General features: G+C 43.7%; 6 protein-coding genes across 30 annotated transcripts in view; 4 read left to right on the forward strand and 2 right to left on the reverse strand.

The window, feature by feature from the left end:
* The window catches only part of tmem144b (transmembrane protein 144b), a 6,989-nt gene extending 683 nt beyond the window's left edge, over window positions 1-6,306 (forward strand). The window contains exons 3-12 of one of the 2 annotated variants that reach the window (XM_035650209.2): window positions 52-174; window positions 1,088-1,187; window positions 1,380-1,460; window positions 1,593-1,671; window positions 1,831-1,910; window positions 2,733-2,851; window positions 3,204-3,323; window positions 4,346-4,443; window positions 5,343-5,396; window positions 5,721-6,306. In XM_035650209.2, the coding sequence (XP_035506102.2) occupies window positions 52-174; window positions 1,088-1,187; window positions 1,380-1,460; window positions 1,593-1,671; window positions 1,831-1,910; window positions 2,733-2,851; window positions 3,204-3,323; window positions 4,346-4,443; window positions 5,343-5,396; window positions 5,721-5,804 (938 nt within the window). In that variant the 3' untranslated portion in view covers window positions 5,805-6,306. The remainder of the gene's footprint in view (window positions 1-51; window positions 175-1,087; window positions 1,188-1,379; window positions 1,461-1,592; window positions 1,672-1,830; window positions 1,911-2,732; window positions 2,852-3,203; window positions 3,324-4,345; window positions 4,444-5,342; window positions 5,397-5,720) is intronic. The other variant, XM_035650212.2, reaches the window with a different exon arrangement.
* A 15,907-nt stretch (window positions 6,307-22,213) lies between these two features.
* Window positions 22,214-93,058, forward strand: rxfp1 (relaxin family peptide receptor 1). 7 transcript variants are annotated; one of them, XM_047334590.1, is made up of 20 exons: window positions 22,214-22,379; window positions 24,410-24,479; window positions 37,656-37,736; window positions 46,024-46,161; window positions 67,257-67,340; window positions 73,696-73,801; window positions 76,871-76,942; window positions 77,653-77,724; window positions 78,463-78,534; window positions 79,095-79,166; window positions 79,328-79,396; window positions 79,592-79,663; window positions 79,913-79,984; window positions 81,246-81,317; window positions 82,176-82,247; window positions 82,799-82,870; window positions 83,843-84,072; window positions 88,455-88,865; window positions 89,016-89,221; window positions 90,575-90,788. In XM_047334590.1, the coding sequence occupies exons 2-20, from the start codon at window positions 24,431-24,433 to the stop codon at window positions 90,647-90,649; spliced, it is 2,097 nt and encodes a 698-aa protein (XP_047190546.1). In that variant the 5' UTR covers window positions 22,214-22,379; window positions 24,410-24,430; the 3' UTR covers window positions 90,650-90,788. The 7 variants fall into 7 exon arrangements, with proteins under 7 accessions (XP_047190546.1, XP_035506091.2, XP_047190544.1 ...); XM_035650198.2 differs by having other exon boundaries at window positions 22,217-22,379; window positions 89,016-89,234; window positions 90,575-93,058; XM_047334588.1 differs by lacking the exon at window positions 37,656-37,736 and having other exon boundaries at window positions 22,218-22,379; window positions 89,016-89,234; window positions 90,575-93,058.
* A 992-nt stretch (window positions 93,059-94,050) lies between these two features.
* On the forward strand, window positions 94,051-107,434 carry etfdh (electron transfer flavoprotein dehydrogenase). Of its 2 annotated transcripts, none has more exons than XM_035650471.2 (13): window positions 94,051-94,255; window positions 95,517-95,711; window positions 97,020-97,249; window positions 97,603-97,684; window positions 98,231-98,349; window positions 98,586-98,663; window positions 99,123-99,269; window positions 99,459-99,599; window positions 101,138-101,281; window positions 102,301-102,469; window positions 102,814-102,996; window positions 103,389-103,610; window positions 106,061-107,434. In XM_035650471.2, exons 1-13 carry the CDS (start codon window positions 94,225-94,227, stop codon window positions 106,222-106,224), a joined length of 1,905 nt encoding a protein of 634 aa, XP_035506364.2. In that variant the 5' UTR covers window positions 94,051-94,224; the 3' UTR covers window positions 106,225-107,434. The 2 variants fall into 2 exon arrangements, with proteins under 2 accessions (XP_035506364.2, XP_035506366.2); XM_035650473.2 differs by having other exon boundaries at window positions 95,553-95,711.
* ppid (peptidylprolyl isomerase D) lies at window positions 107,433-115,083 on the reverse strand. The gene is made up of 10 exons (XM_035650474.2): window positions 114,920-115,083; window positions 113,391-113,531; window positions 112,719-112,825; window positions 112,079-112,267; window positions 111,710-111,832; window positions 111,325-111,431; window positions 110,876-111,017; window positions 109,576-109,662; window positions 109,269-109,311; window positions 107,433-107,975 (listed from the first exon to the last, which is right to left on the reverse strand). Exons 1-10 carry the CDS (start codon window positions 115,002-115,004, stop codon window positions 107,887-107,889), a joined length of 1,113 nt encoding a protein of 370 aa, XP_035506367.1. The 5' UTR covers window positions 115,005-115,083; the 3' UTR covers window positions 107,433-107,886.
* Window positions 115,084-115,921: 838 nt separating this feature from the next.
* LOC118319815 (uncharacterized protein C4orf45) lies at window positions 115,922-123,583 on the reverse strand. 2 transcript variants are annotated; one of them, XM_035650476.2, is made up of 6 exons: window positions 123,384-123,583; window positions 120,045-120,127; window positions 119,301-119,595; window positions 118,388-118,617; window positions 117,826-117,869; window positions 115,922-116,297 (listed from the first exon to the last, which is right to left on the reverse strand). In XM_035650476.2, the coding sequence occupies exons 3-6, from the start codon at window positions 119,347-119,349 to the stop codon at window positions 116,276-116,278; spliced, it is 345 nt and encodes a 114-aa protein (XP_035506369.1). In that variant the 5' UTR covers window positions 119,350-119,595; window positions 120,045-120,127; window positions 123,384-123,583; the 3' UTR covers window positions 115,922-116,275. The 2 variants fall into 2 exon arrangements, with proteins under 2 accessions (XP_035506369.1, XP_035506368.1); XM_035650475.2 differs by lacking the exon at window positions 123,384-123,583 and adding an exon at window positions 121,188-121,422 and having other exon boundaries at window positions 119,301-120,127.
* On the forward strand, window positions 121,459-224,071 carry rapgef2b (Rap guanine nucleotide exchange factor 2b). Of its 16 annotated transcripts, none has more exons than XR_007031401.1 (31): window positions 121,459-121,640; window positions 150,011-150,081; window positions 152,849-152,905; window positions 161,410-161,493; window positions 174,111-174,186; window positions 177,095-177,262; window positions 183,599-183,616; window positions 199,350-199,481; window positions 204,140-204,317; window positions 205,681-205,817; window positions 206,690-206,848; window positions 207,638-207,790; window positions 207,971-208,135; window positions 208,276-208,383; window positions 208,486-208,689; window positions 210,048-210,156; window positions 210,302-210,578; window positions 210,950-211,107; window positions 211,716-211,730; window positions 212,213-212,453; window positions 212,640-213,023; window positions 213,139-213,350; window positions 213,533-213,656; window positions 214,130-214,153; window positions 215,478-215,704; window positions 216,019-216,186; window positions 216,687-216,836; window positions 218,203-218,404; window positions 218,515-219,029; window positions 219,238-219,664; window positions 221,217-224,071. XR_007031401.1 is itself a non-coding variant. In XM_047334218.1 (31 exons), exons 1-30 carry the CDS (start codon window positions 121,572-121,574, stop codon window positions 219,609-219,611), a joined length of 4,959 nt encoding a protein of 1,652 aa, XP_047190174.1. In that variant the 5' UTR covers window positions 121,459-121,571; the 3' UTR covers window positions 219,612-219,660; window positions 221,217-224,071. The 16 variants fall into 16 exon arrangements, 2 of the variants coding, with proteins under 2 accessions (XP_047190174.1, XP_047190175.1); XR_007031403.1 differs by having other exon boundaries at window positions 218,515-219,014; XR_007031402.1 differs by having other exon boundaries at window positions 215,481-215,704.
* Window positions 224,072-288,358: the final 64,287 nt, after the last annotated feature.

Genomic DNA, 288,358 nt, shown 5'->3' on the forward strand with positions numbered 1-288,358 from the left:
GAGCTTTATGCGAAAATCTTGCCTGTTTTTTTTTTCTTCTCTGTTTTGCAGGGATGTTTTATCAGTGGGTCAACTGTGCGGCCATATGGGTCGTGTCCATGGTCGGAAACTTGATGCTCGAGTCGCCCAGGTTCCACCCATTAGCGATGGTTGGAGGTGCGATCTGGGCCACAGGTGAAGAGTCATGAAAAGCAAAAACTTCCGCCTCTGATGTTAGTTTTGGTTTGGAGCGCAGTTGGGTCTCCTTCGTAAAAAGGATCAAGTCTTCGAGTGTCCATCTGGAAACGTCTGGCGGCGGCAGCAGCAGATGGGACTCGAAGCATCACAGCTCGGCCTCCGTCCGCTGCTGCGGCTGCCGCCGCCGCCGTCTATCTCAAAATGTTGATTCACCCCTGTGAAACCAATTTACACGGACGGCGTGTCCCCGTACTTCACACCGCACTGCTTCAAAGTGCAGCGCGTGTGCCACTTCTGACGAGGCGACGTGTCGGCATAACTTGCTCGTACAGCTTCTTTTTCACTAGCTGTCGCGCCACGTTTTATTCACATTTCCTCCGGATGTGAGCGTGGACTCCACGTCCTGGGGCTTTGTGGCCCGACACGTAGGATGGTAGCCGACAACAAAGCTCCCCAAATGTTTAATCAGGCGTCATTTGGGCCAAAAGCGTCTTCGTTAGTTAAACATCCTGTGGATTCTAAACGGGTTCTATATGCTGACAATCTTCAGTGCATGTTGCAGCACTAAAATCCTGCTTCTCCTTCACCCAAGTTGCTTTGAAAACCAATTTGAAGTTCCAAAATTCCTTGTGCATCGCAGGTCACTGCCGTCTCCACTAATGGTTAAATGTCGCGCGATAAGAAATGCATTTACATATTTCTCCTGCACAACCTGCACACAGTTGTAACAGATTGCACATATTTCCATACTGCACAAACTTTTATAAAACTTCTATTTTTATGTATCTCATGTATAGTTTTTTGTTGTTGTTCCCCTTGTACTTGTAAAGCAAATTCCTGGTACGTGAAAACCTACTTGGAAATAAAACACGAGACACGTCGCCAAGTTCTCCGTCCATGTCGTCCACAGGAAACATAGCGGTTGTTCCGATTGTGAAGGCGATCGGCCTCGGCCTCGGGATTTTAATTTGGGGATCGTCCAGTTTGCTGATGGGCTGGGCCAGTTCGAGGTGAGTCGAGAGTAATGTTCCACGGGGCGTCTCTGCAGCGTGGAAAATAAAAGTTTCTTTTCTTTTGGGCGACTTCTAAATAAACTGTTAACTTTTTGAAAAAAGGGGCATTTAGAGTTTGAGGGCAATTGTCGGGGTCCAGATTTTGGCACTGTGCTCGAAGGAAACGACGTGACTCTCTCTATCTCACAGATTCGGCTGGTTTGGGATCACTGCCCAGGACGTTCCCAGGCCAATATTAAATTACTGCGGCGCCGGCTTGTGTCTGCTGAGGTGAACGGTCTCCCACCTCACACTCCCCACTGCAGTTTCCTCCGTAGCCGTTACGAGAGCAGAGACAAATGTGATTATACGGCGGCTCGTTTTGTTTTCGGATGACGGATATGACTTTTGTGTTTGTTTCAGCGGGCTGATCTTTTTCTTTGTGAAAGCAGATGTGGAGCTGCATACCATCACAGAATCGATCCCTCTACTTCTCGACAGGGTGAGTACATTGATAGGCTGCCGGTCAATTAAAATTGTATCGATATTCTCTCGAATAAAATGCGAGGGGTGGTCAATTCTTGAGCGTACTCTGATTGTGTCTTTGTTGTGAAAGTCGGCGTGACTCAGTATTGCTGGGGTCGATTGTTTCTGTCCGCAGAGAACAATTTCAGGCAGCTACGCGCCGAGGTCCTCCGAGTTCTGGATTGACCGCATTGGACCAAAGACCAGGCGGTTCATGTGAGCTCAACTCATTTGCAGTCAGTGCAGTGTGCACCTCTGTCTCAGAGCTAGAACAAGAATATATATATATATATTGATATATATATATCACTATGTGGCTGGTATTTGATTTTAAAATGTAACATGATGTGTTAAGGTGACGTATAGCAAGGCTTTTATTATTACTGCTGGTAACTAAAACCATTTAATGATTTAAAGGGATAGTTCACCTATTTTCACGTGGGGTTGTATGAGTTACTTATGCATAGTTAATGTCGCCTTGTGGAGATGGTGATCAGCGATGTCATTTAACGGAGTTTGGAGGAGAAGTGGACGTCTGGGTGCCACTGTTGCAGAGGGGACCGCCGAAAAACGTCTTTTCCGCCACATTTTTGAGTGATTACCCTCGGCAACAGTGGGGCTCAGACGGTCGCTTCTTCCACTTCTCCTCCAAACTCCGTTAAATGACATCGCTGATCACCATCTCCATGAGGTAACAAAATAACTATGCATAAGTAACTCGTACTGTACATCCCCACTTAAAATTCACTGAACTATCCCTTTTAAGGGAATTTATTAATCTACCATTGGCAAATGGTTTGCAGCAATAGAATTTACTATGGGAAAAAAAGGTGCTCAAATTACAATACAAATGAAGCAAACTGTAAAAAGCATTGAATAAATGAAAACTAAAGAAACGCCGGCCAACTTAACGTGCACGTTGAATCTTGCCGATCCATTTCCATCAGCTTAGCGAATGACGCTTGAATGACCTCAACAAATCGAACACTGTGTCGGTGTGGATCTAACGTCAGTCCTGTGCCTCGTCCTCCTCATCAGCGGCAGTCTGCTTGCTGTCCTGTCGGGCCTGCTGTATGGTTCCTCCTTCACGCCCATTCTCTACATTAAGAGCCGTTCCATGTGCCAGGAGAGCGTGTTCCATGGAGCCAGTGACTATGGTATGGATTCAGTTACTTTTTTAAATCTTATCACTACTACTACCCAACTTGAAGAAAAAGAATTGAGGGGGTGGGAGATGCAGTCAAAAGATGATTAATGCTCTTTCAGTCCCGACTATAGTGTTGGACTATAAATAAAAGTGGGTCCTCCAGAGGTCTTAAGTTTAATACCCGGTTTTATGAAGAATTCTCTAAAAATCACTGTAAGTGGGAGAGCTGGAGGAACTTGACAATAAAGTGTCTTGCTGATCTTTTTTTGTAATAAAATGTTCACTTTGTTGACTGATCTCCTCCACGGAGATGAACCCGGATCATGTAAAACTGTCAACGCTCGTCTGCAACTTCCTCACAGACCTCGACTACGTCCATGCTCAGTGCTCGGGCATCTTCGTCACGAGCACACTGTACTTTGCCATCTACTGTGCTGCGATGAAAAACAGACCCAGAGTTTACTCCGGAGCCATCCTGCCAGGTAAGGGTTTCCTCGAGCTGGTGGCATGACCGCGTTTTCTTTTGTTTTTGTTTTTTTGAGTCGTCATTTATTGAAAATGAAAAGGCAAAAATATTTGTGTTATCTTTTTCAATTAATTATTTTAGGTATTTTCTTAATTTTGGACAGAAAAAGTCTGGCTTTTAGCTTAAAGGAAGAAAAAAAAATCTGTCTTCATCTTGAAGAAATGTCTCGGAACTGGCTTATTTCTGCAAATTGTTGAATTTGTATTAAAGGAAAATAGGTATATAAGACTTATTCAGACATTTCTTGATGAAATGAAGATTGTCAGTGATGATTAAAGATGGAAAAATGCAATTGTGCTATAGTTCCTTTCTGGAAAGAGGAATGGTAATAATTCGCAGTACAGCCTGAAAGAAAGGAGGGAAAAATAAAAGAAATGACACAAGAGAACGAATTCATTCATTCATTCACACCGAGGCTGTAATCCGCCCACGAGTGCTAATCCCTTCATAGTTAACGTGAAAAAACAAAACTATTACACCACCATTTGCCGTCGGGCCCAAAACTCCAAGCTGCTGTCTCTGTACTGGCATCTGCTCTGTAGAGCGGGGAGAGTTAAAAAAAAACCCCAAAGAAACTTAGTGGCCTGGCAATAACTCCATTTTCCACGGGGGCAGCCGGAGCGTCTGATAATAGCCTCAGTTCGACTCTCACCGAGACTCTTAGACGAATCAGCTGTTGAGGGAAAAACCAGTGCGGCTCCCTTTGCCAAGCTGCAAACGCATCCACGCACGTGTAGATTCACAAGTGCTCGGGGACAAGCGAGGACCAACCTGTTCTTATTGACTGTACAGCTACTGACGGATAATGAGTTTTTTTTAAAAACGGGCCGAATCCACGCGTCAGTTTTGCGAAGCAGCCCCCAGCCCGCGTTGCCGTCTGACTGAGCATATGAACCAACTTCCACTTGTACGGTGACCTCTGTTTGTGTGTTTGACTCGAGCACAGGCACATTCCGTCATCTCCCGTTTCCCCTTCAGGTCTGTTGTCGGGACTGATGTGGTCACTGGCTACGTACTGCTGGTTCCTGGCTAATACCTACCTGAGTGCAGTCATCACCTTTCCCATCGTCACCGCAGTGAGTAAATCCATCTCGGTGTTGACAGTGAGCGCAACGTGCACGCAGGATCATTTCCCCACGGGTTTTCTAATTTAGAGGCCTTTAGTATTAGTTGTCTGGAGCAAGCATTTTTTCCGGGCACTCAATGTCCTAATGCAAACAGAGCAGCGAGGCAAATGGATCTGTTTCCCCCCCCCCCCCACCCACACTAGTGGTATGTTGTCATGCGCCCTGTCAACAAAAGGTGACGGGGGTCACCCAGTTCATCGACGGTGATTCCCCGGGGACCAGTTTTAAATGCAATTTGTCCATCGGCCGCTAGGACGTCTCGCCCCCACACTCGGCATTTGGCGGATGGACCGATATATTGTCATCCTTGCACGCGTGAGGGAGAAACTAATTCCAGCCTACTGCTCATTCCTTAAGTCACATCGCGCTTTTTCACGCCCCCCCCCCCCCCCCCGTCATCTCCTGACAGGACTGTCAAACACGTTTAAACTCTCAATTAAATGAATTTGTTAGAGAAGGCTTCAGGAAAAGGCCTCATCTAAAACGCTTACGGCGGTACAGGCGGTCTGTATGGTCGGCGACTTGTTTCATGTACGTAAAAGCGTGACAGACATTGAAGAACAAAGTAGCCTGAGCTTCACTCCGTCTTTTCCTCCTTCCTTGAAGTCAGATGTCAGAAGGGGGAGAACCCCCCCCCCCCTCCCCAGTTGTGCTTCAGTTGCTCACATTTGGCTCTTTAAGATTGGAGTTCAGCGTCGAATGTGTTTACTTCAAACTTCCCCTTTCGCGAGACCTTTTTTCCTTTTTTCTTTTTCTAGTCCTACAAAGTGGAAACGGAAAAAAGGCAAATAAGATTAGACTCGATGGCCTGCACTCGATAGACACCTCGTTTCCTTTCTCCTCTGCAGGGATACGGTCTGGTGGCAGCGCTGTGGGGGGCCCTGGTCTTCAAGGAGATTAAGGTACGGATCGGAACACGGAGCGCGTTCATTCATCTCCTGGAAACGTGCTCATCCATCGGTTTTTATATATATATTAAAGTAGCTCTGACGGCAGATGTACGGCCTTGTACCGTGCAAGTTTCTAGTTGTACAAAAACGGTGCCCGCTCAGTAGATGTACAGCCATAGTCTTCCACGGAGAGAAACGCTCGACCGTTTCCACAATAACTGCATTAAATATGAATTTGACACTGGAGACGCTTTGATCATTTCATGAGACTAAAACGGGGAATTTGAGAAAAAGACCATATTGAGTGCTAAAATGGAACTTCTGTTTTTCCCTCAGGGGTTAGCTAACTGCTTCATCTTCTTCTCGGCCTCCTGCGTCGTCCTGACCGGCTCCGTGCTGACCGCCATCTCCAAGCTCTAGTAACGTAGAGCTCTGCCGACTGTGAAAACATCCGTTTTGATTGTCATGTTCCCTCCGGCGCCCCAACTGACTCAGAGAATAATGTCCTTGGTTTTATGAAACTATATTCGAATCCAATCGGATCAAACCCAATCGCGTGATGGTGGACTTCAGTGTTCAAAGTCTTTCTTTGATTTGGAGAAGGGTCATTTTGAACCAGTAGGGTTTTATACTCTAATTTGACATTGGAGTGTCCCAGGAACCTCCCCGTCATGTTTTCTGGTTGGAGGAGAGAAAGTTTGCCTTTTGTATTTGTTATCGAACTGATATGCTTTGTCACTTGTGCTTTAGTCGGGTGCCCATATAACATGTTTAAAGAGTTACCAGTTGTTTCACAGGGACCGTCATACATGCTGCACATTTCTATTTATACTATACAGACGTGGTGGTTGCGATGTGTCTGCACGTGACATTTCTTTCTACTTTTGCAAGACTCTGTAATAAAAAAAGAATTAATATTGTAGTCTGTTTTCACTGTTTTGCTTTTTGGGAAGGTGAAAGTGAAAAAATGTCTGTGACTCAATATTTTCCGCACATCCTGCCATTTGTTTAATAAATGTATGTTTCTTTCACTCCATGGCATCATGCCCATCCTCGTCCCCCCCCACAGAGCTTCGCCTGTGCGCAGTGATGCAACATTAACACACTGCTGTAATTCATTTGGGAGCTTAAGCTCCATGTGGGAGAACGTCGGTGTAATAAATATACAGTATGGTGCCAATTAATGAGATCTTGAACCGTGGAGGAGGATGTCGGTGGTGATGTGATGCATATGTAGTGAGCAGTCAGTTTAAACGGGTAAACTATTTTGGTTGTTAATCAGATGCTTCCTATACCTACATGGTGCTTTACCCTATTAGTTCAGTAGTATAACTAATTGGTTGAAATGTTCATTTCAACACAGTTATGAACTAAGAATCAGAATCGGACATGAAGAAGAAGCAGAGATGAGATTGAAACGGTCCAAGTTCTTCAATTTGGAACGGTTCACTTTTAATGTATCAGTTAAACTAATCTACCACAATCTTTAAACACCATCGCTGTGAGACTGGTATTTCCTGAACATTAATGTTAAAGCGAAGGATCAAGGGATCTTCATGACTGCGAAAGAAAATCTAAATGGGCTACTGTACAACTACTTTGCAACACAATTAGTCATGTTTGTATTTGTTCTCGTCACTGGAAAAAAAATAAAATGCAAGGATTAGAAATCCCACTGCAAATCAGCGACGTTTCTTCATTGAATGCTGAATGTGCTGCAAGCAACTGGTGAATCCAGCCGCCTCGTGGCGAACGTCTGTGGCGCGGGGACGTTTGACAAAATTTGACGTTTATGTAATGGTCTCTTATTGTTGCCGGCCCAAGGCAATAAAAAAAAAACCCCACGCTGAGTAAGTCAGTTTCTTTGTATGCCACGCCTGTCATGTGGATGGATTATCCTGTCAAAGGAGAATTGCTCGCTCACAGTGGAACGAGCCTTTCGTGTGCTTCGCGATCTGTTACTCATAAATACGGGAGCAGAGCCAAAAGTGTTGGCATTATGTTTTATCTTTATGGCTTTGTTTTTATGTCCCCGTTCTCCACTTAAGATTTTTCTGAGGTGCCCTTATAATGTCCTTTTTTTTCTCCGTTGTTTTTCACTGCAGTGCACAGATGACTGACAAGAGATGGAAGTAATAGAAATGAGCGCCTGGATAAGATTGGGTTCTTACAGAGAGAGGTGACATCTGGCTGGCGAATTTTGGCCCAAAATATGCACAATTACTACATTATCATTGTAACACTGCGAACGGGGCCTTCCTACAACACTGATACCACGCAGATGGATATGTTCAGCCTGGCACAAAGGTTGAAGAGACAATTTTATCCTCCCGCCTATACCCCCCCCCCCCCCCCCCCCCCCCCGCATTATGTTAGAGTGACAGCCAGTAAACAAGATGAACATAAAACTATGAATTTGCACTTCCATAGAACAATTTGTTTTCATTCAGCAAATCCTCTTCAAATAAAGAAAGTGGCACCGTGCAGAAAAGCTCCAGAAAGCATCAAATGGGCGCAAAAAAGATATAAATATCGATAAAACTGCTCTGCACACAGCAAGGAAGCTAGGTGTATAGAAAAAGGTTGGAGTTCTCAAATAGTTTTAAAGTTTTCAGACTGGTATACAAATAATTGACCAAAAAATATAGTATAGCTACACATGATCTCCACTGGTTAACTGGTTAACAAGTTACTTTATCCGCTAAACTACAGCTACTTTTACTTCTCAGGGTGAATAAAGACTATTGATTTTAAGAATGCACCTCCACACAACTTAAAGCACCAGCACGTAGCTCCGCTTTATTTCCGGCGCATAAAAGTGAGTTGACAAGTTCAGAGAGAGAGACGCGCAAAACTTTCATCCAAAGAGTTGAGAAGATCTGCAGATACGGACTCTGTCGTTGTCGGCAAAAGTTCTGGGCCATGTATCCCCAGTTTCCTTCATCCATGCTAATCCAGAATCCAAATGAACCCGTTACGAGGTTCTGAGGGGGGGATGCGCAGTTCATTGTAAAACGTCTGACTCGACTATCCTCAATTATTTCAGCGCATCACTGAAATTTGCAATTGAAGAAAAGTGCCCCAAAAAAACCTGAAGTGGGAAATTGGACCCGACTTTCAAAGTCCTCCTTAAATTGTCAGGGCTTTTTCTTCCTACTGGGTCCCCTCTGTATAAATTTTGAGAGAGGGAAATTTGGTCACAGCGCGTGAGGGCTGATGGCTCTCGCGGTCGCAGGACCGCAACATGTGAGGCGCATTCGACTTCAGCGCCACATCCTGCTCGTCCCGCGCCGAGGCGTTGAATCGGAACCGTCTGTCGATTGTGAAGCTGGTGCAGCGTTTTGCCACACGCCACGATTTCTCAGTGAAGAGCTTTAGGTTGAAAAAGACAATGTTGTCATAATGGTGTAATATGCTCCTTAACGGGATTATCACACAGTGAGACATCCCGCCGCTCTGGTGCTGTAAGTCGTGGACACGCACACTGGCGGTGAAAAGCTTTGTCAGCTTTCCGCGCACGCAAAATTGGAGTGTGTGTGTGTTTGTGTACACATGATGCAAGAGGGATCAGATGGTTCTTAATTGAGCAAAGATTTGTTCCACTGGGTACAAACATGCCTGTTTGTACCCAGAGGAACAACTGTTCTGTAAAAACTTTAAATTCTATGATCGACTACGCACAGGAGACTGCAACGACACCATGGTCTGAAAACCCCCTACTGAGGCCCCCAGGTCCCTTTTGCCTGGGGCCCCCCAAGTTCCTTGAAATGCCCCTGACATGCCCATAGCTGCTTTAAAGTTTTAAAACCATCAGTTATATTTAACCAAACTAGCCACGGGAGCCGTGGCGATATTCTATATCTATGTTTCCATCATAACATATTGCTTGCGGCTTCATGTGGTTTATTTTTCCACTTGACTCTGAACACAACTGCAGCTAGATGTGCAGCTAAACAAACAAACAAACAAAAAAGACCGTGGCCCCAAAATGGACCTTAATCGTAGTAAGTTAGATTTCTTTTTCTTCAAAGTTGAGAAAAAGTGCTTAGCAATCCTGGCAAAGGAAAGCAGGAATGGATTTTTAAAAAAAGCATAAGTTTAATGATAGAATCAACATCAATTCAAGAGAAAAATGCAGTATAAGACACATGGGAAATAACATTGAATAATAATAGACAGTAACAGAGCGTATATAGACAATAAGAAGCAAGATTAAAAAGGTATTTATTTTAATTAGAATTGAAATTATGGATAGTTGGACAAGAATCAATGTGGAATGGAAGACTGTCCAAAAGCTTGGAGAGAAAGGAAGGAGGAAGTTGTTGTGAGAATGATCCGAGTGACCTGGGTGCAGAATGTGGAACCAAGAGATCAGCAATAACTCATCATTTTGCATTTTCTCCCCGAGAGTCTTACGATTTTGAACTTTCCAATTGCAATCGGCATTAGTCACCCGAACGGCCCAAGGCTTTGCACCAGTGGGAGCCAGAGAAGTCACAGGTCATTTTTGCAGACAGCATTATAAAATTGTGTCTTTTGTGATGTGAAGAATGCACAAATAAATGCAAGAAGAGTCACACTTTGATGTTCTCAGCTAATAATATGCCACATAGTTGGAAATCCAAATTGTAATAATAGTCTGCGCGTGGTTAAAAAAAAAAAAAAAAAAATCCTTTAGACGGTGAACGGACTATATTTACATACATTCATAAGACGCTGCTGTTTACCGCGCTTTTTTCCCCCGTCACACTCGTACGCTAACGGAAGAGCCATTGGCAATTTAGGGGTTAAGTGTCTTTCCCAAAGACACATCGGCATTCGGATCGGGGGGGTGAGCTGGGATCGAACCGCGGACCTTCGGGTTACAGTCTGCATCGAGGGAACACACACATACAAATTCAAGGGCTTGGCAGACAACAAATCGGGAGAGATGCTGGGTGGATATAGACAACCTGGCAGAGTGTGACGGAAAGCCGGCCTATATACACACACACACACACACACACACACACACACACACACACACACACACACACACACACACACACACACACACACACACACACACACACACACACACACACACACACACACACACACACGCGCAGAGAAGCTGCCCCTCAAATGAGGTCAACCTCACGAGGCACGGGACAGGGCTCGGGTAATGACTCACCGCAGTGAAAACCGCGGCGACAGGTGGAGGACAGGTGTGGAATGACAGGTGGAGAGAGAAGTGGCCTGGAAAAAAAACGACCGCCATTCGACAACGTACACGAAACGAGGGATCTCGCTCTGGCACCGGTGTCACTGTAAGACTGAGAATGAATGGGAGGAGGTGTACGGCATAAACATATGTGAGGGATGTTTGAAGGTCAGTCAGCTAAATTGTGCCACGCAACATAAACACCCGTCGCCCCCAGCGTGTGGGTCACTGGATCACTGGATGAATAGTCCGGCGCAGATTCACAAGTGACGGCACAGGACAACTGAGCTGGAGAACGATGACACTTGGTAAAAAAGTTCGAGGTCCCCCGCCTCTACAAGGTCCCCCTTCAATAAATCTGCCTGCTATAGGACAACGTGTCCTGGGGGGGGGGGCTGCAAAGTAAAAGTACACGAGTAGAAAACATATTTGTGTTTTGCACTTAACAAGGTATTGACCGCACAAGGACAGCGTGACTGAATGAGTGAGGCCTCCTTCACTTGTGAGATTGAATGTGGAGAAAGAAAAACTGTTCAGTGTGCAGCTTGACATCATACATTGCCATGACCTGCATTCATGTGTCATACATTCTAATACTTGATCAATTTATTGTGAAAGGGCAGGCTACATTGCCATGACCTGTATTCATGTGTCATACATTCTAATACTTGATCAATTCATTGTGAAAGGGCAGGCTACATTGCCATGACCTGTATTCATGTGTCATACATTCTAATACTTGATCAATTCATTGTGAAAGGGTAGGCTGCATTACCAAACCCCCCCCCCAAGTCTGTCTGAAAGCAATACTTACATGCTGCATATCAGATATTTGCTGGTAGGTTATATACTGCATGAGGTAGAGGAGGTTGGTGTTCCGAAGACTTTTAGTCTTTGTGGTTTGTTGCACTGATTTGCCCCCATGTGATTTACGTCCTTGGCACCGACCCAGTGGCAGTGTGAAAAAAATGCGCCCGCAGTATATCGCCATGAATCTTCACCACAGTGTGTCAAATGAATCTACCGACGCTCAACGATGTGATATAAATAAAGATAAAAGTATCTCTACAGTAAATCGAACGGGACACGATCTCTGCTCCACTATACTCACTTTGGAGTCGTGCTGCACCCGAGGCCACACCCCGGTCGCTTTGGCAACTGCAGCGACAATTCACTTCGAATCCAATTTCCTGTTTCCAGGAAATATAAGAGCGGGACCCTTGGGGGGAAAATAATAGTTACATTACAAACTTGAACCAAAAAGGGCTCATACATACAAAACACATCACGTCTTTACACAACTCCTCTAAACGTGAAAGTCGCCAGCGGGCGCCGCTTCAAAACTCAGTTCGACCAACTTTTAGTTGCCCTACAACACAATGTCAGTGCAAGGATCAGCAACGTTTCGTCATTGAATGCTGAATGTGCTGTAAGCAACTGAAGAATGAATCCAGGACGTTTTCATCCGGAGCTCATGCACAAATAACGGAACGATAAACTTTGCGTGCGTATGGTTTTTTTTGAAGGTTTTAACAATGAAGATGTGAGGTGTACAAATGACAAAAATGTGGCCGGCGTTTCAACGAGCTGCCTGGGGCGACAGCATGGGGAAGGCCCGACGAAGCATGAGGATTCACATCTCATTCAGAAATACTGGCAGAGGTAGCAGCATATGATGGATTTACCATGAACCGTATGGGGAAATGTACCCGTTTCAGAGCAGCACTGGAGAAACACTCGTTTTTCCATATTCCTCCTTGCAAGTATGGCAAAGTTTGAGCTGCATGCCAAGTTAATGTTAAGTTCATTCTCATGCATATTGCAATAAATGGCATTATTTTTGCCTCATAATCATGAACACCTTCAAAACAGTCAATTTCCCCTGAATTCCTGGGAAACGGAGCTTCTGCTCCCAGAACAGAAAATGTCTTATGTCTAAAAAAATCTCTATTTACAACTAATTTTGACATCAGTAATGGGGTTAGGCGCCGTCTTAATCCATTCTCAACCGCCAACATTTGTGTTGACACATCACAGGTTTTCTTCTACTTCTTCTTCCTCTTCTTCTTCTTCTTCCTCGCTTGTCATCTTTATCACGGTCGGCGCAGGGGAGGGGAGTCTTGAAATGTTTCCCAGTGTGGATTCAGGAAAACTCATCTGTCTTGCGAGGCCAGCTCTCCTCTGGACTCCGTGAGTAACACATCACAGTGAGCCTGCAAATTGCCTTTTTTTGTATCATCACCTTTGGGCTAAACTTCAAAAAGAAAAGAAAAACGCTGCCATTTAAAGCAAACAATGCGATTATTGTTCGACTGATGTTCGCAGGGTCTAAATTAAAAAATCGAATTTCCTGCCCCCGTCACCGCCGCCGAGCTTTTTAATATTCACTATATTATGACTTTACTGACTTTACAACACTTTTAGCATACTAATATACAGCAGATGATTTTTACCACAGAGGAGGGCACAGCTATGTTCTCCTTCATTTAGTTAATGGGGAAAACATTGGCTCCTTTTTATCTTCACACACCAGTCACCACAGGACGTCATGCTGTTGTTAAATCTGCTGCTGAGTGTGTCTCGGGCGGAACCTGCTGCTACTGTACCCTGGCTTTCATTAAAAGCCATCATGGTTATATTTCACTCGCTGCGTCTCACGCCGCACCAACTTCCCCTGCTGAGCATCCCGCAGATTCTGAACTGAGGACACACTTCAAATCAGGCCCATCAAGTGGGCAAGTCTGGAGCTGCCGTCGGACGATGTAATTCCACGTCGGATCTTTTTTCTTTCTTTTTTTCCGAGGCCATGCAGTCACTTTAGTCCAGTCCTCCGTTTGTTTGAAGTTCGACCAAGTGGTGGGGTGCTTTTGGGTTGAAAATGCCACAGATGAGACTTAAATTGAAATAACTCCACGATGACACTGATTTAAAACACAACAAAACTTGACTTCTTGCCTTGTGCTCTATTATTAAGGAGTGTTACAGTCTATACTGTTGAGGCCCGTTCAAATATCCAAAAGTAACTTTGTGATCTAACTGGCGAAGTTAATGCATGCGGCCTTGCCGGACTCAGTATTCCACCCAACACTTTTTACAGACCATGTTTATTTTCCTGCCTACTGCGATGCCCTTCTTGCACGTCTCACCGGCGTGCACACTGAACACCCTTCCAGAATTCTAGCAGCGCATCTGGTTTTCAATCAACCCCCCCAAAAAAGGGGGCACGTGTCAGTCCGCCGGCCATGTTGACGTCCCGAATCAGACTCAAGTCGCCAATGATTGTCAACGGAGCGACTTCTGGGCCTGTAGCATTCTATTTGAAGTCAATCACGCAGGCTTGCGCTCCATCTTGGCCGCAAGCGTTCCTCCACGGAATGCCATCTGACATGGAGCCGTCCCCACAGGCGAGGCGATCTCTTTTGTGGTTCCAGATGGCGGAATGAGCTACGTGCTATCAGAGCAGGGGCGTGTTTTTTTTTTATTTTCTCCACCTTCAAGAATCCCTTGAAATTTTTTTTCCGGGAGCACTTCCTCTCCAAACATCTCTTAACTCACTGTGCATCTCTTCACCTGATCTCATTGTATTTTTCTTTTAGCTTTAGAGTGTTGTTTTCTAACTTGTTAGACCCTATAGATAGATGTCTGCCAAATGAGAAAATGTGGATATGAATTAGATATTACCGCTGTTGAGATTCCTGGTCCTCCTTATTAACATAGCACTCCGCAGCACACTTTTCGCTCGCTTCAATCATACACATTTCACCTTTTTTTTTTAAATAATTCATGTTATTCATGAATTTTTCAAACCCCATCTAATGGTGCAGTCATTTAATCACCTGTCTCTGCAAAAAATGATCTCCATCTCCCATGTACTTCAAATGAAGTGTGCTCGCTGCAAGTCAAGGGGTCCTAAGTTCTCAAATGCTTGTCCAAGCTCCAGTCGGCTCCTGGGACACTTAAAAGTTCACCCGAATTCAACTATGACCTATGAATTTTGCACAACTTTCCTCCTGGGGTAAACAAAAGCACCTGTCCTTTTCCCCCCACTCACTTCAAATGCCATGTCTTTATGTTCAAATTAAAAAGAGACCTTGAGCAGCCATCGGAGCACTTAGAGTTCACCTTCTTTTAACTATGGCCGGCGATTTTGAAAAAACTATCCTGCCAGGATAAAACAAAGCACAGTTTGGTTTTTGGTTGTCCCAGCAAAAGTCAAATAACAACATATGTCTATGATAAATGGGTTGGGGTTAGGTGCACTAGAGTCCATTTGCTCAAGTGTCGCATTTAAATGCAGTTGTGCGCCAAGAGCCAACATATGACTGGGTTATTAAACTGCATTATGTATTGTTACACAACATACTTTTCCACAGTTGAACTTAGAAATGGCATGAAAATGCATCATGATCAAAAAGAGCCAGTCCTTAACTCATACGATGAAGCAACGTTGTTTCTGAAACAGCGTATCACGACGTATGTGGTCGTTTTAAAGAACGGCTGACCGAAGCGGTAGTTATGAACACGACCGCTAGAGGTCGGCGTTGGAGCTAAGTAAGTTCTCCATGTTTGTGTGTCTTTAAATTTATTTCCTTGTATTCTGTGAAGAAATCGTGTGCGGATTCCCTGCCATGTCACCCCTAACCCCTAACCATCCCCATTACCTTTAAAAGCTCATCAGACATGCGTTGGTGAAGCCCATGATGCTGTGAGCCGAAAAAGGTATTTGTGGCGTACCTTGGTCGATTTAGCTGTTTTTATCACAAACACATAGTTCGTCGTATGAGTTGAATAACAATAATCTACTATCAAAGGTTCCATTTTTTTCACCTTGAGTGCTTTTACCTTTAATACCCCACGTACATTTTGCTAGTAACATTTACTCTGGGTACATCACCCTAACCCTAGTATTTTACTCGTAATGTGATCACAATACTTCTTACACCTCTGATGACGATGAAGGGTCCCCTCCCCTTGGCCAAGTAGTTAACTAAGAAGTTATTCAAACCCAAGTCTTGATCCAAGTTACTGACTGTATAGTAACACAGTGAGCAACATCGACCAGGTCGCTCCAGGTCCAAACTATCTCAACAGCAAAAATTCCGCGGAGCATCTCTGTTTGACAGACCTGCACAAAGAGGGCAACATGTCATTGTTCAGTGCAGTAATTGGACGGCAATGTGGAGTCCTTTCCGAGCGGCCAAGTAAAAAGTGCAATAAGGCCGTGGCATTTTCAGTCGCGACTGGACTGGACCTTATCTTGTGTCTGTTTCCAGGGGGGGAAACTCTCTGCACGATAACATTAGAGAGGAAGAGAGAGAGAGAACGCATCCCTCAAATGAATAGATCTAATAGAACATTGGTCATTAAAGGGAATAAAAGCTCCGTGGACAGACGCACCATTGTTAGCAGAATGATAAAAGCTTTGCAATTTGCAGTTTGATTAAGAAAAAAGATTTTTTTTTTAAAAGACCTTCTGTACAAACCTTGCATATAGTTAGTTTCCCTGAAGCAAAATATATTATTCTTCATGTCAGGAATTATTGTTACACTAATAATTGAAATTCCATTTGGTACTTACAGTTTTTTGATGATATTCCTCCGCAAATTGGGTTTAGATGTTCTTATTTACATTCTACTGGGCTTTTGAAGGACATCTCATCCATGTTGGCATATCATTAAAAGTCACAACCTTTTAAAGATACGATATTGTCATATTTAGGCATCATCTCTCTCCCGTCCCAAGTGCGACGCTCCATTTTTCCCCCTTCCATCAACTAGCCAGCTCATCAAATGCTGCCTCAAACTTGCAGTATAAAGACCCAGTCCTTGTCTCCACTCATCGCCAGTTTGTTCTGTTCATCACCACATGATCACCTTTCCTGGATTTCCGATGAAGCTCGTGTGACATGATCAAAACCTCCAGATCAGCTACTGATCGGACCGTGTGATCATTCCCAGCTGCCGTTTCTGAACTCGAGAATGTATCCAGAATGTAAGTGTCGGAACTGAATGTGCACCGTCACTTAGCCTCGACTGTGACAGGTTGTGTATTTCTTTTTCCGTCATTTAATTCAACTGCACAACTTTGCATGTTGAAATTCTGTTAAAAAAAAAAAAGATTAAGTAATTTTCATCGTTTTAAGCACGGATACTCTTTTGGCATGATAATGGGAATAGTCAATTATCCACTTCCAGCCTGTGGAGCAGCTCCGTTTCTGAGAAATGAATATATAATTCCAATCTGCCGTGCAATCTGTCAAAACATTACAGCATGACAGCATTTTACCCCCAATGTTTTATGCAAAAGGTTTTCATTCATTTGCAGTCAAGGTGTGCCAGAGAAAAAATTGAAATAAATAAATAAACAAACAACGACGACCTCTGCCTCCTGGCGTATAAGTGATTCTGAGAGTCTGAGAGAATGGAAATGAGCCAGATGGCTAAAAATGAAACGTGAGGATGCCTCGTGGTTGAGTCCTCGTGACATGTGAAGTTGGCTCCAGTGGCATTATATGCCCTCATGCATCATAAAGCTTCCATCTGCTGATGCTTCTCATGGATCCAGACAGATACACAGGGATATAACGGGGCGGGTGAGAGTGAGAGATGCGGGTGCACCACAAACAATTTGAGTTTTAAAGAGTCCGTGCCGACCCTTAAAAAAGCTGAACCTGTCATTCACTGCTGTCATATGTACCTTATGCATTTAAAAACTGTTTGAAAAAGAAGAAAAAAACCATTGAAAACTTGTCAAACAAAAAGCACTGGTGAGCGTTACACCAGGACAAGCTGATAACAGACTGACAGGGGATGATAAATACATGTCAGCTACGTATGAGGAGCATATGGAGATGTGGCAGCATGGAGATGAAATGGTGCCTTCGCTGTGATGTGTTATTTAAAAAGTTCAACTCTAGATTTTTTCCACATAAAACAAACAAACATTGATTTATCTGCCGCCAACTGAGCAGATGCACGTGGGTTTCCGCTTCAGGTCCATCCGAGCCCCAATTTCGTGGCTCGATCTCGATCCATGAAATTTGTGCTCCCCGCTTGTCAAAAAAAAAAGAGGCAACACCCAAGATCTGCAGTAACTTCTGTTTTTGATGTAGCCCTTTACAACTAGCAGTTCAAATAAACGTCATCTTAAGATTTCGGTTTTATGTTGGAAAAAAAACCAACAACTTAACAGTCACATCGGCACCGGACTAAACCATCAAGCCGGACAGTATTCCGGACAGCATGTTCTGTCCTTTCTGTTCTTCTCCATTGACATGGATGTGAGCACACTTCCTGTGGTATCCTCACATGTCCCGCTGCACGTCAAAAGTAAACGGGCGCCGTTCCGCTGCTGTGTTGTTATTGCACACGTGAACAGCAAGGCACACGGTACAATATTTGAATAATACCGATTTCTGCTCGGAGCGTGGCAGTTGAAATTCAGATGGCCAGTGTGTCCTGTGTTTCCACGAGGTTCTGTGAGTGTTTCAGCTCAGACTGACAGGCCAGTTGGTGTGTGTGTGTGTGTGTGTGTGTGCGTGTGTGACATAAGATCCTGATTCGTGGAATTAGGTTCAGGCTGCACCATGTCAGTTCTTGACTCGGATGTGTAGAAGCAGGCGGCTTGATGAACGTGTGCAGCCCCAGGTGGTTGCGTGTGTTGTGACACAACGCTAAACCGGTGTCAGATTATGCAAAATGAAAGGACGGTTATGACTTTCTTAGATTTCCTCCCACTGGCGGGACGGAAAAACAATCCGTTCTGGGCCCGGAGGCAGAGGCCGAGGCCGCGCTGTTCGCCGAATGAAAAGAGTTTAGTCTCCGTTTAGTCACCAGATGCTCTGTCAAGTCTCAGCGGTCCGTTGTCACAGTAGCAACTTTGCTTTCGAGGCTGAATGCTACTGCAAAATTTGTTTTGCAGTTAATTAAAGGCTGGCGCATGCATGGAAAATGTAGCACCTAGCACGTTAGCGCTTCATGTCCACATTGGCATGTTAACATGTGTCGGCCGTTGCATTTGATGAATGCTAAGTGGAATCATTATGTTGCACTTTTTTCTAGACTTATTGACCGCTAAAAGTGCTTTACAGCACAATCACATTCACATTCAGTGTCTTGCCCAAGGACACATCTGCATGCAGACTGGGAGAAGCGTGGATCGAACTGCCGACCTGGGGGTCAGCGGACGACTTTCTCTACCTCCTGAGCCAAAGCATGTTGTCAATGTAAAGCTACGTTAATCAGAGTCTACGTTTCACAAATACATTTGAGTTTTCAGACGGCATTTAGGGCCTTATACTATAATGTCTGTTTGATTTTTCCAAAACTATTTTGTGAGGGCACTTCAGGAGCGCCGCTCGGAAGAAAAATATGGTTTGGCTGTGTCGCAGTACAGGATACCTATTATGGTTGTCCTGATTCAGCCGAGTACCATCAAAGCGGAGCAGTGACATTCATAACTGAAGCTGAAAAACATGGAGGCACTAAAGGGCAAAAAAGTTAACTTGGATTCCTGTGCTAACAACGGGGATCCTGAGTGTCTTTTGTGGGGTTAATTAGTGCAGTGTGAGAGTGATTGACACCGTACAGATGTTTGTACATGTTTCTATAAATGATGTTGTGAGTCCTGTCCCAGGATCCCAGAATTGCTTTGATCATAGCCCTCCGAAGAAGTACTGTAGAAGTTGATGTGTACATCGAATACTGCGCCTGTGCTACTGTGAATACAATACTAGTAAACCCAAAGTATTTAAAAGACAACCTTTAACCTCTTAGTTCCTAGAGTGAAGAGCTTTTCATTTTTAATAATTTTTCGAATTGATTCCCGACAATGAATCACAGTGTGCATGGGGTATCCTGTCTAGTATACACAATGAATAGAATCATTCAATAAGTTGAATTTCACGGTACTTCAATTAATTCAATTTTAATGCAATAACCACCTCCCCATTTTCATATATAAACCTCTCTATTGCATGTTAGAACAATAATAATTTGTCCTTTACCCAGTTCTTTCAATGCCTTTACATTTTTAAAGTTCAAATTATGTGTCAGACATCTTTCTGCCGGAAAACAAAATCTTAAATCAGAAAATATTGCTGGAACATATCACAGCATATATAATATGTATGATGTAATATATTCTGTCAGAATGAATAGATATGAAAGAAAAGTGTTGATCTTTAAGTAAAGATGCTCATTAAAGGTTTTTCTGTTCATGATCTCCATACTCATTAGTCAAGATCAGGAGTTTGTGTATCCAGAGGTGGAGGTGCAGCCAGTGCTTCACTGCTGTGCTTTCTTTTGATACTATGTTTTTTTATTGCACCTGCAGTTATGAAACACCTGCAGTTCCAAGAGGAACGGCCCCCATTTTGAAGCAACCCAAATTATCTCTCGTTTGGGCAATCATGTTTCACAAAAGAGTAGGACAGTACTAAGATAGGACGTAATCATAATAAGTGTTCTGCTGAAGGTATGGCCTTGGAGAATGAGCAGGTCATAGCAGTTTTAGAGGCCTTTACGTGAGGTGATTTCATTCAGATTATTTAGAGCTGAATCTATTAGTCTTTGGTTGACAGAGAAAATTAACTGCCTACTATTTTCATAATTGGGTAATTTTAATGCAAAGTTGCCAAACGGGCTCTTTTTTCATCTCCCCGGTTGTGAGGATTTGCTGCTTTTCTTTGTTTTATGTTAATGAAATATCCTTTGGTTTTCCGAGTGTTTGTTGAACAAAACAAGACATTTACGGGAAAGATTTGGCATTCATCACAGTCTTCCCGACACTTCACAGGGCAAACAATTTAAAGGGTTGATTTAGAAAATAAGCAGGTTTATTGATAATAAATTTATTGTTACTCTCTAATCTGATTATTGGAATGAAAAATCCAGAACTTTCTGCTTGAGAGAGTGTGGGACCACAGTCTGATATATCTTTGTCCTTCTTTTATCATCATGTGGTAAAAGAAGGACACTTCTTTTACCACATGATGCCTCTCACTATGCCAAACAGCCTTTCAGCCTCCACCAGAATACAGTTGTTTGTGTCGCCGCTCTCAGACAATGCTGCACCAGCATAACCTTAATTGATTCAATAATTCAAAGAGGAGCTTAGAGTTGCACCGCCAGCTCATTATCTTTGCACAGTGCGCCTTCTCTTTTGGAAAAAAAATGAAGGGTTTTCCAGCAGTGTCCTCATATAAGATACTATCAGACAGTTGGAAAGAAGCGGTTAAGAAACCTTGAAATGGGTTGTAAAAATTGCCCCTTTTTATCTTGTACATGACAATGGTATTAGACTTTCTGCCTCTGTTGATGTCTCCATTCGAAATGGGTAGTATGCTGTGATGTTATTGGAATTATCCCTCCATTCATTTCCTTCTAGCTCTGTCCTCTGTTAGACAAATCCGGGAACCTTCATGTTACCTTCTTATGCACGTAACTGGTATCAAATTGTACATACTTGCACTTGTTTATGTACATGCTTTTTATTTATATTCCTTATCCTTGCACAGTTTTGCAGTTCTTTTTTTTTTTTACATTTGTATTTCTTATATTTTGTAAGGCGTGTTGTGTGCCTGATACCTGCTGCTGTAAAACCAGAATTTCCCAGTTTGGGATAAATAAAGTGCATCACAACATGGACAAATCAATCAAATTGTGAAACTGGACTAAAATATACCACCAAAAAGAGCACACAGAGACAGTCTCCTCACAATCGACCCCAACCTGAGAAAGTAATTTGAGTAAACAGTTTGGTTTGGTTTGTTTTGCTAGCAGATATGATAATTCGGCGGGAGGCCTGCGAGCATGCCCACAGCCAGCAATGCGCCGAGCCATGGGCTAGCAGGCCGGGGGAGGTGATTGCTTTTTCAACATTTGAATCGTGATTGATGTAGATTTAATGTTGAAATTCACAACTTCAGCCAAAGTTTTGTGTTGAATGAATAACTTTTGCTACCACAAAGAATTGATGTATGAATCAGCATATTTCAAACCCACACCCAACAAAAGACTGTGAGTCTTAATGATTTACCAGTAATAAAAATGAATAAAAATTGCCACTTGTCCTGGATAAACACCAAAAAAATCCATTCAAAACATTCAGTGTCTGATCGTTGTGCAGAGTGAGCCCTCTTCACAAACAACGTTGAGCACATTGATAATTGACAATACACATTTCACATGATCCCCAGAACAACTTTGAGTCAGAGACGTTGAATTTCAACACTTCAACCATATGGCAACACTTTGTGTCGATTGCACAACTTTTGCCATCAGGGAACACAAGGAATTGCAGTATGACTCAGCGGATTTAAAACTCACAACCAACAGAAAAAAAGCATGTGATATTCAGGTAACTCTAGTTGTCGCCAAACATAGAAGACACCAGAGAACAACAAACCATACCACTTTTCATGAATGAACAACAACAAAACTCAGTTCAAAACACCAGTGTCATGAAACTGGTGCAGAGTGAGCCCTCTTTCCAAACAAGACAATAACATGTTTCAGTTTTCCCTCCATGGTAAACCATCTTCGCAATCAAATCAACACAGGATCTCTGACACGAGAGTAAACTCCAAACTTCCCACAGCTGTGCGACTCACCGTCACCGTCGGAGCCCGCGCGCGCGATATCTCCTGCTTTGTTGAGATCCGGAAGTTGACGTGATGAGGACTTTACTGCGCGCTGGGCACAGGGACAGACCGGGACAGACCGGTACCGGGACGAACCGGGACAAACACGGACCAGTATCGCTGCTGCAACCGACGCACTACGAGACGCTGGTAGGCCGCCATTTTGTTTGTTTACCGTCCATATTTAAAGCGGGAAAGGCTTTTTTCTTTCTTTCAATCTTTTTTCCCAATTCTTGATTACTCATAATAATACTAATACTAATACATTTTATTTATCGACCACTTTTCATTGCTTAAAGCATCTCAAAGTGCTACAGAGTAAAAACAAGATAAAAAACAGTTTAAAATTTTTTTTTAGGTGAATGCTTGTTTAAAAGAAAGTTTTTTTTGATGACCGAGATTACAACAACATGAATGTACAAAAATGAGTCAAAATAAAAATATACAAAAATGAAAAAAGAAAGCCATCTAATGCAAGTCCGAAAAGTAGAATAAGTTATGAAATAATATAAAACTATTTAACTTGTTATAAGCTGTTTTCAGTCGTTATTGCCTTTTTGTTTTGTAGAACTTCGAATTGAATCGCATCGTCAGCTACCAGTGTATTTACATTTATGAATATGGGATTTTTCTCATGACACAGGGAATGGCATTAAACTTCTGCCGATTGCCTTCAGGATACAACATATTTTGGAAAATGTAATGTTTCTGTACATGCGCTGATTCACTATGAATCTTTTCACCGGGAATCGTCTTGTAAATCCTTTTCTTCTCCTCCTGACCTGGTCCAGCACAAGGCCAAACACTGTGTGTGCCTTGAAACACAACATGGCCCGAGGGTGAGACATTCACCAACTGAAAAGCCTCCACAGGAGCTGAGAGAGCAGACGGTGAATACAGGGGATGGGCAATAACAAAAGAAATCCAAGGCTATTAACGTTCTTTGGCTTCTGACATATTTACAACATCGTTGGTGCCAGGACCTCCGTGTTTTTACTCATTTTAATGTGAAGGATCCAATTGATTTTTTGCTTTAAAGGGGCTCTGAGTAATTTCACATGCTGGTGTCCTCAAAAGGCAGAATATTTTACATTTTGAGGACTGTATTACCTAGAAATCTTGTAAAGCCAAGCTGTAAACGGCCCGCTGGATGGAGCTATAATTGCCCGCTGGAGTCTGTGCGAAAAATAACTGGTTTTTCTTACGAAAGCACTTGCGTGCTGCTGTCTTTTTTTAATTTCACTCTCAAGCCTCAGTTCATTACCTCCTGAGCACCAAGTGGGTTCCCAATCATCAATGACATCAGACGGCAAAATAACATTTTTTTTAAATCGCATTACCAAAAAACGGCATATACAGGACAAGAACAAAAGATGGAATATACACAACACAAATGTAGAGCCACTTCTTGCTATTCAGTTTAGGACTGTAATGTATAAACACATTGCCATATGCAGATGTAAACACCTTCTCCCTCTCTGGGAAACAAGTTTGAAGGTTTTTATTCGCATACATCCGAGATCATATTTTCTGTCCTCATTTTCTAAATTGGCAGTCCAAAAATCTATTTTGTGACAGAGGCAAATTTCTCTGTGTCAACACCAAAACCCAATCCACAAATCGGCTCATTGCCATTCTCGGTTAAATTGATATTTCTGTGGACTGCCACTCAAGACCCCCAGACACATGGTCAACACTTGTTCGGAAGTGATTGAGAAAGTTTATTTTTTCGAGTCTGCATTCCGCATCCTTTTTACCTCGACCTTGAATCTCTGCCAACGATTTTGTGGGAGTTGCCATTCCAGCAAGTTCGATTTCACTTGTTCGAGTAACATTTATAAACCATTTATCATGTTTGGTTCGTCCTGGATGACTGTCTAGTGCACGAACATCAGGCATTCATTACACTGTAGCCTCTGTGTAAGAACTTTCCAACCGTATTTGTTGGGGTTTTGACGTTTGTTTGGCAGCTATTTGCTTCTGTCCATCACTGCAACGTTACAGGCAGCCATTGATTTTGTCACGGGGGAAACTATTAACTGACATGTGATTATTTCCCTCAGCATGTACTGAACAAAGAAAATGCTCTCCTCACTGCAAGTGACAGAAAATGTTGCTACTCTTTGATAACTGTTAATCAAGTTTGACAATATATGTGTCTATCCGTCTTATTTTTTTAGCTCCGGTAAAGAACAGGGCTTATGATGGGATCAATCGCATTCGCACCAAATTGCAGGATGCAATTTTACAGTAAGTGACAAATATATCATAGAAGATGTGCTCGGGGGGACCACACTGTTTCTTCTTTGTAACCTAAGAGGATTTATGACCTCAACTGATGGTTTATTTTTAGAAACATTAATCCATGAAAGCAAATACACCAAGTAATACAGACCTTCATTTGAATTCTGCTAGCACTGCTATTACTTTCTGACAATGTCAAAAAGTACAGGGGGAAAAAAGAGTAAAATCATTCCGACACAGCGAGGCTTCAAGTGACAAAAAAACATAAACAACAAAGTAATAATATAGTTGCATGATGAAGAAGAATTATCATAAATAATGAAAACTGTTGATTTTTCAGGCCTCAGTCTTTATTAGAAACTGTTCAAATATCAAAGCAGAATTATGTATTTATTAACCTCCATTCCCGCATAGCTGTGTGTGTGTGTGTGTGTGTGTGTCCGTCCTTCATTATTTGGGAGGGAATGTAATTTTTTTTCCCCATCTCAACAGGGCTAGAGAGAAGATCTTACGCTTACATTTATCAAGTGACGTCATGAAGTCATTTTTCAAGGTATCTAGATTCGATAGGACTGCAGACGCAACCTAATGCTCAGAAAGTTATTCATGATAAAGGAACATGATGTTGCTACGAAGTTATAAAATTCAGTCATATTATGTGATGATGCATTCACTTTTGTAAGAGACACCATTGAGAGTTGATTTAGATTAAGCAGTCATTATTCATCATATGGCCTAAATGACATTATAAAAGGAATGGCGTTATTACAGTACAGAAAAGTTAGTATTGCCTGATCTGGGTACATGAAGCATCTCTAATTATATCAATGTATGATAGGGAGTTTTTGCGGTACACCCAACTCTTCGTCGTCGCTGCAGCACTCGCCGGCCGTTCTTGCAGCTTCACTTTTTTATTCCGCGCACATTCTATTTTTGAAGCCTTAAACTTGATCCGCAAAAAAAGAGACATCAAGTTCTGCTTTAGTCCAAAGTCAACTCAAGTCAGCCCCCAGAAGTGAGACACTCACGACGGCTGAGGCGACTGAGTGAGCACATGACAGACAGCAGAGGAGAGAGACGGACAGCCTGCCCAATGTAACTCATCACAGAGGCGACTGGAAAATCTTGAAAGAGTGGGCTTCGGTACAAGCTGGAGAGAGATCTGTCCCCCCCTCAGCTTTAATCAGTTTAACCCTCACCGGGTATAAAATAATCACCAGCCGCTGTCCCTTGAAGGAGTTGGATTTGCATATTTTAGTTCTACACGATCATCCTCTATACAGAAACATACAAAACAATCAGATATGGAAGCAACGTATGTAGCAGGCAAACACATGTGAATGTAACTCACATGTTCAATGCATCTTATTTATAATACATTCAGCCGTATGCCACACTGTGAGCTTAGAGGCACCATGTAATACAGAATCAACAAGACGAGTTGATATCATACAAGATATATATAATAGAAGTGGGCAGTAAAGTCTTAAAATCCAAGTGCAGTAATGAGCTCTTTGATTAACATTGTATTAATTAAATCATCATCCTTTTTAAATTTGGCAGAATTGTAGCACATAGTTGCACTTTGTGAGATAAGGACTGTTCCCTCCTTATGACATTTCATTTTACCCTCACTGTGGGCTGAAACCTTTTTATTGGCTCTCTTTCTCAAAATGATTGTGTGTGTGTGTGTGTGTGTGTGTGTGTGTGTGTGTGTGTGTGTGTGTGTGTGTGTGTGTGTGTGTGTGTGTGTGTGTGTGTGTGTGTGTGTGTGTGTGTGTGTGTGTGTGTGTGTGTGTGTGTGTGTGTGTGTGTGTGTGTGTGTGTGTGTGTGTACCATAGTGATGTATTGCGGCTGTCTGTGCAAATTCGTATCAGTTCCGTTTCTGAAGACAATGATGAACTGTGTCTGCATCAGATTTCAGTCTTGACAGACTCAAAAGTTCAGCACATTTGATCATGATAGACGCTGTAACCACTGCCTTTTTTTATCTTTATGTCTTTCGAAGCCATGAACAAATGAATAATGCCGGCTACATCGGTATCAAAAACAGACGATAAGAGCAGTCGTAACTGCGCCAACTTTTAAAACTTTTTTTTCTCTCGGACGTGCTCTTAAAGGAACATCTTAAAAAAGTTTTCCCAACGAGTCAACTACAGAATATGACCGGAAATGGAAAAAAAGGCTCAAAAGAGTCAGGATGAAAACCAATCCATTTAAAACAAAACACAAACTGGTGACCATCTTGCGATTGGCATCACACACGTCAGTGCTACATTGATTGGTCGGACCACAACCATCTTAGAACTCAGCCTTCGTGTTGATCTTGACAACACACGTGTTAAGTTTCATGGCTGCATCTTGTACGGTTATGACACTTTCACCGTGACAAAAAACAGTCTACAGACGGACTGTGGAAGTTTCCAGGACAACATTTTGCCATTTTGACACACGCACACACACACACACACACACACGCACACACACGCACACGCACAAACACACACACACACACACACACACACACACATTGCCGCTGGTTAATGACTACAAAACTATAAATCCAGGTTATATATTTTTTTACTTTGTCAAATTAGTTCTACTTCCTGTACTGCATCAGGGTGTCTTCTTCTTTCTCTTTCATTTCCCTTTCCATTATTCATGTTGGAAAACTGTCAGTGTCCAACTTTTTCCAAAAGATCGGAGAATTTTGGATACGGCGAATTATACAGTGCAAAACTTCAATGGGCATTTTAAAGTTTGGTCTCCGACAACGTGGCCCAGCATGTTTCAAAGGCAGGTGTTTCATAAAATACAGAAACATAATTTATCACAAACGTCACCAGCGCTCCATCGTCACTTTTTACACCAGCAGCTTTACCGAAGCGCAACAAGGTGCATATTGAGATTTCTGTTTATTTAGTGTAGAATAAAAACACAACTGCCAGCTGGGGCCAAGGACCTTTTTTTTGTATTCAAAAATGATCTCACTCACTGCCGTCTCATTTACCATAACTCATTCACTGAATCAGGTTTTTGATTCCGAACACGCTCTCCGTGTTGTAAGTGACATTTGGCCGAGACACCTGCTGCTGTCGCCTTTTTATTGATTCCCATGCAGCCCACGCTGTAGACACAGTGCATCGTTCAAGGATCGGCACTTCAGCTGGACAGAGCGGTGACCGACGGATGCACGTTGGTGATGTTGTTTTTTTTGGGTTTTTTTTAACACTGTACACATACAAGTTAATTTGTAATGTGTTTGCCCCATCTTAGAAAAAAAGCTAATTAAACTAAAGATTCAATAGTTAAATTTCAGTAATAAAATATTTTTACTTTTTTTTTTATCACACCACACCAGAAAATTTGATTAATATTATGTCCTTTAATTGCTGTTGCAAATTAGTTTTATACAAACATAATTTCAATGAGACAGAGTTGAGGGCGACTGCAGAAAGAGATCACAATTTAGATTAAGAATCTGCTTTTTGGTTTGGAAATTCCAAAGTTGTTGGGAGGGTATTTGTGTGCAGATTATAAAGACAGATTTTTTGAAATTATTTTTCTCCAAGCATCTAACTTTTGCCCTCTGCTTAATAGACCTCCATACAGCAGTTGTGTGGTTCATTTCTGCCTTTCGGAAAGACAGGAAGTGTCAACGATATAACGGTAACACAGTTTCTTTTCCCCCACACACACAGTTTGAAACCGAGTGGAGAAGTGGAACACACGAATAAAGACACAGAAAGGGGACTCGGTGTGTAACAGAGGTCATTCTTCTCGAGGAGGTTGACATTCGGTGGCTCAACTCCCGCGTGGTGGACTTCAGCCAGCTAGTGACTGTGGAGTGGAGGTCCCGACTTTCAGCTCGAAGGGGGGGGTTCAGGGTGTCGACCGCATCAGCGCCGGGTGAACAGGACGTGTAGCCCCGTCGAGGCTCCTGTAGACATGGCCGCACCATTTCTTGCACAGGTCGTCGGACACGAACGTAAACGCCCTCAAATTAGACAAATGAAAGCTCTCTGTGTGTTTCTGGGCAACAGTCCATAAATATAGTTGATTTCTTATAAATATATGTATATAAAATGTTTTCTTTAAGTTACTGTAGCAAGGAAACATGTATTTTTACTACATATACTACACACTCTGCGTGTTAAATGCCAACGAGTTGACATTTTTGATATCAAGCCAAAACCACAACTTTAACCAAATGCAATATTTCCCCGATGCAAATTAGCGGGACAATAGACATATTTTGGAATAGACACTGTGACACGTTCTTTACACCGTGACCGGTAGAAAAAAAATATTTGTCTTGCTTTCAGCCAAGTGTCACAGTTGCTTTGTTAAATTATTGTGCTGGCCAGGTAGAATCCGTTTTTCACGCAGTAAACAGCAACCTCGATGGTTTCATGAAGTCCCCTTTCATGTAAGACCCCGCACCACAACATCATGGTTCACACCTTGACGCTTGTTGTCAAGTGAGGGGCACACATATTAAGAATGACGTGCTTAGTCTTTAAAAAAAACAAAACAAATATAATTGCTTTTTTTCCCACAGTGCAAATCTAATTTGCTGGTTCGGAACAGGATTCAAGCAGCAGATGAAAGGAATACTTATCTGCCTTTTTGCACCTGCGGATGTGTCAAATTAAATGAGAAGATGAATGGCGTAGCAGGGATTTTCTTTCACCTCAGTCATTTGGATGAAACTCACGACCCCGGTGCAGAACCGCAATCCCCTGATTTCAGTTTCAGTATGTCTCCGTACTGGGTACTGGAGAAACATTACGAGAGCCGCCTGCAGCCGTGCGTTAAACGTGTGCACGGACAAGATCTGGGGATGAGATATATGCAAAGCTACCACTGATCAAACACGTATAGGTCCACGAGTTTCGCCGTTACCTTCGGGCATATGATTTTTTTAAATAAGATATCAGATTTCAATCGGCATGACCCGCACGCCGTGGTCCTGCTCTCACCGCGCCATTTCAAAGGGTTAGAAATTAAGAAATTAAGAAAAGAGGGTTTGATTCAAGCGCCTTACCATGCGTCAAAGATTTAAAAAGAAATACATCTGCGTGGGCTGCTAATCAACAAGTGTGTTCAGCAATGGTGCAGCTTTGATTAAACATAAAAGAGGAAAAAGTCATAGAACGGGATTGTGTGACAGGCAAAGCGATGTAGTTGATTCACAAATACGATGCACAAAGTGAACGCGAGAGACGGGGAACTACGATATTATGCAGTGTTTATACATTCTCTAACCATTATGATTTTCAGTTTTCTAGCCGAGATCGTCCATCGTTTTGTTTCTGTGGGGCCTTTGTAATCTTTGCATGGGTGGAATTATTCAGTTCCACAGATCCTAATTGCAGTGTGTGTGTGTGTGTGTGTGTGTGTGTGTGTGTGTGTGTGTGTGTGTGTGTGTGTGTGTGTGTGTGTGTGTGTGTGTGTGTGTGTGTGTGTGTGTGTGTGTGTGTGTGTGTGTGTGTGTGTGTGTGTGTGTGTGTGTGTGTGTGTGTGGGGGGGGGGGTGGGGGGGGTGGGGGGGGGGGGTGGAGTATATCAGATTAATGAATGGTTCTAGGGAAACAGTTTTGTGAGTGGGCACAAATTGTGTGTGTGTGTGCACTCCGAGCTGTCGTTTCCTAATCCTTATTTAGAGAATCTCATGTTCTACACAGGGGTTGCAGTGATCTGATCCATTAGGGTTTGTAGCAGAGGCGATCCACATTAAATACAGACCATAAAAAAACAACCTCTTACAATCATTCTGCCAACAGGGCTGCCACAGCCTCATGTCGTCCAATAAGTTCCACACAGTGAGGTAATCACATTCAATATTTTTTGGGGGGAAAAATGAGAGCACTGATACCAGACTGGTACTTGGATGTCTTGATGTATTATTATTCTCCAAAGACAATACCAATCGCAGTCCTAGTGTTCTGAGTGAAAAGAACAGTGGGAGAGGAAAAAATGAACATGTCGTTTGGGTGGAACAACAACTGACGCACGACATTTGATGGAAAATACTAAAAAACACAGGGTGCTCATCATCTTTTTGCTCCTTCGCTTCTCAACAGGGAGAGATGCCCGAGGCTTTCCATGTCCCAATTCCTCCTCCCCGTGTGTGCGCGTGCTAAGAATATTCCATTATCTGTAGAGATGGTTTGATAAACAGTTTTAAATAGAAACGCCAGTTGAATAAAGAAATACATTAGTTGAGGCTCATCTGCCTTGACTGATTATACATCTATTACTGTCACTGGTAATAAGACAATCAGTTGTTTCATTAACGAAAGAACAAATGAGCCTGGAATAAAATTGGCAATTAATGCAATTCAAGGTTGTGAAAGTACTTGTAATGTATAAATAAATATATAAAATTCTCAGGTCGGATACAACCACAGACTGTATGTAAAAAGGGACGCGGAGGTGCCTGTCTTTTCTTGATTAACCAGCAGGGGGCGACTCCCCTTGTTGAAAGAGAAATCCATTTCTATGGAAGTCTATGAGAAATTGACTGTACATCTCACTTGATTGATAACGTCAGTAAACATTTTCATGACGAGTTTATGGTCTCCATCGCTAGTTTCAAGTCCTCTCCAATACAGCATGATGTTCATCTTGTGAACTATACCTCCATTAAAGACGATAAAGTACGGTATACACTAGGGGCGTGGATACAGAGTGATTGACAGCTAGTGCACCGTCCAGTTTGGTGCATGGTGTAGGTGGACGTGCAGTGGAAGATCTCTCCGTCAGTCTCCCAATCTCCCGAGATTAATTGTACCAAGGTACAGTATGCATTTATTTAAGAAATTATCAATATTGCGCAAATGCTATTTAGAGGCAGCTTTTGCTCTCTCTAAGGTCCTGTACAGGTTTCTCCGAGGTTCATTTCAAGGATTGGAACTTTTTTTGATTCAGATTAAGTGCTGGGTCACTGGCTGGAGGGCAAAAGAAAAAACAAATGAGGACAGGAAGAAGCAGAAGAATTAGACGCTTGGAAGATAAAATCCACACAATTCTTGAAGATATAGGATACTGAACCTGAGGAGGAAGAGAGAGGGTGAAAGGGATGAGGTGCACCTCATAATGAGACACTCTGATTCAACTCTTATGTTAGAATTTAGAAGAAAAAAAAATTGGGAAATAAAGTATTGGATTATATTGCGATGTACGTGATATTGTAAGGTGGTTTCTAATTTGCTTTATGAAGTATTACAAATTCCACTCTCTCTCTCTCTCTCTCTCTCTCTCTATATATATATATAAATATATATATATATATATATATATATATATAAAGCCAACAAGAAGTACAACATCCAAAATGTACCTTAACAAAAACTGAACTTCAAACAGGCCATGTATGTTGCAGGGCTGTTCTGTTGCTTTGTATTACATCATGCAGGTGTCTGTGTTTAGAGACAGTGTGTGTGTGTGTGTGTGTGTGTGTGTGTGTGTGTGTGTGTGTGTGTGTGTGTGTGTGTGTGTGTGTGTGTGTGTGTGTGTGTGTGTGTGTGTGTGTGTGTGTGTGTGTGTGTGTGTGTGTGTGTGTGTGTGTGTGTGTGTGTGTGTGTGTGTGTGTGCGTGCGTGTGCGTGCCTTTCTTTTCATAATGCACATGTATTGAACACACTAACACACACACTCACACACATCTCTTACAGCACATAAATGGAAAAGAAAGCAGAATGATGACATTTTCTGCTATTACAATAAAAAGCCCTATTTTAGGGTGAATCCTTTGAACAAATTTAACTCCCTCTACCTTCCACTAAGGCTGTGGAGATGTTACACATTATTCCAAAATCCAGTTCCGCTATCACGCAGCATGTCATTTTGAGTGAACTACACAACCAAAGGATTCTGTCATGACGGCTCGACATGAAGTGTCTCCACGTCTTCCAGGAAGTGGCGTGTTTTACGGAGCTCAAATGTCTGAGCGTCAGAAACAGATGAAAGGGGGGAACGGTGGCATGTGAAGGTAAAGGTGATGAAACTTTTGAAGAAGAAAAAAAACTACATAGCTTTTACTGGTCCCACTACATGGGACAGAACCCAACAGTTTGTGTTATAAGGGGTTTATTTGGCTAAAGGAGTGGGAGAATTTTCTCACTCGATACTTTTCTTTATCTGAAAAAATTCAACGGTTCAATGATGGCATAGTACAGTATAGAGTGGATGCATTTGTTTCCATGGTAGCACAGAGACAAACTATCAAATGGAAATATAACAATGCAGAGAGCAGGGGGAAAAATGACATTGTGTTTTTTCAATCCGGCAAAGAACATGAGCTCCGTCCGTGAACAGATTCACTGCACGCGCAGAGACTTAAAAATGCACTTGTGAGCCCGAAAGCCAGCCAGGATGTAATAATAGATATAGAATATTTGCCTCTCAGAAGAAGCAGGCAGCGCCTCAGATCAGACGCATATCTCCTTTGTACTTATGGTGCACAAAGATGAAAAGAATTAATCTGTACCCGTCCAGTAAGATGTGAGATGTGTTCAGCAGATGTTAGTGCATGTCCTTCACAAATCATATTTCCTAGTTGTAGTTTTGTCGTATAGAAACCTTTTTATTTATTTCTAAGAGATAAGGTTTTCATTCCTGTGTCGTCTGGCTCTAAATTAAAGACTCGGGACTGTGAAAAATGTGCACAAGAAACTTTTTCTATTGCGAAGGAAGAACCACGCGGACTTGGAGGAAATTGCCTCTTTTGTGGAGGATGCCAGTATATATATTGTTTCAGTCTTCTCGAAATATAATGACTTTTCCTTCATACTTGCAATATTATGACGGTCGTCTCAGTCAAGGCCTCATCGTCCGAATCTCATTTTTCTTCAATATGGCTCATTCAACACTCGACAGACAATCTTTGACCTCAAAGTGAACTTGCAAACCGTCTCCATACTGCTCCCTAAACACTATTCGCCTCTCAGAGATTAATAGACTCTGTATTGCAAATGAACGCACGTGATGACTTCATCCAGCTGTCACTGTTTCCCCTTACGTTGTCCTTTGCAAAGTGTGACTGCAAGAAATAAATCGGCCGAACACGAAGACAATGACTGCGGTTTTCCGTCTCTCTGTCATTTAAATGACAACCTTTCCACTTTGTCTGCTGTGCCACGGTCAAGAATTCACATCAGCCAATAATTCCCCCCCGCCGACGACAGATAATGTAAATTTGCCGAGGTTTCAGATTCCCCACGAGATATAACAGATTAGTGGTGTGCCAAGATACGAGGGCTATTATTTTTCAGATAACCGTCGTGCACATTAAATCACGTGCCCCCATGAATCTGCAGCTCTTATTTTAATATTCACGGAAACATCATCAGCAGATGTTGTCAGTGGCAGAAAAACTAGGCTGCCGGACGATCGACATCGTCTGCACGCCAACATGCGTACGGTAGATTGTTCGGCAGATACAGTGACATTTTATTTCCTCTGATCTCCCCTCTCTTTAGTCATTCACACCTTATCCTACATATGTCATGTTTTTTTTTTCCTTTCTAATTGAAAAGCAGATGCACGTGTCCGGTGGAATAATTTGTGAGACGTGTTTCACTTTTGCAAGAATCATTTTTCTTCCGGGGCTGGAATATTCTCCGTATTGTTGACAGTCTGTTTGAGTTCATTTCCGCTTTATGACTTTATTTATGATGCACACAGGCCAATGCTAATTTGATCAGGGTTGGATTGTTTGGCAATTCCAACTACAGCTGCTTTCAGACATTCACTGAAGTCCGGATGTTTTTCCTAAACTTTTCCCGGAGGGGCTGTACATGAGAATGCAAATGTGGCTACGGACATTTTCCGGAACTTTTCCCTGCCAGCTCACCTACCGTAATTTTCGGACTATAAGCCGCGCCTTTTTCCCCCATTTTTCGACCCTGCGCCTTATATAACGGTGCGGCTAATCTATGGATTTTTACAGCTAACGGCCACTAGGGGACCTCCTTAATCTAACAGGTTGCAGTCCACCAACTTTAACTCTACGGGCTCTATGACCGGTTAAAGCAGCGAGAAGCAACTTTCGCTCAAGTTTGCGAGTGGATCCTGATGGCGTGGAGGAGCGTCAAAACCTCCCCGATCACCGACGGGTTCCGAAAGGCCGGACTGCTGCGTGATGAAGAGGAGGACGCCGCCACAGGCTCAGCTGAGGCCCTTCAGAGGCTGTTCGATTCCGACAGTGGCGAAGGGGAGTTCGTTGGTTTTGAGAGCGACAACGAAGGAGAGAGGAGAGTGGCTGACGAAGCCACCCTGAGCCTGTTCGTTTCCGACACTGAAGATGAGGACTTTGGTGGTTTTAGTAAGTTATGCAAATATGCAACTTGTTTGTTGAAATGTTAATAAATGGGAGCTTCCTCAAGCAGCCATCTCTTTCCCGACAATCCCCTCTGTGCACGAACTCTTACATATGGTAATTAAACATTAAAACACCTGCGGCTTATAGTCCAGTGCGGCTTATAGATGTACAAATCATTACATTTAGCTGCTGCGGCTTAAACTCCGGTGCGCCTTATAGTGCGGAAAATACGGTAGTAAAATGCCCCAGGCCAAGAAGGAATACAGGAGGAAAGTCTTTTGGAAGAAGTGGGTGCTCCACCCAGGTACCACCCCTCGCCTGAATGTTCCGATTGTCGCTGTGAACGCTTCTGACTCGGACATTCTCCTGCTGCGTTCGTCATACGTCAACTGCAAACTGTGGAAGATGTCTGGACCCAATTTTCCGGACATTTTCTGGAGTTGAATGCAGGCGTACAGTATCCCTGAACAGTGCGCTTAGTCCAACTTTCATTCACATTGTGAGCTGGGGCAGGAAATTCACGGAACAAGTTTGCGTGGACTGTAAATATTTAAAGCCATTTACATGCAGCTGGTTGGTTTTCTGATTGATGTGATTTTCTATTTCTATTCCCTGCACGCTGATCATTGTTATTATTATTGGCCTATAATAGATCACTGCTTCCCGAAGGCTGCTTTAATGGACGGACCTACTTAGAGAGCAAACGCCGTACAGTAACACTGTGGAAGGAACAGCATGCAGCAAACAGTGCGACCAGCGGGGAGTCGAAATGTGGTTCTGTACGCACTGTAGCCATTAGGGCTTTCAGGTCGACCTGCTTTGAGTGTTATCGTGGGATTTGCTGACAGGATTAAAAAGCATATAGTTTTTTGTTTAATGCGTGTTATTGTAAAATTTCTGCTCTATAAAATAAGAATAGAAAATGAATATCAGTTCTCAATTTTTCATTGTCATGATTACAGTCGTGTGTTGTATAGATAGATTATTATTCAAGAACACCACAGCAGGGGAAGTCATGCTGACAGGTCAGTGCGTCCATATCCTCCCTCGGCATCATGCATTTCAAAAATTAAACCCTAAGTCATTTGCCTGAGATTTACCACGATGAGATTATTTCAGAGATGCCTCCCGTCTGAGGAATGCAAAATCAAACGCCAAGGGTTGCTAAATGTCAATATGTAATTATTCTCCACTTTGTGTGTGTGTGTGTGTGTGTGTGTGTGTGTGTGTGTGTGTGTGTGTGTGTGTGTGTGTGTGTGTGTGTGTGTGTGTGTGTGTGTGTGTGTGTGTGTGTGTGTGTGTGTGTGTGTGTGTGTGTGTGTGTGTGTGTGTGTGTGTGGACATATTGGCCAATTACAAGAGACAAACAAACAATATTCCCAACTGTACAAAATTATTAATACTGTTAAATCATCAGAAATGCAAACTACAACCTCATTATGTTCCCATACATTTGAAAAAGTAAACATTTTCTATGGTTAGTGAATAATGTTGTCAGGTGCATCAGAATAGATGAGTGCAACATACAAAAAGTGTGTGACAGCCTCGTATCGAGGTCGACTGCAAAGGGACGTCTTTGCTTTTCAGCTTGTTCTTCATCGCTGTCTTATGTCCATCGTGAGGACCCGATTCTTATCCGCCGTGTTGGTTTTTTTGAAGCATCTTACATAAACCAAATCCACTAACTTTGAGTGTGCCGTTTGTCACGATGGGAAGTCGGATGCAGCAGCAGGTGTCGGAAGATTACATCAAAAAAGGAGGACAGACGGAAATGCAGAGAACAAGCGAGACAGAGGGTCCAAGAATTTAAAACATGTCCTGGAAAACCTCCCCTCCCCCCCACACACACACTGCTCCTCTCGCTCTCTGCACAGACAAAGTAAAGAAATAAACCAATTTAATCTTTACATGACTTTTTTAAATATTGGACACGTATTTCAAAAATGTCTGGGTTTCACAGGAAGTGGCACAACACAAAATGTATAATTTATTAGCAATACTGACAGACAACTTGATCAATTCATGCTGTTGGGCTTTGAATATGATTGGCTCTTCCACTCAGTAATTCAGTTTCAGGCCTGACAATCACCTCTTTTTTTCCTTGCAATACATGAATGCAGCCAAATGGAAAAACAACTTCAGTCAACTAAATGTACAGCAGGAGTGACAGTCTGCCCAATGTGCTCTCTGCATGTTGAAAACTACAAATTTTAAAGATATTAAAATGTAAGATGCTTGTGTTCTCTAATGATTAATGATTTTTATCACTAAACACAAGATACAAATATACATTTTGCAGCTTTTGAATGTTTTCCATGTCATTAATATCTGAGAAAAAGATATAAATAACCCTTGATAGATAAACTATGTAGTGGTAACTGACGTTATCAGTGGGTTTTGTGTATCAAATATAAGTTACCTTACATCGTCCATCATTTCTTTTAATCATCTTCATATTTCCAAAATGAAGGTCCACAGTAGTTTCTGTTTCAAAGCCTTCCGCACAATGTCAGGAGTAAAATTTTGCCAGATGAATAAGGGACCTTGGTAGAGCTGAAGCTTTTACTTACTTACTTTCTCCGGTGCTGAACCCAGAACCAACATGAGTATTACAGCCCTGAATCCCCCCCCAAAAATGGCCTTGAATGCTGATTTATGTGCTTATCCTTTCATCGTACTATCTATTCATGATCAAATGAAAAAAAATTAATTGGCAAATTTTGGCTTCGTGTTTTTTGTAGCATCATTTCCTATTCCCCCAGCCTTAGTCATTTTCCACTCAACACAACTAAGAACGTAATATATCCCATACCACAATTGGTACTCGAAACCTAACCGTGTTTTTCGTCCCCGTAGACAACGATGGACGATATGACAGCTGCCCAAATGTGAAGTCAAATCACCTGGATCGCCCCCTGGTGGCTGGCTACAGTATAGGTAACAAACCCTGCCTCCTCTATGTTAGTGGGTGGTACATGGACCAAACTAAACTTTTCTCCAGATATGGTGCCCATTATTTTAGGTAGCTCTTATCAAAGTGGTCATTTTTCTGGTAAGTCTGGTTTTAATTCTTTTCTTTTTTAAAATCCAATAAAAACATCACGATCGGCAACTGAGGCCGACTCTCGACAGGTGAGTGCAAGACGGCGGCACGCGTATCCGGGATATATGTTGGCGTCATTTTCGTACAAATGGAAGGAAGTGAAGAAGCGTCGTCCATCTGTATTTACAGGCTACGGTCTAAACCTAACCAGTGCTGTGTCATTACATAACTTTACCAGCACTGATTTGTAAAAAGCTTTGGAGTGGCGACAGACAAATGACACGCGTCCGACAATAGTCAAGTTTACGTATATATCTGCTCTGAAGATATTTGAAACTAATGCTCAAGTTGCCACAACACTCAAGACAAGTCTTCGCTGTCCTCATTTGGCAGGCGCTTACGTCAAAACCAATATGGCTGACATTAATTGGGGGAAATCTCAGCTCTTAGAAACTACACAAGTTTCACCATTTCCACTGTGATGTCATGCTTAGCATGCTCTCCTTATTTACCTCTCTGGATGTGAATCTGTAAAATCAGAGCTCTTACATGCACCGGCAAAATACAACTGAGGGTTGTTGATTTTTTTGCATACTAAAGCAGCAAAGGCCTAAAAATAAATATGCAGCAAACCCCCTGATCCAAGAACAGCAGATTTGAAGATGTGTTTGAGGACGCCTTCAGTGGTGTAATTCCAGTTATTCATTGACTGCCAAAATGTACAAGCCACCGCGGCTTGCCAAGCGCCCGCAGGGCTTGTTTGCGTCTAACGATCTGACAATGTGAGACTTGTCGGAGACTCCAAACCTCTGCAAACGAACATCTGATGTACTATATAAGCCAAGGGCTGTGGTACTTTCCTCTAACAACCTTTTTCAGAAACTGACAACGGAAGATTCACTATGTCGGAACAAATGGCTTTTTCATGCAGAGAAAGATGACCGCGGATGAGGCTGTTTTTTTCCTCCCCCCCAGTTCAGTGCATGTTGGCGTTGGGATGAATGAATACAAAAGCACATGCCGATGAATTGTCTTGATTTTCACTGTAAATGGACTAAATTCATATAGCGCTTTTCTACGCTTATTCACCCTGCTGCTATTTGCCGCGCTTTTTCTGTCACATTCATACACAGTCATACGCTGCCAGAAGAGCCGTCTTCCCAAAGACGGCCTTGCCAAAGGTCACATCGGCATGCGGACAAGGCGAAGCCGGGATCAAACTGCAGACCTTCGAGCTAGTGGGCGACACACTCTACCTGCACCCGCTGTCAACCGATGGGAACAGAACATTATCAAGCATTTCCTTTGAAAAACAGACACATTTTTTTCATTTGAGGTCAAATTCCCTGAGACACGTTTTGTGCATCAAGCTTTTCATAACAGCAACTATAATGAATGAGGAACTTTTGTGCCAACTGTCTTTTGATTTGTGTGTGTGTGTGAGTGTGTGTGTGTGTGTGTGTGTGTGTGTGTGTGTGTGTGTGTGTGTGTGTGTGTGTGTGTGTGTGTGTGTGTGTGTGTGTGTGTGTGTGTGTGTGTGTGTGTGTGTGTGTGTGTGTGTGTGTGTGTGTGTGTGTGTGTGTGTGTGTGTGTGTGTGTGTGTATAGGGGGGTGTACTGAGTCCAGGTTTGCCTTTTGAAGCGACAATTACTGATGCCTTTTTTTGCAGAAGAACAAATTTTGAACATTGACATTTTATTAACAATGAAAGTTGCTGTTGTGGCAAACAGTTGCCCTTTACACATCCAGATGAGATGGAACAAGATAAGCATTTATTTGAAGTAGTTGCTAAATGCTCCACTGTCTTCACCAGCTACTTGCAAACGTTGAGAGTCAGTTTATCATAGCTTAAAGCCCCAGTGTGTAATTTTTTTAATCTGGTGGTAAAGTTGCAAACTGCAACCAACTGAGCACCCGACACGGGACACTTTATGTTGGCGCACCGCTAATTCCATTTCAGGTTATTGCAGCGCTGAAAATTCAATGTGAATGCGGCTTATTCTGGACCGTTTTGAGCAACAACCACATTCAACACAACGTAGCAAACGTGGCGACTCACACGGAAGTCGGGTCCACCTCATGTAACTATATTTAACTCATTCAAAGTTGACAAAAAAACATCAGTTCTTTGTTGTAGGTGATTATACATATATGAACACATAGTTATGGACAATATATTCAATTTCTGTGAATAAGTTCTAAATATTACACACTGTAGCTTTAAAAAACAGACGGGATACCTCATGTGAAAATGAGACTGAGCTTGAGGGGAATCACAGAGACACTACTCTTTATGAATCGATACTATGAAGTAACCATATGGTTCATTGTTACAACGAAACAAAAACAAGATATTGAAAAGAGACGCTTTAAATCTTCAGGTATTCTTTACCATTTGCCTTGACAGACGTCTGGCAACAAAACAAGACTGATTGACAGGCAGATGGCCTGAGAAGAAATACAGTATAGGCTATTGTGTGAGGGGGGTGGGGACGAGATGAAGCAATAACCCCTGGCGTCAAGATTTGTGTCAACCTGTCTGTCAGACCGAAATCTTCCTTTTTTTAAGCACATCTTTTATGAATAATGATGAACCCTCGCTGGCAGCATCCTCTCTTCCTTTTTTTTTTTGCTGATGCGGATTCCTTCGTGGATGTCCCCTGGTTTTAAAAATGTCCAAAAATAATGAAACAAATGCTCCTGAATGCCTCGGTCCTCCTGTCACCGCGGAATGACACCCCCCCCATCCGCCCCTCGCCCCCATCCACCCCCTCTCTGCGCGCTGCCGCACCTGTGCCGCCGCCGCCGCCGCTCGTGCGTCATGATGGCAACTGATTCCTTTGAACCTTTCACTCCGTCCAACTCGCTCCAGATCGATCGACCTCGCGAAGGAGCTGGAGGCTCTTTTCGTCTTCTCCTCCTCCATCCCTCCTGCAGCCGGGTTTTACTCCGCACGGCCACGAACCAACCGCAAAGACGCGAACAAACTTTTTTGGGTGACCGCTTTTACGCACGGCTTCCGAATTTTTTGCTTTGGACACGCGGCGGAGGATAATCCTCTCCACCACCATGTCCACCGTTTTCACGGGGACAAAGAAACCCTTCCCCGATTGGACCATGCGTGTTTATGTGGCTGCTGTGATACTCGCTTATGGAGTGTCCGGTGAGTTCGGCAACTTGTCCTTCTTCTTCTGTTTCACTCTCACGCCAAACGACCGCTCAATCTCTGCCCTGATCTCATCTTTACCTGTCTCACATTTCCACCGGATTCCCCAGCATTCAATAGAAAAAAAAACGCCTTGAGGTGATTCCAAGTCAATATCTGTGAAATCTGTACCGAGGAAGCAGAGAGAGAGAGAGAGAGAGAGAGACATGGACATTAGAGATTTTGGTTTTGCCCGAAGCGGTGCAACTGTATCGAGCAGATATCTCTGGAACGCACGGTCAACCCGTCGTGTTGGTATGGAAACACTAGGGAGCCAATCTGAAGGGCTGGATATTGTTAATATATATTTATCTGGAGGTGGAAGAGATTGTTTGTTGTCAGTTGTTGCAGGAGGCTTAGTTATTCTGCTGGTGGATTACCTTCTGTTATGTGAATCGCATCCTGCCCCGAGGATTCATCCATGCAGCCTGAAGGGATCAGACACTGGATTGATTAAACAAATATTGCTTGCTGTTTGTTAATGATCTATGAACTTGTGTTGAGTGTATTTGTGTAGAATCTGGAATGTGTACTCAGTCAATGTCATTCATTCAATCATACATACGCGCGCAGAGTGTGAGGCTCTGGTCAAGGCAGGGATCTTGTCTAATATCTGATAACTGTGTTTCGCATCCAAGATCTGAGGAGGAGAGAAAAAGAAATTCCCCGTGTGACTCGCTGGGTCTCTCCCGTCAGGAGGAAACGACCCATGGATGATGTCACGGCCTCACAGTTGCACGTTGCTCCTGTATTTTCGTCTTATGAAGCAAAATGCTAAACGTTGCTGCGCCAGTTATCAGATTTCCTGATATCAAGTGGCAGGAAAACATTGAATATTTATAGCTGATTCTGCAGTGAGGGTCCAGGGATGTTCTTCCTTGGGGCATAATTATACAAATGAATCCAGAGTTGTTTGTTCTGCTTGACTATTCTTGACTTTTCTTTTTTGCTATGAATACAGTTAAGTTATGTGTCCTCAAGTGCAGGCCCATGGCATACATGTGTAGAGCTGCAACAGTTAGTAAATTCATCGCCACCTTTTTCGATAAAGTAATCGACGGATTAATCGATTATGAAAATAATCGTCAGTTGCAGCCCTACGTGCGTGTCAAACTATCTTTTCAGTATGTTCAAGAGCAACCGTTAACAGGACACGCTACATATTTTTCCTAGTCTGTGGGCCACTGTGGGGCTGAATAGACGGGCTCAGTAATTGATGCGCTCGCCGCAGCAGCACCACTGCAGCGTCTAGTGAAATAATAGACTCCAACTTCTGCCTCTTGCCATTGCTAGGACTTTAGTGCGGTGCCCGTTCGACTTGGCCCCTGGTATTGACACTGAAACGGTTTTACAGAGTGTAACAACAGTTCAAGCCGTCTACTCCGCATTCAGAGCTGATGGAAAGAAATAATACATTTAGAGAATTAGTTAGAAGGGACTTCTACTGACAGAAGCACGTTCCCCGTGTTGAGGATCCTGATACATGATGCTGTGATGAGACATTTCCATCTGGCTTGGAGGCTAAAAGGCCATGGAGTTAATTATTAGTTTGGTCCCCATCAGGTGGGAGTTTCAAAGTGCTGGCATCCAAACCATATTACTTTAAAAGAATTTGCTGCAAGTCTGAGGTCTGAGTCATTTCATTGACTCCATTTTTAAGTGAAGGTAGAGACATCAGCGATGAAGGTTTTCACTTTAGCTTTCCCAGACAAGGACGACAGGCGGTCGTGTTCCTCGTGAAGGATTTAACATATAGTCGGAAGAGTCATTCCGCGGTGACAGGAGGACCGATGCATTCAGGAGCATTTGTTTCATTATTTTTGGACATTTTTAAACCAGGGGACATCCACAAAGGAATCGGCATCAGAAAAAAAGGGAAGAGAGGATGCTGCCAGCGAGGGTTCATCCTCAGTTATTATTCCAAAAAAGGAAGATTTCGGTCTGACAGACAGGTTGACAAATCTTGACGCCAGGGGTTATTGCTTCATCTCGTCCCCACCCCCCTCACACAATAGCCTATACTGTATTTCTTCTCAGTCCGTCTGCCTGTCAATCAATCGTGTTTTGTTGCCAGATCTGTCAAAGCAAATGGTAAAGAATACCTGAAGATTTAAAGCGTCTCTTTTTCAATATTTTGTTTTTGTTTTGTTTTAACAATGAACCATATGGTTACTTCATAGTATTGATTCATAAAGAGCAGTGTCTCTGTGATTCCCCTCATTTTTGAGATTTGTAAATGTAAATTTGAGTCTCGGATCAGCTTTTTGCTCTGTTTTTTTTTTGCAAGCGATTTTTACTGATTTTTTCAACCAATAACAGGTGAAGTGAAATAAAGCGGGCTGCACGCTGGTGTAGTGGTTAGCACCTTCGCCTCACAGCAAGAAGGTTCTGGGTTCGAATCCCGATTCAAACCAACCAGGGCCTTTCTGTGTGGAGTTTGCATGTTCTCCCCGTGTGTGCGTGGGTTCTCTCCGGGTTCTCCATCTTCCTCCCACAGTCCAGAGACATGCAGAATGGAGTTAGGTTCATTGGAGACTCTAAATTGACCGTAGGTGTGAATGTGAGAGTGAGTGGTTGTCCGTCTCTGTATGTGGCCCTGGGATTGGCTCCAGCCAAGACGATGGATGGATGGTGAAATAAAGCTTTTAAATCTGAAGTCCAAGAGAAGAAATGTGTTCTCTTCTCTTCTTAAATTTCAACTAACCAACTGCAGAGGAGACGCGCTGCTTCCTGTCTACGCATGAATGGTCACGGAATATACGTTTTCTGGTGTGTTAGTATGGACGGGGGATTAAACTGATATGGAGCTTAAATGGTTGGCTGATCGGGGATTGTTATATTCAGTTTTAAAACAAAATGTGGTAGTTTGGAGGTAGCCAGTGTCTTCGTCGTGCAGTCATTCGTTGACTCCATTTCTAAGCCAGACATTGAGGCTTCGGAGTGAACTAACACATCTCATCCTTTGGACTTTCTCATTTTCAATTTGAGTCCCATTAAAAATAGCAATTCAAACTTTGTGAATTGAAGTTTGTCACCTATTGTGCCCTGAGGCATGGCTAATCACGCTGAGTGTTAATGGTGTAATGCCCCAAGAGCAATTTGATTTTCATTAGCTGTCTCCTGGGACAGAGCTCACTGATCTGAGGTGATTACACTGTGCTGTTTACTACACGGTAACATGATGGATCAAATTCAGTTACCGTGGGCCCACGTGCCGTATGGCTGCACTACATTACATACTGGATTATTGCCGCTGCCGGAGGTTTTTTTCCTCTGATTGTTTTTTACTTACGTAGATTTACCGTTTGCGGTCAACCGTGTACACGTTGGTTATTGATGCTGTGGAAATGCCTTACAAAAATCCTGTGTTTCCGACCGGAACATTTATATTTTCGTTTGCATGTCTGTTGTCTTTCCCCATCTCATCCATTTCCGTTCATGAAATGTCCCCTTCAAAACAATTTCATTATGATTGATGCTGGAAAATATCTCAACTCTCACTGATGTTTGACCAGTTATGTTCAGTAATAACAAAAATGAACCCAGGAAATGTGGCACAGAGTTTTCAGACAAAAACAGTGAGAGTGAATTATATTTGTTTGTATGTTGTCTTTTTGTGTGTGCAGGAAGTCAAGGCTGGAGTGCTTTAGTTGAAATATGAAGCTTTGTAGACCTAAGCAGGTTATGGTTGAAGCAGCCATTCGGTTGATTTAATATCTGCGATTTCTTCGTGCCGTCGAGGAGTTTTTATTTGGAAATACTCCAAACATGCATGTTTTTGACATATGCTGTGGATCTTATAGTTATACATGGCATAACAGAATAGCTGGAGACACATGAAAACAATATTTTATTCAGTCATTTTTGATTTAATTGGCCCCTGAATTCATCACTTTCCAACAGGATTTTCCTCTAATACTCAGAGGTCAAATTTAACCAGCGTATGTTTCTATGAAGCAGGTCACAAGGAGCGTTTCAGGACCCGGCAGGAAGACAAATGTTTATAAGGGTTGAATTAATGTTTAATAAAGGACATTCATATACACAGCAAGTCAAATAAAAAAAAATATTTTATCTGGTGTAATGCTCTGGAGAGAAAATGCATACCTTCTGGTTGGTGATTCATTGAAACTGATGCTGTTGTGTTATCGCCTCTAGCGACTGGCTCTGCATGTGATGAAGCAACGCAGTGTGTGCTATATGCTCTTCATGACCACTGGCTCAGACCCTTTTTTTTTATTATAGTTGATCGTATGTTTGTGATGTGTTTAGTGTATCACCCACAGTATATGCACAGTCGTGTGAAACCGCTACACTCCACATTACCGTCGCACCGTCAAGTACTTTGCAAAGATGCAGTAAAACATTACAGACACAGGGGCTGATGGGATATGACTCATTGTGTCACAGTAACGTGATCAGTGATTTAACACAAAGCCATACTGTTTAATGAAGGTGATGAGGAGAATCATATATTCTCATGTGTTCTGTTTGGATTTCCAGTGCTGGGATGCCAGCGTACAGTAGCTCTGACGCGTACATCTTGCTTGTCATTAGCCTGTCTACTTTATTTTGAACCACAGGCGTGACGAGGTAGATCGACTATGACACACGAATAAAGAACTTCCCTAATCAAGACGCGAGGGGATGACAGTGCGAGGGTAATTCACGTCTGTTCTACATTCACCACACATCTCAGTCTGTACTGTTTGCTCTATTTATCTTCATAATTTAAACTAAGAAATACAGCAGTTGTCTCACAGGACGTTCAACAGCTAAAGGAACACAGCTGTTGAACGTGCACAAAGCACTGATGGAGCCCACTGACATCGGTTTGGAGGTTCCATAACGAGATACACAGACTCCACGAATTTTAGGGGAATTTTTTTAACAAGGGCTCTTGAAATGTCAATGACATAGGCAAGCGGCAGACATATTTAACAATTATATTCTTGGATTGTCTGCTTCGTTTACAGCACTCAACATCACGGAGGAGAAGGCGACATGCCCCCTTGGATATTTCCCCTGTGGCAACCTGACCATCTGCCTCCCCCAGCTCCTGCACTGCAATGGCATCGATGACTGTGGAAACCAAGCGGACGAGGAGAACTGTGGTGAGTCACTCTTTGCCTACTGGGATGGATCTGTAGATCACGTGTACTGAATAACCTCATGCCTGAACCCGCAATGTTGTTCACAGAGTGATTAGTTGATTCATACACAGAGAATCAAATTGAGTCTGGATTTTAAAGGGGAAAATCACACCTACAAAATGACATGTGCATTTACTTTATTGTCCAACGGACAAATAACATCGGTGAAAAAATCCATGCTGCTGTCTTGTACTCCTTGTCCCCGGAGTCGAATGTAACTGATGCAGCGATAGAGCGTTAGTTAACGTGGAATGTGTGACAGCTGAACTGGTGCCACGACACAGTCACATAAGGCTTTTTCAACTCTATTGTCGCGATTTGACTTTATTCTCGACATTTCGACTTTATTCGCAAAATGTTAAATTTTTCCAATGTCTGGCCCTAATACTCTTCCGTAGATTGTATTGCATAGAGAGTAATGGTGATTAACAAACCCCACACCATCCTCACTTAAATTGGTCCACTATAAACCTTAAGCTTTCACCATGTTATTCTCTCGGCCACCGGGAGAAAAAAAAAATGGTGCCTTATATTTACGCCACAAAAGAAACCGCGTCACCCATTGCGTGAACAAAACAAGGAAGAGAAAAGCGTTCTCCCCGGTATCTATCCCCTGTGACGGAAATGGAAGTGAAAAAGAATCGGCAAAGAAGGACAGTGCTAGAAAAAGAGATAAAACATCTTGCTACTGCAGCATCTTTATGACGGTGACCAAAAAATAATACCACCTGGAATTACTAGTGCCCCTTTTTTTTAAGACAGGCACGTAAAAGCTCAATGAAAAATGAATCAAGCGGATGCATCAAATGGAACATGGGACCAGCTTTGCAGACCTGCACCTTTCCTCCAACTTTAAAGAAACTGTATTTGACCTGATTTTACCCCATACGCATAATCAAATAGGCCCAGAGCGGAAAACTGCAGTAGGCAGAATAGATAAAACATTGGAGTGTCAAAGAGTACTCGAGTTGTGCACAAGTGCCCAGGAAAACAAACGGATGCTCTTGAAATGAATTTACAAGAAGATACAAACTGTATGATCTTTTTTTTTGCCCACTTCCAGTGGATAATGTTTTTTTGTGTTCCTTCCTTGTCAGTACAATTGACTTCGCCAAGACCCTGTTTGTGTGTTTTGCACAGCGTGCAAACACACACTTTATCAATTATTGAACTTCTCTGCACCCCGCATCAGGGTCTGACAGCAGCCCTTCACCTCTTGTATTTTTCTACACACTGGTGAGCCGTCGCACGCGCCGTGGAAAATGAAAAATGTTGTTAAGAAAAGTACAAAATTAAACGACACAGATCATTATTTTTTTCTTCCTTTCTCTCCTGTTTATCTCACTCAAGACTGATTTTTTTTTTTTTTACCCATACCCAAAATTAAATATTACCTGTCGCAAACACTTCAGTATTACTGAAGGATCTTGTTCTGTATTTGTCCAAAAATCTTTTGCAATCATACAAACATAACCTTTTAATGTCCGAGCCTCCTCTGCTGATCCGCTGCCCCAGCCTGTAAAAACCCCCCAGAATTAACCCTTATTTTTATCTTGAAGAGACGATAATCAATCATAATTCCTGTGCTGAGACAGGTGCAGCTTTTGGCAGCGGCTGTCGACTCATAATAAATGACATTCATAAAAGCATTCTATCATCTGCCCATTCCCCAAGCTTGGCTTAGTCGTCACTCAGGAGTGAATTATGAGCTTATGTCAACCTTTTGTCCTGGAACTGCAGGTTTTTTGTAAAAGTTGGAGCCATTTCACTCTTATTTTAACAAAAGTTCATTTTCTCTCTCGGACATAGATAAACGCTAACAGCATTAGATTGTAGGAGCCTTTACTCGGATACTCAAAAGTTTTTGCTGCTGGTTTATCTTTGATTAAAGCTTCAAACCCACATTTTACACACACTCACACTCCCTCGTTTGCCTTAACTCGGTTGTGATTACCCCTACTGGGCAACATAAGGTTCTTCTTGGTGCACTGTCCCTATTTTCCCAGCTTGCTGCTGCTGCTGCTGATGCTGCTGCTGGGCGGGATGCCCAGAAGACAGCAGCTCAATCAGCGGCGGTGCCTCGGTCTCCGTCTGTCTGTCTGTCGCCCACACACAACTCTTGAACATAAAGGCAGCACTAGTTTTATATCGACATGGGAAATTATCACAATGATGTGAAAGGAATCCCTCGCCGTGTTTGAAACCAAAACAGAGGAAGGAAAAAGTAGTTGGGATTTGGGAAATGCACTGCACTCATTTTAAGGTGTGGGTGGGGTTTAAAGGAATACCATTTAATGTGCAATGTTTTTATTTTTATTTTTCGGGTCAGGCAGGCCTCCAACTGATGAATCGCTGACTGCCGAGGGATCTGGAAGTTTGAGGAGAAGTAGGAAGAAACTGATTGTGCCAGTGGCTGAGGTTCTTATATCACCTGCAGGTTATGACACTGTGAACAGACGTTTAGCAGGAAGTGTCAAGCACGACCTTTAGGCATTTTCCTTTTGAAGTAATGGTAGTTAATGGGTGGAAAGAAGTGAAGAAGATTCTCATCAGCAGTGCCGCATGCTGAGCTGTCTGTGCTGTCGAGATTTTCACAAGTAGAAGAGAACTTTGTATCTCCAAATGTCACAGAACGTCAAAGCAGCAGGGGTCTAGAGTGGGATATGTCACTTTAAGGTGGCAAACTTAAAGGTGTGCGTGTGTGTGAAGGGATGTCAGTGAAGGACAATTTCCTTGCTGTGATGAAGAATAAAAAAAGAGGATCATCAAAATTTCACAAGATGAATTGAGAGAGGAAAAACTACTTTATTAAATCCAGATGGATTATTTAATTAAAAAAGCGCTTGGAAATCATCAGTGTAGCTCGAGGATTTATTGATGAACATTTAAGTGTTCAAGAGTCAGCAGGCTTTTTTCATTTTCAGGATTTGCAGCAAAAACCAGAACATACAGGAAAAACGTATTTATTTCAAATCATTATAGCAAGGTCTGTTAACGTTATCAGTGTAACTGAAACATCTTAAACCTTTCAAAGTATCGACAAGGCTGTGTTGGGAACATTCCTCCATTAAAGGTGACATATTAGGGTCATACTCATATTCAGGGTCATACTTTTAATTTGTCCTACCACTTGAAAAGGTTTACATGCTCTAATGTTCAGAAAAGGCATCAGTGTTCTCATTCTGCCTATTCCTGCAGCTCCTCTTTCCAACCTCTGTCTAAAATGCCTGGATTTCTTTTAGCTCCGCCTCCTCCCGATAAACCCCAGTCTGCTCTGATTGATCTGATCTGATGTGATTGATCAACCGCTTTCAAAATGTGAAGGAAATGTCTCGCTCCTTCACTAAAAAAGTGGAGATTCTCAGATTGCAGGCGGGGTTACCCCAACTGTGACATCACAGTGGGAGAGAAATCTGAACCAGTTGTTCAGAGCCAGGCTGTCGGGTTTTTCCAGCACACAAAAAAACGACCGGGTGGTCTTTATTCACAGTTTGTGGGCCTGCAGGCTCCACAGATACACACATTTATGTGCAACAAACACTGAAAAAGTGATTTGTTTTTTGCATAATATGTCACCTTTAATTCAGATAAAACCGCAGCAGCTAAATTGAATTTCAAATGTGTTGCTCAAGGATACGCAATTATTGCAAATGGGTGGGTGTTGCTCAAACTGACCTTCAATGGACCAAAAAAAACAACTTAATCTTAATGTCTGACATTTAAATTTTAATTGGGGAACTGCAGCCACTGACTAATTAAGAAAAATAAATAAATAAGTAATTATTTTTGTAAAGAAGCATCCTGGTGCCATGTCAGAAAAAATACAAATAAAAAGAGTATCATGTTTTAACGTGAAAGGTTAGTTGATAAAACTAGATGTTTTTAATGTCATCACAAGATACTTTCATGTTACGAGATGTTTTTTACATTTTACAAACTTATCACATTATAACAGGAAAGTTGAAGCGTTGTTATAACCTGAGACACATGTTTGAATAAAGAAATGTGTGCGGAAAAGGGATACATCTATTAACGCGGCTCATTTGCACAATCCAATGAAGTTTTCTTCTTCATGCTTGGGTTGAGACATGGCAAGAGTTGCTGTTATTGAACGTAGCGGATGGTATTGTGATCGGTATGTGAACCGGTGCCGCGCTGTCAGGGCAAGCAAGTCAACCAGTGCCTAACCTTAAACAAAAAAAGAAGAACATCAATTGGACAATAACTCAAAAAGGATTTAATGTTGCCTGCTCGACTTTCACCTGTTGCATCTATCATTGCTGTCATTTTTGTCCAGGGCTTGTAAAGCGGAGAGACGGCGATCCGTTTTAGACCTTTTGCACATTCACATTGAGATTCAAACCTCGGATCTCTGACGACTAGTGACTAAATATAGTTAGCTACGGACAATTGTGCTCGTCAAGATGACCCTGACTCCGCCTCCACTGTTTTAAGATCAAGCGTATTACAAAGTGTGAGGAGGCGAAAGCAGGTAAACGGAGCAAATGACACAAAACCCATGGTCTACCAACAACCCCCCCCCCCCCCCCCCCCCCCCCTTCTCCCCCCGCTTGCCTATGCGTAAAAGTCAGTGCACGCCTCTGATGTGTACACTGGGCATTAAGGAGGAATGAGTCCGACCCCCCTCTGGAGGCAGCGGCTTTTCTCAGTGTTCAGCTGGAGGAGCACAGGTGGCCCCCACAAGTAATGAAAGCTCACGCTATACCTCCAGAGGGGCGAACTTATTCTTCCTCCTGTGCAGCTCCGGGCATTTTAATTTCTCACTCTCGGACGGGCTACTGGGAACACCGGGAAAGTCCAAGCTGGGAATCCCATGACTCGAAGGACAATGAGGCATCTGTTTGAGTTCATATAGGCCCCGCGTGGTGTTGAGCAAAGACGTCGGAAATAACCCAATGCGAAGCATATATTATTATCCCAAGGTTAAATGCATCTGAGATGGTGTGAATTATTTGCTCCCGCAGCTGATTAATGATAAATGGTGCAACCTCCAGAGGGTCGGACTCACTCTACCTTTGTGCTCAGTGCAACATCAACCACCTTGCTCAGTGACAGAAAGAAATTCAACAAGCGTGAAGTGGAAAATTACTCAGGTCGTATTAATAGTTGTATCTGTTCTCCGCACAATTTTCATCATTTAAAACACAAGTCTCGGGTTATAACGGGAAATGTTTTATAACGTTTTTCGGTTTGTACATCAAAATATCATGTTATAACCTGCAAAGCATCTCGTGAAAGTGCTAAACTTCATGTCATAACGTGATACTGATCCATATTTTTTTTGTCTTTCTGACGTGGCAGCAGTACGCTCCTGTAAGTGTCATTTCCCCAAATTTTGTGTAAAATATTACAGTCATGAGGGATTGCTGGCATAGATCTTCGGAGTGAAATGTGCCAATATAGCAATATGCTACCATGTACACCAGATGCACAGCGAGGGTGAATTCTGCGGACGATTATGAAACTTTATGGATGTTTTAACCGGCCACCGGGGCCACCAACATGGTGAGATTGGGGCGGAAGAGCGCTGCACACAGCAACGTCGCAAAAAACCCCACAAGGTTAGAGACCTTTTCTGTGTTATCATGAACGCAGTGTTAGACATTGTGTGATCATTGTGAACCTGTGTGTGGTGGGAACAAATTGGACTCGTGACCGGCGGCCACAGTCGAGCCAATTAATGGGAAACACTGCAGCAGGCAGACGGACCTCGGCCTGACACCGGCCATGTCCATTACCCTGCTCCTGGCCACGTCAGCATGCAGGGTAATAATAATTAACTAACTAATAATTGTGGCCACGACATCAACAGTGGCAAACACAACAACTGGTGCAGGTGGTGTGTGTGTGTGTGTGTGTGTGTGTGTGTGTGTGTGTGTGTGTGTGTGTGTGTGTGTGTGTGTGTGTGTGTGTGTGTGTGTGTGTGTGTGTGTGTGTGTGTGTGTGTGTGTGTGTGTGTGTGTGTGTGTGTGTGTGTGTGTGTGTGTGTGTGTGTGTGTGTCCATGACGTTGTTGCACTTGTTTGTATGCAGCAGATGGAGAGAATTGAATTCTGGCAGGGCAAAAATAGGCTCCATTAGCCCTGGGAATCCGGAGCTCCATTCCTGAATGTTTCATGAGTAGCCAATCTAGATCTAGATCTATTCAAGTCATGCATTAAGGCCCTTGAAAAACAACATGATATCGTTCATTAAAAAACAAGGCAAGGTGGCGCAGGTGAGGTTGGCAGGGGGAGGAGGAAGAGTTCGCTCCTGTTGCTGTAGCAGCAGACGAGTGGGGACGTGAGAGGGAGCTCAGGTTGGTGGAGAAGAGGGCCCTTGAGCTCGGTGTTCTCCGAGGTTTCTCTCACAGGCTCATATTTGATATTATTATAGCTGAGAGAGAGAGCGACAGAGACAGAGAGAGGGAGGTTGAAGGAGAAACCAGGGATGAGGTTCGGCCATTTTTCTGGAAGTTGGATGCAATCAGGGCATGAAATCCACTGATTGCATGGCGGCGAGTGATAAGTAGCACAAGACGACCGGCTCTCAGTTGTGTTGCTCTCTGCTCACTTGATCTAAAGGGCGCATTGATTCCTATGGGATGGAACAGTGGAGACGAGGAGACTGACAGATTAGACACCAGCCATTGGAGAGGCGAAGTGGAGGAGAGCATCAGACGCACAGTTGACCCTGTTTGTCACAGTTTAACAGAAGGACTGTGTCTAAACACACACACACACACACACACACACATTGACAATGAACACATCAATATAGACAGACTGGGCCAAAAAACATTTTGTCTCAGCAAACAGAAATGTGGCCACAGGAGACGCGCTCGTTCTGCAGCCAGGTGTCAAGCTGATGAACTGACAGCTCAAGTCCGGCGTGCGAGTGAATGGATCCTCTCGGGACGGGTCGTTTGAACCGGGTCTGAGCAGAGCCGGTGACTTTAACTCTCACGCCCTTTATCCCCCTGCCTGCACGGCCTCCACCGCCGCCATGTGAGGAACAGTGATAAGTGACTGTCTTTGGCTCCCCCCCCCCCCCGTGACCACAGCAGACTGACATTGAGTGACAAACCCATTGTTTGACGCGAGGGCCGTACTGACGGAGAGAGCCCCGTCGGTGCCGAATGGCCGCAGACTCGTGCGCGATGACGGGGAACCGTCGTCCAAAGGGTAGCGGCTGCTCAGTCACTGTGAAGTTGGCATTACGCTGGTTTGGAGGAAATTACTTACAGGAGGTTCTCTTCCCCCTCAGTATTTTTGATCCCTTGAACATCAGTGCAGTTTTGCTTGACTGATGCACAGGCCTAGAGCCTCCTTTATGTACTGAAATAAAATATGTTTCTCTCCATCATCGTGCTGGAACGACACAAAACAGTTCCTCATCTCGGAAACCTTACAAATCAGTGATTGTGCTGGACTTTCTATATCAGAATAGCTCTGGACATCAAAGCCCTTTATGCTTTCTCACTGTCACGCTCCAGCGGCTGCCTCCTCCGTTTGCCGGTGAGCTTCAGCGCCACTGCGGTTTCAGCTGAGCTTCAGTACGATCGTCCTGAGGCGGACTCTTTACACTTTGTTGCTCTCAGCGTCTCCCTTTTGTTGTCACCGTGTACTTTTCCCATTGTCTGATGAACTCTCTCCGACCGTCGCTTGCCTTGCTTGCACCGGCACAATCGGCTCCAAAGGAGGAGGAGCCGGCACGGGTCGTCCCCGGAGGGCAGCGGCGCGAGGGCCGAGAGGACGAACTTTTTTCTGGGAAAATGTGATTTGAAAAATGCAAAGCTTCTAAGATGATAGGCTTTAATTCTGAGCTTGTCAGCAGTCATTTTATTTGGAACAATTCCCCGGAAAAGGCGTCACAGTGTTTTAACTAATGACAAGAGAATCAAGTATCTCAGGTTTAATAGAGACGGGGAAAAAAACAGAGCTGGGTCCGAACCCATCAAGCGGCTCGGAGTAGGAAGGCGGATAAAAGACTAAAAGCAGTAGTCAACCTTAAATCGTACCCTGATAAAAGCCACACACTTTCCAATGATAAACCAATGCAAGAAGGGCAAACTGACTGTGAGTCATTTCTTCCTGCTATGATGAGGTTTTGTACTGAACACACTCGTGATTCTGACTCATCCTTTTTCTTGGAACGCCCTCTAAACATTTTGTGAAAAGGACAAAGTATTTTAACACACTTCTCATAGTACTTCTACTCGTTTTGTTGCCACCATCTCAACTCCAGCTATCACGTATACGCACACTAGTAACTTTTTTGCGCCCATTACCAATTTTGATTGATGGATTTAATTTCGACAGCCTTTTTTTTTTTTTTCCCCCTAAAGATTGTTGTGTATATATATGATGAATTTTAGCCGTGGGTTTATAATGACATGTCTGCTTCCGCGAGGAAATGTTGCACAAGCCCCCAAAACAAAGTAATGAAAACACAGTAAAAGGCCCAAAACGAATTGATGTAGAAAAAAGTTATTACGGTTCAAGAAAACCCAAATTAATCATAAAGGCACTTGACAAACACTGAATGGCGGCAAACATGGACAAGGCGGCCATTGCATGCCCTGCGGGTTGACATGACATTTAGGTGTAATGTCAATTAGAATGCGCTATGAATTTTGACTGTATGGTCTCGTGGCTGCGTGTTTTTCTTTTTCCAACACTGCATCAGCTGTTTATCCCGAGTTTGGGGGGATATGAAAGCTGAGATCCGAGCATCTGACAGATGAAATGTTGTTTCTACCCAGCAACAAGCACTTGACATATATGTTCAAAGGTGCGGAGGATGAAAACTGCACAGTTGATTTTATACTTTGGTGCCGAGAGTGAGATTCTTTTTACGGGGGGAAATGTTGAATGAGAAAAGAGCTGGTGTCAAAGAGAAGATCTTGTCACTGAAGGGCTTCAGGTTTTATCACCGCAAACACAATGTTCCCGGTAATTGCCCCGAAGAAAGAAATTGATCCACTAGCCACAACTATAAAGCAGACAGTATAAAAGACAAGGTAATATAACACAAGAGGTAAAAGACTGTGTGACTGTATGTTTATAGATTTGATCCAGATTACTGGCTAATCACTTACCATCAACACGTTTCCATGTCAGAAGTGCTGGCTCTGAATTTCTTAGACACCATGAATGCCAATTATATTACAAACAGCCACTGATTAGTTGAGTGTCAGTAGAATTCTTTTCATTCTTCATCGAGTCAAACCTCACAACAGCTAAAAATATTCACGTTAAAATCCCTTTTGTCGTTGCTTGAGTAAGTGTGATTCTCTACTAACCCCGTAAACAATTAAAAAAAAAAAAGGATGCGAACGCAAACAACCCCTGAATGAAATTTTGATTACACCTTCATCAACCGAAGTTACGCATATGCAGTCAGTAATTGCACTTGATGGGACGCTTGTGCAGTTGGTCTTTAAATAATGACTGTGGCTCAATGTGAGCTAATGTTGCTTGTTGTAGTGACAAATGAAAAGTGCGCTGATTCAATTTCCTTAATGAAGCTTCCTGAAAAAAATGAGGTGAAATCAAACATGGCCTCTGCCACGAACAGTGTAACAGCGGTTCCCTGTTACAGAGTTAATTGAACGTTTTTAAAGGAGACATATTCTGCTCATGTTCAGGTTCATGATTTTAATTTGGGTTATTATTTGAAATGTTTACAGGCTGTAATGTTCAGTAAAACACGTCAGTTTACTCACATGCAGCTCCTCTTTTCAGCCTCTGTCTGAAACGCTCGGTTTTAGCTCCTGTCTCTTTAAGGCCTGTGTCCCAATGAGGCCCAGTCTGCTCTGATTGGTGGCGCCGGCCTGAACAACATACAGGAGCCCCTTCTAAATTCAGAAGAGGAGAAACTTGGAAACTAGGACAAATGGGGATGATGGTAATGGCATGTGTTTTGGCAAAAAGCAATCTAAAACCAATTTAGATAAATCTAAACTATCTCACCTCTTTGGTTTTATTTGAGAAAGACTACAACAAGTTCACAAATCTTCTCCAAATCTTCCACCAACAGGCTGAGTCCTCGTCTATCTGCACCTCCACAAAGAAACAAACAAGAAGAATTGGTTGCCGCTGAAATTTCTCACGTTCAATACGAAAAGTCTGGTCACACCTGACACTATACCTGCCTGTTGTGTCCCCCAATCTCGCTGCAACTATGCAGCACTTACTCCAGTTGGGGTCATCACTCCTTACCCGCTCACTAACTCAGGTTTATCTTGCTGGTCCAGGGATCCAATAGGAAGTCCTGAAGGCATAAGCTTCCTTTTTCCAAACCTGCTATTATTATTATTATTTTGGCAACACCTTTATTGCTTAAGCATTAACGACATCAATAGATCTTCAAATGGGGAAAGTTTCTGTGGCCTTGTTCCCTTTTCCTTGGATTTCTTTTGTTTATGAGGTTGATGAATTTTGAGTTTTTGTTTGGATGATTGCTAACCCAAACCATATCTGTCATGTAATTTTACCTTCTACTTGTTCCAAACTACCTGATGCTACTTCCAGAAACATAAAAATACTTCCCGTCTACTTCTATCCATTCAGGTAATAATCCTAAACTGTTTTTTAGACATGAATTTAGGAAATGTCCGGAGAATTGGGTCCCAATTTTTTCCGGAGTTTGTTATTCATATATGAAGAACGCATTTTTCAGAAATTTTACTTTAGGGACTGGCAGGAGAATGTCCGGAGCAACATGTGAGGACATTTACGTTCTCACATACAGCCCCTCTGGAAAAAGATTCAGTAAAATCTGGACTTCACTGAAAGCAGCTCTAGAGAAAGGGGCATGTTCTGCGAATTGCAAGAAGAAAAAAAAACATTGAGTCGACATGTGCATTGTGTACAATGTTTGCCCCAGCAACACAGTCGCATCATTTCAAGTGGATCCCATATATTATGAAAATGTATCCATTCGCCATTTTTCCTGTGTATCACTCACAAGTCCTTTCTCCCGCAATTATAACAGTGGGCGTGTAATAGAATATATTACACGCCCACAGATTAAGGTTGTCTTGTGTTATCGAAGACGTATGTGCTCCCACTGGCCCAAGGCACACAGGAGTTGTTTAAATCCGCTGCACTAAGTCACATTCTGTATGGCCTGCCTGTGTCTGCTACAGAGCTTTGTGCATGTGAAAAAGCCCTCTGCCCAATTAAACTTGACGGATGCATCATCTGTTTGCGCTGTAGCTGTGTCCCTTGAGACGACCACAACACTTCTCTGGATGCTGCAGATTTCAAGAGCTTGCAATTATGATAAGAAATGGCCGCACACATCCTCCGCTGTAGCAGTTGTTAGACCAAGCATTGGGACACATAGTTCATAACCTGGTATTAAAGGAGGAAGTAAGCGATATTGGAGAGAACTTGTTTCTCTCTCTGTTGTTGTTGTGATTTTACTGCTCGGGCCGCGACCTCGTGTGTGGGAGTCCGACACACTAACCACTAGCGCCACTGGCTAGCATGTGTCTTAAGGTGTCGTCGAGTGATGTTTACAAACTGCACTCGCAGTGTTGTGTGGTGCGGTCCGCACCATTGTTTTGGGTTTTTATTCGATTTAGAGAGTCTGGGCTTAGCCGAAAACCCGGCGCACACACAAAAGGGACAGCCAACGGACGGTGGGGAAATATTCGCAGATTTTTTACAAAGCGTTTATTGCTTTAGAATCGCTTACCGCCCCTTTAAGATCAACCTTGAGTGATGCGATCAGAAATGGACAGCTCTAAGTTAAGTTGTCAACACACGCTAAGGCGATCACTCCCGACAAAATGTACTCAAATGTATTTGTTCACAATATTGAACCCAACTGCCTCGTAATGATTTTTGTGTATTTGCATAAAGAACGGGGAAATGAGATTTCATCACAAGTGGTTACTGGAGACACATTAATGGCAGGTTTGAAGCGGCGTCCTGTGAGCTGTCCACTGGTGATCGGATCTCTCAGGACAGTTATTGATAGTGGGTCTGAAGAGGGCCAACAAACAACAACAACAACAAAGTGCCCCTTTCCCCAAGAGAGCATGTCCTATTCTACCTTGTTTAAGAAACTGACAGTTTAATGGATGTTTGTTATCAGAGAGCAGTTGAAAAGATAATTTTTTCTCTCTCTCCGAGTCCTGTATCCACAAGCGTGTCATGTATCTCTTTGAGTTTGACTTCAAATATTGTGCAGGCTTCATCATCCTCTTCTCATCTCCTCTCCTTCTTCATCTATCAGGGTGGCAGTTGATCTCTGAGCCACAATGACGCCATCTTTTTTTTCTATATTTTAAATTACTGGTTTGATTGAGTCTTTTTGTGCCGTTTACCTCATTTACATAATCACAATAACATAATGAGCCACACATGAATTTGACTTTGAAGCTGAAGTTCAAAGTTGCTGAGTGGAATTCTGATCGTATCCCATCACATCTATGGTTTGCTTCCCCTTCTAGACTGTACACAGCAGATTAGACCGTTGACTTGAAATAAATGGAATACAATACTGTAATGGACTTGGTGCCAAAAGTGATTAATCATGAAAGCTCAATTTCCTCTCGGATGCAGCTAGTCGTTAAGAAGTGTGGGGTTACACTTCTTAACGACTAGCTGCATCCGAGAGGAAATTGAGCTTTCATTATTGGCTATGTAAATTATTTCCTTTCAAAAACTTGGAAAATTCAGATATATATGAGAACAAAGTAAAACTTTTAGTTGCAAAATTTGTCTTTTGCTATCGTGTGACGTCTGGGCCAATATCTGCCACGTAATTATACCGCCACCTAGTAACTGTGCCGAATTCAGCATTCCTCATGTGAGACGTTAGATTCCAAATTGAGCCCCGACACAGGTTTTAATAGATTGCAGAAGTGCCCCCAACCTGCAGATGAGACATGCTAGATCCATTTTTCTAGTCTACAAAGCAACTACCTGGATTTTTTTTTTGATTTTTTAGGGCTGGAGGCTGGAGGCTGGAGGTGTGGCAGACGAAGCATTTTTTTTTGGTCCGAGATGCTCCCGCTTGTGCAACATCTTGCTGCAATGCATAACATTGTTTTTTTACACCTGAAAATGACCTCTCACTATATTAATATTCCAAGAGGAAACACATCAGGCCAAGGAAGTAATGATAGCACCTCACGGGAGCTTTAACAGCCCCTCAGGTCGGCTCAGTCAAGTGTAGACGGACCAGTAAAGATTAAATGGAACCTCACTGGCATTCCCACATGCGCTGATTTAGAAGCCTATATCTAACCATGACCTGGATGACTCATAATCCTCAGTCACTATAAATCCTCTTTATAGTTCTAAGAAACTTTGCTTTTACATAATATCAATTATAGCAAATGCACATTTTTGGCCGCGTACGCTCCATTGTTCCTTTTATTTTGCTTTAGCATTTGATTTATTAACATAAAATAACATTAGCGCTTTTCTAATCATGACATTCAGCGTGAATATTTAAAACTATTCATTCATTTGATTGAATTACCCCTTAATTGCTGCTTCAGTGTGAACAAGACTAATATAATATGTAAATGAAAGCAGGTTTTGAAGTAAATGGAAAATGCATTTTGAGGTCTGCCCCCCCTTATAGTCATGCAGTCAGCAGCAACTTGTCATGCAGCATCAGGATCCATTATTATAGCAGTTTTCATCATAACTTTCATCAGTGCAACTTCATAATCAAGACACAGGGAGGAATTAAGAGCCGTTAATGACGGCACCAATCAATGTGGAAATCGTTACGACATCCAGGCGGCGTTCACAGCGTGGTGAAACAAGAACTAATCATTTAAGGCTGCGGTTGGGGAAAAGTTTTTCCTGTCGGGAGCCATTTCAGTTTGCATTACATCCTTAAAGAGACGTGTTGAATTACAGAACCCATAAATCACACTAACCTCTCTCATACGACGGCAGTGACTGCTTCTGTTCGGCGAGGTGCCAGATTAGCGACGATGACGCCAAAACAACTCGTTCAAATGGGCCTGTCACGAAAGCCAGTTTTTGCTCCACGATATATTGTCCCAGAAATAATTGCGGTAAACAATATTATCGTCATTTTTAGACCATTTTTTGATGCTGAATCATGTTAGCTTGCTTGTTGCGGGTGCGACTCCTACACGAGTTGCGTTGCGGCCGAGAGAAGTGTCATCCAAGGTTTACACTTGCGTTGAGGCCTCGGACAAAACAGCAGAAACGTGTTTGGCAAACTCAGATGAAGAGCGTTAACTCAACCCAATTGAATTTTGTCCTTACAGCTCATCCGGTTTATCGTGTTTCCAGAGTTGTCGGATCAAAACTGCCTTGCAGGCCATATACGGCCCCGGAGGCCAGACCGCTCCCCGCCCCTGCGTTAAAGTGACACGTGCTCCGAAGACGACATCCGTCATCAGGCAGAAGTTGAGGCCATTCACCATGACACCATGTAAAGTACTACACGAGCCCGTCTGGTGAGGGGAAATGAAAACGAAGAGAAACGCGAATTGCTTTTTTTTTTTTTTATGAAGCCAAAACAGGTCACGGTGCATCACAAATTACATACGCGCTCCTTTTAATAATTCACAATCTTCCCTTGAGACAAATATACACAATACCTAATATGTTTTCCTGTAACTTGTGTTGTTGTTGTTTTTTATTCTGCGATCCTGACTGCAAGACAAGTTTCCCATTTGGGACGAATAAAGTCCTCAACTGAACCGGGGGAGGAGAGAAAAAAACAACACTGTGCTCTTTGCTGTGAGCCTGTGAGCCCAACCTTTATGAGTACTGCCTTTGCTCTTCATAATTAGAGTTGACTTTCAATCTCCAGCCAAGCCGCTGATGTACCGGAACATCAATTTTCTGCTGCAGCATCACTGTGTCGAGTGCCGGGCGACGGCTCAAGTGGCACACGAGCTCATCACCGTGATCTCAAGTCAGGTAGTCAGATCCTCGGGGGCCACAGTGATGTGTCAGGAAGCATTTATGATTTTTATAATTAGTAAATGTATGTATTTGTTCGCAGGTTTAAATATAGGAAGTATTAACTACATCCTGTGGAAAGATTTGGGTTGTTTTTGACTTTCAATGGTTCATCTTTTAATGATCTACTACCAGGCTTTTCTAATCATGGCATTCAGCGTGAATATTTAAAACTATTCATTCATTTGATTGAATTAACCCATAATTGCTGCTCCAGTGTGAACAAGACTAATATAATATGTAAATGAGAGCAGGTTTTAAAGCAAATGGAAAATGGATTTTGAGGTCGAAACATCGTATTCAAAAGTATTAGGGAGACATCAGCCAGTTAAATTCATTATCAGCTAAACTGCAGTATTTTTCAATAAACGGTATAGTAGTGAGAAATTAGAATTTAACTTGATATAATACAGAAAGAAGCGTCAAACTCAATCATTAACTTTATTGATAAATCACTTGTTTCACTATTATTGATAAATCACTGTTTCTGGTTCGACATTTAGGGCATTTATGCCTCCATTGGAAAAGTCAGTAGAGTTGCATAATCAGTGGGGAAATGAAAAGAAATATACCAAATGTACATCAAATTGTTGATGGATCAATCGACTAGTTGTTTTAGCATTAAATGGCTAGTATGTCTGACCCAATGCCCCCAATAAGAAAATGTCCAAAAGGCCCAGAAGCAGAAGGTCACGCGTTTGGACGTCTGAATCATCCGATGTGTGACCCATCACCACCTCCACGTCCTGCCGAAGGCTCTTTGAAACCATCACGCCGAGTGAGATCTCAACACTCTCGAGGATTTCAAGGCGGTCGGTCAATCAAAAGCTTCCTACACTGACTTTCTTCAGTTCGGTACATGTCTGTGTTTTGTCAGTGGGTGGATACACTTCTCGAATGAATAATTTCCTGCCCCATAGTGAACCGAAAAAATGAGAGAGAGAATCTTTTTAATTAAACTGTTGTCTCTCCAAGAAAAGGCACTTGGATATCTTCCCTTCGCTGAGATATTTCATCCGAATAGTAAGGCACTTTTTGAAATTAGTGTTTGGGGCGGGTTCATCGCTTTGAATTCATGTTGGCAGGAAGAATTGCCACACATTGATAAAAGAGTTAAAGAAATGTGTGCAAAAGGAAAAGAAAAGAAAAAACTTTAATCTGTAGCTGCCACAGTCTGTTCATCCAATTTTCTCTTTTGTGCATTGTGCGATTGTAGATGGGCAAGAAAATGTATACCTCTATAACCAAATCACGCTTTACTTCATTTCCAAGTATTGTATATAGTGATGAATATAATTGGTTTAACCGTGAAGACAGTGATGGTCCTAATAGTGATATAGACCTATAGATAATGCACAGTCATTATTATTATTATCTATAGATGTCGCCGTTGCACATGGTGCGTATGAATTGTGTCAGATTTCTGAAAATGAGGTTTCTGCACATTTAGGTTTCACCAGAGAGCGTTCACGACCCCTCTCACTTTGCTCAGTGTTTGAAATCGTGTGTGTGTTGTGTGTGTGTGTGTGTGTGTGTGTGTGTGTGTGTGTGTGTGTGTGTGTGTGTGTGTGTCTTGCATCCAAACACACTCCCATTCGTGGAAAGCTCCTCAGTTAAATGCCAGGAGCGCTGTCTTTTTTGCCGTCATCGTTGCTTTTATCACACGCCGATGAAGTCAAAGCAACAGCACTTTGTGCGATTTGTATTTCACACCCAAACTGCGCCGGAGTTCTCTTTTATTCCACCCTCTGCCTTTGAAGTGGGGCTACACCACTGAATGGTCGAACGCTAAACACAAATCTAAATGACAGAGGGAGGAGCAAGGTTTCAGCAGTCTCACTGCAGGGACTTTGATCACAAACGGCCTCATGCCGCCACATATTTTTTTGGTTATAATTCCACACTGGATGTTGCACATGAGCAAATTCAACGATTCAAATGTGATTCTTATCTGAGCTATGGCTGCGGCCGTGTTGTAGGGCCACAACACGATAAGAGCTGGCGTCGCGATTGGTTGTGCAGTAGCTTCGTATTTCCATTTCTTCTGGCAGATATTTGAATATAGCGGAAAAGCGAAAGAGGTACATACGTTTACGACAACGAGCCCTGACCCTTACCTGGTCGAAGTTAAACGCAGCATTGACATGAGTGTGAAATAATATTCATAGAACATTACGTCTATTGTCTGCCATCTTTAGGAATCTGAAAGAAACGCGAACCAGTGAACGACCTCATTCTCGCCGCGTTGTCGGACCTCAGGCGTACCTCCTCCATCTACATGTACGTATTTGAGGGCTGGATGAAATATAGAAACACCACGCTGAAGTAAATAAAGTCACAAGGTCATTTAGTCAGTGTCTCAAGGTTTTTGAATCAATATTAGAACATTAACGTCTGGGCCAGATTTTCATGGCAGTCGAGCCGAATGTTGAAATGTTTCAAAGGAAGAGAAAAAAAGGAAAAGGCAACCTGGTGGCGATACGATAGAAAAGGTCATGCAATCAACAGAGTCACTAGGATTCATCCTTGGGGGGAACATGGATTTATGTTTGTATAATTTTTTTTGCCAATCATTTATGTAGATGTTGAGCTATTTCACTGGAATTGGCCTGCTGATTGTGCGAGTCATTTGGATTCGTCCCGTGAACTTCACGGTGTTTGCACAATTGGCAGGCGGCGGCGGCGGCTCATGCAGTAAATTCTCCAATAGAGGTTTGTCCTCGTGCAGGCCACACGAGCGAGTCTGAGTTCTAGGGCTGCGACTTACAATTATTTTCATTATCGATTAATCTCTCGATTATTTATTAAAATATTAATCAACATTAAAGAAGTTGAAATCAAAGAATTTTGACTTACCGTATTTTCCGCACTTTAAGGCGCACCGGAGTTTGAGCCGCAGCAGCTAAATTTAATGATTTGTACATCTATAAGCCGCACTGGACTACAAGCCGCAGGTGTTTTAATGGTTAATTATCATATGTAAGAGTTCGTGCACAGAGGGGATTGTCGGGAAAGAGATGGCTGCTTGAGGAAGGCGCGGCATATAGTCCGAAAATTACGGTATTTAAAAAAAAGAAACTACTTGAACCGATTAAATCGATTATCAAAATAGTTGCCGATTAATTTAGTAGTTGATTAATCGATTAACTGTTGCAGCTCTCCTCACTTCTTTTCTCATGATGCGATCAGCATGTCCGTCCGTCCATGCATCTGTCTGTCTGACGTGGTGCCTTTTGATATACATTTAATTTTTTCTATTAACCTGCAGGTTTTGTTTCCGTGGTCAAACCTCAAAACCATATGGAATTTTTTAAGTAACTTAACAACAATGTTATTCAAGTGAAGTGGCGCCTTGTCCGTATTTTGGGTTTCTTGAACCAAAGAAGTTTTGCCGGGTGCTGGTTGTAATGTTAACTCCTGACCATTCTTGTCAGTACCACTGTGATTCTTACCTCACTGGGGTGAACCTTCCTCCATACCAAAAATTATTTTCTCTTGCACTAACAACATTTGTAAACAAGAAAACACACAACAAAAAGCTGATTTATGGTGAATAGGCATGATGCAAATGAATAACCGAGGCTGGGGATTTATGCAGTGGCAGGGACACAACAACAACAACAACGCAGTGACTGAAGGATTAATTCCTGACTGACCTCGCAATTTACTAGAAGAAGAAATAGAAAGTTGTTGGCGGGGAAAAATAAACACTTGTGAGGAGAAAGAGTCCTCTCTGGACTCGGATGTGTGGCGGGTGAGTCCGAAAAGCAGAGCAGGATAAATGGATTTCGTGGGAGCTCGGGTTCTGACTAACCTCAAACGCTGCAGCAAAATCCCCCCAAGGATTGATGCGGAGGCCAAGTTGCATGTTTACCATCCTTGGAGTACTGCAGCACACCTCCAATTTCGAAATTGTGATTCCTCTGCGGGATGTTGTTCGCCTCCGCACTCCGAACGTGGTGAGGTGAGGATGTGCTCGCGTCTCCCTTCATGAACATCTGAAGGCTTCGGTCGGTTGTCCTGATGAAACAGGGCGCAGATCTTCCGCAGCAGATGGTGATTAAACCTATGCAGCTTTCTCTTGTTATTTTATTTATTTAATGTACGTCATCAGACTTGTTAACTCCTCTGCCTCCTCCAGGCTTGTGGTCACCTAACTCGACTAAATTCAATACTATCTCGACCAAAAGCAATCATTTTTCCCAGCAACCGTAAACACTTACTTTATACATTCGTGTACCTTTCTTTGAAATTGTCTCTTATACTGTATGGCTGCTATATGAAAAATTGATCCGTCTATCTAAAGGCGAGGACACATTACTGTACGACATTATGAGTCCATTAGGAAATATGTTTTCTACCGGGTCTCTTCCAGTTTTGCTTTGGCTCGTGACGGCAAATAAAATCACATTGTGCGTTTTATATAAAGATTCCGATATTACGTCGCCGCCAGTCGTTCTCATCAAGATTTCTTTTACATGTTTGATATTTGTGACTTTGGCAACCTATCAACGTCAGTTGCTTGTTGACTGAGAGCAACAGCGGGTGAATGGCTTTATCCCAGCAGGCTATACGGTCGACGTTGCTCATCCTTTTCCAATCTGGAACCTCGACCATGAACTCCCGTCCAGAACCGTGACCTCCAGCACCTCCGAGTCGGAGGCCGTGGTGCTCTGCCGGAAAGCGGTGGTCTTGTTCACAAGTGAGGGCACAATGGAGCGGGAGGTGGACGGGCGGATTGGGGCGGCGTCGGCGGTGCTGTGTGCGTTGTACCGGTCCGTTGTGGGTAAGGTAGTGACTGAAAGAACGAGATCAGGAATACAGCTGGCCTGAATGAGCTTTCTCCATACTGAAGGGGTTTTGCCGGGCTCAGCTGTAGAGATAAGGTGAGGGGTTCAAACATTCAGAGCGCGGCCGCGGGAGAGGGATGTCTGGAGCGCCATGCTCAGTCTGGCCGCCTCCGCAATTCGATTCCCATATAAGCGTGAAGAAAATGTTATCCTTTCAGCGCAGATGTCCCTGCATGTGAACAAGTGCAAGCTGCTGGCTGCCGTCCACGTTTTCTTTTGGCACAAGAACGCGCGACAGTCGGCGCTCTCACATCAACCCTCCAGGACTCGAGTCAAAAGGATTCATGTAGAAAATAATCAGAAGATTAGTTGACATGAAAAAAACAACCTTTTTGTTATGTGCAACTTGATGTTAAAGGTACTAAAACTGTAAGTAATAGTTGTCATTGTAACGGTTCTTTATAATCGTTTTTTTTAATAATCTGACAGAAGACACGGCTAAATCTGGCTCATTATTACTGCACCTAAAAAAAAGATTGTGTGTTTGTGCGAGTGCGTGTACGTGCGTGTGTGTAGAACACAGTATTTGAAATTCTTTGTTCTGTTTATTCCAGCTCTACTAGTTACCAGATTCTGGTCATTTTGCTCCATCCTTAAGACTTGGCACCGACGTTGCGGTGGTCAACGTCGCTCGTGCCTGCGATCGCCACCATCATTATTATCATTACTTTAATTACTACTACAATTTTTGCGTTTGTGCCAGTTGACTTGGCTCTTACTCTCCTCCAGAAGGGTGTGACAGCAAAATTGATCAGATTGTGCATTCGAAAGTCGCAGCCTGCGGCGCGGCGCATGGCCAGCATTTAACCGAGGTGTGCGCGGCCAACGTGGGAGAGGGGCGAGCAAATAATTGAAGATGGATTCTTTACCGGCTTTTAATGGTGGTCATGCCACTGCGAAGCAAGAACAGTGGCCGCTTTCATCAGCCGCGAGTCATTATTTCGCCATTCACGACGGCTATGTAATTTCAGGGGCCCCAACGGAACCAAAGGTTGTCAGAGGGGCTCAACTGAGGCTGTGCAGGGCAGTCTCACCTGAATTTCACTTCCATACAGTTTTCATGTGCATATTTCAAACGGACGTTCACGACTGCTTGTATGACGTGCAAGCCATCTGTGAGAGCGTGGAGCTCCGGAGCCCTGAAATTATACCCGATGAAGGTGTTTGGTTTTGAAAGACACAACAATCCGTTGTAATCTCTGTCTTTGTCCCTGTCATTTTCTTTTTTCCAGGAGACAATAATGGATGGCCCCATCTCTTCGACAAGTATTTTGGAATGCCAAGCCACAACGCCGGGACCAGGTCCAATATATGCCGTAAGTGCTGTTATTAAGGTTTCTGAATGTCTTTGGTCTATTTTTGCTCACATATAATAGTCACGGACCAGTCAATAGCAGCTACTGTATCACCAAGACAGAGGACATACAACGGTGTGCCGTGAGAGGGTATCTACCGTTATATCACAGAAAAAGAAGAAAAAACAAGATGTTTACCGGCTGCCTTGTGTCACCGTGGTCCTTCACCCAAGATGGAACAAAAGAGCAGTGCAGCTCTACACGTTTCTGAAAATAGAAGAAATCAATTCTACAGGTGTCATGGGAGTCTTTATAGACACAGGAAAAAGCTTTTCTCAGAATCACCACATTTACTTCTTTCTAGCAATTAAAATGTCCTTGTTTGCATTTCAAAATGCTACATTATGCAGCTCACCCACTTTTTTTTCTTCTTTTCCATTGCCGCTTTTTGTCTCTTTACGTCTTTCCTGCAATGGTGAATACAAATCAAACGGCTATTGGAGCCTGATGTTTCAATAGGGGGGGCATTAAAGAACTCCTGATGCTGTTTTATCAGCATGATGTTGACGGTTATTCAGGTTTTTAACGGTAAAACAAATTATCACTCAAACGGATGGTAAGTGTGTAATAGTGTAACTAACCAGAATATTCTCTACTGTGCATTTCACTGTATGGACATGTTTTTTTTTTAATGTATGTGTTATACAGTAATTAATTTATATAATATATCTAAAAATCTATTCTTACCCGTCACCATGATTATTATATAAATAACATGACCAGCGGCACGACCTCAGCCCACCCCCCGTGCTGCGGAGGAAGAACTGATGTAATTAGTGGCTTTTTTACTTTATTTTGTTTTATTGACGTTTTACATCCGTTTCCAGATAAATATTAATGTGTTTATATACTGTTGTGGCAACGTAAAACATTATGGCTGCTGCACTTATACCTCGTTATGTCTGAAGTCGTACTGTATTGATCAGATAATATAACGGCACCCCGATGAGATTCCTCATCATTTGCCCATACAGGAAAAACAGTACACACTCATGCATGCAAAACATTTTGGATTTTCCGACGGAGAGCTGGGCCGGATGAGTGTGGGCCGTGCGTTCGCACCATTCGGCCGATCAGATGTATCTGCCCGCAGTATAGCTACTATTCCTGTGGGTCTCTATTATTTCGTAAGCATATTACATGAAATGGATTACATCTATCCATAACATACAATCTCACACTACAGCAAAAGTACAGCAAAAACATACGCTTACGAACAGAACCTTCATAACACATGACGACATCGCAAAAATCAACACAATACATCACACATCAATCGACACAAGCTCAAAACCTGTCATGCACATTCCGTGGCACAACGTGATCATTTATCTCCTCAGTGGTCGAGAGAAGAAAGTACCGGAAAATTAATTAATCAGTCACAAAATAATGGAAAATATATAGCTCAAAAGTCTGAAAACTCAAAGGCCCCGGCCCTTTTTGCCGCATGTCCTCCCCCAACCCGCTCCCCCTTCACGCTGAATACTGTCCTGTCAAATAAAGGCTTTGAAAATGCACCCAAACATAATTTAACACATCAATCATCAAACAACGTCATCATCAGTTTGTCGACAGTTAGCCGAACAAAGTTCCTGAAGCGAAAAAACGGGCGACGGTGGCGACGTTACTATTTCACCATAGAAATGTTAAACGTGCGCGTAGATCAATCCGGAACTTCCATTAAATATGTTTTTTGCCAACGGATGTGACGACGCAGAGGCCAAAGCCCGATGTGTGGAGTGTGGCTCGACGCTCTCCAACGAGGCGTAGAATACAGATGATTAGCCCAAAAATAATTCGGGATCTCTTTTTTAATGGACCCCATCCCGTTGCAAGTTTGAACAGTTGGGCCTCGCTGCACGGTGGCGTAGTGGTTAGCACTTTCGCCTCACTGCAAGAAGGTTCAAACCAACCAGGGCCTTTTTGTGTGGAGTTTGCATGTTCTCCCCCGTGTATGCGTGGGTTCTCTCCGGGTTCTCCGGCTTCCTCCCGCAGTCCAGAGACATGCAGAATGGGGTCAGGTTCATTGGAGACTCTAAATTGACCGTGGGTGTGAATGTGAGAGTGAATGGTTGTCCGTCTCTGTATGTGGCCCTGCGATAGGCTGGCGACCTGTCCAGGGTGAACCCCGCCTCTCGCCCAATGTTAGCTGGGATTGGCTCCAGCCCCCCTGCGACCCTTAAATGGATAAAGCGGTAGACGATGGATGGAAGGCCTCGAAGTAGAAAAGGTTGAGGACCCCTCATCCGTAGCGTCCGTGGTGGTGACTGCGAGGTTTGCTTAGGCGATAGCTGACATAGAAACTGTTTGTGCAAATTTTCCTCGTATCGTGCAGGTTTACCTCCCGATAGATTGGAAACCACCAAACTCATCGGCTGTGCTCTTGTCCTCGAGCCTTTCCTTTGAACGCCATTTCAGATTCCACAATCCCTAACCCTCCCCTGGGGTGCAGGAAAACGTGGCAGTATCCAAATCTGTCAAATTGTCATATTACCGTCGCTGCATGTTCCGATTTATCAGGTGTTGTCCCTCTGCTTCCCCTTGCGAACCCACTGAGTGCTGTTTTCGGACCATGGGCAATGTCAGCCAAGGTTGTTTTTTTTTACATTATGATACACCCAGCTCCAAAAAAGAAAAGGAAACTGTCTTTTTTCTGATTAATTCCTCTCTGACTGCATAGGGGAGCTTAACCTCACGAAGTAGCTCTGGGTCATTTCCTGTCAGGGATGAAATGTTACCTCCCTGTCGACGGTTAACAAAAGCCCAGGGATCAGTCTGTAAGGCATTTGAGGCGTAACACACAAATCCTACACGAAGTGTAAAACAAATGTGTTTGAATTAATCCTGATCCGCAAAGGTCACTCTACTGCAGATGTGTCAAGTTATTGAGTGTGTCGGGGTGTGAATGTGCTGTTTCTGATGAAACCCAGGAGGAGGTCTTGTGATCAGAGCAAACACATTATTTAATAAAACTCTGAACCATTTCATACTGTGTAAAGTAGAATTCCAGCCTGGAAAGCGTAAGGGAGTGTCAAGCTGATCACTTTGGTTGGTCCTTTGGCAGCAGGGCACTCAGAATACAATTAGAAAAGTAGAATTGATTTCATGGAGCAGAGGCTCGTGGTGGTGGCGGTTTGTTGTTGGAGCAGCTGATGTCAACGGCGAGAAAAAAAAAGTGCGTCGAGCATCTTTAGAACCCGAGCTTTTTGTTGAAAAGGTTAATGGTTAATGGACTTTGCCCTTTTCCAGTCACGACAACCACTGAAGGCGCTTTACGCTACACACTCACACAGCACTACTCAATACACGTGGTGCTTTCGCACACTTGGATATGTGGACAGGGGGAGACGACACCCTCCCCGACTGATGGACGATCTGCTCTGCCTCCTGAGACACAGCCAATCCAATAACATTTCATAACCCTTCGTTATCATATAATTTAAATACCATATTCTCATGTGACAGCACTGACCAAAGAGCTTGGTAATTTTTTCTTGATCTCCCTCTTGGCAAAAGCACTGAAAAGTGAACAAAAAAAAGAGATTTTTAATAAAGGTTAGCGCTCTGAACGATCCAAGTTTTGAGTTCAACTCAGAGTAGAAAAATGCCAATTGTCAATCGCATGTTTTGCCATTGTCCAATCCACGGAATTGAGGCCTTCGTTTGGAAACAACAACCGGACATACATGACATTGCCACCAGGACCATGATTTATACAGGAAAAAAAGGCCTGGATGCTAAATAGTGCTGCACTTGAACGTGCGATGTCTCCCTAGACGAGCTGAAGGACATATCATATACAAACTTTTCAGATATTGACAACGGGCTGCACGGTGGTGTAGTGGTCAGCACTTTCGCCTCACAGCGAGAAGGTTCTGGGTTCGAGTCCCGGTTCAAGCCAACCAGGGCCTTTCTGTGTGGAGTTTGCATGTTCTCCCCGTGTATGCGTGGGTTCTCTCAAGTTCTCCGGTTTCCTCCCACAGTCCAAAGACATGCAGAATGGGATTAGGTTCATTGAAGACTCTAAATTGACCGTAGGTGTGAATGGTTGTCCGTCCCTGTATGTGGCCCTGCGATAGGCTGGCGAGGGCGAACCCCGCCTCTTGCCCAATGTTAGCTGCAAACTTACAACTCATTTGCTCTCAAAGTGACAATCGAAGTTGAGCACAATCGTAAGGTCCAGCAGAGAAACATCTCCGCTTCCCCATCTGATCAGACGGGAGCCGCCACCAGCGACCCCACCCCCCAACTCCACCAAGCCGGCAACAGCGAGTGGAAAAAATGTCTCCAAAAATCCATTAAAAAAACCCCACCGTTGTTATAGTCACTCTGTGGACTTGTTGTTTACCACATTGGTTGACGTGGGAATCACAGCAGCCTTTTTCTATTATCAGTGCTTATCAGCCTCGGATTCTGAGGGTCCTTCAATATCACATTTTCCTCGGCGATACACGGAGATAATGACACGTTTTAGTCCACAAAGGTTCTTTTTGTGCCCTGTGAGCAGCAATGCGACAAGATGGCTTTATTGTGACGCTTGATACAACAGCTGAAAATAATACAATTAAAAATATTATATATTATATATATATATTAGTATTACTGTGGTTTTAGTTCCGCGAGGGGTTCATTTGCAGCATTTCAGATTGTTTATTATTATTTCCAGGGAAATCATACATTATTATCTCTGAGCTATTGAGTTCGGGAGCTTTCGCCTCATTGCCGGAGCGGAAGATTTATTTTTGCTACACGATGAAAGTAATGCCAAATAAATTGCATGGCTTCATTTCCATACCTGTTCAGACTCACTAAAAGAGAGGCCGCATTCACATCAGCAGATGCACAACAGAGACACGCGGATGTTGCCGACCCCCCGGAATTGCATGACATTTCAGTCAGTTCAAAGGATCGTGTCCTAATTCATAGCAGTTGGAGCCGCTTTTATGTGAAGTGCCACATTGGGTGTAGCTGTACAGAGATGTGATCAAGGAGCTGAACCTAAAGGGAACACATTGTGTTTCTGTTTCAAGTGTTTTTTTATTAAGAGTTGGCCCTGTTTTTTTTTGATTCTTCTCTAGTCCGTTTTTTTTTTTCCCCAAAGTGACATCAGCACTTTGGAGAAGTGGTGCTCCCACAAATCACTGCACACATTAAAGGGAGGTGCGCGTCTTTTCTCGTTGCGCCGCCGGAATCTATCCTGTTGTAATGTGGCGGACCTGCTGCGAGCGTTCCAACGGCCTCGATCGAAGGCAATACCGGAAAAACATTGCGTTTGCCGAAATGGGAGTTAAACCTGAAATGTGTAACCATCTCTGTAAATGCGTGTTTGTCTGAAAAAAAAAATTGGAGCCTTTCCATAACTTCCATGCTGCTTATTCTGATAAGTCATCAAATATGATTTCTTCTCACCGGGGTCCACGAAAGTCGGCTCAAACAATGTCATCCGCACCTTTCCATCACATCTTGCATATCCAAACTGGGATTTAATTAAAGGTAGCTTAATCCAGGCATATCCAATAAGCCAGCAAGAGAAACCGGGGTCTGTTAATAACTATTGGCGACTCGTGTTTATCCTCCAAGTCACTTTAATAAATGTTCTTTTATTCACTGCGTTAATCTCAGGGTTCTCCTCCAGCCAGACCTGGGCTCCATCCATACTAATGTTTTGTGTGTTTTTGTGTACCCGTCCACCCTTAGGCCTGAAAATGCATATTACATGACCACCGGTGTAAACAGGATGGGCAGATTGTCTACTCCGCAGTGAGGTAGTTGCTTGGTTACAAAAAAGAAAACACTACGAACAATGGTGGAAAGTAGGACGAGGGGTTTATTTTTCTGCTACCAACAATGACGCGGAACTGGTATTTAAAGTAAACAATCAGAGCGTGAAACTCTCAAGACGAGTCTTCTCAGGCACCAAGCAAGGTCATCTCATCTACGGCAAGCCGAAACAATCATTGAGCAGCTGATGTCTCACGCGCGGTGTCGAGGTCGCGGGGAGAATCTAAACACACTACAGCGACCGGGGGATGGGCAGACTGTCTTGGGACGCCGAACACTGTGAACCTGTTGATCTGTGTAGCCAACCGGAAGTCTCCTCAATATTGAGCTCTTATAATAAATACTTCTGCTTAAGACGTCCCCGGTTTCCGTCTTCCTGAATCAGCATCCACTCCATCGATTGTTCCATTTCACCTTTACCTCAAACAGCTCCGGTGTTGACACGTTGGTTGTGGATGATCGGTTGGTTGATGTCTCCTCTGATGTCCCCCCCCCCCCCATACCCCCCACCCCTCCCACCCTTCGATGTCTCCAGTGCTGGGTGTCGTTCCGGAGCTCTGCCAGTGCCGAGAGCTGGAGCTGGACTGTGGCAGCGCGCAGCTCCGAGACGTCCCAGCGGTGGCGGTGAATGTCACCATGATGTGAGTAGAAAATAACCCCCTCATGCTGTTTGGTATCAAAAAAAGGCTCGAGCAATCCCCGGGAGGCTTTCCGTCCCTCACCGTGACATGCCACAGCATGTGTTGAAGCAAAAATATACCCTTCCGTCACCCACCCCGCCACCGACAGTACCTGTCACCGCCACGGTGTGACTGAGGAACTCGCTCGCGGCCGGAATTGGAAGATTAATCTCTGGTGGGGGGGGGTGGGGGGGAGTGCCAAACGCAGCCCCCTTCACTCAGAGACGCATGTGCCCTTGAAAGTCTAAGTGGCAACATCGCATACTTTGATTGTTGTACCTGGGGGGAGATTTTTTGTCATAATTCACGTTTTCACTGCTCGGAGCGAAATACTTTTTTCGTCTTCTTTACACATACTTGACAAGGACATATGTCCTCGTGGTCGTTACGAAGTTGCCGGTGTTTCATCAAAGTGAATCACCCTTCTTCATTCTTTATTCATCATTTTTCTTCCTTTTTTTTTTTTACATGACCTGGAGTATTAACTGCGACCACTGGCCTGCCTTCATTATCTTTCCCCCCGGTCGCTGCTTTGTCATTGGGATGGAATAATTCACTTCATGGCATACATGGGAGGTGTAATATTTTGTAGTCGGCTCACTTTGGGGTTTTTTCATCCCATCTGGACATCGCTGACTGGAATTTTTTTTCTCTTTGTGAGTTTAAAGTGCAGGCGGCCAAAGCAAGTGGCACTAATGCTTATGAGTTTCACGTATGAACAACAGAGCACCGGGGTAGAGAGCAGACTTCCGCCAAGGAGCATATGTTCTGCGTAGTTATCGGCTGCTTCATTATTACATTGTCACTTATCCAGAGCCAAGTATCCAATAACTTCGTAGAATATTAGCCCTCGGTGGCAAAATGGCCTCGGGTAGGTGACAATATACTTAAGGTGCGATATTTGGCCCGATGATGGTCCAGGGGGATTTCTGCGTACATATTTAGTTTTTGGAATGATACAGTCTTTTTTAATTTAATGGAAGTCTACTGACTTCATCCTCTGGTGATCCCCTGACTTTTCCCTCCAGCCCAACCACTGGTTGACCTTTGGCCGCGTGTGCCACAAATAACGCGAACGACGTTGGTGGTGGCGGATTGTCACCACACTAAGTTGAGAGTATTACCTCGGAGGTTATCCTCAGAGGATTAACCAAAGGTCAAGGCCCCACAAAATAATTTTGTCGGGGAGAATATCGAAAAGCCTATATTGATCAGAGACCCGCCCCCCGTCAGATGTTCAGTTGTGATGGCCGAGCTTCCCGCGGCGACGCAACAGTTCAGGTTTAAAAATGTGGCTTATGAACAGATTTCATACTCAGTTTTTTATATCTGTTTGGAAAAATTCTCTCACTGCAGCAGCTGCCTTGGGCTCGTTATGCAGCTACACCAGCTACGTATCATTTTGCTAGTGAAGACTGAAATACTCTCTTGTTTAATATCAGTGATTCATATCAATGAGTGTCACATCCTGTTGGACAGCTTCTCATATTAGTCACGGAGCATGCAGAGGTATTTTTGGCATCCAATTTCCACTCCCCCTTTATTCTGCCATGATGCACTGACAATCATTGACAGCTGTACTGTAAATCTTTTTTTTTTTCCATCGGCAAATATCTTACATGTGTTCCGAATAATCGTTGCATGTTCCGCGCTAATGATCAAATCTCACAAATAAGCATCTACTCATGAACAGGTGACATTCATCGGGCTTATTAGCATTTTTTCATTAATTTCCAAACTTGGATAATCGCGATTCCATAGCAACTCACGTAGGACGTTCCAGTACATTTCACGGATTCTGTTTAATTCATGGACTTAGCAAAATCCTAAATATCTACGCCAAATATTATTATTTTGTTGTTCTTTAAAAGTGTTTTTCTGTAAGTGATGTAACATATTGTAACTTTTTTTTACATCTACGATCAAAACGTACGCTTTCCCATTGAAAAAGTTTCAAGGAATTTTTGGGGGGAAATTCACCTTCACAGTTTTTTTCAGCAAGATCTGCGAGGTGTGATAGAATTTTATTAGCAGCGTACAAAATTGAGAAAAATTTGGACAAAATTATTGATTTGATCAATGTAAAATTTTCACCTGCAACCTTTTACATGAATGCGCGTTGAAAATGTGTCCTTGGGGTTTGTTAGACGTTCAGTGGAAGGAAAAAAAAAAAAGTAGTTGGTGAGCCTTGAAATAAATAATTGCATAAATTGCATTTAGCTCAGACGGCCAAACTTCAAAAGTCAATAACTAATCTAGCATTTGGAGAAGGATTTACCAAGCATGAATTTTAAAAGAACTGGAAAAAAAAAGTTTGAACTGCCCTTGGGCAACGTACAGCCGCGCAGAACATTTACTCTGAAAGTATATTTAGTCATTTTCACATGTTGTATGACTTTGCATGAATGAACATCGGATCTACGAGCGGTTTGCTCCGGGGCCCCCCGGGCAACACGCCCACTTGTTTTAATCTGTCATTGACCACGACCACTAAACCTCAAACAAGAAAGTAAAGGAGATTTAGCATCAGAATTAGGACGTGTCGTGAGTGCCAATGTGTTTTGCGGCGACGAGTTTACAGGGACAATGTCGACAATAAGAAAATCTTTCCAAGGTCCCAAAACGGACGCCTTCCTGCAGCAGGGCGATGACCGTGTGCGGGCGGTTGAGCCTTTAATCGCCCCGTTAATCCGTTAAAAGCTTTGAAATCAACAGGTGAATGAAAATGTAAATTTCCGGGTCGTTGACCGAGTGGGAAAAGGTGAATTTTTCTGTTGTTGTCGGTAATTTTGTTTTCTTTGCCGTGGTGTCAAATGCTGTCGGCCTGAGCTCAACCTTATTTAATTCAAAGTGGGCTTTTTTTTTCGCCCTTGACAAAGGGTTTTTCTTTTTTAATAATTTCAAGGTTGAGATGGTCGACTATAACGTTGAATAGATCCTGTGAGTCCCTTTTATTAGAATATTTGGGGGATTATTTGAATGTAAAATGATAACCTTGACGGCGTTGTTGACTGTTTTTCTCTCCCCCAGGTCTCTGCAGAGAAACCGGCTCCACAAACTGAGAGAAAACACATTCTCCAACTACCAGAGCCTGCAGAAGCTGTGAGCGTTGCATGTTATTCAAATATTGTATACGTCATTCTATTATACTGAAATGAAATTCAAAATATTTTTTTGCATCTTTGTCCTTACTGCTCTGTTCTTTCATCCATTTCACGAGCGGCATGTGATAAAACACGAGCGCTGTAAACACGCATCAGGGTCCACATCGTTCATTCGGCGAGGCATGATGCCTCCCCGGCGCCAAAAGGGAGAAAAGCACAGCAAGGACGTTTTTTTTCCTGACTGCAAAGCTGATATGCATGAGGCCAAGCGGACCGCTGGGAACGCCAGCAGAAGCCATTTTTGTCTCTGCATTGCGTTACGGATTCATTCGTTCCGCCGACCGCGCGCACCGTTTATCAGCCTCACGCAGCGCCGCTGACCGTGCCGACGGGAGAATAGGTCCGATCCTCCGCCGGACAAACGTCTGTCTTCGTCGCACCGGATGGAGCGCTCGAGCGCGTGAACGCACAGAACACACAAAGAGCTCACGCCGTCCACGAAGGTGCGGGACAGCGACGTCAAAGCCAGATATTAAACAGACCCTGGTTGTTAGATATGCAAAATTAATTCTGCGACCGCTTTTTTTGCTTTTTCATTAAATGAACAGGTGAGGGGGATATCCCCCATTGTGCCCAAATGATTCAAAAGATTCTCAAACTGTTGTGCGCGTGTGTGTGCGTGTGTGTGTTGTTGTTTTTTTTATATAGATACCTCCAGCACAATAGGATTCAAGATGTGAGTCCTGATGCGTTCCGAGGGCTGTTCAACCTGACGAGACTGTAAGTTTTGTTCGTTCTTCTAGCGCCCCGCGCCGCTCAGAAAATGAAGTTGTGCAGCCGCTACGTCTGTGCACATGAATAAATGATCATCTTTATTTATGGAGCACTTTCCCAAATGCAGATCACCACGAGCTTCGCGAGGCAGCGGTTCAAACAAACAGGTCGTAAAATCATCAGCCGTTGTAAATGTTCACGGAGAAAATGTGTGTAATTTGCGTCTGTTGGAAGTCTTTAAGACCTCACATTACGCTGGGCCGCGAATATTCGACGAGTATATTTTATGAACAAGCATAAGCAGCAGTGTGTGTTTCACGACGAGCATGCAGAGAGGGCCAACAGCTTTGAAGCTAATCTTTAAATTGTATCCACATAATCAAACGAAGGAAGATCCATCGTGCTTTAAGCAGCAGATGGAAGAATATATAAAAAACTCTGTGTCCTTTCAATACCACTTTCGACACCTTTGGGATGATGAGAAATATGAGCCATGCTTTATCTCCCAACATCAGTGGAGGAAAAGTCTTTCCCAGATTAGTGCGGGCTTTTAAAAGTTCATATTAATGCCTGTGGGTGAGGATTGAAATATCAAGCGGTCGCATGCAGGTGTAATATTTCAGCGTCGACATATTTCTGGCTAACGCTCCACAGTTATTAACTGGGTTAACTGTGTGCAACAGGTCCTCCCAGTTAATTCATGGCGTTCAGATGACCTTCCCGATTGCGTTTCTCCTCTCTTAGGTATCTGAGCTACAACAAGATCTCGGTCCTGATGCCGGGCGTGTTCCGGGACCTGCATAAGCTCGAGTGGTTGTACGTTTATATATCTTTCAACTGCGAGAAGAAAGTTCTAAAGCCAAACATACATCAAAATGTTGCATGAGAAGTATATATAGATATTTTACTTTGCATAAATGTCGGTTAAAGTCCAAGTTTTGGTGATAAACAATTACTTCTGTTAAAGCAGATTTTGTTTTCTTCTTCTGCGTTGAGTTTTGTTCGTGCTTTTTCTTCGGCACTCGCACAAATGTTTAGGCCTAACGTTTTGGATTTATGTATTTTATAATGGCATACAAAAATGTCCATCCCTTGAGATTACATTGATTTAACATAAACTAATACACTTTGTGTGATGCATGTGTCACTCAAACAAATGAAACAAGGAATTTTGAATACACAATAACCAGATGTATGTATTTATAATCAATAAATCAATCAAAGTAAGCTTATTAGTTTGTTTGTGTCAAATCCAAATGGACGGGACTTTTATATGCTATTAATACTGCAAATCTGAAATTAGGCGTAAATATTACGTGGGTGAATCAATTTTCTGCAAATGAGGCGTAAGCTGTATCTTATCCTTGTCGTTGTAGGATCCTAGAAAATAACAATGTCCGACAAATATCGCCCATGACCTTTTCAGGACTGAACTCCTTGGTGTTGCTGTGAGTTTTTTAATCTCCTTTATGTTTCTTTTTTTTCTTTTTTTTTCTCTCTTTTCTTTTCTCTTGCTTTGCATTGCTTTGTGATGTGTCTTCTCAAATTGTCAAATGCCCCCGCTTTGCTGATCCGTGTCCTTGTCACATTGTGTCTCCCTGATTGACAGCGTTCTGTTGAACAACTCTTTGACAAAGCTGGACGACATCTGTCGGGAAATGCCAAGATTGAACTGGCTGTAAGTAGCATGTGAAGAAATCACAATCTGTCTCTTCGTGAAAAAAAACGTCTTTTGATAAATATCCTCTCCCCGTCTGTCCGTGTGTGTGTGTGTGTGTGTGTGTGTGTGTTTGTGTGTGGGATGTGTCTGCTCATATCGTGTGTGTGTGTGTGTGTGTGTGTGTGTGTTGTGCATTCCCTAATGTTCTTGCAGGGACTTGGAGGGAAATCTCATAGAAACCATTGGAAACGTCTCATTCTGCTCGTGCCATATGTTGACAGTTCTGTAAGTGGGAACACATGTTATATCATCTGCGATCAAAGGCAACATTTCTGCCTTTTAAAATTATACTTTTGATTTATTTATTTATTTTTTTTAATTTCTTTGCGAGAGGCTTGCAAATCTCCGTTTCTCAAAAGTTGGATTCGCAGCCACGGGTCTGTGCACGGAACCGGTGCTGGCGGGTCATTAAATGGGAGTACAATGTGTCGGGGAGTAATGTGGTTCCTTTTCATATTCACTGCCGTTCTCCAGGGTTTTACAGCGGAACAGGATCAGCCATGTACACGAACAAGCGCTGTCGGTCCTCCAAAAGCTTGGAGAATTGTAAGTCCTTTTTTTTTTGTTTTGATTGCACTTGCAGACTTCATCGTTAGAGAATTTCGCCAACTTTAAGGAGTGTGTGAATATTAGAATGGCATAAGTTTAAAGGCGTCTTTAACACAGTTGCAAGCAGCAACCATGTTGCTGGTTTGTTCTTTCAACACTTTTTTTTTTTCTAACAGAGCAACATACGGTACAATTTGAACATGCAAACAGATTTTAGTTATATTCGTGGTCCCCAGAGGATCCTCTTCCGTACCTTTTGTTCACACTTAGTTTAAAATGTCCCCTTGAACGTCTCATTTGCCCATCACAAGTTTTCTCAAAAGCCACAGGTTGGATCTATTAGATCTATCGTGATTGCCAGAGAATGAACTGCAAACCTCCACTACAAACGTCCAAACCTGGGAAATTGATTTTTCTTTGTTTTTTTTTAATGAGGATCCAGACAATAGCATGCGGTGTAGTTTTAATCTTTTTTTGTTCTTCTTCTCTTTAAATACACATGTCTTGTATTGTTTAAAGATAAGGCTGGCATTGTTTTGTATTTTTCTTGTTAGTAACAAAAGAACAAAGGCATCTGTTGTAACAGGCAGAGAGGGACTGAATCAGAAGGTATCGAGAGATAGAACAAAGATGTTATTTGTTTTGGTCTTTTCATAAGCAGAAATCTGAAATAAGTATTGCACATGCGACACTAATGATAATCATTTTCTCTTCTATCATGACCCCGTGTCCAATCTATAATGATGTTTATACATATAATGTATTATAATGATAAAATGAATGTCCGGTGCAATGGGCTGTGTTCCCCTTTTGTATTACATTACACAAATCTCTTCAAGCATGTAAAACAGGAGAGGAAATACATTTTCTTTTCATTTCGCTCACTTATGCTCCTACTTAGGAGTTGATAAATGATAATACCAAATTATTTCCAGGTTCAACTCTTATCTGCTCTGCTGCATCTATGATCATTGTCACCATAGCTTTCTTCCTTTACACATAAAACCCACAACCGTGGGGGCGTCAGACAAGTGAATTACATTGAAATTCATATACTGGACGCATTCATTGCAGGACTTACTTTCAGCGCGTGCCTCTTATGCAATTTCGCCCCCTATGCATCGCAAGGGGTTACAGATTTTTCTTTAGAGATCTGTGTGCACGCCTTTGTCACGCACCGGATGTTTTTGTACGCCAACATTTGTCTGTCGCTTTGTGTCTTTTCGGGGAACCGATGCGGATTTGCCTCGGCGCGCAGGGATCTGTCGAACAACAGACTGGTGGCGATCCCGCCCAATCTCTTTGTCCTACTGGGGGATTTGCTTCAACTGTGAGTTTTTATGTTTACACAAACAGAACCGGGGTGCACGGCTCCGTGTTCACGCTCACCCACCCCATGAATGTTTAGATCGTTTACCTGTCGATGCGCCCACTGTTGATCCCTTTTGCAGAAAACAGGCTTGTTGTTTTTTTTAGATGCAGGGATAATTCTGCATCATGCAGAAATGCAAGGTAAAAAAAAAACACCCGCCCTTTTGATTTTGCTTGAACTTTGATTACACTTATTTGCGGATTGAGCTAGATTTCAGTAATTGCCTTTTTTTTTTAAATTTGTAATTCTTTAATTTTTTTAGTAACACAACAGCAGGGTACGGTAAAGATCGACCTTAATTACCCTCATTTTCGTTTTGTAGACTCGTTTTTTTCATTTTGGCTCAGCGCAAAACTTGGAGACCAATATATGACATCTCCATGGGACGCGTCACGATGAAAGCCCCACCTTGTGCCTCCCCAGTTGAACGCTCCAATTTGAAGCTATCAATTAGATGAAACCCCTCGGTGGATTACATGCACGCATCGCTCCCTTGTAAATCCTTCTGTTCGGGGGAATCGCTGACTCAGCCACTGCCAATTAAAACTATCCTATATGGAGAGAGATGATTGCGGAATGCAAATGTATTGAATGGCGTCTAAAAACCAAGGGAACATGTTAAATATACGGCCGGAGGTTAGCGAGACAGGGAGGTAAACCTGTGGGCGTTGGAGGAAGCAAACGTGCATTTTGTACAGAGATGTCAGAAGTGTCACATCTATTCTGAAGGAAGTGCAGCACGTAAACAGCATGTGGAGTTTTTAATTCCATGTTATCTAACTGATTTTCATTCACTTTATTTTCTTTCTTTTAAAGGAATATATCGTACAATCCCATTGTGGAGCTCCAGGTTGACCACTTTGACAACTTGCATAAACTGAAGTCCTTGTGAGTATCCGTTGCTTCGTGCTCAGTGACACCTGCAACTCTTTTTAAAAAAAAAAAAAAAAAATTTTAAACAACTCCCCGTTGAACATAGAAAAAACCAAGATCGGTTTTGTGTTGAGAGGCATTTGACGAGAATCCCGTGACATGTTTAATGGTGCAGAAGAGCAGCAGACACGGGGTGTGTGATGAATCTGGATAATGCAAAAGAAAAGAGGCCACGACAAGCTATGAGGAGCGTATCATATTCTAAAAGCACTGTCCCATTTTCCGAATGACACGGCGTCTGTGTTATTTGGATGTGATGGGGTAACTGTGCTGTTTCTTTTCAGACAAAAGTCAGAATCATCAAATGAAAGAAAATGTGTTGTGGGTGTTGTTAACAACGTTCCTCTCTTAAAAGGATGTTTGATGAGAAGAACCTTTGGGGAAAATAAGTTTGGGTGCTTTTGAATGAGTGTACATTTTGAAATCATTATACTGTGATATTTTACTGTGCGTGTTGTTTGTGCATCATCTGACTAAGACCAGATCAATATTTTTATGTTCTCTAGGAGCATAGAGGGGATAGAAATTGGAAATATACAACGGCGGATGTTCGAACCTCTCAAATACTTGACTCATATGTAAGTGTTCCATTGTCACGCTCTGTGTTTATACTGTTAATCCTCATCATTGGGGCTGTGGACTGTCACGGCGACCGGAGGCATTTCACACACACACATTAAGTGGTTAGTCCCGAAATATCTTTATCAAGACTGACAGGCTTCTCTTCCAACCGTGAGGTGATTTAGTCAGGCTTAGTGTAATCCATTTCCTCTTTGGTTGAAACAGCTTCGAGATAAACCCATGGAGTAGTTTTCCCGAATAAGGACACAACAGAGAGTAACTAAATGCCTTTTCAGCCCGTGATACTATCACAGGAGCCCTCCGGGGCTCCTTATTCTTTCGGAGCTTAATTCAAGTTCCACCAAGACACAGTCCAAGTTTATAAATATCTGTCTCGGCTTTACGAGATTAGCTTTTTTATTTGTGGTGCTCGCCACATTAAAAATGATCTCTGAACCATCCGCACATAAAACGTTTTTTCACAGGGACTAGTTTCCTAGGAAGCCCGTTGACTTTGAGGTGTTCGGTTTAACCAGAAAACCTCAACAATATTTTTTGGGCGGGAAAACATATTGCTGTCAAATTTTCATTAGAACTAACAAGGCGGTGTCTGAAATGTCTCTTCAGCTTTTGCATGGATTTGTATATGTATTCATGGTCCCCGGAGGATGAGTCTTATCGAATTTCATCATGTCACAATTGTAGTCCGTTCTTTTTCGTACTTTGGTGTAAGCACCACGAATACCATTTCACAGATCTCTCAACTCTCTGCATGGCGCCACACCTTTTTGTTACTTTGCTTGTTTGTTGTAATTCGGAGGAACTGACCCTTTAATTTAGTTTGTTAAAACCTTTTTCAAGTAATTCTTCAGACAACTCAAAATAGATTCTGAAGGGTGTATGAAGAGGAAAAGCATCAAATTCAAACATTTCATAGTTGTTATTGGCTCGTGTTTTCATGATATTCTGCTCTAATCCCCCGATCGCAGCTACTTCAAGAAGTTCCAGTACTGCGGCTACGCCCCCCATGTGCGCAGCTGCAAGCCCAACACCGACGGCATCTCCTCCTTCGAGGACCTGCTGGCCAACATCGTGCTGCGGGTCTTCGTCTGGGTGGTGTCGGCCACCACCTGCTTCGGCAACATCTTCGTCATCTGCATGCGCTCGTACATCCGATCGGAGAACAAGCTGCACGCCATGTGCATCATCTCGCTCTGCTGTAAGTCGCTGCGAGTAACCGAGGAGGGGGTCGCAGCGGAAGGGGAAACACTCGTGGCGTCGCAATAACAAGACTTTTATTCGTAGGACATGATTACTTACAGTGTATACTATCCAATTTGTGTAAGTCATCCGGGTATAGAGGGGTGTAGTATTTACAGCCCCGTAAAATATGATGAATTAATGGCTGTTTGCCTAATGAACACAGTTTACCCATATTTATATCAACATATTGGCTTTGGAGTCCGAAAGTGTGAAGTAAACAGGCCTCCCAGCTCGGTAGAAGATGTGAAATTAGTGCTCAGTGTGATCGTCAGTTGGTTTTTATATTACACACTCCGTTAGACACCCTCATCAATAAGAAATATGCTAACAACAAAAAAATCCCGTTCCAAAATGTAATATCTGCCATCTGAACACAAAGATGCACTAACTCCGAGAAATTATTTATAAAAAAACATTGGCACAAAATGTTTATCGGTCCAGTCCAGTCGATGGGGGATAAGATATTTGGACTCATGCACTAAGATGATAGGAAATATCCTTCAGATAAATACAAAGTAAAAACTTACTCCACCCAAATTTATTTATATATATCCGCCTTTGTGTTTCTGGATATGCAGCCGCATCTACGATGATTGACATGAGAGGTCATTCAGATAAGGGCTGTGAGAGTTTTTTTTATCGAAAAGCTTCCTCCTCCTACAGCAAACAGACTTTATTTGCCAGTTGAAAGGTCTTTAGAAAATATGAGAGGCATTCAAAAAGAGAATTCTGGAGTTCTGTTTGGTTAAAATGGACAGTTTGATAAAACATAAACAAAAAAGCTTTTGACTTTGCATCATGGCATGTGTCGTGTCCGTGGTCCCGCCATGATATTACAGGATGAAAAAAGAATTCAAAGTGGACAAAATCTATTTTAAAAGAATATCTTATAACCACCAAGAGAAAATATAACTCGACTAGTTCCTGCAGAGCGAGAAAACATAAGGACTTTCTATAAGTCTCCGAGCAGATACGATCAGAGAGCTCGCGTATGCAAAGCAGAAAATGAATGTTATAGTATTTATCGATTCTCCTTCCTGCTGCATCCACGGTGAAAGCCACGGGGTCGCAGTTGATATTCATCATCTCCTTCAAGGGCTTTAATACGTCGACATTTAAAATTGTATTACTAAAAAAGTCAGCGGGGGACGTAAGCCTGAGGCAATTAAGTGGACTAATGCCGATATTCCTCATTCTTTGTTTGTCTTCTTTTTTTTTTATAGCAACAATGGATTACAAACGCTTCACGCGAGCAAGATGTGTCGGCGTGTTACTTTTAATCCTGTTTATTAAAGGGCTGGATCAGGGTCGAGTCACAAACATGCGGATAGAGTTTGAGTCATCTGGTGTCGGAGAGTTCACTTTAAACAATGGTTCCTCCTGAGTCCTAAATGTGGTAATTCCATTGTTGTTGTTTTTTTTTAATTTGAGAAGGTTCACATGCTCTAATGTTCAGTAAACTCTCTGTCACATTCCCGCGGCTCCTCTTCACCTGCCTCTGTCTGAAGACGCTCGGCTCATTCTGTTGTGATCGGTCAACCGCCTGCAGCGCATATAGGAAGTTTGCTCGCTCTCCCTTTATCCGACTTTGTCCGGGGAATTGCCAGACCCGGCTAGACCAGACTAGATCAGACTAGACTAGACTAGACCAGACTAGACCAGACCAGACTAGACTAGATTAGACCAGACTAGACTAGACTAGATTAAACCAGAACAGACTAGACCAGGCTAGACTAGACTAGACCAGACTAGACTAGACCAGACTAGACTAGATCAGACTAGACCAGACAAGACTAGATCAGACCAGACCAGACCAGACTAGATCAGACTAGACCAGACTAGACTAGACTAGATTAAACCAGAACAGACTAGACCAGGCTAGACTAGACTAGACCAGACTAGACTAGACCAGACTAGACTAGATCAGACTAGACCAGACAAGACTAGATCAGACCAGACCAGACCAGAGTAGACTAGACTAGACTAGATCAGACTAGACTAGATCAGACCAGACTAGATCAGACTAGACCAGACTAGACTAGATTAGACCAGACCAGACCAGACTAGACCAGGCTAGACCAGACTAGACTAGACTAGATCAGACTAGATCAGACCAGACCAGAGTAGACTAGACTAGACTAGACCAGACTAGACCAGACCACACTAGACTAGATCAGACTAGACTAGACTAGATCAGACCAGAGTAGACTAGACTAGATCAGACTAGATCAGACCAGACCAGAGTAGACTAGACCAGACTAGACCAGACCACACAAGACTAGATCAGACCAGACCAGAGTAGACAAGACTAGACTAGATTAGACTAGACTAGACCAGACTAGACCAGACCATACTAGACTAGATTAGACTAGACTAGACTAGATCAGACCAGAGTAGACTAGACTAGACTAGACCAGACTAGTCCAGACTAGAGTCTAGACTAGACTAGAACTTTATCGTCCACCAGAGTGGAAACTCGTCTTCGGCTCACCACTAAACGAGACAGACAGTCGTGGAAGACGAGCGGCAATGACGGACAGGGTTCTTAAAAACAACGTGAAAACAATGAGCAGTCTATAAAACAGGCACGCACACACGTTTCTGTGGATTCGATTTTACTTTGTGAAATTAACAATACTTATTGCACTTGGAATAAAAGCTAGATGGGCTTGATGCACTCCGATACGTAAGATAACGGAAGTATCGGCCGGACTGCTGGCGAGCCAGGTGTTCCCTTTACCGCGGACTTTGGGCTTTTTAACTTGGCAGACTTTTTGCATACGCCCCCCCCAAAAAACCTCTGTAACACACTGGAGCAAAAGAATAATATGTCTCCCTTAAATTCTCTGCCTGTCTGCATGTAACCTTTTCTTTCCTATCGCCTTTTACTGTGGGTTATTTCTCAGAACGCTTATCTCAGTTTTCCCACGCAACTGGGTCCCCCGTGTCCTCTGTGCCCTCTGCTAGAGGCGACTCGCAGTTCTGTTGAGTCAGCCAGAAGTTTAATCTTTTATGAATTGGTGTAAAGTACTTGTGGGCATTTTACATAAAGGTTTGACGTGTCATTTCATGTACATCTAATATAATAATATGCTAATTAAAAGAAAACCTGCTAAACATGCAACATGCAACACACACACATACAGTACATATATGTGTGTGTATATGTATATATATATATATATATATATATATATATATATATATATATATATATATACACGCATATATATATATATATATATGCATATATATATATATATATATATATATATACGTGTGTGTGTGTGTATATGGCTAAATGGCAATTAGAGCTGTCGGAGAATCATCAAGTTCAATTTTCATATGACATATAGGGAGCCTTCAATGATCATATACGCCGCGTTTTACATCAGAAATGCTTATTGATGATCACTGGTATGTTTCCACATCACAGGAATGACTATCAGGGACGTTTTGAATTCTCTATATCATCAACTAAACATCAAGCAGAGCCTGATGATTCAGTGGCAGAAGCTCCTCAGAGACCGTGAGCTGCGAATTGAATATCCGCTCCACGTGTCGGCGAAACGTTGTGATGAATTTGCAGAGGGCAGATTAAGAAGTGTTTATTCATTTATTCATCTTTTTTTTTGTGTGTGTGTTTCAGGTGTTTGTTTGTTCGTTTTCTAGGCAAGATTTTTGCGCGTAAAGCTTTGGGGCCAGATGCATCAACATCTGTGGAGAATATAGGAGTGGATGCATTAAAAGAGGAAAAATTCATACACAGTCTTCCCACTACTACAGTGCAATTTCCCCCTGGTTTTTATATATTTACAGTATGCACATGTGATTAATACTTACCCATAAATATCTGACATTAATTAAAGATATAATCATGCAATTTTTAAAGGACTGGTTTGATATATCAGATATGTGTATTCACTTACTCTTATTACGTTAGCAGAACAGTACCGTTCTCACGTTTGCCCGTCAAATATAAACCTGGAGCCGCTTCCGTGATTTGCTTCAAAAGGAGATTGTGGACGTTGGCTCGCCCGCCTCGAGCTGAGCTGTTTTGCAGGATTACGATCAAATCTCACCCATGCTTTTTTCAAACGCTGTGAAGTGTGCAGACTATTTATAGTTTGTATGCAAATTCTACGAATGCTATATTTAATATATTCAGCTTGTACAAAACGGCAAATTTAAATGTGGCCATCTTTGTCCTTTGTCCTTTGTTTCCTTTTTCTTATGCGTGATTTCGCATTCGGTCTCAATGCAGCTGTGAAGTCGGGGTTTTATTGTCACTGCACAACGCATCCTCTCAATAAGCTGTCAGATACATTTCTTCTTCAGGTGCAGACGGGCTGATGGGCATCTACCTCTTCATGATCGGCGCGTACGACCTGAAGTTTCGCGGCGAGTACAACCGGCACGCTCAGGCCTGGATGGACAGCAGTCAGTGTCAGGTCATCGGCTCTCTGGCCATGCTGTCCACCGAGGTGTCCGTCCTGCTACTCACCTATCTCACTCTGGAGAAGTACATCTGCATCGTCTACCCGTTCCAGTACTTGACGCCCGGCTGGCGGCGAACTGTCACCATTCTCCTCGGGATCTGGGTGTTCGGCTTCATCGTCGCCTTCCTGCCGCTGGCCTGCAAGGGGCTATTCCGCAACTTCTACGGCACCAACGGCGTTTGCTTCCCGCTGCACTCGGAGCAGCCCGAGACGCTATGGGCTCACGTTTACTCCATCATTATTTTCCTGGGTGAGGGGGATATTTGCACTTTCAATAATAGTCAGTTGAGTTTTATGCCGTGTTCACGCTGTTTATTATTCAGTTACATCTTGGTCGTTGAATGCAAAAATCTTCGTGATTGTATGGCAACCCGGTCACTGACCAAATATCTCTGTGCAGGTCTGAACCTGGTGGCGTTCCTCATCATTGTCCTGGCCTATGCGAGCATGTTCTATAACATCCAGAGAACAGGCACGCAGGCCACAAAATACAGCAACCACATCAAGAAAGAGGTGACCATCGCCAAGAGGTTCTTCTCCATCGTGGTCACCGACTCCCTGTGCTGGATCCCCATTTTCATCCTCAAGATCCTGTCACTGCTGCAGGTGGAGATTCCCGGTATAGTAGAAGTGCTATAACCATTTAAAGGAATACTCCACTGAAAGTCTACATTTTTGCGTGTGAGGAACGCCACCCTTGAAAGGCATAATTCGCAGACAGCGGCCGCTGTCGTCTTGGATTCACAGCAGCTGTCTGAAAGATGATATCTTCATGACTAGATGAGTGCAAAGTTACGCTCCAGTGAGCACAGAACACGTCTGCTTGACTTTCGGATAAAACCAGGGGAAAAGAAATCGTGTGAGCAGCTTTTACTGTCACTGCGCACCCATTTCTTTTACGAATTGCTTTATACCTTTTTAATCTCAAGACTCTTAACGGTCAGACTTGATGTGGTGCAACCTGTGGTTCTCAGATTTGAAAAAAAGCTGCTGACAGTTCTTTTGTCTAGCTTAAAAGGAAATCATGCCTTTCCTATGAGAGCACAAAAAGATAATCTTCCCTCAAAACGCTACTTTAAACCCATTATAAAAATCATGTCCTTTGTTGCTTTGCACACCGTATTAAATCGTACATTTAGTTTTACCGTCGGTTTTCCTGGTTTTGCATAATCTAATTTACCTTTGTTTATGTTATTATTTAATGTTAAATCATTGGATTTGAAACTGCAATACCAATAAACCATATCAACTGTGTTTTACTATCCAATGGCCACTCGGAGTCACTCCAAAAAAAAATTCTTCCAGAAATTTCTGAATCACCTTTCACCATCTCTCCATTACTGTTCTGTATCCTCAATATGTTCCAAACAGCCATTGCTAAACTGACCTCTTATGGAAGAACTTTGGAGCTCTGAGGACATGATGGAGCGTAAACTTGCTCAGAAGAAACTGAATGCTTGGAAGATAGTGAGCTTTCGAATGGCATGCATAGAAGTGGGCTCTAATGATGTTTGATATAAGTTTTTGACTTTGGGCTCCTGTTGAAATCCAGTTCATCTGCTGTGAACCTAAGCTGACTACAGGCACCGTCTTGTCCTCTGCAAAGGCTGCAAGCTTTTGCACAGCCAAGTTTACAAGCAGGAAAGAAGTGGCAAAGATATATGTCTGTGGAGTATTCCTTTAAGTATTACAATTACTGTCTTGTTATTACAGCTAGTCTCGGCTCTGTGAAATAATTAAAGAAGACCTCTGTTGTTGTGTTAAGTGAATTGTTGTGCAGAACCCATTAATTGCAGAACCCGCTGAGCTGCGGGATGAAAGAGATTTCAATTATTCTACAAATGTCTGTTAAAGAAAACAGCCTTTTGTGTTAAAGTTCTCATAAACTTCTTTAAACACAGACCTCATGCCGGGTCTGTTGTTTGATTTCTCTCTTGTTTTTCTCTCCTGTGCCGGCAGGTACCATCAGCTCCTGGGTGGTCGTATTCATCCTCCCCATCAACAGTGCTCTTAACCCCATCCTTTACACGCTGACCACGCGGCCCTTCAAAGAGACCATTCTGCAGGTGTGGGCCAACTACAGGCAGCGGAGGCCGCTGCTCAGCGGCCACCCGGCCCATCATCCGTCGCTCACCTGGCAGGAAACGTGGCCCCTGCAGGACAACAGCCACGGCCTCAGCCCCCCGGCCCGCGCTGTGGAAATGACGAGCACGCTGGCCGGGCTCACCCCGGTGGAAAATGCCAACGACGGATACAACGACATTATCGCATGCACGCAGCAGCAGCAGCAGCAGCAGCAGAAGCAGTGCACGGTCGTGTCGGTGTGCTCACAGAAACAAGCCATGCTACACATGCTCACTCGCACGCAAACAAATGAACTCATCTAGGTGTCTTTAGCACCGATTAAGTAGGAGCCAGTTTCATTCATCTGTGAAATTAAGAGTTTAAAAATGGGTTTTTAAAGGGGCTCTCCCGAAAATAATTAGTATTTTTGAAAAAAACAAAACAATGTGCGCCTGTCTTGCCCAACCATCATCCATCACAGAAGTCGATCGAGAAATCCTTTACACGTAAAGATGCGTACCGAAGTCTTTTGTTAAATTAAAGACTGCACTATTGAGCGGGATGAATGGACCTGGGAGCTTTGAGCATTGCACCAGTGAAGGTTGGAAATACATCGAGAGACGGATCCACACACATTATTATTTTTGACACTGAGGAATATCACCAGCCGAATCCATTAACGTAATCCAAAAATAAATCCCATGATACCAAACTGGATTTTCTTGCTGAAAGATGGATAAAGATAACATGGTCCCACAGCCGCAGGTTTCTCTGCGCACTGATTCCCAATTAAATGCATGAAGCTTAGCGTACCTTGTGAATTTTTAATCAATTCAGTCAGTAGCCTATGAGCAGAGGCTATACCACCATGGCTTAACAGACATAGAATATATGGCAAATACAGCAACAATGACTTTCTTTGCCTGTTTAAAAAAATATCTCATATCCCTGCGTTTTTTAAAATCCAGTAACACATTAAGACGGAGACTGGTTCACTCCACACACACCCCAAAAAAGCAACCTGGTACGTACAGTCCAATGCAGCGAGGAATGTGCCGACCTGCATATTGGAGAAACAACAAACGTCCATTCCGCAAACGCGTGGAAACTCGACGCAGGCGGGCCAGCTCCTCGGGGGCAGGATTCAGCTGTCTGTCTACACTTGAAGGACAAGGGACAGTCCTTTGTAGAGAAGGATGTACATATTCTGGGACAGATGGTTTGGAAGAGGAGTGAAGGAAGCCATTGAATGTCAAAATAGAGAAACCATCCCTTCGAGCCGAGGAGGAGGCCGTTGAAACAAACTGGAGCATTAACAAACCTTGCCGAGTCCACAGATGTTTAATAACCGGGATTCACCACAACCCTGGTTAGAACTGAAGGAGCCACTTGGGTGAGACGTGAAACATCTTCAAGAAATTACAGCAGAGTCCAAATGCTCCTGATTCAACACCCTTGTGGTTAAACTGTGCATTTTGAATGAAAAAAACTAACATTTTGTCATAGACTTGAAGATTAAATTCAAGTTTTCAGTTTTTTTGTACAATCAGCCAGTGGGTAGTTCTACTGGAGAACTCTGGTGAATGAGTCTCTTTTGGTACCTTTCCTTTTTCAAAATGCATTTCATGCCGTATGTTGCCAGTGTCATTTCACATTGCTAACAATACTGTTCATATAATCCGCTTGCAGGAATTTTTTTCTTTTCTTTTAACTTGATGTCCACCTAAGTTTTAGGATTCCTGCTGTGTTCAAGTGAGGGAAAGATAAAATATTTTTATCCTGAGTTTTGTCTTAAGTCCATTGTTTTGCCTTTGCCACCAAAAAATATATTTAAGGGAAATATTGAATGTAATTTATGAGATATATGTCCAGTGAAGTATATATTTCATTTGGGCATGACTTTGTACACGTTATAAGTGGGTTGCACCTACACAGGCAGACATTTTTAATTGTCTTTTCTAAATGTACAGTAGAAATTCCCCAGCTGGTCTGGGGGGTCTGGTCATGGACTCAACCTCACCTCACCAACAACTACACCTCACAACACATGTTTTTACATCTGTACAGTGGAGACATTTGTACTGTGGTCATTGACTCTTCTGTGTGTATACTTTGTTAAGTGAAGGACGGATTCCTGTGGAAATTGACATTTTAAATGTACGAATGCATAGCAAACATGCTATCACACAGAGAGGAATAGATTAGATGTTATAACAATGATTTGTGAGTCCATTGTACTGTATGTGAAAAGCTTGTGTTTACATTCCCATACACACTGAAAAGAAATATATTTCATATTGTTGGGAACATTTGTTTTAGGCATGTGATATCATTTGTTGTATTGACCTGTGTCCGAAAATAAAATTACTTATGAAGTTAGTTTTTGTTTTTCTGTTTTCATGAGTAAAATCTGATATTCTATTAATTTCTAGTAAATAAACACATATAGAAATTTTTTATCACACCAGTTATACAAGTATAATCTTGTGAAGCTCCACAAAAATACAATTGTTAAGTACGTTATAAAAGAAAGAACAATTCGATAAACATACATAATAGAATAAAATATGTATTCACAAAATAAATCTACAATCACAGAATGAGAATACTTATGTAATGAGTAATATCAGTGAAGGCTGAATACATTGCATGTGCACTACTTACTCAAATAGTCCACATGCAATATGGCCTGAGGGAAAGAAATATATTTCTAACTCAGGTGGTGCGAGTCCACTAGTTATTAGCCTTTGGTTGTCTTCATAACTCGAGATTATCTGCACTGTCAGTTTATTTATTGATTCGTTTATTACCTCTGCCAAGGAGGTTGTGTAATTGGTTCAGTTTGTGAGTTGTTTTTTAGCAGGATAACTTAAAACCGTTATGGGCGGATTCACATGAAAAGTGTAATCAAAGATCCGCATCTGGATCCAGGAAAGTTTTTAGAGATTGTTCACCGTAGTGAGATAGCAGGAAAACTTGACATTTTGAGTCATATCTTCAACAATATTTCAAAAAGTATGTAGGTCAGACGGAGATGGGGATGCAAGCTTTGGGTGAAACAGCATATAGGTGGGCGATTGCAGCCTTGGTGGACGTCTGTGGTGCTGTTACATCTGGAGCCGTGTTTGTATGACTTTGTATATGATTGGTTAATTTTACCAAAAAATGAACTTAATTGAAATTCAGTGTAAAATCCACAAATTCCTCATTCTCCTTCTTTGAACAGTGGACACTGGCCTGGGATGACCCCACTGTAACACAACACCTGATTCCTAAACGTCTCCCTCTCGGGTGTACCGCACACTGTCGCAGGGCGGAAGTATAGAGATCTACTATAGCGCAGTCACGTGACCGTCGCAGCCGCAGCAGGAGCAGCGGCGCAGCATTATGACGCGCACAAGTGTTATGAGACGTGTTTTGTAAGGCTCCGATTTGTGTCGCGGGTTTCATAAGATTCCCTGCAGCTCGGTTTCACCTCGGCTGGATTTTGAAAGAGAACAACAACAACAGTCCGCTAGTGAGCTCACACTAGCTCGACACGCACAATGTTTCCTGCTGGCAGATATTCAAGTCAAGGTACGTCAGCTGTTAGCTTGTTAGCCATATATTAATGTTTTCCGTCACGTGGTGGACTCGTCTGCTAAACTTAACTTTGCCCACAGTGTTGTCAACTAACTTAATCAATTTCACAAAAGGGGGGTTTTAATTGCCCCCCGTGTTTAAATTCATTTGACGGTTTCCTTTGCTAGCACCAAACAGTGTTGATTAGCATTATGGTAAAATGTAGGTCAAAGTTGAAACCGATGCAATATGGGTCACCTGCACGGCGTCCTTGTCTCTAGGTTAAATGATCCATTCGCGCTTTTTTTCCAGAAATGCATTGACCTTATTAAGTCACGTGTGGTTGGTTTGAGAGTATTCGTGACGTTAAGATTGATGTTTTGTCGCAGCTGGGACTTTAAATTGAGCTCAGCAGACGTATAACTCCGCTAGCTAGCATGTTGCTAATGCTACATCAGCGCAGTGCAGTGTGACAGCTGCCTGGCAGATTCGCCACATTAGCTAATAATAATAAAAATAATACATTTCTTTTATAGAGCACTTTTCATTGCTAAAAGCAATCTCAAAGTGCTACTAACGTAAGATTTTTTTTGCTTGTTTTGTCGAGGTGCTGTCATTTCACAAGTCCTGTTTGCATAGGTTATGTCACCCGCCTACATTGTTGAGTCTATTTGTTGTGTTATTTAATTGCATTTCACAATATTATATTTCTTATCTCTTAACCAGATAAGCAATCAACCCCAGGGAGCACACCCTAGAGAGAGTACACACAGCCTCACCCAGGCCTGTCAAAATAATCTGTTTTTTTTCGCACGATGTATTGTCCCAGAAATTATTGCGATCAACAATATTATTGTCATTTTAATACTGAATCATGCGAGCGTGTATTATAGGCCTGTTGGTCGTCCAGCACGATTTGTGTTGGGGATGAGAGAAATGTCATCCAAAATTGATGAAACCAGCAATTTGACGATGTGGTGCCTGTAGAAAATAATACAAAGAAATCCATATTTTCTGACATTTAATAGTCCAAACCAGTAACATATTAATCATGTGACGAGAACACATGAGAGGACAGAAGCAAGCGAGACTTTGCTGGACCGTTGTTGACATTCATTCTTATGTCAACAAACTGGCATGTGGACACAATGGCTGTTATTGAGGTCAATATAAATGATTGAGTTCATATTCATGTATCGTACGATAAGTCAATAACGTAATTATCGTGACAGGCCTAGCCTCACCCCCCACCAGTGTGAACTGGTTTTTTTTACAGGTCGCTGTTTTTTTTCTCTCTCTCCCATCTTTGCAGCCCACAGGTGCATCAGGGCATTGAAAACGGTACAGGCAGAGCACGCTGCCCCTCAGCTGTACACAACACTACACAGGAGAACATGCTCCTCGGTGTCCGGGCCCCGCATCACAACACACTACACCATCCACCCGCGGGACAAGGACCCAAGATGGGAAGGTGAGACTTGCCACTTGAAGATGACATCACGTGTAGTAAAGAAGAACCCACGCGCAAGATTGATTCTCATTCTTAGTGACACCAGACGTGGGTTGGCATTGGCACCCTTGTTGTTTACAGACAGACAGATAGATAGATATATTCAAGTTTCAACATTAAAAACACCTGGACTTGAGCCAAAGTGTTTTAAAATAAAAGACAGAGTGCTTTGCAATCTATTAAGTAGATAGATCTTTATTGGTCCTGGGGGAACTTTAGACTGATCTTTTTGTATTGGTCCAATCTGATCCAGGTGTCTGATTTGTATGTTCAGGAGTTGTAATTCAATATTTTGATTGAATTTTTTTCCCCACAAAGTAAAGTTTCTGTGATTACTAGAGATATTTTGTTATTTTTTTTACAACAAAAGTACAACCCGCATTAAACCTCCTCTTTTGACGACTTCCTGTTATATTTTGTATTGTTAGCCTAAATTATTTTGTATGCCATCCCATAGAAAGAGAAAAACTCAGTGTGAATTTGCTGTGGCGGAAGAGGTTAGACATGATTGACCCAAGCTCCTCAACTAAAAGAGTATGTGCCCTTTGAGTTTAAGTCTTAAGGTGTTTGCAGACATGAACTTGGAAAATGTCCGTAAAAATTTGGTGCGGACAATTTTCTGAAGTTTGCTGTCCACATATGAAAAAATGTGGCAGGAGATTGTCCGAGTCAGACGCTGCTGAATTTTCACATAGGCTCACACTCTGACATTTTCCAGAAATCAGGGGGTTGGCAGGAAAAGTTCTGGTGAAGCAACATTTGCGGATATTTGCATTCTCATATACAGCCCCTCTGGAAAAGTTCAGAAAAATGTCCAGAACTGCAGTGCGTCTCTGAAAGCAGCTTTTTTATCTCTTGAAATCTGATCCCACATAAATCATTAATCCAATTCTAAATTCAGTTACTTATTCTTTTGTTAGTTATTCAATAGTTCTAATGCTTTGTAGACTTGTGAGGAGCACGTAAGTTCCACATTGGTCACCTGTGTGAATATTCCAAACAAAATGTGTTTTTTTTTGACTGTTGAATTCAACTTTGAATATTTAACCCTCTCAAACCCAAATTCAGTGTTTTTATTAGTTTGGGTAGCTCTGCTGCCTAATCCCGTCAGTCTTGTTTTGAGATTTGCCGAGTGCGCCGCACAGGATTGCAGTTGTCTCCTGAATATATCGCGTGCCTGAGTCTGAATCCACTGCCTCACTCTTTCATGTGTCTTATTGTGGTTCTCCGTTAATATTTCTCTCTTATCTTTTGGTTTTCCTTCCCCAGGGATAGAAATGGAGAGGTTTGCAGATGAGGCGGATGTGGTGGTCGTAGGCGGGGGCCCTGCCGGCCTCTCGGCAGCCATTCGCCTGAAGCAGCTAGCCAACGAACAGGAGAAGGAGCTGCGGGTTTGCCTCGTGGAGAAGGCCTCCCAGATCGGAGCGCACACTCTGTCGGGAGCATGTCTGGAGCCCAGCGCGCTCAACGAGCTCATTCCCGACTGGAAGGAACGAGGCGTGAGTGTCTCATTCAACTTTTCTTCTTTGGGAGTTTGGTGTGTAGACTACAAAGATGTCCTTCCCCTTTATCGCACAAGGACTGATAACATCTGTTGCTCGGTGTTGTGTACTATAATATTGTGTACTGTATGCTATACATGAAGCATTTTATGTACATGCAGGTATATAGTACTGATCATCATTTGCATACACCTACACTGAACATTTGTATGCATGTGCATGTATTTTTGTTAGCATTAGAGAATCCAGGTTTGAATATCAAAACCGTGTTTTTGAATTGTAGCTGAATGTATTAATACCATACAAATCCCTGTGAAGTCAAGCTCTGCCATTTTTTGTTCTTAACTCAGGCACCGCTGAACACACCTGTGACCGAAGATGTGTTCAGCATTTTAACAGAGAAACACCGAATCCCTGTCCCCATGTTGCCAGGTAAAAGAACCACTGGATCGTAAAGGTGAAAATAAAAAAACGGGTTCTGCCACACAGAGAGTTTTTTTTTAATTCCATGGTTTGAGACGAGATCAGAGTTGCATTTGTAACAAGTAGTATTTACTGTTGGGAGTGAAGAGGCTCCAAACAGGAGGGAAGGGAATTTAAACACAGTAGGTGATTTAAAAACTTTGGGACTGGATGTTTTTGCATTTCAGTCCAAATTAAGTCCTTTGTTGACGGAACAGATTTATAATGTACATGGACTGATAGACAGAGAAAGCTGCAACACTAATGCACGTGTAATCATAAGGGCTTTCACACCATCAACATTTCAATCAGAGTAAAATCTGTTTGGAACATATTTTTAATCCATTCGGTCAAAAAGAAAATCACAGAATGACCCTTTAATTGTGTTTTTATGCGATTCATTTTAGCAACTGCTTTAAAAAAGGCAGAACTGCCACATACAGAAACACAAGTTGTTACAACTTGACACCGTGACCTCAGCGATGTTGATATACTGTTCTCACTGTCTGTCTGCAGGCCTGCCCATGGCGAACCATGGCAACTACATCGTGAGGCTGGGGAACTTTGTCCGCTGGCTGGGGGAGCAGGCGGAGGAGCTCGGGGTGGAGATATACCCTGGTTATGCTGCATCTGAGGTGAGACCTCCTTGGAATTTCTCTGATCTACTGCATGTATATTCCTTAATCGTTCTCAAAATGAGCTTTAGTTGATAGATTGGCAGTTTTTCTGTTAAAATTGCACTGTCGTCTGAATGAAGATCGATCTGAAATAAAAGTCTGAGTTTTATGATTCATCAAAGAAGTTGCTTTAAACCTTTATTTGTATCAGCCAGTCAATCTTCTCATCTTTTATCTGTGTTACATTTGTCAAGGTTTTGTTTCATGAAGACGGAAGCGTGAAAGGAATTGCCACCAATGATGTCGGCATCGCCAAGGACGGCTCCCCAAAGGTATCGTACAGTCAAACTGTTATTGAGTAAACTGTCTGTTTCCTGTTTTGGGTCTAATGTCGGGATCGGACCACACGATAAAAGCCCGATTTAAAAAAAACTAAAAAAACAAACAACTAACAGACCTAGCGCATCCAACCTCCACTCTGTGTTTACATCCTTGTTCCTTGAAATCAGTCCCTGGCACTTCCTTTAAATCACATCACACAAGTTTTTATAAGATGGCAAGCTATGATTTATTTATGTAGTCTATGTAGCAAGAATGTAGGACTTCATAATCACCCTAATATGACACCGTGACCACAAGATAAAAAATATTGTATCATCTCCTGGCATCAAAAATTAATGTTTCTGTTTTCGAATAGGTACTTTTTTTATCTGATCTAGTCTCTGTATTATATTCAATAACTTTTCATACATGAAACATACTAACTCATCCCGTTTCCTCTCTTGTTCCAGGATGTTTTTGAGAGGGGAATGGAGCTGCACGCTAAAGTCACATTGTTTGGCGAGGGCTGTCACGGCCACTTGGCCAAGCAGCTTTACAAGCAGTTTAACCTGCGTGAGAACTGTGAACCGCAGACGTACGCCATCGGACTGAAGGAGGTAAATAAACAGGGCACCAGTCCACATCAAACTAATGGCCGGAAAAGAAAGTGGCACTCACAAACACACCTGTGTTTTCATAGCAAAGCCAAATATATTTGATGTGGGTCTTTAAAAAAACGTATAAACGAGTGGAATTAATTAAAGAAATATTCTGCTTGTCATACCTTTTTTTTTTTTTTTTTTTAGCTGTGGACGATTGATGAGAAGAAGTGGCGACCCGGCAGAGTGGAGCATTCTGTGGGTTGGCCCCTGAACAGGAACACGTACGGAGGATCTTTCCTGTATCACCTGAACGAGGGAGAACCGCTGGTGGCTCTGGGCTTCGTGGTGAGTGGCTCTGTTCCTCGGCAACGATATAAAACAGATGTGACAGCTGGACGTCGCGGATTCAGTAAATATTAACCATAAGGATAATTTTATTGAGTTTCTGAATTCACAGTGAAACTGTGGCCAGTTTTTCTACTTTTTAACACTTACCGTATATGTTTGGTCTACTCACATTGCCCCTTGATAAGAAAAGTATATTGTAAATAAAACTTTCAAAAAGGAATTTAAGAAAAAAATCCAGAATTTGTAGTTGTGACTCACATTCAGCACTTTGAGTTGAGGCCAAAGCAGCTTTGTTGATTTTGTACTTTGGCTTGTTGTGCTATAAAATGAATCGTTAGGGACGTGAACTCTGGAGCTGGGTGTGTTTAGTTGTTTTTTCCCATGGACCTCTCTGAACCTTTATATATTTTCTCTCTCTATCCTTGAAAGACGCCCACTTCCTGCCGCGAAGAATCAGCTTAATATTATGTTGTGGCCACTGTCATTTGACCAAACTGTACATACAGTAAAGCACTTTTTATGAGACAGGGCCGTTTGTATTCAGGCCAGGTTGAATTTGTTCGTCTCATTAAACCGTAGTGAAAACAGGCGATCTGCCTGACAAGTCAATTCAGAGCCATTAATTAAAAAAACTCCCAGACCATAAATCTCTGACAGACTTCACCCCCGTGACCGATTTACTTTACTCGTCCAGTGACTTTGGCCGGTGGTTCTACACTTTTTCTTTTTTTTCATGCTTCCTTAGACACATTATTCATGACATGGTGACCTCAGAGGACAACAGAGGCCTGGTTTGGTTTTTCCCAGTGACATTTGGTGTGAACGTTGATTTATAGACTTTCTACATGAAGTCCCCCGTTTTATTTTGCTGTGGGCGACCGTCAAACTAGTTTAAGTGACATCGACGATGATAAAATGATTTGTAGCGTCATCTAGTAGCATGTTCTCCTGCACTACTCGTACACCTCTTACTCTGTGACAGATTTTTGTTCAGATTTTCCATTTTGCACTTAGTTTTATTACGTTTTTGGTTACTGCTCTTCTCCTTGTTCTTACAATTGCATTTAATTATTTTTGGACGCACCGAAACACCTCAGCAAATTCCTTGTATATGAAAACCTACTTGGCGATAAAAACACAATTATCTGTCGATGCTGACAAATTCCCCGTCTATATGCTGTTTCACGTTCAAAAAATGACTGCTTCCAGATCCACATCTGGTTCCATCCCAAAATGCAATCAGCTCTTATAATGGCCAAGACTTTTCTTTGATTAAAATTGTATTTTTCATGCAAATCAGTCAATAACTTTTTAAAGTTTTGGCAATTGCTAATTCTACTCTCACGTAGACTGATCATTCACTTAACCATTTTAATTCAACTGGATTTGTATTAATTCCTTAGTTCCAGTGCATCAGAAAAACGATAACAAATGCCTTTATTCAAATTTTTGTCTACTTCATCTGGACATTTTTGTCTACTTCACCTGGACTTGTTTGAACTGATTCAAATTCAGCAGATCTTTCCCCACTCCAGATCGGCCTGGACTATAGCAACCCCTACCTGAGCCCCTTCAGAGAGTTCCAGCGCTGGAAGCACCATCCGTTCGTGGCACCCACTCTGGAGGGAGGCACCAGAATCGCGTACGGAGCCCGGGCCCTGAACGAGGGAGGACTACAGGTACGGAACAGTGGACAGCAGTTGTACGCCATCAAATCCTGTGTATCAAACAACTTGTCTGTTGCTAACTTGCTCTTTTACAAGATATAACCGTGAGCAGTGAAACAGTCCGAGCTGTGTCATCGAACAAACACAGCGCTATTAAACTGACCTGATCTAATTGTGCAATTAAGTCACTGGGGGGGGAAATAACAAAGATTTATTTTCAGTTTATGTTTGTGTACTACAGGAAAGACTGCAGCACACAACTCCATTAAATAGCCAGCTTCCCTGAAGGGGCTGTTTAAATTTATTCCTCCTTGCATATTAAAGTAAATCCATCATCAGCATTAAACATTCCGAGTCTCAATTTACTCAGGAGCAAATCAATGTTGTTACAGAGGAATGACAACAGAGACGAGCTGCTAATTATGTCAGTTTATCTATATAATTTCACTACTGTGGATGCAGTGTGTTTGGTCTTTTTATTGCACATATGTACATTAGTCATCATTGTGTTAATAGACATTTTAACACACATTAACAACAGATTAGAATATGATTACAGTTGAATAAGTGTGTGTGACCAAATTCAAAGGCAGGAAATATAGACATTTTGAAAGGCTTTGAAAATTAAATGAAACAAACCAGCTGTAACATGTATTATAATATGCACCAGACGTGCTACGATTTGAGCTTATCCTAAACGACACACGACAATCTCTGGTTTTATTCGACCAAAAAGGGAAAGAAAAGGAGGAGGAGGACAGTCACAGGACACCAGATTGGATGGAGCTGGCAGAAAGAGCTCCCGTAACCGGAACATGTACTCCTTAAAAAAATTGCGGAGAGCAGCCATCCACGAATGATTGGGCCCAAGAAAGCGCAGTCCCACCCGGTGAACAGCCCCCCACACCCCTGAAGTCTAGCTGCTTAAGTTCAAGGTCTCAGAAAGTATGACGCAAGAAAGTTTGAAAAATGAGCCTAAACTCTCTTCTCCTTCTTCTTTTTTCCTTCCTCCTCTCCTCCTCCTCCTCCAGTCCATCCCCAAGCTGACTTTCCCCGGGGGGCTGCTCATGGGCTGCAGTCCCGGCTTCATGAACGTCCCGAAGATCAAAGGCACGCACACGGCCATGAAGAGCGGCATGCTGGCCGCCGAGACCATCTTCCCCAAGGTCACTGCAGAGAGCCTGGATTCAGACACCACAGGTACAGGAAGTGCACACCCACCAGTACTCACGATGGTGGCAGTACATTCACTTTTGTGCAGGACGTACAAATAATGTATTCTTAAAGGGTTAGTTCCCCCCTAAATTACTTTGAAGGATCCACTTAATGCCGCCTCTCCCGTTTGAGCGAGGTGAATACATTGTGCTGCTCAAAACACTGAATAATTTTTTTAAAGAAAAATATTGGCAGTTACGGAAAAATGTTTCAATATGGAAATCACATTGAAATGTAAATCATTCGTATTCAGTACGGGCGGGATTACGTGAGGCGTCGAGCGAGAAATGTGATTTTTAATATATTTAATTTCTTTCCTTCCCCCCCAGGTCTTCACGTGACCGAGTACGCCGACGCCTTGAAGAGTTCGTGGGTGTGGAAGGAGCTGCACGCCGTCAGAAACATCAGGCCGTCGTTCCACAACTACTTCGGCCTGTACGGCGGCATGGTCTACACCGGCGTCTTCTACTGGGTCTTCAGGGGGAAAGAGCCTTGGACGCTGAAGCACTGCGGTAAGTGTCGCGGGAGGGGACCAGGAGGAGGGTCGATACCCAACAAAGACAAAGCTCGTGTCTGATTCGTGTCTGCCGCGCTGCTAAAACAATGATTTTTCATCGTCTGTATTTATAAAAAAATCTATTCTCAAAGATCCTTATCTTACCTTCGCTCTGCCTTGATTCGAACAAACCTGTAAACATGTATAGCACTCTGTGATATCGGTGTAGTGTCCACGACCCCGGCTGAACGTGGAAAGCATTTAACATTTACAGTGGAACAGAACAGATAACCGCACAATGCCGGTGGGGGTTTGAGGTACGATGTCACATCTTATCTCGGGGCACGATGGAAAAACCAACATTTCATAAACCCCCCGGCTTGTGTACTCCCGTCTGTCTTGTCTCAGGCCTCGACGCGAACCAGCTGAAGCCGGCGAAAGATTGCACGCCGATCGAGTATCCCAAGCCCGACGGCAAGATAAGCTTCGACCTGCTCTCCTCGGTGGCGCTGAGCGGCACCAATCACGAGGGCGACCAGCCGCCTCACCTGACCCTGAAGGACGACAGCGTGCCGGTCGCCAGGAATTTGGCCATATACGACGGGCCCGAGCAGCGCTTCTGCCCCGCAGGTAAAACCGCCACGCGGCCGCTGACGAGCGTCAGCCGTACTATAAATATAAGTGGAGAGGGGATAATTTTTCTTTTTTGTTTCATGGTTTCACAACAAGATCTAGATCACAGATGAACTGGGGCCTGTAAACTCAGGAGGTCGTGTAAACTCACAAGTTGTGTTTATAGGGGGCAGAGAGGTAACAGACAGATATTTTTTAAAAATATCAAATTGATCTTGTCTCAACTCATTTTTCAAGTAAATATGTCTTTAAGTAGAGATGCACTGGTACCAAGTCCAAGTTCTTGAATTCTTGAGGCAGAATCTTCATTCTGCCTCTTTTGTCCGGCCAACAGTTAAATAATCCGTCGGTTAATAAAATCTTTGTCGGCTGCAAGATTTCTATCGGATGTATAAAAAAAAAAAGGCTGTTCAAAAACTGTCAAACATTGTGTTTATAAAAATGATTTCCAGTACATGTTTTTAGGTTGTGTTTCAACTCCAAGCAGAGTTAACCAGTTTGATTTGGAGATGATCTTTGAAAGAGGAGCAGCATCACAGGCTCTCTGTCCGACACAATGCCGGTTTTCAAATAACTTTACTTACAGTCCAGTGTATTATGTTCCATTTTGATCCATCTAAGAAAGAAATTAGGAATAGAAACATCAGATCACCTATATCCTGAAATATGTGATTTTTCTTTTTAATCCGTTCAGCAAAAAACTATCCTTGCTTGCTCTATCAATGAGTCACAATCGATTCAAACCCGCCCTCTGTGTTTACACCAGGTTTCCAGATAAAGACTGACAACTTGGATTACTTTGTGAAGACCTTTTGTTTTAAAAACCCAATATGTTTCCTCCCAAGCCCAGAAACAAATGTGCTGACGTTTTTATCAATAGGACAAAAGGCAGAGTGTCGATTGAGCCACGCAGACTCTGCACTTCTCCGGTTATTGGGCTGCGTTTCTCCTCCTGTCCAGTGCAGCAGTTGTGATTGAGACACTAGAACTCTGCTCATACTGCGCATTTTATCCACCTGGCAAGTAACGTGTGGGGGGATATTGTTCGTCAGTTAGTCTGTCCATCCATCTGTTGTCGAGCAGATTTCAAACCATTTAGATATTTTTTTTCATGAAGCTTCACAGTTATGTTAATTGAAGTGGTGCCTTTTGATATTCTGTTATTTTCTTCTAACGGAAACATGGAAATGATGACAGCAACAAATCGAAGCAGTACATAGAACCTGTTGTGTTCAAACATCCTCTAAGCTTTGGTGGATGTAATTTAAGTAGGGCTGCAACTAACGATTATATTCATAATCGATTAATCTGTCGATTATTTTCTCGATTAATCCATTCATTTTATATTTAGTATTTAGTTTACTGTCATAGAGGAGCAAAGAAACCAGAAAACATTCACATTTAAGAAGTTGAAATCAGAGAATTTTGACTTTTTTTCTTCATAAAAACTTACCCTAACCCAAAATAGTTGGCGATTATTTCAGTAATCGATTACTAATCGATTAATCGATCAACTGTTGCGGCTCTAAATTTAAGAGTTACATTTAAATCCCGACCTCTTTTCTTATAGACACATTGTGCATTACAAATGATTTGTTGTAGACATTTGAGTTGTAGCATTTAAAACGTGTGTTAAAAAGGCTTTTAATGTTTTATCAATATTGTACGTTTGGATCCTGGAGAACATGCTGGAAAAAATGCTTAATAATGCACAATTAAAACTTGCCAATAATTTTTCATCAATTTTAATGATGCCAAGAAATCTTCATTCCTGCAAATTGCATCACACTCTCAGGCTCTTTCAGCCTCCTCCTGTTTCTGACTGTTGTTGCGTATCAGTCTACTCCTCGTCCACATTCACACAGGCCTCCTCCGTTTGCGCTCGTCGGTCTTAACACGTCCCATTCAAAACTGACCTGTTCCAATTTTTGAGATTCAAAGAAATAAAATAAAAAAAGGTGTGATTTTCCAAAGCCTCCCTTCCACAATCAACTCCATCACCCTCTTTCATGTCTGCCACCGGGGTCGCTGTGGCGGGCGGCAGCAGTTCAAGTCTACGTTTCAGCTTTTAAGACACAAAGCAGCTTATTTCAACCTAGATTTAAAAAAGGAAGGAAATAAAAAAAAAGCTGATAAATCTGTCCCTGAATAGAAAACATATCCTTTCAGTGGCTGAGTGTTTCTTCAAAAAGCAATAACTAATTAGGTGCTATTCATTTACAGCAGAATGAGATATTCTTGGTATGAAACATTTCTTTTTAACACCGTGACATTATTATTCAAGCAGCTGGTAAGATATGTAAAATGTATCTTGTGCTCCTCAGCAGTTGGTGCCGAGCCGGCTCATCAATAAGTCTTCATACGAGAGCACTTTGCAGATAAATTGATTATTCGTTCCATCCATAACTAGGTTTCTTTTCTTCTTCTTTTTTTCTTTTCTGTCCCAGGCGTGTACGAGTACGTTCCCCTGGAAACGGGCGACGGGATGAGATTGCAGATCAACGCCCAGAACTGCGTCCACTGCAAGACCTGCGACATCAAGGACCCGAGCCAGAACATCAACTGGGTGGTGCCCGAAGGCGGCGGCGGACCGGCCTACAACGGAATGTGAACCTCAGGAGTTAATTTAGTTTTTTTTAACATTTTGAGATATGACTGTCCAGCATTACACGTCTCGCCAGCAGATGTCCCCAAGTAAGGAACTGAAAAATAAACTACTAGTTTTTTGAGGGTAAAAATATAAATGATAAAATGTCTAAATCATGAGGATATTGGTAAATAGATTGTCATAGACATAAATTCTTAAATTATGCAGTGGTGTACTCAGGTTCAAATGTGCCACATTCAGAATACAGGACCATAATGAAACTGATGTTGAAGCAGAGGTCACTCACTCGTGTAGTTTTGGGATTATTGCTGTAATATCCACAATATGGGCATTTGAAATGGTTAGATTAGATTTTTGTGGGTTGCTTTTTAATTAATATATTTCCTTCAAAATCTGTAATGGAACAAGCAAACAAGCCGTTCTTAAAACAAGGTTTATTTTTTGGAGATGCAACAGATCAAAAACCAACATCGGTCCAAAACTGACGCATTTAGCTGGATTGGCTATCTGTGAAAATGTTGTTGGCGAATATATATATATAAATACACTGAACAGTTATTTATTAAATGTTGTGTGACAGTTAGGAAAGAGCTGTTGGAAGTCGAGCCTAATGTTGCCTTACGGTGCGTTCACACCAAACGCGATGCAAATATTTTTGCGCAATGACATCAAATACAGTCCAAGCAAAGGTGCTAATTCCACATCACTCGTGACGGACGAAGTGAAGTCCGACAGAACCGGGGAATATATTTTATTTTAAATTTAATAAATATTTGTATTTAATTATTCACAATCAAAGGGATATTCAAGAGAATATAGGTTACAACAAATAAACAATAACAACTGAGGGAGCAATATAAATCAGCCGCTCATCTTTCCGGAAGTCAGAAGAACGGGCAAATGTTGTTGGGTTGCGTTCACTGGCATGAGTAAATATATAAGCGAGCCGGCGGCCAAACTCACGCGAGTAACTCAACGTGAAAATTCGCTTTGCGCTTGGTATGAATGCAGAACAAAAGAAAAACACCTGTATTGTATTGATCTACGGTATCGTCCGATAACCAAAGCCCAGATATCTGTATTGGTATCAGGACTAAAATCAGTCCGATCAGTACATCCCCATCTCATGTCAGCCTTATCGCATGTTTACTTCGATCTGTGTATTGTACAAAATATCAAATATTACAGTAATGAATAAAAACACTTGAATGTTGCTGTTTTTTATTTATTTATTGACCTTTAAAAAAACAAAACAAGTAAAACAAATTGATGTACTGTTTGTGTTCAAGGACGACAGATAGACATGTATCAGCTTATTTTTGCTGAACTGCTTCAAAAACCCCAGAACAAACATCAGTGCGACGTGTCGAGCCCGTTGTTTCAGAGCAGCGGCGTCGAGCACACGACTAAATGGTCAAAACTAATTCATTACAGTGATAAAACTTGAAGACAGGTCAAAAAGAAAACGTACAACAACAGTTATTCCTTCATGACACGAGACGGTGAGAGATGTACCGCTTTGTGAAACATGAAAGAACCCGTCGAATGAGACGACTGCACATTTTTCACCTGGTTACACTCTTTTAATGTTCCCCTGCAGAGATGATTTTTCAAATATTGACGAGACAATATTCTCAACTCGTTGCGTCGTCGAGATGGAAAAGCTCACGCAAACATTTTAGCGTAGATCTTCTTCTCTTTCTCCTTCTCCTCCTGGACCTTGAGCTGGACTCTCTTCATCTCGTTGCTGATCGCTGTCGAGAAGAAATCACAAGAAAAGTCACCAAGTGAATCAATTAAACAGAAATCATTTCTAGTTTGTACCAGATGATATTTCACATTGAATTTTAAAGGTTTCAAACATGAGTCCACTGTCAATTCCACTTAAAAAGACAATCGCCCCTGAGGGCACCGCGAGAACATGAAGCGTCCCGATGGAGCTTATCTTCAAGACGGCAGCCAATAAACTGCATAATGAAATATCAGAAGAGCAGGAGAGAGCTCCACATCCAAAACTTTTTACATATTTTGGGAGAATTACTTCAAACATACATGCATTCAGCAGTGGCAGTGCGCCGCTACTGTATTTCGACCACCGCTCCTGAATAATTATTATTTATTAATTCTTTTAACAAGAAGAGATTGGGCTCCTTCTTATCTAGGGGTGGAAACAGAAACCGGGTATTAAACGGGCAACGGGGCTAAATTATGAAAGACCGTAGTATCAATAAGTTCTGATGTTATCGTTGCTGCGAATGGGTACCAGCTCTGAGCTCTCAGAAAATACAGAGGTACGAGGCTGTGAATTATACCATGAGGGGAAGTCTCCCTGTGACAACATTTGAAGGCAGCAAAAATATTTCAATCAGACAAACCGACAGTAAAACTATTAGTAATATCTTTCTACAGAGTGGCACATGGTTGGAAATAAAGAAACAGCAAGTGTATCAGCTGATACACACGCTCATATTATTAGAGCTGCAAGTTATTGGATTAGTAATAGACTACTCGTTCGTTCGTTAGTTTACTCATTATCATATAAATAACTTTTAGCCCCATAGCTTTTCAACTACGGCGCAAATCTATGAATGACTCATTTATGAAAAACATTTTGAATGCATCAGGCACCAGACTGAATAGAATTGAATAACCTTCATGAGTCACGCTCACCAAGAAGAGGTAGCTAGATAAAATCTGTTCCATTGAAAACAATATGCAATATTCTTTTCTGTCCATCTACAACCAGATTTCACTCGCTGGAAGCCGAGCGAGTTTCCGCAGGACGTAGGGTCGTGTTTTCTAAAAACTATGGGGGAAAGCTTAGTTTCATTGTTCTGCAGCTGATCTTTCATGAACAACTTCACCGTTTCCCCCACAAAGTTCAATCGGGAGAAGAAGGAACACTTGTTTCTTTCTTGATGAGCAAGTTTTGGATCTGGAGGAGGAGGAAAATATTTGCTGCACTCTTTGGGCACTGGGACGAAACATGGTTATGCTCTCTGAACAGGCTAAACAAAACAGGAAATGCTGAAGGATCAGCGCCCCACCTTTGTCTTCTGGAGCTATTTCCTGAGCTTTCTTCAGATCGGCCTGTCGAGAGAGAGAGAAGCACAGAAGACGATCAGTGAATGGAGCTGCTCTGGGATTGAACTCATCCGGATTCTGTCTCCTCCTCCGAACGAGACGAGCTGACACTTCTGTCTGTCAACTGCTGAACTACAGAACACAATGGTGGTTCTGTGCCAGAGCATAATCCTTCTATACAGACAACAGCACATGTACAGTATGAAAGGGTCTGTGATATTTTCATTATCCGCCACTTTAGAGACGAGAGGAGCTGTCCTGGGACGTTACCATGGCTTGGCTGAATTCCTTTAACCCTTGCCAGGCCTGGGCCCTCCGGAAAAGTGCCTTGGTGTTAGCTTGATCCAGCTCGATCGCCTGTGAGACACGAGAAAAAAAACACCAGGATTTTAATTCTCTCCTCATTTTGTGTTCATCATTCAGTGAATTTATGCTCCCTTAATGGCCTATTATATCCCCTTCTATCACTGATTAGGTAGATCATTCCAAACCAAAAAAAATTACGAAATAAAAAAGTGCACTTGCACATGAATCACATTCTCGGTAGATGACTTCATCTAGAAATAAAATGATGTCCTGCACTTGATGCACCTACTTTGCTTTAATCTCCACTTGCTCGCCAGTAGAAGGATTTTGTGTCAGAACAAGGCTACAAGTCCACAGACGAGCGTTTTAGCTCTGGATCGGAAGCAATGTCACATTTTCTGGAGACAGCAGAGACCTTTTCATCTGCGGTTGAAAAGATGCGCTCACTAGGCACAGATGTCGCAGGGATCGAAAGGTATATGGCTTTGACCATAGCGGCGAGCACAGGAAAGATAACCAGAGTCACGTCTGTATACAGCTCGCCAGAATACTGACCGATGTCTTTCAGTATGGCTCACTTCAAACCCACTACGACGGGGGAATCCCCCTCATGGGGTGACATGCTCGTCTTAATCATGCGCATGAGAGACACAATCCGTGATACAGCAGCTGCTTCTCGTCACAGCCGAGTGTTGTAGGAGTCTTCCTGCTGTTGACTGTCTCTTCAGTCCGGAACGTCCAGTGGCACGGAACAGCAAATGCGCCCTCTGTTGTCTAAAGTGTGTAATTACGACAGGGATATCCCAGATCATCTTGTTTTACCAGGAAATTCCGCGATATCCTTTTTTCTGACTAAGGAAATGGATCGTAACATTTTTGGATCGCGATATATTGAATTTCGATTCATTTTCCATTACCCAGAAAAAGCAATGGTAAAAAGTAAGAGCAGAGATTTCTTTTCTCGGAGCAACGCGAGGACTTTTAAGCGCTCAAAAACCCCGGAGTAGCGCGGACAGCAGTCGTAAATGCAGCAGCAGTGATTCATTTTAAAACTAAATCGTAGCATTGAGGATGTAACCTAAGCTAGCCATATCCCCCTTTTTTAGCCCTGATGCTAAGCTAACTTTCAGCTGACAGTATTTACTGACATTAGTGATAGTGATCCTCTCATCTAGTATGGGAAGGCATTGATTCTTAGACTGAGGAGCCCGAGTGGCACATGAGCTGTAAACCAGTGCTGCGACTGTGCAGTGGTCTTTGTTACCTCGTTGCAGCTGTCCAGAGCTTCCTGCCACAGCTGCATCTTGAGCTTGCAGGCGGCCGTGTTGAGGAAGCAGCTGAGGACGGTGGGCTTCAGCTTCTGCTGCACCTCATCCTCCAGCACGTCTCCACTCACCTCCAAGTACCTGCAGGGGTGAAAGGAAAAAAGGCTCTATGATGAAGGTTGCACTTAACTGTTAAAAGCTGAGATGAACAACAGGTGAAGCTGCATTGGGAGAATGAAAGGATGCTTCTGTCCTTGAAGTCATATGATGCTCAGAAACATATCTCTGAAGTATAAAATGTATGCAACGTTTCTGGTTTTCGTTTTCTCCCTGACAGGTAAACATCACAACAGTGAAAACACGTGTAGCCCCCCGTTTCTGTTTTAAAAGGTAAGGCGAATTATATTCCAGACTTTTATTATTGTGACGCGGCGACGCTGTACATTACCTGAGCGCTTTGCTATATTTTTCGATAGCAGCTTTCCAGTTTTGACTCTTAAAAAGGTTGTTTCCAATATTCTTCAGATCCTCAGCAACGGACAGAACTTTATCGACCTGAAAGTAAGAAAAAGAAAGAGCAAATTCAATTCCCTTACTTTGAAAAAAAGAAAAAAGACTGCTGGCATGAAAAAAAAGAGATAAAGAATCAATAAAAAACTGACAGCTTTCTTCTCATTGCTGCAGTCATGGTCATGATTTGTAACGGACTTGACCAGCGCCGTGTCCATAGCTCGGGCAGAATCTGAGAACATGGAGATCGGGGCCTGCGGGGGTCTCTCATAATATCTCCCCAGTGTCTTTGAAGATCAAAAGACCCTACGTTGATAACTTACATCTTTAAAGTCGACGTCGGAGTCCTCTGGGAAATCTGGGTGGGCGTCCCCTGATCCGTCGCTCGGCGCGGCGCCCCAGCCGTCCCCGTCCTTGTGCTCGCCACAGTCCCCTATGAGGCACGGCTGCAAAGGTGCACATTGGGAGAAAACTACTTTCAGCACAGAAAATTCTTTGTCTGACAAATTATCATAATTCAACCCCTGTACCCAGTTGACTGCAGAGTTTGAATGTAATCTGCCAAGATGTTTTGATCTTCTCAAGGAGATTAAAGCAGGCGAGGTGCCAAGTTTGTGAAACTGTAAATGGATTTTTTTCTCTTTTTTTTTTTAAATCAAACACGACAGACTTGAGCTTCTAAAATAAATTACCTTGACGGGGGCGTCGTCCTTAGTGTCGACCATCTCCAGCATCTTCACGAGCCCCAGGCCTTTCAGCACTTGTCCAAAGACCACGTGCTTGTCGTCCAAGTGCGGCGTGGGGACGGTGGTGATGAAGAACTGGGAGCCGTTGGTGTTCGGACCGGCGTTGGCCATGCTGAGCAGGCCCACTTTGTCATGCTGCGTGGAGATGAAGGAAAACAACATTGAATAAAAATGACAGGACTTGCACCTGAAGTCCGGACATTTCCTGAACTTTTCCGGAAGGGCTGTGTGAGAGAACGCAAATGTTGCTGAGGCAATTTTCCGGAACTTTTGTCCTGCCAGCCCCCTTTGCAAAATTTGGGGAAACGGTCAAGAGGGAGCAGCAGGAAAATCTCTGCAAGATTCATGGCGGGCTAGTTGGCGCTCCACCCAGGCGCAACCCCTCGCCTGAATGTTCCGTAAATGTTCCTGCTGTTGTGAACACGTCTGACTGGGACAAATCTCCTGCTGCATTTTTCACATGTGATCGCCAAACTCTGGAAAGTGTTCAGACCCATTTTCCCTGCATTTTACCCTAGAACCCTAGAAACTCTTTTAAAATCATACAATAGGGACATCAGGGGTTTCAGAAATCAGGGGTTTTAACCTTGTAGTGGAAGTTTTCATCCTCAAACTTCTCCCCGTAGATGCTCTCTCCACCGGTGCCGTTGTGGTTGGAGAAGTCGCCTCCTTGGATCATGAACTTCTTGATGACTGCCAAAAACAAAATTTACAGTCAAATTTCATTTCCTGATCAACCAGACTCAAATGTCAGCACTGCCTTAGTTGCCAACTTGTTAAGCATTTGATTAATACAATTTCTCATGAATGTTAGAAGAACCATTTTGGAAATAAGTTGCTTTTTAGATTTTACAACATGCAGCAGCCGTCTACCTGTCTGTTCAGCTGCTCGGTGTTTGTATTGTATGTTTTAATTGTTAACATGTCTACAAGCAAATTTTCCATTAACGAAATCTTTCAGAAAACAATCTCTCTTCAATCATCAAGCTTTGACCTTAAATTAAAGGGCCAGATCACATAAACCTAATAATTTGGTCACACATTCTAATTAAGTCACACCTTTCATAAAAAAGTATTTCAAAATCCAGTTTCAGATCCTCAGAGTGGTTAACTGTGCTTTCAGCAACTTCTATACAAGTGTGTGTGTGTGTGTGTGTGTGTGTGTGTGTGTGTGTGTGTGTGTGTGCGTGTGTGTGTGTGTGTGTGTGAGAAACATCCCCCCCCAAAAATTGTAATGCAGATGTGAAGGCTTGCGTACTTCTGTGGAACGGGCATCCTTTGAAGTGCAGCGGCTTCCCGGTCGACTGGCCAGTGCCTTTCTCTCCGGTGCAGAGCGCCCGGAAGTTTTCGGCGGTCTTGGGGGTGATGTCGGCAAACAGCTCAAAAACTATCCGGCCGGCTGTGGACAAGACAGAAAACAAAACCAAAAACTCAACCACCTGCAGAAAGAGTCTTGACCAAGTTATCACACACACGGAAAGATGACAAAATTAAAGGAAAAACCCAATATGAAGTGTCTTCGTTCATAAGAGGTTGATGAGGGGTTTTTGCACTACAGCCCTGCAGTAAAATATCCCTCTGTGTAATTAAGATATGATAAGATGGACCCATTGGGGAACTTTAAAATTGCCAGCAGCACAGAGGAAATGTAATAATAAATAAAGTGGAATAGAAACAAAAGAAATCAAAGAAATACCGGTTTGCAATACTAACAAATAGTATGTACGATTACAGATTGTATACATACAATACAATAATCTGCATTGCAGCTGCTGCACAATAAAGAACTAGAAATGTAATGATTGTGCAGTCCCGAGTATCGACGGACTGTTTCTTTTTCCGACTGTCGGATCGAGACCTGCCCTGATATTCTCAGGCGCCCGAGGAAGAGCTGCTCTTTTACACATCGCACTGATGCACGAGCATCAAATGTGGATGACTCACCACAATATTTCCAATTGTCTCTTTACGTCACTGTTAATATTAAAACTCCAGGCCCGTGGAGCAGGTGACTGAAGCCCCCCCCCCAAACAACGAACCCCCTCTTTTCAAAATCCCCTAAGATCTGTTCCTCTTCATTCAAAATTCATAATCATCTGGGGCCTGGTCAGCTGTTCATACATCTCAACATAGCATGACTGCACAATTGTACCACTGCTGTGGCACCTGATTTATTCGGATTCTCCCTTTAATTTGTCACCACATCTGCACCTGCACCTTCACTAAGAATACAAAATCATCATTATAACGATTACATTGTCTTTAATAAACGTGGATTCGGAAATTGAGGTATTAATAATCTAACCATGTCACATCGAATCTACAGAATAGGCCTTTACCGGGCTACAGTAACAGGATATAACAGCCCTGTGATATAACAGCTAAATATTGGCTGGAACAAGTCGCATATGAATGCATCAACACAAATATGTTATTAGCAGTTATCAACTAGAGACCGGTGGCGCGGCAATGATTAGCTATATGAACAAGACTTAAACAGGAAGCACACGTGGTTCACGCGTTTACGAGCTCTAATAATAAACATGTATCCATCTCGAAGCGAGCTCTCGATCAACATAAATGAATCATAACAGACGCAAACATACACACTAATAACTGGTGTAGTTTCTACGGTGTAACGTCTGTTGGCAGTCGATGAATTAATCCCGTTTAGTGGAAGTCAACCGGAACGAGCCCGGCGCGTGCTAAGCTAACGGGGCTATCGGTGGAAACCGGCCGCCGCTGCCGTTTAGCCGCCGACGTGAATATTCACAAAATGTCCCGAACCTCTTTCTCCGTCGACGTCTACATCGAAGAAGACGCGGGGGTTCTCGGGGTTCGACGGCTTGACGGACGGTGTTGGGTGAGACATTGTTTGAAAGGACTAGATGGTTGTTACCAGGAAGCCTAGCTTAAAAAAAACCGGCCCGAGCAGAAGAGAACTCCAGGAACTTCCGCTCGCGCAACTTCAAAATAAAATCCTGCCGGCAAGGACGGATACGCAGAGGTATTTATACCTATATATATAACCAACACATACGCTTATATTTGAGAGGAAGTAAACATAAACAGATAAAACAATAAACGAACAGGAAAACATTTTTGGTAACTGTCTTTTTTTTTTTCTAGAGAGTAATTGTAAAAATGAGACTGTGCTCTTTTAATTAAACTTCCGGTCATGATTTTCAAAATACAATTCATTTTATCTCTTGAAATAGGGTTGATTTCTCTTTTCATAACACACACGTAATACTTTCTTTTTAGAAGTGAACAAATCTTCTAAATCCTCACAATATATGTAATTTATATCACAATAGCACAGAGTATGTCGTGTGATATTTGTTAATTGTCTGGGAAGTCAGTTTAGAAACTGTTTTGGGATTAAATAACCAGAAAGAAAACTTTTTTTTGTAAAAAATATCTAGTATATTAGGTACTTCAACCCATTGCTATTATATTTAAATACAGTTTTATCAGCATGCAGGCGTGCTTGATTTGTTATGTTTCCCATTAGCCCAATACAGATGTGTCAGAGAGATAATATTGAAGGCATAAATACATTTTGTGCATACTTGTATATATAATTTAACCACAACATGCCATGCCGTCTGACTGAGGGCACTCTGTTAAGTGATGGTATTTCCATCAAGTCGCAGCTGATCCCAAGGAATGGTTGTCTTTGTGGCCCACTCAGTTTTGGCTGTGAGGATGGATTACCAGTTTCTTCTGGAGGAAAAGTAAAGGGGGGGGGAAATAATCTTCAATTTAAGGAATCAATACAACATCTGATTTATTTTAACCCAGATTTTATTGCCAAAGCTGCAATATTCAGGTCAGAACTCCACGGTGAATTGCAGTGATGGTAACAAATAAGAGTCATAAACTTTCCACTAACTTTCCCGTGAACTTTCACAGGTTGTGTGGAATCGTGCAGGACAACAACCCGAGTCTCTTTTGATGTCGAGAATGATGTGAAGTGCTCCTCGATCCTTCAGGCTGTACAGGGCATGAAAAATGGAAGTGCCAAAAAATTTGGCGTGCTACAGGAATTGAAAGATGCTTAATCAAAGTCGACACGTCTCATTAACAGTCAGCTCCTCCAGCCACCGCTCCGTCTCTGTGAAACTTGATGTTGACTCGTTGTCAGTCATCTGTCATGTTCCCTCTGCGAAGAAGCACATATGAAGCCAACAGAGGCGACAGGGAGACGGCGAAGGAAAATAAATCAGGCAAGATCCGATTCACATCACTGACCCACATGTAGACCCAAAGGGTGTGTTCTTTTCTAGCTGGCGTATCATTCTTTCACATATTAATTAATCACTCTCAGAGAGTCATTCATCTGTTTCCATTATAATGCCTCACACATCCCATTTTTCTGATATTCATCAGTGGATGCTAATGAATTAAAGTCACTTTAAAGGCTCCGCATGTTGAGTTTTATTTTTATAATCAGGGACATCAGTTTTTACAAGTAAGTGAAGTTTTAAAAAAAGAAAAGAAAAAAACATTAACTGGATTCATTTGCAGACTAAAGATCTCACTGACATACAATTATGGTACAATAGCTGACCGTGACACCTATTCAGATTAAAATGATGTTTTTGACCTCCGTAGCAGAAGGTTTTCCACATGTGGCCTCATTAAATGCATCTCAAAGGGAGGAACAAAACCATCCAGTTTCAAACTATACACCATAAATATTCAAAAAATGTTCAGGTAGTTCCTCTCGCAGGAGGCTGACGTCCGCCCCTTTAAGAATCCCTTATTCAGCCTTAACATTACCTTCGTCTGTCCCAATATTTTTGTGTCTCTCCAGCGCTACTTTTTTTGTTGTTGCCATATGATCCTTCTTCTCTTGCGTTTGTCCCACAGGTTATTTCAAGAACAGCGGTTGGAAGCGGGGCCGTTTTGGCTCACGCTGAGGCAGTGACACAGATTAATGTGCACTGTCTTCGGCAAAAGGAAGAAAAGTCTATAACTTCACACTCTTCGTCCCACGAGGCTGCAACGCTCATCAGAGACCACGTCACGAAATGACTGAATGACGGCAGTGACATATGTTTAACCTACGTCACATTTTAAAAGTATTTTCATACTTTCATCAAAACCATTTCTCGCTCCCTGCGTCCTACAGGGCAGTTTCAGAATATAACTGTGTTTCTCCATTCGACTCATTCATTGGACTTCATTCCTTTAACGTGCCTGAAGCTGCTTCTCCTTAAATTTTAAACATTAGTTGGGCCAAAGTTGAATGTTGTGGTCTCAGGGTGGTGCCAGAGGATTTTTAAAATTTTATTTTATTTCAAGACCAGCTAAAAAGGTTCAGTCTCTGCACACTGGCCCTTTTTCAGTGCATTTCAGACACATCTCAGTGTGTGTGTGTGTGTGTGTGTGTGTGTGTGTGTGTGTGTGTGTGTGTGGCTAATTTTCCCGTCTGCAGCTTGGGGCAGTGTTTGTTCCTGCATAAGTGGACGTGATGCATTATGAATGGGCAGGCAGATAACCTACAATGCAGTCATTCAAGCCTCTGTGGCAAGATGTTGTCACTCGTCCATTCGACACAGCACAAACAAACACGTAATGCAATTCCGAGCGAAGGAAAACAGAAGACGTTCGACACAGACACAGACACAGACACACACACACACACACACACACACACACTCTGTCCCAACTGTTAGTTCTGAAACCTTTGGGTCACTCTGTCCTCCAGCGCCGTCCGCAACTCGGTCTTCTGTCAGGGAAGGAAAAAATATTGTGTTTAATGTCATAGAAGAGCAAAGAAACCAGATAAATATTAAATTAAATATCCATTTAAGGAGCTGAAATCATAGAATTTAACCTATTTTTCGTAAAAACTACTTAAAGCGATGAATCGATTATTAAACTAATTGGCGATTCATTTCATGTCGATTACTTATCGATTCATCGATTAACTGTTGCAGCTCTAAATGCAATTTTCTTTCATTAACAATATGATAACTCTAGTTTTTCCAGAGAAGGAAAATGAAAATTCACATCCCAAATGATTCCGGTGAAGTCAGCATCTTTGGTGTCATAACAAATTACTCACTCGATTTTAATATCCAAAAGATATTACAAACAAAAATATCTATGCATCTGACATTACTGCTGTGCGAATGTTCATCCCAACATGCACAAAATCTATTTCTCAAAGTCAAAGTGTGACTTTGTGTTGCATTCACTGAGGGATGATGCTTTTTCCTGCTCATTTGCATACAAGCAGTGTACCTTAATTTGCATATTGCTGAGCAGCGTCCCACTGTTCAACAGCTGGTTGTGCTGCCAGCCCCAGCCCACCTCCCCCACGTAGCTCCGCCTGGGCACGGGAGGGGGGGCGGCGGGTGCAGCTCGGCACAAGTAACCGAGGTCGCCCGTGGCCTCCGGTGACGACGCGCCCACCCCGACATGCAGGGGGAAATAATTTGATCTGGGCCTGTAGTCTCCAATTCCATCTGGACCTTTTTTTTTTTAGAAACAGGGGGACATTTGAGAGAAGAAGAAGAAGAAGACACAAAAATAAAATATTAATGCATGAATCTATGAAGAGTGAAGGAATCATTAGCAACACACATTATGGAAAGTGTCAAATGTTAAAATGCCGCAGAACAAAAATGAAAAGGACAAAATCGAAACAAATTGATTTTCCTGATTGAAGTGGCAGCACTTGCACAAATTAGATACTAACACACCTTTAGGAAATATTCATGTGCTGTCTCTTATAAAACAGACAATAACGTGTGCGTTCACAATGTCATGTCCTAATGCATGTACATAAAGCTTTATTGTGACAATGACACACACCCATGCATGCACACACACTCATATAGGCACACATAGGATATGTCAACTCACTTGTGGCCCTGGTTACAGTCCCATCGTGTGTCCGGTTACATTTACATTTTACTTGGACGCACACACACACACAGAGTGTTTGGAAGATACATCACTGTTGCACAGTGTTCTGAGGCGTAATCTCAAAGGGAACTTGGTTATAGCATGTCTGACAATGCAGGTCCCAACAATAAGCCATGATGACAACAGCAACCACTTCAATTCAAATTCAGAATTTTGCCTCCTACAATTGCACTCAGCCGAATGACACAATAGAGGCACTGTTCACTCCCTCGGAGCTTCCCCTTACCTGTGAAAATCATCCTCTGTCCTGCAGCCGCGTCAACGTTTCCCATCATTTTTCCCAAACCACTTTGGCATCAGACGAACGCCACATGCAACCTGAAGTAACAGGTGACCGTGCAGGGGGGATAACTTGAGCCCAGGCAGCGCTCTGCTCTTTCCACGGGGGTCACGGTTGGGTGTCATGCAACAACTTGGTTGTCATGGCGGCGTCGGGGCTTTGTGGCCTAGTTACGTTCTGGAAAGCAGGGGATGTTTTCTTCGCCGTTGAACCGTGTCCACTTCCCATTTGTCACAGATTGCTTCGTGAAAAACAGAAGAAGAACACATAAGAATTACTTAAAAATAATATTATTTTTTTCCATGCACTGCAAACAATAACATTATCTTATCTGCATGATACATCTTCAAAAGCTTAACATTTTTATATCATTGCCTACCATACCAACTCATATATACTTATAATAGACTTATGTTTACTCCTCATTTCTTAGTGTATTTCTTAAAAAACTAGGTTTCTGGAACGACGGCGACAACACCCTGCATTTTTACTGGATGAAAATCTCCTTCACGGTGCACTTCGGACACCAACAAGGGGTGTGGATCAGGATATTTAATCATAGCCTACATTATTAAGATGAAATAAATAAACAAAAAGTCAAATTGCAGTCCATCAGTTTTGTACTCCGGAGATATTGAAACTAACTTTTCTCCAACTTTTTGTAAAATCTCACGTGAATTCAAACTTAACTTTTCATGGTCCAGTGTCAGTCCCCTTCTCTCTGTGTCATTATGGGATGGAGCCATCTACACGAGTGTTCCCCCGAGGAGTCACTAGGTGGAAGCAAAGCATCATTTTGCATTACACTTGCACTCGCCCTCCCCGGTCCCACTTCTTTTTCTTTCTTTTTTTTGTTCAGTGGACTCGCCCATGATCCGCCCCTTGTGACTACAAATCCCGTGTCAAGTCAAACAACGGGAACAACAGCTACACAAGACGCACAGTGACGCTTTCCTTCAAAATAAGATAATGTGCGCGCACACCCTTAATTAACGATTATGATTATTAAAAAAAGAATAACATCAACACCGACGCGTCACAGGGCAACTAAATCAGAACATGATTTTAATTTTGGAATACATAAAGACAGAGTTTAAATTATTGTGGCGGCATTGTAGACGACGTGTCCCAAACGCATGTTTACTGCTGTGAAATTCTCTACCGATCTCGGGTTGTGCGTTTCAAAAAAACGTGTGTTGCACATATGTTGTTTTTTTTTGCTGGTAGCCTACGTGCAATGCAACGCACATAAACGCCATATGTATTCACAGCCGACACCGCCCTAATTATACAGAATATCCATTGTCTCCGATTCAAAAAAAAAAAAAAAAAAAGCACGTTTGAGGTTTATTTTGAAAACACTAAACGGAAAGTGTTACACTTAAGTGCGCCCGACTTGACGGTGGCGTGTCAGTCACCATGGTGGCACACAACAGAGCAGCAGCAGCGGAGCCCTCTTCACTTTTAGACCCCGTCTGAAAAGATTAAAATGCGAGGATACCGAGTGATCTGAGTGAACCGACCCCGGCGGTGTCTACCCCCTCGACACGGACGCCGGGTCAATGCTGACCGGATGACCGTTAGCTGACTTTTTCTTCTCCTTCTTCTTTTTTTCCTTCACGTTTCTGTTTTTTTTTTTTTGCCAAATTGGAATTTCCTCTCCGGCGCTAGCAGAATGCCGAGGAGGCACGAAGGAGCAGCTGCGGCGAGCGTCGTCGGCTCGAACACGACGGGGGCATTTTCCACATTGCGAGAATAGTTGGGAGAGACTGTTTGTTTCAACGTCGCTTTTTTTTTTTTTCTTTTACACGAAAAAACAAACCAAAAACCGACCGGAGGGGAGTATCATCTCGGTGGCACTCTCGTCGTTCCGGGGCTCGGGCAACAGAAAGCGGACGGACAAACCCCGGCCCGAGGACACCGCTCGGCTTGGCTCGCGTCGGCTCGGCTCGGCTCGGCTCGGCTGTCTGGCTCCGGGCACTCCCAGCGTCTCCCGCTAGCATCGGAGCGAGCAGACGAACGCAAGACAGCGCGGCGGGGCCGGCGGGCGGGGTGGTGGTGGTGGCGGCGGCGGCGGCGGCCGCGGGAGGGGGGGTGGGGGGGACACTTCTCTTGTGTGTATAACGCACACACACACACGCATCCCTATAAAGAATCAATTCCTCTCAAGAATAAGAAATTCAAGCAGCCCACAGCGGCGACGTCTTCCCGAAAACAATGGCGTCTTATGTGGATAACAGCTTCCGACAGGCGGTGATGATGAACCCGGCGGAGAGGACGCAACAGGTCAGAGGAGATTACTTATTCATATCTGAACTATTTCGTCATCTTTGATCCATTGCCACATTAGAACAACATCCGAAAACATTACTTTTGCGTGTGTTGAAAGTATCTGTGTGTGTGTGTGTGTGTGTGTGTGTGTGTGTGCGCGCGCAACTGTTGCCATTCCGCTCGGACCGGTGCTACATCCCGCTAAGCTCCCCTCTATCAGCAGAGATAATCAGGGGCCACTTAACATAACAGGAGCTGCAGCAATGGTGGGAGTCTAACCTAGCCTAGCCTAGCCTAGCCTAGCATGTGGTATCAGTGTGGGGGGTGGGTGGGCTTCCTCTTGTGCCATTCGAGCATTGTGCTGTTTTAAAAAAAAATATATATTTTGCAGGACATTGTCTTGGGTACATTTGAGTTTTGCATTGTGCAAAAAAAATAAAAAAATAAAAACATTTTCAAAGTTGCAAAAATGGCTGGGAAGAACAAAAGGGGGGCACAGATTGGGGGTTAATCCTAATTTAGCCTGCAGCTCATGCTTGCCTGCCAAAGCAGACAATACCCCCCCCCCCCACAGACAGACCAATGCACAAAGTTAGGATCATATGTGTTGGATTTTTTTGGGTGCTTTTTTAATTTACAGTTGTGGAGTTTCATTATTATTATCATCTGCTCCTACAGATCAGTCCTGCCACTGTCTTGTTGCACCTCAGCATCATATGCTAGTTGCACATGTAAATCCTGTGGGCTGTGGTTTATCACCCATGAGCCGCAAACTCACACCCAAGAGTGCATGGACCTCCAGATATTATCAGCTTTTTGCTTTTACAGTTTGCACTTAATAATATGGTGGGAGGGGTGGCATCTTCCTTTTGGACCTCCCCTGTGCAGGGATGCCGGGTTAGCAAGAGGCTTTTTATTTATTTTTTTACACACACAATGGACAATCAATAGACCAGCACTTACCAACCAGTGGGCTTACAGACAGTGGCTGCAGCCGTCTGCCCGTTTGTCTGACATTGAGGAAACAATTATCGGTGTCATTGACGGCGTGTTAACTGTTCTAGGGCCCGTGGTCTTTTACACAGGTGACGGATGCCTTCGCGTTTAGAGGGGGAAGAAGAAAGATGGGGAATATAGATTTTAGCCCTCATCAGTAACATAAATGTTAATCTGAGACAGCTCTGAGCATTTTAGTGTTTTGTCTGCGAGCTACAAGAATTGTATTCTCAATTAATAGTCATATTTTCTGACCAGCAGTATAAAACTATAATATCTCATTAACTCTCATTAGAGCCCGACCGATATATCGTTTGGTCGATAACATAGACATATCGGTATCGGCCAATATGTTTAGAGGCCGACCGATATTATCGGCCATCTGATATGAGCCTTTAAATGTGCATTTATGTTTTACATTTTAGGTATAATAAATGTTATTTCTTAATTCAAGGTCTATTTATTTGGGTGTATTTGTCATTTTTATTTGTTTTTTTAATGGTTAAACTAAAATATCAAGCTTCAATTACATATCTTTGTCATTTGGGTTTGATATCGACACCCTAGAATCATACATACATACATAAATTATATAAATATATATATCGACCGATGTATCGTTTTCGGGAATCTTGTACTCCCTAATATCAATATCGGCATTGGCCCCCAAACATCCATATCAGCTGGGCTCTAACTCATATAGCGTACAGTATATGACAAGAAATAAGTTGACTAAAAGCAAACAGTTGCCAGTTTACTTACCGGTTTATTAGCTGATTAAATGATGGACACGTTGTTTCTGTAGTTTATGCTATCACATTGACGTTTAAATTGTCAATCACCATTTTCTTTCTTAACTGTCGTGGTCTGATATTTTCCTTATTTTCCCTCAAAACAGAGGATGTTCTCCGTAGGTAGTAGTTGCTGGTAGGTCTGACAATATGAGCCTTTTATTAAATGGCGAGATATTGCTCTGCAGTGATCCCCCTCTGTTGATGCGGAAGCGAGAATATGATTCAGAGTCACATTTCTGATACAACGTGCTCCGTCCCGCAAACACCTGGAAGAATGTACTGCACGTCGGCGAGTGCTTCCGGCGCCGTGTCAAAGTCTGAACTGTTTATGAGTTTGTCAAAACGTGCAAAGAATATGTGGAATTTCTGAGCTGAAAAAATTGTCTGATGAAAAGATACTGAGGCTCGAATGAATGATGTCAGTGACTGGAGGATTTAGTAAAAAGATAGATGACTATTCTGTTGTCCTTTATCGCTCATGGTGTGACCTCGTGCTGAGTCATTAGACAAACATATCATTCGGGAAATGAAGTGATGAAAAATGAATGGAGAGGCAAACGAGGACAGCTTGAATAATGACTCATTCTCAAAAATGATGTCATGTGATATTTTAACAGTTTTTTGAGTCTATGAACATTTAATCCACGTTAGTTGCATCACAAAGAATGTCACATTTTTGTTTCACAGCAATAAAGAGCTGCAACGGTTAATCGATGAATAGTCGACTATTAAATGAATTCTAACTATTTTGATTGGTCGCTTAATCAGGTAGTTCTTATGAAAAGAAAAGTCAAAATTCTCGGATTTCAGCTTCTTAAAATTGAATATTTTCCTGTTTCTTTGCTCCTCTGTGACAGAAAACGAATTACCTTGTGGTGTGTGGACAAAACAAATCATCGTCTTGGGGTTTTGGGAAACACAGTGGACATTTTTCACCGTTTTATGACATTTTATGGACCAGACAACTAATCTATTGATCGAGAAAATAATCAACAGATGAATCGATAATGAAAATAATCGTTAGTTGCAGCCCTGCAGCAATAAAAGCTCATAATTGATCATAATTGAGACGAAGAAGACATTAATCTCTCCATGTCACTGAATATCATGTGACCTTGTGCCTCAGCTGCTCTCCTCCTCTTCATCCCCTGTGTTTTTTAATAGCACCACCTTGCCCAGTGTTCTTTTCCAAGGGTCCAGCGGACGTGGCGGCTGACACACTTTATCCTAATGGTGTTGGCAGGGCCTCTCTGTCAGGATTAGCTAACGGGCCGAGGGATCCGTCTTTATCGCTCGAGTCCGACCACACTGGGGATTTGACCCTCCTCCTCACCTCATTGTCACATGGCAGGTTTAAATAACTGGCCCGCTTGACAGCCAGTGTTGTGTTCGCACCGGCTTTGTCAGCTCGCTCCTTTTTCCCCCCGAAGCTGTAACTGGAAGTGCGCTGTTATTAGACGGTGGACTAAGGAGGCGGTCTGTCTGTCAGTCGAGGAAGGAAGGATGAGACAGTTCTGCTGGGAAGCACTGCTGCACATTCCTGCAGTTGTGATATGAATTAAGATAACACGACACAGGGCTGTTTGATCTGTGGTATCTTTTACGCGTCTAAATTCAATCGCATCCCTTTGAATAAAGTATTTCTCGAACATGCCCCGTGGCTTTCAGTAGCATTTCTCCAGAGGATGTTTGAATTGGTGATCATCCATTTATATGATGATGAGCCAGAACAGCCTCACATTTGAGCTATTTTTAATTCAATCTTAAATTGTGTCGTATGGTGGATTTCAATAGAGCAAGGGTTCGTGGAGGTTTTTATCTATAAAGATATTCTACCCCCTGAGGAACGTGTGTTTTATTCTCTATGAACATGACGGCGGAGGCTTGTTATCAGATTTGGAGATGAGTCAACGACAGCGCGTCTGCTTCAGGAGATGGATTATAGTATTGGCTATATTTCAGGGCTGGTGCAGTCACGTCGAGCTGTTTCTTCATCTAAATTAAATATTACTTTAATCAGAGATATGGAAATAGATTTTTTTTCCCCCCGGGACATTACAAACGGGTACACTGTCACATAATTATCAAGTAGAAATACCACACACAGCTTATTGAATGTGAGTGGCTGATTCATGTCCTCTCATCATATTATTGTAAGTTGTACACCTGGCATTTCCGATGTTGGGCAGACGGAAGAAGGCGTTTTAAGATCTCTGGTAACCTGGGACGGACGTTCCGCTTTTGACAAATTCATAAGCAATATTTGTGTTTCCCCAGAATTTGTGTTCATCATCTAACATCTAGCTCAGATTAGTTCAGTTTGTGAAAGGTATCTATCTATTATTCCTTAGTTTGTCAGGTCACCAGGTGGGAGTTTGTGCTTTCCTTAACCGTACAAATCATGCATTCCTCAACTCCGTCATGGCGCTATAGATTAGTCCAAACTAAAGTGCTTTTATTTATTTATTTCAGATTGAAAAAACAGCTTTAGTTGAGGGAATAGCTACAGTAGAGCCTGATGCTCGCAGATTATCAATTACATCCCACCAGCTTGCTGCTACGTTTGCTTTCCTTTTATGAAGCGTCCATGACTACAATGGTTCCGCTCAAAACGGGTGGAAAAGCAGGCCTGTTCAATAAACGGGCACCAAAGTTCAAATGGCCCTGAATTGAAACCTTTAAGAACCAGTTCCCTTTTGGTGGAAAAGGGACTTTTTCAGTTTCTCTCACAGGAACAGAGATCGAAAAACATGCACCTGGTTCTCCGGGGCGCACGGACGAACACTTCTGCTTTCGCTGTTTGTTTCCGAAAGGAGCAGCGGAGGCGTCTCTCCTCTCGTTTAGCCAGGTGGCGAAAGCCAGAGGCCACTCAAACAACAGTCCTCCTCTGTCGCCCGCGACCCTGCGCCGCGGCTCCGTAGCTGGAAAGGACAAGCTGCCCACTTTACATTGTTTCCACATATTCTGGTACCGCGGCAGGACACCAGCACCGGGGCCACAGCGCCTGTGCGCAGACGAGGGAGAGTTTTTTTTTTTGTGGACATTTATGACCCCGGTGACCTGTCAGGAATAAATCAGGTTTATCATCTGGATCGTCAGCTGGTCATTGATCAAAGAAACCAACAGCAAGGAGTTTAAAGATCTGGCTGATATGACGAATATTCAAAACAATGGAATGGATCATTAATTGATAGATGCACACACGTGCTAAGTACAAAATAAGAGTCAGGTAAAGAGCTTATTTGCCAACAGAACTGTCCCCTTCTTTTTGTCTGTGACATAACAGGATGTTCTTTTTTTGGTTAAAGTGAGCTTAATATTTACTTTCAAATTTGTTAAACTGGATATTAGCATGGACCTGCAATTTATACTCCAACAAAGAAATTACAGCATATAGAGCATTCAGCCTTATAATTTTTAAAGAAGCGTGCGTGCGTGTGTCGCAAATCAAATTTTGTACAAAGAAAAAAATAGAATATCAGCCAATTCTTATTAATTATGCAGCGCCTTGTGTTCGAAAAAAGGCCGCATGCATTTTGGGCCCCAACAAAGTGAAGCACGGCCAATAATCGACCTGTACAGGAAGCATTTACCGCGGGCAGTAAAGTGACTGATGAGCACAAAGCTGCCCTGTTTCTCGGCATCCTGCTCGGTGCAATCAGGAAGAGGAAAAGCGTCAGGGGTGTCTTTTGAAACTCGAGCAGGAGGAAGAATGTCTCGAAAACAGAACCACCTTTCCCTCTAAAGCCGTTTGTATTTTCTCAAACCGCCCGGGCGTTGTTTTGTAACCATCTTCCTATTTATGTCAGGGCGTCTGGAGCATGCGAACATCTATTAAAATAACAAAACCCTCTGTATCTGTGGCTCAGACAGTTACCTGGACTCCTGCTGCTGCAAGTTTTGTAATGGTGTAATTTGTTCTCAGGCAGCTCAGGGTTTTTTTTTCTAATTCTCCCAAACTCCTGATCCATCCTGTAAACTTTAGGCGGCCGCTTGCCTTTGGCGTTCGCTTGTGCCCGGCACCGCTCGCCCCGTAGAAGTAAAGTGATGTCACATGTTATTCTTGTGTTGAAAGAGGAGCGCAGGCTGAAAGTGGTTACACACACACGCACACTCCGTGCGGCCACAGTGACGTATTCCTCCCGTTTTAAATATAGGGGATGATTTCAAGGGGGAAAAAAAGAAACAAACGCACCAACGTACAATGCCCACACTATGCACCGCGGCTTCTGATTGGCTCATTCGAACCACCAGGCTTTTAATTCCACATTAATTCATCTTCATTTTTATATTGTGATAGCACAGACCAGCGGTGAGTGGACTCATAAAAGCTATTGATTATTGTATCAAAAACAATTGTTGCTTCCAGTGCTATGGCTGCGCAGGGCAGCAGCAGATTAAAAAAAAGGCCAAATCATATCATCATGAAAACATATAAATAATGTCATTTACAGCGAGTTTTTTTAAAAGTTTAATCGAACATATAAAGGTCTGATATCATGGTTGACTGCGAGCCAGGACGCATTTGCATTCCAGATTCGTTCCTTACCGGAATGCACCAGGATGTTTGTGTAGTCCTGTGTGCGCCTGTTACTCCCTGCAATCAAATCATGAAAAGACCAATCCAGTGGAGTTTGCGTTTGAATGCCCCACTGAGACTGAAGTAAGTTAAACACGGCGCATGAAGCATCATTTAGTACTAGTGAAGCACAAAACCACGCTTAAAAGCTTTTAATCACTGGGTAACGGTGTAGCCGCTATGGTTGCACTGATACTTTTTTAATTTACCCTTGACTAAGGAAGGTGGATATACAGATATATCCTGCGATGCTCCTCGTGAATGTATGATATTAGTCAAGGATGATAATTGCATTCCAGGTGCAATTATATGTGACTTATTTGACTTTTTTTTTGTTTTCCCTCGACTGTTTTTTTTAGGTCGAGGCTTTAGCGGGTTAGGAAAATTTTTCCATTTGAAAAGAATTTGAGAGCAATTACATCCCTGGTTTTTCCTGCAAGGATGTCACACGAGGCCGCATTGCATTCTGGTCCACGGAGGCCACCAAGGCTACAAGTATACGTATGAGTTATATCTCTGTCCATCTTGAGCGTTTTTAATCTCCGTATCAGAAGTACTCCCCGTCCAAGTTACCAAATTACAACACTGAGCATGTGCGTACCGGTGTAAACAGGAAGCAGATCGTCTCCTCCAAAGTCGGCTGCTTAGTTACAGAAAATAATGCATACGAGAAATGGCAATGGTGAAAAGTAAGAGCGGAGATTTTTTTTCTTACAACAGTAAGTGTTAACAACGTTTTGCTTTCGTCGCCGGTTGCAGAGTCGTGAATGATCCAACCAGGTAGCAAATGCGAGTGACTGCATCTCCCCCAAATGTCTCTGTTTTTGCCCGGCCATACTTCAACGCAGCCCAGGAGTTTTCAAGCTAAAAAGAGGGCCAGCGTCAACGTAGCAGCGGGGATTCGCTTCAAATCGAAAACATAGTAATGTGGATGTAGCCTGAGACCGCAGAGAACTTTTGTGTCTAATGCAGCAGATTTAAAAACTGTATCAACAGCCTGACAAAGAAAAAGACAAGTGTTTGAGGTAGATTCCTCCTCAGGAGATGCACATGTTCCATTTTTGCTGAGGCTGCAAAAGTATCCTGAATTATATCAGTGTTCCTTTTACAACAATAGAGGATGAGAGGGAGGTCAAAGTAACGCAATCTCTAAAAGGTTTATCGGGAGACTCGGCGGATCGGCTTCTGGAGTTGCTTACTCTGCTCTTCCGCTCCCCTCTGCTGTACTTTTAATTTTTCTGACCTTTCTTCTGACTTGCTTTGCTTTGCACACTTTACTTATTCCCTCACCATGCAGAACTTAAAAAAAAACCAAAAGCAGTGCCTCGTGATGCTTTAGCTCTGTGGCTATAGCGCCGCGTTTGAATGTAAATCTCATTTTTTATCTCGTCAGATAAGTCGGGATTGTTGCCTTCGGGGGGTCACACTGTACATTTGCCGCAACCGAATTACACCGATTTCTGATGTCAAAAGGCTTGTTTCAGTTCCCCATGTTCACATTCCTGGAGATATTTTTAAAGCGAATAGAAAAACAGCTCTGGAGTCGAGGCTCCAGAAATTCCATTGGCCTTCGCAGCAGAAGGCAACAGACATCATGCCACTAGAGCGACCACAGTCTTTACATAACTTAGCCCGAGACCCACTTGGCTGCTCGCAGAGCTTAGAGAATAAACCATTCCTGACGTGCAATATTTACACGACCGCTATTGAGTTTCGCTACTCGCGGGGGCTGTCATTAAAAGCTTCATCCCCAAAACTCGAGAGCTTGGAAATTCCAGCGTTCGGAAAAAGTGACACCTACGTTACAGAGAAGAGTGATAGCTGCTTCTTTTAAACTCCAGTAGCCGATGTCTAAATCCCTTGTTGACACAAAATGTCTCAATCAAATGACATAAACTGTTTATTGCGCTGACACTGAATGCTACTTGACCGAAGCTAAATATATTTGTTTTATGTCGTATGGTTGTAATGTCATAGATGTAAACGACTACCAGTTTTGAGTGAGTTTCCTTTTCAGCCTCACTCGCTCGGGTGTATAATCTGCCGTATAATCCTCCCTTCTGGTGAACTGCTCAGACATGACATGGCTCAGATGAAGAGCTGATTAATTTGCCTGATTAGAGATCTCTCTAAATCCCAGAATACGGGTTCACCATGCAGCTTATGCTTGTTTACAGTGTGTTTGCGACAATGGCACTTAAACGCGGTTGCTGTCGCACGAACAGGGTCGAGGCCTGGGCAGCGTTTTTAGATTTTTTGGCGGGGGGCAGGGCTGCAAATTTAAATTGCTGTTGTCCTTGGACATTTTAATTTGGACATTAATGAATGAGGTGGGCTTACGTGTACTTACAGCTTTTCCAGGGTAATTTATTTTCCCAATCCTTGACAATTCAGAGTAAAGAATACTGAAATTAATGCTTTACCATTCCCCATTTTGCGTTGGCTGATATTTAATGATTTTCTCTGACATACTGATTTCTGATTACTTACTAAGTTTATTGCGCAGACCTAGTGTTTACAATCCCAAGTGTTATTTTTCAACCTTGGAAAACCAAGTCTCTTGGCATCCTGCAATGGAACCACGGCCAGCTTCGTTAGCACTTTGACTCCACCGTCTGTACTTGTACACTTGTACCAGAGCCAGCTTCATTAACCCTTCTGCCTCCAGTGGATCTCTCACCTGCTTAAGTTAAAGGTCTCAAATATTTATCAGCTTGGCAGAGGTAGCTTCCCCGCATTGGTCTTTTCCAGAAATCTTTTTTTTTCTTAGCACATAAATCCGTCCTGACCTTTTTCCTGGCTATAATCCCTTTTAGGAGATTGATTCACTTTCATATTCCCTGTCAGACCTAATAGTGTCAATTGTCCTAGTATCTGCTTACATTTCATCATTATTGAAGATATTGTTATCTTATGTTTATCTAAAGAACATTATTTTTGCTCAAGAGAAGCCCCCCAAAAATTACATGCCCGAAGAATGTCAGGCAATAATTCTGTATGAGGGTGATTATGTTAAAGCAATGTTTGGTAAATAAATCTGAGCTGAGTAGAAGGACACAGGACTCTTTATCAAGATGTAGTGATGGGCAGGCCAGGCGTGTTGCAACCTCATAATAAAAAGGGGGAAAAAACACTGCAAAACAATATTTAGTCTAACAGCAAAAGTGGAAAGAGAGAGAGAGTTGGGGAAGTTAGGGGAGAGATTGGGGATGACATGCGGAAAAGGTTGCAGGCTTTATCTGAACACGGGCCATTGCGGTAAGGAAGAAGCTTTTATGCTACCTCATCTAAAAGGTTGAGTTACTAGGGCACCCAGACCTTAATGATGAAAAATAGGAAAAAGATGACAGAACAGAATGTACACTGCATCTATCATCCATTGGGCAATTGCCACTCTTAGGCTACATCCACATTGCTACAATTTTATAAAATTCATCACTGTTGCTACATTTACGCATGCCATCCTAACTACTCCAGAGTTTCCGAGCAGCTAAAAAGAAGAAGTTTTGCAACTTGAAAAACTAGGGGGACTTCGTTGTAGTATGGACTGGCAAAAACAGACACGATTGGAAATGAAACTAGTTCCACCTCGTTGTCACTCCAAGAGAAGAAATTTTTACTCTTCACCATTGTTGTTTCTTGTCCGTATTATTTTCTGTAACTATGCAACCAACTGCTGGGTATGCAATCTGCTTCCTGTTACACCGGTACACACACATGCTCAGTGTGAATGGTACCGCAATATTAGTTTTCAGGTGTCTGGACGGAGATCGTTTCAGTTTTACAACAAAAAATGTAGGAGTATGGATCATGTAGCCATTGAGTCAAATGACATTGAAGCAATTAAGTCAATCTTCTTCCAGCCAATTGTGTCTGTATGAAAAGGACGTCCTTCCCCCTTGTAGATTAAATGTATACGCTCAGTTTTGATGAGAGCAGGAAGAGTGTAAAGTGAAAGCATGTGAGGAAAGCAGATTGGGAGAGCGCAGATGAAGAACTTTTTTTTGTCACCCAACACGCCTTCGACCGAATGGCTATACTTTTACTTTGTATGTTAAAAACCCTCCAGACGGCGTCGAGCTCAAATGTCCAGTCATTACACATTTGCTGCACGTGCCGTTGATTGTAACGTGGCCTGTCGCGCCTAATACTAACTGTGCTTTATTAACAGCTGTGCTGTCGGTGAGGCAGGTGATTAGCTGCCATGCGAGCTAAAAGACGTGATTTGTTACAATGCCAGTATGAGCTGAAACAGCTGTCTTTGCTAATAGACGTTGTCGTCAGGAGCGAAAACTGCTGCAGAGGCCGTCCTTGAGTGCTGCCCGCGCAGGATATGAAGGGGTAGCGGAGGGTCTTAAAAGAAACCAAAGAGAGAATGATTGGAAAAAGCCTCCGTGCAACATTGTTTTCCCCGTTTATAAATCAGCGATTAGGAATACTGTTGTTCCACTTCCTGTGTGCAGTGGGGCGGATTGCTGTAAGATATCTGTCTTGTTGAAACCTTATCTTTGTAATTGGTCCCCGGGGGGTTTGTCTAACCTGCGGTCGGTCACGTTTCCAGCTCCTCGGCCCCTCGGTTCCCTCCGTTTGCCCATCAGGGAAAATGTCCGTTCATTACCAAGGTCTCCACGTAATCTGATTCTCCCTGGAATGTTTGACAGTTTCTCCCTCCTTCCTGCTTTTCCGAGTAAGGGGGTATTTATCTTAGCTTTCTTGAACTTAAACCACATAAAAAAAATGGCTCCTGGTCCAGATCGCTTGGGTGCCAGTCGAGAGATTATCAGGACCAGTGAGTTTATGTGTGCCCAGATTTAAGATTTTTTCTCTGGATCAGGTTTGTGGAAACACATTTTCTGCTGTGATGCAACATTCCCCTTGCAGCCTAATCGACATTGATTTCTGTCTGGTGACGTTGTGGTATGCCTTTCTTGCATTTATTACGGCAATAATTCTCCTCCAAAATGGTGCAGTGTCAGTTACGTCTGAGCATTATTTATGAAACGGCATTAGCTCATCTGCACCTCAGCCCTTGACCGGGGCTAATTGACACTTTGCCTTGGTTGACCTCAAGCAGCCATCCACTGCCAGACGTTTCCCCCCATATGGGCCTATATTTTCTTTGCACTTAAACCGCTCCTGCTGAGACCAAACCCCTTTTCATTAATCATCCTCGCGTACAGATTATGTGTCATGCAGCAAAGGCCGAGCATCAAGACGTCCCTCTTACGTAACGCCAAATTAGCGGTTTCTCTTGAGAGGCTAATGCTACAATCTCCTTAGAGCAGCGCTTGCTCATTGTGTAAGTCGGTTAGTTCCTCTGTTCTGTTCGTAAGCAAACATGCACAGGAAAAAAGGCTGCACGTTGCAAAATAATGTTGAGCAAAGAGGCTTAACTGTACAACACAACACAACGGGCACCGATCAATCACGCTAACAAAGCAGGAGTCAGAATGAAAGAATGCTTATGGTCCTGCAAGGTTATGAACCTCTTACCAAGCACCGTGACTAATTGGTTTAAAACATGTCGCATGGAAAAATAGATGAGTTATTGCATATCGAGAGTTTATTTAATGCTGCATTGTTGCACACTGTTGTGTTTGGTTTGCACATGCTTCCCATTGGGAGCGGCGTTCAAGCGCGGTTCGTCAATCGCGCTGAAGGTCCGACTGCCTGCGGCCGTGTTATCGTTGCGCTAAATAAAGACTATATTTGATTATAATTGGAGGGAAAAATGCTGTGTCCATTGAAAACACGCCCCTCCCTTATACGAGTCCACCAGCAAGTGAGGTGCAGCAAGGGCCCACAACACAATGACTCCCTGTTACAGCCAGCTTCTGCTTGTCGCAAACACTTAAGATCACACCAATTATACTGTCGCCCGCACCGGGAAAAGCTGCTTTTAAGCTAAACTGCACCAACTGCAGTTGTGGACACGCCGAGTGGACTTAAACAAAAGGCTCGTATTTATAGCCCAGTGCCAAAGAAGTTATAGTCAAACAGCGGGAGATAATTGTCGCGAGAGAAAAGGACGAATACGTAGCCACAAAACATTTACTGAGTTCACAATTTCCCTTTATATTAGAGCATTTACATTGTAAGGTCATTTTCAACAGTTTTATTTCAAACATACATTGATTACCAGAATTTCAGCGTTTCATGGGCAAAGTAATACAGCCCTGTTTTCACCTTTGTGTTGATGCTAGTATTGATTCATTTTATTTTTATAGAGCTTTTAACAATGCTCAAAGATAATTAAAAAGGCGAAATGCAAATAACTAGAAATATAACATTAAAACGTTGCTTTTGAATGCATCTTAAAGGAAATGAAATAGGTTTTGAATGGTTTATTTTCATCTAAAAATTGCGATCGCAACAACATAAGATCTTAAGAAAATTAATTGAAACAAAATGTGAACTGTTCCATTCTGTGATTTTTCAACTATAGTTTAAGTGAAGGAAAGGGAAAACATAAACTTGTGACACGAGGTCCCTAAAAGACCACAATGCTTCACCCTGTTTCTTTTGTAAAACATCCTCAGGATACAGCCTGAAATCCCCCGTCCGTATAGAGCCGAGGCCTATTTTAGTCGGAGCGAAGTGAAAGGCCTTGGGTGGGATCATAACGCTGTAAACAGGAAACTTGCATTCAAGACTATGGCGCGAGCTGGGGCCGCACCAGTGTGGCTGCGGAGAATAAGAAGCGAGAAGGTGGAGAGAGCAGTGCAGCTCTTGAATCCTGATCGGGGGCTTCAGGGCGCGACTCTTGTCTAGCATGATTCCCACACAGGAGACATAGTTGGTCTTTACATGCTTAAGTGGCTGTCACAGCACCGCTCTGCTCTTTGGCCGCCGACCAGATACATCAACGCCGTCATTGTCTCGGTTGCATTGGCGATTAACAGTGCGACAATCGCAGCCGTTTGAGATGAAACACAAACCCCCCCCCCAAAAACGGTGAGGAGTCGCACCTAACACAGGCAGGCGCGAGACCCCCCTCCCCCCCATCCCCCATCATCCATTGTGATGACAAACCATGAAAGGGAAATAGATGACAATGTTGTCTATAGCTACCAACAAAAAAGGGCAACAGTGCTGGCTCACTTCCAGCCCACGGGGAACATGCCATTCCCAGTCCTGCAGCACCAGAAGAGAGAGACCCCCTTCTGGAAACCCTCCAGACATCAGACCACTGGCACTGCCGAGGTTTTGCGTTCGGAATTTTTTATTTAGGAATGTAGTGCATCTGATTGCCAAAATTGAAAACAGTAAGTCACATTTATCTTGAGTTATTAGCATTTAGTGTCAGGCACGCACGCACGCACAGGGTTCATGTGGCCCATTGTGGACTTTTGGTCGATTGGTTTTGTGCCGCTGACTCTCTGGCTTGAGTTTTTCTTTTTCGGTGACGTGTTGCACTTGCAGGTACTTATGGCATGTGCACATGTGGCTGTACTTTATAAAGTACTTTCAGTAACTAGTGTTTTAATAGTAAATATTGATAGTGGGCAACACAACACAACACATAATGTAAAAAAATGTATACAAACATACTCAAATGATAAATTCCAGTCAAGAAAGCATTGCCAGATTTCATGTGAAAGTTTGTAGAAATAACATACTCTAATGACCCTCTGTTGACCAGGGTGTGTTTGTGGCCTCGCTGACCCCCCCCCCCCCCCCACAAAAAAAGGAAGAAAAAATCTGGCTCTTGTGAAAGCCGTCCTCCTCGTCGAGGAGTTTCTCCGGGTTGTTCCCTAGCAACCAGCAGCCCAGAGAAGCATTGTAATGCTGGAATTACTTTGTGCAGACGGCCATATAGGAGGAAGCGGCAGAGATTTAAAAAGATTGATTATTGAATTCTATGACTATTTCAAATGCAGCAGGAGGGAGAGGGAGGGGGAGGTTTGGGATTAATGGCCTCTGCATTTTCGAAAATAGACCAAATGGATGCAGTCACTGCAAAGTATTGAACCCAGGCAGCTGGGAATTATGTTATTTTTCTCCAATTGTTGAGCTCTGAGGGAATTCATTAGTAACTCTCATCCAGCCTTTGGCTTCTATTTGTGTCAAGTTAATTGGACAGAAGAAAGGGGGGGGGGGCAGCGTTTTTGGATCATTCAGGCCACCGAGGAAGCCGTTCGCCCCGGAAAAGATTAAAGCACATCCCCATCCCCAATTTTATCCCCCCCCTCCCCACACACTCCCAACCACTCCTTGCTTTTTTTCCCTTTGAGCTCCCATGAATTGATCTTTATATGATGTTGTGTAACTTTGTGATGATTGCGCGGCTCCCCTTTGAGGCCTTTGTTTGAGCGAGACGGAGCGGGGTTTCATTCGGCCGGACAGTTGGCTCTGCTCCCGGGGTGCAGACCTGCTCTGATGAGGTTCAGTGACGGAGCTGAGGGGTCCCTTTGTGTCCAGTGTCGGCCAGAGTCCACATTGAGCCTTGTGGTGGTTCGGGGCTGCATATTTATTTTTACCGTAATGCAACGAGTAGGAAAAAACAACAATTGTTTACATGTTGTTTGACAACCTGTTGGATTTTGGGCTTTTTTGTGTGTGCGGAAAACGTGTCACGATTTTGGGATGGTGAAATTTGTTGTACAGCGTTTACGCCCTTGTTTTTGTCTCGCATCCTATACTGAGATTCCCACACAGGGATTTTATGAATATTATTTGTTGTGTAGACCCGCTGTGTGTGTGTGTGTGTGTGTGTGTGTGTGTGTGTGTGTGTGTGTGTGTGTGTGTGTGTGTGTGTGTGTGTGTGTGTGTGTGTGTGTGTGTGTGTGTGTGTGTGTGTGTGTGTGTGTGTGTGTGTGTGTGTGTGTGTGTGTGTGTGTGTGTGTGTGTGTGTGTGTGTGTGTGTGTGTGTGTGTGTGTGTGTGTGTGTGTGTGTGTGTGTGTGTGTGTGTGTGTGTGTGTGCGTGCGTGCGTGCGTGCGTGCGTGCGTGCGTGCGTGCGTGCGTGCGTGCGTGCGTGCGTGCGTGCGTGCGTGCGTGCTGGCTGAGGTTGTGTTTACACTTTGGTTCAGCGGTTGCCTCTGAATGACGCCGTGTGGTGAGAGCAGCGGTCATGGTGCAACGCTACGGTCACAGAGACTGTGTCAAGAGGCTGCAGAGTGAGAGACGACGTCGTCGTTGTCTGCTGGTGTTGAGTAAAGCACCAGTGACGAAGATTTGTCCTGGTTGCGGTGTAAAAATCTGGAGAGAAAATGATTAAAAAATGTGATCAAGTCCTGACAACATATTTGGTTGCATAAAGCACCCGAGCTGGAGAGAAAAAAAGGCTTGAACGTGACCACGTCCTGTTTTTTCTAAAGAAACGCGAAAGAAAAGAAACTCAACAGGATTTCCTCAAGGTGGATCGTACATTTCAACCACGTACTGTTTTTAGAAAACAATAGTTCCCGTGAAGTTGTGCAAACCTAGTAGGGGCAAAAAACAAAGTTTTGCACAAGCGTTAGTTTCTAATTCCTGACCATGTTTTTCCTCATCTAACACTGTGTGTGTGTGTGTGTGTGTGTGTGTGTGCGCGTGCGTGCGTGGGTGGGTGGGTGGGTGGGTGGTTGGGTGCGCGCCGTCGAGAGCTTCCTGCCCCGTGCGACTGTACCCTGGTGTCATGGAGGTGCGACCGAGTCCGAAAATATCATCCGGTGCTAATTGGAGCGGGCTGTGAGATCCTGTATCGGCGTTGCTCGCTTCACTAATGTCTGTGTGGGTAAATAGTAAAACAGAAAACACACCCCGATGCAGGGGAAGCGAATTCTTCCTCGTAGGACAGAGCTGATCTCGTTCTTACCCCCTCAAGGACAACGGTGCAGCATCGTGTCCTCACAGTTTACTGCAGATGCTGAATTAATAATCAGCTAGTGCTCGACGAGAGAAACTACCCTGTCTTACTTTGTGCAGTTGTTCTGTATAAATCATACCGATATCGGTTGGTAAATTAATAAGCTCGTACTGTGAACAAAGCAGCTCCGGTTTTTAATGCTGACCAGAAGCGACTTACCTCATAAATTATTTCCTTTCTTATCTTGTAACAGAGAGCAACATCTCCAACGCAGGTTTTACACTACAGTTTTTTTGAGTTTTTTATAATTCTCATTCAGGGAGTAATGGAGCTTGTTATTTCAACGTCTTTACACTAACAGTAACTAACAAAGATGTTTGTAATTCCAATTATTTCCATTAATGCTACACATGAGTCTCAGTTGGATGGTTGGTTAATTACAACTCGGCGGTTGTTGTCGAGGATCAAACAGCTGTGTTGGCAAGGCTTGCCTTTCCACGTTGCTGATGCCGGTTTAATTGCTGTTTTGCTAAAAAAAAAAAAAAAGTTGCTTTTTACGTTTTAATCTCGTGCCGTAGTTTTGCTGTAATGCAGCCGTCAGATAGTGAGCTGCAGCATTGAGTTACTCCTCGACCTGCTCTCGACACATTCTTTGCGAGCTGCAGTGACACTCAAGCCGACGCTCAGCATAGCACAATCTTTAGCCTTCGGCTGCATTCAAAAGCGCCGGGACATTCGCACACACACACACGCACACTTCAACAGAGAGCCCAACATCTGGGTCAGATGGTCACAGCGCCGATCAAAGCCGACGGGTCGGGGAGGTCGGCGAACCCTCAGCAGGCGTTTTTTGACATGCTTGCCGCCGAGACCGATTCGTGTAGCTCTCTATGAAACATGCACACGTTCTTCGTCGCTGCACAAACATATTGTTATCAATCTATTACCACTGTCTTTACCCGCTCCTTCCTGTGCAGTCCAGCGTGCACCTGATTTGCATGCCTCAAGAGACGGCATTTTGCTTCTTGAGGTTTTTTTTACACACAGGCCAGGCAGCTCAAGTAGGTGCTGTTAAGCTCCTTCACATGCCTCCCTGATTCCTGTTCCAGCCAGTCACCAATGTCCACCGGCTGCCTCTGGCCAACGGTGGGAAATAAACAGCAGCTTCCCAACAACATGCAGTCGCTCTGTTGAACGCTCAGAAGTAGCCCCCACCCTCACACTGAACGAAGTCAATCAACACTGTTCTGCTCATCTACCTCATGTACATTTCAATCTTACCATTGCAATATTGCTATTAATATCTTGCCATTGCACTGAACTGCCTTGCACTATACTTATATTTATATTTAAATCTTAAATCTCAGACTATACTGATATTGCACCATTGCACCATTCCTTCCCTCTCTTCAATTGTTATTGTATATTTTTTTTGTGAATTTGTAAATTCCATTGCATTGTTATACTGTATACTTACCAGTATTTTTTTTATTTTTCTTACTGTCCTTTCTGTTTTTATTCCTTATATGTTATGTGTGTTTTGTACGTTGAGAGTAAAGATTAACCGGAGTCAAATTCCTTGTTTGTTTACACAAACCTGGCCAATAAAGCTGATTCTGATTCTGAACAAGTACCTTTTCAAATTTTGCTCCAGCGGCCACTTCAGCCACGCCAACCGCCGCTCGCGGCTTCAATTCAACCCCCCCCCCCCGAGCCGGTGTCAATAAAGCGAAAGCGGAAAGTGGCGCGTTCCCCTTGTAGACAAAGACGAGTTCTTCTTGCGTCCGTCCCACTAATCGTGTCTGAGCAGGTGCGGCGGCAGGAGAGAGGCGTGTTTTGTTTGTCCACACGCCGCTTGATTCAGCGTCCGAAGCTTGAGAGGAAGACGGAGCGGGCCATGTGCTCCGCGAGCTTAACCCGCTGCCTTAACGCCGCGCGCTTAACACTAAGACGACTGCTAATTAGCTTTGTGTAGTATGTGCCAACATCGTTCAGGTGGCACAGGGCTTTCACGGAGTCCTGCCGGCCTAAAGGTCATTTATAGAATTTTAAAGGGCGTCATTTTATCTTTTCTTTAACAATACGCGATGTTAAATTGCAAGAAGCCGCTTGATGACGCTTGAACTGTTTATTCTTTAAACTCCGTCTTTTTCCCAAGGAAGGAATGAATGCGGTGTTTCAATTATGAACTCCTCCACGATTCATGCCCTTTTGTTATCGTCACACGCTGTTGTCTTTGAAAAAACCCCCAACAAAACAAGACTCTCGACCTCGACGTTTGGCCAAAACAGCCACGGCGGCCGCTCGTCACCGCGTGACCTTGCCGTCGCCCACAAAGCCTCCACCTGCTCTCTCGCACGGGCTAATGGATAAAAATACCCGGCAGATCTCACACTCTCTGTCCATAGAGATTCAAGGACAGCTGCCGGGGCCACCCTGTTAACACGGGGAATGTACAAACAAAAAGGCAAGGGAATACGCACACATCGCTCACACTCATACACATTAACGCGGAGATGGCACCACGCACGCGGCGGCGGCGGCGGCAGCAGCAGCAGCAGCAGCAGCAGCAGCACACTGGAGGAGCATCACACCGCTCGGCCCCCGAGGTGTGTGATGAACCTGCACATTTTTTTGGAATAAACTGCCGTCGCTGCTGTTTCAGGCGATTTCAGATGGGGGGGGGCGGCAGTCCTCCTCAGTCCCACTTGGCACACTGACACAGACACGCCGAGGCATTTGTGCTGAACCGACAAATCTAACGCAATATATTGCCATTAACAGATACTGCATCGTATGCAACTTGACCTTCCCACCTCCAGCGTCGGCCGTCTTGACTCCCAGCGGTCTGTTTACCTCGTTACGCCTGCTACAGGCTGTGTGTGTTTTTGTCTCCGCGCACACAGAGGCGGCTCTGTCTTACCTCGTTGCGCTCGCTTTTATAAATAGTCCTTCAGTCTCCGACGCAGACATATGTTTTTTTTATTAGACTGCCAGACATCGATGACACTGACATTTCGTGTCATGCGACGGCGCGTTCAAGTCCTGCGTGGAGGATCTGAAGAATGCAACAGAAGGGATTTTTGCAGACTTTGTGCAGTGTTTTTCAATGGAAATGACATTTCGCAGTTTAACTAACGAGCCGCACAGTGAGACGTCATTGCGCTGTCGTGTAAATTAGGGCCGCAGCTAATGATTCTTTGCATTATTGATATTTCAGCAGGGTGGTCTATTTAAAATGCCCTGTGATATAATACGACTAAGAAAAACATCAAATCCTCACATCTGAGGAGATACGAATTTCAATTTACTTTTTAACAGATAATATGTAAACAAATTGCTGCAAGTATTAAATGACAAAAGGCAAAAAGCAACTTGTGAATTGAACCTTTAAATGTGCATCTATGTTTTACTTTTTAGGTCAAATTAAGTTGTTTTTTTTTCTTAATTCAGGTTCTATTTATTTGGTTGTATTTGTCATTTTTATTAGTTTTTTATGATAGAGCCTCAATTACATTTCTTTGTCATAAAGGTTTGATATCTTAGAATCACACATACATACAAACATATATATATATATATATATATATATATATATATATATATATATATATATATATGTATCGGTATCAGAAATCTTGTACTCCCTAATATCGGAATCGGCCCCCAAAAATCCATATGTTAGATCATAGCAGTTATAGCAATATTACAGTAAAGAAACTCTAAATTTGTGTTAGTATCTTTTAGATATGTTCTGATCATTTTGACAGATTAACTGATAAACCAGTAGTTATTTTCAGCCCCGGTATATTTTAAGATTGGTAAGCATCCCAGCTGAACCTCAGTCCTGACAGTCGACCCAGATGCCTCCTCCCCTTGGTATGCTATACAGCACCTTCCATAGGTTCGTGAGAAGTAGGGGGTGAGAGGCACGACTGAGATGGCCTCTTTAGGACGTGTGTGTCTCTCTCTCTCTCTCTCTCTCTCTCTCTCTCTCTCTCTCTCTCTCTCTCTCTCTCTCTCTCTCTCTCTCTCTCTCTCTCTCTCTCTCTCTCTCTCTCTCTCTCTCTCTCTCTCTCTCTCTCTCTCTCTCTCTCTCTCTCTCTCTCTCTCTCTCTCTCTCTCTCTCTCTCTCTCTCTCTCTCTCTCTCTCTCTCTCTCTCTCTCTCTCTCTCTCTCTCTCTCTCTCTCTCTCTCTCTCTCTCTCTCTCTCTCTCTCTGTGTGTGTGTGTGGAGACACAGAGACATTATCTAGCCAGTGTCATCCGAGGAATGCGAGCCTCTCCCTGGCCTGAAACACAAGACGGCCCCCTAACGCTGTCACGGTAACAGTATCCAGGAATACCAGCTCATCTCTCTGAATGAGGGGTCGTCGGCACAGAAAGGCAAACCTGTGAAAGAGGTCAAGACTTCAGAGGAATACTTGTGTGACGTGGTGTGTGTGTAGGCTGCACAAAAATGTTGAATGGATGAATGTAAACATTTTTCTGAATGATAGAAAACTACTTTTTTTTTTTTTTTTTTACAAAGAAATCATGGGATGGTGTATCTCCAAACCACTATCTCATGTCATCATTCCATTTCTTTTAGCAGAATCTTTCTCTCGCATTTCCATTGACTCGTTTGCGTACAACATCCTCGTTGTTTGATTTTTTTCAAGTTCACAGGGTGAAGGTACGGAGTGACGGCCTCGCCCCGCAGTGACAAGCGAGCAATTGTTGTGAAACTAGGTCGTCCCCGCATCCGAGTCGCACGGGATTAATTTGTGCTTTTTTCGCAGCCAGAACAACAAACCCCCCCCCCCCCCGGGCACAAAGTGCCGCGATTAGGACGCAGCCGTTCCTTCTTTGACTTGCCAGGGATCAAGGTCGTAAGCATCTTAGACCTGCAGTCGGTGTAATGAGCCAAGTGGTGGAAAGACGCAGCCTCTTGTGCAAACGAGAAAAAACTGCAACAGCACAATACTGCAGTCAGAATTATTATTTTCAATCACAAGTCAAGTTTTCTTTGTCAGCGCTTGTTCCACCGTCCTGTTCGTTATTTCGTTAGAAACCCGAGAGAAAGTATGGCGATAACTCGGAGGGGTTCCAGAAAGTAGCTGATGACAGCGAGTGTGCCATGTTCTCGGAGTTTGTCAGATTTGAACAGATTTAGAATTTTGCGCAGGCTCGCTCCTCTGACAGAAGGAGTGTTTGCAATTTGCCAGATTTCACAATTTGCCAGCTACGCCGCGAAAAACTCATTTGGTCGAGTTCTTTGCGAGTCGCCCCGGCAGCGCTGACAGAAGTACATATGCCTCACAGTAGGCTGCCACCGTGGTCTCTCTCTCTCTCTCTCTCTCTCTCTCTCTCTCTCTCTCTCTCTCTCTCTCTCTCTCTCTCTCTCTCTCTCTCTCTCTCTCTCACTTGGCTTGATAAGAACATTCGTCTCCTCAGCTAGAGTTGGCAGACAAACTGGTACAGGGACAAAAATGGTTCACAACGAGCATTTTTAATCACTGCTTCTGGACACTGACTTAAAAACAAAAGATCTGATACGGAAAGTAAGAGTTTATTGCAGCCATGAATTCGTTTCCTTTTATATAACCATGAATTCGAGATCACATCGACAAAAATACCCGACTATTTGTCGATGCTTAAATCTTTGCGTCTCGGAATCTTCGTCGGACATTTGCAGATTTCCCCTTGGGCTCTTGGCACTCGTGGTTAATATTTTTCCCTTTTTTTGACATTTCATAGGCTAAAAGAGTTACCATTAGCTGCAGCCCTACAACAGCTCTGCTGTGTTTGGATTAGCGGGGAGGCCCGTTGCACCCAGTGTCCCGACATCGTTATGCCATCTGATGAAATACACATAAGAGAACCGGTCAGAACAAAAAACCAGAACAGACTCAAATGGGTCAAACATTGCACCATAGAAACAAGAACACAAGCCTTAAAGTTAGAATGATGTAAATGATGGTGACAAGTCTGAAAGGTCTGAATTATCACCACCAAATGCAATATGAAAGTCACAAAAAGCACGGGAGGATTCCTGCTGTTTGACCACAAAACATACAATAAACCCCCCCGCTAAAAACAATCATAGAACGCCAGATGATATGGGAAGGCAAAGAATAGGGGAAAAAAGGGTTGATATTAGTTCACAGGTGTCTTGCAGCTCAGCCGGATAAAAACGTGAATGGCATGAGAGCAGTTGGATTTCCTCGACAGCAGTGCAGTGAGATAAGAGGGGCGGCCTGTATGCACAATACGCAGACGGTCGCCTGAGATGTTGATATTGTCGACGAACGGGACGCGGCTGTTGATTCACTGTGCTGGGAGACTCCGTGAGGGGAAGCCCGCGCCTGGAAACGGCATTCACGCGCCTGGCTTTATGTCTTTATAACACTCGGAACAGGCGTTCCCACGAGATACAAGACATCACATCGCCGCCTGCAGCTCGCTACGTCAGTCGCTCACTCAGCTCTTTGACACCGAGGCTCATTTTCTATCCACGGCGTTTGACATTTTTAACATGATCTCTGTGCCTATTTTGGGACAAGAGACATTGACATCAATATTTCCCTGTTGCAAATTTGCCGTGCGCACATCCGGATGAGCGGCGATATCCTTCACCGTCCTCCGACCTGAGACTCCTTTGTTTACGTCTACCGCAGTGTCCCATTGTTCTACGGAGGGTTGCAGCCCCTTTCTTTCTGTCTTTGATGTGCGTCTGACGCTGGCTGATAAAGTGCACGCGGAGGTCCGCTATCTGCGCTCAGCCAGAGCTAAATGAATTAATGGATTGTCCATTTGTGCCACGGTGAAAAGGGCCGAGCAGAGAAAAAGCTTCCTATCTGGCAGGCAAGCAAAGACCCTGTTGTGTCGGGAGATAAGAAAAGCAAAGGTGCAAAAGGACCACCCCCGGGGCTGTTAAGTGAATTAATACAAACACATAAGTTACATTATAGACTACAGCAATGTTGGAATACAGGAAATGGAACGATTAATCGTCTTGAGTCATTTATCATCAGGCAAAAACGCTTCACTCTAGTTTGTCCCCAGATTATAAAACACCCTTTTTTTTTACCATATTTATTTTATAGTACACTTCATATTCTTTGAGTTGTGGACAGTTGAGCATGTCGGCTTCAGCTCAGGGAAACCGTGACCGGTTTCTTTTCCACTGCTCTGACATTTCCTCAATAAAGCAATTCATTGATTATTCCAAGAAACGTAATAACGAAAGCAATTATTTGCAATATCAAACAGCAAATTAAACAATGTATATCAATATCAAAATCAGTGTCACGTCAGACAAAGCATTGATTAGTCGATTATTCGACAGACAAATGAATCGGAAAATATTAGACAATCGACTAATCATTTGAATCATTCAGAGCCAAACGCACATTTAGGGTTTCAGCTTCCGAAATTAGATTTGTCACCATTGACTGAAAGTGGAGAATTTAAGGTTTGAAACAGTTTTTCAGACAGAATGAGTAGATTGACTCCGTCACTTTTGAGTAGTTATTCAAAGTAAATACCATGTTCGCATCTGTTCATGCAAACCTGCAGCCTTTGTGTCGGCCCCTATGTCTTAACGAACACAATGTGGGTGGGGGGGGGGGGGACAAAACAAACAACTTCCTTGAACTCCCCCTTGCCCACTCGCCCCTCTGCCACTCTGCAGCCTGGCAGCAGGCCCGACGCTGCACCCCTCTCCCTCTGCGGCCCGAACATAATGGTTGGAAAAAATGGAGGATGTCGTGGTCGGTGTGCGTGAGTGTTTATATGCAGGCCCCGGACAGGGAAGACAAGGCCTGCTATTGTTTAAGTTCGTGTTCAGGAAAGGAAATGACTCCACTCGTTTGGCTGCATTGCTCTGCTACCATCTGTGGCACAAAGAAAGGTGTAAAGTGATGACATGTTGTGTGTGTGTGTGTCGCACCAAGGAAATCCGAGGGGAAGTTTCACAGTAAAAAGAAGTTAGATTTGTAACTACTCGCGAGTTTTTTGGGGGGTTTTTTGCGCGGCAAAGCTCTGAGTTTGTCCCCGAGTTCTTATCACGACCAGCATCTTGGAATGTTTTTCCTCTTTTGCGCGGGACCACCTGTGTTCCCTGGAAGGATTCGTTTGGAAAAGGAAGGGGCCGGGATTCGGATGGTGTTGCTGCTGTAGAACTGGGAGTTAGTTATTACATCCCCCCCACACCCCCCCAATCCCAAAAGTCCCAAAGCCAGCAGTTTTTTCTTTTAAACAACAACAAAAAAAGCCTTGTCTTTGTCCAGCACACATAATGAGCAGAATGTTAGATGCAGCCCCTTCATCACCATGCCCCAGTTTTCAGCTGTGCAGCTCGGATCTCTCTCCCTTTCCTTCCTGTTTCTGTACCGGGAGAGTTTGTCCCCGTTTTCAGCCAAAGACGGGAATAAACACGAAGATGAGACGGAACATGAAACACCTAAGCGGCGTTGAGAGCGGAGATCAAACGCCCTCTGGTTTTGATCTCGGTGCTAAGAGAGAGAGGGGGGGGGGGGGGGGGGGGGGCGGCGGCATCTGTTAGAATTAGTCAATGCAAGATCTTTTTAAAATTTGAATGATACATCATCAATGATGAATCCAAAACTTGTATGTGCGTCCGCTCCCTGTGCACTTTGTGGTGATTGTGTTTGGCTCCGTCAAAAAGGGAGACCAGTATGAAAAGAAAAAAAGAAAGAATGAAAATTAGACCGGGGGGGGGTGAAGGGCCCAGAGAGTGGAAAAGATGGGGTCCTTTACATTCTTTCCATACACTCAATCTGAAATATTTGAGACTGAAGCCACAATTGATGGTTTTGCATATTTCTCCCTGTGAGGCTGCTTCTGAGTGGCGCTGTTTTATTCACAGTGATGTAACTGTGGGGTTTGGGGGGGGGGAGGAGAAAAGAAACTGGCAGCACTGCCACCTAGTGGGTCCTTTGTGTCCGGGCTATTTACTCAGTGCTGCTGAGGTCAAAGTGAGTTCTTCCTCTTTACAACCGACTCAGTCACAATTTATGTCTCAGGGTCACTGAAAAGTATTTAACAGTGACACCTATGTCTCTTGTTTAATTTCGTAGTTTGTGAGAATATCAATTTCTGGTATTAGATGGCAGCCTTTTTTGTTAATGAAGTGGTTCGGTTGCCTTTTGTCAGCACTGTACGGCACAATCTGCGTGGTGATGAAATACCGCAGAAGTCCCGGTCAGTGACCTCTTGTGATCACGGTTACATAAGTTCAGAGGTTGCAGTTACACACATGGTTAGTGTTTTTTCACCCCGAGGGCATTTTCATCACCTCATAGTCTGAACTTATAGCATTTCCATTTGTGAGAGAAGGTAGAATCAAAGCCGTATAACATATAAGCATAGGTTTTTAGATTTTCATGGTGGATGTGTAATGTTTGGGGGTTTTGAAGGGAAACTTTGCTCTTCAGAGGTCAGAGGTCAGTACAGAACAGCATCCATCGTTACTTTTCCACCTTGCCACTCAATAAAATTAGCAAAAAATATATATTTTTTTCATTTATAAATCTAGCTACTATTGAAGTTGAAGTTTCAGTTTAAAATATAACATTTGAATTAGACTTTCACTGATATTAATTAAAGCTCTTACCCTGTTTGAAATTATTATTAATAATATGGGGGAGTGTATTATTGTAAGTTGCCTTATGGCGCCTGGCGTCAGCTAAATGAATGTAATGTAAATGTATTGTAATGTATCATAAAATATTTTCCTAAATGAGACAGAGCAAGTGTAAATGTGATAGATAAGATTATCCATTATTAATTCACCATGTTACAGTAGCAAGGAAGATAGTCAAAATAGAAACATCATTAAAAACTTAAGTAAGTAAACATGCAATATCAACACAAGGGAACATAAAAAATAGAAATTATATATATACAATATAAACATATACAGTGTATACAGTGATAGAAATGAAACAGAAGCAGTTAAATCACAGTTAAACCTTATGTACTTTACATATCTTACTCTTTAAACCTGTCTGACCAAATGCTCGCCCTTCACCATTACATGAACTGGCCAATAATTTCTGTCACAATTTTTTAATCCTCCATAAACTCGAGTGGACATTATTAATTCGCAGTGCAGCAGAAACTCGGAGGCAAGGCGGCAGTTCCGCGGTCCTCCAGTGGGTGGCAGTAGACGTCAGAGCATTGCCCTTTTGTTAAATGGCTGCTCGTGTCCACAGTGTCTCACTGACCCAAAGACACTGGACATGAGGGTTTGGTTATAGCGAGGGTCTGGCTGTGTGATGTAACCCCCCCCCCCCCCCCCCCCCAGGACAAACACAGTTTCCTTTCTGTGTCGACTTCACGAGGCCAAACCCAAATCAGACAAAAAACAATGCAAGGGAGTTGGTCTGACTTCAAGGGAACAACTCTGCTATGCAGTTTCATAACATTGTTTTGATATAAAATCATAGTCCGTAGCAGTGTGTCACATATTTTGTGAGCTTCTCACGGGTGTTTGTAACAGGTGGCGATGATGACACACTTTCATTTTGTTGTACAGGAACCTTTGGAATTTGACCTTGACCTTGTGAATACAGGCAGAACATTGTGTTTTCTTTGTGTTGTACCTTTTTGTTAAATTGTTGGCGTCAAGTCATGAGTCGCATTAGGATTGAAAATCTGATTTTCTGTTGTTGTTTCCCGAGTGTTTTTCGTCTTTCTTTGGCCCTTTAACGCCGACACCGTAACCTCCACTCACACAGATATTCAGTGAAACCAAAACCGGCTCGAGCAACGTTTTAATTCAGCCCTTTCCGTGGTCAACATTTCGTAAAAAAACCCAACTTTTTCTGTAAAGCTGATGATTGTCGCTCTCGGAAAAAAACGTAACCCCAAAGACAGGGTGGCCGCCGGGTTTGTGTAGTAGTTTCATGTGTGCGATTGTGTGTCTTAAAACACAGAGTGCCTGTTGTCCCCTGAACTCCTCTGTCGCCACGTCTACCTCCAGTTGCCGCCCGACAGAGACGTCCCAGTCGCTGCAGCGCGCGCACACACACACACACACACGCACACGCACACGCACACGCACTGTCAGTGCCCCAGTGTGTACCGGCAGACAGTGGAGGAGCTGTGCGGGCTGCCAGCTCTCGGAGAGGGCCACTTTGTTTCACCTCTGACTTGGATTCAGGCCAGACAATCGGAGAGTGGCTCACTGAGTCACTTGATGAACTAAGTGAATGGGGGAGTTTATAGTTTGTGCGGCATAGTTGCTCTATTCCCCCCCCCCCCCCTGCAATGTGCTTTATTGGTTTCTATTCCAATGTTCAGTCCAACAAATCAATGTCAACGTCCTCTTTAAAAATGTTTTTTTCTTCCTTTTCTGTGAGGCCAGTCTGTGTCCCCTGCAGAATAAAGGAGCAGTATTTAAAAGTGTCGTTAGGGACAAAAAGAAGAAATCCTAATGTGATTATTTTTGACTCACTCATTTGATTTGAATCACGATTTTGTGGGGATTTCTGTGTTTCATTTTCACTGATAAAATATAAAAAAAGATGTCTGTACCAAACGAGTACATGTCCTTACATCTGTAGAATATGATTTGTAGAACCGCAATGCTTCATTTATAGCGGTGTGTTGTTTATAGAAAATTGGATATTGCATTTTTTGCCATGGACCAAATTCGATCATATCTCGCTAGTTTGTTCAGCCCCCAGAAGCGTTCTAATGTGTTTTTGTAGGTGCAGTGCTGAAGTGATCAGTTGATTTTGGCTCTGGGAAAACTGCATTTTACGTTATTATCTCATATTTCATAGTCTAAATGGTTTATGGACAAAGGTAATAGCAGCATTAATGACAGTCTTATGCCTTCATATTGAAAGTATGGTTGTCAAATGCTATCAATTTTCTTTTTTTATTGAACAATCTGCTGATTTTTGGTCCTTCTTCTTGTTGATATAATGTCCAGAAGAAAAATGCCCATTACAATTTTATCAAGGTTACCAAGGTGACACCATGTCTCGTTTTGTTCTGTCTTGATTCTTTTCACCACAAAACCCAAACATGTTTAGTTCACACTAAATGGATAAAGCCAACAGATTTGCAATCTTAAATCAATCAATCAATTGACTTAAGTAATCTAATTATCATCTCAGCTCTAATCGAAGCCTCAGCGATGGTCTGGATGTTTACTGCTTAACCTGAAAGCTCTCGTGTCTGATAACGCCTCTCGCCTCTCTCTCCCTCCAGGACCTGGAGATCGTCTACTCGTATCTCCACGGGATGGAGGCCTTGTCCAACCTGCGGGAGCACCAGCTGAGGTGAGTGTCTTCACACACCCCTGCTTACTTCATTCACTCAGAGCTTGTTATCCACAACCGCACGAATTTGAAATGCAAATTAAAACACGTTGACAGCTCCTCAGTGTCGGCTCCGTAACAGGTATCGTCAGGGTGGGAAATTAACATGGAGCCACCAGTCAAAACACTAGTGACATTTGTCTGCAGCCACTCCGCCCTCTTACCTCTCTAAAAAAAAAAAAGAAGATAAAATGGTTAAGTGTTCCATTACATCCAACAATAGTCCCAGAATGTTTCAAACGGCTTATTCGTAGAATTGCCATTTTATAACTCATCAAAAGTTATTATGTCAGAAGTCGTCTCCTTCAGTGTTTTTGCGCCGATCATGAGCTAAATAATTGGCGTAATCTAGGGCTGCAACTAACGATTATTTTCATAATCGATATATCTGTCGATTATTTTCTCGACTAATCGATTAGTTGCTTGGTCCATAAAATGTCATAAAATTTTGAAATATTAAGATGATGTTTTTGTTTTTTCCACAAACCAAAGATATTTACTTTACTTTCACAGAGGAGCAAAGAAACCAGAACACATTCACATATAAACTACTTGAGCCGATTAATCGAGTATGAAAATAGTTGCCGATTCATTTTCTAGTCGATTACCAATCGATTAACTGTTGCAGCTCTAAAGTTAAGCAACAGACTTGTCTCAAACAAGCATAATTTGAAGACCTCACCTTGGATTTAAAAAAAAGAAATTGTGAAGGGCTTCTTCTACTATTGACTGACATTCTGTTCAATAATTAGGAGCATAATTGAGTTTGAAAATCGGTATTTATTAGTTTGCAACCATGATATCAGCCCCTCGCATTTTACGGCAAATTGATCGTGTTCAGATTGGGCCGTTTGAAGTGTTTTGGGGGTTTTTTTATGGCGTAAACCTGCACAAACAACCTAAACGGGCGTGACCGCGCTGCTCCGCCTCTCCAGTGTGATTTTTGCCTCTGGCTTCCCCGTCACCGCGTCGGCTTCCCAGCGTCTCCCTCGTCTGTCGAAGGGCTTTTCCAAACAGTGCATGTCAGAAGTCTGTTCCCAGCATGCCTTGTGTGCATACATGTGGATTATACAAGGCGAGGGAACAATGTAGCAGTACATGACCCGCGAGCTGGAACATTCCTCTGTTTGACCCCTCGGAGGCCTCCCACCCTGTAGTAACCCCCCACACCACCACCGCACTCTCCCCCCCCCCCCCCCCCCCCCGTTTGGATCCTGAGGAATGTCGCCGTGGTCCCGCAGACCAACCCGCCACTTCTGCCAACTTTATCTGAGTTGGTTTTTGGGGTTTTCCTATCTTATATTAAAAACTAAAAACTCCTCCCAGCCAGACATCGCACTAACCATGGGATTATGTGATACTTCTTTTCTTCATCGCATCTGGGAGGAAAGTGTTGTTTTTTTCTTCTGCTGTGGTTCTCGTTCACAGCGACTTGTTTTTTCTAGAGCCGGAGGATTGTTTTTCGGTCCTCGTGCGATTGGGGCTACAACGCATCGGACGCCCCCGGCTGTTTTTGAAGCCTTTTTTGTTTTTGTTTTGATCAGCTACTGTTTATCATAGTAGCCTCAGCCTGTAATGTGGAGACTTTCTTGTCTTCTCTGGAGGCGTCTTGGGAAAGCCTGATATGAGGGAGGGGGTCTTTTTCACACTTTATGTAGGGGGAGAAGAGTTTTGATTCCAAAATCAGAGAGCCACCATTATTTATCCCTATAAAAGACATGGGGTCTAATTCAGGGGTAAATACTCTGTTTTTAATATAAGAAATACACAGCATGTCAGAGCAGTGGGACACAAAGTGAGCCTGTGCCTGATTTATGAAGAGAAACTGAAGCACAAGTGTGCGCATAATAATTCGCCTAATCCCTTTACACTTGTTTTGGGAGCGGAGGCACAAGTAGTCTTGTGACTATAAGGTTAATCATTGAAATCCCAACACATAATTAAAAAACCAAAAACGTGACACTAAACCATCAGCTGCTACAGTGAAGCCGCCATGTGTGTCCAAAATTCACGAGACTTAAATGGGTCTGGATGCGTTCCAGTGCAACTATCGGTGTGTCGCTAATTAAATGTAGACGTTTAACACTTGTGCATCTCAATATTCAATCAAAAAGATGGTGATCTAACCGTGTCATAATATCAGTATTCCCATGAAACAAGTACCAAATACTGTAGATCATGCAGCTTTGTTGTATCAGAATATTTTCAGCAGACCTACCTACTGCATAATTGGAAGAAACATATGGGGGAAAACCCATAAATTATATCTGAAATGTTAGCATCAAATTACTCATCGATTACCGATCAATAAGAAAAGACTTCTTTGTAACAAATCACGGGAAGAAATCTGATATTCCCCTCATGACTGTCATGCTCTTACTGTTAATACGGTGTCACCATTGTTCTCGTCACCAACTCCCAGTTTGACAGTAAACCGACATTGGGACAACACTGCCTTCATCTTGTATCTGTCTACACAGCACTTTCATCTTTAATCATCAGCAACAACTTCAATATGTGTCACTCACTGACGGTGGCTGAAATGTAGAAAATCCTCAGACAACATTTCGTCCTACAATAACCAAACTCATCGAGATTTTCACATTTCCTGTGTTCAGCAAAGCAAGCTCATTAGTTTTCTTCTGTTTTGTTAACCGGCCTCTTATATAAATAAAGTTACTCTGTTGTTCCTGTTGTTTTTCTGACTCCTCCTCCTCTGTCCCTGCAGGATAATGTGCGAGACGGTCCGTTACGAGAGACACGAGGCCAACGAAGTGCTCTACTAGTAAGTACCACAAGGTCCGCCGTCGAGTGGGCGGGGCCGCCTCTGCGTGCAAATGGTTATTGATGATGTTTTGGTGAAGTGCTCGCATCTCTACTAGCGTCTGGGGGGAGCCAGCGTAACAACATTTCAATTCAGTACGATGAAAACACACTCTGGCCTGAGCGTTTCCCTCTGTGTTATTGATGAGCCGAGCAGTGCCGGCTCCACACGCCGGAACGACCTGGGCGACTTCGATGACAACAGATGTCCACAAAGCGCCCGAGTCAGTGCCGCTGATGGAGGTGTCTCTATTTCTAACCACTCCACAGCATCACCGGAGGAAAGAAGGCCTGAAGCCCCCATGGCTCCATAGGCATTTCAGTCAGCGGGGGGGGACGGTAGCGCTGATGCTTCTACTCTTCCTCCTCTGTGATCTGTGTGTTGTGGAGGGTTAACGTGATCGGAAAGCTGTATTGACAGTTTCCAGATAACACCGAGTGTGTTTGGATCCATCCCTGAAAGGCTCCTACAGCTGCGCTCAGCAGAAAACACACACATGCTCACACACACACACACACACACACACACACACACACACACACACACACACACACACACACACTGTTTGACTGGTGTCACATGTTGACGTCTTCCAAACACCCATGGTGAGAATTGCGACAGTTAATTAACTCTATCTGCGTCTGGAGGAGCTCGAGAGGGCGACTCGTCCCTTCCCTGCATCCAGATTCCCGTGTGTGTGTGTGTGTGTGTGTGTGTGTGTGTGTGTGTGTGTGTGTGTGTGTGTGTGTGTGTGTGTGTGTGTGTGTGTGTGTGTGTGTGTGTGTGTGTGTGTGTGTGTGTGTGTGTGTGTGTGTGTGTGTGTGTGTGTGTGTGTGTGTGTGTGTGTGTGTGTGTGTGTGTGTGTGTGTGTGCGCGCGCGCGAGAGTCAACACCTCATTAGAAGCCCACTTGGTGGTGTGGGAGCTGATTAAACAATAGGAATGTAGATTAAGTAGCGGTCGCTACATTCACTCCAGTTTCAGCAAGATTCCCTCAGGCCCATCACACCAGTCACCACGCACACACACACACACACACACACGCATGCATGCAAGATCTAGCCCACTCTATAGTCATTATGCATGTCTAATGTCTGTATAACGAAGTGGTGTTGTCATCACGCTGTAGTAATATTTATCCTGTCAGACAACTTTGTGCGCATTAAAAAGCAAGTTGATAGACGTCTTCATGCAGCAATGTTTTTCTGGTTGACAGTATTTATGAGCTGCTGTCAAATCACTACATTAGACCGGTCACTTTGTGGCAACCACAGAAACAGAAACACAAAGTGACTGTAACTAAATCCTAGTTTTGGGTGTACAATAGAGGTTTCAACCCCATTAATATATATCACTCTTGCTCCGTTTTTACGCCTGCCTGAGTTTTCAAGCCCATAAAATCGGAGACTTTCGGAAACACTGCTGGGCCCGTAGTAGTTTGAAACCTCCAGGGATATGTTCATGCTAACACGTTTTCATTTAAAAAAAATAAAAGGATGGTTCCCATCAGACATAATCCCTGTCCATCATAACGCACCACATAATGCATATCAAGTCACCATTTCCGCACGCTGAGCTTGTTCACCGGTGTAAACAGGAAGCAGATTGTCTGCTCCGTGGTTGGTTGCTTAGTTACAGAAGATACTATGAGGAAAAAAAAAAACAATAATGGTGAAAAGTACGTTTTCTTGCACCGATGGCTCGTCTGTTCGGAGGTCTTATTTGTTTTGGGTAGTAGACGAAAAGTATAGGTATATAAGATTTCCTACGCAGCGCAAAAATCTTAATTAAAATGAGGACAATCTTAGGTCTTACATGTATACAGCAGATTCAACGTCTTAGTGTGGACGTAGTCTTAAGAGCAGAGGACGACTACCAGTAAGTTCCTTAGTTTAACTCTGGGCAAAAGCACAGGGAACTTTACTTTTGTTTTGGTTTATTTGTTCATTTAATTTGCACAAGTGTGTACGCCTCGACTGTTTCCTCCTTTTTTTCAACTTTGTTTGCACGTGTTTGTGTGCGTGCATGTATTAACCTATAAAAAAAGCCAGCCAGGTCTCTCTGCCCGATAAGAGCTGTGTGTTAAACAGCAGCAGATCAGATTGAGTTGCCTCGTCCTCCGCGGGATCTTAATCAGTCTGTGAGAATACAAGCCTCCGACCGCCCGTCTGTCTGTAACAACGGCAATAATCTGCAAGGGAACGGGGGCTTTAAAAGTCAATGGGGGAATTCAACGTGATACCGTTTCTCAATTAAGTTGTAAAAATCGTGTATGGCTTTTGCAATGAGACGACTCTAAGATGGCTGTAAAGTGAGTTAATTTCCTTCAAGTCAACAGGCACCTCATTCAAATGAAAGATATATTTAGCTAATAAAAATTAGAGTCACGTTGTGTTTTTCGAGTGTCTTGCAACCAAAGAATTAGAACTACCTCCTAGAGTTGCCATTTGCATCATCAACATTGATAAGTCATGAATGGCAGAGAGGTGGAGACCATCCATTATTACATTTGAGTGTAAATGTACATTTTACATCGCAGTATTTCTGTCCAACTAATGCAGCGTCCGACCGACGTGTGGAGCCGGGATCCATTTCATCCTGGAAGTAAGGAGAGGATATTACCAGTAGTGGGAAGATATAAATGAAATTTACTATCTGACCATCTCACTATGTGATTACACTATACATATTATCTACAATAACCGGACTGGCTGTCACAGAAAAAAAAACTGGAGATATGTGATATTTTAAAACCAATACGTTGGTTGTACACAACAATCATAAGGGCGTCTCCGGATTTACTTAGAAAATCAATTTTTGGTGACAATACTATGATTAATGTCGAGGAATGGTTTTATTTGAGCTGCAATTAATCATTTCGATCGATAAAATGTAAGACAGTAGTAAAAAAAAAGAAAGAAAAGAAAATCCACTTTACTTTTCAAAAGGCCACGTGTCCAAATTAGTTTCAATCCTAAACCCGGACGCACCCAGTTCACCGCCACACAGAGACACAGAGAAGCATCACAACTGAGATAAAAAAAAAAAATATCAATTATCAAAATAACTGCCAATTAACGGCTCTCAAATAAGCCATGAAGATTCGTTCTCAACTGGAAGGACGAGGCCCGGAGGAAGACAGCCAGATTTACTGCCCAGCTGTAGATATAACTTCCCATTGCTTCACATAAATTTGAGCTGAATTTCACCGTTTGGCAGTCGTGTCTCCTCTGGTCCTGTCCCTTAAATCAAACGCGTACACGATTAAGCGGCAGACATCATCCAGAGGAACATTTTCTAAGTCCGGGGTTACACAGTATGCTTTTCTGCAAACATCCACTACGCTGGATTAAAGAAAACAACACCAACATTCATTTTCATGTCTTGGTCAATGAGCCACGCTCTCAGACCCTCACTCTCCCTGACAGTTGGCAGTCCCCGGAGTAATGATCGGAGGATAATACTTTACTAAGTACTCACTTCTCCCGCTCAGGGCTGCAGTAGACTGCCAGAGTGCAAACACACAGTTTCAACCCAGCATGTCATGACAACGTCCTGGGCTGCGAGGGAGCCGGAAACTCTCGGGATTTTTCACCCCACGGAGATTATGGTGCTAAAGCCCTCGTGAGACGGAGGCTGAGCATGGCACATTTCACCGTGGCCGGTGAAGAGGGCTGGCATCATCTGGTCGACCTTTGCCCCCTTTTCGATGCAGGCCGTCTCCGTCACCCCGAGCTACGCTGGTTTGTGTGGCCCCAATCAACCGATTGCCACGAAATTTGGTGGAAGGGTAAAGCTACGGCAGAGGATGAAGCTGCTAATTTTTGGAGCGGATCCATGTTTTGTTTTTTTTACCTTCTGTAAGATGGCAAGAGAGGGCGTTAGCCCTACAGTTAACTTGTTGACTGTCTACATTTCGGTGAATGTGTAGTCGTTTTAAAATAGCAAACTGAATGTATTTGGGTTTTGGTGTCTTGGTTGGACATAACTTGCAAAACGTACAAGCACGTAGATGCATAATAAGGTAACGCACAGGAATTAAGACAATAAAAGCGGAGAAAATAGGATCAATATTTATATTGTAAGCGATCAAAGTAGAGAGAAAGTCTCCAGGACTCCCAACACAACTCTGGTCTATTACTTGATCATGATGGTTTCCCATAAACGGCGAACGATTTCATCCTGCTGCTAAGTGAATTTCTGAGCCTGCCTGAATATTTTTTTTCCTGACAGTCAAATATGACTCAGTTTCACATTTTGCACATTTTTCTTTTTTTTATGAAATAAAACTCTTTTATTTCGTAAGACCCATCTCGTGGAGAAGGTCTTGATGCAATAATCGCTCTCCCCCACTGGTCGATTTTACTCCGTCGTCCACCGTCGTCATGGCTCCCGCACTAACCCGATTCCCCCACCGTTAAAGGCTTCCCAGTGGGGATGATGTTTAGTGTTTGACAATCGCTCCGAGTACGCGTGACCCAGTTCAGTCAAGCTGTCGCGGCGCATAAGAGTCTCCTATCCCCTACTTCTTCCTTTTTTTTTTGATGTTGTATCTTCTCCTCCTCCTCAACCATGTGAGTCCTCCCCTCCCCTCCCTCCCCTCCCTCGCTCGGTGCATCTGCTTGCCAGCAATTAATAATTCAGCACTTCATTTGTCGCCAGTCGTCTCCGAATGCAAAGGAGAGCCGTGGAAGGATGGAGCGAGTCTGGAGGGAGGGAGGAAGGATGGAAGGATGGAAGGATGGAGATCAGCGGAGAGGGGGAAAAGAAAAAAAAAGGGGGGGTGGTGTTGTGGGGAGGTTTTTTGCAGTGTGTCAGTAGGGCGTGCTGTCTACAGCCTCATTAGTTCTGCGAGCGGAGGAGGAGGAGGAGGAAAGAGGCGAGACTTTGTTCTCCATGATTGGAAGAAAAGAAAAAAACACTCACTCAGCACGGTGATGCTTGGGTGTGAATATATGTGTGTTTGTGTGTGTGTGTGTGTGGGGGGTGGGTGTTCCGTAAGTGCACCCATCCTTTACCTTTCTGTAAGCAGAACGCACACCCGCCCTGCTCACCGTCCGCCTGGTCATTGATTTTATTCCTTTTTTCCCTCTCCCTCTGGTGTCAATTAACAAGTCTCACTCAGACCAGGTGAAAATGTTCCGCGATAATCACGCGGGCTGCTGCCTCATCAACACCGGAGCACCTCCACGTACCTTCACAACCCCCGACGTCAGCTCTCGGTGAGCAGGCGCTCGTCTTCTGTGAAGAGGGTGTTTTTCTCTCTTTCTCGAAGCACCGTCTGGTGAGCCGACGGAGAGGAACATTACGGTTACAGCTGATGCTGTGCTGTGCATTCATTGCAAAAGATAATTATATTGCACTTTCAGCAGCAGCAGTAGTATCATTAATTATATATAGACTGATAATTTACTCTGTGTTTATCAAAACTCTGAGGAAGGAGCCTCGTGCAAATAAAATCCTTTAACAGCAGCTTTTAGGTGTGTGGGTCTCCATGTTGTTTAACTTAATTTTTTTGCAGATTGATAATTTACCAATCAATATGTCGTTCACTTTCCTGCAGAGACTAAAATCTTGTCATTTTTAGATTTTCAGTTTTCGAACAGATTAAGCAAACCAGATTAACATGTGTTAAATTTGGATTAGGGCTGATTTTGTTTCCTGCCCATGCCAAAATCAGATTACATACTTCCAAAGTCATCAGATCTCTGTACAGTTCACACTACACAACCTGATCGTGTTGTCGACAAGTAGGAACCCCCGACTACGCCGTAGTCCTGCGCTCTGATTGGCTGTAGTTGGTCACCGATTCGTCTAGATACTTGCTAGGAATCTTGTTGGAGGAGGCGATGTGTCCATCTCGAATCTTTAAAGACTTGGCACAACGATTGCCGGGTTCCAAAATGTGTCTGCACGTGTAAAATTGGGCTAAAACTTGCGTGGTGTCACCTGCAGGCATTCGCTGTGTCTGCCTTCTTCCACTCCTTATGCAAAGCTAAGCTAACTAGCTGCATTTAACTCTCCCCAAAAGACAAAAAAGCGCATTTCGCCAAGTACCAAGCTCAGTAGTTTGGAGTCACTGTATCATCGCAAACAGGAAAAGATTGCATTTATCTGATAATGTGCAAGACATTAGGTGTCTTTCATTACTCATAGATGGTTCTATTTCACAACAACATTTGAAGACCAACATTTCAACTCTTAGATTATCTGTTGTGTACGAAAACGGTCCAGGTGCTGAGATAAGAAACAATGGCACCAAAGTGAGACACTGAATCACATTAATTTGCAAAATAATGCAGAATGTTGCTCCACTTAACAATCAAAAGCAAAATGAAAGCAGTTTTTTTTTAGTGACATGTCTATTTTTACCTGAATCTTCACTGTTCAAGTCAAATTCCCAGCGCTGGAGAAAGATGAACACTTCCTTCTTTGAGTTTCTACTTCCTCTTTACTGAGGGCCCTGAGGTGACACCTTGGACCGAGCATGACCTTTTGGGTTTTTAAATCCTAACTCACCACAGATTTTCTTAAATACTTTTTAAAAATACCAATACCTGAAAAACACAGAAAAATGTATTTAGAAGCAGATGAAGGAATCTTATAATTACCAAAGTCCAGGTTCCAAAGATACTCAAACATCTCCCACGAAACCACGTTGGTACAGCAGCAGGCGATATTTAGAACCGACCTGCGTGTTTGTCCTTTGACAATATAGATGCATATGGATGACAGGCGGCGTTAACCTTTTTAATCCGTCGCCATGGCGTCTGTTTACAGTGCATGATTCGCAGTATAGGTCTCTGACGAGCCCATGTGTGTTCAGTGAGAGTCAGTGTGTCTCAGCCTTGAGAGGTTATCTCTCATTGCAAATCCCTCTCCTCTCCGCGAAGGCCCGAGGATAAGATTGACGGGCAAGGGGATGAAATCCACCCATTTAAAGGTCACATTTAAAATGTGTATTGTGTATATTCTTAGTTGTTCCTCTAAAGACCGATTGTCGTCTGAATCTAGTGATGCCATATAATTATTAAAACTAGATTATGAACGATATGGTTTTTTTGGACCCGATGCCGATATTAGAAAGTAAAACATTTCTTTTACTGATAAATCGGCCGATATATATATTTGAGACAAGACTGGAAATTATCCCTAAGATGTTGTTATTATAAAGAAATGTATTTCAGTCTTGATATTTTACAATTTAAGCAAAAATGTTATTTAAAAATAAGATGAACATTAATACCGCCATATATATTTAACTTAATTAAAGAAAATTGACATACTTCCGCAAATATAAACCCAAATGCACGTCTTCCCCGCATTGTTTATTCTGCAAAATATACGTTTTCATATCAGCAAACATAAACGAACACACCGATATGTCTGTGAATGGCTACGATATAATCGGCCGACCGAAGAAAAAGTCCTTAGTTGTAATTAAATCCCTAAAAAGGTGTCCCGTTAATAGTGTTAATGTATGTGTGTATGTGCTCGTGGGTGTTTGTTTACCCATCACGTTGCACAACCTTGACAGCCGGCTGCATCATCCAGGGGTCAGTCGGAGTTTACTTTGTCTGCGATGCCCAATTTCCTCGTCTGTGTGATTCAGCGGGGCCTTGGGTGTGGGTGGACGAGAGATTATTCCTCAGTTCAGTCATAGTTCTCTCTCTCTTTTTTCCCTCTTCACACTCCGTCTTTCTCCTGTTTTCTTCCGGTCACTTTCCTTTTTTACATTTTTTTTTAGACCTTGACTTGGCACAGTGGGCGTGTCTTACATTTCTGATACGTTTAATCACAGCAGCGTGGAAGCAAAAATAATAACATTAAAATCCAGGACTGCCACAAATGTAGTTTTTCATTATTGATTAATGTGTTGAGATTTTCCTAGATCAATAGTTGTATATCTTCGTTCCGTAAAATGTCATGAAATTGATGTCTTCTTTGATTCTTTATTTTGTCTGGCGAATGTTAACAATTTTACCAAGAGAACTCAGGAAAAAATAAAACTAACAACTCATTGGTTGACAAAGGACTTGATGAATTAATTTCATGCCTATGAGCTAATGATTTATAACAGTGAATAACATTTAATTTAAACTGGCGAATGCTTCTTGCAGCTTTACTTCAGAGTGTATCAGGGAGAGTTTGTTATAGTCATTTAAAGAAAATAAGATATTAGTTGGAGTAAATCATTGAGTTATGTGAAGTACAGTTTTATAATTTCACAGGCCAATAATACCAACCTGACACTGCAATAGATTTATATCTAAGTTTAATATTCCCGCAAAAGGGTAGAAATAGCAGATTTATGTGAGTTCAGATCCCATAAATGCCAATCCTTCCCGGTTTGTTCTCTGTTCACAATTCACAATCTTTATGTCTTGATCACCTCAGACTCATTTCACACTCATTGTATTTGATCTTTTTTTCCATCCTTAACGTCTGGCTTGTTCTCCCCTTCAGCCCGGACGACATCGGCAGCTGCTGGTACATCCTGCTGTCCGGCTCCGTCTTCATCAAGGAGTCCATGTTCCTGCCCAGGAGCAGGTAGGATCCCCGTCGGAGCCCCTCGTGGGTCAGGGCGCCGTTTGATGGTCGAGATCTCGGCACCAACGTATACGAGCAGCTGTCTCCCTTCAAAGAGGACTTTAGAACAGCCACAAAGGGAAAAGCTAATCCTGGACTTCCGAGAAAGGGCCAGCCCGAAATTTATTCCATCTCAAAAAGAAAAAGAAGTTTTGTTTCTCTTCCTTATCAGCTCGCTCTTATCCAGAGGAGCAAAACGGGAGTGACTGATTTGACCAAAACTGGCCTTCCAGTGTGCGGAGTAATACACATTTGCTTGTTGGAAAAGTTTCAAGCTTCACGTTGCCTTTTGTATCGCCCAAAAAAATGCATTTTATCTATGATGTCACTGAAGAAAATCCCTGAGGAGAAAGTGACCACTGCTGCCGGACGAAGAGTGAATGTTTTGACTCGAAAGTTTGACAAATATTTGTCAGCAAATTGGTGCACACGGTCTCGATTTGAACTGCCCACTGGTCCAGTCCAAAGCTCCCACTATTCCTCATAAGTTGCGTCCCTCAGCTAAGAGAAGCATTGTGGGCAGTGACCTTGCATGTATTTTATTTGTTTTGCGAGGCTCCCGAGGTGGCGTCATGGCGTTCCAGCAGTTCTGGAGAAAAAAGCATTCGCTGTCATCCAGGGCCTCTCTTGCACCAATACTCTCTATTCTGTTCTGTGGAAAAGTCTTGACACCATATACATATATATATATATATATATTTACACCAGAAAAATGAGCAATACACGTACTGCAAAATGTCACAGTTGTGAAAATACCCAGACATGAACCAACATACCTGCAGCTGTAGACAAACAAAGCATTCACAGCGACTGTTACATAAAAAAAAATTTCTTCCTCCCGTTTTTCTTTTTTTTTTTGCTTGTGTAACACAATGATCAGCCACAAAATGCTCCACACCAGCCAACGCGGTCTCAACTGAACAATCTCTAGCATTTGCAAGCTAATCTTCAGCCCCTGCCACACACACACACACACACACACACACACACACACACACACTGGCCTCAGAAAACTTCTCTCCTGATCAGCAGATTTAAGTATGAAATTCAATAAAGCTTGTGACTTGTGCACGTCCCCCCCAGAATAAAAAAAAAAACATAAGAAAAAAGAGGAATTAAAAGTGGAAAAGCAACTTGTAAACTTGCAACCACAGACCATTAATTCACTTACATAGAAAAGTCTTAACATTCTGCATGAGGACACATTTACTCCCATGGAAATATGTTACCAACGCGTTCGAAAATAACATAAGTCTTGAACTGTAGCCTTCAAAAGAAAATCCACACAGGATTTTACCAAACTTGGCAACACTTAAAATCAGGTTCCCCCCCTGTTGAGCATTTTCACAGGTTTGAGTAGATATAAGTGTCCACCTGTGGCCACCCACACGTGGAGGCTGGTGTATAAACACATATTAAATAATTTCATATTAAAACACACTTTGTAATATTGTAAATCGTCCCTTCGGGAGAAGTTAAGGTTGCTGACAAATATCATGTTTTTACAGCTGTGAGATTTATAAAGAATTTTGTAAATATTTGTCTTCTGTTTATCCATGACAAACAGAGGGACTTAAAAGTAAAGTGTCACCACTAGCAGGGCATTTATAATGTCATTCATTCATAATTTAGCTCAACAACATTTAAATATTAACACGAGTCACGTCACTCCCGGAGCAGTCACCAAATATAATACAATCTTATTCTTTGTTTGAAGTCGCACTCAATATTTCTTGATTTGCATATAATTCACGGCCCCTCTCTCTCTGATAAGGCAGGTCGCACCGAGAAACAAATACGCGAGGAAAGAAGAGAGAGGCAAGGGAGATCGAGTTTGTCGTGGATAATAATTATCCACAACACATTCGAAAAGGACTTGAGATTCACGTTCCCCCTCTCTGGCTCGCAGCAGTGAGCACCACCTCTTCGAGCCAAGTCCCAAATGTGAAAAAGGCTGTGATTTCACAAGCGCATCCGTTACATGAAACCATCGCTGTGGCCCGTGGGCGTCGGGAAAACAATGATCTCTTCATCCATTAGGGCTTGCGTAACACACCTACGGCCACCGAGAGCCGGAGGCCGGCGCTTCGGCCCCCGGAGCGGAGACGTGCCGGCGGCAGCACGGTGGGGGCCGGCAGCGGTCATTCTCTGGATTCACGCAGACGTGGGAGGCCCTTTAAAAAAAAAAAATAAAAAGCAAGGCTGGAATCGGAAATGTGCCAAAAGCCCGCGCCCCTCTCAGATATAACCTTTTCGGTTTTGCCAAGGTGAAAGTGTGTGCGTGGGATGCCGGAGAGGGATTTGCAGATATTGGCAGATTAAAGTTAATGCCCGACTGCAGGTGCTTGGGGGAGGAGAGGGCTTTGAGAAATGTTTACTAAGCATGTGGTGCAAAGAAGCCCGTGTAGGGATCCACTCTGCTGCATGAGACCGTATAGGGGTCCGTAATTAGCTCCCTGTGTTTTCCGAGGGATGCCAACTGCATTGCACAAGACGGTGGAATTGCACAAGATTGTTCTGTTGCCGTCCAATGCACTAAATTACATATTGGGCACAAAGTAAAGTCGCGGTGATGCTGTTGAGGATTGTACGAACCGCGAGATCAGCAAACACAAACCGCTCGGGGGCCTTGTATCTTACACTTTGGGTTTGTGTCCAATCTCCATTTTGTTTTTCTTTTGGTCATGACCAAGACCTTTGCGTAACGGAAAACAACTAGTATTAGTTGTGAATCTAATTACAACTTTGCCAAAAAGCACATTTTATCAGATGATACATGTTAAAATAGTACAGTTCTTCACATTAACATATACATAACAACTAATATACGGATCAAATTGTTTTTATCAATCCACAGTTATGATATTTCCTTTCATTTCTTGACTCAAAAAGTTTGTTCTTTTTATTTACAGTATGAGCAGTTACACATTCTGGATGGTGGTCGGCTGGTTTTGGCTTATTTAGATATATAGGGTTTAGGATTCAGAGAATTTATTTATTGAAAACCACAGTATATGAGTAGATTAGGATCCAGAATGTAATTTTTTTTAAATTTCCGTTTTCTGTTGGCTCTCTATAATAGTTTTAGCCTCTCTCTCAGCTCTGCAGTATGAAAAACGTGATATGTTTTTTGCGAAAACTTTGACTCATTCAAAGCGACACATTGACTACTCAAGGTTTTCAAGGACTTCTGGCTCGTGACACTCACTCGGTTCCTAGGTGATTGTGTAAAATGTTCAATTCACGGATGAAAAAGGAGAAGGATCAAACTCTTTGGTCTGACTGTATTGTGTATGTACCTTAGAAATTCTTTGTAACAGCATGGCTTAAAAGTGCCAGTCTACCCGGAAACCATCAGACGTCACAGGAGGATGCACAACTGTCACATCCTCCCTCGTCTGTCAGTGTCACCGCAGATGTGACACGCCTGAATATGAAATATTGTTTATTTGTTGAGGAATTTCCTCTTAAGGCTTACACCGTTTCACATTTGCCTCTAGTTTTTCTTTTCCTTTAACTAGAGCCTTCTTCTTCCTTTTTTGATTCACCTAGTCTATTAAGAGCAGGATTTGTGAGGGCCAAATGGCTCGGAGGGGAAATTGGTTGTGACATGAGTCCAGCGGGACTTCCTGAAGCTTTTAAAGATGTGGTTCGAATTGGGTTTCAGACCCTGCCCTAGAAAATGGCTGTCCATATCTGCTCTGGCAGCGAGGGTTGAAAACCTGATACGCCCTCCATCGCTCTCTCAGTGCTGCTCCCTCGCCGGAACGCTGTAGTGAGATGTGATCCGGGGGCGAAGATGAACGACCCGGTCATCGAAAGAAGAAGCTGGAGCCCTGTGCCTTATTTAACCCAGAGGCCAGTGTGAAACCAGATACAACCCAAATATATAAATCTTAAAAAAAATGGGTGACACAGATTTAAGACATGTGCACGCTCATGCTGTATAAATAATGTTATTAAAGGCAAATGGTAAATTAGGCCCTCTAATGCCAGGATCAGGCGACAGGATGATGATTTTGGTCAGATTAGGTGATCACGGTGACACACACGGACTTTGACTAGATTTGCCAACTTTATTTTTCCACCCGACGGCAGAAACAACAAATTTTTGAGTGATTCATATCGGTTTTATGAATTAAAGTGAGCCTGGAACCAGCCTAGGCCATTTGATATAACAAGGAAAAGAGTGTCTGGGAGAACAGGGCACATGCATTTATAACCTGAGGGGTTTTGGGTTCACTGAAATAAAGTATTGAGTTAATGAACATGTCTTAAAAAAATGAACTTTATATAGGACACCATTCAAAATGCAGCTTTACATTTAAATACAATGAGAAAGTTAAGTTTCATTTTTTACAAAAGTTTAAAAGTGAAATTAGATTATAAATAAATTATAATGAATTAAATTAAAGTGAATCAGTATTATACACTGTTGATGTGTATTCAAGGGCAACAGCAGTTGTTATCAAATATTGACCAAATATTATCATTCTGTCGTCTTGGTGATCTCCCACTATAATAGGATAAAACAGTTTAGTGCGCAGTGTGTGCGTTTGTTGTCTGAGCCGGGCTGATACTGTGTCGTCTGATCTTAGAATTGTTATTTCTCGAGTTTATGTCAAAAAGAAAAAGTAATTTCTGGTTTTGGAATCTGCTGACTTCTGGCACAGGGACTTGTGGTGGTGGGAGTCGCAAACATGGAGTCATTTCACTTATTTTAAGCAACAGACAAAACTCTTAAAATACCCGTAAGACTTGTAACATTCAAATGATGGTCTAAAAAACGGGAACGCTGAAGTGAATTTTCAGGAGTTTGAATGATTAATGATATTGAACTATTTTTAGTGGCAGGTTTAATTATATCACTCTGTGTGAAACTCTTTACTTCCACTCTGATGAACATTTCAACCCTGCTCTGGTTTTACTTCCCCTGCACCGCCTGCTGCCGTTTGCCCTTTGATAACATTAACTTCTGTCAGGAACGTTGCCACCGGTCAGCCACTGAACCAGTTCCTGACAGTCTTAACATTGGCTAACCAAAAAAAAAACACCACACATCTCAACTGACTCAGCTCATGTCAGCAACCAGGGTTCGTGAAAACCGTCGGCATCATCACTTCCGTTTGTGTGATTCGCTGGGAAAAGGGTCAGTGGAGCTCGACTCATCTGTGACTGTAGATGACAAACCGATCCAGGGACGAGTTGATCGCCAATTTTGCAAATTCTGCGGCAGACAGGATTTGTCTTGAAGAGTGATTGTGTTTGCTCACATGCTCCATAAAAACAAATTCCTTGCCTGTCGTACCTGGATTCAAAGTAAAGAAAAATCAATTCACGACATTAGGAACACTGTTATCATATTACATCTTATGACACGGCCAACAAAATGTCAGCTTTTTGGATAAGAACAACCACAACTTATTTTTTAGCTAACTTTCCTATTTCAACCATCATAAAATGTAGTCTTCTGAGCCTCAGAATATTTCAGTCATTTGTTGCTAGGCAACATCTAGCAAAACAGGAAGGGATTTGCAAGACACGGCCAGAAGTGTTATAATTTTTATCTCTAAAAAACAACGTCGTTGAGTAACAAAGGTTCGGTGAAATGATTCCAATAATTTATAAATTAAAATTTCCCTTATTGGGAATTAGGATCCAGTCCCCAAACGTTATCCAAAAGTGCAATGTGGAATCGCTTGAAGAAAACAAGTTGAACACACGTGAGAAATTAAGTCGAGAATTTGCATGTTAGTGTTAAGTATTGACAAAAGTTGTTTGTTAGACTTTATCCCCTAGTTATGTTTATTTTTCACTAGTAAAGCAGTTTTAGGTCTAATCCTTCATGCGCCTTTCTGCCCAATCATTACATCCACAGCAGCCACATTCAAACTGGGATCGCTGCGACAGCAATTGATTGGTAGGGAGCATAAATGGCTAAAGTTTGTTGAATGGGGGAGACAAATTACCTTTCATAACTGATTCCCTGTTAACATCAGTGTACAATAAGTGCCTTTCAACCGAATGGGAACGAGAGGTGGATTTCATCCAAAATGGAAACTGCAACTCTCCCAAACAGCACAACCGAAAGCTTGAGCACTCACACAAGAGCTTTTACTTTTAGAAAAAAGAAAAGAAAAAACCATTAAACCACATTACTAATTAAAACATGCCACGCGGACACGTGCAAGACATACAATGCAATCAAATGGGAAATCAATAATTAACGTTGCTAGAAATGTGCACTAAATAAGACAGCGCGGAGATATATTATCGGGCACGGCAGACGCAGGCAGTACACTGAAATTTTAACAAAGCTCAAAGTTTGTAAAACACTTCACCCGGACATAATCCAATGGTTGTGAAAGAAGGACATTCGCAACCGCAACTTCAATTTCTTTTTATTTCAAATGAAGTGGTTTGATAACCATTAGGGAAATTGTCAGTGTTGTAAGAGTTTGAGTAACTTCTACTCAACGGGTAGGATGACAGGAACCAAAACCTACACACAGACGCACACACACACGCACACGCACACACACACACACACACACACACACGCACACACACGCACACACACACACCCTCTCACTCACTCGTAACTCTGTAGCAGGAAGTGAGTCGTACGCTGGAATGCTGGTTGGAGTCAGTGCAGCATATTACTGAGAGAGCGAGAGAGAGAGGGGAGGGGGGGAGAGAAAAGGGGCAGAGCCATCGGACACAGGCTGATTCACACACACACACTTTCAGGGGGACACACTCCCGCTCTCACACACAAGTCTCAGGCTGCAGCACTGAGGCGTGCGCAGGGCGATGTGTCGCAGTCACACCAAAGTCTCGGGACCTGGAACACGCTTGTCGGACTGTCTGTGGACTAACGGCGCGGGTGGCGCATATCTCAGAGACAGGATCGTGTCGTCTTGATCAGTTGGCGGTGTCACTCAGGAAAAGAGTGTGGGGACAGTCAGAGGTGAGTGTCCACGCCGCGGCGACATTCAACTCCTGTGTGACTCACTACAGCGCTGTAATTCCAAAATCTGACTGGTCTCCGAACCGGGAGCTGCTTCCAGTAAAAAAAAAAAAAAAAAAATCTTCCAAGTGTGGAATCTGAAACATGACTGATGTTATTTCTGAATTTGTCAGTGAGCAGAGTGTGTGAGTGTGTGTGTGTGTGAGTGTGTGTGTGTGTGTGTGTGTGTGTGTGTGTGTGTGTGTGTGTGTGTGTGTGTGTGTGTGTGTGTGTGTGTGTGTGTGTGTGTGTGTGTGTGTGTGTGTGTGTGTGTGTGTGTGTGTGTGTGTGTGTGTGTGTGTGTGTGTGTGTGTGTGTGTGTGTGCGCGCGCTCTTAATGTTCGAGGAGGGGGGTGTTAGACACAACTTTTTGGCGACTTTGAAACCAAAACAAAGATGGAGCTCCCCCGCTGTGGGGGGAATGTGTTAAAAAAAATTGGATGACAGATGCAGCGGCGATTGATTCATACCGTCTTGGAAAAGTTTTGATCGGCGAGCCAAGTCGCTCTCCGCCCTCCAACTCTTTGCCGTTATAATGTCAGCGAAGTTGTATTTCGGGAAAGCAAAGTGGGGGGGGGGGGCACGAGTCTATGGCACATTCTTGGCCCCAAAGGCACAGCACGCCCCAAAGGTTCGGGGCGTGCTGTGCCGCAGCCACGCTTGTTACTCCCAGGAATTTTGTTGATGTTTTTGCGAGGTGAGGTGCGGTCGGACGGTCGGCCGCGGCTCTGAAGGGACGTAGGTGAACTCTTCAAGCCTGGACGCTGCTTTAATTGACTAACTAGTCGTGGCCAATCGCTCCCGAGGATCCCGTCCCGCTGCCTCGCTCACCCTGATCTCGCCTCCTCCCGACCGCGTCTAAAGTCTTGCATAACCGGGGAGTTTAATCTTCACCCTTCTTAAGGAGTCTGGCGGGTTTAAAAAATCTGTTGTGCCCTCTCACCACTTACTTACACTTACTTAACGGAGTGAGGAGACCCCGCCCTCCCACCCCCCTCTCCCTCCGCTCACCTTCCTCCTCCAGCTCGGACCAGGGGTCCAGATCAGGGATTGCGCTGCAGGTTCAGCCACACGGCAGAATGGATCTGAGGCTTTGGCAGCGGGGCCGTCGGGCTCGCGGACTGAAAGGCTGGTGATGCATGTGGAATGACATTCCAGACACTCGGGCCCGTTGTGTAACGGGGCGGGGGGGGGGATGCGAGGCCGCTGAGGCAGGAGAGCTGTCAGTCAGTCAACTGAGAGAGAGCTCCGGGCTTTCATTTGAAAATGAGAAACCGGCCCGCAAAAAAAGTGTCTGATGGCAAAGCGGAAGCAAATTTGGAAAAACATTTTCAAAAAGAACAGATTTCTTTTCTCATGGGTGTTAGTCTGCAGCTGCTTAACTGTTTTCTTCCACCTGTGAAGCTTTGAACCGCAGGGAGCTATTTGAATAAACTGACATGCTAGAATTTAAATGGCAACACTAAGTCATTCTCTAAAAATACTCTTTCCGACCATAATAACACGCTCTTGATGCAGACAGAACAATTATGATGAAGTTTGCAGAGACTTTTTGGACATTAAATCCGTGCCCTCATTTCCCCTTTGTTTCCTGGTTTGGTGCATTGAGCGAACAAAACAGGCCGGGGTTGTAAAATGTTAGGAAATAGACAAACATGCCTGTGGCCGATGGTGTCACAGGCATGTTGTCATCGAGCAACAGGTGCTACACTGAGCCAGGCGCGTAAAGGTCAGAATTGTCCTTTTACTGGATGAGAATGAGAAGCGATTGTTTCGCTCCATGTTCTCACTCCGGAGCAGCTAAGTCACCGGGAAAACTGCGGTGCTGTTAAATGTTGGTTAATAACGGGACTATGGCACTCAGGGCGGGCCTCCCTGTTTGTTTGTTTGGTTTTATAGCACCTGCGTATTGTTACGTGCCAAGTTTGATATGCTGTCGGGCACTTTTCGAAATATCTACTATACATTACAACTTTATCAAGCAAACATCCACAACAACAATAACACAATAAAAGAGCTGTTTGACAACGTTGAGCTGAAATTGTTGTCGATTTAAAACGTATGTGTAAGTCATAATCAATATAGAAAATAATTCAAAGAAGACCAAATCTGAGTTTCTTGATTGGTTGTTTAACGTAAATGCTATTTTGGAGTCAGAATAGTTATCATGACAGTAACTCTGATGTAACATTAACGTGGCATTAAGCTGCCAAAGACAGAAAACACGTCGTTGGCTTACTTATCTTTGCATGTTTTTTTCTTCACGAGGTTTATACAGATATGGCTTTATGCGTTTATGCAATGCATGTTGTCTGTTGTATTTTTGATGGCTCCTGCGAGGCACATTCCCCTTTGCAAGGACAACAAAGTGAAGTCAAGTGAAGATAATGACTGGTATATAAAGATAAAGACGTCGCAGCAGTTTGCCGGTGAAAGTTTTCCCTCTGATAATCTTTGCTCGGTGTTTTCGCTCCGTTACACAACATTTACATACCTGCTCGAGCATCTGGCCACTTTTCTTATCTCCTCTTTCATCCTCTTATCTGGGGTTTGTACGTTTCGTCAGTCAGCACACACGCAAACAATGTCGTTGGGTAGGACGGGAAAAAAGCACAAAACTTGACACATACCCGCGGAACTGAATTCTCCAACCAGGACTTGTTCACTGCGAGTAGATTCCTCGCGCACACGTTGGCATCGTTAGCTGATATAAAAACTAATAGAATCAAATATTTGCGCGGGTCCAACTTTGCCGTGTTTGCCGTGTGACCGCGTCCGTTGCAGCAGAGATTCCCACACCTCTGGCCAAGCGAGCATTTGCCGGGAGAACCCAGAGTTTATTCAACACATTAAATCTGTTGTCTTACATACATTCCCCCACACGGCAGGTTAATATTTGCTCAGGACTAGTCAGAGAGCAGCGGAGGCTTTAATCTCCAAACAAGACATTTTTTTGTGTTGGGGGGGGGGGGGGAAACCCTTCCACCCCCTCACTCTTCACTTCCATAATCCCCTCTTTAATATCTCACATTGCCAGTGGCATTTGCCTCCTGCAAAATGGAGGATTGGATTACTAATGTCAGGAATGTAGTGGAGGAACATGATTGAACATGCCACTTTGGTGTTTGCATATGGTGGCCCAACGTGTTTTGCGATGCGTTACGGGGTGGAATCGCTACTCCTTGTTTTCCACGGCGTTGCGAGCCAAGGGAGGCTCAGCGGGATAAGAGCCGGTACCGACTCCGGCTGTCTGCGAGAACCAGATCAAAAGCATTCGCTCGTCTCCTCCGAAGCTGCTGCCCAGCTGACAAATCGTCTTTGGCTGGTTATAAGTTGCCAGAAGAATCACAGCAATTGTCTCCTCGTTGGAACGCTGAGTGAAAAGCCGGAGTAAGCTCCTCCGTACTGTAGCTCCGTTCTGGCCCCTGTGGTAGAATTTCGGGGCTCGTGTTTGTCAGGGTTTTTTCGCGAGCAGCAGAGTTAAAAGGCATTAAAAGTAAAGCTCAGGCAAAGCAAACCGCAGCCATCAGCGTTTACTCCGTGACTGCATTTCTTTCTCTCGGCTCACTGTGGTTCGGGCCCAGTCGTTTGCGCTTGTCTTTGATTTCAGTTTATCCTTCGCTGTGGCCAACTGTGACTCGCGTGGAGCTGTTTGTTCAAAAGGCATCAGAAAAGTTGCAAAGTAAAATTGCAGCTCTGGCAGGAAAACAACAGAACGGCTGACAAAAGAGAGAGGGGGGGGGGGGGGGGGGGGGGGGTAAATAACACAACCCCCCCCTCCACAAAGGCTCGTCTGTGAAAGGAGGCAGAAAGAGAAAAGCAAAGCCAGCTAAATTGACTTGTAAAAAAAAATGAAAGGCACCGCAAAAATCATTATTTGCTCGTTGCCAAAGTGGCAGGTACAGTAACCAGCAGTTATTTCGCGGCCTGACCAGGCTGTACCCGCAACATGGAGCCACAAGCCAGGAGCGCCGGAGCATTTAGACCATGCCGCGGCCCCGAGGTCTGCACGTGTCACCGCGTGATTGATGAAAAACCGCCACCTCCACCGCCTCGGTGCAGGTATAGCCACGCACAGCCGCCACTACTCGCTCACTTCCTCTGCGAGCGCCGAGGAAAACCTTCCCCCACCGGAGTTTTTTCTCAATTTGAAGAATTTGCTCGATCAATAAGACGCTGTCGGTGAATTGAGAGAGAATGAAAAAATACCTGATGAAAGAATTGTGTAAAATACTTACGATTATTTTCATCATCTGTAACAATGCTTATTATTTCCTTGATGCATTGACTTTTAGTCTATGAAAGGTTATGAAAACATCCATAACAACTTATTGCATGTGGTTGATCAGTCCCCAAAACTTTCATTATCAAAATGGCTAATTTAATAATAAATAACAAATAATATATCTTTTGTCTTACACAATGTAAAAAAAAAAGGAATTAGAAAACATGACATACAAAAAGAAAATACAAAATCTCAACAAATTAACCATTACTAAAAGCGAATAAGAAATAAGATAATAATATTATCAAATCAAAAACTGAATTAAATAAGTACTTGAATACCAATTTTAGGGATGCAACACAATTATATATATATATATATATATATATAGATCAACATTATTTTCTGTAAATCATAAAAAAAAAAGCTTCATTAAGACCTCGGCCCGTTGTGTTTCAGACAAACTGTGCAAAACCCAAAGATATCCTGTTTTCTATCATAAAAAACAATGAAACCAGAACATTGGAATTGCCCGATTCAATTGAATAATCAGTTAATCCTTTTTCTGTAATTGACAAATTTATATAGTCTTAATTATTCCAGCTCTAAAGATTTTCTTTGCCTTCCAGGCCACATTGGCTTCAATTAAAATTTAAGGAGAAACACCACTGGCCTACAAACCCCCGGCTCATGTGTCTTGAATAATTAAAGACAGCAATGTGCAACACGAGGGGAAAGAACACAAACTCGACGGCACTCTGTTCGCTTTTTGGGTCGCTCCAGTTTATCTAACATAACAATCACCAAAACCAACAAGATGCGGGTCACATTCTTCATCGAAAGATGCTAAAAATAACAAAACAAGGAAGTCCTTATGCCTGGTCGGGCGCTGGACAAAGGCGCCCTTCTTCACCGAACCCACAAGTGTGGACCTCCTCATGCTCAGAATTTCCATGGCTGCTCCCTTTCTTAAAGGCATTTAAAGCCCCCCCCCCCCGTAGCGCGGCGTACTGTACAAACTGTGACGTCATGATGGTGGACTTTTCCAGAGGCGGGTGCTTCCCCCTCAGGTGGGAGGGGTCACAACTGAAAGGAAGAACTGTCCTGTCAATGCTGCTCTGTTTTCACATTTTATACAAGAGTTCCATACTGCATATTCAAAATGTTGGGCACAGTGGTACATATAGACTCGCTCGCGGAGACTTCCGAGGGCTTTTTGTGACTGTCGAGAGACTCCAGGGGAATATGCGAAGGTGCTTTTTATTTATAGATTCCTCGGGCAAATGAGATCAACTGAACTTGACTCCTCAATTCATTATTTTTTTTTTGATTTGTCTCCTCCAGTTTTGGGAAGCGATCTGCGGGCAGCCTGCGACGCGGATGTGAGTGCATCGTCCTGGAACCCTCAGAGATGATTGTGGTGAGTCCCGTTTTTTCAGACTTGTACCACACGCAACCTCAGACAAAATGAAATGGTCAATTTTAATTTGACATGTATCCTGTTATACAACCACAGAGAAATGATGGATATTAACGAGATGCAAAAGCACAGAACATCTGCACGTTTTCGAACTCTAAATGACCTATTTGTTCACTTTTGAAGCACCTGTCTTGAATCTTTGTAAACCTACCTTACTGTAAATCATACTGACCTTCACTTACTGCTATGGTGGCCAAATCTCTCAGCGTTAATTTGATTCATCTATCTGTTCAGAGTTTTAATAAATGCCTGATTTTTGTTTGAATGCAAACCAACAGTAACAAAGAAAACTGAAGCTAGAACTTCCTGAAACGTATTCAGCTGTAGCTCTAATTTTTACTATACTGCAAAATTGTAATTATAACATTTTTGTAATTTCATAATGTAGTAACAACAGATAATTTAGTATAATGCCCTTGACGTTGGCCCTGTGATGTTGTAGACTAATCTGTATAAGCACCACCGATTTTATATTTTTATCGCGGTGTTAAAGCGCAGCCATATTTAACTGTGTCTTTGCTGGAGTCCTTCCAACATGTGAGGTTGCACGAGTGCGAGGCTGCTGGAGACTCTGCCTCACTGTTAATGGAAAGTCAAATGTTGACTCGCAGAAGAAGAAGAAGAAGAAGTCGTCACTGTCTCGGCGGTGCATGTAGAGGCGAGAAGAGTTAGCGGCACAATGCAGTCGTCTGTTGATCAGAAGCCGTCGGAGGCCTGAACATCACAACACGTCTGTTGATGATTCTGCTCTAAAGCGCAGCAGCAGCCTATGTAATCCAAACAAGATCGAACTTGTGCGAATTGGAATGGCTGATAATCACAATGCGATGAGATCATGCGTGTGTACTCTGATCCGTGAGTGTGACAATATGAGGACTTCGAAAATTGCCTGCAGGGGTGATAAAATAAATCACAGCGACAAATAGGGCAACGGATGATTATTCTCATTATCTAGTAATCTCTAGGTCATTTTCTCCACCATTCAATAAATTGTTTAGTTTATGAAATGCCTGAAAATACTAACTTAAAAACAAGAAGCAGCAAATTGTCGCAAATGAGAAGCTAGAGCTGGAAATGAAATTAGTATACAAAAAATTGTTTACGTCTATTGTCATTTGTTGAGAAACTTCCACAAATAGCATTTAAACTGATTTGTATGAAAAAAATTAAAATAAAAACTGGAAGTAAGTATGTAAAACATAATTAGCATATTTGTTACCCTGTTGTCCGCCAGTTGCAGGCAACAGTGTGTTGGCCACATTTACTTTAGCCTGCACACACACACACACACACACACACACACACACACACACACACACACACACACACACACACACACACACACACACACACTGCTACAAACTGACCATTTGACCCGTGCACACATGCACCGACACATGCACCGGCTCTCTGCACCATGTCTTTCACATACAGATCCATCCTTTTTTTTTAAAGAGGAAAACATCAAATATAACCCATGTCCTGAATTAGTGCTGAATAACGACTGGTTGGCACCGCTGCAGCCGCAGAACATCTCAGTAATCTTCCTCTCACATGCCGTAATTGCCGTGTCTCCTTGAATGTGCGTTGCAGAAACGCGCGGGGGGGGGCTCTTCTGTTAACTGTGATCTACTGCATCAGACCTACACCAACTCCATGTAATAACACCCTCTGCCCTGCTCACTGCAGACAAATGGTGGCCTTACTCCACTTGCTATTATAGGTGCCAACCCGCCCTATAATCAGCGAGACGGGTTGGCTTTTTTTGTTTTGTTGCGCCACTGCAAGATTGGGCACACACATGCCGACCTGCAGCGACAAAAACAAGAGCTAAGAGACGAACGCGTCGGAATGAAGGAAGAAAATAAGCCGCTCACATATCCGTACTGTACACAAACACGCGTTGCGCAGAGATTTGCAATTAGACACACAATCACACTTATGCTCACACACGCGCGCACACACAACTCCCCTGCCGTTGTCATGGCAGCAGTTGGTACGGCAGAGAGGGAGAGACGGGGAGATTTTGGCGGTGTAATCCCAAAGGCTGAGCACTGTGAAATGTGAAGCCGCAGTGAAAGTGGCAAGGGAGAGGAGAGAGGAGGAGAGGAGTGGGCCCCAAAATAAAGGAGGAGAGGAAAAAGATAAAAAGTTACATGTGTCATTCCATCACGACCTAAAAGCCGCGGGGGAACAGCGTGGTCTCATTTAAGTAGCGTTTAGCCAGAAACACTTTAAGAGAAACTATATGACTTCACCGACTTCCATGCTAAAGTGGCATCCTGTGCCAGTTTCCATTGGGGGAAATGTCCTTTTTTTCTCTCCTCCTCCTCCTACTTCATTAAAAATGGAAAAATGGCTTTTTATCCCGTTTTTAAACGTGCAATTTCACAGAGGATAATACGTTTCACAGAGACGAGAGTTCGGCGTCTCTGTTTCTGTGTTCCTCTTGCACTCCGCCAGGCTTCGTCTCCGTTTATCTGCATCTGCCGATCTAGTCCCCATCAGTCCTCTCCTCCCTCTCTCTTCATTTTACCTCCCTCCATCCAAAATCCTCACTCAAGCCTCGGTCTCTCTCTCGCTCTCTCTCGCTGTCTCTGTTATCGTGATGCGAGCACCCTTTGACGTAGGTGTGCATTGTGCAGCCCACACACACACACTTCTATTTTTATGCAACGAGAGGGAGGCGGAGGAGAGGGAGTACAGGAGGGTGGGGTTCTTTTTCGGGACGAGTGTGTGTTTGTGTTTTGAGATGGGAGTGTGGATGGGCGTGAATGAGGACGACGACGACAATAACTCCCCCCGTCGTATATCTCTCTCCCTCCCCTCCTCTCCCTATCGTTTCCAGGTGGACTATATGGACGAAAATGAGGAATACTTTCAGCGACAGGCCTCGCACAGACAGTCCCGGCGGCGCTTTCGGAAGATCAACCAAAAGGGGGAGAGGCAGACGATCATCGACACCGTGGATCCGTACCCCACCGGAAAGCCGCCCATAGCCCGCGGGTACCACACGGTGAGTTGCGCCACAGTTTTGTGTGTGGGGTGGGGGTGGGGGGTTCGCGCTCGCTGCTGTTGGATTGCTGTGCATCGCCAGATGCAGCTCGCCGTTGCCCCTGTTGTTCATGTTTTGAGCTCTTTGTGTCTGTGTGTCATGCTCCCTCTTCAGACCCCGTTGTGTCGCCCTGCTTCAGGGCACAGCTGAAGATCTGTGTTCTCTTTGGCGGCTGTAGCTACAGTGACTCTGAGGTTGTAGGTTGTCGTCCCACGGATGAGAGGGGAACTCTTGTGGCCATGTTTTCCTAATCTTTTGCTCTGATCTGTATCCTCCCCGTAGTGTTAAATTGTTGTCTTCCACGTCCCTGTTAGCTTAGAGTTGCTGCATTTCTGTGTGTTCTGTAGCTCCTGTATGCTTCACTGTGTCGCTGACTAGATTCCTTGAGCATCTCTGTCTTCTGTTTTGTCCTGTGCTGCTTATGGTGCTTTCTGGGATGTGAGATGTTATCAATGTCTTGTCCTACTCTAAAAGCATGTCGCTGTGTGATCATCACCCAACCGTCCAACCAATGGACATAAAGTTAGTTCAGTTTGAAAGCTGTGTCTTTAATGTGGCGGGTGGAAATTTCATCAAGGTCTTCTTGATCGTCAATATTTCAGTTTGGACTTTTCTCGAACATTTGCCTTTGTGGTGAAAGTGGACAATGTAACTTGTAACAACGGATCACAAGTAGACAGAGTTTGTATGAAAGAGTCAATTTTCTTATCTCCTGATGCGTCTCCAATACTATATACCAATACATAACCTTTTTTTTAATGCAGATCACTGTGAACTGTTGCTGTTACCGGGTTGACTGGTTGTTCAGGAATTATAAGCCAATATCAGTCAGTTTTGTCATTTTTACAAGGAATCTATCTTTGACTTTGGCTCACACTCGTACTTATAATGTGTCGTCTGGTTAAAGGAAAGAAAAAGTCCACATCATTGGATTTAATTTATGAAGAAGCTTTGCCTTTTGTTGCTTGAAAAACTGGTGTTTTTCGATACATTAAAGAAGAGCGCGCAGAGAACACAGACCATGGCTGAGTAATCCCCCACCTATATGCTGTTTCTCCCAAAACTTGCATTCACATCTCAATCTGACCTACATGATATGACTGAACTTGTCCACATCTGGATCCCTTCCAAAATTGAATCACCTGTTAAAAGTGGCAGAGACCTAACTACCTACGAACCAATCACATAACCTCCTTGGCAGAAAGAAGTAAGGCAGTTACAGTTGTGAATATATTGTGGCTGGATTGTCAGTTATAAAGGCAATTAAGGCAGAAGAGAAAAATGTTGTCAGAGTCAGCAAAGACAGCATCTTGTTTGATGATTCTCTTACTGCTGTTCTATTCATATACAGTATGAGGGCTGTTCTCAAACAATACTTTTCGTCATTAATGCCCTTTACAGTTTGTTACAGGCAAATACAAATAGGCAAACTCTAGAAAAGTGATTTGGTGTTCTTAACTTTTTAGAGGTCCAATCACCAGCAGAGTAAAACCCATGTGAAGGCTCCAGCAGCAGAAGAGTTAGTCGTCACGCAGTTGCGTTGCATCCGGCCGTGGTCTCCCCTCTGTCCTTTCATTCTCTGGGAATAGGAAGCGAAGCATGTTCACACTAATGATGCAAAATACCCAGCATGCAGTTGTCGCACAGAGGTTTTCCTGTTCTGCACAATTTCCCTGCATTCCCCTCATTCCTGACGTTCCCGTGGGGGGGGGGGGGGTTCTGTCAGAGTGCCGGTTCTTCTTTTTGGAACGCCGTGAAACAATCGCGCTTAAAAAGGAATAATTGCGGCCAACATCATCTTCCGCCTGCCTCCTCGCAGCCCCACCCTGCTTCCCTAAATTTAGACTGGCTGTGTTTTTGATTCAAAAGACTGCACTGAACTTTCTCATGGCCCGACGTCTCCCGTCGCACACTCGACTCTCTCTTTCGCTCTCTCGCACTGTTCCTGTGGGAAGGATGGAGCGGCGCCATGGCAACCGGCAGTCCCAAATGGGCTCTGCTCGAGTGCACTCAGAAGTACAGTAGGGAAGGGAGCTAACTTAGCACGAGTGCAGTGCACTGCCGCCGCCGATGACAGGAGGGGCGGAGGCGAGCGGAGTGACAGAGCAACGAATCTGGACGGATGCGAAGTCGTCGTAGCAAAGCTATTCTCCAGCACTTCGGATGCCAGGCAGCGCTCAGACCTCCCTCCCCGAGGCGTATTTAAGAGGTGAGAAATGCACCGAGGAGAGGACTGGGGATTGAAGAATGGAAATGTCTTCGGCGGGGCAAGGTTTTTTATTCAGCTTAGTCACTCCTATCGAAGTAGGTGTGGAGACAACAGAGGACTCACTGATCTGTAGGCGTCAAAGCTCTTCGATAAGTTCCGCAGACAAAACAGTTTCATTTAAGGCCGAGGTGATGGATGTCATGCTTTATAAGCTGCTGGTACAATTTGTTTTTTTACTTGTTAAGTTTATAAAAATGTGAGAAAATAATGAAACGTGTCCATCACAACTTCCCACACATCAAGGTAATGTCTTTGAATTGCTTTTTTGAAGATTGACTCATCTAGAGCTGTAAAAGTTAGGAATTTAATCAATCAGTCCGTCAAGAAAAACATAATATCCAACTATTTTGATAACATATAATTGTTAAAATCTATATTTCCCACCTCAAAATTCCAAATATTCTCTAATTATAGCTTTGTCTAACTGTAGTTTTACATTGCAGGAAACTTAATATATTTTTTGCTTTAACAAAGACTTAATTATGTAAATTTATTTAACTATTGTCTGATTTATAGATCAAAAACTAATCAGTTGATTGAGAAAATAATCAGCACAGTAGATACATCCTCGAGGAAAATAAGTGTTAACGGTAGATGAACAAATACAACAATTCTGGCACAATATGATATATTTCCTGGCTTGTAGAGTAAACAAAACTGCTTTGTTTCATTTCATAATGGCATGACCATAATGTTTAAAAAGCCATTTCTGCTCGGATCATGTTATTGCTGCTGTAAAGGCAAGAAATAAAAAATCATTAAGGAAACAAATATGAAAGTTCAGCTTCGTGAGGAAGAGTTTATTTGAAATGGGATCAATTATTCTATAATAAAAAAAAGTGAACCTCTTCATGTGAAACCTTTAATGGCTTTTTGAGCCTGATGTGATGTGACGTGCCGGTCTTCGTCCTCGGTGCTGCATCGACTCATTAAGCTGAAATAAGAAATTTTTCCTTTTTCTTTTCCTCGTATAGCAGAACGGCCTTCTCATGTAGCAAGAGCAGGTTGTGACTGCAGGGTCACAGGTTTGATCCCCTGCAGTGACCTCTGTGTGTGTGTGTGCGTGCGTGCGTGCGTGAACATGCTCAGTCATTGTGAGATGCTCTGGAGAGCACCAGCTTAATAACTAAAATATAAATGTAATGCTGACCCAGAAGTGGGACTCCCAGTGGGAGTGCTGACACACGCACACACACACACACACACACACACACACACACACACACACACACACACACACACACACACAGACACACACACAGACACACACAGAGAGAGAGATTTCCCAAACCCCCACTCTCCTCCACCACCATCTGAAGTATAGCGCTATTATCTGTATTACATGAGGATTATTATGTTGCTAATCAGTAGTGACTGACGTACAGTATCTATCTGTCCTGTATACATAATTTACAGGTAGCACAGAAGTGCTATGTAGGAAGTATGTGATCACATTAAGTTGTAAATTAACGTTAAACAGCATGACCTCAACAATCTTTTTTTGCCGTATTTGTTGCCACACGTCAGTCACTGGGGGAAAATCCTGAATCCCATCCACAAACCCGTGAATGACTCCAACCTTCGGGATTCAATGAACGATTTTGGCAGCGAGTAAAGTCGAGGTTACGCACACACTTCAAGTCCTGAACAAGTTGCACCTGAGCCTCTGTCCTGCGACAAGAGCCTCAGCTGCTTCCTCCCGAGAGGAACGCTCTGACCTTTGCAGTATTTCTAAGGTGAAAGTTGGCAGCTTTGGCGTCGCTGCGTCGTTCAGATTTACTGTCAGAGACCACACCTCCATCGTTGAGTAACATTAAAACCCTCTTGATTTACAGTATGATGAAAGTTCCTCCTCTTTTTTTTATGTCACTATATACTTACTGAGGAAAGTTATACGCTCTCGCCCCAAGCATTGTGTCATTCTGATTTGAGTAATGAGGCCGAAGGTCTCGTCTCAAAATGCCCCGAAAATATGAACACGTACATGGTTTTAGCTGAAATTAGCACTTTGTCACGATTAGGAGCGAGAGACGAGCAGCCCAGGGATTTGAAGGACAGATGTGTTAAAAAAAAAGAAGATGTTTGCATAGATGAGTCACGGTTTAATGAAAGAGGTCAGTGTGTAACATTCTGTATGCGCGGAGCAGTGGGTCAACACTCGGGTGCCTTGTTCACAGTGAACACACCAGTTATTTCTAGCATCACTCTTCCTCTAACACACACACACACACACACACACACACACACACACACACACACACACACACTTGATCTTTGAATATTATCCCTCGCCAAATCTAGAAAAATTGACATTTGTCGGTTGCTCTCCATTTTGCACTTTATCTCACACACACTATCTCGCTCCTGTGATATGAAAAGCCATTTGCGCTGTCGAACCCGGCACACACACACACACACACACACACACACACACACACACACACACACACACACACACACACACACACACACACACACACACACACACACACACAGACATTTTCTCTGTGATCTCCCACTGGGCCGCTCACTCCAGGTCTTATTGCAGCTCCTGTCTGTCGCTCGGTTTGCGATGAAACGCTGATGTTGCTGCGGTCAAGGCTTCATCCCCTTCGCCCACTGTCCCTCTTCTCTACCCTTTCTTTTAAACTCCCCCGTCGGAACACCACCACCACCACCAAAACCCCCTAAACAGACGAGCAACATTCCTCCCCTGGGTTAACTCGGTGGCCATGAGGGCATCCAAGGCCCCGGCTGGCTGTTCTATAAATATACAAGCAGCAGGAGGCAGACGATCAATACTCCTGTTAGTCTTCTTCTGACTAGAAGCCCGGGCCGCCTGGTGGTTATCGAGGCCGCCCGGTAATCAGAGGGTCACAGGTTTAATCCCTCTACCTGCTAATGTGTCCACCAGCAACCAGGAGCTCTGCAGGAGCGTCCTTGACGAGGACATTGCTGCTGAGAACTTTTTTAATTGCCCCAAGATGTACGCGAAAGGAGAGTTGTTAAAAGTAAAGATGTCGTCCTTTTTCTCTGAGAGGTATATGAGGTTGAGAGGCTGGAAGATGGAAAAAAAACCTGATCATTTTCATAGCAACAGCCCGTTGATCTCCCTATCTGCGGTGACCAGGCGTCCCAGTTTGTCCGGGGGATTGTCCCGACGCCTCGAGTCCCAACAAATATGTGTAGAAATCACCCATAATTCCACATACACCAGCAAATAGTCACATGTGTTTGATGTACTTGAACTGAGTTGATTTGGCTAAAGATGTACAGATTTTTCTTCAAAACTAAACATATCATATTTTAATTGGGGTATTATTGTGTGGTTTGGAGGTTGGTACATGTCCTGCTGTGGTAATGAGGAGGGTGAGAAGTTAAAGTGATCTGTTCAGTAATCTGAAGGCGTGCTTTGAAAAAAAAAAAAAAAAGGTGTGCGTGCAAGGTGGAATAATAATGCGCGTGTCTGTGCGTGTTCCCTAACCGTCCTTCAGCTAAGAGCAGTGAGAACGTTGAATTTTCACCTTCAATAGCCTATTAATTAATGTGCAGAGTGCATAAACAAGGGAAAGGATTTTCCCTGCAGCTTGATGGAATCTTTTATTTTCAATAGATATAGACTGGATTTGCCTTCACAAAGGAAGATTTCAGGATGCAGACGCATGCAGCTACATTTTAAATTGGATATTTTCTCTCGGTTAAGTGCAGATTTTTACTGGTTTTTTTTTGTGTGATGAACTCATTGTGCGAAGTTAAAACACAGAGACAGTACAGACCGGGATCGACTCACCTAATCTGAGAGTCAAGGGCTCCAACTTCACACGTGTTCATCAAGCTTGTTCAGTAGCGAGCATGTGACATTCACGATGCCATCGTTGTGACCGTTTTACTTTCTGACGTGTCAGCGAATCTTTCGACCGCAACTTCTTCACCTCCTCGACTTGACGAGCTGCACGTTTGATAACTTCCATCTCCTTCTTCTTCTTCTTCTGTTCCATTGCTCTCTCCTCAACCCCCCCGGCTCCCAGGAATGCAATAAAGCTCAGGTACGGTATCAGTGTTAACAATGTTTTGTCCGTTGTGTTTCTATACGTGTGAGTGTGTCGTCGTCGTCTGCGTTTTCCTAGCCCTGGTCTGTGTTTGTGCTTCTGTCCGTGGGGTTTCTATCTGCGTCTGTTGCCCATGTGTTGTATCTGTAGACTAGTCCCTTAATGAACCCCTTCCGTTTGCTGGCGCGGCGGCTGACGAGGGGCGAAGAAGGAGGGAAGGAGCCTGCGCCGCACAACCATCGAACCCCAACAGCAACACAAATTGGGGAAAAAAAGGGTTTCATCTTCCACGCGTGTTTTCCCCGTTTCGGGTCTGGCAATAAGCATGCTCGATTTGAGAGCAGACCTCATCAGCTCGGCAAAGCGACGACAGAAAAAACAAACCAACCCCCAGATGATAAGCATCACTTCTGGCGCAGCTCACGGCCTTGTAAACTGAGATAATGGCCGACAATTTAGCTGATTGAGGTGCGTGGCATGTGAAACACTGCTGATGTCCCCGATAAGGCTGTTGACTGCGTCTTCGGGCTCTTTGGGCTCTTGCTGCTCCCGCTGTGTGCGCATGGCGTCAGCGTCGCAGCGATTCACTGATGGCGCTGGTAATGCGCCAAGTGTTTGACGGCGGCGGCTTTTGGGTAAGGTGCTCACCCGAGGGATCCACGCAGCTATTTGAAGGCATAGCCGACATCTTTTGCCTTCACGCGCTTCGGCCGTTAGAGCGTTTAAACGATGCAGCATCACCACCGAGATCGGGAAAAGGGCGACGTGTCCCGCGTCAGCCTTGTCGTCCTGAGGCCGAAGAGATCCGAGCTCGAGGTGTTGAGGAGTCGAGAGCCGCTGAGAAACGCGAGAGCGGAGCGAGCCGACCCGCCACTCTCGGGGGCCGTGGGGGGAAAAGCCGAGCTCCTATTTTTAGAGCCGTCCTCTGTGACAACCTGCTCTGCTGCAGCTGTGCACAGATACAAAAGCCTCCCGTTTCTTTTTTTTAAACAGACATTGTGTCGGAGCGGCAGCGGTGAAAGCGGAAACGCTTCATTGTACATGTGCCTTCACGCATCCCCTTCATCTTCGGGTGCTTCGGACTCAAATGTATTCAGCGGCTAATGTTTATTTTCCCCATGAATCCATTATATTTCCCAATGAGTCCCTAAAACAGAAATGCACGTTACACTTGAAGAATCTAAATCGCTTGTTCTCGTCGCGCAGACACATTGAGTTTGAGTTTCAGTCATTTGTCGACTCATTTAGTTTAGACCGATTAATCAGCTAATTGTTTCAGCTCTAGAGCGTTTAAATTATTTTTGAAATTGGTCAAAAGACAGCGAAAATGAGTTCATTGTCAAACGTTTGCATTGTGATTGATTCAAGACGTTTATTTTCCATATTATCTAACACGGTGAAATATGCATTTTCAGTCGGCCCTCCTTTTTTTTTCTTCTTTCTCCTTGCTCATCTCCTTTTTTCTTTTTTTTTTTTTTTTTTTAGCACAGACACCAAAAGCCGACTCTAGTGTTTCTAGTTATTCATAGAAACGTATCAAACATTTTTTTTCCCGCTTTGACGGTAGTGGAGCGGATATTTTTGGGGCCGGAGTTTAGGCTCGACGATACAGGTGAAGACGAGGAAACCGAAGCGATGCTCATTTTCCCAACCGGCGGCGGTTCGTTCTCTCAGAACACACTTACTGACATTTGATGTGCTTTTCATGTCAGTTTTGACATTCAAAAAGACCTTTTTGAGAGTCGAGTTTTTTCTCTTTTTTCAAACGGGATGACGGATGACATTTATTTAGATGGTAATGAGTCCGCGCGGCGGGGATAACAAAGCGCGCCGGTGGGTGTGTGTGTGTTTTTTTTTTGTTGTTGTTGTCGTTTGTGTCACTTAAATTTGATCCCAATCTCTCGCTGAACAACTGGAAGCAGAAACCGTTTGTTCGGTTCAGTGTTGAGCCGGTGTTAGACGACGGCGGATGCTGCAGGCGACACTCGAGACCTTAATAACGACGCCTGGTCTGCGTTTCTGGGGGAAATAAGGGTTAGAGATGGGAGGTTTTTTTTCCCCATGGGTCTGAAATGAAATTTGTACGTCTCTGTCTTGTTTCATGTTGGGTTCGCAGTCCCCCATATGCATCTTTATGCCGACAAAGACCATGACAAAAACGGCTGTGATCGTAACGGTTTGGTGTTTTTAGTTCAGTTTGAAACATGCAGACATGGAAAAAAAAATCACACTTTCATATAATATTATTCTGATGTAGCACCGCCACAATGCTGCTATCTTACACTAGCATGTCAGAGTAATGGTGCGTTCAGGCCAAACCAAAACGAATAATCGCCCGTCCTCTTTTGGACACACGCGTCAGTGATGTCGGCAGAATCTCAACGCTGATTGGGTTTCGCGACATCGTGTCCGGCAAATCTTTCGCTTTAGTTAAAAGTATTCCAAATCGAGCGGAGCGGCGCGAGTGACGCGTCCCATTTGGTCTGAGCGTGCGATAAGAGATGGAGAACAGACTGGCTTGAGGTTTTAGTCGTGTCTGCAATCTTTTTAAAAAGGAATAGCCAGAGCGGTTTTGATCATGCAAGCAACACATAACCCACACAAACCTGTTTACTTAATGGTTAATACAGCCTGCATTGTAATTTGCCGTTTTAATGACAATGAATTTGAATTGTCAGTTGTTTATCTTAGTACTGTACCTTTAGCTCCACTGCAAGCGTTTGACCTTCTTCTGTTAAACGGAAAATGGACACGAAATATTCGCCAAGAAACACAAGGGTGAAACTTGCTTCCTGTAGCTGACCGACTTAAAGACTTCCAGGTCACGACCCTCCGCAGTTACTCTATAACCTGATCCGGAAGCCTCGAGTTATGTATCAACTGTTCAACCTTACTCCATCACTTATTTTCCAAAGACATCTCCGTTCATTCCCCACAGTGATCTGTGCAGCTTGTTGCAGGTGTACGACAGATGTTTCGCCCCCCTGTGCACCTACAGTATACACCCTTACACCATCTCCTTTTCTTTTCTTTTTTTAAACCGCGTCTTGGCTGCGTGTGTTTCTGCCAAGTAATTTTTTTTTCCAAAGCAGCATGCCGGTGACAACAGCTTGATGGATGAAATAATCCCTCCGGGCCGCAGCAGCTATGAGAACCTAGTCTCTTTATTAGATCGTCTTTTCTCGTCCTAACAACGCAATTTAGAGGCGTCGTAATGGGGCCGATGTCAGGGATTAATGCACCGCGCTGGCAGTCGGTCGCGCTGCGTTTCCTCTCGGCGTGTGGCTTTCTGCTGGCTTACACGTTCACACTCGAGCCGACGAGGGGAGGCGCAGATCAATACGCGAGAGTGGGCTTGATCCGGTAAAAGCCGGCGTGTGTCCACGGCGAGTTGAAGTCTTTCTTGAGCGAGTCACGGAAGAATTTGCTGCTCACACTCGCTGCAAGTCGGATAAGACTGTGTGAGATGAAGTTTTATTTGTTGAGACTCAGGCTGGTTGGTTCCGTGTATTGCTGTCATATTCTGGCTTTGTGTCCTTCCTGCTATCCTGGTTAGAAAAAATCCTCTTCTCTGTGCATCCAGAGCCTGATATGTATTTTATATTCCCATGTGCCATGAAGCTTCACCGCTGTCCTGTTAAAAAAAAAACTAGCCACGACATTAGTCCTTAACAATTTTCGCTTGTAGAATTTAGCACAAATGAACTACAGAACCCCGAAAAAAAAGTAGAATAACATTAACCTTACACTTTAACTTTCAGAGGGTAAATATTAGAGCTGCAACAGTTAATCGATTAGTAATCGCCTACTAAATTAATTGCCAACTAATTTGATAATCCATTAATTGGTTCAAGTAGTTTTTTGGAGGAAAAAGGTCAAAATTCTCTCATTTCAGCTTCTTAAATGTGAATATTTTCTGGTTTCTTTGCTCCTCCATGACGGTAAACTGAATATCTTTGGTGTGTGGACAAAACAAAACATCATCATCAAACACGATCGTCATTTTTCACCATTCTATGGCATTTTTATGGACGAAACAAGTAATCGAATAATCAACAGATTAATCGATAATGAAAATAATCGTTACTTGCAGCCCTAGAAAATATTACTCGTACCATCCGAGATAAATTTAACACTGTTCATATCAGCGGGTTGGACGGAAAAAATAAAAAAAAACTCAAAGAAGACCTGTCATATTCCAAATCGCTTACATAAATCGATCACACACAAAATCTGTTTGAGTTGGAGGGAAATCAAAGCATTCCTCTGGCCAGTGTGTGCTCTGGCAGTATTTCACTCCGTGTCTCCTCGCCTGCTATCGAGCCACAGAATATGGGGGAAATATGCACGTAGCCCAGATATGACAGTGATGGTTGGTTGAGGGTTTCCTTTTTTTTTTTTTTGTACAGTAGCACTTGGTAAGTGCGAGTATATGCATCTGATTGTTAATGTGAATGCTCTGCGAGTACCAAACCCCGTTTGATCTCAGCTGCGTTGTGGTCGTAATGCGGAAAGAATATCATGTTCCTTGTCTGTGTACATGAATGTTAAGAGTTGAATTCAGGGGTTAAAGAAGGTGAAGGCAAATGAAAGATGTCGCTAATGTAATGGTCACTCTTTCTACCATCGCGTGCGTGTGTGTGTGTGTGTGTGTGTGTGTGTGTGTGTGTGTGTGTGTGTGTGTGTGTGTGTGTGTGTGTGTGTGTGTGTGTGTGTGTGTGTGTGTGTGTGTGTGTGTGTGTGTGTGTGTGTGTGTGTGTGTGTGTGTGTGTGTGTGTGTGTGTGTGTGTTCATTGTGTGTGTGTGTGTGTGTGTGTTCATTGTGTGTGTGTGGGTGTGGGTGTTCATTGTGTGTACGTGGGTGTTCATTGTGTGTACGTGGGTGGGTGTTCATTGTGTGTGCCCTGGTGTCATCCTGCAAGCGTAATGAGGTTTTTATGGTTTTAATGCCACACGTCAGCAAACAAAAAGCCATCACGTGGCCTGGGCTGTAAACGCACGGGGCGGCTGCAGGCGTGCCGGAGGGTTCGCAGACTGTTTACAAATGGCAGACAAGGCCCCGCCCCCTCCCCCCTCCATCCATCCACCTCGTGCGTTTAGCACACGCTTGCAATTGAGCGTGAGTGCATTTGTGTTATTCTCTGAAGTGGCGTTTTCCACATCACTGTCACAATCCTCTTAAGATCGATGCTCCCGCTGCCTCTTTGCTTTACATTTAGCATGTGATTAGTCAGTATAAGAAATGGCCTGTTTGTTCCTAGAAAGCTTTAAACAATGAACAGGGGGGGAGGGTCTGATATTCCCTAGACGCAAAACCCCGTTGCCGCGGTGATGTAAGGATGCTGGAGACGTTAATGACCGAGGCTGCGCAGCAAAAGCACCTGAGCTCTTTCTTTTTGTTGTTTTGATACATTACATCATGGCTCGGGGGCAGAAGAGGTGATGTCATACCCGGGTCTCCAGCCTCCTCCCCTTCCCCCCCGCCACAACCTCCCACTCACCTCCCCACTGCTTTGACTGGAGCGGCTCCAAACCCAGCCAGTAGTAGTAGTATTACACTGCTTTCTAGGCTTTGTCTGAGGCAGAGCAGCCAGGAGCTGCCTGCTCACACAAAACATTAATGTGTCGGAAAGAATTTAATATATTTTGATATTTGTCTGTGTTTGGGGGCTTTTAAACCATTTTTGTTCAATGTAAATTATTCATCAAGAATAGATAATAAATACAGATAACCAAGGGTTTATTTTTTACTTTTTTTATTATATATTTATATATAATAATATATTTATATCTTGATAAATTGTTTAATCTTCAAAATGATAGCTACCGAAAACTGCCCATTCAAACTGATACAAACAAGACCAGAAAGCAGCAAATCCTCCGGTTTGAGAAGCTCTAAATGATCAATACATGATTTTAAACATCATAAAAACAGCTTGATTTCATGTTGATATAGTCTTAATGATGAGCAGCTTTAGTGCTAACGTGTTTTAGCTCCTCGTTTTTTTATTTTTTGTGCAGTGAAGAGTTTTGTGTTGTTATTTCTGTGCTGAAGGTCCACTTTCCTGTTCTGTCCCGGCATTTATCAAAACGTCAAAATGACAAGAAAATAACCGCGACGGAGCGAGATGACAGAAAATTGACTGGCACTCACTGTCAAAAAAAATGCAGGACGGTGATTTGACAGCAAAATGACAAACAACCCGAATTTTAAACTGAAATAAAAATTGTAAATGTCACGTCCACTTTTTGCTGATGTGCTCCATCTTCGTCTGACGCCTCCAGTTGGTAATATTAAGACCTTATTTGTGGGGGGTTTTTTTTGGTTGTGGACTGAAGTAGATATGAACTGTAGCAGGTTCACCGTCTCTGTGACCTGTGATGTGTTGTTGTCATTTAAAATATCGCCCCCCTCCTCATATCTCTGTCTGTCAGGAGTGAGACCTTCACATATATGAGGCCTTTTATGGATCCAGTCTCCAGAGGCACGCGCCTGCGGCCTGAACACACACACACATGCATAGTAATACAAAGCACATTTCCATCTTTTGCTCCTGCTCTCACAAAGCAGAGCAGGGTTGTGTGTTTGTTATTAGAGGCCGTGTCAGCGATGCTGCTGGTGCTGCTGCTGCTCATTGACGTATGTGAGAGTGAAAGTGAAGTGGCAGAGAGTCTATTGCCACTTTTTTTCTGTCTCTGTCTCTCTTGCAAACACACTCGTCTCCCCTCCCTCCCTCCCTTCATCGCTCCCTCCATGTCGCTGTGTCTCGCTGCCTCCGTCGCCACAGCAACTGAAGGCCCCGGAGGGTGCGTGTGTGTGTGTGTGTAGAAGGGGGGGGGGGCCTGAATGGGCGGGTTGGTGGTTAGTCGGGTTGCGGGGGGCTCGTGCTCGCCCAGTTGCCATGGCTATTCCAGCTGAGCGACGGCGACGGGAGTGACATCATTGCCCGCCCGTCTCCATCTCCCTCCTCTGCCCCCCGTTTTATCTTCCAGCTGCTCCGTCTTCTTCTACTCCAGAAGCGAGGCCACGCTCTTCCTCGTCTACACACCTCTACTTCTCACTCCCTCAAGAGGAAGTGCTCCGTGTCTCAGTTTCGCGCCCCCCCCCCCCCCCCGCCCAGGAAATGACTTTTTCTCCCCTTTATGCGGTTACTATGCCAACCGTCTCCAGCAGCTTTCTTGCGCCGAAGTGAGCGTGATAATGGCATTATTCTCGCTGTGACTCCTCTCCTCCCTCCCTCTATCCGTCCATCCCTCTCTATCATCCTTTTTTCCCCACCTCTACCTTTTCCTGTTATCTTTTCATCCTCCCACCGCTCTCTCTTTGTGTGTCAGCTCACTTCATCTCACTTTCATCTCCTCGTCCGCCCTTCTCCTCTTTCCATCTCATCTCTCTGTGTTGTAAACCCTCCAGAGGAGCACAGCCACGTAGAGTGGCTGCTCTCACAGCATCTCTGTCAGGCGGGGAGGAGGTCCTGACTCCCCCCCCCACCCCCACCACCACCACCACAGCCACCATCCCCTCCTCCCCTCCTGACACCCCCCCCCCCCCCCCCCCCCCCCCTCATCCCTGCTCCCGTTACAAACAAACCTCTGGGTCTGACGTCCTGTACTTCGGTGGAGGCTGCAGGCGTCTCGGGTCCTCACATGATCTAATGGTGCATATAAAAGGCGCTGGTGTGTTGTCGGTGCGCGGAGCCGTCACTGTTCGGGAGAGGGAGGGGAGACGGAGAGAGGCGGAGGGGAAGCAAACGTGAGTGAAAGTGTCGTCAGCCATTTTTCCCTCATCTTTTTTTTCTCCTCTTCTTCTTCTTCTTCCCCTCCTCGTTCCTCTCGGCGCGCCGCGGCGGCTCCTCTCCGACTGGAGATGTGATCGTCGAGTGCGCGCAGAGAGACGACGACGCCGCCGCGTGCGCTTTTTCATCGCTTGGATAAAAAAGGATAATTTTTTCCTCCCTCGTCGTCATCCTCCTCCTCCTCCTCCTCCTCCTCCTCTTCATCTCTGGGGTTTTTAAAAGATTTTTCTCTCCGGGGCGACGCAGCGGGAGGCAGGAGTGAACGCAGGAGCCGGTCGTCGGCGTGTGGAGTGCGTAATCGGGCCGACAGGGAGCGCGGATACTCCCCGAGAACGGTCGCGCCGCCGCCGCCGCCTCCTTCCAGAGAGACGGCGCAGCCGAGGGGAGGAGGGGGACAGAGGGGATGGATGTGGGGGTCTGCGCCGCGGGATGTTAGATTCTAGCCCGGCGCACATTTCTTCACTATGAAACCATTAGCAGCAGCGGACAGCAATGGAGTCCCGAGCCAGCAGCCAGATAAAACCCCGGTGAGTGGCCCTTCGACGTTTTCTTCTGTTATCCCCGTCGCTCCCTCTCGTCTCTCTCTTTTTTTTTTTTCCGCCTCCCTCATTCACGACCCTCATGAGATGTGATAACCGGGCTCGTGTAATGGATGTGCATCGGATTTCCATCGAGCCCGCATGCACAAGATGAATGAAGGCGGGGGGGGCGGGGGGCAAGGGCGAGACAGGAAACATGAACGACTCGATCCGAGGCTCATTATTTGCCCCGTCGATCCTCCGATGTGTGTCAGTGTGTTGTAGTATGTGGAGAACGGCCGCCATGTGCTCGTTGTCACACACACACACACACACACACACACACATGGACTCCTCTTATTGATCTGGCATGGCTTGACACATTGTGAGAACATTGATTAGATTATACAAAAAAAAAGCAGTGAAACCTATGAAAGTGTGGCATGCCAATAACACACACACACACACACACACACACACACACACACACACACACACGTTTGTCTCTCTCTATTGACATAATGCATTCCCTAACCCCTTCCCCTAACCTCAACCATCACGACTAAATGCCTAACCCCTAACCCCAACCCACACCCTAAACTAAAACCCGATTCTAACCCCTAACCCTAAAACCAGGTCTCAACCCTCAAACAGCCCCTTGAAGTTGCGAGGACCAGGCCGACATGTCCTCACAACGATGGTGTGGAGCCAAAATTGCTGCTCTCAACTCTAGAATGACATGCGCAGACACGCGCGCACGGAGCCAGCGGTGCGGGGTCGCTGTCTAACGACCGACGCCACTGCCCCTCATTATGTTTTATGACGCTCCGGTGGGGGGGCACGGTCGTGGGCAGACGTTCCCCCCCTGAAATTAACCGCGACCGATCAAGCAGCATCACGCAGGTGACATCTTGCACTGAAGCGAGAGGGAGAAACGGCAAAAGCAATAGTAGATGTGGGCGGTTTGATGGGCGAGGTGATGTCATGTGTGCAGCGGAGATGAATCCAGTGATCTGAGCCTTTTAGGCTCTAGGAGCTTCAGGTTATGGCATCGCAGCAGCCTGAATCCTGCAGGGTGAGTTATTTTTGAAGCACACACAGAGAGAGAGAGAGAGAGAGGGAGAGAGGGGAGGTTATTGATCCGTTACAAGAATACTGTAGATATTATTATTTTTGGAGTGTCCGGTCCCTTTTCTTTTTTTGTTTCCTGATATTGACCAGCTGTAACCCAGCGGTGTGTGTTTATGTTCCGCTGCTGGCTGGTGGCGCTGTCCGTGGTGCTAGAAGAAGCAGCTCCGACTCCAGAGCTGCTTCTTCTTTTTTCCTTTTTCTTTCAAAGGATGCAGCGGAGATGATCTGCACTTGAGCGGATTGATCGGCTGTCAGCGCCGCTCGCATCGCTCACACACACACACACACACACACACACACACACACACGCCGGGACCACCGCCACACAGACATCCACGCGCAGGCACGGCCGGCAGTGTTGTAAATCACACTGATGGACGGTTCCTGGATCATAGAGCACAAGATGCCTCACGGAGGAGAGAAAAAAAAATCACCTTAATTCTCCTGTAATAGTCATGGATGTGTTTTCTGTTGGTGACATTCTTCATCTGCTTTCCTCACGTGCGTGTGCAGCTCTTCCCTCACTGAGGCCTTATATACTGTAGGCTACAAGATACTAGAGCCAATAGTGATTTGTGCAAAATGTAACCATGACTGAATAACATACGTATAAAAGATGCATGTTTACCCGCCATTTGTTTACCAGCTATATGTAGCCAAGCGCAAATCTTTGCATTGCTCGACAGATGTCTTTCCTACGTCCTTCCGGTAAAGCTCGGTGTTAAAATAAACACGCATCGCCCTGCGTTGCGTAAACCAAACCCTTTTTTTGGTAGCTTGTAGGGTTTTAAACATGCCGTTCCCATATGAAGAACACAGCAGGAGATTGTCAGAGTCCGACGCGTTCACAAGAGCAGGAACGTTTCCGGAACATTCTGGGTGGCACGTCGAATCTTACGGGGATTTTTCCTTCTGTATTCTCACATGGTCCCACTAGGGCCATTTTCCTGGCAGCAAAAGTTCCACAAAAAATGTCCGGAGCGGCACTTGCGGACGTTTGCGATCGAACATACAGCCCAGCCGGACAAAAGTTTAATGTCAATGTCCAGACAACAGTGCCACGTCTGGAAGCGGCTAAAGAAATGTTGCTGTGTCATTTGAGTAATCCCCTTATTGAAACAGATCATTCGACATTGATTAGATTTGGGTTTCCAGGAATCTTTCAAAAACTCCAGAACCCATTGAGAGGTATCACCACTCTATAACACACTTCAGATATCCTTAAAACACTTATCACGTGTTTGCCTTTTACAAGTAAAGGCAAAGCATCATTTTAATTGCAGAAACCGCTTCTGGCAGGATGCGATTATTGCTGCAGCCAAAACCTGATTAAAGTCCGAGACGCATGATGCACCCTGAGTCGGACTAAAGCAGCAGATAAGCCAGCAAGTTCACACAATAGCAATTATGTAAAACATTGGGCAACACGAGTGCATTAGTCGGTTTGGCTCATTTTTCATTCAGCATGTTAAATACGGAGATTTACACTCGGGAGGAAACATTTTGTCTCTGAGTTTGTTTGTTTTATTTTTTGATTCACGTTTTAATCGTCACTATCTTGTTAAAAGTCTTTATATTTCAAAGGTTCACCTTCCCTGTCTTTCTTTTCTCATTCCCCCTTCATTTCTTTTTTTTCTTTTTTTGTTTGTTTGTTTAGTTTTTAGCATATAAATGGAGGCTTGTGTAAATATTATTTAAGCCCAGCAGGAAACCCACCATGGGCAAAGTCGATAACAGCCACCACATCCTATTACAGTAATGACATCACAGTGGTGGGGTTATGACCAATGGCTGCAATATGATTAATTTCCAGTCTTTTTTCTTCTTTTTTCAACACTGCAGACCAGTGATTTACATTCCCTCTCAAAGCTGCATTTTTATCTTTATTACAACAAAGCACATGTTGACCCGACACCATCACAGTGCAGCTCTTGTAGATTTATCGTGTTTTATGGATGTGGCCGTGAAATGCCGCCTCCTTATCTTTCAGCATTTTATGGAATTGATGGCCATAAACAGAAGACCTGCAGCGCCCACATGTTTTAGCGCCGCTGGGCTTATAGGTGGTAAATCGGGTGGAAATTGCGGTCAGGAACGGCGGCAGAGGGAAGCCCAACGTGCATATCGGACCCCGTCTAATCGGGACACCCCGCCAAAAAAGGTTTTAATCTTTTGATCCGCGAGGCTCGGGTAAGCGAGAAGCTGTCGCCGCGGTCAGGGGGGGGGGCGTGGGGAAACTCTGGGATGTGCCCGTTTGTCTCTCTTAAGCGGCGTACAGATTTAAAACTACTCCTAAAATCTTTAAAGGAGCAGTGACGCTTCCGGCAGTTTAAGCTGCTTGCATTCAGAAAGAAAGAAAAAAAATCATCCTGTTGTTGTATTTTTTTTTTTTTTGGGTGAATCATTGCAACCTATTAAACCGAGCCCTTTAACTTCAGTGAAAGTATAGAGCTCTTCTTGAGACTCTCCCATGCTTTCGCACTCAAAGTAGGGGTTTGCACTTTTCTGCAGCTTGGCCTCTCGCAAGCGTCGGACACTCGGTGTAGTAGCACAGATCCGGCCCCCGGCATATAAAGGCGGTAAAGAGATCGCGAGTCAGCCAGCCAGCGCTTCCACCCAGGGCTTCCACCCGGCAATCTAGGTCATTAGGTCTACAGTGTAATTTAAGGAGCGCCACATCTGCTCACATGTAGAGGCAGGAACACCGAGCGCTGTGGCTCGAGCATTAGAGCGACGCTTAATCCTCGCTTGACAGCTGATCGCACTGTACGCGGTGCGTGTTGTTTTCTTCTCGGCTCGCGGGGTCTTGCAGAGCTCGCTTCGTTTTTGTTTGTGGGAGAGCGCTGACTTTGGAGCACGGCAGCACAGGGTGGACTATACAAGGTAGGAGGACAGTCGCGATCCAGTGCTGTAGATGATGTTGAGCATGTTACAAACAGATTTTCGACAAAAGCCCTTCAGTTATTTCAGCGGATCGATCGAAGCTTACGACGCGCGGCGCGCGTACTGCCGTGTTGTCGTGCCCCCTGGTTGGAAAAAGCATAATGAGTGCGTGTCATTATCGTGGCGCTGGCGTCCAATCTTGGCCCAATCTCTCGCATGCCATTGGGCCAAAGAGGTCAATGGACCACATGCTTATAGACTGAATGGACCCTGGCTTATTGACCAACAGACGAATGACCTAAATGAGTGCAGTGAAAGGATTAGGTGTTTATTATCCTCTCCCCTTTATCCCTCCTCTTTCCTGCCCTGCCCTTATCGCTCCCGCTTTCCTGGGGGAGGGGCTTGTACATCGGAGGAGGAGGAGGGGTGGGATCTTTTCTAGCTGGTTGTGGAAACCAGTCAGTGGGGATATTATTATAATTATTGACATGTGGACCACTCCAGTGCCTGGTTGGGGGGTCCGTATCGACAAAGCTCCACATGACTGGTCTTGTACTCAATAATGAGAATATTCAATTAATTTACCCCCAGTGCAGTCCCACTTATTGAGTGCACAACCAAAATGTTAACAATCGTGGATACACTTGATTGAAAGATGTTAATCATTTTTAAAAATGGGTCATGAATTTTTGTTTTTTTTATCTACTCAAACAGCAGAAAAGGAAAATTGTAGAAAAGACAAAATGTGTGTATTTGATACCACAAATTAATACGCATAACATATTTGTAGGCTCATTCTTTCATTGGATTTGTTGACAATAAGAACATTTTGAACATCACCACAATTATTCTTTACTTTATTGTTACTGTTCACCATCAAATGTGACGCCACGGCACGCTGACAAAACATGAACACATGCGAAAAGGTAACAAATGCAACTCCAACATTGAACCATAATCAGCTTTGGCCGCAAAAGTCATCAAAAGATAAATGTGTCAAGGCTTTTATCACTCCGCCCCCCCCCAAAATAAATTGTATGCCATTCATCACGCTAACACAATATTGTCCAGCCAGTAATAATAACAACGTGGAAGTCAGCTCAGCTGGAGGCTCTCAGGAGTGAAGTCGACCAGACGATGAGATGGGGGAATGGTAGCCCGAGGGGGGCCGGGGTTCGGTGGTGGTTAGTGACTGACTGGCCCCTCCGGTCGAACCATTTTGGTTAGTGCAGCCAGCCAGATAATTAAACGTGATGGCAATCTTTGACACAGTGTAATCACATCACACCTCAGTGCCACAGGAGCTGCGCTGTCTGGCCCCTCGGTTCCCTCGCCGCCGACCCACGAAGGCACTCTGTGAATAGATATATCTCATATTCTATAATTCTCCGCCTCCCAAACAAGCTCACACACGACTCTAAATAACTTTCAGCACCTTTTTTTTTTTTTTGCTTAATTAATTCAGCGATTTGACATCTTCAAGTGTTAAAGTCTTTTTTAGTCAAAACTAGTTTCCAGTTATGCACATTTTATATTTCACTTGCCCTCCCAGCTCCGAAACTCTTCAATTAAGCCACAATGCGGACAAGTTTCTCTGTGATGATGGACATTTTCTTAAAGTACGCTCGGCAGCAGTAATGAATCAGTAAACCCATTTACCTGCAAAAAATATGTATTTCTACCCGGTTTATTCCGTTTGTCATCCAAGTGAGACTCTGTTTCAGCTGATGAGACCGATTTCCACAACAACCCGAGGCGTTGTGTAGTTATTAACAGCCCAATGAGCAATTTTGAGGCGGATTATGCTGACGCCCAGACTACTGTACTTCAAAGACCACTTCAACTTTCACTGTTCCGATGGTTAGCGGCTGTACAATCTGTCCGATATGACGGCTACATCAGACCCTTTATTTACTGGCATGTATCAAAGCTCCGTTCAATGGTTTTTTCCTCCCCTATCCAGAGGAAAACTTTAAAATCACAGCACATATACATTTAAAGTCCCTCTCAAGATTTTTTTTTCAGATTTAACTCTGATATCCAGCTTTATGACGAATGAGGCAATCTAGTTTAAATCAGCCACATGTGACTTTTAGGTGTAAAAAAAAATAAATAAATAATGTAATATTGATGAGCCGCCACAGCCAGAAGTGAGGTTGAAAGTGGTTTCCGAGCGGTTTCCCTGCTGAGTATCAAATATATATTGGTAAATAAAACATTCGGAGCCATGAAATATTCACGGTTATAGACCCTGTGAACCAGTTCACACTGCGTGATTAGATTCATCGTTCATCCCTCTGGCATTCTCATCAGATGTGATGAATTCCCCCCAAACACCATGTGTTATACACATTTAGGATAACATATGAAATATAATTTGAGGTGAATTTGTAACAATATTATTATTAATAAGTATACTATTCAAAAGTTAATATTTTTTAATACAAAAGGTATTTTGTGATTTTTCTGCCATTCAACGAATCATTTCAGCTCTAATACACTAAGTCTTTTGAAAAAATGTCACTGTGCCAACGGCTTCTCTCTTATTCATCTCCCTCCCATCATGTCCGCTGGGAGCGTCTGATGTATTTCAGGTTAATCTCCATAGGAAAAATGCGTTGGCTCAAAATATGGCTAATTACAGTGGATACTTCCTACAGTGTGACTCACTGAGAGGGTTTCCTCCCCGTTACCGCCTGGCGTTCATCTAGATTATCCAAGCTGCGAGTTTTAATCTGGGGGTATTTCCTTAATGTATGCAGCTCCTCCTCTTTGTTTCCTCAGTCCATGAATGGAGAACTAGTCTATTTCATTTCGTTATAGGTGATTTTAACTGGCATATGGAGGCAGGTTGACAGGGAGGGTACCTTGTTTTTTTTAGTCCCACATTGTGTTAAACTCTATTTAATGTTTCTGACGGATTCCATGAAGTCGGGCGATTTAATTGACAGCTTCTTCTTTTTTCGGGCTTTTCCTTTGCTTTGATTATAAATGATGTGTGAAGTTGTTGTTGTTCTGTTAACAATGGGTAATCATAAAGACAAAGATAAACCCCTTTACGTCAACCCTTTTTGGAAAAAAAAAGTAGAAAAGTAATCACTTGAGGCTATTTTTCGATTGTCTGCTCAATTCTCCAAAAAAAAATCCTAATCTTTTTTTAAGAAGGATTTCTGCTTTGGTTTTAAAATATAATAAAGGGAATAAATGCACTAATACCCAAGCAGAGTAGAGAAGTGTCTACACGCTATATTTCCAGACAAACTCAAGCCGCTAAGTGTGTTTCCAAACGCCCTGGCAGTCGGCATGAGTGTCAGTGTGAGTGACCGGCGCCGGCTGATACTGACCATCTGTGTGTGTGTCGTGTGTGTGTGTCTGCGCGCGCGTGTGTGTGTGTGTGTGCAGCTCCCCGCAGACTTCAGCAGACTTCACCTGGCCGACGGCTTGCACCCACAGGTGACCCACGTCTCCTCCAGCCACTCAGGATGTAGTATCACCAGCGACTCGGGAAGCAGCAGCCTGTCAGACATTTACCAGGTAAGGCCTCCCCCAAACCTCGCGGCTGGATCCGCCCCCGTCCCCCACCTGGACTCACCTGGATAGTTGAGTGGCAGCTAGTTGCTAGGTGATGGCTAGACTTTGCTACCTAGTTTTATCCACTCACACCTTTTGTAACAAAAAGAAAACCCCTTGTTTGCTTTTCTTTTTAGTTAGAGCTACATTAGAAGATTGCTACCACACATGTCTGCAAAGCTAATATGAAGCTACCACTAGCTGCTGGTGAGCTTAGCTTGTCCTAGCTCAACTGACATGAACGCGTTGTTTTTTTGAACTCTTCTTTGGGTTTTTTGTGCACAAATGAAACATTTAGTGACCTTCAGCTGGAGCGAGGCTAGCCGTTTCCTACCTTTTTTGCTAAGCTAAGCTAAGCTAGCTGTAGCTGGCTCCGCCTCCTCATTTACAATACAGACACGAGGGTGGCTTTGATCTTTTCATCTCGCTCTCATGTATTTCTCACAAGCAGTCTTTCCAAGGTTAAACATAAGAGTGGAAGTGAGTGAAACCTTTTTCTTGTTCAACATCTTCAACAATTACGTTTATTTTTCTAGTATGGCCTGTACATACATATATATATATATAAGTGTAAAACGGACTGTTAACCAGTGTTTCTAGCCCAATCCTTGTGGATAAATTAAGCAGGAAGGTTGAACTTTAGACCGGCTCATATTATTCTTTCTTGAAATGAGAAATAGGCTTGTGGGAGTCGACATTTAGTCTCATTAAGAAGGGGAAGGCATTTCAGGAAAGTGTGTCAACTCGTGGCAGACGGACGGACAGGGTGAGGAGTAGACAGGCCGGTGGTCCGGCTGTGCCGCGCGTCCCCTCCGAGCAGAAGAAACACAACTCCCTCTGGAGCTGCGACGGGCAGTCATCACGTGATAAGGAGCGTTACGCACAATTTGATGGTGGAGCGTCATTCCGATTAGAATTCACAGAATTATTTTGGGAATGGGAATGAAATAATAACACAGAAACTGGTCCAGCGACTTCAAACCCCCCCCCCAAATCACGATTCAGCTCCAAAGAACACACACACTCATTCTCGTGACTGTGGACGTGCCCCAAACCCTGCGACTAATCCTCTTAACATAGCACAACCCGCCCCCTTGGCTCCCAGTGCAGTCACCTGCTGTGTGCCTATTTGTGTGTGTGTGTGTGTGTGTGTGTGTGTGTGCGCGCGTGTTTGTTTGTCAGTGTGCCCTTTGTTTGGGGGGCGTCAGTCAGAATCACTTCATTTTGCTCAGACCTTTCCCTGGCTTGTGTTTGCGTGTGCGGGAGCGTTCGATTGTTTGAATGCAGCCGTGTGATTGTGCGTGGGGGCCGGTATGATCGAGCTTCGGTGTAGAGTTATGCATATGCATGTGTGTGTGTGTGTGTGTGTGTTCGGCCATGCTGTCACTGGCTGGTGCAGGTTGAACAGGCTCTTCTGTCCCCAGTCTGTGATCCTGGTCTTAGAGCCATCTGCTAGCTGCTCTCTGGCTGTCCCTTGATATATATATATCTCTCTCTCTCTCTCTCTATCTCTCTCTTTCTATCTCTGAATCACACACACACACACACACACACACACACACACACACACACACACACACACACACACACACACACACACTGTCCCGTTTGTCCTCGTTTGCTGGATTCCCTTCACGTACAGGTTCTCTCTAACCTGCCGGAAAAAAAACTCCTCTCTCTCCTCGTTCACCGGATCTATCTGTCTGTTCTGTCCCGATGTCTTAACCTTTCCCTCTCAGGTGATAACATTTTTCTGTGCGCAGCTCACTGGTGATTTACTTACTCACTGGTGATTTACTTACTCTCTCTCTCTCTCTCTTTGTGTGTGTGCGTGCGTGCGTGCGCTCACGTGACCTCTACCTGGAAACCTTTTGTCAAGTGTTTAGCCGTGTTATTATGACGCACTTCCAGCTTCACTGCCCAAATTGTGTCCTTTTTTTCTTTTTTTTTTAGAGCTGATACGATTAATCAATGGAAAGAGCATGAATCACGAGCTATTTTGATGAAGCAAGTAATCCTTTGAGCAATTTGTGGAGCAAACATCTAATGTTTTGAGTGCCTCGCATTGGAGGATTTGCTGCTTTTCTTTGTCTTTAACGATATTCAAGAGAAAATGTTTGAGGTTTGTTTTGGTGACAAACTGTTGCTGTATTTCCCGACATGTCATATAAAAAAGGTTTCAGCAGATAGTCAAGAAACTAATCATCAGATTGCTCAATAATGGAATTAATAAACCGTGGCATCACAAGTCCAATTCAGTCTACGTGCAAACTGAAAGATCCTTCAGAGCAGTTATTCCAATAGCCTATTTAAGCTTGTGACTTATCGCGGAATTCTGTTTTCCTGCTTTCCCTCTCGTCTTAATCGCCTCCTGACCCTTCAAATTTATATCAAGGCCACTTGCGGTAACTACTGCATCACCTCTGTAATGAAAATGAAGTGGCTGTAGTTGAATAAAGACGATCAGTGGTCTCGTACCAGTCTGCAGACATGAACAATCCCCCCTCTCTTCTTTAACTGTTGGAGCCCTCATATCCATCTCACAAAATCAAAATGTACATCCATTAAAAGTTCATAATTGAGGATTAAAATTCATCTTGTTATATCCGACGTGACTCCGCAAACTGTTGGTTTATCGTTAGCGTAAGCTGCACCCTGCAGCTTTCAGAATTAATAATAACAGTGTGGTAGATTGCCAGTGATGTTTGCGGTCCTCGCTGGGAGTCGGTGTTCACGAATAAACACATCACAGGAGGCCCCGGTGCTTTTACACGTGACGAGGTCTACTTTGCATTTTTTTTTTGTTCAGCGTTGAGCTGGTGCCGGTGTGTGAAGAGCTGCCGAGCGGACTTTTGATGGAAAATCACCGTGCGCTTTAAAAAAACACCGGGCTCCCAAATATCTCTCGGCCGCCTCCGCAGGCCCCTCTCCACCACCGAAGAGCGCCGCGTCATTCTCGCGTCACTGTTTTTGTGCCTGAATAAATCATGAAATTGGTCCTCCAGAGGCGCGCTTTTGAAGCATCGATCCAAGAATAGCCCTGATGAAATATTCACGGCACCTGACTCGCCGACTGACTCTTAATGCTCACTGCATATTTATGGATTTCTGATGTATACATGACACGGAAAACAACCTTTGTTTAAAACGCAGCGTGCCGGGTGCTCGCGGACGCTAACCACGCTGTCTCCATGTGGCGTGGTTGGACGTGTTCTGTTGAGATCAAATTGTGGCATCTATGAAGGAATACAGTTTGCATCCTCACTTCCTTTTTGCTGATTTATGTTTGTTCCTTAATAGATCGTTTGCAGATGATACCTGACCTGTCTGGTTTGTTTGCAATGAACACGCTGCTGGTAGTGGTTTTAAAAAACAAAGCGAGTGTTTCAGATTTTCACTTCTGGACCGAATGTATTTGTTGCAGACATTTTGATGCCACTTGTCTTTTTTGTCCCTTTTACATTTTGTTAAGTTTGGTTCAGTTTGAGATCAGATATACAACACTGCTTTCATGGTTCACTGCTCCTTAGTTCCCTCTGTGACGTTCTGATCGTCTGTGCAGACGCTGTCCCTGGTCCCCACCCACCAGGGTGTGTGTGTGTGTGCGTGTGCGCAGGCGACGCCCCAATGGCCACTCAGACACGGGCCTGAATCATTAATGAGCCTCTTGCACATGGCGTTTGAGAAGACTTGACATTGGGGTGTTCGGCGAGAGACCGGGTACGGCGGACTCTGCACTTTGAAAGATTCAAAGCGGACCGACAGCTTGGGAGGCGAAGATGCGTCTGGCTCTGGGATTTTGTGGACAGTTTGTAAAGACGACCTTTTCCTCTCGTTCCGCGGAGGAGCTCGAGGTGAGAGAGTTCACTCGCCGCGCGTTCGTGGCGATGATTTATCCCGAGAAGATTTCCTGTCTTGAACCAGGCAACGCGGCCCCCTCTTGTCATTTATAGAAATATTTTTCTTTGATGATAAGCAGAGGAAGTCTTGTTAGCGTTGCTCGTGCACAAGTAATTGCATTACTCTCGCTCCTCATCTCGGTTCGTTTTCCCCACTTCCGCGCACGTTTCATCTTGTGCTTTCAAAGAACAGGATCTGGCTGCGAGGCGGGCGCTGGAGCTTGCTACAGGGGTAGAGGAGAGGCGAGCGAGGGGGGTTAATGAGCTTGGTTCTATGCGTATACGTAGCAGACTGTTTGGTGTTGTGAAGTGTTCGGTTGTTGTGTTTCTCATGCTGCACTGAGTTCCTCTAATCAATGACATGAAATGGATCAAATCGGCACAACAGCTTCACAGACTAGTCATTTTTTGGTTATTTTGCCTCTTGTTGGAAACGCAGTGTTTCGCAGCGGATGTTTGTAACGTGACGGGATTTCAGCACCTCTGCCTCAGCTGGATGTTCAAAAGTGAATCGTCCCTGTACAAACAAGTAGAACATGAGTTTGGTGGCTTTGTCAGCAGCTGATGCCAGGCGATTTATTGTCTTGCTCAAAGCCAACTGCAGAGATTCGAACCCTGCTGCGTTTCGCCAACCGCTGACATTGGATGGAGAAACCCCCCCCCCAATTCGTCGTTCGTCACTGGTCACTGACTCCTGATTCTCCTCCGTTTCCCTCTCTCCAGGCCACAGAGAACGAGCCAGGTGACATGGACCTGAGCGGGCTGCCCGAGACCGCCGTCGACTCCGAGGAGGACGACGACGAAGAGGACATCGAGCGGGCGTCGGACCCCCTCATGAGCCGGGACATCGTGCGCGACTGCCTGGAGAAGGACCCGATGGACAGAACCGACGACGACATAGGTGAGCGCCCACCCGGGAGGGTTTAATTGTCTCGTTTTAGTTATAAAAGGTACTGAATAAGCAACAGCGTTTGTGTCTCGAATAGCACTATTGCAAATACAGCGTTTTGGCTGTGCAGTGCAGTTTATTTTGAAATACAGGCAGTCTTATCTTTTGTGCAAACCTGAGAGTGGGATGGTGCGATTTGAAGAAAACAACAGCGTTGTTCTCAGCTGCGACCAATTGGGACAGCACTCGTTCCAGTTTAGGATTAACTCAGCTCTCTGTGGAAGCCACGCCCTCCCTCCTTTTTTTTTAAATCGGTCACAGAAAAATGTATATTTGTCTGAGGTCTGCACTGCTCTCGTTTGCTTCGCAAGCTTTTCGAGTAATTTCTCCAAGCCACATCAGGCTTGCAAGTATCATATCCCTTAAAGCTATGACTCAACTCCAGTGATAATGATAGGCACGTTTAAAAAGAAAAATACAGTACACACGCTCAGAGCTTAACTGCAGATGCGGACCGGAGGAGGATGATGATGCGTTGGATGTACCGAGAGTAAGAGCAAGTGCAGACCCCCTCCCCCCCTCCTGTTGTACACCCCTCCCTCTGCCGGCAGGCTTTTCTAGGTCACTCTGGCCCATCCTCTCTCGCCTCACCTCTCCCAGCACATTAAACTTTCAGTGCTTCCACGACTTCACACATGAAGCTGTTGCCATGCCAAGCACAGGTCAGCCTAAACGCCAGACTGCTGCTGCTCGCCAGCCGGCGAGGGCGACGACGACGACGACGACGGAAGATGGAGAGTGAACATGCATTTAAAAGAATTTTAAAAATCAACGGAAATGCGTCTGATTCTGACAATCTCCCGCTGCGTTCTTCATATGTGAACGGCAAATGCCCAATTTTCCGAGTTAATGTCTGAAATCACCTTAAAAGTGTGAGAAGATGTGTTTTTTCTTGTGGTAAATTAGGTGAACAGAACCACTAATCTTGATCATCGCTGACAGAGCACTCAGTATGATTTCTGTCAAGGTTCATTGAACTCAGTGAACTCACCCTGAGGAGGTCACTGAGTTCAGGTCACTGAAGTGTCAGCAATTACTCTCGGCCTCGCCCTTCTATCAACGCAATGGATATTTGGCGTTATGTTCTCTCCAGATAACGATTCCTCTGTCGGGCCATCCTTTGTGGCGTTGATCCATTTTTGATGCTCAGCCTCCAGCTAGGCTGGAAGCGAGGATTGGCACGGTCGTGCCACGAGCGCTGCGCGTCCTTGTTCCTCTCCTCTGGGTGTCAAGACGCTGTTTTGCCTCTTTGTATCTCAACCTCCTCCTCCTCTCCCTCCTCCTCTCCGCTGTCTCTCCTCTGTCCCTCACGCAGAGCAATTACTGGAGTTCATGCATCAACTGCCCGCATTCGCCAACATGACCATGTCGGTGAGGAGGGAACTCTGCGCCGTCATGGTTTTCGCCGTGGTGGAGCGCGCCGGCACCATCGTTCTCAATGACGGGGAGGAGGTGCGTGTTGGTCCACAGTCATATTGACACACAAGCCCTGTCTTGTGACTTTGTCTTGCCTTTAATTGTATTTATATATCTAGTATGTGTGTGTGAGTGTATGTGTGTGTGCGTGTGCATCTGTGTGTGAACTGAACCTTGGTTTCACCCCTCCACGGCAATGAATCTTTCATTTCTCCATTTGATTTCTTTTTCTTTTCTGCTCTATTAAACCTAACTGGCAGACATCTCTTTATCACCAGGCCTCTCTCAGATCCCCCCGGCAACTAAAGCAGGCATCACTTATTCTCTTTCTGTCTGGTCGAGGCATTTCAACGAAGACAATTTGATTGTTTTTCTGCTATAATGTACTCAAACAACAGAGGGCAGAACTTGCCTCGGAGGCCTCGGCCACTTCACTAAATCTCCAGCCACAGAGAATTTAGGGTTCATCGAGTATATTGTCGCTGTCGGCGTTCAACGCCGTGACTCCACCAAAATGTCTGATTTTCAGGAATTTTTGAAACAACCTTATTTTTATCATATCAACCAAGCGAATACTTCTTGTAAGAATACTTCTAGTTAATTGTAATTTACTATTTTAGTTATGTTTTGCTGCGCAGTTTTAATATTCCAGTGCTGTCACCTTTTCCCTTTGAGGAAAGTAAGAAACCATCTGTTAGTTGCAGCAGTCCCCGTGTAAGTCACTGCATATGGTTCCTTTTGATAAATAACTTTGACTCATTAAAGGACGACAGCTGTGAGGAATATTATTAGCCTGAACTTGCATATTTTCTTTTTCTTTCTCTATTTCCATTCTGTTATTTTCTGTAAGTGTTCTCCTTTTGTCGTCTTCTCACATCTAACTTCTGTCACCCTGTTTTTTCGTGTAGTTGGATTCCTGGTCAGTTATTCTGAACGGTTCGGTGGAAGTGACGTATCCAGACGGCCGGACGGAGATCCTGTGCATGGGGAACAGCTTCGGGGTGTCACCAACCATGGAAAAGGAATACATGAAGGGTGTGATGAAGACCAAGGTGGACGACTGCCAGGTGGGATCACAATCTTCTTGCGCGGTACCGTTGACGTCTTCCACTGATGTGGTTAACGGGTCCATTCCCTTCAGTATTTTGTGCTACTTCAGACATGCACTGAAGTCCTGACACGTTCCTGAACTTTTGAGGTGCTGTATGCCAGAACACAAATGGTCTGGACACATTTTCCCAAACTTTTCCTGCCAGCACCCTGTCAGAGTGAGCCCATTAGAGAATGCAGCAGGAAAATCTCTACCCTCACCAGACCCAATTTTCTGGACATTTTCTGCGGTTAAAGTCTGATATTGGCTTCATTTTGAAATTAATGGCATGACCCCCTGCTGACATGCAATATGAATTTCCCCTGTGACCCACTTTAGCTCAAGGAGTTGGCACTAGTGACACCTAAACTAGTCTTGAAGAGTAGCTTTTACTTAAATGTGAGAAAAAACATTTTGATAGAGAACAGGTGCGCTCATATGTAGACAAAGATCAGTTATATTGAATGGGAATGAAGCACTAAAGAGTGAAATTAAAGACATTTGAAATTGTTCAGGGTCTGAGCTCATCAGGCCCTGTGACTGGAATTCGAAAATCTTTGCTCCTAATTTGTGAAAGCCCTTTTTAATAACATCGCTGGGGATTGCAGTTTAGTTGCTAGGCAGGATTAATTTCCAGTCAACCCACATCCGTTTTAATGAGTTCCAATACAGCAACAGAAATACAATCAATACTGCAAAGCATTGGGGATAAATATTGTTATCAAAAATCTATTTCTAACTCTTGTTTTTGCTTGGTCTTGTCCAGTTTGTGTGTATAGCCCAGCAGGACTACTGCTGCATCCTCAACCAGGTGGAGAAGAACATGCAGAAGGTGGAGGAGGAAGGCGAGATCGTCATGGTGAAGGAACACCGCGAACTGGATCGCACCGGCACCAGGAAAGGACACATCGTAATCAAGGTGGGGGAAAAAAATTGACCTTCAGTCAATTTCCATTTTCATTTAAATCCAAATCATACAGCCTCTAGCCTCTGGTTTTGACTAGTTGTATGTCCAGACCTTTTCAGGCCAATCATGTGGAATCAAAGATTATTTTACACACCTATGCCTCTATTCTAATAATATGATGTCGAACCTCAGGGCACATCGGAGCGTCTCACCATGCACCTAGTGGAGGAGCACTCAGTGGTGGACCCCACCTACATAGAGGACTTCCTGTTGACCTACAGGACGTTCCTCTCCAGCCCCATGGTCGTGGGCAAGAAGCTCCTGGAGTGGTTCCACGACCCCAGTCTCAGGGACAAGGTACGGGCAGAACAGATTGCTTCATAAAATGGATACCCCTCGAAAATATAGTGGGTCAGGGTGTTAAGAACATTATGTTTACACAACTAGTCAACCAGTAAACTGTATGTTGACCTGTGCCGATCATGTGATTGCTCCAGGTTACACGGGTAGTCTTGCTGTGGGTAAACAATCACTTCAACGACTTTGAGGGTGACTCTGCCATGACTCACTTTCTGGAGGAGTTTGAAAACAATCTTGAGAAAGAAGTAAGTGTTACAAGTGCACAATGTGAAGCCTTCAAAGGTGCATAACAGTATTTGGTCGATTTGTTTGTCTTTTCTCATATCTGTGTTATTTTTTCCCCCCAGAAAATGTGTGGGCACCTCAGACTGTTAAATATTGCGTGCGCTGCTAAAGCCAAGCCGCGGCTGGTGACGCTGACCAAGCCGTCCCGGGACTCTGCACTGGCGTTCAGCCTACTCGGAGGTCAGGAGAAGGGTTTTCGCGTCTTCATCGATGCCGTGGAGCCTGGGAGCAAAGCGGCAGAAGTCGGCCTTAAGCGTGGAGATCAGGTAAGAACTCATCATTGTATGATATTTTTGCACTTACACCAATCCTCCTTAAGGTCCTTCACGTCCCAGCCCCTAATCTGTCACTCCACAGACTTCTAGAGCTTCTGCTGTAGGAAAGTTTCTGCTGAATGTTAAAATCTTGGGATTTCCTCTTGAATTTTTGGGATAAAAACTATAAAAGCAGCTGCTCATATCCTCCAAGTTTCTCAAGTTTAGCACCGTCAAAAACATTTTTTTTTCTTTCTGCTGGCCACAATTTCAAGAGTAAATCACTCCCGTCACATAGACCAGCACTTGAATCGATCATTTTGTTCCCTGTCCAACTTCATTTTTGTTGTGAAACTGGTCTTACATTTTGCTCTAACTAGCATTAAAGTCCGAAACTGAACTTGCCAGTAGCAACAGCAGCGGACATCCAGCATTGGCTTTCTCCTCCCAACTTAAATTCTCAACAGTTTTCACACTCTGCAGTCCTCGGGGCTTTAAGCAAAGTCTCTTAATCCTTGAAACCATCTTGAGAGCGTCTGGATGCGAGTTAAGCCCTCTTGACTCCAAACATCCCCTGCAGCTGTTTCCCCCAAAAGGAAGCCGAGAAGCTGACATCCTCAGACTCGCTCTCACCTTCCATCCAATCATATTCTTCTTCAGTCACTGTCATCATTTGCTCAGGACCCATCAACATTTCAGAGCTTGAGTTTTACAGAGAGCATTAATTAGAGAGTAGTAATCTCAGTTGTTCCGTCATTGGGCCAAAGGCATTAGTCCCTTCAACTTCAGCATCTCACTAATCGCTGATTATCCAAAAACAAACATTTAATCTTGTTAGTCGGTCAGAAGAGCAGCAGAGGGGAGCCTCTGGTTTAATTACAGTCAAAGGTGACGTCCTCTTCCACTAAAGAGGAAGTGGCAGAGCCTTGTTGTCAGATTGCGTTTAAATGCAAATATCCGGCCCTGTGCAGAGGTCAAGCTGTAAAGACAATTTGAAGGCGACGTGGCCCACGTTAATGTCAAAACCATGTGTTGGACTAAATGTCACGAGATGTAAAACACGCCAGCATTTGACAGTTTATTACCTGCCTTTGTTAACTGGATAGTATAAAGTTCAGAGGTCATTTCCTCCAATTTAAGGTTTATCGCTCTCCTGATAAGCAGTTTGACATGATGAGACATGACATGGAGGTGTCATTGAGCTGTTTTTCTCGACCACCAGTTCACCAATTGGACTCTTAATACACATGCATAAGTCTGGGTTGAGTCATAGCTACAGATTGACTCACCTCAGTGTGTTGCATTGGATGGGAGATGTGCAAAACTGTATTAAAAAGACAGGGTATCTGATGTATTTCTTCTTTCCGCAGATCTTAGAGGTCAATGGGCAGAACTTTGAAAATGTCCAGCTCAACAAAGCCAACGAGATTCTGAAGAACAACACCCACTTATCCATAACTGTGAAAACGAACCTCTTAGGTAAGGTTTTCAGAAATTTGTTTATTTTTTTGTTAGGTCTTTGGCATTTATTTAATGAAAGAGACAGTAAAATAAGTAAAATAATTTTAGCAGTATTTTCAGTAACACAAACCATGTGCCTCATCTCTTTCCTCCTCCTTTCCAGTGTTTAAAGATCTTCTAACGAGGCCCGAACACGACCACGACTTGGACGGGGAGGAGGAGCACGACAGGAAGAACGGGGCGCCCCACCTTCCGAAGATCGGCGACATCAAGAAGGCCAGCCGCTACTCCATCCCCGACCTGGCGGTTGACGTGGAGCAGGTGATGGGCCTGGAGAAGGTCAGCAAGAAAGCGAAGACCAACACGGTGGGAGGACGCAACAAGCTGAAGAAGATCTTCGACAAGACGCTCACCAGCATCCTGCCTCCTAAACCGTACAAGTAATTAAAGACTTAAATTGCTAACTAGTCCTAACCATACAATCCTTCTTTCAACTAACTGTAAAAGCTATGAAAGGTAGCGATAAAAGTAAACTAATGTCAGTGAGTTAAAGTTGCTTTGTTAATCTGATGAAGTAGCAACAAGTACAGGGCTCAAAATTAATATTTCTGTTAACTGACCCACACGTGAGCCTGTCGTGGCACCAGTCAAACAGTGTTTGGTGTGAAATGTGGATACACGTCATGTAGAACATATTATGTACAGCCAGAGGTGTCCACACCTCCCAGTTCTTGCCAACACAAACATCGCCCTCTGCCTGTTGCCGCCGGAACTGCCGTCTCACCTTCCCTCCTCCCTCTCGTTTCCATAGCGACGTTTGCGTGGGCCAATCGCAGGATGACAGCATCGTGGGGTTGAAGCAGTCCAAGCAGATCCCACCAGCTCTGCCCGTCAGCGGAAACCTCTCCTCGTCGAACCCGGACCTTCTGCAGTCGCACCACCGCATCCTCGACTTCAACAACCAGCCGGGTGCGTATGTAACTGTTGTTGTCGTGTGGATATAATGTGGAACTGGGAGGTTTGAAGCAAAAATCACCTTTACATAGTTTACTCACTTTTTTCTTTAGTAATTTGACATTTTATCATTGTGGAAGGTGAATCTCTTTGAGTTTGGACACACCATTAGGATTAAAATAATCTAAGATTAAAATATAGAGTGGGCAATACAGATCAGTAAATCACTGTCACAGATTATTGTATATCATTATATTGATGATAATAATAATATTTAAACATGGTACATTTAATTGACATTCATTTTTTTAACCAGTTGACTAACCAAGGTCACCTCAAGGTCTGTTTAGTATTTTTTCTGTTTCTTTCAATCATATCACATGACCTTCATCAATAGAGCTCCTTTTTTATTAATCTGATCACTTCAGGGGCTTCTTGTGCATGTTTGTGTCAAAGTTGAGTTTCAAGTAACTCTAATCTAATGATGAAGATGCTGCAGAACAGCCGCTACACAGACCTTGAGGTCGAGGTTTTTTTACAAGGTCAAAAATAAACTTTACAAGCACGGTTTATAGATATCTTTATTAACTCCTGTCCGTCACATGTTGTTTATGTCCCTCCAGTTCCAGTCCTACCAAGTGAGTATCTTGTCTCCCCCGTGATCCTGCTCTTCCTAGCACAGCCAAGTCTTTGACAATGCCGTCGGCCTCTATGTCAAATTTGAAGACATTAATAAAGTTGCTGTACTCAAGTTTGCAGATGGAACGTTAACTCAGTCGATCTGCACATATTTCCTCCGAACACTAACTGAGTAATGCTAACAGCAATACACTAACCTTTCCGTTTTTCTGTGGGAACATTTGGGGGTGATTGTCATCTTGGAGATTTGGGAAGATGTGATTTTTGTTTTTTTGGGGTGTGTTTCTGATCAAACTAGTTGATGATGGCGAATGTTGTTTGCCGTTGACATCACAAAGAAAATTCTGGGAAGACGGAGTGGCTTTGGAAAACAAAGAAAATGATTGGTGTCATGTAAATCATGCGATTTCAATCTGCTTAGTATTGATCTGATTAGCATTAAGCATTTATCCTCATCATTACCATCATGCGTTGTCCACAGATATGTCGGACCAGGTTTTACGAGTCTTCAAGGCTGACCAGCAGTCTCGCTACATCATGATCGGGAAGGACACGACGGCCAAGGAGGTGGTGGCCCAGGCCATCAGGGAGTTTGCCCTGACGGCAGCGCCAGAGGCTTATTCCCTGTGTGAGGTCTCCGTCACGCCAGAGGGCGTCATCAAACAGAGGCGATTACCGGACCAGCTTTCTAAATTAGCCGACCGGATTCAGCTCAGCGGCAGGTAAAGACGTCTTTGGTTTAATGTGTTAGCCACCACTTTATTTAGGATTAGTCTTTCCCGTCCTTTCCTTTGTCTTACTTGCACAAATTAAGGTATTATATGATTTTGGCCAGGACTAAATATTAGTCTGTTGTTATTCAATCTGTTCTTGAAATATTAAATGTTCACATTTCCCTCCATCATCAGATACTACCTAAAGAGCAACATGGAGACCGAGACGTTGTGTTCAGATGACGACGCCCAGGACCTCCTTCGAGAAGGGCAGATCTCTCTGTTACAACTCAGCACGGTTGAGGTGGCCACTCAGCTCTCAATGCGGGCCTTTGAACTCTTCTGCGCCATCGAGCCCACTGAGTATATCGACGACCTGTACAAGCTGCGCTCAAAGACGGGCTCGGTCAGCCTGAAGCGCTTCGAGGAGGCCATCAATCACGAGACCTTCTGGGTGGCCACCGAGGTGATGCGGGAGCCCAACCAGCTCAAACGCATGAAGACCGTCAAGCACTTCATCAAGATCGCCCTGCACTGCCGCGAGTGCAAGAACTTCAACTCCATGTTTGCCATCATTAGGTGAAGACCCAGTCATGAATTTTGGACCATATTTTTACGGAATCAATTTTAATGTCATTGACTTTTGATTATTGTGTTTCGTTTTTTCTCATCGAAACTGCGGCTCTTTCCACAGCGGTCTGAATCTGGCTCCAGTCTCCAGACTGAGGGGAACGTGGGAAAAGTTACCCAGCAAGTACGAGAAGCTGTTCGGGGACCTGCAGGACCTCTTCGACCCTTCCAGAAATATGGCCAAGTACAGGAATGTCCTCAACAATCAAAACCTCCAGCCTCCAATTATTCCCTTGTTCCCGGTCATCAAGAAGGACCTCACCTTCCTACATGAAGGTAGTTGATTGATTAAAATAATGGATGTCAGAGCAAAGAAAATTCTGGTCCAAACTTAAACTGAACCAAACTTTGAGTTGTGGCTTTTTTCGTAGGGCTGTTCTGGATGGTAATTCCAGCTGTGCTCTCTGATCAGTATTAGCTTTGTCAGCTGCGTAATTCCCCCCTATTACTCATCTCAGGCAATGACTCGAAAGTGGACGGCCTGGTGAACTTCGAGAAGCTGAGGATGATCGCCAAAGAAATCCGCCATGTTGGACGCATGGCGTCCGTCAACATGGACCCGGCCCTCATGTTCCGGACGAGGTAAGGAAATTGTTAAAAGGTCAAATCCACATTTTTTTTTAGAATATTAATGATCCTTCACCCTCCACGTAGGACCCAGTCAGCACGCCTCAGACTAAACCAGCCTGTGTGGGGTTAGCCGGTTCACATAGATTCAGCACAGAATTCTGCATCACGCTTTTTTCTCGAGCAGCTGTTCCCTCTGGCAACTGTTTCCCTCTGGCAACTGTTCTCCTCGTACACATTGTTGGCATAAGATGTGCACAGTGCTCCTGTGAAAGTGTGTCTTTGTCTAATGATGTATCCTCCTGGTGGAGTGTTACCATTTGATTGCCCTCTCTGCTGACTTTTCATGTGGGTGAAATTGCTTCTCTCTGGTGATCGTGGTGGTCTTTCCTGTCCTAAGCTTTATTGTCTCCTTTTCTCTCTTCCTCTTCTCAACTCATTCACCCTTTGCCCCCCATGCTTCTCTGTTCATGGCACCCACCCTCTAGGAAGAAGAAATGGAGAAGTTTAGGGTAAGTTTGGTCACCCTGCAACCTTTTTGCATTCCCTGCCTTTATTCTGCCAATTTGCATTCTTCTTTTCTTCTGTGTTTTTCATTAATCAGTTGAGATCAATCCTCCCACTAACACTGCCTGAGCCTAACCAAAGGGCATGAATTAAAAAAAAAAAAGGTCACTTATGCTAACGTTAGGTGACGCTGTACTATTTTGTTGTCGACAAACCACATCAATTGAGACACCTGGGAGATTAGAATATTCCTCTATAGTTCCGGATAAAGGGATTTAGCTTTACGTAGCAAATGTGACCTTTTGTTGTTTTATTCTAACAATATGCATGCAGCTTTAGATTTTGACATTTTTTGTCTTTGAGGTTGTATCGCCAAACAGCCAGAGATTCTGGATATGAAGTTGTTGTTTTTCTTTATCATGCTTTACATTCTTGTGGCCAAACGGGACATCATTGTGCGAACTGAGCATCCGATGGGAAACATGCAGACGCACATTACATTCACCTTCGAAAAAAGGAAACATTTTCACCTCCCATAATTATGATTTCGCATCCTGTAATCAGGAGAAAAAAATGTCTTGTAATTATACGATCGGTATCTTGTAATCAGCAGATAATTCCTCGTAGTAAGGAGAGACCATAGTCTTGGAAATGTGAGACGCTCGGTTGTAATCGTGAGACATTGTAGTCGTAATTATGAGAAAGTTTATTTCCCCCCCCCCCCCCCCCCCCCCCCCCCCTTCGGTGAAAGCAGCGTGGAGAAACTGTGTTGTGACAGTCGATATCACGCTTGACACTTTATATATATGGGAAGACACCATGTGGAAGTGAACCCTGATAAATATCTTTCCTCTGACGAGCGCAAAGCATGACTCACGCTAACACCAAGTCTTTTGTCTTTTCACTGAAACCATGTGCACACAAAAAAAAAGCCTTTTACTGCTACTACAACCAGCTCTGACTCAAGCCACAGAAATGTAAACTATGACCGTGTTACACTAGTAGAACTCCCCCTTTTCTACGCCCCCTGTTGTTTGGCTATAACCATCACTCCCCCCCTCTCACCCCACCCCCTCTCTGCCTGGAATGTCTGGAATGCGTTGGTGTTGAGAGGAGAAGCTAGAGCTGCTCTCTGCATGTCATTTTGAAAAAATAATACTATGCCCTCTGTGCAGCCCAGTAGCAAAACTACACATTCGTACTTGACTACATAGGCTCATGTACAATCTAAAGCAATATCTTGATGAGTCTTCCTCTGCCCTCTTCTATGTTTCCCCTCGTGTGTGTTTATGTGCGCGTGTCTGTGTGCGCCCCGCCTTCGCGCACAAGCAGGTCTCTAAGCCAGGGTAGTGCCAACGCGGCCGTGCTCGACGTCACGCAGACGGGCGGGCACAAGAAGCGGGTGCGCCGCAGCTCCTTCCTGAACGCCAAGAAGCTTTACGAGGACGCGCAGATGGCCAGGAAGGTCAAGCAGTACTTGTCCAACCTCAGCCTGGAGACGAACGAGGAGAGTCTGCAGACGCTGTCGCTGCAGTGCGAGCCCTCCATCAGCACGCGTGAGTTTTTTTGTGGCACAACGTTTGTACACGCGAGGACATAAATATGATGTTCCCAGGACTCACAGGCCAGGGGCAGACAGGGTGGGACCACTGCAGTGAGAAGACACTCGGTCTTGTTTACATGGAACAAAAAAAGGGCTAAACCACCAGGCCACATTCACATTGTTAATGCCAGCCTGACTTGCTGTTTCCTGTTTGCACTTTTGTTCCATGCAACAGACCCAACTGTCCATCAGCAGTCATTTTCTTACGCCAGACGGCAAATTCCTGTTTCCTTCTCATAATTCTCTTGGCATATATTTCTCTCTCAGTGCCCAAGAATGCCGGCGGGAAACGACCCGACACCTCCCCGGTCGTGTCGAGAGCTGCCAGTCAACAGAGGGGGCAGTTGGCCAAGGGAAACCAGGCTCTCCAGGTCCCGGCCGTGGCACTCTACCCATCCCGAAAGAAAGTCCCAGTCAAAGATCTGCCGCCTTTCGGTAAGAGTTAGATCAGGTTATATGAATTTGGAGTAAGTTATTTGGTAAGCTTGTACTTTTAGATACCTTAATCATTTTATTTCATAACAGGACTCAAGTTGTCTCATTTAGAATTATTTGTTTAAAAGAATAGTAATACCACTTGTCCCTACAAAAGGTTCATGTATTCTCCTGTCTTCATGATTTATCTTGGTAACAGTGTGATTATGGACATTATGAGAATAAGCCCGTATAAATCACCTGTTCACTTGTCCTTCTACCTTCCGCCATTGCCTTGTTTTCTCCTCCACAATCTGTTATTTTAGACAATAGCACAGGCAGCCTCTCCTACAGTCTTCATGGCAGTGCTGCCACCTAGAGGCTCGTCTGACGACAAGCACATACAGTAGAGAAGAAAAAAAGCCAAATCCCAGACAATGCAGTTTAGCATCCCGACACCCCCGGGGGGATGGCATTGTTCCTCCTGCTAATTCTGCCCGTCTCCTCGCACATTTCCACAGGCACCAGTTCCCCGCATTCTCTGAAGAAGATCCTGTCGCTGTCAGAGGAGGGGAACGAAAGGCACCGGAGGCAGCCAGAGGACACTGTGTCCAACGCCTCCTCCCAGCTCTCCTCCCCTCCCACCTCCCCCCAGAGCTCGCCCAAGAAGGGTAAGTAAGCCAATAATCCTCCCTCCCTCCCTCTTACACCACTCTCCAGACTCCTCGTCTCTTTCACGATGTGCCACAAATGCCACCTGGTGGTCGCCTCTGTGAACTGTCACTGTGTTTTTCCTCCAAAATGAGACTTGCCTTATTCCTAGGGCTGCAACAGTGAATCGATTAGTAATGGACTACTAAATTAATCGCCAACTATTTGACGATCGATTAATCAGTTTAAGTAGTCTTTCTGAAAAAAGAAGTCAGAATTCTCTGATTTCAGCTTCATAGATGTGAATATTTTCTGGTTTCTTAGCTCCTCTACGACAGTTAACCTTATAACATACTTATTTCCCACCTACATCCAAGCCAAGGAAATTCTGTTACTTAAAAAATTGGGCAAAATACTTACAATAAAGGTACTGTATTTTATGAGTGCTAATTTATTGCAAGTGCAATTGATACACAAGACAAAAACATGTAAATGCAAAATACCGTAAATAGTAAGTCAGAATTTTAAGATGTTTCCCTGCTACAAAAACATCATAATTGGTCTAATTTGATCCAGAAACGTCAGTGTGCAATGGCGAGCATCAGAAACGCTTCTTTATGCAACAGGGAACAGCTGTTTCTGTCTTTCTGCAGCTGGACCTGACGGTTTGGCTGCAGACCCCAGAACTCTGTGTCTGAATAATCTGGCTTCATAGAAAGACGACTGTCGTCTCTTGGAACTGAAGCTACAAACAGTTTTTTGTCAGTTCATGTGTCTGCTGTTTGACTGGAGCTTAGTTGTTATATCACCTGGTAGAGGCTAATCCCGAGTCAGTTGGCTCTTCTTCTGACTCCTGTTTGCTTTAAATCTTTAGTTTTTTTTAAACATTACCTCCTTTCTTCAAACTCAAAAGAATAAAACATAAAAATTCAGTTGATTTGTGCTGGCAGATATGACCTCTAGGTTACAGCAAATGCCACAGTGATGGTACTTACATGGATCAGCAGTCAGCACCAGTGATTTCTCTCCACTTTGCTGTGCAATTGAAGCTCCAATCACAATTATCATCTCAACTTTTCCACACTCTTCAGCGGCGTGTTGCAACCCAGACTGTCGGCTAACTGGGAAATGTCATGGTACAATTATCCCCCCTGTCCGTGTGTGATGCCTTGTTTAAAAACCAACTGACATGGGATACGAGAGTGAAAAGAATTCAACCTACCATATGTTATTTAGATTTTTCATTGTGGGATCGGAGGGGAACGTGGCTGAGCACAGAGGAACCTTTCAACCTTTTATTTTCTGGGGAGGAGTTTATGAAGAAACCTTTTTCACAATAAGGCTCTAAAGGTTAAATGTCTCTTTTTGTATAATTTTGTTTTCCAGGTTACAACCGGATGGGAGATGCCTACTCAGACTCTGGTCACAGTGAGATCTCCTCCCGCTCCAGCCTCGTCAGTAACTCCTCGTTCGACATGGCCCAGGAGGAGAGGAGGCTCCGTCACTCTGGGGGAGTTGGGGAGTCTCACATCGGGGGACCGCGGCTGGAGCGACGAGCCACCACCGACCCCGACCAGTACAGCCTCGGGTAGAAACACCTGAGAAACAAAAATTCGAAAAATCTTTGTTGCTTTATGAGGTGAATTTATGGTCAGTTTCATTTGTCTTACTCAAAAACTCTTTCTCGTCATATCACAGGTCATTTTCGTCGATGCAGGACTGTCGGGGTATTTACACCGGCTGCCCTACAGTCCTCTCCTCGCCCAGCTCGGAGGAGCTAACTCAAGACCAGGGCGACCGTGTCTCCCTCGACGCTGCTGACAGCGGCCGCGGCTCCTGGACTTCCTGCTCCTCTGGTTCCCATGACAACATCCAGACGATGCAGCAGGGACGCAGCTGGGAGACTCTGGCCTTCGGCGGCGGCGGCGTTGGGCTCCCTCCCGGCGGACCAGAGGCCTTCTTAGGAGGACCCGCAGCGCTGTGGGCGGCACAGGCCAGGGGGAGCTGGGCGTCCGCCAGCTCCTCCTCATCCTCGGCTGCGTACTGGGGGGAGGACTCCGAGGGCGACACCGGCACCATCAAGAGGAGAGGAGGGAAGGATGTCAACGCCGACCCAGAGACGAGTAGCATCACTTCCACCGGGTCGGAGGAGGCCAAGCAGCTCGGCCGGCCATCTCCGTCACCCATCACTGCTGGGGGTAAAGGCTTCATTTGTGAGTGACTGCACTTCAGAGTCCAGTTGCTCTAATCGCTTATTGGTCAAGGTTTTTTCTACAAAACGACAGAATTAATCATTAAATTCTGCAATAGGGTCAAAATCCCAACTGTCCCTCTACCATCGCTATCGAAAAACACATCTTCAATTAACTGCATTCTAAAAGCGCCGCCCTCATCGTTATCTTCTCTTTTGTGTCCATGCAGCGCGGAAAGAAGGCCGTTACCGCGAGCCTCCCCCTACTCCCCCCGGCTACACTGCCCTGACCATCTCCGACCTCGCCGAAGGGCAACACCCGGCCCCGGCCGCTCCCGCGATCGCGGCGACGCACTCGGGCCGCCGGCCGCCCGACTACACCACGGCGCTGCAGCGCTCGCGCATGGTCACCCAGTCCCCCGACTCCCACCTAGCCCACCAGGGGGCGAAACAGCGCTCGGGCGGCCTTCACCGCACTCGCTCGCCGGCCGAGGAGCAAGAGCCCGATGAGGAAGAGGAGGGTGAGTCCTTGTCTTCCAAACTAGTCGCTCTGAGGAAGCCAAAGCGAGTGGCACCGCACACACCCGAGACTCCCAGACCATGAGAGTGTGTGTACGGGGGTATACAGGCAGGGCCCCCCTCCCCCCCCAAAGGCAGGTAAAAACTAATTTATCAGGTTGCCCCCCCACCCCCTCCTCCCCCACTCCATTCCAATGAACCTGCATGTGAACAGGAACACACACTTGGACTGCGACTGACCATTTTCCTTCACACGAGCTCGCACGGCACCAGTGGGACCGGTCCCATTTCAAATCGCAATCTTCCGTCATGTGAAATTTCAGACGGAATCAGATCATTGTACATTTGGAGTGGGACCCTCACTTCTACTTCACACTACGTCATCATGCATGAGTCATCCTGGTTGGATCAGAACCTCACCACTCCTCTGCCACCTCACACACACACACACACACACACACACTCTCTTTCCTCTCACACACTGTGCCGAGCAGCCTCCATCAGCGGGCACAGTGCCGTCAGGATCCCCTCAATGCCTGAAAACATGCACCTCCATTCTCATGCACCCCCACGCACCGGACTCGCCTGCACGCACTCTGGTTGAATTCTATGTTATTGTAGTTTCCAGGTATTGACACAGATTGTCATGCACACAAGTCGTTGGTTGTTTGTTTTTACACAAAGCAGATGTACAAGTATTTAAAATGTTTTCTCTACCTACCACACAACTGTTCACACTTTAACAAACAAACGCTGTTGGCCGACAGATGTTACCTAAATATTTCACAAAAAATAAAATGTTGTGAAAGCATGCGGGGCAATAGAGAATATTTATATTTATCAATTTTCCAAAGCATTTTCGAATGTTTTCCCTCCTTCTGAGGGAGCCCTCGGACTCTGTTCTTTTCAGCACAAGATGAAAATTAAGTAACTGGATGGTTAAAACTTTCGAGTGTCAGACAAGGATTTTACAAAAAAGAAAAAAGTTCATAAATGTAGTCGTTGAGTTGTTGAGCGGCTTCTCTTTCAGCTCGGCCGTCACAGTCCGCCGTCCTTGGTATGCGGTTCATGTCCATCATGAGGTGTTGCACTGCTGTCTGATCTGGGAATAGTCTTCTTCTAAAGTTCTTCATTATCTTATTAGGGCAGAGGATGCGGCATATTTTCCTGAGGCGTCCATTGTTTTTGGCTTGTTGATGGCACCTTTCATCTCTAAATTAGACTGAAGAGTGTATTCAGCAATCTTGTAAAAATTAAACAACTCAAAACTCATATAGCAAACATTCACTTCCTGTCAAAGAGCCATGGGTGTGCAGGGTAGTACAGTAGATCTGATGTCGGCTCGTCTTTGTGTAGACCAGTGGGTATTTTCATTTCAAAATCATGTCGATAACAGAAAGAATTAAAATTGACTACGTGTCCTTTGTCGAGTTTCAAGTCGCTACGAGTTGATTTCTTGCATCTTGTGCTGATGTGAACGGAAGGGCAGGAAATCAATCTGAAGAAAAATATGAACGTGTGCTTTGGGTAAATGTTTGGCAGCAAAATCGCAGGTGATTCACGACGGGTCTGAAATTTCACCCAAGGAAACTTTTTCACAACTTTTTAGAAACTTTTGAGTGTACTGTACACGAGGCTGGTCCACATTCAGCGTGACCTCTGACAGTCTTTGTCCTCTCTCTCTCCACAGAGGACGAACAGGTGTCGGCGGTGTGAGGGACGACAGTGGACCTCCCTCTTTTTGCAGTAACTTGAAGCCCCCCCCACTGGTTTTCCGGGGTTGGGGCAGGATTTAAAGAGACAGACAGACCAAGAGACTCATCATCAGTTACATACGTGCCTGCCTCCTCCACTTGGCCCCCCTCCCCCCTTCTGATCGGCGGCGGATCCCTCTGCTCATCATCTCCCTCCCCTGCCTTAAAGCATCATGGGGGGTTGAATGACCCTGCATGCAAACAAAATACTGTGAAGACGACAAAGAAGGAGAAGAGGAGGAGGAGATGGAGAGACGATGACGAAAAGCCTGGCACTTTGGAGAAGAAAAAGACTACAGAGACCTGACTGGCGCCCCGGGGGGAGGGGGTCGACCTGGCCACACACACACACACACACACACACACACACACACACACAACCACACAAATGTTGCTGTCAGAAAAGCGGGATCCGCCTCCACACCCCTGGCGACGGAAACCCCCCGAACTCACCTGCATCATGACGTGTTGAGCTCCATCTGCACTTTCTGGGTTTTTTGTTTTTTTTTCACTTTCTAAAAAACTGAACAAAGAACAAAACAAGACTGTTGTCTGAGAAACAAACCGGTTGACTTGACTCTGAGTTTTCAACTTCCCTCTAGATTTCATTTCTTTCTCCTTAGTTGGTTTCCTTTTTTTCTCTGACTGATTGCACTCTGGGGGGGGGGGCCGAAGAAGAGAAAGCAAGTAAGTCAGCCCATCGTCTCTCTGCCTGGACTGAAACTGAAACAACCTGTTGTTGAGTGTGTGAACTCGAACAAACAAATCCAGTATTATCTAATGTTCCACATGTGAACGCTTATCAAGTGTTGGTTCCAATCAAAGCACACACACACACACACACACACACACACACACACACACACACACACACACACACACACACACAAAAAGACAGTTCATTTATTAAATATAGCACTTTCAGCACAATCCTAGATGTTTTACCAGACATTTGGCCTGGACACCAGGGTATGATCGAACCGCATCAGTCCCCCCCACGCCCACCCCCCCCCCGGAGCTCGTCTATGGGTTCTACCGGCCTCTTCGTCGCCCCGTGGCTCGCCGCGACGTCCAGAGTGTCTACTCTTAGTGTTAGTTGCCTGCAGGTGAGGCGATCGATACAAAAGCACACAGGCGAACGGGGGGGGGGGTCTCGGCGAGGTGACTGAACCGAGTCGGCCGGAGGTGGAGACGATTGAAGCCTGTAGATTCGCCCAGATCAAAAAAAAAAATGGCGGTCGGACGCCGGCCGCGACTTCTTTCATCGCTTGCGGATCAAAGGGATCGAACTGTCGAGCGACAGCGTCGCCTCTCGTCCCTTTGTGTGTGTTTTTTAAATTTCCGGTAGGAAGTTGATCACAGACGCCGACCAGGGTAGAAGAACATCAGCCGACTTCAGGGGCTGCCAATGTGTAAATTGCGAGTAGCTACTTTTACAAAATAATCTTGTACAGAGTCTTATAATACACACATATTCCTTTCAAAATAAAAGTACCCACAATTTGAGATTAGGCTTTTTCGCTTCCCCCCCCCCACGCCACCCGTCTAACCCGGGCGTATGCCACATTGTCGTGAACGTCCGAAGCGCCTTACGATGCCATGATTGCGTAACAATGGTCACACGGTTGTTCTCATCGCCAATCACCTTGTTTCAGGAGCCGTCTAGAATGGAGCGAATGGTGGAGTGAAAATGCCTTATTCAAGATACTTCCCTCAAAGTTCTATCAGTTTTTTTCCTCATCAAATGTACTAAGACTCGGTACAAGATGAAGTCGAGCGTTTCCTTTTCCGCCGTTTGGACGTCGCGGGGCCTCGGACAGCGGCGTCGGGCGGGGGCCGTGGCCGTCGCGTGTCCCGGCGTCGCGGGTCCTTTTTCTTTCCTTCCACCGTCGAGACACAGTGACGCTGCACCTCTCCTTCCTCTGCGACCAGATTCATCATGCAAAGCATAAAAGAAAAATGTGGAGGGCGGTGTGTATATCGCTCACGCCTGCGTCCTGCTTTTCCACCATATCTCGCCCATCATTGGAAGTGACTGAAGATTTTGGTTTTTTTTTTACTCCGGTGACATTTGAAGATTTTGTGTTTTTGGTTTTGGTTTTTTTTTTTTGATTAAAAATCCATTTGTGAAAAATGAACTTTAATTTTTTTTTCCCTTCTTCTATCACTGATTCGCGCTGATCACATTGATCAGTCTTGGAAACGACAGACTGAGAAAAAGGATGAACGAGTGCAGTGTTTTCCACTGTGTTCTACGACGACATGCTAATAATTTCGGGGGGTTCATTTTTTTTGGGGGGGGGGTGTATTGTAATTTTTTTTGTAATGGCTGCAGATAGATTGTTAATAATTTGTTTGTATTACAGTGGTTGACATGCATCGTTCACTTTCATTCAACTCTGACGATAATGTGCATATTTAGCGGGGGGACGAGTCCTTTTCTTTTTCTTTTTTTTTCGAAAAACGAAAAACGTTGCACAAAAAGATGTACAAGCGTAAAGATAAAGTGTAGTGGGTAGAACCGCTGCTCCGTTCGGTGTGATGTCAGTGAGACGTGTACATTTTTAGCTGGTGATGAAACTTCTGTTCTTCATTCTTTCTCTTGTGCGACTTTGGCCTGTATGTCTTTTACAAAGACAATCGGTGGAGTACGTGTCGGCTGTTTTTTTTGTATTTTTAATACAATAATTGTAAATATTGGTTATATTTTTGTTCAAATGTACTATGTTTATGCCTCAACATCCAGTTTATATGAAGCTGGGTATCAATAAATACTGCATAAAGAAATCAACACCTAGGTTTAAATGCACTTATTCATTTCTTGATGTCTTTTCTTTTTTCAAATGTGTTTTGTCCTTGAGAGGTTTTTCTTTTCTTCTTTCTTTCTTTCTTTCTTTCTTTTCCTCCCAGATACCGTCTAGTGTTTGCACAAGTCATGGAAGCAACTTGAAAAGTGTAACCCTCATACTTTTCTATCTGACCGCAGTGTGTCAGAATTAATAAAAAAAAAAGAGATATTGAAGTCTCGCCTTGCTTTCGTTCACTTTGTTTCCTGTTGCCTGTTGGTATCCAGAGCTGGGAGAATAGTGCAAGTCCCTGTTCTCATTTCTTTATCGTCATTGTTTCTAAATTGTTTCTTAGATGAGCTGGGGTTTTCTGCCTTTTATTATGAAATTCTATATTTCCAACTCGCAGTGCGACGCATCCCTTTTATGAGAAAAGTGAAGTGAGACTTATTACCTCTGGCCAGTGCTCGGGGGGGGGGGGGATACATGCAGATCTATTTATTTCTCCAGAAAGTAAAACATTTAATTTGCGTCTTTTTTTTTTTTTCACCGCTGAGATTTACTTACATTCTTAATAACCGGGGGGAAAGGTTTCCATTAGATTTTTTTTTTTTTAAATAATGAAATGACAAACATGGCCTGCAGCAACATGACAATTCCTGAAATACAATGTTTTTGTTCTCAGATTCTAAATATCCCTGCTACACAGATAATGACCAGTTTTTGAAAGGTGACGGTATCGTGGTTTGAAAACAGTTTGACTCTCACTTCTAGGGCTGCAACTAATAAATCAACAACTAATCTGTTGATCATTTTCTCGATAACTAAGTTGTTTGCACCATAACACGGTGAAGATGATGTTTTGATATTCAGTTTACTGTCATCAAGGAGCAACGGAACCGTGAAAATATTCATATTCATATTTAAGAATCGATTATCAAAATGTTGTAGTCGATCACCAAGCGATTAATCGGATTAACTGCTGCGGCTCTACCATGTTTGACTTAGTGTGTTAGCTTCCGAAAAGTATTTTTAATAATGTTTCTTGTGGTATAAATAAGAGCGTTTGCTCGTTATGAACACACGTCACCTCAGTGCTGTGAACGTCGTCAGTCATTACGGTGAAATTTGACATTCTGTTCTGAGTCCAGCTTCCGACGGCGTATCGCTCACTCGACATTCCCAGTGCTCGTGAATAATGCAGACTTGGACCGTTTCCTGTTTCTCCCTATCAAAGTGCCGAGGGGCCCCCCTCGATTTGTCAAACCTCTCCAAAAAAAATTAAAATGGATGTGCATTGGCACCGTGAGAAATGAGGAGCTGCTCTGACCCACACACAACCCACACACACACACACACGCGTTCTAGTAAATAAAGGTCAAATAAATAATAAAAAGTGGCCCGACAGCTCCAAGTATGTCCATGTTTTGCCCCAAGTCATTGATGTATTATTGCTAATTTACCCATTTTTCCCCGCAGCCTATCGACCCACCGGCAGAAAATGACCAGATGTTGCTCGAGTGTGTCTTTTGAGACGAATGTCCCCGTCTCTGACGCCGTTGCGGACATTTTTTTTTCCGGTGAACTGAACCTTTTAAAGGATGGACATGAAATCGGAGAGCCGGTTCCAGTCTTTGCTCTTCAACGGCAAAACAAATGATTTTCTCCTTTCCTCGCACCGCAGCTCGACCTCGGGCTCGGGCCTCGGCCTTGTTGCTCATCATTCACGAGGTGTGGCACCACGGCAAGTGACGTCTAAATAAATCTTTGAGGGTTTTTTGATTTTGATTTTTTTTTAAACTAATTTCCCCTCAAGCCAAATGGCGGTGCAGCCGTGATGCTGGCAAATCCTGTTTTGGGTCTGACCTGACAAAGTATCGCTGCATGTGAAAGATTGACAATGAGGATGGAAACCAAAACAAGAACAACAACAAAAAATACCCCAAGCAAATCACAGAAGGGACCTTGGCTGTAATCTGCGTCCGACGGCACAAACCACCGCTCCCCGACCATAGTCGCAGGCCATGCGCCTTTACTGCTGACGACGCTGACAAACGTGTGCTGCCCCCGCAGAAGCAGCAGGGGGCGCTCTTCTCTATGAAATGCCACCGCGTGGGCCTGTCCGCCCTTTCCCTGGGCGATTGGGCCTTATCGAGGGGCAGCAGGCGGCCGGTGCTCCTCTGTAGATAGCCGGCCGCTTACGTGTGTGCGGAGCCCAGGCACGGAGGTTCGTCGACCGCGTTCAATCGGCGGCAGCTGCGGTTCACATTATGGGGACTGTCTGGACTCCTTTCATGGTAAATTGGATGTCGACGGCGGCGGCACTGGAGCTGAGGTGGGGAGGGGGAGGGATGGAGATGTCACAGCGTTCACTCGGGCCTGTGTCTGGACACCACGGGGTCCACGCGGGGGCCAGGGCCAGACAATTCAGTTAAGGAGCTGTCAGAGTCCGGGAAAGAAAGATTAATAAAGAGAAGCTGTACGCTCCTCCGCCCGGGCGCTTTCTCGCACAATTTAGCTGCGGTGGAATCCAGGGGAGGGTTGGAGAGGATGGGGGGGGGCACACACTTGAAGAGAGCCTGTAATGTAATGTAATGTAATGTAATATCAGCACCATTTCTTTTCTTCTTTCTCCAAATAACTGTAGGTGCTTATTACGTTCAATGATTCCGTCAGATATATTCTCATTCAAGTGGAAACACTTGAAATACGGCAGGTGTAATGTCAATACCACCACTACTACTGCCATGAAGCAGATTTCCTGCATTGGATAAATAACCAACGTACAATACCGATTCATTCCTTTATCCTTCATCAGCTGTCTAGACACCTGCCGTCCAGTGACGTTTTTGTAAGAGGCGCTGGGGAAAAACGGACATTTTGACCTACATCAATACATTTATTTTTTTTTGAAGACACCAAAATCTATACTACAAATGAGGACAGAACCTCCAGTATTCCTGTTTTTAAGATAAGCATCATCCAAACTATTCGGGATCCGTTATCATCTCACATCGACCGACTGGTTATTTGTGACAGAATAACCGTTTTCCAACAACACCCCCCCCCCTTGACTCCGCCGCCCCGGCTCTCGAGTCCACGCCCTGGTAGATGGGCCGATAGCGAGACCGCCTCTGACAGAGCACCTGCGAATGTGCAGGAGATAAGAAGAGGGAGCGTCCCTGTAAACCTGGGGAACAAAAACCCTCCGAGTGCGTCGCAGCACCCGCAGCACCCGCATCACCTGCATCACCCCCATCACCCCCATCACCCCCATCACCCGAATCACCCCCATCACCCCCATCACCCCCATCACCCGCATCACCCCCATCACCCGCATCAGCCGCATCACCCGCATCACCCGCATCACCCCCATCACCTGCATCACCCCCATCACCCCCATCACCCACATCACCCCCATCACCCACATCACCCGCATCACCCGCATCACCCCCATCACCCGCATCACCCCCATCACCCGAATCACCCCCATCACCCCCATCACCCCCATCACCCGCATCACCCCCATCACCCGCATCAGCCGCATCACCCGCATCACCCGCATCACCCCCATCGCCCCCATCACCCGCATCACCCCCATCACCCGCAGCACCCGCATCACCCGCATCACCCCCATCACCCCCATCACCCGCATCACCCGCATCACCCCCATCGCCCCCATCACCCGCATCACCCCCATCACCCGCAGCACCCGCATCACCCGCATCACCCCCATCACCTGCATCACCCCCAACACCCGCATCACCCCCATCACCCCCATCACCCGCATCACCCGCATCACCTGCATCACCCCCATCACCCCCATCACCCGCAGCACCCGCATCTACCCCCATCACCCACATCACCCCCATCACCCGCATCACCCCCATCACCCGAATCACCCCCATCACCCGCATCACCCGCATCACCCGCATCACCCCCATCACCCGCATCACCCCCATCACCCACATCACCCCCATCATCCGCATCACCCCCATCACCCGCATCGCCCCAATCACCCGCATCACCCGCATCACCCCCATCACCCGCATCACCTCCATCACCCGCATCACCCCCATCATCCGCATCACCCCCATCACCCGCATCACCCCCATCATCCACATCACCCCCATCACCTGCATCACCCCCATCACCCCCATCACCCGCATCACCTGCATCACCCTCTGGACTGTCAGTCTCTCTGCATCTGATAATGTGTCAGTGATTCGCTCAAGTTCTTCAGAAGTGTTCAATTATTCAAATCTATCTATCTATCTATCTATCTATCTATCTATCTATCTATCTATTTATCTATCTATCTATCTTTCTGTCTGTCTGTCTGTCTGTCTGTCTACCTATCTACCTTTCTATCTATCTATCTATCTATGTATTTATCTATCCATCCATCTATCTATCTATCTATCTATCATCCATCCATCCATCCATCCATCCATCTATCCATCCATCCATCCATCCATCCATCTATCCATCCATCCATCCATCCATCTCTCTATCTATCCGTCCCTCCATCCTTACGTACACTGGTGTTGTGAATAGAAATCGGAGGCGTCCTTGCTCCCGTTGCCTCTGACAAGTGCCTCAGTGGAACCTGTCCTCTCCTGCAGTAATGACTCTGTTGCCATTCACAGCACTCGCAGAACAAATCCCAGAGCGGGGGGGGGGGGGGGGGGGGGGCGCCGCGCACAATGAAACCGTTGGCGGATCACTATGGAGACGGGGTCCAGAGCTGAGCATGAATATGCAAATGTATGTAATGTGCCACAGTTTAGGTCCAAGAAGTTTGGAGAAGTAAATACGTCTGAACAGTAATACAGTAATAGTTGGAGAGGCTGATGAGTCTGTACAGAAAATAATGAAGCCGCAGCTAGCTGATGTGAGCTTAGCTTAGCACAAAGACTGGAAACGGGTGGATTTGGCTAGCGCTAAACGTATTACTACAATGGCCGTCGTTCAAACCAGGCTAGCTCTTTCCCCCTGTTCCCGGTTGTTATGCTAACAAGATAAGCTAAGCTTCTGCTTTTTGTTGGAGGATTAAATGCACAAACTGAAATTTGGGTTGGAGTCAGATTTATCTGTACAGCAAATTTGAAGCCGCAGCTAGCTACTCTTAGCTTAGCTTAGCACAAAAACTGGAAACGGGCAAAAGAGCTAGCGTCAAACATGACGTTCAGCAGCGGCCTGCGCCCCTGAAACTCATAAATGAACATGAATATGTCGTTTCCTTAATCTATACATATGACAAAGTGTTATTCTCTCATATATGGCCGTCGGCCAAACCAGCAAGCTAGCTCTTTCTCCCTCTTTTTTCGGGTTGCTAGGCTAAAATAAGCTAAGCTAACATCTGCTTTTTTAAGGATTCAATGCACAAGCTATAAAGTGATAACTAGTGAGTGTTAGAGGATGATTTTGAAACGAGAAATGGTTTTATATTTACTGTGCAATAAATGCGATAGTTGAATTAGGAGTGTTGCGTTATTGATAACAACATAACGACATAAAAACGGGATTTTGAGGAAAATTTGTGACGGAAGAAGCCAAAACAGACTCGTTTTTGGAAAGTTTGACTCATCCAGAGCAATATTAGACTGTAATATACAATGAACATGTCATCTACAGTATGTTCAGGTATATATTTCAGTCGTACTGTATGAGACATACTCCACACCAACAGACTTTCATTGAACAAAATCATAAACAAATTGCCGGAAAAATTTACTCTTTTAATGGAAAACATGCAGGACCCAATAAGTGGCTCGTTCCCTTGTGTTATAAATGAATTTGCTGCGTATGTTCATTTGACCGCAATCCAAACTGTAAATGCCTTTGGGAGCCATGCAGTAGCTCGGGTGTGGTTCATTCACGGGAACAACCACCCATGGACCCACCTTACGAAACGTGCCTCACAATGAGGTCGTGAGCAGGCAGGGGGCAACGAGGCCGGCCCTCCGTTCCAACGGCCGAGTGTGTTAGCATGTGATTAACAAAAAAGGTCTCAAACTACTGAAGGGTGACAGTTTTAAGAGCAAAAAAATAAAAGGAAATGATTTAAGGAGACCACTAGAAAGTAATAAGCCACGATTTACTCCCGGGAGCGGCGGATGAGGCGTGTGAAGTTTCTACATGTTTCAGCACTGTTTGAAATATGTGTGTCTCGCAGTGGCACCCAGGGATCAATGTTGAAAATGTCAAAAGTTTAAAAAAAAAAAGAGTGTGAATGTCAAAACATCCAGTTCGTCCACGGGGATAATTACAGCTCCGTTAATCTTCTCTTCTGAATGTTGCAGCAATGAATGCAAAAAAAAAAAAAGAATCTTTAATTTATTACAATGATAATTCACAGTGACATTTACATCAGGCACCCCCCTTTTTCACAGATGAGGATAGAAAATAGAATTTGCCAGGTTTCGTGCTGATTGTATTGGTGATACTGGATTCTTCACTGTTCCATGGATTCTTCTGATGAATTCAGAGTGTCACCGTGGTTTAGTATCAAACTGGGAACAAGTGACTCAGCGTCTGAGTTTCTCCATTTGCTCTGAATGGGATACATACATATTTATATATGGTTAAATATGGTTCGGTCTCTGGCTGAACCACAACTGAGTGATTCCTGGACCCTGAAAAATGGTATTGATGAGTTCATGACCCCTGAGCAGCCTGATTCACCGTAGAAGACTATGAACTACTTGTTGGTTATGAAAGGGTATGAAATATGTAGAACATAAGCTTGGCAAATGGTTCCTGTTCAATTATTTCTTCTTCTTCTTATTATAATTTTTTTTGCTTTTAATAAAGAAATCTCTAGCATAGGACACCATGAATATTTTGTTGTGGCCCATTATTTTCTGATTTGGGCTCATTATAATCAAGCCTTGAGGCGGTTCCTCTGCCCTCGCAGGTGCTCGGCTATTAAGCAAACTGAGCACACCCTCGACAAGGTTTAAGACAGCAGTTGGCCTTCAAAGGTTTTTCTAATAAGGTAACAGATTATACACTCAGAAAGAAAAAAAAAAGGAACATTATACAGGGTCTCCTTTTGATCTCGCACCAGCCGTCAGTGGTTACGCATTCCACAAGATCTCGGAAACCTCCATTTGAGATTCTGGCTCATGTCGACGTGACGGCATTTCACGTCGTTTCTTTGCAGATTTTGTTGGCTGCAAATTCATGCTGCCGATCTCCGGTTGGGCCAAACTGCCAAGAGATTCAGATCTGACGACGCAGGGGGCCACGGAAGTTCACCGGACGTATCGGCATGTTCATGAAACCAACGTGAGGCGGCTTTTGCTTCGTATCGTGCTGGAAGATGGGAAATTGTGGCCGCAAAGGGATTAGAATGGTCAGAAACTATATATTATACTCAGATAGAATAGAATAGGATAAAACAGAATGCCTTTTATTTGTCTATTTATCCAAAAATAAATATGAACATGAAAGACAGACAGAAACAGACAATACCGATCATCAAAGATCGGTATTGTCTGGTCTCAAGAAAAGGAGACAAGCGTCTTTCCTCACATTTGAACTGTTCCCCTCCCGCGGGGCAGTAACTACTCTAGTAAACATGCACATGGAGGCTCATTAGCGCAAACTCTCAAATTCATGTAGCCTGGGAGGTTTCATGGAGAAAATTTGTGCCCTGAAATTAGTACTTTTAATGAAAATTATTTTTTTTTGCCCCTTAAATAATCAATACCAGTACATTTTTCATTGGTGCCCAATTAATAGCAACATCCTGATTGGGCGTTATCACTGAAATCCAGAATTCAGTGTTGCTCCCGCCGGGTGTGAGATGCTGTGTACAGCTGTTGTCCAGCTGCTGCGACAGTCATCGAAACAATGGGCTGACATTCACCTTCCCTCTGAACCACTAACAGGCTATTAGACCTAACGGGGTTTGGAAGGGAAACACAGACACTTTCCCTCTCGCATCACGTCTGACCTCTGAAAGGTCGGCTCGCCTCCACACTGTGCTCCCGCTCTGGCGGGGGCCCATATGAAGGGGGGGGGGGGGGCAATATTGTGTGTATTAGTGTTTGGGGTTGTGTTCATGTTTCGTCTGTTGCTCTGTGTCTTTACTGCTCGTCTTATTGATCAGTTGCACGACAGAAATTTTCGCGGGAAGCAAGTTTGATAATCAAATAATTGCCTTTTGTTGTTTTTTCAAGAACCCCCCCCCCGACAAAAAAGAAAAAAAATGACGCCATCATTTGGAGCTGTGGGTGTTTTATTTCACAGTCCTCACAATTTTAGATCAGTTATCGTAAAAAAATTACAGACAGATTCATTAATTTTCATAATAATAGTGAATCACAATCCCAACAGTTGCAAATATTACATCATTGCCTTGACATATTATTCACTGGTGATGTAATAATAATAACAGGATATCATGAACTGACTGATGATCGCTTACTACATGAACCAGGAGGTTGAAGTGTGACTGAAAATTGTTCACAACTGTAGCGTTGCAATCTATTTATTTATTTTTTTTAACTATTGTTTGCGAAGATTGAGACATTTGTGACGGAGATGAGTGAAGTCGATGCGCGGCCGCTGTCAAACAACATTTATTTGCCTGGTTCGCACGTTGTGCTTCAGAGGGAGCAGAGGTTACAAATATACCATATCTCAGAACAAGAGAGAACCAGACGGGGGGGATGGTTGGAGGTAGAGTACAGCAGTTTCTCACGGTCGGATTCACTCAGAGCTCCGATCTGAAACGAAGGAAACCAGGCACATGGTTCAGGACCAAGGTAAAGTCGCAGGTCAGCACATCAGGAGGCGCTTGCACGTCCCGCCAGTGCTCAGAGACAGAGAGAGAGAGTTGGTCGACATGGAGTCCCGGCTGCCACAGCTTCTTGGTACGACTGACCACATTAATCTGGGGCTCTTTCTGCACGACATAAAGCCGCCATTAGTTCCGCTGCTACTATTTCCGTTCCTCTCTGTGGACACCCAAAAAAAAAAGAAAAAGCACGGCGGCTAGGTTTAATTACAGGGTGATTATCTGAGTGGTCCTGAGGCGGGGGGAAGCGGGTTTGGGAATAAATACATGTGAGCCATAATGAGTAAAATTGTTGTTTCACATAACACGGAGTATGTTATGATGATTAAACATGGGTGAGTCACTTTTAAATATTTCCACACCTAATATTTGTTGGATGCTGCTATTATTCAAACCTTTACCTGCAGCGGCATCATGCAAATCAGCAAGTGAAGGTGTTTCGTTGCCTCTGTTCCGAGTCAACATGCATTGCACTGCACATACAGCCGGTTCACTTTGATTTGTTTGATGCTGCTTTCAGTCATTTTGTAAGGCTTTGCATTATCAATTCTTCAGCGTGGCCTCATGTGAGCGTGAGGTGGAAGTGAAACTGCCTCTGAACCAAATTTCCCCTGTGCAGCGGTTTAATACTTCAAAAGCTTCTCGTGCAGGTGGTCAATAATTCATCAGCGGCAGCGAGCGGCGACAGAGAAAACCTGCAGTTGATATACAATATCAAATTGGTTTCTCGCACATGGATAAAGAAAGTACTGTTTCATTGAACAATAGACACAATTTGACTAAGGGGTCAGGGGGCTTACTGTACACACGGAGCATGTATGGGCCATAGACTGGATATGAAAATTATATAGTCACTTAAACCTGTATTCTCTGGACTGTCCAGTAGAGGGCGATGATATTGTATCCCTACTTCTCCCTTGATTTATAACGTCAGTAAACATTTACCTGAGGGAGTTTATGGTTTCAATCGCTAGTCTCAAGTCTTCTTCAACACAACATGATGTTCATTTTGTCAATTATGGTCCCACTTTGAGTAAAATAGCATAGTATGCATTGGAGCGTGCGTATGACGCGATTGACAGCCAGTACCATCCAATGGGCGAAGGCTGCATTAGTGAACGAGCTCTCAGTCAGACTTCCAAAAATGTGGTTACTTCTGGTATCAAAATTGTACAAAAATGAAGACAAAATATCCGGGGATACGGGCACTGCCATCTTGTACTGGTGACATCATTTGGAGCCCGAGTCTGCGGAGTAGTGATCACGAAGCGGAGCCCCGGTATCGATGTCCCGCCAACACACCTGCTCGACCAATCGTGACTCTGTGTCAGCTGAGCTGTCAATCATGACATTTTGTATCAATTGACTAATTTGAACCAACTTGATCAGAGATAGGATGACTTGAACATACCGCAGTGTGATAAGGACAACCTAAAATCTGACATGTACTTTGACTTCATTTGGCCCTTGTCCCATCTACTAATATGGAGGAGGCAGGGACTTGTGCTGCAGCCGGCCACCAGGGGGCAATAGAGATGTTTTGGCTTCACTTTGGCGGACCTGTCATGTGCACATCTTTATTCAAAGCCTATGATTTTTTACTGAACGCCTTTCAGTGCCCACAGTCAGCATAACCTCCGACGAGGCTCCGATGAGACAAATTTCCACCAAATCCCTTTTCACTTGACGGATATAGAAAAGGCTGCTCACGGACACGTGGAGCGATTAATCAAAGCAACCCCCTCACTCTTTTACATCTCCGTTCTTTACCGTGACTGACATCCTCAATCCCCGCGCTCCTGCGGTCTGAACCCAGCCACCGGTGGAGGCAGCATCGCAGCGGGGGAGGCAGGCCGGATAAACAATCTCTGGATAGCCTGGAGGCAGCGGCAGAGGGGAGGAACGAGCATGGCACTAAACTCCATCTGAAGCAGCATCTCCCACCCCCTCGGTGGTGGGCCGGGAGCGTGCAGACCATCTCCAGCCTCTGCTTCGGCGTCACAAGCTGCCGTCTTGTGTAATAACGCCAGAACTCTTGCTGTGCGCCGCCGCCCAACAGGAGCTACGGCCGGTCGATGAATAGCAAATTGATCATCAGCAATCCTATCGACTTATTAACCTTAAATGAAGTTATTTTTATGCTTTTTTTTCTTCCCGGGAGTTACAGATACCACTCTGACATCCTCCCGTCGACACCTTGAGGTGGAGAGAAAGCCGCGAAACGCGTTACCTGGCTGCCACAGAACCCCGGGGTGAAATCACAGTCTGTTGTTTTCACACTTCAGAGTAGAGTCGAATGTGTTAATTAGCGGGTTTCAGCGTTTGCCCTCGTTTCCATTCTTTACGTTAAGCCGGGCCGTCTCTCCACTTCTACCATGCAGTGGGATAACTCCTAGGGGTTGAAAAAAAAAACCCAAATCAGACTAATTTCGAAATTAGCTTCTTAAATTCGCTGATCTTCTTCCAAATGGAGTATGTTTGGATACTCCATTTGGAAGAAGCACTGCCTGCTCTGCTGCCGACTCAGCGGTGGATAGTTTCCCAACACGTCCATCATGTGTGTGTGTGTGTGTGTGTGCGCGACTTGGAAATGACCTGTAGTCAGTTTCAGTTAGTCTTTTGTTAATAATCGCCTTCAGCCCAAAACAGCAGCTTTCACTTTCACACAAAGTTCTTTGATTGGAGAAAAAAAGTCCACCCGAGGCCATTGTGTTTTCCTCTCTCTCTATTGACTCGACCGAGGTCGAACTGTCAAACTGGCTTAGGAAGTTTCCCGAAGCTTGAAGTGACGCGGGAGCATTTGATCAGCCGCCGCGATGACGCCCGTTCGGATTCTCTAAAAGATTGGGAAAGGTGCCCCGATGCTTCCCTTCCCATCTCCTTTATCATAGCGTACACTGGACCTTCCTATGCGAAAGGTAAGGAGATGTAGACGCCCCACAATTCATTCAACATCATTCGAGAAGAAAAATACAAGAGGTCACTTTTGGTTCAGGGTCTCAAACATTTCTCGCCAGCACAAAAGAAGCAACTTACCTTCAGGGAGAGCAAAGGACAACACAACAAACCAAACAACCCCGAGTAGAAAAAGAAGCCCTCACATCTCAAAACTGTCATGAAAGAAAAGAAGGTTAGAGTTCTAAAAGCTGCCTGTCGCATAATCAAAACCAGGGAAGAAAAAGAGGGTATAAACAAAATGGCAGCTCTCCCCTATACTGAACAGGGATTTGTGGCAAAATTCACAAACAAAGTCCGAAACATAAACTCCAATCAGGAACAGAAATGTACAGACAAACGTAAGATTCTCTAGCACAGACGTCGTGGCGAGCGAAGAGGCAAAAGGTTTTTTTGGGTTTTTTTCTTACCCGTGCAGCACGTGGCTTTATACTCAGGTGAGTCAACGAGGCCGGACCAGACCGAGGTCACGTGAGCACCTGCAGCCAATGGCCAGACGGGGGGCGGAGCCAGAGCCGAGGCCCACACAGCCTGAGGAGCAGCAACAGCAGACGCAAACAAACAAATTGGAAATTACAATTTTGGCCGCAGCTGGTGGGGAGTGTCCCATAACCACAAACCTCAGGATGGATTGTTGAGGGAAATCATGGAGGAATTTTTGGGATTGAATTGGATTTTCCATTGAAGTTTCCTCAATCGACAGGTGCTCGTCAAGATGGAGCCTGGAGTTTTCCGTGTCCTGTCTTCAGCAACCCTCAACCGGACGTCTGCCTTTCTTCACCAAGCTAAGTCACTGCCTTTTTTTTTACTATCTGATTCATTATCAGCTGATTCTTGGGCTGTTTTGAGTTTGACTTGATCTCCTCTCCAGATCTGCTGTCTGCTTGTCGACATATCGCCGTCCGCCTCGCCGTTAATTTCTCTCTGGATGATGATGCTGCTGCTCTTGCTTATTAGCGCGTGTTTGCGTTGGTATTAGTCACGACTGAGCCTATTTCCCGTGGCTGTGAGCTCAGGGCGTTCACTCCTGGTCGTCTGGCAGGTGCATTGTGATGCCTTCATGCCGTCTGCTTACATAGCGGGAACGTGAATAGTCATATTCGTGCGTCAAGGACATAATTGACTTTTTCATATTTCCCGCCGAAGGTTATTGCCATTTGATCTGCAGTACGCGTAGAATTATTTCCACTCTTAGGATGGGCCGTCATGCTCACTTTTCCACCGCTGAGTTCATATTCAGCTCAATATTACTGGAATGAAATCGAATCAGCAGCTTGCCTTACTGTTCTGCACATCATTTTTGCATCTAAGATACTGAGCTGGCCAGACTGAAGGTCGTCTGCTCGCCATCGTCCACAGCATTTCGAGCCACTTGGGAATATTTGTGATGTTTCAAAAGTTATTATGTGCTGCACAGCTGATGTGTCTCATCCTGCTTCATGTCAGGTTCGGGGTCGATCCCCTCGTGATTCACCAGAGGTGATATATTCATAGCAACGTGTCAGACCGCGTTGCGTCGGGGAGTGGCCACGCGGCTAAGCGGAAGACTTCACACAATCACTGTCATCGGAGTTTATTTAATGTCACCGGCTTGTCTCTGATCAAGTCAGACGTACTCTGCATTCACACAAACAAATCTGTTCCATGTGAGGCGGATGGATGGAAGGATTAGTGTCACAATTATTGAACTAAACGGTTCATATCATGTGTGGTGGGAGAACCTGTACTGTAGCAGTGGCTTGTGTGCGAAAGGCTCTGAAGTACAGTGGACATGCAAAGTTCCTTTTGATAATTTCTTCAAAATACAATTTTAAAACTTGTGCACATTAATCTTTTGCAGCTTCTCACCTCCGCTGTTGTCGGACAATCTAAAGTCTGGTATCTCTTACTAATATTTTCTGACCATGCTTCGTTTTTATCTATTTATTAGCTCAATAATTCTCGTTGTTTTCCTACTGTAGCTCTGTGAGGCGGCCTTCAAAGACCCAAAAGTTGTTGTTGTCAGATACGATAAATAAAAATCAGGTCTATTCATGTAGCACGTTTAAGACGGCCACCCGCATCCCTGCCGTCTCCTCTCGTGCAGGAATCGACGAATTTGCGCCTAATGGACGGCGCCGTTGTCGCGTATCAGCTGCTGAAGAAAATCTGACGTTTGACTCGTGGCTTGATGGCTTGACTCAGCAGTACAGAGTCAAGCCATCGGACGCGAGGTGCATTGTGGGAAGACGGCTGCGGATTGCTCGGTTACTGTTTGGTTTAAGCTCTCGTGTTTCCAAGGGCAACTAAAAGCTGTTCACTCCTCTCACGTGCCTCGTCTCTACCTGCGGAACCACACTGATCTCTGTAATCAAAAGGGACTTCCACTCACGTGACCTCTCGTGCAGCAAACGGGGAAGCGGGAGTGTGGTGGCCCCGATATTAGTATTCCTGTGTGCTGCCCCGTGTTGTTTCCAGTCCACGTGTGCATTTAAATGGTGTCCACTCGAGTTATCTTGAGCCGTTAGCATCTGGACGGCGGCTTTCACACAACATTGAGGCCAAAGTTCCTGAAAATCAGAACTTCCTTTAGTTTTCTGTGTGTGTGTGTGTGTGTGTGTGTGTGTGCATGTGCGTGCGTGTGTGTGTAAAACATATCGTATGTCACCAAGAAAAAAAATATATTATTGACAATATCCAGGGACGGGAATTGTTTAGATTTTATTGATACCAATGCCTTTTTTTGATTATGCGTCTATAGTCCAACTCTCACTATCTATTCCCTAAATGATTCCCGATGAATAATCAGTGTGAACATGTACACGTGGTTTTAAATGTCAACACTTTTTTTTTTTTAATAATCTCCGAGTCTGAACACAGACCGTAGCCTGAGAGCTGCAGTCTGTCTGTCATCATTAAAATGGTTGACATGAGAGGATATTTGTACAGCATTCATTTATTTTTCTTCCTCAGGTTTGCTTAGTAAAAATGAAAAACCTGCACACAGCTCGTGTTGTTGTGTAGGATGATGTTTCATTGATGTAACTTTCACATTTAAGAAATCGTGACGAAGACATGTAATTGAGACTTGATATTTCTACTTGATATTTACTGTTTTTAGTTTTATTTCAATCACTGACAAAGTCAGTAATCAGAGTCGGGCCGCCGTAGGAATGTTCCAACTTGTTTGTTTTTAAGCCAAACACCAGATGTATCAGTATTGGGAATCTTGCACTCCCCAATGTCGACATCGGCCCCCACAAATCCATATCGGTCGGGCTGTAGTATATTGTTTATAATAAAGCTTTGAGGCAGCAAAAGAATCAGACGTATTTTGCACGAATTGAATCGAAACTCAATTCGGTAGAAAAATACAATAAATCGTCATGTACCAGAGAAATTCCAGACCCGTGTGATGCTGAATGTTCAGTGACAGCAACAGGCTGCAGGGGGGGGGGGGGGGGGGGATATGTGCATAACTCACTTTTTCAATCTTCTGGACAAATCAGACGGATCAAGCGAAGAGGGAGGCGGTTCGTCCCCGAAAGGCTCCGCCAACGATCGCAACCAATAACGATGAGTCTCCGAGCGAGTGTTTTTTAAGCGGAGCTCCCGAAATGAGAAAAATCCACGCAAAAAAAAACAAAACACACAAAACATTAGGAAGTTATAATGGTGTTATGCGGCAGCCAGTGAACGGCCCGCAGCTCTTGGCGTAATGAGGAAAACATTATTAAACATGGCTGCAACTGCATAATACTCGCATAATTATACATGACACAGTCGGTAATCAGAGTCGGGCCGCCGCAGGAATGTTCCAACCGGTTTGTTTTTAAGCCAAACACCAGATCGGTAAACGGAGTTTCAACGTCCCAGGCGAGTGAAGCGGTCCACTTGGTGGCGGCGATGCGCCTCCGAGCTGGTTCGGCGACCACCGATAAACTGTCAAATGAGAGGACGGCGCGGCGGCGACGAGCGGAGCGGGAAGCGCGATGGGACGCCGACGACACGACGCGAACGAGGCCGTTTCGTCGGCGTCACCGCTCGAGGCGTGCGCGCCGTCGCGCTGCTCCTGGAATAGTCCGAAGGCGGCGGACAGTTGGACGTGGCCTCCTCGAGTGTTTGCGGAGCAGATTGATCGGTGCAGTGGAAATGTTTTCTCAAAATAAAGAATTGCACATACAGTGCGGGTTGAGGGGAAACAAACGCAACCGCATTATTCCGGGTTTAGATCTTCTTTATGATCGGAATAAGCCAAAGATGCACAAAGGCCGAGCTAATTGCCAAACGGTTCCGTGGCTACGGCTTTAGAAATATGTTTACTCGCCATACAGGAGGGAGGAATTCAAATGATCACTTTAAAAATTGTTCTCCTATGCCTCTTTACTTAATCAATAAATCCATGCGAGGGGCGAGGAGCGTGTGTTCTCTCCAGCTTCGCTCATTACAGTCGGTAAGACGCCGCCGTGCAAATAGGCCGTATCGACAAAAAGAGACGTGACGCAAATTCTCTATTCAGAAGGAAAGACAAACAAACAATGAAGTGACAGTGACAGTAATGGATCGCGTCCGACGCCCTTGCAGTCTGCCGCTCATATTCGTGTTGTATGGATTATTATAAGAGCGGAGAGGTGAACAGTTCCGACGTCGGTGGGAATCGGAACAGTTAGTTCTTCCGCTGTGTCACCGTTTGGCTGCTGCTGTTTTCTCCGACCCGGGGTCAGATTGAAGGAAATGAAGGAATTTTGTGGCCCCCTATGGTTCGGGGGCCTCGGGGAGAGCACAGGTCCTTGACTCTGTCCTAATATTCCAATTTGAATGCTTGGTGGGATTCCCCTCCGTCCCTAATAATAAAAAGTCTAAATTGCCAGCGCTGCCGCCTGCCACCCATGTCACCTCCGTGCCGCTCGCCCGAAATGTAATGTGGCTGTAAAATGCCAGAAACGCTCAAATTAAAATGCACCTCCATCCACGGGGCATTTTTTTTTTCTCCCTCCAGATTATGTGTAACAGTATTCAAAAGGGTAAAAATACTGTTATTAAACTGCTGCCTGTTGGAACGGTGGGCGGAAAAGAGGTGATGACATAATTATTGTTTTGGGTTGAGGTATTGTGACCGCGGTGTTTCAGTGTTTAATTCATGAAGTCATGCCCCCCCCCCCCCCCCCTCCCCGGCGGGCACCGGGCCCCTTGTAGCTTGATATTTAACCGACTTGCCTTCGGCTAACTGTCGGTGGGTTTATGTGCAAATGAGACATTGCAAGTCAACGGCCTGGCAGACACACTGGAGGTCGGCTCTTTGGCATCAGTGGCTGTGAAAAATGTACAATATTTATATATTTTTTTAAATCTGCAACTCAACTGTCTGAAAACAAAAAAAGTTAGTGTGGTTGATTTATTTCATTAATTTTTGAGCATCTTTTCTCTTCAGCTGCAGGTGCATTTTTCTCTTTCCCAGTTTACCACCATCTCCAACAATAGTCAGTCATGTTTGCTAGGTTGCTTACTGTTGTTCTGGGTCAATCTACCACCAGTCGCACAGATATGGATTACAAATGTTTTAGTATATTTTGTAATGCCAATAGGCTCGCGGAACAAAACGCTGCACAAACGGATTTGCTCGGTCCATTTGGGAGCGGCCACTCCACAACAACACATCCCGGCATATCACCTTTAGTTGTTAGGGTTTTTAAGCAAACAATTACATATTCACAGTCCCAGCAGAAAAAAGAGCTAAATTCATATTCATGTTTCTGGCCACCTGGCGGATGTAAATTCAATACTGGTTCTCCTTTAAACTCCGTTTTGGTCTCTGTCAGCAGCTTTTTTGAAGCGTTTGACGGCTGCTGGTGTAGCTCAGTGGGTTACGCCGCTAACTTAGGGACAGAGTTTGCTGTTCGATTCCAGATTCATCCCACCACGGGCCCTTGGGCATGACCCTTAATTAGTGGCCACGATGATTGTATGTGGCTTTCGACAAATTGCGGCGGGCAAAATGAATGTAATTTAATGATTCTCCATTCCTAATAATCACAAATTTTGTCCGTCTTCAGTTTGGAACGGGACAGATACTGTGAATCGGTACAGGAAAGATTCCCGCCGTAAAGCGAAATATTTAAGACGAAAATGAAAAATGTCTTTCAGAATAAACTGCACGGTAAATACAGTGGTTTTGGCATAACTATTAAAAACCCATTGGTGGAGCTTTACGTAAAGGAAATCTACCTCAAAGCAACTAGAGCGAAGACACACAAATGGAGAGAAATGCCTCTTTAGTCGCCCGTTGGACCGGAGAATAGGATAAAACTACCGAGACCACTTTGTGCTTGTTCACTTGTGCATGACGGCCCCCTCCTCATATACCTTCGTCCGTGTTGTCGTCCTCTGAAACGAATGCCGCCCTCCTTCTATTCTCTCCGGCAGTGGCGACAATGGCTTCGAAGACGAGCTAATAGGCCGAGTCCGCGATCTGCCCGCAACCGCTCGACGCGTCATTACCGCTGCACGGCGAACACGACATGCTTCGTCTGAGCGCTGCCGTTTTTTCCCCTCCAGAATTATGCTGCCGCAACGCACACAGGCAGGCGTGTCCACGATTCGGCCGCTTCTTCTTCTCTCACATGGTTAAAAGGGGTCGTTTGAAATCCGTAAAACAAAAAAAAAAAGCAACAGATATGAACAAAATATAAATACGACATACAGACGTTTATATTATCTGTAAACGTAATGAGGCGACGTTAATGATTTACGATGGTAAATTTGCCAATCTGCTGATACTGAACATATCAGTCATATGTTAATCTGTGTTTCTTATCCACTTGTAGTGACTCTTCAATTATTCTCTTTAGTTCCATGCATTACTAATAATCCCATTAACCCATGAAATAAGAAATGATAATCCATCCGAAATTCATTATGCGTCAACATTATTTGTTATTAGTCAACCTCAGACAAGGACTTTTTAAATCTTAGTGATCATTTTGTGCATCGCAACTCCTCATCTATCTAAAGTTACCAGCACCGATTAAAAGTTTCAACAACATTTGCAAGATTTTGGAAAAAGTCAAGCGCGTGGAATATTTTTCCAAATCCGTGAAGATGACTCCCCGAAACAGGCACAACGCAAATCTACAATAAGTTTGGCAACCTGAAAAGTCTGGCAATTGTCAAACTGCTAAAAGTAAAAATATTCAAAGCTCCCAAAATATTGTGTATTCAAATAGTAACAGTAATTTTTCAAATATTCCAGCGTGACCTACTTTGAGTGGGAGGAACACATTGTCTTTTCAGTCGTATACTTTCAATTCAGGTTTATTATCATTCCTACGCTCAACATATTGTACATATAGGGAAACCAAATGTTGTTCTTTGACACTACACGGCCCTAAAGTGGCCATTGTTAAGTCAGTAGAGGCAGCGCGGATAAAATCAAGGTCCAGTTCAATTTCTCCTCCTGTAACAAACTGTCTTTGACTTTGCATGATGGAAGTTTCCAGCGATGATATTAAAATCTTGTTTGCCGGTCGCTGATGCTGCTGTACAGACTTCAGATGTCATCATCAGAGTCTTATCATCCCCGTTATCTAACTCTTGAGTAGGAAAGCAATTAAGGCTAATTCCCAAATTGCCAAATCACTTTGTTAAGGTTTATAAAAGATGTCTGTGGAGATTCTCGTGATTCATCCATGTCAAAGTTATTAACAGTTGCACGTTGCACAAATCCTGTGTCATGCGGTTACACAAGGTGATGAAGCAACCGGGGAAAATATGCTGAGATGAAATGCACCTGGAGTGTTGCAGGTGTCTCGGCAGAAGCTATGAAAGCACACGGGTGATGTTGGTAAATTTGGATCGAAATAAACACGATGGCACTCCCAAGTTTTCCTTTTCGACATTAATATTCAGCCGTGTGTGGTTACAGTATTGTTTGTCACTCGGTCCTTTTCTTTTTTCAAATCAGAAAAATCATTTGCTGTTAAAAATAACTCTCAGGTGACGCTGCTTTATCAAACACCGACTATGGAATAAAACTTTCCAGCGACATCAGTTTTCGAGGCGAAGTCATTCGGTGCCACTCCGCCGTACTGATTACAATGCAAATGATCCGGTGCCTTTTTTTCCATTTTCGAGACGCGACTGAAAAAATACCGCAAAGACACCTGGAGCCGGGGCCTCCGATTCATTCTCATGTGCATCTGCTGTCGCGTTGACGGCGTTTCAGGCTGTAAATAGAGCTGAACGGATGACGGCGAACTGAAAACTGCTGCTGTCAGATGCTCGTCTGGGAACGCACGTGCGCCTGAAGTGGCGGCTAAATGCGCAGTGAGATCAATTTCAAATGCTGTTGCTTAAAATTAAACATCCTTTTGGAATTTCAGTGTTATGGGCTTGTTAAGTTTCACGTGGCCGTATGTATCCTCTTTAATTTTGACTCTGCATCGATTGTAATCAACTTCCTCCGTCAACCAGGAATCAACACAGGCCGTTGTCTGGTGAAGCCTCGTTGTGGCTTGAAACTGATACTTAATGCAAAGCATCAGTTTTTAATATTCAGTGAACATATGAGTTTTTATGTTTTCTTTGTTTGTTTTGATCAGAAAGTGTAATCACACCTGTTGAAGTGAGCGTTATTGGTACTGATCGGCGGCGCCCTCCAGGTATCGGTCTGTGCTTGGATCCAGTGAACATCAAACTCATTGATTCTTGGAAGGAAATGTTAATAGAATCCATTACTTTGCTAATTGAAGGTGTTAAGTGCACAAAACGATTTTGAATATTTTCTTAATCCCACTGGCGTTTTGTCAGTCCCTCGTACATTATATGCCAGATTTTTTTTTATTCATCAAGATCCATGAATTAAAAAACATCTTGCAACGTTAAAGAAAGTGATTATACAAAATCCTGGATTCTGCTTTGGAGTTTTGTGGAAATCCATTTAGTACTTTTATGCTGACAAACAAACAAATAAACGAAGAGGAGTGAAAACATAACTTCCTTAGTGGAGGAAAAAACGGTGGATATCAAAATTTTTGTTTTGAAATTTTGGTTAAAAAAAGAATTCACAATCAAAAGTCAGTGAAGCAATGATTTCAACACTATTGTAGAGAGATTAATACATTTTTAAATCTGCAAATATTTGCTTATTTCCAATATGTCAGTGTTTATGCATGAAAGAAATAAATTAAATGTGGCACTGACAAGTTTATTATCAACGGGGAAATGTGGAATCCTTATGAAAACAAATCTATGGGTCAGCATTGGTACTGGCTACCATATGTTTTAAGCCTCAAGGTATCACTATGAGGGTTAAAGAAGCTCAGGTTTATCTAATCCCAAAACTAAGGGGAAGGAAAAACTGTTTACAACTCATGATCATTTAATTTGAAAAATGAGAAATGTAAAAGTGTTAATTATGACATTCGGTCTACGCGTTTGCATCTTCTGTGAACTGGTTCTAATTAGTCTCCTCATCATCGTGTCAAAAACAATGTCCCTGTAGGAGGAAAATAAAAATGAAAAAAGTTCCAGAATGCAAAATGGCTGGCCACTAGTGTCGAGCGGGGGTCCTCCTCTCGTGGGGTGAGGGGTAATTAGCCACTGGGGCAGCAGCTCAAACTCACCGGTCTCCCTCAAAGCTGTCGCCTGTCGCGCGGCGATAACATTGACGCCCTTCTCCTCCTCGCCTGCCAGACAGCGGCAGGGGAGCAGAGCGGGATGGAAGCTCGGGGAAGGAGAAGGACGTCGGCGGGGACGACAGTGACAGATGGAGTGAGCGGCTGACCTTCGCGCGCTAGCGAGGGCGACCTTCTCATAATCCGGGTGACGGCGCGGACCCCGCAGCTGACCACACTCGTCTCCTGACGCAGACACTTTGAACAGAACAGCTCAGACGGACTTTATGATAGATTTTGTATGATCTATTTTTATAATTTACAACAGCCCAGTGTACCGTTGCCGAAAGTCTCGTCCGATCAATCGATCAGTCATATTAATAAATGAATCAAATATTGGTTTGGTATAATGTCGAACAAAGAAATGCGTCAAATCCTCACTTCTGTGAAGCTAGAACCGGCAAATGTTTTCCTTAATAGATGACTAAAACTAAGTTTTGATGTTCAAAATAGCTGCCGGTTAATTTCCTGACTATTAAATAAATTGTCTAATCATTGCCTCAAATGCTTTAAATAGCTCTGACACTTGGAACGTGTGTGTTCACACCGAGTGGCAGGAGTCGTCTGAAGGGGCATTTGTTGCGTCCGACATCTTTGTCCTCTAATGGACTGTGTCATCTCTTTCGTTAAATGGTGCATGAGAACGAGTATCAATAATCATCTCATCACGATCGTCATTACGTTCATTTACCCCCCCCCCCCCCCCCCCCCTCCCCCTCCCGTGCTGGACTCTGGTTAGTCCGTCCTCACTCGGAGAGCAGTCGTGTCTGACCTTGACACACTGGTGAGAGTATTAGCAAGCAGGGCAAAGTAATGAAAAAATAAACTTGGGCTCTGATTTATCGCCCGCTAATCGACTTGTCAGGTCACAGCGCCAGTAAAGTCTGAATCCGTCAGCGGGAAAGAATGAGCCCTCTCGCAACCCAATCTGAGGCGGTGGACGTGGAGCTCGACAACAGAGCCGCGGCAGCTAAAGGGACTGAAAGTGACTTTTTTACCGAGGCGGACGACAGAGGGAGTTGCAGTGGTCCGAAATGAGGTCCAATAACGCGACCTTCTCTGAATCTTTTGGACTTTAGAAACCACCTTCTTTTCAATGTGTCCCAATTTCTATTTTCCAAAAGGCAACCGCTGAATTGTTAAATTCCAGACGGAAGCGATGTCGACGAAGCCGACTCAAGAGTTTCACTCTCCATTTCAACTGAAGGTGTTCTGTGAAAAGGTTTCAAATTCAACCTAATTTGTTGCTGCCGTGAATGTCAACGACTCTGTCGACACTTGGAAAGCCCACGTTAATATTGACATGAAAACAAAAGTGTTAGCTTTGACAAGCGAGGTGGCTCATAGTCCAGTCTTTGTGGTTTGACACACGGCATGAATCCCGACTCGGCCCCCAAACAACATTAGTCCAACGTAAGTTTCCACCCTGATCCATCTATTGACGTTAACGTCTTTGGATAGTAAGGATTTTTTTCATAATTTCTCATACGTTGTCATTCTTATCGACTGACGTCCAAAATATATCCCCCAAAACTCTCAGAGATGGTGATGGGCCGACAACTCTGGTAACTTTCCTTCATGGACACCACGTATCAACTGGCCAGCTGCGTGGAGGTGATCACGTTCGCTCGGTTTGAACCTCTCTCTCATCTTTTATCTCATCGAATCACGGAGGAGGACTTCTGTCCGCTTTTCAAGTGGGAAATCCAGTGTAACAGCTGCGAACGTCTTCCAGGAAGAGCCTGTCCGAGAGTGCGTCTCGCCCGTCTCTGTTCTGTGTCGACGTCGTGTGGCGTCGCCTTCCAAAACCCTTTAATTAACAACTACAGGAGAACGTTGTGAAGTAAAGTCAGAGCGCTGCTCTGTTTGGCCGCCGCCGCCGCTGCCCGTGAATTAAAGGGGGAGTCGCGCCGCTGCCGGTGACGCCGTTCTTTCTCTTTGTTCGTATCCGCTTGATTCGACCACATTTTGTCAAATAATTAACGGGTCTTTATTCGTTAATTTTTCCAATACATGTCAGTTTCAGGTAGATCTTCTCATCAGGTTCGAAATCGAGTCCATAACTTTGAACTTGTGAGAATTTGCACCTATTAGCTCATGTGAGAACCAGCTCCATTATTTCCAAAGGTATTTCTCAAAGCACTGGATCGATTTATCCGTTCTGCAGTAACCTCCCGGTACTCCCATTATAACCTCGCAACACACAAATGCAGAACATTTAAATGACTATTCTTTGTACTAAATGTGTTCGTATTTAATTAGAGCTTGTTTGGAATAATGTACATAAGGAGAAAGGTTGTTTTTTTTAAAAACGGAAAAATTGAGTGATTGGTCTGCGAGTTAATAAAAGATGACAGTGACCTATTAACCATCCCCACGCACAACGATCTTTTCAATTTGGTCCAATGATTCTTCATTAGTTGGTCTTTTTCTTTTAAGGCCTTTTGAGATACGCCTTTGTGATGAAGGGCCGAGTAAACAAATTACCTCGATTTTTAATGACAATTACGAGGCCTTGAGCGCTTTTCAGCCGCCTTCAGTTCGAAGTAAATCCAGAGTGAAGACATAAACGGCTGCCCAGCGCCTCAGTGCTCTGCCCCAACGGATCAGCATCAACCGAGGGGCCCGGCTAGAGGCAGGAGGGGGGAGGGGGGGGGGGGGGGTCTATCAGACAGGTGAGGTGATGGAATGTGCAGTTGGCCGCGGGACCTGGAGCCAGATCTTCAGTGATTTCTGTGTAATAAGGTGGTGAATTATACGCACTTTTAAAATTGCCTTGCAGGATGCCTTCAAGGGATGTCTTCATATGATTCTGCCTGGGGCACGATAAAAAAATGAAAAAATAAAAAAACCCTGGCAGGACTTCCACAGCAGCACTCGCTCGCCGTCGACAGCGTTACAGCCGCACACACAGCTCTGATCTTTGTAATGAGCGGCTCATCTGTCCATTCAGCCTCGCACACATTCCGGCTCAGGCCCCATTGGGCTGCTCCGTGATGTGAGGAATATGAACTCAATATGTCAACAGCACGCACTTTTAATGAGGTTCCAAAAAAATGGAGGCATTACAACAAGTCCTGTGACTGCTATATACAGTATATATTTAAAATTTCTGCTGCCATTGTGTTTCCCTTTGGAATGGGGACTGTGTCTAGATTTAAATGTGATTTGAGACCACGGGACTTGAATCTATTGACCTCACCCCTGTCAAGACACACAAGTGGCAGCCAACCCCACCGTGACGTCACCCAGTGGTTTGTGAACTGTCGCTTTGAAGCCTCGGGTTTAGCATTTCGACCGGCGCCATCTTGGTCTACCAGGCCTGGGGGCGTGGACGGGGTCCGACTGAGGCGCTCGTCCACTGCGCGGCCACCTACACCTGCAAACCTGCACCTATTGGACGGTACCCAGCTGTCGATCACGCTGTATCCACGCTCCAATGTAAACGGTGTCTATTTTACATTAAATGACACCACCATTTCCAAAATGAATATCACGCTGTATTGAAGACGACTTGAAACTACGGATTGAACCATGAACTCCTCAGGAAAATATTTACGGACGTTATGAATCAAGTGAGAAGAGCCTTTTTCTCATAGACTTCTATATACTAATTTCTATAGACCAGTGCAGTCGCCCTCTGATGGTCATTCCAGAGAATACAGGCACTTCCGCATTGGCTGAATTTTTTCGGATCCGAGGACTATGTCCATTTTTATATACACTCTTTGAAAGACACTGATATTCTAACGATGGAAAGAAGGGGCTGACCGTGAAACTACACTCTTCATAGCACTTCATAAACTACATTTACAGCAGTTTTACAAATCCATGTAGTCAACATTGCTTATACTTTCTCAAGCATTATGTTAGGGTATTTTTCTATTGACGCTGCAAAATGGAAAGCGAAAAGAGGAACTAAGTGGAGCATGAAGGGGAAAGTAGATATGAACAAACAGCAGGAGAGAATTGTAAGTATTGAAAGGAGTCAAGGAAAAGAGCAGTACAAACAAGCAGAGATGGATAATGGTTGGGAAACGGACAGAAGGAGGGCGGCGGTCCGGCCGACGGGGCCGCTGGCCGAGCAGACTGACGGGTCAGCTGGGGAGTGTTTCGATCAGGACAGTTCTGACCAGAGCGGGGCAGCACGGGAAGCCAGCTGTTGTTCGCCACCTGCCACCTTTTTCGCAAAGGACCCCGAGACTACAACGCACCGTGTGTCTCCCCGTGCCCTGACAAATGTCAGCTAATAAGCCAAGTACAACACTAATTTGTGGATGCGGCCTCGTCAACGCGAAGGGAAACGCTCAACTCTGCGAGATGAACGTGGAACAGCACGGTGGGACAACGTACGCGCACCAGGATGGGAGATAAATTGGAACACTAGCGAAGGACTTGAGTGTTTTAGAAATGATTATTGACTTGAAACTTAAAGGACAGCTCAAGGAAAAGTAATATCTCAACCGCTATTTCATAGTTCGCCACGGATGTTGGAACAAACGTAAACCTAGTGTTAGGAACCGTGTAAAAACTAGTTTGTCAAGGTAAGGGAAGGCTTGCCAACTGGTTTCATTCATAAAAATCCCACAGAACTTGTTTTATATTAAACCAAAATCCTGATCTTTACATAACCAACGTGCTTTTGTTGCCTTAACGGGTCTCTGGATTCGAACCCTGGTCTCTATCCACCCCAAACAACATCTAGCACCGGAGCTGCCGCTAATAAATGTAGCGTTTTGTGAATTAAAAAAATATTTGTTGCCTCTGAGCATAATCCATCCAGTCACGACACTTCCTACGAAACCTCTTTGCTGTTGTTGTACAGAAAAACGTACGACTCTAACTCATCTCCAAGGTGCTCCAACAACAAGTGCATTTTGTTTTTTGGTCGTAGCATCAGAACAGGACAACCCTTCATAACGGGCATGAATTCTGGTGTTTGTCTTGTCTTTGCAGAAGTTACATGGTCCGCTCAGGGCTTTTCGACTCGGCCAACACCGAGTAATCACTGGGCGAAACCATCTGCATTGAGACTCCTTATTTCCTGTGGTGACTGACCCATTCGGCAGTCCCTAATTCATTGTAATGCAATAATGAATATTGCATTGCCGACCTCCACCTCATTCCTTCCCTCACTGCTGCCCATCACGCCTGAATTATCAATGCCTCTGACTTTGCCCCCGGTGCGCGACTCTGCCTTTATTAATACCCCGTTTGCCTGCAGTCACTCTGTCACTATGACGGCATTATCACTGCAGGAGCGCCGCCGTTTTTTTCCTGCTCCTCTCTGTTCAACCCGCTCGAGTGCGGAGTGATGTCGAGGTGTAAAGCTGCGGTTGAGGGAAAGCTCGTCACCCTCTGAATGTGCTTCACATCAACTTGATGTAAAAACATCAATGTGCCTGCAGAAAAGAGTCAACTTTGACAGCAATGTGGCAAAAGTCCATTGACCTTACGTCGCCTGCCGATTGTTTCTGTTGGTCCCATTTCATGTTTTGTCTTTTAACTTCCTCTGGCTACAATGACTACAAGTTATGAACTTCCATCTACGTTTTTTAGGTCAAAGGACGTGACACCACATCCACTGTCGATATCGGATTAAAACGACAATCGTCAGTGTAAAGGAACGGTCAGAGCTCTGTTCTTGTTGTGTGTTCAGTAGCTGTTTCTATGTGGGAAAACTCATCAGTCTAATGATGCAGGTTGTTAAATTATTCATACTAATTAGATTCTTTCTAAACAATTGCTAAACCACCAGATTTTCACTTAATTGCAACCTAATTTCTCAACATAAAGTAAAACGCTTCCTTTAACCCAACCATTACATATAATGGGTATTTTATTGATAATATAATCTGGAATACGTCCATGTCATTGAAAACTTGGGTGTGTGGAGAAGTGCAACCGACCAAACGAGTCTCAACTGTGAATCTAGCATTCGTTTTCAGCAGCGGCACTCAAGACTGTTCATTCTGCTTGAATATCATATTGCCATAAAGATATAACAAAACACAAACGACACATTATGAGCGGTCACCGTGACGATAATAACGGTAAGATGAGCGGCTGATCCTGGTACCGAACGGGTGGAGAACCGCCATCATTATTGCTGCTTTATGTGAATAGAGATGAATGATATTCGTGTTAAGTACACAGGAAGTTAAAAGACAAAAGTCTGCATATAACTTAAATCTATTTTTTAGCCTTTTAGTTGTCAAGCATGATTTGAAACGTTATGAGAACTAAACAGTTCTCATGACATTTCCATAAAAACGTGATAAAAGACAGTAAGATATTGTCTCTATATTCAAAATAGAAATATAAAATGAAAGGTTTAACTTGAAGGGAGAATATAGATTTTATTTGTGTGTGTTAGTATGTTCCTCTGAAAGTCTGTTCCAGTTCATCCAGCTACAGCGTTCACCCTCATGATCCATATTTATTTTTTAAGTACGACGGTGACGCCTCCCTTCAGTTACACAGGTCATTACCATCTCTGTCTTTTGCATTCAGTCTCCCCGCCCGACATTATCATGCTTCGGAACCGACTGCACGGCTTGATTCAGTCAGTGCAAAGTTATGTGACGAGCATGCAGATTAAGATGTGCTTGCTTTAGCTTCTCTGTATTCAGACTCGGCCTTCACTGTACGCACTGAGGATTTGGGCAGGGCCTTTGCTCGCAGATGAAGTTTATTCAAAACCTTTGTCCGATTTCTTTGTCGGTTACTTCTCTCGTATTCTTTTTTCTTTCGACGGCAGTTCCTTCAAATCGGGGCAATACGTTTAATTCAATTTTCATTAGGATGCTGCCCTCAGATTAAATGTCAGTTTGCCCTTGGGGCTTTAAATGGATAAAGAAAATATATACAAAAATCTGTATATTGGATTGCAATATCCATAAAGACTTTACAATAAAAAAACAAAACAAACCAATGCAACATTTTCATTGCAACTACATGACGGGAGACGTTGCTTTAACTCAACAAGATCATTTGAAGACCAGAGTTTTGTTGTGTGATCGTGCTGGATTGTGTTTAACCTAAGAATCCATATTGAAGTTGGAACTGATTGCTATTATTTTTCATTTAATCAAGAAATCACTCACTAAATGACATATAACTGTATACCGAATGGCAGAACTCCTGCTGGACGGTTCCTGTGAATCTGTTCTTGTGTACTTTGCAGCGTGATGCTAACCCCTTAGAGCTTAATTATAATGTCTCATCTGTGCGTTTCATATGAGGTGATTACTGTAGGTATCTGATCACAGACTATGTACACAAGAAGACATGACATGTCGACATTCAGTCATTTTTTTTTAGTTTTCCATTCTCAACATTAGCTCTAAAGGATAAAGCTGGAAATATATTCTGTATTTCTCTTATCATCACCAAGTCCCATAAAAGCCCCGAACCAACAATGACTCGCCAAATCCTGACACAGCTTATCCCTCCATTGTCGTCCCCAAACGATTCAAAAACACATAAAGGAGCCAACACCATTGGCGACGCATTACTTCTCCATCACAGTGAACACTATCACTTAGTTTATTTTGAGTCAATCCCACATTCACTGTCCTTTCTCCCTCGCACAATACACCGATGTGTGTTAATCCCCGGCTCAAAATAGTCCCCAACAAGGAGCCGTTTGCTCTTTTTCCCTTTTAAAACTGAAGGACCCAGGAGAAGAAAAGAAAAAACGGTATTCTACGCAGAATGACCCGTGTGACCCGTTTTAAAAGATTCTGTCCGCAGTGGGAACTAATAAGCCGGAGATCGACACACGAGCGCTGCAGGGCAGTAACCCTGTTGTCCGACTTCCATAGAGATTTCGGATATAAATTAAGGTCATTAGTGGTCGTCTGGAAATCCCTGTGTCTAAAGAAAATGCTTTATTGATGGTATGGATTTAAAATCGGCTTATCACACCCACAACAGAACAAAGTTACCTGCGGGACTTCCAGTGTGGACTGCTGTCATGGCTGCCGTGGGAGTCGGCCGTCCCTGTGAAATAAAGTTGAAATGAAATTGAAAAACTGAATGATCTCAGATCTATCCGAAGCACAAAGTTGGATGCACTGGGTGTCCGTCAACCTCGGCATGTTTAAATGATTCCCCGGCACCAAGGTGCTGCAGTCTGTTTCCAGTAGTTCCTTTGAATAATCCGGCTCTCGCTCGTATGTGTGGAGGGAATCGCGGTGATTGAATGCGGGAGTCAGAGGAGCGTGCGGAGACGGGAGGCTTTCCATATTCAAAGCTGCGTTTAGTCTTGGATTGTGTTTTTATTTTAGGTCTTTGGCATTTCGGTGAATGGTTTTCCATTAAGATATTGATGTGAGAAACCGTCATGTGCCCTTCATGGTCATGGCTATATTTTGAGTCCTCAATATTTCTCAAAATACTGAAATCATACTAACATGATATACTTAGTAATTATAACGAAGTATGATAATAAATTATAATTTTTGTGACACAAATACGTAAATATAATGAGTTATCGACATTGAAAACTATTGTTTTCTCATGAGTACAAGTTCAAATTTTCAAGTTTCTTGTTTTCTTGTGAGCGTTGAAACTCTCCAGAGACTCTATTGTTTTTTTCAGATGATACAAACTTGTGCTGTGTCTTGTCAAGGCAGGTTGTGGTTGTTTCTATTCACAACAATGAAAACGATACTGTACCATGATGAAGGTTGGTATCGATCGAATTCGGTCCCTGCAGCTGAGCACCCACGTGGACACAGTCACTGTGAGCAGCGTCACATGTTGCCTCTGTGCTTCTGTCTTTGAGTCTGATACAAAGCGGCTCCGACAGCTGCGGCCGTGAGTTCCTCGTTTCAAATGAAGAAGTGGCGCTTATGAATGAGAACAACATCAAGAGACGGCAAATCTGTCTGTAATGGCTGTGATTAATCAAGTCGATTCAACGCAATATTCCGTGTGAATTGTTTTCTCCAGTTCAGAACTAGAAACAGAGTTCACTCAACTCACATTTTTAAAGGCAGACTGTGTTGATCCTGCAACTCTTTAAGGTATTGGGATGGTGATGGGGGAGAAACTAGAAAAAAGTAGAGAGATTTTGAAAATACATAACAAACGAGCAAAAAATAATAATCGTGAATATTGGGTGGACGAGCACAGCATCGCAAACTGTATATCCGCATGGCTCTTTCCCAAGTAAACACCATCCTGAACAAAAACAAAAACAAAAAAACATTGGCATTATCATATTTTAGCATTGATATAACAAAAAAAAAATATTTGGATAGAATGGCCACCCTGCCTTTAACTTGGAAAGCTGCTGGGACAGTCACAATAAAAGTGACATGCCTCACTGACAGGAGACTTCAGATATATATGTAATATATATTATATATATTATATATATATAATGAGGTGTTATATTTTTCCCCCTGGAAAAATGAAGAACAGCTAATATTATGCTGCTATTAACTAATTAGTAATAGAAATAAAAAAACGAAAAACACAAATCTGTTCCTGTACTGCATAACTTTGCTGTAGCACCGCAGTATTTGTGTTTTTCCTTAACCCTGTAGTTGTTTTTTTTCATATATTCAACAGCGGTCGATGTCTGAGTCATCGCTGCCCTGTGTCACAGACTGAAAAAACAACAGATACTGAGATTTCATGAATTCGAGAGGCTGCCAGCTGCTCAGTCCTCCTCTTAGGTAATAAGATTCTGTACCCGCTGCCCCACTGTCTAAACAGCCGAGGGCTAGAAGGTGTGTGTGTGTGTGTGTGTGTGTGTGTGTGTGTGTGTGTGTGTGTGTGTGTGTGTGTGTGTGTGTGTGTGTGTGTGTGTGTGTGTGTGTGTGTGTGTGTGTGTGTGTGTGTGTGTGTGTGTGTGCGTGTGCGTGTGCGTGCGTGCGCGCGACGAGAGATGATGGGTTCGGGGCGGTTGTCATCAAAAGGAGACCGTCCAGCTGCAGTCGTGGTGATTTCGTCCGTCCCCTCTGGTCAGCGGAAAAACTGTAACTCATTCCACTTTTTCGAACTGACTGTCCATTGCTCCGGGGGAGCCACTAATCCTTACAGGATATGCCCAGCTGTACACTCCGTCTGTAGCAGTGTGCACTGGAAGAGGTTAGGAAGTGTCCAAGAGGGGTTTTCATGCAAATGACACCGCCCCTGCTGTCATCGGCGCAATAGATCAAGATTTTGTTTTCCTTCTTCCCTCCCCCTTTTAATTTTGGTGCCCGTCATTGTAGGAGATGAAGGAATGCTGAGGTCCCTGCTCACAAACATAAATCGTCTACTCTGTCGTACTCCTTGTCCTGTAAGACTTGTACCAGATGCAGCTGTGTATGCACCCACGCACCTGACTTCTTGCCTGTGACCTTGTGAGCGTGCATGTTGTGTATTGTGATATATATTGTGATGAACACAACTGCCAATCTAACACGTATACCCTCTGTTGGTCAGTGTGCAAATTAATTCATGCATGTCTGGTTCAGATAAGCCTATACTGTATATTACTGCCATTTTGAGGCGTGCCGAGGGGTCAGATTAGATTCACCAAACAAGGCTTTCGGTCATTTCATCAATTTCAATCACTCAAAATTGACCATGAATGGTTGTGTGTCTCTGTATGTTGGCCCTGCGATACGTTTGCGATCTGTCCAGGCTCAACCCGCCCCTCGGCCAATGTCAGTTGCGGATTGGCTCCAGCCACCCGCGACCCTGAAAGGATAAAGCGGTACAGATAAGGGATGGATGGATGGATGGATGGATTTTGTTGCTCACCACCACAGCCCAATATCGACATTCTTCAGTTTGCTTTTGTTGCCAACCAACAGTCCAAAACTGAAGGTTGTTCAAATATCTATAAAACATTCAGGACATCCTCATGTTAAGAGGTTGGAATATTGGAATCTTTGCCTGAGAAATGTAGATGTTCCTTTCCCCCCAATCCACTAATCATATTATCATTGTAGGAATGAATGAATGAATCAGCAAAATCCACGAAGTATATGCTGTAAGGCAGAATAATCTGTATCTTGCCAATTCTCAGGAAAAGGTCTCCGGCTTTAGTACAGATTTCCTGAGTCGTCGTCCTAAATGATGAATCTGGGGAACATTGGAATGATTCACATGCATTTCTAAAAAATTCTCCACTCTCACTTGTTTCTGATATTAATTCACGTTGCCTTGTCACTTCCCAAACTCTTTGCTCTTTAACTTCCACACTCAACGAAAGATTGACAAAATGAAAACTGACCCCTACATAAACTTGTAGCTCCCCGAAAAAGGTTTTCCTGACAAAGATTCATCGTCCCATTTGCTTGCTTGAAAAGTTTGACGGATGATGCCGACAGGGCAAGTATCCACACACACACACACACACACACACACACACAGATATCTATTTATTCGTGCATGTCTGTGTTTTTAGTGCCCATTAATCCACCAAAAATAAACCCGTCTACGTGCCGTTCGCAGTGGTGTCGCCGCTCTGAGATCTGTTTTTTTTTTTACGATAATCTGTTGGCAGTGTCTGGGAACTGCACCACTGCTGCCCGTCCCCCAGATGTGCCAGTAATAAGACATGTCAAACCAATTCCAGCCAATCAGAGGACAAACAACCTGGGACGCGGCGTCTCCCCTATGACTGTATTCATACCTAAACACCATCTGGCAGCTATGGCTTTGGTCATCATCAGACACTCAAAAATTACTCAAAAAGTCATCACTTGCTCATTCTTTTTTAAAAACTCCCCCGTCAGATCTGGCTTCCAGGTTGGCAGTCTGTGTCTGAATTTAATTAGCAGGAGGATTTTGTACCAAAGTGGACATGTAGAATATTCTCCCTCACAAACAGGTGCTCCTTGGATCGGTAACGGTGAAACGATCACAGTGGATACAAAACAAATAAAAAATTAATCCAAGTCACCGCACAATGTCGATGAAAGTTAATTGAAATTCTGTTTAACACAACGACTACACGGAAGTCGTAGTCTGAGCGGCACGTCAGCGGAGCAGCTGCAGCTCCGGTGCTGCATCTGTGTCAACACAGGATACCTGAAAACTCTAATCCCTCCCTCAGTGTACAACATGTGCCGCAGTGAGATATTGCCAAATAGTTATGTACGATGCGTATTATTATTTTAGTTTTGTGCAAATAGAGGTCACATTAGATTTTTGTTAGAGGAAGGTGTACTCTCATGTTTGCAAATCATCCCACGATCAAGGCATTGACCAAAAAGAGAACTTTCCCACTTAAGGCTCTCTGTTAGATAGATACGCAAACGGAATATATGGGATGAATAAAATTATGTGGCAGCAGTCATAGAATAAAATGATTGCCTTTCCCTTCAGTCTAAAATGCGATGAAATCAACTGAGCCTCAGCAACTTTGCGAATGAGGTGAAAGCAACTCACCAGCTCCGAAGAACTCAGTCCACCGATAAACCAAACCCCTATGACACTATTGACCTTATCAAGAAATGGAAAAAAACTTAGATTTAGTCTTTTGATGCAAATGAACAGAAAGGTGATTTCAACCGGCACCGTGACCAACCAGTCGAAAGGTTACGGTGACAGTCCTTTCCCACAAGTGCAGTTTAACACACAAACCTGGATTGCTACTTTAACAAAAGCGGTTTATGTTGGTTTGCCCCCTTTGAGCATTAAAACAGAGCTGGACTTTTCAACATTGAAGTTGTTCCTAAGGCGAGGAGTCGAAATAAAAATGTAAGTTTAATTGACAAGGAAATTGGTCTCTAGCATCCGCAGAAGCTTCTTAAGGCTAATTTGTTGTTATTTGTGGTACATGTTCTTCGGGTTGACAAGTAGAGTATAATGGATGATGTGCAAATTAAAAGTGGAATCCTGCTTGCTCTCATGTTTAATTTGTGCACAGTTTTCTTTCAATGATTAGGATATACACAACCAAGCTCCTGGAATTGTCATGGTGGCATACACTCAGGAATGTGTTGAACTCAATTTAAAAAGCAAGAAACTGACAGATCTTTTTAATTACGTTCAGGTGAAACCTAGACGCCTGGAAACTAGATACAGGTGCCTCACAGTGCTTTACACAAATAAAGTAATCCTCAACCTGAGGAATAACCCCTCGCTTGTGTGTTTGTGTTCGGACAGGGCGGGCAGACATCTGTCTGTATATGCGTCAGGTGGTAAAGGAGCCATGTACTGGTGAGGGGCTCTAGAGTAGATTAGGGGCGGAAAAAGAACAACAAAATCTTGATGCTTTAGGTCAAAACCACCCTTGAGTGATTTCTGGGGAAATCCTCTAGTGAGCATGGGGTTAGTTCAGGCAGGCCATGAAGTCAAGCTCAGCCACGATCCAGTAAGTCAGCTGACAGTCGAGATCTCTATGCCGGCCCACATGAGCCGACGTCTCGGCTGATCCTCTTCTGAGCGTTCAATTGGCAAAGCTCATACTGCTTGCTGTATTTAAGCTGCTTTAAGTTGCCTACTCTTCATGCTCTCACTCCACAACCAGCTTTCCCCCCCAGCACCCCCTTTTCATGCGGTTTCTGACCTAATCATTGTCATTGTTGCCTGCCCTGCTCTGTTCTGTGCTGGGGGTCTTCAACTGCTGCATGCCCTGCCTCAAACTCTGTGAGATCTCGTTGGAAGGGTAGGGTGGTGTGCCCTGCCTACCTCTTTCCAGGCTTTCTGGGCATGCAGGGCAGGGAGGTCCTGCTGCCAAATGTAAGTTAATGAGATCATTTAATTTTGACTATAGTGTTCCTGACTGAAGTTGAAGTGCGTTGTCCATAACTGTGTTCATATACTGTATGTATGATCACCTGCAACAAAGAACCATCAGGTGGACCCGACCTCTGTGTTAGTCGGCATGTTTGCTCCATTGTATTGAATACGGTTGCAATGGTCCGGTGCGCCACCATAAAGTGTCCCTGTCGGTTGCTCAGTTGGTTGCGGTTTGCAGCGGCTATTAAGAAGGAATCCACCAGCGAATCCACCTGTTAACTAAGTTCTGGAGAGGAATTTATATTCCTGTGGTCACACAGTGGGAGGTCCTGTGTGCGAGTGACACCCCTTAAAAAAGAAAACTGAACAGCCAGTCAAATGTCAGTGGTTGGTCCCGCCTTACCTTTCCTTTGTGCTTGATTTTACAACTTTGAATGCTGAGCTGAAAGTCAAGGGGTAAAAGGAAAACAGTATAAATCTCTGTAGAGGTGGAGGAGGGATCGCCGTCATGCTCCCGATGTGTTGTTTCCGCTGCGTGTGAAGGGTACGGTCACATTAGCTTTCAGTCAAAAACAAACCAACTGCCCCACATTCATCACTGAGAAGGATGTGATATCACTGGTCCGCTGCAGGTAATAAATATCGAGCGTGGGCCGTAACCATGTGTGTATGAGACAACGCTGCAGAGCATGGGGATGACACACACAGGATAATTATTTTATAACTCACGGACACAAAAAAAGGCATTCACGCCGTTTGTCTCCCACTGTGAGAATCCACGGGTCAGATCTGAACGAATCTCGGCGAGCCGGCCCGAAGCTTTTGTCTGCGGCGGGAAATCTCTCCTTTAATTTGTCATGCGTGCGGCGCCCCAGTCGAAGTGAATGAGAGACATCATTTTCTGAGACTGCTGCCGGCGAGGCAGCGCGTTCAATCTCTGCTCGGTGTTAGCACCGGTCCAAAAACACAGAGCAAGAATCATTCGACCATTTTTTTAAAAAGGTGTTTGAAGCAATCACAGATTAATAAGCAGCATCTGGAGGTGATAGCTTTTATGGTTTTCTGTGGGGGTTTTTTCACTCTCAGTGGAAAAGAGAGAAGGATCTTCAATACTGCTGTACCCTATATGCAAATATACAGTATGAGTTATTATATTTGCACAGCAAGGGAGGGGCCACAAGATCTTGAACACACTCTTAAATATTCTCACCAATACCTCTGTGTAAGCACTTGAACCAAATCAAACTGCAAAAGGATTATTATTGCTAAAAATATTTCATATTCCTCCTCCTCTGGCTGCTATAATACCACATTTCAACAACGCACGCACAATGTTAGCAGCCGAAATGTAAAATCTATCCGAGGACTATCCACAAAATTTTACTGTGGTGTTTAATTCTTACTGCAGCTCCGTATCTGTGATGAGATAAAGCACTCACTAATTGGCTGTTTCTGCTCTCTCGGATAAATGCCACAGATCAGCAGCCACCGCTGGCTCCGCTGAAAAATAATGAGCTAATAAAGATAAGGATCATGGGAAAATTGCAGATTGGGGACCACTCATACTCCGTCCGACGGCATTGCTGTGAAGTAATCATGGACCATCGGCTCTTTCTTTGCGCGTTGTCTTCGCAAAATGAAAGCGCCGGCCGCTTTTCAGAGCCTCGCGGTTTATAATACGACGCTGAGGCGAACCTCGACCGCGGCACGAAAACTCATCGTTCCCACAATCGCCCGGTTGTCTCCTTTTTTTCGCCGCAGAATAAACTTCCGTGTCTTGCTCAAACTTTTCACTCCTTTGCTCGTGGCGGACCTCTTGTACTCCGTTACCCGCTTCCGACAGATAATAAAGACCAACATCACGTGTGGAACAAAATCCCGTCTTGCGCGGGCAGTAAGTGAATCGGCCTTTTATCAGTTTTCTCAGCACCCACACTGATTTTGTTCTGTGAGGCGGGGAATTGCTTTTGGTTGTGATACAGTTCGAGCTGTAGTCAATATAATGCGATATGAAAAAAATACCTGATGTGACAAACAGCCAAACAACACCTTGAGACTTGATTTGCCTCTAAGACGTCTTGTGTGTGTGTGTGCGATGAAGATAAACTTCATAGCAGAGCACAGTGTGCAAAGCCTTCGCATAACAAACACAGGAATCACAGTGAATCCTTGTCAACGGTACGTGCACAAATAAGACTGCCACTTTCCACATCTCAAGTGCGGCGTGTTCAGGTTCTGATAGGATTGAAGGCAGGTCTGTACTTGACTCTCGAGGCTTTAACAACGGTCTTTTTGCAGACAAAGTAGGTTTAGATCCATGGTTCAGGGTCAGATCTCGCCCGTCGGTTGCACCGTCACCAACAAACCAGACGGATGTGTTTTACACGATCGGTGGGAAATTATAATTTGATTTATTTTACACAGTTACTGGGTTCACATTCTGACATTGACTTCCGGAGCAACGTTAGGCTACATTTGTACTTACAGAAGTGGGCGTAACGTTCAGTTCAGTTCAATCACAGCTGGTTTGATTATTGAGTATAGGAAACTGCAGTGCGATATTCACAGAGGCATGCTTTTATGCCAGAGCTATCCAAAACTTCTAAAAAATGGCTAGAATGTTCTTTTTATCTATATTGATTTTGGTATTTTTCAGATATTTTGTCATCTCTTGGAGCTAATGATAAAAATATTTTTCAGGCACTTACCACCATAAACAAGGGAATTTCAATTTGGTTTGAATAAATGAAAATCCAGATGTGTGTGTGTGTGTGTGTGTGTGAGTGTGTGTGTGTGTCCAAAGAGATCTGTATTTATTTAACACTGTCTTTTAGTTTTGGTTGAATGAGCGACTTGGTTCACATCTAAACAAACCAATGAGCTCTGGCTCTGCAGAAGGGGATTAATGTTCAGTACAAGTGTCTATAGCCAACATAAGCTGATCCTGTACTCCATCACATGTGCCATAAAGTTTGAGATATTTGCAGTGAAATCGTCATATATTGGTCGATTTCCTTTATTAACCGGGCTGCAACAAGCGATAAAAGAAGTAGATTGTCAATTATAGTACATAAATAGGCAGGAAATACCTCAGTTGTGTATATTTCATAAAGAATCAAACCGAGTAGCAGAATTAGAAGTCTAATTAAGGTGGGGTGAGCACGTCCAGAGTTTTTCGGTCAATGCCGTTGCAACCCTTCATTTTCCGTCATAGCCTGTCTGGGTGCAAAGTGCTGCCAGGGAGAACTCGATGGGCAGACCATTTCAATCCAGAGCAAATGAATAGGGAAAAATTGGAAGAAAGAAAGACGCCCACAAGTTAAATTGGTCCTTTCTCTGAAGGAGAGGGATGCAGGAACAAGTGCAGGGCAGGACTTTCGGAAGAAAGCGATACAGGCAAGTGCGTTAGAATCTCCACAGAGCTCTCATCATCATCATCACCAGAACAAGACCCGGCCCATGTGATCCTTTCAGCCAGGTCTGGCCCTGGCCTCAGTCAAGATGGGATACACTTGTTCAAAGTTTTAAGGCCTGTCTCTGATTTAGTAAATCGTCCCTTCACGGTGTCTGATATTTAACCTGACCTGTTCTCCGTGACACGGGAATCAGTGGAGATAAACGGTACAAAGAGATGTTCTGTAAAGACCCAGAACAAAAGACCATAGCTGTGAAGCTGGGATTTGATATAGCACCCACAGTTTCTTTGTTAAATGGTGTAATTATCAAACACTGTGCTTTTTTGGGGATATGCCCCAAGGAGGAGATTTAATTACTGAAGTTATGAATGATTTGCAGACTAGGGCATCAGCTAAAGATGAATTATTAATCTTTAAATTACAATAAGTGGAGAAATGTGCCTCTAAAATTCTCATACGACAAGGTGATGTCTTCATCAAGCCCAAAAAGGTCCATCAGGATTTTCAGTTTACAATGGAATAAAACGGGGGGGGGGGGGGGGGCATTAAATCCTCTCGTCTGATATGCTGGAACCAACTTATGTTTGATAAATGATTACAGCCATTAGTCGCTTTTCAAAATGTGTCCACGGACTTATCAATTAATGGTGTGATCTGGCCCATTTTTTTGTGTCGCCTCTTTACTCCAGCTCATTTGCTTTCGAGAGGAAAACAATGGCTGCGCGTTCAATGTGCCGACTCTCCGCTTCGATTCCACCCGCGTCATCGTCCCTTATTGAGTTGCCACCGCAGAAAAGAACATCCCCGAGCTCCTCCCGGGCCGAGAGGCAGCGCTTCCACCTCTCGTTCTTTTCACTTCGAAATCAAGTGCGCGGGCGCCCGGGCAATGCAAAGATGTGTCACTGTCAAAACACATGGCAGCATCCCCCCCCCCCCCCCCCCCCCGCAGATGCAATGGCTCGGACCTGGCCCAGATCTTCATCACAGTAATGAGGCCCCTCCAGCAGAACAACACCACGTGTAGTTGCAGGCTGATGCAACAACGGCCTGGTTTTGAACGCGCAGCTTCTAGCCCGCCGCTCTTCAAACTGTCAGGACAGCAAATTCCTTTTCATGGTGTGTGAAGCATTCGAGGGCTTTGGCCGGTGTTTTCTCTTAACTGAGACTCGAGTAAAGGTGCGTCTGGGAGTTAGGCCCAAAGATGTATGGGCCTGTCAAAACAAATTAATCGTTTAGTCACAGACAAAACGGCTGCCAACACCGGTGGACTTTGTTTTTAATATTGTTTTATTAAATATCCTGTTTGACTTTAATTACGGTGCGCCTGAGGAGGAACAGCTTCATTGAGAATGTGTTTGAGCAGCTCAAGGCCACACTGGAAACCAACATACGTGACGGTGTGTGTCGTCATAAGGGGCCAAGGGCTGCAATGTTCAGTCTATTAATTGATAATTCCTCAACGGACAATCGGTCGTTCAATGATTTTACAAATCTAATAATCGTGTTCTCAAGTGTGAATACTAAACCTGATTCTCAAATATGATTCGTTAAATTTTCTGCACGTAGAAATCTAAACTGAATATTATTGGGTTGTACTTTGAATTAGTCAGGGAACTTTAGGTCTTTGGATTTTTTTTTTTACAGATAAATCAATTTACTGAAATTACGATCAGCTGATTGATCTATGACGAAGATATATGGTTTTGTGTTAGTTGCAGTCCTAGTATGGTTTAGCATTGGAGTGGAGAAATCCCAGCAGTATTCCCTCAATATTCCCTTGTGCCTGCCACATGTGGCAGAACAATTACGAAAGGATATCAATTTCGGTTAATTACATTAAAGTGAATAACTTATTTCATATACTTTATGTATCATCTTGCTTTGTTTTTTCCCCCCGTGAATGTCAGGGAAAAAAAGCCTAATTCTTCAATTTGAGAAACTGTCAAATCTATGATAATGTTTCTTTTTTTTTGTGGATTTTGTTGTAACCCTAATCTGCTGATATTATTGCAATGTCAAAAATGTGAACAAATGTAGAAAAAAGTTCCCAGTGCCAAAGTTAAATCTTACCAACAGTCAAAACCCCACAGTTATTCATTTTATTTTTCCTATTCGGCAAAGAGAAGCAGGAAATCCTCACATCTTAGAATGTTTGGCTCATTTGCTACGAAATGAAGGAATGATCGATGCCACGTGACTTTCTGTCGATCAGTGTGATTGGTTTCTGCTCTCTGCTGCTGGTTACTCCTGCGTAAAGCAGGACATTAATCCTTCATCAGCTTCTAAAAGCGATATTGGAAACAGTCAAACATTTCTACAATCATCTATACTGGTGTAATAGTCAGCAGGTTCATGATTTGCATTTGAGACATAACCCCAAGAAAATGAGGCTTGAAAACTTTTGATGGACGTGAGATCTGCACCGCGCATCTTATTTCCAAGATGGATTTTGTCCTGTGCTGTGCCGTCGAATACCTCAGCATCCGTAATAGACGCTCGTCTCCGAGGGAAGTCCTTAAGCCACTGATAATGAGTTTGCTCAAAGCATCCTCCTAAACCCCATTGACCGCGTGGAGTCATTCGGCACAATCTGATATTGGCCGGCAGGTTCTCCTGTAGCGACGGTCTCCGTATAGGTCATCCCGACACTGTCCAAAAGATTTGACTGTATTCACAGCTGTAACTGGCCAAATTGGGTCGGGAAAAAAACGAGGGGGATCTCCCATCCACTGTGAACTGTTGAAAAAAGCGCCGGGCTTCCCGCCCTGCAACGACTCTGAACCTCATTAAGAAACCAAAGCCACAATGTGTCCTTTGTTGCAATTTTGTCCTTCATAGCTTCCCCTGTCCTCCTTCCTCGTCTTCTTTTTTTTTTTTTTGTTGTTGTTGTTTTTAAAGTTAACACATTTCAAAGCAGATGGGTTACACCCCTGTTCGTTCTCATTCTCTCCTTTAGCACTTCTTTCCACTCTGCTTGCTCCTGCATTGGGGTAATTACCATTCAGCGCTCTCCTGAAGGCTCTCACTGTAAAATTCAATCAGCGACGAAGCAAGATTTAACTCCCAAACTCCCAAATGTTGAAGCAGTAAAGCCTCGTCCATCGATCTGGCGACGACGTCCTCTCTCTCTCTCTCTCTCTCTCTCTGTCGGCTGTTCGAGCTGCTGTGGCCCCGGCTTTTTTAATGCGATTCCAAATAATATCGCAAATGGACGGACTGTGGGGAGGGTTGAGGTATAAAGCTATTCAAACCAAACACACTTATTGCCAGTACTATTTCTGTTTTGAAACCGAAACTGCATTAAAGGGACAGTTCAGTGATTTCTAAGTGGCCTAACCCTAGAAAAAGAATCGTATCCGTTCAAAATATGGCGTAAAAGACGCTTTTCGTCGGTCCCCTCTGCGACAGTGGAGCGCCGACTTTCGCTTCTTCCACTTCTCCTCCAAACTCCGTTAAATGACATCGCTGATCACCATCTCCATGAGGGAACATATTAACTCTGCATAAGTAACTCATACAACCCCACTTCAAAATCACTGAACTATCCCTCTGAGCATGAGATAGACTTGAAATATTTTGACTACACTTTTCTAGTGTTGAAATGATTACAAAAATACTCGTTGCGTTGTGACAGGAATTTGATTTTAAACCTGCCTAGCATTGTCTTCGTGGTTTGGATTCGTCAAACAGTTGCTGGTGGCAAGATAAGATCAGCTTAAAGACCCAAAATCGAAGTCATTTCCAGAGTTCGTACAAAGGCTAATGGCTGTTGCGTCGTCTCCACACGAGTGTGTTTTGTTGCACCACATTCGGTAACGTCACACTTCTGTTGAGTCGGTCTCCCACCTCTCTTTCCCGCGGACACGAAAGGCGATAAAACTGCCGCCGAGGGTGCAGCACCCTCTAAAAGGCCTTTTATCAATCAGTGTTAACTACCTGCCACGAGCCTATTACTCTGCCCCATATGTGACACGGTGAAGCTATTACAAGTGAACCGTTCGTATGCCCCGAGAAGCCAACCACCACCTACTGTATAAGCCCCTTCAATAAACCTTCTGCTCAACTTACAGTTGATGGTCTGGAACAAAGGAAATTATCAGTCGGTCATTTTCTTCTCTGGTTTCTCCTCTGTCCTCCTCCGCGCCCTGATTATCTCCAGGTTATTACAGATTAATGGACTTTTGCTTAAACTCAACCCGTCCTACCTTTTCTTTGGAAAAGTTTTTAAATCTCTCATGCTATATGAGTTGCCGATAAGCAGGAGAGAGGCTACAGTGTCATGGTGGTTATCACAGCGGAGCCCATGGACCACGGCGAAAAAGTCCTTTTTTTTTAAGGTGATTTCTACAATATAGATTGTGCAGCAAATGCCTTGTGGCTAAAGCAAAAGCAAACTGCCATCCTGCAGAAATTAAGCTATATTTTGAGAATTTTTTTCAATCCACCTGATGAAAGTAAATGCGATATCGACCCTCCTTTTGGTCTCAACCAGCTCTTTGAGAAAATATTAAATATTAATATTAATAATATTTATATATATATATATTTGCTTTTCAGCTGCTGCTGTCTTTTTCACCAGCTAGACACTAACTTTGTTTTTGTTCTTTATCTCTATGTTTTTTCTATATCATCAACTTCAACTGTGTGCATGTGTATTTTTGGGCGGGGCAGTGTACAGTAGGTTTAACAAATGTGTTTTGCTCAAAAATGGCAAGCGGCTGCTGAAAATGAGGTCAATGAAAACAATAACAAAACAAACCAAAACAGATAAAAGCTGCAGATGCTGTATGGGAGATGATTGTCTGTGGGTCTGTCATTGAGACATTCTATCATATTGCTGCCTTTTTAAATACAGATTAATTAATAAATATCATGTGTGCACAGGAAATACAATTTTTGCCACCCTTATGAATGTTTCTTTTAATGCCCCCACAACTTTTCAAAGACGGATGAAAAAACCATTAACCTTATCTTCATTACATTTTAATGTGCCGGTACCGGGGGTGTGGTGTTGTGTTTGCTGGTTCACTGGTATGTTTCCTACATGAACCACATTTCTTCATTAACTCAAAAAAAAACAAAAGGTTTTGCTCGGCTGTGATCATACAACAGAATTTCACACTGACGTGTCTTACGCATGTACGCATTTCATATCGTAGACACCGCTACTTTGTGCTTGTTACTGTATTGTTCGAATCATCTTTGGTAATGCAGCCTGCCAGCCTGATCCCATACTAAACCATGATAATGTTAAGCACCATAATTACTCTCCTCAAAAGGCGCCGGCTCCTGCTTTGAACTGTGTCCCACTCTAACAAACATTCACTTAACCCAGTGGAGGAATTCAGGTCAGCAGACATTAGCAGCTCCATAGAGCACAAACCATAGATTCTAATTGAGTCATTTCTCTTTGTCAAAATATGCACAGAAGGACAAGCAGTGTGCACCGGCTTTGACGTCAGACAATGCAATCACTCGAGTTGAACCAGTTAATGTCTGGATGAAATAAAAGGGCATTTTTTTGAAGGGGGGGGGCGGGATTCAACTGGAGATTCATCCAGGGCCTCATACAAAAACTTCTGCACTTCAAAAATCTTTTAGAAGATCACATCCTCTTGTAGACCACACATCCGCACTTTAAAGGTGTTTTGGGAAGAATGTCAGATGATGCAAGCGAAGACCAAGCCAATGAAATGATCCATTACATTTCTCATTCCGGGAGCATCCAAAAAGCCCTGAGAACAGTTCATCATGACATCACTTTGATCCTTAATTAGCAGATCTGATCTGGACACCGCTATGAATCTTAATCGACAATATCTAGAAACTCACCATCCTCTCCCCAGGCGGCACTGGCACACAAAAACCCGCGTTATTTTAAATTCCGTTGTCTTGTGTTTCATCCTAAGCAAAAGGAATCGGTCGCAATCCAATCCCTTTCAAGGATGTTTTTAGTGTATTAAATGTCAAAAAAACAAACAAGAAAACCCCCACAAGAAATATGTCGCACAAGAAATATGTCAAACATAATAAAATAACATGATTGCATGAATAAAACAATAATATTTAGCATTCGAGATGAAGAGCAACTCCTGGCACATACCCAGCAGCGTTTTCCCTCCCGACTCCATTTAATGAGCAGAACTCCCCGAAGTCGTCTGTTGTTACAAGGTAAAATGTGTACATCACCGCTGCTAATAGCTGTCAAAATATGGGTCCTGATGCATAAAATCTGTACCCAGAGTGCCAGCGTGCGGCAGACGTGACATAATTCATTAAGATATAGATTTTACAGTAATTGCTCTTCCTTTCTGACAGGTCTTTAGGTTTAGGTTGTTATTAATCTCTTTTTAAATAACTTACTAACAGCCTTGAATCTGATTGGTGCAGATGGTTTGATAATAATCGAATAAGTCATGACTTTTTATGAAAAAAATATATGAATTATATATATATATATATATATATTTTACATTACTATACTAACATTTTAAATCTAACATTTCTGTTTTAGTTTGCAAATACCATAGACTGTAAAGGATGTTTACAGCTATACTTGAATCAATTACTAAAGGGTTTGTGTGATTTATTTTCAAAGCTCCATAGCAGAAATCAACCACTATGATATAACTGCAAGAATTGATAAGGGCTCGTGATCAATACGATGACTCAATAGTTGCAGTCGCTGACATTTCTGGCTTTTAAAAAAAAATCCCCTCTGACCCATTTAAATGCTTAATCCACCCACCAGACTCCCACAACATTTGGTTAAAGCCTCTCAAGGCAGAACAAACAAATCCATTAAACATTTAAATGGTTTTAATAGAACATTAACTTTAATTATTTTGTCTCGGCACTCTCTATCTTCTGTGAGACAGACCACAACAGGTGCCTCCCGCAGGTTGTCAGTTCAGAGACTTAATACTGTGTATCGGCCCCATTGTGGGAAGGCCACCGTCGTTTTCAACACTTGTTTTTAGCAAATGAAAAAAAACAATTTCAGACATGTCCAAGGAAGAAGGAAGGTCCCCATCCTTTATAGCCCTTTCTCTCATAGAAATGAAAGGGGCCTCTAATGTTTGCACGTTAACAATTTGCAAATTTATTATACCCTGATACGAAATGTAAGCAAACCACTGCGTCCGTGAAGGTGAATCCATTTTGGTTCATCAACCTAAAAGGATTGGATTAATGGCCTCCATACGCTGAGGATCGCTCCGAACAACAAAATTACAGAAAGCATCCTGACGGGATGTTGCATCATCCAGTGTTTGAACTGCAGCGGAGCCAGAGGGGCTTATTTCCTCCAGAAGAGACCTGACCTTCCCCCAAAGCAAGAAGATCTCAAGTACAGAGGAGCGTCTAAAACTGAGCAATGCGCCACATTGAACTGATAAAAGAAAAATCGAACATCTCGTCATGGGTTATATAACCATGTGCAGGTAGTTTTTTTCATCACGGTTGCCTCATAGCTGCTTCCATGTGTTGCTCTGTGCACATGGATCCGGTCATTGATTCCTATACTTGGTGCGAATCTCCCCACAGTGCTGCAGCCTCTCTCATCTCACCAGTATTCTTCTATAGAAATAACACAACTAGAAATGATATTAAAATTCTTACCAAGTTCTTACTTCTACCAAGTAGTGAGCTTTTTTTTTTTCTTCCTTGTAATATTCAATACCTGAGGCAGACATAGTCTCTCTCCCCTCCTGAATCTGTCCACGCTTCTTTTTTTGTGACTTATCACTTCTAAAACTGAAGGTCTGATCTGAATATGGAATCAGCTCCGAGACAAAATACAATGCCTGGTTGGGATTTTGGAATGTGTCCACGTCTGCTCTTCTGCGAGCCTTCATTTACCCCACAACACACTCCTCGGTGTGCCGGCAACGATGTGTTCATGGATCTACACGGACGCATGAATCCAGGTTTAGGCAAAACACTTCATGTCGGAGCATGTCTTGAACATGTACTTCTGCTCAGACAAAACATCTGATGTTGCGAATATGCAGTCGTCTAGTCCTCTAATACAATACGACCCCATCTGTTCCAATGCATTTAAAAAAAAAAATCATCTCATGTGTACAAATACAACAACAAATGAGGCTCACATTGTAACAAACGTGGACTCAAACAAAAAAACAGCAGAATATTTTGAAAAGATTAATAATCAAGGCTCATAATGGTTAATATCATAATTATTTCCTGCCAGGGCTCTCGAGATGAGATTTGAAGGTGGTATGTGTGGTAAGTTAAGAGTAATTACACGCCATTATCGGTGTCACATCTTACTTTGCCACGGCGCATTATTGAAATCTGTGTCGCCTTTCACGTCCATAATTGAGCCATCAAGGTCCCGCGTGGGGGTGAAAACAACACGGGCTCCAAACAGACATTGTAGTTTTTGGGGGTTTTTTGGCACGTTATAGTTCGTAGCGTGAATTATTCAATTTCAAATTCCGTCGGTAAATGTGAAGAAAACGCCCCAACATTTCCACCCTTTTGTTGCTCTGCGCTACAGTAAATACACACATTATAAACAGGAGGGATTTCAACATCTGGTGAATATTTTGTGCAAAATATGTGCATGTTTAATAAGTATTCAGTTTTTTTTTTGAAGATTAAATATCCCATCAGACGGAAAATATAATAAATAAACGCTAAATTATACAATATGCAGACTGAAAGTTCCTGCAAGTGCACCTGTAATAAAAAAAGATATAACTCAAAATGATATCATATACCATTCGTACTGGGGGTGTTGAAAAATCCCATTAACAACCTATACAGTGCTATCATATTGCACACACAGCGTGGTTTCAGATTCAAGCTGATTGCTGCATAATCCCCCCCCCCCACCCCCACCCCCAGTTCCAAATTAGTCAATGTGCATTAGCAGGTAATTGTCGGTTCGACGGGGATGCTGCCTTCTCCGGCTGAGGACCTCATAAAACGCGGCAGTGCCAGGAACAGGATATTAGTCTCCCGTTAGCCGCAGCAGGGTACAAATGGTCATCAACCAAAAGGCTCCGCGCGACCAAGTCGCCCTCGGAGGTGAGGATTTCCCAAGGCGAGCTTGACACTCGGCGTGCGCCGTTAATGGCCCGCGTTCCGACCTCATTGGGCTTGTTAGATTTATGTCTCGCCCCGAGGAGGAGTGAAACCTTATATCTGTTGTGGAAAGTCAGCAAATAAACTAACTCTGCCCTCTCCACAAGGCCAACGCTGTTTATTGCTAGTGCTTCGACGAAAAAAGAAGAAGAAAGTGGCATTCAACCGAGAGTGTCTTCAAGAAGAAATATATTTACGGGGGCAACGGCGCCGAATAAGCTCGGGAGAATATTTATTAGCCGTTCCCGTGTTTGAAGATTACAGAGAGAATGCAAATCCCGAGCACTGCGCCCGAAGGTCGTGAGATGGGTTTCTTTACCCTGCGAGCACCGTATGTATAAAGTTAATGGAGCATGGAGAGGAGGGGGAAAAATGTGAATTTGCTTTTTTCAATGGCTGAACCCATACGCGGTCTACTTTTGCGATTGAACGTAGAGCTTAAATAAAGTTGAAGCCGGCGGCGGTCTTCTCCTCCGCCACTGGTCCGAGAGAGTTTGTACACGGAGAGAGGAGCTGTGTTAGGGGTGAAATGGAGGCGGCTTTTTTTTTTTACAGTCACAGCGGACGACTCCAGTCCCCAGCGTCACACAAAGAGTGGTGGAGTTGGACAAGTGTAACCTCACGTCCAATGCGTAGTTCACGCGACACAATTTTTTGCCAAAATTTTAGAACTCAACGACAAAAATCGCCAGATGGGAGCCAAGTTGGTGTTCGAATGCCAGTTGCCAATGGCCGTGTGAACTCTTTCAAAACTCAGCTGTTCATTTTTAATGTCCTACAAATGATGGACATGAACAATGTTACCATCTTGTAATTATGTCCATGATTCTGAACCTTAACAAAGTAATTAATGCTATTTTCCTAACGCTAAGATTTGTACCTAAACTAACCATATTGCATAACCAGTTACATTATATGAATTAATGTGATTTGAGTAATTTGGTTATTAGGGGAATGAGCACCAATCTGCGCGAGGACCCTATTAATACTATTATTATTAATTTGCATATTAGTACATAACTTATTTGAGGGGCTAAACATGCTTATAAACTTATTAAACTTGACACATCAGTCAGGCCTGCATGGTGAAAATTACATATTCTACGAGTCTCAGGTTTGGGCGTGGCAAAATGACTCCCTAGCGCCCCCTACAACACAAAATGAAGCATTCGTTGAGGGCACATTTAACGTACATGTATGAATTTTGGTAGGGTCATGTAATAGGCGAGAAAAAAAAATGGGTTTAAATGTTAGGTTATTTGCAATGTAGTTGGAAAGCATTGACAAACATTGTTGTCCAGCTGGATTTGAAGCACAGTCCTGGGAGTGCTGTTCTTTCTTTGTGCTGCCATTTGAAAACACATTTTACATCTTAATATAATACCCAATTACACGTTTTACATTACGTCTCATGACTGTTGGCAGTCATGAGACAAAGGTCAATTGTTGTAATTCAGCGACACCGAGGCAAAGCCCAGTCCTGTCATACAAAAGCACCTCATCTTTTTAGTTCCTTTTATTTTTTCTGTTTGGAAGAGCAATAAAAAAATTTAAAAAAGAGAGAGAAAGGGGAAAACCAAGTCTGCAGGTCGTGTATTTCCTCCATGCAGTCGCCACCTTGCCATAATCATCAAGTTATTTGTACAGGCGCCTGGTTTCACCCTATACCACAGCCATCTATAACTGTAAGCTATTGTAACCTTCCTGCTATTCATTAAAATATGAGGGCAGGAAACCATGCACGAAAATGGGCATTGACAGATTTAATGAGACTGCCTGCGAACAATGAGCCGTTGGGGTCTATGGCAGGGCGATTCACACTTACTCAATTTAATGGGGAATTAAATTCAGCTGACAGACAAAGGTATTAGTGAGAGTTTGTCACTCCCACCTCCCTTCACACATCGATAAAACTCTGTAAATTAAGTGAGGACGGATTGAAAGTTGAACAAAGGAGACCGTCCTTATAAAAGTTGCCCCGCGCAGACTTATTTTCATTTTGTAGAACGCTGTAAACTCAAGTGCGCTGATGTCCTTTGTCGTGAGGTACAGTCGGATTTCGTGGCGGAGGGAAGAACAGGAGGTGTGTGGGCGTCGTGATTGCGTTTCATAATAAAGAAGGCTTCGCAGATTATCCTGTTCATTAAATGTTAATTAGTTGTCATACATCTGTTCTGGCACATCATTAAAAAACATCATATTTAAATTTAATAAACACGATTGATTGAAAATGGAGTCATGTTCTTTAGATGAACTTAACTTCCTCTGCTGATCTAAAGTTCTCGCGTAGTTATTGATAACGTAAGAAATTATGAATAATATTTGATTAAAATGTCAGACTGACAGTCAGCATGTGATGTGAAGTTGTATTGGCTCTGATCACCATGTGTTCGCACACAGACCAGATTCAGAGCACTTTCTTTCTATCTTTTTCTGTTTTTGTTTGTGTGTTTAAGTTTGTTTTATCAAGTTCTAGCTGCCAGAAATTGAGTTTCTATTCATTTTCAAGTGCTGTGGTGGAGTTAAGACAAAGTCCAAAGCTATTTAGGGATAAATCAAATTCAATGCGCAGACAGATTTTATCTTTATTTCAGCTGACAGTTGCTTGTGATTCCAAATGGCACCATTATGTGATGCCAATATTCAACATTTTCGCCCACAATTACTTTTAACGTCCAATCTTTTCATGTTATTTTTTTTTTTTTACAATTTACAGTTCCTGCTGTAGTTTTTGTTTTATGCTTTGTTAATTATGAGCTTGTCTTAGAAGAGGATCGTTGTATTAAATATATGTAACTGTTTTGAATTATGCAAACATCAGACCGTTTGGGGCCAAGTTGCTAATTTATTTATGAGATAGTAATGCAGCAACATTAGAATTTATTCGGAGTCATGTCTCCTCACCTGAAGAATTTAAGTTCCATATTAATTTCCTTTTAGCTCTCTCTTCTTTGTACGGAAAAGTATAAAGGTCAGGCTATTGCTCTTCGAGAATAAAGTCGAAATGTTGAGGAAAAGAGTCAAAATGTTGAGAATAAATACAAACTAAATCAGAGGAGGATTATTTTTTTCTAGATTAAAATAGGAGAATATATCAAACTATTAACGCGAGTACATGCGACTGCCTCCACAAAATTCCTAGTGTAGATGAATCGGTAAAAAATCATTAATTTTTTTTAAATTACATTGCATTGCATTAATTTACCTCACTCTTACAATAAGTGCATTCAACCACGAAGAAGAAACCTTTGTGCAGAATCTGTATTTCGTAACACGGAGCTTCTCTTTTAGCAGATAAACACAGTGTGGTAGTCGGCACCTGGTCTTTGAAGAGATCTTTTTCTGTTCAGAAGAAGAAACCTCACAAGCTCGGAAAGATGCAGCGCTGGCATTTCGCACAGCTGTCAGCAGTCGCTCCTCTAACTGGATTTGATGGAGCAGAGGAGTCAACCTCTGTATATTCTTGATATTTCAGCTTCAATCTCAAAATGCAAAAAAGCACAATAACCTCCTGTAATTTACTCCAACCTTTCCAACCGACATTTCAACTTTATTCTCGACATTTCCACTAAATTCTCGAAATGCAAAAGGGGAAAAAAAAACGTCCTACTCTCACTTTTCCCTCCGCTCATGCCTGGCCCAAATACTTTTCCATAGTTTTCCCTCCGTTTGACATGTGGTCACGCAGTCCGGTCGGATTTTGTACCTTAAATCAGTTGTGATTTTTATATGAACTGACTTCATAAAAAAAACAAACAGTAGCCTACATCAGCAACCATTGCCGGTGGCGTCAGAGATGCTAAACTTGAATAGCATTAATTATAATACGACGACGTGATTAAAATAATATATTTGATTATAAATTGACTGCCAAGTCGGGGCTGACAGAACGAAGGAGATCAAATTTCAGCGGACGCGTAGCGCTTCGAGTCATCATTACGCGGCCGCGTCACATGACTTGAAAACCCTTTGGCGTCTCTGGCAAACGCAGGGAGCCCCGTGCAGGTGGCAGGTTTGCAGGATGCAGGGGGCAGAGATGGATTCTCAGTGGTAATTAGGGGTGACATCCTTCAAAGACTGCAGTCGACATCAAAGATCTCATCTCGCGGCGAGCTCCAGGTTTCCTGGGGAAACGGTGAGGAAAGAGCCCCCGACGACCGCAGGCACCGACTCACTTCTCCATCTTCCCAAGTGAAGCCGACGGCTGACAACTTGATGACACTGTTTATCATTACCGCACTGTAACCGTCACGTGAACATGTCTGATGGACAGAGGTGTGGGTTGTGAGAAACAGGTATAGCGGAGGGATGTTAAAAGTCGAGGACACTGCTTGAGCTTGTGTCTTTTCAGCATTGAACTAAGGGGGAGTGGCTGCAACCACAGACGTCTAAACCCCTTAAAACATATTTAATCATTTGTTTGGGTTTTTGGGGGGAAAAAACATATCTGCCACACGTGCCATTTGGTATCGCTAATAGTAAATGTGCATATTCACAATAGAAAGAAGCAAGCCGGCTAATTATAGCAGAGCTCCAGCAGAAAACCTCTGAAGAGAAAGGTGAAACGTTGCAACACAAATGCTATAATAACAGGTTATACCGCCTGAAATATCCCCCCGCGCCGGTTGTTTGCTCCTACTGTAACCCAGCCTTTGCATAATTTAGAGGATGAAAATGTCATTGAATGTCATCGGGAGTGTCAAAAACTCCCCGGGGGGGATGTGAAGGTTTTTTTTTTTTTTTGTTTTCAGAGTGCAGAGTTGAACATGAGTAAAAAAAAGCCAAACGTCTCCCGAGAAGCAACTTCCTCTTCAAGTTTGACGAACTTTCATTCAGCCGTGTCGACACAGCACATATCAGGCAAAAGAAGCCACTTGGTAAGGTTTAGTTAAGGTGAATAGACAGATAGAATTATCTTTCTTCCTTTCCAAAGGACCATATCAAAGGTTCGTGCTGACTGAGGAGAAAAGGCAAGAAAAACGTCTCGTCCACATTAATAACAGATAAAACACGGCTGCGGAAGGATGGTGCCTCGAAGGATGTACTCTGAAAGAAAGGAGCACTAATAATAATGAAAGGACATTGGTTTGTTCCTGTGCCAAGACGGCGGTGGAATTCTTTACATCCATGAGATGAAGTGTTGAGCAAATGCACACCTGATTTTAGAGACGATGAAGAGTGTATCACCAAGCAAATGTCAAATTCTATGCAAGTAATCATTCACGTTTCCCTGTGTTTCTGCAACTAACATTTGTTATCTTATCTTTATTATTTTCAGTACCAATCAATCAGTCGTTTGCTAAATAAAATATCAGGAAACGTCTTCACTAAGACAAAAGAAAACCGTCAAACTGCCACTATAGAGAAGCTGGAACGAGGTAACGTTTAAGATTGTTGCTTGAGAAATGACTCAAATTATGAAGCTGTTTTTAAACCAGTTGTTTCAGCGTAAAATCATTCCGCTCAACTTTTTTCCAATTCACACTTTGGGCATTATGGGATGATTAAGGGAGTAAGTCACCTTGGCGTTCTCTAAACTTTTATGGCTTCATTATGTCTGGACGACATGTTGTGAAAATATATTGCCTTGCTTTAAATAGAAAATAAAGTGAGGTATTTATGAGATGAAGATGGAAATTGATGTTTTATGTTATCAGCATACCATTTCAATTTAAAGTCTTGACTGGCCCAATGTTTTTGCTGATTTAATGGAGAGAAGCTGCGAGAGTTGATGAGGACTCACACTGACAACACACCTAACCCCTCGCTGTTACATTTCAAGGATAAAACTATCGATATTCCAAACTTTTATTGCTGTGGAAAAAAAAAAGAAATCCATGAAAATATAAAAACCAGTCATATGATGTAAATGGTGAAAAATGCGGATCGTGTTGTCCAAACCAAAGTCAAATGTCTTACTCATTCATGCTGAATTGCTGTTGTGCTGTAGGTGTGGCTCACCCCCTTTCCCCTGAATAAAAGCCCCAAGGTTGTTTTCGCCTTTAATTTAAGTATTATAATGTACGGTCCGTAAAATAAAGTGAGTGTTGAATAGTGCGTTTGGGGATGGGGATCAATGTTGTCTATGTTGGTCGGTAGAGCCACCACATTGGTTCAGACTGTAAGATCTCAACAATTATGGATTAGGATTTCCATTTAATCTTGTTGTTGTTGACATTCATGGTCCTCAGAGGATGAGGCCTGTTGACTATGTTGATCCCATGTCTCTTTGGCAGATTGACATTTTTGGGGCTTTAATGAAATCTATAAAAGTTGTAAAGACCTTTATGACACCCAAAAACATGCTGAATTTGGTGATCCGCTCATTTTTCCTCTAGCGCCATCAGCAGGTCAAAGTTCTCATTCATCTATGTTGTGAAATATCATGCGTACTTCTCTACTTCTAAGGGATGGATTTACACATTTATCCCACTCATTCGTGCTTCCCAGATGATGAACCCCTCTACCTCTTCCACTGGCGCCACATGGAACATTATGGTTTTTATTATAATGCCTCAAAAACTGTTGGATTGATTGTTGCAGATGCTCATTTCCCCTTTAGGATTAATTATCGCCACTCTGGAGTTGAGGTGCTATAGTTGTCTCTTCATTTTATGGATCTGGAGACTGGTTTCTCTACGGTATATCCTTCCAGTTATTTCCTCAATTTGCCTATAGACAGAGCCCTTTGTGGTCAGGATCGTCTCTAACCACTGGTCAGTTTGATGAAGTTAGTGGTTATTTGTCACTAATATTGCTTTCAATTGTTACGTTAAGGTGTTTTCCATTTGTTTACAATATGATTAATATCCATGTCTGAAAGAACAGAACTCAGTAGGGTGCTTTTTAATTAAGGTTCATGCTCGCTGGCTGTGCCTCTTATTATCACATCTTCCATTCCAGCGACTGCAGAAATATGCACCATCTTCCCTTTTGGATTCATTTGTGTTTTTATTTGAGAATGATCAAACAGTTTATATCCCTCTTTCATATAAAAAAAAGTTAACACAACTAGATTGTCTTGTAACCACGAAGCTTGCTTATGGCACCAAATACGATATTGTATTACCGTCTGATTCAGGGGAACAAACATGAGTTAAAAAAGGTTAGTTTAGGAGAAGGTAGAAGCATTCATAACAATTGTGCGGTACCTACACTTGGTTGCCTCCCTAATCTCCTTTTAATGATATTTTTCAATGCAAATCATTAAATAATGAAATTAGCGCTTTATGTGCCAGTAAATGATTAATGTCTTATCTCTGAACAATGCACATCTCGGAACAACTGCTTTAGAATTACACGCTCCATTAAAAAAGGGAAGGAAAAGGGGGAAAAAAAGGAAAGGAAGTACACTTCTGTGTATCCCCTTTGCAGCTCGGCGAATATCCGCCCTGGCACCGAGCCGTCTGAAACACCGCGATTGCGTGGAACAAGGAGACCACTGCATCCCCCAATTAAATGATGCAACGGCGATAAATACGTTTGGTTCTCAGTCCTCTAAGACCAATTCTGTGAAATTATTCCATTTATTCACCTTTTGCTTTCCAATGGGAGAAGCACCCCTTTTATTCAGGAGTTACTTTGTTTCCTGTTCCACTGAATAATACGGACTCATCAATATATAATGTTATTGATTTTTAGGAACCGCTGGCAGAAAACACAAAGCCAAAGACACGGTTGTGTGAGTCTGTGCAGTTGCAACCCACTTACTCAATTTGTGACACAGCGGGGCAACATAGAAGTAAAATTGTACTTTAGTGTATCTTCCCTCTTTTGCCATGGTTTGATGTTTTTTTTTTCTTCTGTTTTTGGGCACAACGCTGCCACCTTTCCCCCAGTCGCTACATCCGTGGATGCTGTTAAACCTTCCCCGAGTTTTCCTGGGATTTATAGCTAATAAAAAAGAAAATCACATTGCGAGGCTTCGAGTTGGCCACCAATTGCCGTCATACCTGAGGCGTTATTATATAAATAGGATTTTTCTCATGACAATAATAAAAAAGGAAACCATTGTTTTTCTTTTTGAATATCTCTGGATACCTCATTACTTTTTAAAAAAAAATTTTTTTTAACCACCCAAGCCTACGACTTCAAGTCAGGAGCTCTGAATGTACTACTGGACTTATAGGCGAGGCCCGAGGCGCTCTCATTTGCAGACGTTTCAGTCGTCCATTTCTGCTTTTGATACTAAACTTTCACATTCTCCTGTTCCTTAAATCGCTCCCTGAGAGCTTTATGGTCCGCTTCTCCTCTCTGTCTCTGTACTTTCTTTGAGTCATGTTGGGACTCTGACTCAGCCGTGGAGTTTTGGAGAAGATTCAAGGCTCCCCCCCGACTAACTGCTTACAAAGTGACTTTGTGGGCCACACGCTGCAGTAATGCGTGGGCTGTAGAAGGCCGGGCACGATGGCTGGAATCAATATTTTTAAATTTGTAATCCTATTTCCCTCTACAGTAATGAAATCAAATTTGTTATGCTGTTATGCATTACGAAACCTGTCACACTTGTTATAGCAAAAAGGTACATCATTGTAAAGAGAGTGAGATTTAAATACTGCTCGGTTTCAGTATATGTAGGGCACCGACCAGTGCAGGTTGTGTGTGTGTGTGTGTGCGTCTGTGTGCGTGTGTGTGTGTGTGTGTGCGTGCGAGCTCCAACCCGCCGTCAGAAAACGTAAATGAAACATGAAAGGTGAAGTCAAAAACAATACACCGATACATCTCACCTGCGGCGCCGTGTGTAGCCGTTCACCCAGTGATTCATCATTCTTTTTAGGCCCGTGCGGACTCTCGCAGTCGAACATTAATGCTGAGCGTGCAGGTGACGGTGATCAAAGTCTGTGAAGGTCACGGACAACGCGATCGGGCCCCCGACAGCCTCCTTCTGTGGAAGTTAGCCCGTGAGGCAGGGAGTGCGAAGGCACATGTCAGATGTGTCTCGGCGAGGATATAAAGCCGCTGTGTTCAACAGAGCTTTGACTTCACCCAGGTTTAGGCGCATGGCTGGTATCGTGTTGTCTGTCTAATCTTATTATATTATAGATCATGTATAAATAGATAATGTATAAATAGAAACAAAATATAATGAATAAATATTACATTTTAGAAATTTAACTTCATGTTAAATCTGTGGTAATCTACTAATGAAGCTCTTTAGATATATCTTTCTATATGAAAGCTAAAATGTACAAATAATGCAAGGATGCAATTTACTTAAAGCCCCAGTGTGTAATTTTTGTAATTATCTGGTGGTAAAGTTGCAAACCGCAAACCAACTGAGCAGCCGACAGGGGACACTTTATGGTGGCACACAGCTGATTCAATTTCCGGTTTCCGGCGGCCCTGAAAATTCAACGCAAATGCAACATATTCTTGAGCGTTTTGTGCAACAACCGTATTCAACACGACATAGCAGGTACAGCACTCACACGGCGGTCGGGTCCACCTCATGTAACTATATTTAACTCATTCAGGGTTGCCGAAAAATCATTGGTTCTTCGTTTCAGGTGATTAAACATGTATGAACACATAGTTGTGGACAATATATCTAATTTCTGTGAATAAGTCTTTCCAAATATTACACACTGTAGCTTTAAATTAAGGGAGTAATTACCAAAAAATAAATGAAATACACTTTCAATTTAGTTCATTGCTAGGGGAAATTATTATTCAAATTGTAATGAAGAACGCAAGTAAAAATGGAGAACAAAAAATTGAGCGAGAATGTGCGGGGAATTGAGTTTATTTTCATGGCAACAGAGTGTGGGTCCCGGACACCCGAGTAAATAAAAGTGAATTTAACTTTAATGTCTGGGGCTTTATTTAAACCTCGCAGTGCTTCTTCCATCTGCTTGGCAGTCTGGTGAAACGTGCTGAGCCACGTTCGCGGGGGACTCGACACTCGTCTTTGAATGCCGTTTGCCTGGATCACATGCCAGTCGAGGAAGAGTCATTATAATTTCCCCGCCTGTGTACGCCTCAAAAGAATTGTGTACTTTTGATTGTGGCAATTACAAAGTAATATGGCCTGCGACAAACAGATGGCTTTGAACTGCTGTTTAAAAAAAACGGGGGGAAAAAACAAAAACCAATCAACCTCTCTCTTCCTGCCACAGTCGCAGAGAACGGGAGCTCGGTTTATTAGCGTGACGCCCCGTTCCTTTTGTGAAATACAAACGGGGAGATGAGTCACAAAGTTTCCTCCGTGTGTTGACGTCCTCGCCGGTTGGTTCATCAAACTCAAAGGTGAAGTTCACCGTCGTCATCAGGCGAAGGTAAACAAACACATATCACATATTCAAGATGAAAACACAAGTATTCAGTATTATAAAAAAAAAAAATCTGGTTTATCAGGCTTAATACGATCATAAAGCATTGGCTGAAAAATGACTATAACTCCTCCGAGGACAGGCAGAAGGATTGTTTCCCCCCCGACTAGCCATCGACCATTTGTAATCAAACATACAGAGCTATTTTAAAAAACACATTTGTCAATCATAAACTGATTAAACACAAACCTGATCCTGTGATTGGGAATGTCCCTCCATCTCCTAATGTGTTATTAACCAAACAATCATTTATGTCCACGAAATGAACAACTTCTCTTTTATTCATGAAAAAGGATATATATCCATACATATCATCAGGTAAAAATTCTGTTCAACGTTTCGTGCGGTGGAATATGATCAAACTTCCCAGTTTGATTATTTCTTTCCTAAAGGTTCTCCTCAGCACAGTCTTCCTTATGTGGTTCTGGTGGATCCAATTCTGCGCCGCATGTGTTGGTCTTCAGAGACCGAGTGAGTGAAATGAGGAAATGAAGTGAGTGATTTCATCACAAACTCAGGGCTGGTCAGCTGACGGAGTAGAAGGCGAACCTGTCTCGTGTACGGAAACCTAACTCGGCCGACTAATGTCAACTTCGCGCTTTGCTCTGCAGTGACTTCAGACTCCTCTACTCCGCCTCCGCCCCACAAGCGGGTTAGTGACGCTGCGTCATCACGGCCAAACTTCGCTCTCATCTCGTCACGATGCGGGGGAAAGAAGGAGAAGAAAAAAGAATCTCATTTACCAGGCACATCCCTGGGAGAAGAGTTCCAGCCATGCAATATCGCAATCGCAGGACTAAATGGATTGCCGAGCATATTACCAGGTCTTTATGCGTTTCATGTAGACGGCGATATTGCTGCCGTTTTGAAGGGGCTGGGTAACATTGAATTATCCAAAGACACTTCAGTCAGTTTGCTGGTAATGAAGTCGCCAGCGGTTGAGTAATTTATTGTGTGTTTCTCAGCGTGCTAATGGGGTTTTGCCTCATTAAGCCGCATAGTGTGGGCAGATATTTCTTGTCCTGGGGCTTTCGCAGTGCAGGTTTCACTTTGACTTCGGGTGATAATTTGCCCTTTCTCCTCATTGACTCGACACGTCAGCTCCCATCACGTATCGTTACGGTGCTCATCATTTGTTTCATAATTCACGTTTATTTCGACCTGCGCATCGGCAGTAGCCTGTGCCCATTTCGTGGCCTCGTGCCATTATCGTCGGGACGGCATTTATACATCAGCGTCACGTAGCCCTCCGAGCACATAAAGCGCGGGGAGTTGATAGTGTTGAAGAAATTCATTACCCCGACGATCTTTTCCCTTCATCTGTAAACAATACCCTCAGCCAACTTCTCTGTGGCCGTTGAATCATGAGGCAGCGCTACAGAGGTCATTACTTTTAATGGCTACACAGATGAATGATGGTGTTGGGGCAGGTTGATGGGATCAGGGAAGGGTGTGTGTGTGTGTGTGTGTGTGTGTGTGTGTGCGTGTGCGCGTAAAAACACCTGTACAGTCCCAACAGGGAATAAACTGTGTTAAACCGTCAACTGCGTGTGTGTGTGTGTGTGTGTGTGTGTGTGCGCGTGTGCGCAAAAACACCTGTACAGTCCCAACAGGGAACAAACTGTGTTAAACCGTCAACTGCGTGTGTGTGTGTGTGTGCGTGTGTGTGTGTGTCTATTGTAAGCTGCTGCTGGGGTTTTTTGTGCGTTTATTTTTTCCAGCGAGAACTACAGTTGGTGTTATCGTGCACACTAACGACCACCGTATACTTTCTGCAGAAGAGCAGTCTTGGCAGGCTCGTGCGCACTGAGAGGTTACAGTTGCCGGGTAAACAACGTGCTGCTTCTATACAGGCTCTATAATCTCGCCGGCTAAATGAATGTAATACTTTCAACAACAACAAAACAACAACAACAAAATAACAAACAACCCCCAGTGCGCGGCCATCTGCAATTAGTCTGGAGTATTACGCAGTTTGTCTTGTTGCCTTGGAGATCTCCACTTTTTACAACCAACCCCGAATGGCTGCTAAATCTTTGCGTGGCCTTCAGCCTCCGTCGTCGCTCTGTCCCCCACAGCCGTTGTTGTATTATTGCTCTGCTTAATTTTATCACCACTACTGATGTTTTCCCAAGGTTACTATGATCGCTTTAATATAAAACCAACCCCACTGTGTGTGTGTGTGTGTGTATGTGTGTGTATATATACATATACAAGAATAACTTAAATGCAAAAGCTGAAGTACATACAAACTCCCACACTGCACAGCGCTTTCACACCTACCTTGTCTGGTCCGGACCTTCAGACTTTTTCACTTTGCAGGTGTGAAAATGTATCTTTGCAATTTGGTCCGACGAAACAACAAAAAGCGAGAGGACGACGGAGCGGAAAACGCGAAAGGCTTCCCGGCGTCAGATCAGCTGACGTAGGGGATAAAGACAGCACCTAGGTTTGTCATGTGAAGTTCTTTAGTGCCCTTAAAGTGAAAGCTCCACTTCAGGAACTAAGAGGAGTCGGTCAAATGGAAATGGGTTAATCATTTCCTTTGGTTTGGTTTAACAGAAAATGAATAGATAATAATAATAATTCTCCCAGGAGAAAAACAAAATCACTTCATAAATGGATATAATTATTTCTACAAACGTAATGTTTGATACGTGCTCTGCAGTCAACGTCCACATTTCTCAGGCAGTAATCGGGTAAGGAAACGTGAAGGGGGAGCCATCAATACACATTACGCCACTTCTAAACTTAATCAGGTAAACTGTGATAAATCATTCCTCAAAGGCCGATTGACGGAAGTCATCAGTATTTCCATTAAAGCCGTCATTCAAAGATGCTATGCAGAATGGTCTTAACAAACCTGCAATTTCGTAAAGGAAACGGTTCCACATGTGGATGATGGCGTTTCACAGATTAGGAGACACAGAACTGTAAAAAAAAAATGTAATAATCAATGTATTGAATCATTTATGAAGTAAACAAATGCCAAACGTGAGAAGTTGCTGCTTTTCTTGATTTTGCGAGATAGTAACTCAAAAAAAATAAAATCTGAGGACATCACTCAGATTTTCATCAAAATCTGAGTGATTCAGTATGTCCATTTTCAGTTTTCTGATTTTTGTGTTCTAGACCAAACTTATATTTGACATAAATGTCCGTAGATGAATCATTTAGAAGTCTTCTTAGTTGCAGGCTCTGTGTATGAATCATAAAAGGGCCCAGCTATAGCATCAAAAACCAAATATCTCGATTTTCTGACTAAATACCTTCACACAGGTGCATTAGTTGTTGATGAAACTTTCCTTTTTCTCATTAAACTGAGCCAGAAGTCAAATGCATAGAAAACTGCAGTGCTGTGAGGCCGCAAGAGCCAGAAAACTCAAAAAGCATTTTAAGTAAATGATAAGAAAAGATAAATCAGAATATGCATTAACCAAAACTTTAGCCAATAAGCAATGTCATCTCACTCGATATTGTACCGAGAAATTGCCCAGTTATACATTTAAGTGCGTCTCACCACAAATGCCTCTTGAGTCACTCCAATTCTCAGGACATAAAGCGATTACTCCGGGAAGCTCGAAGTCCAATAATAACACAATTTGAATCTGTCTGTTTCACTTAAACTACTGACATTGCTCTATGAACATTCTCTGCTTTTCGCAGTGTGTGAAATCACACAGCTTTTATATTAAACCCCCACCCCCACCCCACATTGACCCTCTGGCTCGGTTGCCGGGGCCTGATGAACAGACAACGGAGCAGCCGAAACAATTAACGTCCACTTAAAAAATACGTCAAAGATTGGACACTGGGTTCTCCACGGCCTGTTGAGCCTCTTGGACAACACTTGTTCTGCTTTGATTTAATTGGCTTGTCTTGGGCGAGGAGCGCGTCAACCACATTCAAAAGGAGAGCGAGGTGCACGAACCATGTGTTGCCATGGTATTCAAAACGGCCGACCGAGTTGGTGGTGGTGACCCTCATCGATTCCTCCGACTAAAAGAACCTTTCCAGGCGTTTGGCACTTTGAGGTTTCAGAATCTGCTTAACTACTTGCCTGGTCATTTAGGGAAGATTGCACAAATAATTAATTCTTCCGGTATTGAAAGCCAGCGACTTCATCAAATAGGGGTAGAGGTGACGGGCTTGTGCGGTGTTAGGTTAAACTATTCTGGGACTCTCAACCAGCGTGTGATAGGCTCTTTTTAAACAGCTTAATTCACATTAGACTTTAACCAGAGCACGGTTAATAGCCGGAGTGCCCGGTGCATGTGAAATGAAAACAAACGAGAGAGTGGCGAGGATGTTTCAACGGCGCGGATGACTGACGACGGATGTGTTGGCAGCGCACGGGATTTCAACCTGTGACTTTGAAATAATCTTCATATCTTTAAACCACAAGGGCACCTCGCCGCTGTTCCTCCGGAGAGATTAGACTGTGAGAGATTTTCCCTCTGTTGTTTGGGACAGAGAGAGTTTTTTTTTCTCTATATTCTCTATAATTTATGTTTTTGTCCTTGTCCTTCCCTTTTTTTTTATTTTTCCACTCCTCACTTTCTAATACTTCTCATCCTGCTTACTGGGAGGTTTCAGTGCCTCCAGGTTTGGGCATCCAATGTCCGCTCAAGCTCCAGTGAACACAGTGTTGCACTGCCACTGCCGGGATTAAGGGTTTTATTACATGTGTAGCTCAACAGATAGAGCATCGACCTGACGCCGCCAAGGTTAGGGGTCTACGACGCGGTGTGACATCCCGTCATAGGCATGATGCTGTGTGGCTGTTTGGATTAAAGCTGCGGTACAGGTAAACCTCAATCTTAGTTTCACATCTTCCCCGAATCCATATATAATACAAGGCATGCACATAGCTGCCAGGTTGCTGTGGTGACAGTGTTTTACAGTAGCACGGCTCTCTGTATTGTGCTGTACGCAGGCGCTGTAACTGGAATAGCTTGGAAAGAAATGAAAACCCGATTATTTTTTTCAGTTTTCAGAAAACAAACCCCGTTGCTCCTCACGTGTCTCGTTTAATCTGACCAAGAAGTCCAAAGCCCAAAGGTTTCCAGTTTACTATCGTGTGTGGTCATCAAATCTTCACCTTTTCCAAAGCTGGGGTCAGACAAACGATGGCATTTTTGCGTAAAATAACACGACTAAAAAAGAAAAAAGGGGAAATTTCAACACTGTGAGTGAAGAAGAAAGAACAACGACAACATTTATTTGTTTTCCACCAATGCATACACGTGAACAAAGACTATATAGAATATGTATATAGACTATAAGAATAATCTTCACGTCAATGATATGAAACACAGATTGTCACAAGAGACGCAGCGTGTTCAGTGTTGTACATTTTGTTGCAGACACATGGCGAGGTGATGTTGGAGGATCAGAGTAAAGACTCCTTTCTGCTTTTTTATTTACAGAGCCTGACACAAAAAGATAGTTCACTTGAGTGAGGGGCTAATATTGAGGGACCATTACTGTGTCTGGGGAAATGCATGCTTTAAGGTATGTGAACCGAACCGGTCCAAGTGAACGACGTGGCCCCTTTTCTGCTCCGATGCAGACACGTTAGTGTACCGTTGCTTGACTGCACACTGTCAGCCAAAGCTTTAGCCGTAAAATGTGTCAGGGTGTTTTAGTTTTCCAGTTATTTCAATTAAACAATGAAACAAATGCAATATTCCTGCCGATTCCACAATCAGTAGTGGACGACCTCACCTGTTCACAAACCTCAGTTTGCTGCTTTGCAAATTGACTTCTGGGAGAAGTGTCTGCAGCATTAAAATATCCGTTCTGGATGCTGCTAGGAATAAGATTTGTGAGCGTGTCCTTGTCAAAAACTCCTTCTCCTGTTCCTTCCGCCATCAAGTACCACGAAGCGGTTTGCAATAGGCCCTTCTCTCAAGGCTAACTGGGTATTTGATGAGCTGTCAATCGCGCATCAAAGGCGACACCCGGTTGGAAGCAGTTTTCCATGAACTGAAATTTTCTCTCTGTGAGTCGACGTGGTTGTTCAGTATTGAAACTGGGAGAGAAAAATGTAGCAATGAAAGGAAGAAGAGGGTTCGGTTGGTGATGACGAGTTGATGGCAAGGCCACCTGGTGACCATCAGGTTGTTTTATTATATTTCTATTCATGATTCCACACGATAGTGAACTTAATATGATTATTTTGAATCGGTGGTCAAATCAGAAAGTTTGACGATGTCTGCTTGGTTTCTGAATACTGTTCTTCTTACTAGTCATACGATTTTACCACCCAGCTCAAGGCTGTCGAAGTTAGTGGACCGAAAAAGTTTAACATAACTATGACGTTTGC

Source organism: Scophthalmus maximus, chromosome 9 (genome assembly GCF_022379125.1).
Source record: "Scophthalmus maximus strain ysfricsl-2021 chromosome 9, ASM2237912v1, whole genome shotgun sequence".
Taxonomy (NCBI): Eukaryota; Metazoa; Chordata; class Actinopteri; order Pleuronectiformes; family Scophthalmidae; genus Scophthalmus; species Scophthalmus maximus.

What these genes read in the sequence shown, in the direction of transcription:
- etfdh (XM_035650471.2), top strand. Translation starts at nt 94,225, where the DNA reads ATGTTTCCTGCTGGCAGATATTCAAGTCAAG. An exon ending in CCCTGTCCCCATGTTGCCAG is followed by an intron (nt 97,685 to 98,230) that starts GTAAAAGAACCA and finishes GTCTGTCTGCAG; the next exon opens with GCCTGCCCATGGCGAACCAT. An exon ending in ACGCCATCGGACTGAAGGAG is followed by an intron (nt 99,270 to 99,458) that starts GTAAATAAACAG and finishes TTTTTTTTTTAG; the next exon opens with CTGTGGACGATTGATGAGAA.
- rxfp1 (XM_035650198.2), top strand. Translation starts at nt 24,431, where the DNA reads ATGATGGGATCAATCGCATTCGCACCAAATTGCAGGATGCAATTTTAC. An exon ending in CTGTTCAACCTGACGAGACT is followed by an intron (nt 77,725 to 78,462) that starts GTAAGTTTTGTT and finishes CTCCTCTCTTAG; the next exon opens with GTATCTGAGCTACAACAAGA. An exon ending in CTGAACTCCTTGGTGTTGCT is followed by an intron (nt 79,167 to 79,327) that starts GTGAGTTTTTTA and finishes CCTGATTGACAG; the next exon opens with CGTTCTGTTGAACAACTCTT.
- rapgef2b (XM_047334218.1), top strand. Translation starts at nt 121,572, where the DNA reads ATGGCGTCTTATGTGGATAACAGCTTCCGACAGGCGGTGATGATGAAC. An exon ending in TTCTCAATGACGGGGAGGAG is followed by an intron (nt 205,818 to 206,689) that starts GTGCGTGTTGGT and finishes TTTTTCGTGTAG; the next exon opens with TTGGATTCCTGGTCAGTTAT. An exon ending in CAAAGATCTGCCGCCTTTCG is followed by an intron (nt 216,187 to 216,686) that starts GTAAGAGTTAGA and finishes ACATTTCCACAG; the next exon opens with GCACCAGTTCCCCGCATTCT.
- LOC118319815 (XM_035650476.2), bottom strand. Translation starts at nt 119,349, where the DNA reads ATGATGGGAAACGTTGACGCGGCTGCAGGACAGAGGATGATTTTCACA. An exon ending in ACAGAGGATGATTTTCACAG is followed by an intron (nt 118,618 to 119,300) that starts GTAAGGGGAAGC and finishes AAAAAAAAAAAG; the next exon opens with GTCCAGATGGAATTGGAGAC. An exon ending in GAGGACAGAGTGACCCAAAG is followed by an intron (nt 116,298 to 117,825) that starts GTTTCAGAACTA and finishes GCTTCTTCGCAG; the next exon opens with AGGGAACATGACAGATGACT.
- ppid (XM_035650474.2), bottom strand. Translation starts at nt 115,004, where the DNA reads ATGTCTCACCCAACACCGTCCGTCAAGCCGTCGAACCCCGAGAACCCC. An exon ending in AGGATGCCCGTTCCACAGAA is followed by an intron (nt 112,826 to 113,390) that starts GTACGCAAGCCT and finishes TGTTTTTGGCAG; the next exon opens with TCATCAAGAAGTTCATGATC. An exon ending in AAATATAGCAAAGCGCTCAG is followed by an intron (nt 111,018 to 111,324) that starts GTAATGTACAGC and finishes TCACCCCTGCAG; the next exon opens with GTACTTGGAGGTGAGTGGAG.